This window comes from Anas acuta, chromosome 3 (assembly GCF_963932015.1).
Source record: "Anas acuta chromosome 3, bAnaAcu1.1, whole genome shotgun sequence".
Taxonomy (NCBI): Eukaryota; Metazoa; Chordata; class Aves; order Anseriformes; family Anatidae; genus Anas; species Anas acuta.
Genome location: NC_088981.1, coordinates 44,584,117 through 44,872,474, shown reverse-complemented (window position 1 = coordinate 44,872,474; position 288,358 = coordinate 44,584,117). Strand labels below are relative to the sequence as shown.

General features: G+C 40.5%; 3 protein-coding genes and 2 long non-coding RNA genes across 33 annotated transcripts in view; 3 read left to right on the top strand and 2 right to left on the bottom strand.

Moving 5' to 3' along the window:
- Positions 1–24,367: 24,367 nt before the first annotated feature.
- Positions 24,368–29,573, top strand: LOC137852998 (uncharacterized). Its single transcript, XR_011094142.1, has 2 exons — positions 24,368–24,967; positions 26,589–29,573. It is a non-coding gene; the product is annotated as an uncharacterized lncRNA (long non-coding RNA).
- A 71,725-nt stretch (positions 29,574–101,298) lies between these two features.
- Positions 101,299–230,126, top strand: AFDN (afadin, adherens junction formation factor). Of its 26 annotated transcripts, none has more exons than XM_068676890.1 (35): positions 101,299–101,908; positions 136,290–136,485; positions 138,100–138,212; positions 139,765–139,925; positions 141,238–141,398; positions 142,407–142,564; positions 147,518–147,629; positions 148,000–148,167; positions 149,910–149,954; positions 155,866–155,960; positions 156,747–157,009; positions 159,645–159,714; positions 161,811–161,926; positions 168,806–168,867; positions 169,731–169,936; positions 173,754–173,774; positions 174,516–174,661; positions 177,352–177,446; positions 180,113–180,378; positions 180,877–181,020; positions 184,048–184,246; positions 185,668–185,771; positions 187,813–187,917; positions 207,882–207,947; positions 208,107–208,180; positions 208,720–208,838; positions 209,813–210,007; positions 210,280–210,371; positions 210,816–211,004; positions 213,359–214,381; positions 216,218–216,253; positions 220,607–220,741; positions 222,634–223,147; positions 227,273–227,357; positions 227,967–230,126. In XM_068676890.1, exons 1-35 carry the CDS (start codon positions 101,798–101,800, stop codon positions 228,109–228,111), a joined length of 5,790 nt encoding a protein of 1,929 aa, XP_068532991.1. In that variant the 5' UTR covers positions 101,299–101,797; the 3' UTR covers positions 228,112–230,126. The 26 variants fall into 26 exon arrangements, with proteins under 26 accessions (XP_068532991.1, XP_068532988.1, XP_068532989.1 ...); XM_068676887.1 differs by having other exon boundaries at positions 139,762–139,925; XM_068676888.1 differs by having other exon boundaries at positions 138,097–138,212.
- A 3,914-nt stretch (positions 230,127–234,040) lies between these two features.
- KIF25 (kinesin family member 25) lies at positions 234,041–274,427 on the top strand. 4 transcript variants are annotated; one of them, XM_068676883.1, is made up of 16 exons: positions 234,042–234,148; positions 235,487–235,671; positions 235,762–235,827; positions 239,950–240,066; positions 241,877–242,015; positions 245,233–245,336; positions 246,648–246,736; positions 248,546–248,588; positions 252,313–252,380; positions 257,144–257,218; positions 261,644–261,793; positions 262,881–263,057; positions 267,112–267,263; positions 269,641–269,838; positions 272,408–272,563; positions 273,812–274,427. In XM_068676883.1, the coding sequence occupies exons 2-16, from the start codon at positions 235,531–235,533 to the stop codon at positions 273,967–273,969; spliced, it is 1,833 nt and encodes a 610-aa protein (XP_068532984.1). In that variant the 5' UTR covers positions 234,042–234,148; positions 235,487–235,530; the 3' UTR covers positions 273,970–274,427. The 4 variants fall into 4 exon arrangements, 3 of the variants coding, with proteins under 3 accessions (XP_068532985.1, XP_068532984.1, XP_068532983.1); XR_011094859.1 differs by lacking the exon at positions 234,042–234,148 and adding an exon at positions 273,024–273,178 and having other exon boundaries at positions 235,302–235,671; positions 273,812–274,010; XM_068676884.1 differs by lacking the exon at positions 235,487–235,671 and having other exon boundaries at positions 234,041–234,148.
- On the bottom strand, positions 250,440–269,641 carry LOC137853986 (uncharacterized). The gene is made up of 4 exons (XR_011094860.1): positions 268,075–269,641; positions 267,846–267,956; positions 255,779–255,887; positions 250,440–250,697 (listed from the first exon to the last, which is right to left on the bottom strand). It is a non-coding gene; the product is annotated as an uncharacterized lncRNA (long non-coding RNA).
- A 10,475-nt stretch (positions 274,428–284,902) lies between the features above and the next one.
- The window catches only part of FRMD1 (FERM domain containing 1), a 35,978-nt gene continuing 32,522 nt past the window's right edge, over positions 284,903–288,358 (bottom strand). The window contains exons 13-14 of the mRNA XM_068676881.1: positions 287,814–287,893; positions 284,903–285,795 (exon numbers count right to left, since the gene is read on the bottom strand). Coding sequence (XP_068532982.1) covers positions 285,508–285,795; positions 287,814–287,893 — 368 coding nt within the window. The 3' untranslated portion in view covers positions 284,903–285,507. The remainder of the gene's footprint in view (positions 285,796–287,813; positions 287,894–288,358) is intronic.

Below are 288,358 nucleotides of genomic sequence, written 5' to 3'. Positions count from 1 at the left end.
CCTGTGCCCCCCGGTCCCCCGACAGACTCGCAAGCATCTGTGTGCTCCTCTCCTCGTTGAAGTCCTCTCAGGCACGTCCTCTAACGAGCCGCGCTTTCTCTTGCCATGCCAACCTGTCAGGGGACGCGGTCACAGCCAGCAGCAGTGGCACTACAGGCTGTTATTAAGCCAGGATGAGCACAAATAGACCCAGAGCTGGTCTGACAATTTTATTTTTGTTTTAAGGGCCAGCGGGAAAATTAAGGGGGAAAAGATGGCGTAGAAAAAGAGGATAATTTTGTGTCAGGACATTGAAACCAACTGGGTATTTTTGGCATGTTCACATTATTTATCTCCTTGCTTTTTGCTCAATTGTGGGCTGATTTATAGGAGCAGAATATAAAATAAAAAAGGCAGGAAGTTCAATATAGCAAGAACCAGACAGGGACTATTCAGCTGATGAAGACTGCCCTCCTCTTGAGCTGTGGGGGCAAATCTGCATTTGCCAGGTGCAAACTGGGTTTCCTGCACAGGCCACCCCCACCCATGCACGCTCATGAAGGCCTCATTTTCCAGCAAATTTACTGCCTTCAGAAAGCATCACAGCCTTTCCCTTGCCAGCCTTTCCAGTGTCCCATCCCCACAGTGTGCAGACTGGAGGCACACGAGCCTCCATCCTGCACCCAGCGCCCAGCAGCGCTGTTATGTGGCACTGCAGGGTCCCCGGGTTGCTCCTGCCCCCAGCAAGGTTTGTCTGGTAGAAAGGCATAGCCTTGTTGTCCTCAAAGCACAGCGGCAGTGGACCTGTGATAACAGGAGCATGATAAATAGACACTAATGTGTCCTGCTAGACAGAATAATGAGATTACATACGAGCTGCCATATCATATCAATTAAACCCTCAGCCCTTTTAGTTCAGCAAATCCATCCTGCTGCAGTAGTCAGTGCTTTGGGGAGAAGGGGTGGAGGGGGCAGCACTGCCTAAACATACATCCTGCCCAAAATAGCCCCACTGCTGCTCACCCAGGCAGCAGGCAAGGCTCCCAGGAGCACCACGGCTCTGAGCACTGCCAGCTCTGGGGTCCTCATCCCAAAAGGAGCGGGGTGGGATGGTGCCAACCAGCTGCCTTGCAGGCTGCAGAGATGCTGGAGCCATCTGTGCCAGCAGACTAGGAAGCATGGTCACGTCCTTCTGCCCAGGTCCCCTGGCTCCAGCTGACAGCAGTGTTCATCCCACTTGGGTGACAGTCTGCAGCATCCTGAGTGATCTCTCTGTGACAACAAAAGTGCACACAGTACAGGCTTGCCAGGCCCAGTGTCCCCTGTGATGCAGCTCTTTCCCATTGCAGACACAGCGCCTGCCTTGGGCAAACCTGGCACGTGAAGAGCCAGGAGGTAGAGCAAAGCACTCAGCAGAAAGCATCCTGATCTTTCGCCCCATTGCCCCGCTCTATGGGACTGTCATATACTCAGGGGTGTGCATCTCTAATGGTGCATCTGTGGGCTTAATTAGATGTATTTTGGCTATTCACTCAAATTGTTATGTAATGTTGCTCAGACTCTGTTGTCATGAGATAGCCACACACATACTTTGAGGAATGGTTTAAATATAACCCACTGAAATGTATTTATTTACTTATTTATTTAATTTGGGCAATATAAAATGCCAGGAGATCAGGAATGATTTTTTTTTTCCATCTGACCTGTTTTGGATGAGCACAGTTGAACTGCACTTACTGTCCCCCAGATACTTACCCTAAGAATGGGGGGGGGATGTAAAACCTTCCAGCTCTTTCTTCAAATGCCTTCAGCACATCTCTTGCCTAGAAAGGTTTATCAGATTGTTCCAAAAGCATAAAAACAAAGCAAATCCTGGTTCCCTATCCATTTCAATCCTAAGGCTGGATTTACTAATATCTAAGAAGATGTGAGCTCTAGCTGATGTCTGCTCTTGGTGTCTCTTTCCCATATGAGTCCACCGGTGACATCAGTGTAATTTGCTGCAGCAAACCTCTGCAAACCAAGCCTTCTTGTCCCACCTGCTGTCAGCTTCCCACAACCTGGAAGGCCTGGGAAGAAAATAACAATGAAAAAAAAAAAAAAGTAGATAATAAATAATAGTCAAACAAACAAACAGTGGTTGCCAATAGAGCCACTCAAAACTTTCAGGAAACGTGATGGGGTGTCTGTGAAATAAGACCACCCCCTTTGTCACACCCAGGTGGTGTGCCATTCCCCCTGCTTTGGACATGGTGTGGGTGTCCAGGACTGGCTTCTCCATTGTCATCACTGGTGCACTGGCCACTATGGTCCCCTGTCAAGTGAGATGTGGGGCCTGGCTCACGCTTAAGGGCAGAAGTGGATGTCCAGCTGTGGGAGGTGGAGGAGCAGAAAGCAGAAGGAAGTGAGGATTGTGCAGAGGATTAAACAGCCAACAAAGAGTCGGAGTATAAACTGATTGGAAGCAACCTACAGCAAAGGGCAAGAGAAAAAAAAAAAAAAAAAAAAAAACATAAAGGGAAAAAGGGAATCAAGGATAACTCTGAGAGGAAACTGAAGATGAAAAGATCAGGGAGCTGCATTCTGGTCACGCACAGCACCATTCCTCAGGTGGGTTAGCTAGTGCCAGGGACAAAGCTTTTACTCCCCGCTGCAAGGTGTAAGGTGGCAAAGGTTACAGCTACACAGTAAAGATGCATGCATGACACTGGTTTCTAAAACGAGGGTTTTTGCTACCTGAAAGGGCTGTATTACTTTAAAAATTCAGTATATTCAGTCTTGTTTTTAAAACAGGATTTAAATGCAACCAGATTACAGTAAAAATAGTTACAATGAATTATCATTTTTCTAGAGAGGGATGGTGCAATGGAGGAAAGAAAAAATGCAGTGATTGCTGCCCCGAGGATGGCAATGCCTGACAGCTCTAAGTGTCCCAGTTGCTGGCAAGATACCCCGGTAACATCAGAAGGTAGAAAAGGCCATTTGGGTTAGATAAGAAGTTCATCTGCTTCTTCTGCTTCTACCAGCAGCTCACAGCAGCACTTGGGGAAGCAATACCAGACTGGGGCCTGCAAACAGCCACCTCCCCCTGATCTGTCTGCTTAGCAAGCAATAGTTGAATCAGAAGAGTAAATACATGTACTTCTGATGTAGTTCATGATTTCATTGATCTCTTAATGATGGAGCAGTGAGGTGGTAAGGACCTATGACTGTGCTTCAGGGGAGACTGGGAGTGGGAATTTGGGAATTTCTCAGCTGCTCCCTACCTGATCTGGGGGTTCTGCCCCTCCAAAGGGCTCCTTGAAGCATCATGTCTGTTGTGAGTGTTCTTCTGAGAAGTGGTTTTAATGTAGAGAAAATGTCTTTTTCAAGCGTATTTCATGTGGTGGGAAAAAAAAGGTGTTCTTACACTAGGGGTGTTCAGGTGTAGAAAGGTGAAATCTTAAAAGTGGCCCTTGTCTTGCAGAGAGGTAGAGCTGGTGGGTTGTGGTGGTCGACATCAGATGTGAGCTCCATCAAGGACAGGAGCTGCACCAAAGGAGCTAGTAATGTTCTTCCCCTTCGGCAACCAGAAAGAATCTGTAATATGCAAGCGCTCAGCAAGAGTGGAAATGAAGGTTTGAGTCACAATCTGGGCCCCAGGCACGAGCCCTTCATAGAAGATGTCTTTATGCACCTTGCAACGCCTCTGATGAACCTTATAAAGGATTTAGCTCCCCTCAAGCAGCGCGGTTTCAGAACAGACCACCTGCACGGTAACTAAGAAAACCAGTTCAAAAACACAGTAGGGATTGGTGAGAGATAACAAAATAATCTGAAAAGCCATGCTGAAAAAAAAATAAAAATGTTTAGGAGTGGGAAGAAAAGGTCTTCAGTTGATTCAGTGTTGTGCATCAAGTCGGAAATGCCTATGACATTTTGGAAATGCCGACAGCTTGGAGAAATGAAGAAACTTGCCATGATCTCAGAGTCCTGCTTGTCCCAGCAGGGACAGAAGCAAAGGCCCTGCAACATGGCAGGAATTGTCAATACCTGGGTCCTGCAGGGGGACTGGCCCGCGGAACAAATCGGAGTGGATTTACAGTTATTTGAAACACTTGAGGAGAGCCAAGTGTTTTTAGCTGGAGGCTTGGGTCTGCGGGAAGGACTCCTGGCTCTTCCCTGTGAATCAGCTTGCCTCGGAGCTAGCAGACTGTGCAGGTTTTCCTGGGGCCTGCCTGCAGCACAAGGAGCATGCTGTGAGCCCACACACAGGTGGCAGCAGGCCCAGCCAAACTGTGGTGTCACTGGTACAAGGCTTCCAGAAAGCTTTTTGATCTTGATACTCAGCAGGATGAATGATTCAAATCTCCACATTTTTTACAGGTCCACTGAGTTCCTCACCACCCAGGCCTATTCATTCCTACCTGGAGGGTAGACTTTCTTAATTGCGTTCCCAAAATACCCATGGTGGGGCTGGAGAGCTGGCTTTGAGGACTCTCTAAAGAAAGAGATTTCAGAGGACTTTCTGACATCCTTCCACAGCTGTGCCAGCCCAAGCTATCTCTGCAGCTCCTGCTATCATTAAAAATAAAAGTAAAAAAAATGTTTTTCCTTTGCTTCATCTTTCTGACAGATCTGTGCGTTAGACTGGGGGTGTTCCCATTGTTGCAAGGAGCCAGAGGCAGAGCCGCAGGCCCTGGTGGCACACAGCTGGCATCCAGAGCCAGTGTGCGCACAGGGAAGGGAGCCTGCAGAGCCCCTTGACAGCCTGCTGTGCTCTGGGGGAGGTTTTCTCCGTGTGGAGTCCGAGATGGGCAGTATTTTGAATGATGCATAATAATGACACTGCGGCCATCGGGGCGAATTCTTGCCTTGCTGCAAGTAAATGGTTGTGAAATCCTGCTACTAAATTTAGGGGGAAATTTCTATGTCGGCTGAGCTTCTTGGTAAGTGCGTTAGAAATGATTGCCCAAGTTGTGAGCAGAATGAGCAGTGACATTACAAAAGCCAAGTGACTGCTGTGTGCTATCTGTCCCTACCTGACCTCCTTCACATCTCTCTGAGAAACACAAAAATTTCAAGGGTGCATCTGTGCCTTCAGTGAAATGCCTCACAAATGATACTAAGCAGAGCCCTCACTTCTGCCCTGGGCCCCTGTAACACCCTGTAACCCCCCCTCTTTTGGGATACCTCCCAGCTAAAGATACAGCTGTGTCCTGGTTCACTGTGCAGGCAGGATGCTGCTTGACACCATGCATGGCTGGAGACGTGCCTCCTTCCTTGGAGATCTTCAAAAGCCCCCTGGACATGGTCCTGGGCAGGTGTCCTTGCTTGAACAGGAGGATTGGACCAGATGATCTCCAGAGGTCCCTTCCAACCTCTGCCCTTCTGTGATCCTGTAAAGTGTCCTGGGCTCCTGCTGCTGGATGCTGAAGAGACCATGGGATGTCTGAGACAGCACCAAGGCTGGGCCAGCAACAGCCTCTGCATTGCCTTATCACGGGGAGAAACCTGCAGGTACCAGTGTGATCCCTGTGAAGCTGCCTGGGGCTGGGAGATGTCCCTCACCAGGGAACAATATCCAGTGACAGACACTGCACAGAGGCCAAGAATCAGTTGGACAAAGTCACGCTTGTTATTTCCATTTGCAGGTGTGATTTGATGCAGCAGTCAAGATGTGCTGGGTCACACCTGTAGGCCACAGTGGCAGTTTACATTAGGATAGGATAACAGCATATTCAGACTTTTTTTTCAATGTGATAGTTCTGAAGCTGTTGATTTTTTTCCCTCATAATAACATTTATAACACTGCAGTGACAAACAATTTCTACCCTAATTTCTAACACCGTGATTTACCTTTATTTTCTATAATACATGGATTTATAGCAGTTTGCTATGCTTCCCTTTCGGAGCACTTAGTTTTTTAATATCATTAGCCTAATATTTAGTCAGAATATAAATTTTATGATCCCAATAAAAACTAATTATGATGTGGCACTCACCTCATAAGTCAGTACGTGTCAGTCCTCCGAGGCATTACAGATGCTATCACCAGGCTTGAAGACAGTTAGACACAGTCGGATGCAGCACAGCACCAACAGAAAGATGTACAAAGCTGAACCTCACCCTTAGGTGAGAGCTATTTAATGAATGGCCTCTCAGTGTTAAAGCTTTTGTATGTACTGGAAAGAGTATGCTATTCAGTCCACGTTTTTATTGTGCTTAGGAACCAATCTTAAATGGTACTGGGTAGAAAGGAGGTTTTCGGTTGTTTTGCCTCTGTTGCCCGCCTCTCCTTTTCCCCTCTGTGCCTCCGTTGCCCTGTTCCCATTCCCTTCCTAGCCCTAGATGCCAGCTTCCTCCTCTGCCCAGCCAGTGACAGCTCCATACCATGCATCACTGCTTCCCAGAGGCAAAGAGGCCGACACGCATGCCCATGCGGGGCTTTTCTCCAGGTTTTGTTGTGACTGTGTTATAAGACAAGGGAAGCAGTAATTGCCTTTTGGCCCAGAGGCAGAAGGCCTCAGAATTACCCCGAAAGGCCTTGAATCAGTAAACAGCAATTACAGTAGCTCTCTCCAAGGGAAAGAGTGATGTCATGGTGATTTTGAACAAATAAAAGCACTTGAAAATGATAAGAGCCCAGGCAATTTTACACTGCTGTCTTTTCAGATTTGACTATTTGTATTCTGGGTTTCAGCTCATTAAGGCTGCTTCACAGGCAGCTGACTACGGAGGTTTGTATCCTCTGCCTTGCCCCTGTCACTTTACTTGTGCCTGGCCGCCTGCTCACACCCCATGGCCACCCCATCCCAGGGCACGCTGCCCTGCTGCAGATGACTGGCCAACCAACACTTCTCCCTGCTTTCCTAAACACCTTTCCATCTCCACCAGCACTGCCAGTTGTGTGCCTCGCCTCCTTAATCTGTCTTCTGCTAAAAGGGACATGTCAATGTGGGCCTCCTTGGTCATTCATTTCTCCACAACCCTATCGCCAGCCTTTGACCACTGCTGCCAAATTTCTTGATTGCTTATAGATTATAAAGTTGGATATAATTGTTGTGACCATCTGGTCTGATCTCTAATATAATTTAAGCCATGGGTCTATTCTGAATTATTTCCTGATGTCTTTTCTAAAAAAAGACATTCAAAAATGCCAGATCTTAGCTTGTTTTTTTTCTGATGATGGAGCAGCAAGCAGAAAGAAGTGCTGGCTGTTTGTTGCTCCATTTGCTGCTTACTATTAAAAGTACATTCTTTACTTCTAGTCTGAATTTGTCAGCTTCAACTTCCAGCTGTTAGATCCAGTTGCATCTTTATCTGAAGAGTCCTCCTTCTCATTTCTGTTCCTCAAATAGATGCTATGATTAATTCATCTCTTAAACTTTGTTTTGTTAAAATTAACCATCTGGGCTCCCGAGTTTTTCTGCAGTGTTTTCCAGTCTCTAGCTTTCTCTGAAGTACGCTTAACTGATTCAGATAATTCCTGAACGGAGTGTACCATGGAAGGGTACCACAATGTCACCATCCAGCCCTAATTGTCATTCTCTATATTAAAAAACAATGTTTACTCTTCTGCACCACTTCAGTGGCTTGGAAAAGGTGCTCCCTCTCTGCAGGGAATATATTCTACAGTATTTAAGAGTGATCCAGCAACACAGTGAAAGAAAACTTTTTAAAGAAAACTTTTTATATTTGCCCTTGTAAGATGTAAATCACCTTGAGGACTTGAGATACATATCAATGATATATCCTGCTTCCCTTGTTGTTTCCATGCTATTACCTAAACTATAGATGAAAAGGTTTTTGATGCCTTTTTTTTTTTTTTTAGGATTACTCAACACTTCTTCATACTGAAATCATTTTTAACTAAACTGTCATTCTGTAAATACAACCTGGGCTTTTTCTCCCTAGATTCAAGATTTTACACTTGGTAATATTTTAGTGGGTATTTTCCCCTTGCATACAGCTTATAAATGATCCAAATCAGTCTCTCATTATCAGATTTCCAGTCTTTTTACTGCCTCATAAATTTAGCAAGGGATTATTCTACATTTTCTTTTAGATCAGTAGCAATTATTTGGCATAGCATATGTACAAAATCTAAGCTTCATGGAACATCTACAAAAACAGACCTATTTATAGATGATTCCCCATTTGCAATTTTATTTCCAGATCTCCAAGTCAGCTAGTTCCTAGACCCTCTAACATCTACTGTGATGATTTTGTATCTGTCGAGTTTCTTATTCAGCATACAAAGTGGTACCAACCCAAATGTCTGTCAGAAGACTTTTTTTTAAGCCTTATTTGTTATCAGTCAATCTTGGAATTTAACTGATTTTTAAAGGATAAAATCACATTATTTTAATATAATTGTATTTTGTCAAAATCTGTGTGAGTTTGTATTAATTGTATCTTTTTTTTTCTTTCTTTCTTTATGATAAAAAATTCTTTGTCACCTGTTTGACTATTCTGCAAGATTTCAGTTCAGTTACACAGGGCTAGTACCATGGGATCATCTCATTTAATCTCTTTTTTAATATTGCTACCTTATTGGCTTTCTGCCAGTCCCCTGGAACTTCCCTGGTGTTTCAAGATGCATTGAAAATTAACATTACTGATGCAGAGAGCCATTCATCAGCTCTTCTGAAGCTGTTGATTGCAAGGTTTCCAGGTTTTAGAAGCCTAGAGACAGTAGCTGCTCTTTAACATCATCCTTGGCTTTCTTTTCAATAGAATATCCATGTGGGCTCTGCCTATTCCCCAGATACAGAGCAGATGCATCTGTTGACCACTTCTGACTTTTTTGCATTCCTTCTAGTGGTGGGCAAGGGCACTGGGAAAGATTTCTTAAAATCTCTGCCTGATTATCACCACTACCCACTTTCTGAAGAGGCCAATCCACAGAAATGGGAGAATTTATGTGGCTAGAAACCTGGCGTGTACACCCTCACCCATGGTGGGGGTTATATACAGCATTCCAGTAACTCTCCCAGGCAGCTTTGCTCTGACATTCAGATCATTCCAGATTGGATCAAGAAACCTCCACGAATTTTAATGCACCAATTATTTTTTTAAAGGAATTCCAAGTGGTAAATCAAAAAGATGGAGCATGAATGACAAACACTTATTTTTCTAAAGGATTTTTTTTTTTGAAATTGTCTCTTTTTTGTTGAAAACTACATTGCTGACCTGTCACTGAACCTTCATTCATCTATATTGTATGTTCCGCATGTGCATACAGTACAATGGTGGCAAGTATTAAATATTCATCTCTTCTCCAAAGGAAGGATGTCTGAAAAGACTTTGCTTAAATCTTTGCTCTGTTTAAAGTTTGCACTGACTCAAAATGAAAAGTGAAGTTACTATGAATATAGTATTCATCACCACTGTTGCTCTCAAATACTAACGGTGCTAAACTCCTAGAAGGAAAAAAAAAATACAACTTTGTCTTTTGAGTTGTTTCTAAATCATTCTGAAGTATTGCAGCATATGTTCCCATTAGGAGCAGCATAAGTCACAGAGCAGTCTTTGCTTATGGAAGGTTCATGTCTGAATTGCTGGGCCATTTGGATTAAATTGCATTTAGCTGCTTGGCAGAGCCAATGGAGGTGCAAAGGGAGTTGCTAAAAATCTTTACTGCAGGAGGGCTTTGCTCCACAGTGTGTTTAAATTACTAGCATCCAAATTCTCACACCACTCATAGAAACAAGTCTGGTTAAAAGGAGCTGTGGATAATGGATTTAATGAACCACTACTTCAAGTGAGAATAGCTATTTGGTTGCCTAATAGCCATCATGCATTTGTTAAACTAGACCCGTGAGCTATAAGGAGTTTCTGCTGTGTGAAGGGTAGCAGGAATCAGCCATATATAGATATTACTTAGGAAAAAAAAAAAATCTTGATTTTTTTTTTATATATATATGGGTGAAGAACTTTTATTCAGCTTTTCAAAAATAATATATTCATGGTAAGACGTGCAACAGAACAGGAAATTTCCTCATCTGAGATGCAGTGGTAAAAGAGCAGATTGTAATGGAAAACCTGTACAGGCTGACATGTATCTCTAATGACACCCTGAAGACTTGAAAGCATGTCAGGAGCATGTGTCTACACAACTATACTCTATTAATATTTGATTTTTGATTATATTTTTATATTGGAGTTGTGCATAGAAACCCCAGCTGAAACTAGTCTCCCTGCTACATGTTCAGACAGAATTGGGAAAAAAATATAACATGAGGCCAGTTGACCCATGCAGATTCCAGAGGAGAGGAGAGGAGAGGAGAGGAGAGGAGAGGAGAGGAGAGGAGAGGAGAGGAGAGGAGAGGAGAGGAGAGGAGAGGAGAGGAGAGGAGAGGAGAGGAGAGGAGAGGAGAGGAGAGGAGAGGAGAGGAGAGGAGAGGAGAGGAGAGGAGAGGAGAGGAGAGGAGAGGAGAGGAGAGGAGAGGAGAGGAGAGGAGAGGAGAGGAGAGGAGAGGAGAGGAGAGGAGAGGAGAGGAGAGGAGAGGAGAGGAGAGGAGAGGAGAGGAGAGGAGAGGAGAGGAGAGGAGAGGAGAGGAGAGGAGAGGAGAGGAGAGGAGAGGAGAGGAGAGGAGAAGCAAAATCTGACCGAAAACATTTTTTTCCCTTTTATTTAAGGATGTGTTTTTTGTGTTGTGTGACAACCTAAATGTTTACCGCTGCTGCTAATCATCATAACTCTAGCCACTGTAGTTTACAGCAAGGGAAAGTGCACACCTGCCAGTCCATGAAATGGTGTGAGCTTTGCAGTGTCTGGAGTGTGCGTGGTGTTTACAGGAATGTGAAATGATGTGCTTCAGTGGCTTTACGAAAGGTCTAGACTGAAGGAAGTTGCTCACACTGCACTGACAGGCAGGGGTTTGGGATCAGAAAATAAATCCAAATTCATCAGAAAGGTGTTTTATAGAGAGCAAATGCTTGGGCTAGGAGTCCTCCTGTGTGCTGGGGCACTGTTTGGAGCTTGTGTCATGGAACTGGACTTGGTAGCAGCAGACCTGACTTCCAAAAAGCAGGCAGAATGTGGCAATGGAGAAAATGGAAGCACCAAGCTTGCAGACTTGGACATGGAGCAGGGCATGTGACTGGGCAGACCTCTGCCCCAGAAGTGAAATTAGTGTAGATGTCGCAGAGACAGAGTAGCACGCATTTTGGGAGCGAGGGCTAGAGGCATAAGATCCCTGAGCTATCTAATGATGTAGACATGTAAGATGAGAGATATAAAGATGCATGGTAAAGATGCAGACGCATCATAATGAGCAGTATCTTGGGGGCATGATGATTTCTGTGAATTAAGTTTTCATTCGCTTGCAGTGATGGTGGGGAAGTTTCACAAATAAATCATCTGCCTCAAGGCCAAGTGGTAATTTCTCAGTGTGGGAGAGCTAAAGGCCTTCACTCTGTCTTGTGCTTCAACCATCAGGACCATCCTCCTTGGGTTAAACTTGTTCATGGAATGAGAGCTGCTCTCCGAGCACCCTGGTCCTCCTCCTGCACTCAGGCAGTTCCTGTCTGGCTTTCCACTGAGTATTTATGAGGACAGCATTTTCTCATATAGATAACTAATTTCAAGCACTCAATCACCAACTTACGTACTAATCTCTAGACACTCGTGTCAAAAATGTTGGCCGTTGGGCCTCATATTCTCTCTAAGAATGAAATATTATTTAATCTGTCATGCAATTGTGAGTATAAATATCTGCAAACATCCTCAATATTTGAAAATATTCAGTTTGCGACATTGCAGAACTTGCAAGGTCTGCAAATCCCCCTTAGCCTGAAGAGCTGAGATGGTTATATTACCATTTTAAATGCTGGAACACATAGGGTGGCACAGGATCCCACAGACTGATTCAGAAGCCTCATAGCTCTGTATCTCAGGCTAGCTGCAAATTAAATGTGAAGGGCTATGAACGAGAGTGGGTTAAGCCATCACGTAGTGCTGCTGTGGAGATAGCTGTTATTTATCATTGCCTCCCACTGTGAGGTTGGAATAGGCAGCCTGAATGTCACATATACGGTATTTATAATGCTGTTTTAAGGTCATCTCCATGTGCAGATGCTCTAGACAGAGTGGCTGATAAGTACAGATGTGGCTGTTGCAAGGCACTAAATAGATTTGAGATGATTACTTTGTAAAAGGCATATTTCAGCCAGGAATACTGCTGTATTCACTGTCACTGGCAACCTTCCAGCCACCAACAGCTGGCAATTAACACTTACACAAAGATGCCCAAACTTTGTCCAGCCAAAGGCTTCAGTGGCCATTTGCCAGGAGCTTTGGGGCTGCACCTATTTTACATAAAATGGAGCAGATTGTGGCTGATTTAATCTTTCCTATGGAGCTGTAGCCCACAAAGACTTTTGCTTCTGGCATGCTTTGCTGTACCCTAATCAAACCATTGCCCCATTGTGGAGCTCAATGGGCCACATTTAGCCTCAAGGTTGTATTCTGTGTTTTTTTTCCATGAATTATGTTAACTACTGACAAAGCGCACAAAGCCTTTCAAAACGAGTGTGGAAACGCAGCAGTTAATCACATCTCTTTGTACGTGAAGAGAAGGAAGAGATGTTGCCAAGATATAATACATGTTCTGATGATATAATTTAACAGTAACTACCAACAGACTGCTAGTCATTTGTGCTGAGCATTATGAATGAGGGAAAGTTTCTGACCTGAACATTTGCAGAATCATTATAAGATAAGGAAAGAGATATTAGCCTCACATAAATCCTTCTGAAGAAGCAGCCTGGAGAGAAGATCCCAGACAACGTGAAAGGCAGATGGCAGCTTCAGGCCCCACCGCACAGAGGAAGAGCCTCTCTCGGACTGTCCCCACTGCCGCCCCCACAGCTGCTCCAGCTGTCTCCCTACAGCAAAAGAGCTCTGCAGCCGTCAAGCAAAGAAGAGGATGAATCTGTGCAACCTGGTGCAGAAGGGCAAAGAGAATATTGGGTGTACATTACCTCAGGTTTTACACTCCTGATTCTAGTGAAGTCAGCAGAGCTCAACTCACCTAGGGACTGTCCTCTCCCTCTTCTGGCATTGCTCTGTGCATGGCCTGGCAGGTGGGTGCCCAGAGTAGCAGGACTCTGTGCCACGTGTTACCATCTGAGAAACAAGGGCCAAAACCCAGGGCTTTGTTTCTCTAGGTTAGCCCTTTAACCTTTGTTTCAGGAAGTCATGTTCTGGGGTCTCTGGCTTGATGTGGCTCATGCCTTGTGATCTGCGAGCTAGCTCAGCGCCAGCAGGAGAAATGGAGACCGCTCACCTGCTTCCCCATGCCCTGGAGCACCCAGGAGCTTGGTGATCTGAAGGATGGATTTACCCTCTCACACCAGAGAGAGATTTGAAACCACAGCCCCTGTTAACTGCATGGGCAGTATACTACTCTTATCCTGCATGAAATGAGATGTGGGCACTCTGCTCCTGCCATATTTTTGCAGAAAAATGGCACTGCTCCTCCTTCCCCCAGCTGTCCTGTTGGAAGAGATGCTTAACTATCTAGCAAAAACGAGAATTACAGGCTGTGAATCTTGGTCTGGCAGATTGACATGCCTACAGCCTGAAAATAGATGACTAAGCTCCTCAGAGGGGTACAATTTAAGAAGCAATCTTTTCCTTGGCGTTCCCTGTTGGCTACCCTGGAATCCTCCTGGTCATGATGCAGGCTGCTGTGGGATGCCTCTGTCCCCTCTGGCTCTGCACAGGGACCTAATTCCTGAGGTATACAAACCACGCAGGGATAGGAGGTTGAACTTGGCAGCCCCAGCCTCTCTTTACAGAGTTACAAAACCTGGCACTCTGGTGCCAGAGGTATGCCCAGACTCGTAGGTATGACATCTAGGGCAAACTCAGTGTTCAGGCACTCTCACCTGGCTTCTGTTTGTTTTGCAGGAAGCACTGGTAGACAGTGCTGTCATCTAGCTGTGCTCCTGCATACAAGCACTGCACCAGCGTTTTCTTTCTTTTTTTTTTTTTTTTTTTCCCTGTGCTGAAATGTATATGGACACCACATTCAGCCCTAATAAATGTAAATTAATCCATAAGGGGCAGCACACAACCTTATTCCTGTGTGCCCAACAATTGACTCCAGCCTAGTTTTACCTTTCAAGAGTGAGATCTCAAGGATAAAAGAGAGTGCTACCGAAATGTCAGCTCAATATTTGGAGAGGTCAAGGAAGCAAATAGAGCATAAGGAACTAGGAGGAAAGGAAAGAGATAAGAAATCGTAATCTCTTTTCACTCCCATGAATACATCCAAGGTTCATTTACATTTTTTAAACTGTATGCAGATCTGGCAGCCCTATCAGCCTCTAAACCCTGGCAGAACAGACAAGAGTGCAGTAAGGGAAGCTGACAAGATCCAGCGTATGAAGATACATGTATGTCTGAAGAGATGTTAAATACAAGAGGACTCTAAGCTTAGAATAAGGAAAGCTGCAGGGGAATATTACGAAAATTTGTAAAATGGTCTGAAGCACAGAAACGGTAAATGGGCAATGTTGTTTGTTGCACCTTGCAATACAAGAGCTAGGGGAGTTCAGGTAGAATCACCCAGTGGTAGTTCAGGTCATGTGAATGCATTGCCTGTAGATCTCAATTCATCACTTTGTGATGTCCTTGACAAGCAGAATTTCATGTCGGATCAAAAAACTGGCACAAACTCATGAAAGGTGATTCTATTTTGGATTACCAAACACAAGGATAGCACTTGTCACTGATGAAGTCATAAGGGCATGGGTCACTGGAGATGAGGAAGAAAAATCAAGGCTCTAGTTCTGCATACCTGCCCTGTTCTTGCATTCTTTCTGTAAGCAGTCCTAGGATTTGTGGCACTAACAGAAACAGACACAGAGATGAACCCCATGTATAACTTGTCTCAAATTATCTTTAGCCTTTCTTGAAAAGGCTTCAAAGCAAAAAAAATAAATAAATAAATAAAAATAAATAAATAATAAAAAGCCCAGACAGCTGCTTGCATCTCTTCCTGTATAATGAAAGAGATTATTCTTCAGAAGCACTCACCTTGGCTCAAATGTGTTGGCCTTGTGCATTGTCTTCTAAGGGAAATAATTCATAAAATGCTTCTACATGCAAGCATTTCACTTTTTTTTTTTTTTTCTTACCAGTTTGCATCCTTGCAACACTGAAACATTTACATACATCTTCCAAAGGATCCCCCAGAAGCTTACCAAAGCCTCGTCCCCACTGACCCCTGAGAGGCAGGGCTTTAGGAGAGGGATATGAACTGTGATAGTCAAGTACTTGTCCTACCTCGTGTACAAAGCCTCTAGTAGACCACAGGCCTCTGGATATCCTAGTAGTGAGGGCTTTGCTCTGAAGGTCAGCCCTGCCTCTTCCCAACAACCTCATGCAATCCACTGATCTTCAGCCCCCCTGTTTAAGAGTAGGTAGCCATTTATTTTATTGGAGGATGTGAACACGTGTAAGCACACTTTACAACTATCAGTTCCTCAGACAAGTCCTTGCTTCAGACAAGGTGACACCTGCCTTGCTCTGAAACCAGCACAGCTCCCACAGACATTTTTGGGCCTGGGCCTTCATGCTGGCATGAGGAGCAGTATCTGGTAGGAGCAGACTTAGGGCCACCCTCCCTCCTTGCAAGGGATGAAGAGCTTATACCCCAGCAATAGCAGCTGCACACATTCGAACCCAACTTCCCTGCTCTCAGCAGGATGCCCCAAGTGCCTCTGCAGTAGGAAGAGTCATGGGCTGTCTGTGGCCAAGGCTGATTTGACTTTCTGAGATGAAGAAAGAGCTCACACATTCAAGTAGGAGATTTTTCTCTCTTGCATATCAGTGTGTTGGTGGAAGAAAAAGAAATATTTTAATGAATTATTCACCATCCCTCTTCCCTCTGGAATGGACTAAGGAGTGGAGATAGGCTTCCTGCCGAACAGGTTGAAAGGCATGCTGTTTTTCAGAAGGACTGAGCCACCTTTCTGCTGAACGCAAGTAATTCAACACCGGGACATGCATCAAAAGGGTGGTGGGAAAAGGTGGGGGTGAAAAGCTGTGCAGATGCCTTAAAGAAAAATAACAACCAGATGATGGGAAGGGGAGGGGGGAGGAAAGGTGGGTAGAAATCCCCACAGCTTCACATGCAGTAATTATTTCAAAGATAGCTTAATGAAAAAAAAACGCATCGCCGTATCCCGATGGAGTGCAAAACCCTCCTATTGTCCTCCTAGGAAAACTGCTTTGCCCAGTGCATGTCAGAGGTCCCAGGGGACAGCCATGACTGCAGGGGGACAAGCTGAGGGTGGCAGTGGGTGTGCTGTGGGTGGGACAGGAGCCACGGGGGGAGCAGCACGGGAAGGAGGAGCTGGCTCAGCCACCAAGCATCCCTGCAGCTGCACATAGGCAGGGTCCCAGCCGGCAGGCTGGGTGCTGCTTTCCACCGACCACGTAGCAGTACATCACCTTCATAATGAGAAGCAACATCTCCTGCAGGATTTTCCTGTGCGCTCCAAGGGGAAGGCATTAATTAACACGGGACACGTGCTGTCTCGTGGCAGGGCAGCTGCCACCTTCCACACAGCCAGGAGTGAGATGTTATTAGGATTTCGCAGAGTTACAGGCGATAATTTCCACAGCTGTCAGGAAAAGTATTGCAGTCACCATGAGTGTAACCCTTGTCTGGATCTCATGAGGATGGGTAAAGATGAATTAATCACTTGTCTGGGAGCACCGGTTGCCTAGGGATCAGTGGCCATGACCTGATTATTCTCGCTGTGGGCAGACAAAAGATGGTCGCAGTTAGGTTATTCAAAAGGGTCTCGTTTTCCAAAGTCAAAGAAAATTGCCAGTGAAATTAATTGGGAAGAAAGGTGTAAAGACAGAAACCGGAGTCCTTTAAGAGAACTAATTAGCTGGCCAGAAAGCCACAGTTTCATACACTAGAGATGGGGGAGAGCTGGTTACCAGACCACCTTGGCTCATCTGCAAAGTGAAAGCAATTAGAAATAACAAAGCAATGTATCACACATGGAAAATAGATAACAAGGGTTATAAACAAGTAGGTATTTAAAGCATGTGGCAAGGGACAAAGAACCAGAAATACATTAGAAATAGACACAAGTGTAGGTTAGATTTAGACCACTTGCTATATAGAATAGGCAAAATTGTTAGTAATAATGTAAAAAGGAAAAATGGGAAATAAACAGTCTTCAGGAAAAAAAAAAAATGGATACATATTACATGAAGCTGAGTCATATAACAGAGTTGTCAGGTGTTGTATCAACATTTTTTGACAGATACAGTATGAAAACTTTAGAAAGCATGAAAAAGGAGCCACAGAAAGTATTTCGAGGCTTAGCTACAAGGGCTATTGGATTATAAAATATTTTCTCCTTTCACAGGCATTAAAATGATCTTTATTCTGGCAGGGAACAGTAAAACACAAACCAATGGCTGGAAGCTGAGTCCAAAGTGTGTATTTTTAACAGCAAGGGTAATTAACCACTGAGAGAACCAGAGAAAGTCAGTGCCCTTCTGGAAGGCATGTTTTGGCCACAGCAAAATTTGCCAGATAAGGGCCTGGGCAATAGTCTCAGGTGACTTTGGTGCGGCTAAAAAATATTTTGAGGCTGGTGGGCTAAGGAAGCCAGACAGGTTCCTGGACACTGGACACTGAGAAAGAAAATATTCCTTTAAGTGAAAAAAAGGCCCAGCTGTGATTTAGTTAAATGTAAGATGGATCAGGAAGCTGGCTCGGGAAAGGTCAGTGCCACAGCTCACGTTGTGCACTCTGTACCTCAGTGTTCCCATCAAAGGCTTGAATGTACTGATACTTTTTTGGGTGTTCCCGGCTGGTTGTATCCAGATCTTAAAAATTTGGGCTTGGTTGATACCTGTCCTTGTTCAGTACAAAATGTATGCATCCTCCCACTGCTAAACCAACTAGTCATTAACAACATTTCCTTCTTCTTGATGAGGAAACAGGGCACAGATGAACTCCAGCCTTTAAATACTTCTCGTCATCTCCAGCAAAGATGTCACAGAATTACAGAATGGTTTGAGTTGGAAGGGGCCTTAAAGATCGAGTTTCAACCCTCTTGCCATAGGCAGAGGTGCCACCCAGTAGATCAGGTTGCCCAGGGCCCCATCCAACTTTGCCTTGAACATCTCCAGGGATGGGGCATCCACAGCCTCTCTGGGCAACTTGTTCCAGTGCCTCACCACCTGCTGAGTAAGGTGTTATTCCTCCCAACATCTAATCTAAATCTCCCCACTTCTAGTTTAAAACTGTTCCCTATTTGTGTCGAATAGTGCATTATATACTTAACATGATTCATTATCAAACGAGGTTTTTATACCATAGGCCTATGCCTGCTGATGGTGGTCCAGCTCATGAGCTGGGTGGTGATGTGACCCACCCGCACAGCAGCTTTACAGTCGGCAGCACTGTCAGTAACCTGTTCTACCTGAACAAGGCTTAGGCCATGGTTTTCCAACAGCCACATCAAAATTAGGAAACAATCACACCATTTATTTGCATTTTAGGTGAAGAAGAGGAGAACGAGGCAGATCTAAATGGCATTGATGTTACTGGGAGCTTTTCTAGTCAATTAAGTTGGAAGTGGATAAGGCCCTAGAACAAACAGAGAATGCAAAATAAGAAGTCCTCAGCTGAATGAAAAGGGAAACCTGATAAGGAAAGGCAGAGGGTGAAGCATATTAAGTACTCTGCATTGTGGAAAAATAGGTTGCTGGCTTGCCAATGGGAGCATGAGATTTTTGTTTTGTTTTGTTTTGTAATGGTATTTTGTCATTTTATATCAAAGTATATTTTCAAGTGAAAAACTAAAAAAAAAATATATATATATATATAGCAATGTACAAGTATATATAAAATATACAGCCTGGTGCTGATGTTTATGCTTCTAAAACAGGAACCCAGCCTAGCAAGGTTATCTCACAAATGGCCCAGGAGCAGGGCCGACAAATGCCAGTGTTTGGAGTGGGATCCTGTCTGGCCAGGGTCTTGGCCACAGAACTGTGAAAGCAAGCCATCAGAGAGCATGCAGAATGGTACTATAACCTCTCCTCTCCTACTTTCTGCAGTCTTTAGGAAAGGAAGATGAAAATCCATCATCAGTTTTGCATGCTTACAAAGACAGGTTTCTGCTCAGGGTGTTATTTGTTATAGCCACTAGCTCTGATTTCTAAAGTAGAAAAGGTTTTAGTGCCCTGACATTGAAAGTGCTGCACAGATGATGGCACAGCAGTGGATCAAAATACTGCATAGCTTCAAAACACAAAATATCATCACACTTTGTAGATTTTTTCTATGTTGACTTTAATTGACAGTGGTTCTGCAAACCTGTATAGTCCAATAATAACAGTTTATTAATGCCCCTGCTTTACAGATGGGATATTGACTCCCAGGAAAAGGAAGACCATATGTACAGGAAATAATAATCTGGTGATAATTTGCAGTCCTGTGTTCTAACTGCTGGATCACGGCTCCTACCTATGGGTGCAGTATGGTGGCTTGATGCAATCAATGGTCCAGTAATTAGGAAGACAAACAATACACTGGAAAATGGCCACACCTTCTCTGAAGAGCTTTCTCTCAAAGGAGTCACTGAATTTAACTCACATCATCTGAAATCACTGAGCCCAGCCTGATTTCAGGCCCCTGGGTGCCTTTGTCTGCAGAGCTTTGGCAGTTACCCTCATCAGCCCTTGCAGCAGGAGTTATGGCCACGCAAGGATGTCAGCACTTGGCTTGTGATAAGGCGCAGCAAGAAAGTAAAATGAGGTGCAGTTATTGGCTGATAATGGGGCTCTTGACAATACATAACTGTGGTGTGGCCAAATGAAATATGTTCTGTGAAAATGGGCTACTGTCCAGCACTTAATGTAAACGTTTTTGAAATGCTAGTAGATCTGCTCTATAAAATAACTAAGGCCTGTGCAAGGAATGCTAATCCCTACTGGCCTCCAGGAGGAAAAAAAAAAAAATAGAGATTTAACACTAGGAACATTTTATGAATGCGAGAGGGAAAAATGCTTATTTTTGCCAATATTTTTCCCTAGATTGAGAGTAGTCCATGCTGCCCCCAAAGTGTTCCTCAGACTTTCAGACTTGACTGCTTCTCAAGACAGAGTCTGTCATCCCAGGTGAATCCAACGTCTACCTTATCAAGCTGAGTCCCATTTGAAAGGGCTCAATTATTGAATAATTTTCTTGCACAGGGCTGTGAGGCCTGCAGTAACCTCAGGGCTGTTCTGTCGGAGTGACCACAGCTTTCATGCATCCTGACAGACATGAAGAACAGTTCGTGTTTAAACAACTCGCAGCAGATCCCTGAAAGAGTGGTAACTACATATTCTTCATTAAGCTAAGCCCATATGGAACCAGAGACCACAGAGACAATGAACTGCAGGAAAATGGGCATTTTTGTTCTGCAGGGAGAAGGTTTTTCCCTGAGGACCAACGGTCACATTCAAGAGTGCACACAATTGTATTTCTTCTAGCCCCTTCCAAATTAAATTAGTAAATTTGAAGTCAGGTTAGACAAGGCTGCTAATACACTCAGACAGCTGCTTTCTCAGGGGTGGAACCACGATCAGTAAAAAGAAGTCAAGGGAAGTTTCATGCTTTGAATGCAAGATTTTGTTTCAAGAAGAGGAATGGAGCAATGAAAATGATTTGAAACATTGCAATTATTCCACAAAACCGGTGTTTATAAAAATGCATGGGATCTGCAGTACTGTCAGTAATACGAGCCTTCTTTCCCCAGCTAGAACAAGCTGAGAGACATGGAGTGCTGGAATCTCTTCCGTATCTGTTACACTGGCATAACTTCATTGACTACAGCAATTATTCCTGATTGACAACTAAGCAAATTAGAAACACGCATGGCACATCTTAGCTGCACACGAATCATTGCATTGTGCTTCCAACATAGTTGGAAGGCCCTTTTTTTTTGCAGCCCATGGACATTTTTGTTGTGTTGTGAATGGCTTTAGGCCATGACCTGAATTTTTGAAATCCCATACTCGTTGTCACATCTGCTGTTGCAGCATGTAATTAGCTCTATTTCATATCTGAGACATCCCATCTTATTTTGCAAGGAAGTGTTGTCTAAGGGGATTGTGGCCATTTTTTAAGCTTGTTTGACTTTCTGGGTGTGTTCTACCCCAGTAAATATCTGCAAATGGGTGCCATGGAAAGGAAGTCACAACCCGACAGATGTGAACATCGTGTACTGCAGATCTGATGAGTTGAGACATACAGCTTTTTTTTTGCACTGGAGATGAGCACTTAATCATACGTGCCAGGAAAACTGCAGATCCATAAGCCATGTGTTCTTGTGTCCGTGCAGAGAAGGCAGTGCCCTGGACAGGGATATGGCAATCCTACAAGCAGCAGCCACGGTGCCTCTACAGTGTCTCCAACACCAGCCGGTCTCAGAGGAACCCCACTGTGGAGCTGTGACAAGTGAGGCTGAGCATGAGATGGCATCTGTCCTACCACAGGTGCAGCACCAGGTGGTGCCAAGTTCCTCTGCCATCCCCACTGCTGCCACTTCTGCCTCAACTGCTCGTGTCAGAAGGGCTGGCGAGGGTGGGGAAAATGCTGCGCAGATGTGGGTGTTATCCTGCTCCTCTGAGCACTTCTGGGTGGCCTTGCCAGCCTCTGCCGCCATGCATCTCTCAGGTTCAATCTGACGTTGCTTTATTTGTGGAAGACCTGCTCAGCCTCTAGGCTCCTTGGCCAAGGTCTGAGTTTTGCCTCTCTATGGGGTATCTTTTGTATTTCTCTTCCTGGTGAAGTCAAAGGTATTTGTTATCTTGCCATTTTCCATCCAACTCATAATTAATGGTAGGCCATAGATAGTTTGGCCAGGTCTTTGGATGTCTAAAACCTATGTTATAAAGAAAATAAATCAAACTTATTAGACTGTTCAGTGAGATCACATAAAATTACCCACACAAATTTGAAGAAATGTCTTTAAACAAAAGAAAAATAAGCCTACACATTTTTTTATTTTCTTTTCTTTCCTTTTTTCTTTTTTTTTTTTTTTTTTTTTTTTTTTTAACCAAAGACATTTTGTAAGTATTGTGAATTTGGGACAAAAAGTTATTTTATTTTTGAATAGAGAATTAGGAAAAAAAAAGTTGTTGCATTTCCTTCTGGCATTTTTAAATTAAACATTCTGATGTTCACATATAGTTTTAATTTCACAGCCAATCACATTTTTAAAGGATTAAGTCAAGCAATGATTAAATAGGCCAAGATGAAACTTTTGCTTCAGTTTTTCTGGTACATTTCTGGTATTGATAAAGTAATTTTTTTAATTTTACTTGACAAAAAAGCCTGAACATTTTCCATGTGATGTCAGCTGAATTAATTTTCCCCTCTTCCTTTTTGCATTTTCAATGATGAAACTGAAAAAGCAAATTTGCTGATCTGTGCTGAACAGGGCAGGGCATATGTTGTGCTTTTTTTTTTTTGCTTTTTTTTTTTTTTTACGTATGTAGTTAGCGAAAATGCAAGGATCCTTTTCTCGATTTGCATCATCCTCACCCATGCACAATTGCTGTTGGTTTCTATAAGATGCTTGTTTGGATTAGGAAAGCGGGAGCATACACAGCAATACCAGTGGTGCAAATGTTGGCAGTGCTCTAGACCAGTTTCAGACTTCCTTTACAGCATGTCTGTGGAGCTACCATCTCACAAAGAGGTTTTTGTATTCTGTACCTAAAGATGTCACTAGAATCAGTGATGCTGCCCAGAGAGAAGCTAAGGTGTTTTTAAAATGACAGAGATATGTATTTTAATATGACCTATTTTTAAAAGAGTGACTAAACAATGAAAGTGGCATGCTGAGAGGTCTGGTTGTAATGGATTTCTCTCTTTTGGGAGAACTGTTTAAGGTATTTACCTCTTTAAGATCTTATGATAGGAAGTTCAGTCCAGAGAAATGTGCCAACCAGCTCCGGTTTCTAAATCAAGTCTCAGTCCGTGTGACTTTAGCTCCACAGATCTTTGTCTGAATAACAGGCCCCAACACACTGCTCTACACAAATTGAAATATATTCAAAGTTGACAGTTCCTGCTAGCTTACAGCCACAGGCTTGTCAGATTGAACTTGACCTGACCATACTCAAAATTCATCCCCAGTTCTCCTAACACCGCCTGATGAATTTTTGCCTGGCAGCAGGTTTTATTACAAGGGGATTTCTTGCAGTATGAGAAGCAGTTCCAAGCCATCTTAATAATAGTAATTATTTCAATGTTTCCTGGTTGCTAGATAGAACCCAGACTCTTGGAACTGTGCAAAAAAAAAAAAAAAAAAAAAAATCAGTAATTTTCTGTCAACTCAGCATGAAAATGTTTTGGATCTCTCACAGAAAGGAGCTTTGTGTTAAATATGTGCAAGAATCAATGAAACACTTTGTTCAGCCCAAAACAAAATGTTTTGTTTCATGCGGGGGAGATTTCATTCTTGCTAAACAAATGTGGGTCAGTCCTACTTAGCAAATCTTGTTTCAAACGATGACAGAACAACTGCCCTTCTTTTCCCAAATCTTATCATGGGAGGGGAAGGTGGGAGGTGTGTGTGAAACTTCAGTAAATTTGAATTCATTCGTAAATAGTTTCCTTTCATCTGAAACCATTGTGTGAGTGTGTGTGGCTTTTCTTTTTTTTTTTTTTGTTTTGTTTTGTTTGTTAAATGAGAATTTTTACCAAACAGTTTCAGCCAGTTCTATGTGTAGTCAATACTAGTTACAATCATTTATCACTCTACCAGCTGCAAAGAAGGCCTGCAACTTGGTGGGCCTACGTGTTTAGCCTGGGTTATTGATGGCATGTATATGACGTGCTAGAGGGCTGCTAATTGCACCACTGATGATGCTTTCCTGCAATTTGGGTTGAAATCAATGTGTAGGTCTGCGAAGTTTGTGGTGTAAGAAGATCAAGTTCTCCTAGAGCTTCCTCATACCCATCTCACAGGCTGTATTCCTACAGAGGCTGATAGAGGAATGGGTATCTGAGGAATGAAGGACATCAGTCTTTGTTATTTTTGTTTTGCTTACAATGGACAAGACCTTATTTCAGGGGGGAAAAAAAAAAAAAAAAAAAAAAAAAACATGAGGAGCTCTCTATATCAAGGTCAGAAGTAAACCACCACATGATATTTTTCTGTCCAGTTTGAAAATTATTGATGGCAATTGTAGGATGTTATTTACACAGCTAGCTACCTTGTTAGCAGATTATTTTAGTAAGGTACCTCCTATGTGGCAGAACTGCAGAAGAAAATATGGTTCTGCCCTCTTTTTCAAGTTGAGAGGGCTTCTGAAGCTAATTTAACAGAAGCAGCTGCACCTTGGTGGGGACTCAGGACCACACCTCTTGGGGAGAGGACAAATGGAGGCAGCTGACCAGGAGAAGGCTCATAGCTGGTGAGCGAGTTCCCAGCAAAGCCACGCGCTGTAGGTATGTCCCTGCTCTCAGATACATCAGTGAGGACCTTTAGTCTCACCCCATTGCACTGAGATGGGATGAGCTATGCAGCTGATCTAAAGCAGTGCCTGTTCTTCTTCATTTTCTGATTTTGCCAACCGGTGTCTTAACAAGTTAATTTACATATAAAAATAATACTTATGCTAGGAAAAAAGAGATAAAACTCTCTCAAAGTTCTGTAGTAAACAACAATTCTACCATTTTTTCAAATGATTCATTAAGTACTGTTTTTGTATCTTTTTAAGTATCCTGAAGGTCCCTGGGGTTGACAAGAGAAAGGGCTGAAACCAACTCCACCAGAATCCATTCTTGTCTTTCTCTAATGGCTTATAGATCGTGCAATTTCCATAAACACTCTTTGAAGGGAAGCTATGTGGGATTTTAACAGCTTTTTGAGTTCATGTGGGTGTCACTTGCTTTGATGTACGCCAGAAACAAAACAAGAGCATGGCTGAAGGAAACAATCAATGGATTTTAAGGTGAGTGATAAGCACTGGGTTTAGGAATACACCTAGCTGGGGGTTATTGCACCCCGAAGACAGCAGTAGCACTGAGCTACCACTCTTTTGTGTCTAAGGAGAAGTCCCTTTATTGCGTTTTAGTGGGCATACTAAAAATGTGTTATGCTTTTATAAGTAAGATATTTTTGCCCATTGGTGACAAGTTACTTATTACCACAAGCTTGAAAGGAGTGCTTGAGGACAGTGATTGTACTCAGATCTAACTTACAGCTGGATTTTCACAAGCCTTTTGATACAAAAGAAGTCTTGTTTGGAGTTATCTGGCTAAGAGACAGGAAAGATGCAGCAAAGTGTTTTACTGTTGCAATATTAGTGATAAAGCTGAGTTGTAACACATGTGGGAGAAGCTCTAAGGCAAAATCATATTAGGAATAATTCTTGAAGAATATTCTGTGAGGAGATAATTGGATTAAGGTTTCTCCTTTGGTCTGCTGTCTCCTAGTGAAGGATTTCAGCTCTCATTTGCAGCCTGTCCCCTTGCAGTGTCACTAGTGTCCAAAGCCTTCCCCCAGCACCACCACTGCACCATGGTTTGTTTCCGTCTCAGTGCAAGAGATGGGTGCTGGGGACATGTTGGTCACAGCCTGGAGGTGAGCTTGTGTTTCCCACCAGCTCCAGCCTGCTTTCCTGCCCACGATGCTTTACCCACTTCTTTCAGCCCAGGTCTATCTATGTGTGTTCACATCCCTGCACACAGTGCATCTGTTACTTAAAACTAGGCTTCTTATTTCATTTTTAATATCACACTTGTGGGCCAGGACTTTGAGGACTGTGAAGAGGGGAAAAAAAAAAAAAGGCAGTGCAAAACCAGCCAGTGCCTATAGTCTGCAGAGAGCTGGATGCTTCAGCTCCCTGACACAGAAGGTGAAATGTTGGGGAAAACACTATCTTGCTGAAGTTACTATTTTTGTTGAAACATATCCTCCCCTATTAGGTTTCCACGTATCAGGAACATCCAGCCCCTGTGTTTGACAGCCTCAGTACTTTCACAGTGTCCTGCAGCATTTTTGACTTTTTCAGGGGTAGGAGCCGCTGGATCAGGGAAAGTGTGTCCCTAATAGGGCAAACAGAACAAATGGCAGTGAGAGGCAGGTTATGGTTTCTAGCTGAATGGGCAGACAGGCTAAGCTTTAAAGGTGCATGCAAGTAACCATCAAGAAAGCAATTGCTTTATTCGCAAACAGCACATTGTCAAGTCAATTGCTGTGATTACTTTCTAAATATAATTCCTTTACCAATGTAGTAAATGGAGAAACCTATGCAGACTGATAAACAGAAGTGAAAAATGGTAGCTCAGATGAAATCACTGAGCCAAAGGCAGGATTTGCTACTTGTGTTGAGAGGTAAATGTACCTTAATGCTTGAGGATAAGAATCAAGAAGTGTTTTCTACGTGAGCCTTCTGACTGTAATGGGTATATTGGGAAAAGCAATGTCTGTAATTGGTTTTGGGCTACCTACAGAGACAGTCCAGTTCATTTTGACTAGCAAAATATTTGAATATTTAATCTTTATGAAACGTTGCTTTTAAAAAAAATACTTTTGTACAGACGAGAAGTATTTTGTCCCAATTTATACAGTTGGCTCAGCTGTTACTATGTCCAATGGAGGAGGGGAAAATGCTGTTACTTGGGAGAATTAACTAACTGAATTTGGGCTGTGATTTATGACTTCTGACACACTTTCTGACAAAGCTGACATGGCATACGACTGAGCTGAACTGATTGATCCATTAGTAACCCAGCACTCTTGACCCAGGCAAGAGTTGATTACATGAGGAAGAAACCGAGGGGCGGCCAGTGGTTACAGCAGCCACTGACACCCCTTCCAGAGGATCCTGAGAAGAGGTGAACGTGGTCATTTACTGGATAGGTTTGTCATGCAGGTAGCACTCAGTATGTCCTGCTCCTGTTTAGCTGTTACTGCAGATGCTGCGAGGTCCCTGCTGTATCACACACTCTCACTTGGCTCCACACCGCCTGCTTGAATTTCAGTCACAGAAATGATTACTGATCTGTGCTCCCTGCTGCAGCTGAGAATTCGGTACTGCCAGGAAAAATCAGCTCTGTATTTCATTTCCATCCCCATATTTCCTTTAACATCCATTGCAAGCACCCCATTCACAGTTTAACCACACCACTGTGCTACTGGCTCCAGAGGAGGCGAGGAGCGCAGAGCAGCCTCGTCATGAACAGGTGGTGGGCAGGGACCCTTACAGGAGAGAAGTGCCCTGCTTTTGGTCTGTTTTGTGACAACAGTGCGGGCATTGAGGGAGCTGCCGGAGCAGTGCAGGAGAGCTGCAGGGTGAGGCCAGGCACGACGTGGCCTGTTCTCCTGAGGGATGGCACGAAGTCACTGCACAGGCCCAAACCTGCGTGCCCCTGACATCCAACTACTTCCTGAAGACAGCAGAAGCCCTGTGAAGAGGCATGAGAAGTATTCATGTAATATTTGTATAATACAAATATTGGTATAATATTTTGTGAATATTATTATTTACTTTAATATTTGCGAAGCCCCACCTGTATTTGGAAACCTGCCCGCTGTCCCTTGGGACAAATGGTGCAGACAACCAGCAGGACCCGTACCCAAGCTGGGAGGTTCTGGTGGAGCTGTCTGGAGGTATCTATCTCTGCCTCCAGCTGTCTCCATAGCAGAACACCCCTGCAGCAGCAAGACCTGCCCCTGGGCTGCCCTTCCTACCCATGCCCACCAGGAGCTGGCCCCTGCTTCCCCACACCTCCAGGCATAGCCTGGGCTGCCTGCAGGCAGCAGCAGCACTCCTCTGGCTGGAACCTTGCCCTTTTTCAGAGCAGTGGTCCCTGGGACACCTTTATTCCAGAAAAGGACCCCCAAAACCATATGTATTTTGTACCAGCAGCAAAACATCCACTGGAGCATAACAGCATGTTACTGCTGTTGGTCACTGCAGTGAAGTTTATCTGATGGACTGCATCTTGTGTCTGGCCATCCTGCACTCCCTGGTGGGCTTAGCCCAGGGCTCGCTGCTCCCCGAGGCTCTCCAACACAAAGCATTAGCAGGGGCTGGAGCCTCAGCAAAGCATGGACTGGGAGATGAATGGGTCTGCGTTAGCTGCTGCGATGGTACTTTACATTTTAACAGCTCTGGAGAAACTCTGACAAACATCCTGCAGATTAACTGCTCCACTGCAGGTGTTTCCTGCTGCCTCCCTACGTGCAGCATCGATCCTGGGTGCCAGCCATCATATGAAAGCACAGATTTGTGAGACAGCACGGTGGTGGATGGAGTCGGGATGAACTACTGCCATAGCCTGGAAATTGATGTGGAGGTGGGTGGCATCTGTTAGAGGCTGTAGAATAGAAACCAAAGCAATTCTCCTGCACAGAAGTCTCCCAGCCCTTCTTCCAGGCAGCCCTTGAGGATTGGGTTTTCACCTTCCTTTGCTCCCCGCTCCACATTCCCTTCCAGGTGGCAACCAGCAGCCCCCAAACCCTGCATCAAGGTCAGGGAGAGGGAGGAGATGGGCCATCACCTACATGGTGACACTGCACTACAACACTGTTTCTGCTTCCTAGCCAGGCAATACTCCAAGCCTGTGCTTGAGGAACAGGAATTCACGTGAGAAAGAACGAAGAACCCCATTTGTTGTGCTTCCCCCCTCAATAAGAGTGAGGTGTGGAGAAGAAAATACAGCAGTACTGGGGCCTGGGGTGAATAGATTCCCCAGCCACGTGCAGTGTGGGGACACCCATCACCCCTGTACTCTGTCCCTGCTCACATAAGGGAGGGGAGAATGATTTTGGGGTGTCTTGAGATGATACAATTTCAGAAAATGCAGGATGAAGGCGCCCTGACACAAAGGTCATCTAAAACTGAGGCAGAAGCAGCTTGTTTCAGGCATGGTCCCATGGCCTCTGTGGCAGTGCTTTCCTTCCTTCTCATCACTGGGCGGACACCAAGCCCCCCTTGGAAGCTATGAAGGAGCATAATTTGATACAGGTCCCCAAGTGAGCAGCAGCATATTTGGCTGAAAGCTACCCGTGTTAAGGCCAGAGGTAAGCGTCTGGAATTGGTGGGTGAATGATCCCATCTCGTGTGGAAATTGCATTGCATGTCAGCCACTGTGCTCTGCTCTGCTGTAATGAAAAGTAATTTGACCAAACATTTTTGCACGTTATTCTTCTGTTAGAACGATCATCCCGTGCGTGCCAGCTGCACCTCTCCCCCTGTAGCAGCCAGGACTGGCTGCCCACAGCGGGGCTCCTGCACTGCCAACCTCTGTGCTACTGCAGCAGGCAATAACACACGGACCCAGGGGAGAGAGCGCGTCCTCTTCTTCAAGGTGCACATGAGCTAGTTTGTTCTTAAGACAGAATGTATGCACACAGAAGAAACCTGAAAATGGTTCTTCCACCTGTTCCTGTTCACTCTGGGGTATGGAATTCCCTCTGTGTGTTTCTTATTTAAACTCTGGGATGAGTTAAACAAAAGCAAAGCAACTAGTAAGATGTAGCTACCTCACCATACTCTTCTCCAATGGATTAATGAGGAGAAGACAAAACTACGTCTCACTTAACAAAAACAAACAAACAAACAACAACAAAAAAAAACAACAACAACAACAACAACAACTGTAATCATGCAGATTCATCTTTTTTTTTTTTTTTAATTAATTACACACTATCTTGTGTCCATTTTGCAAAGATGCAGAGTTTGGACTCTCTACTGTACAACGTTTTTTGAATTAAGGTTTATTTTTTTGCCAGACCCCTTTTGTCCATCCACCCAGCAGGAGTGCTTTCCCAAAAAAAAAGGAAGCCTATGGTGCAGAGCGATCAATCCTCACTGCATGCTGATAAGCAAGAAGCACAAAATGTACAGCATCCCTGCTCATGCAGCTGGTCTCCGTGAAACCAAAAGTTCAGGCTGATTATTATTTTGGGGGGGAATTTGCTCTTTTGGCCCAGAGAGAAAATAATTTATGGTCTAACTGGTCTGAGCACTAAATCCAAGGAACGAGGATCCAGCCAAAGATTCCTATTAAAGGGTTAGTATCCATCATAATTGGCTGATGGGGTGTTTTGAAACTTCATTAATCACTGTGCTGGCAGCAAGCAAATTAGAAACTCTGTGTTCTGCCGCTGACTTCCCATTTCACTGAGCGAGTCGAGCACAAAGCATGCGTTACTGGCATCAGCAATTTCAAAAGTGGGTGTTCCTCTGGATGTAAATGGTGCTTAATAATGTTCCACCTTTGACTGAAACTAGGGCACGCCCTGCCATGAGGTTCTCATCATCTAATTAAGCTTACTCAATCCGAACCCGGCGGTATCATGCAACGCAGGCTGGGTCTCGCTGCCAGATTAACTCTTCAGCTTGTCTCTGCAGAAAGGCCGTACTCCAGGAAAGTGGCGACGCCTGGCAGGGCCACCCTCCTGCTGCCCAGTGGGCCACCACACACCACCCCACGGCCACCACCTCTCGCCCCTTCCCTCTGCTCCCCCACCCAAACGCTCATTTCAAGGAGGGAGAAGCCCAAAGGGGAGCAGTTAGTGCCTCATGATCATAGACCCCATTTTAACTGATAAGGCTCTCAGCTCATCTTTACAGATTGTGTTTCAGCTGTTATTTATGACGACAATGAAAACCACGGAGCTTGCAGCACACAGACAGCTTCTCCAGAGATTTCCTTCCCTCTTAGTGGCTTTCTGATAGCAAATGCCCTGCCACCCAAAAACTCCCATGTCCTGGCCTGCCAGGTGCAAGGTGCAAGGCCTGCCAGGTGCAAGGGTGCTCCTGGCCACATATGAAATGAGGCAGCATGCAGCAGGCTTCACCCCTACCCTTTGTTCCTATCCCCTAAGGAGAAAAATAATTTGGAAAACAGGTGTAAGGCTGGAGAGCTGTCCCTTTTGTATGCTTGCAGTTTTAGCCACACAATCACCATAATAATGCTTCATAATTGTATCTTGCATCTTTCAGCTGTACATTTCAGCCAAAGTTATGAATGTTTAATTAAACAAGCCTCACCACTAGCTTTGGGGGCAGGTCGGCACTCAGATGATATCTGTTCTCATGAGGCATTCAGAGAGCTGCAGGGACATACAATTGTGGGGAAAGCCTGCCCTGCAGAGCGGTGCAGGAGCAGCTTCTCCTTCTCCTGTACTTCTCTGCTCAAGGTGCTCCATTCCTTACAGGAGAGGCCACACTCTGCTTCCCTTGTGAAGTACCTCAGCTGCCAGACAGCACCCACCGAATGCTCTCTGGCTTGCTGGGACTCTGAGACTCCTTGGAGCACACTGGCCATGTGTAACATTGAAGGTGCCTCTCCCATTTTACATGCCAAACCATCCATTTGCCTTTCTTTTTTTTTCTGTCATGCGTTTGTTCATAGCATTTTTCAAGCCCCTTTGGGGACTCTAAAGGTCCCCATAAGGACTGTCTCTGCTGTCACTTTCATGTGTACTTTGTTTTTAACTTTTGAGTTAAAAGAGAGTTCTTGTTATCCTCATTTCTGCTGCCCAGGAAGGTACCACACCTTTACCCAAGGAAACTCTTTTGCTTGGCATGCTCTGCACCTCCACTGGTGCAGATGGGGCATCAGACAGCAGGCTGATATTAGGACAGCTAAGCAACATACACAGGCCTAATTTGTATCCTCTGGAGGGAGAAAAAACATGTTTGTTTTTTTTTTTTTGTTTTTTGTTTGTTTGTTTTGGTTTATTTTTCCTGCAAGTTCATGTGCATTATGAGAAAGGAGAGTTCATGTCAAATATTTGCTGGCATTTGTAATACGAAAGAGCTAATGAGCCCACTTTGCCATCTGCTCTGTAACACGAAGCAAATGAAGAGAGAGTCAGCTTGCTGATTACATGGATCACCAGGGTGTACAGGGCTCACAGGAGATGGCAGAGCTGCATTGCCTTCCCGGGCACCAGCAGAACTTCATTGCTGTGTGCTGCGCAAATGCCCGGGGCTTTATTTACATCAGGAGTGTGCTGCATCCATTTCAGCAGAGGCCCAGCTGTGGCAGGGAAGCACCAGAGCAAAGGTTTTATTGCCAGATGATGAAAGCTAAGCTCTGGTGCCTCTTGACCCCTAGCCATGAGCTGACAACTGTGACACCTAAAGAAACCTGCTGCAGAGAAACTAGGAACTTGCAGAGAAGAATTTTACTTACATGGGCAAATGTGCAATGCAACAGGTTCAGAGCAATGAAACAGCAGATGGCCTGCAAAAAGCACGGGTAAAAATGACAGTCATTAATTGCATGATTATGTGCATAATGAACAACAGAGAGAAAAAATCTTTATCTTCAAAACTGAAGTTTTATAATAGAGAATGTGGGCAACTTGTTAGGAAAGGAATCCTACCTAACAAAGCTAAGTGACTAAGCTTCAGGGGAAGTCTCAGGGAACCTGCAGGTGGAAATGTCAGTATGGATGAACGCTCATTGCAACAACCTCAACATGAGCCCTATAATCTTCATTCTTCCTATCTCACCATTGACAGAAAATTATTTTAATCTGTCTGGGAAGTTCCACAATTTTAATTCCAAATAATCTACAACTATAAAGGTTGCTAATAAAGTATTGCTTATATATATATATATTATATTATATAGCAATATATATATTGCTATATATATTAAATCATTTTGAACTATACAAAGTTATATTATCCTGTATGAGGCAACTAATTTATCTGCTGGACATTTATGATAAAGCAACCTTGCTAAAGACTGCCTACAGCAAGAACAGAGTTTACTTCATCTTCTCAACTCTGGTGTGTTTTGGTCACTTTATTTCTTATACTATAACTAAAGCTATAGTGGGAAACTACTGTCTATACATTTATTCCAGTTTTGCTAAACCACAGTTTATATTGGCATAAAGTGTTTAAAGCCATCTTCAATTATTTTCAGTAAACAAGTGTCTTAAAAGGTTTAATCTGCCGTGTGTATTTAATATTGTGTGTTTAATATACTGTACTCTACTGCAATGGTTAACATGAAATCGTGTTTGAACGCAGCAGCAGCAAACATTTCCTTGCCAGAGGAGAATTCCTGAGAGTCATGCTGTCTTATGGGGCACCCTAAAAGTACTGGCTGTGTTCTGTACTGGGACAAAGCAACCTCAAGCAGCCGTGTCCCACTGCCAACTACCTGATGAGCAACAGGAGGCCTTGTAGAGGGCTGGCTGACTGTCTGGAGCACATGCCCAAGGGTGCATTGCTCTGGTCAGCAGGTGCTTGTGTCCAGGGTCCTCCCAAGGGCCTCCTGCAATGCCCAAGCCAAAATTTTTACCACTGTACCAGCAGATTTGAGATCTGCTACCACACCCAATGCTTTGCTCTTTCCAAACCTACCTTTGTACGTGCATTTCTCACATAAAGACACAGGAACAATCAAGCCCAAGAAATATAGTGGGAAGCCTTTGTGCTGACATTCTGCTTTGTGTTGTAACAACACGTGAAAAGGGCATTTTCAAGTCTTGCCCTTGTAGTCTGAACAACGATCATGCTGGACAAGGGCCAGGATCTCTCCTTTTGAGGGGGATACATGTTCCTTTCTCTTTCAGTGTGAGCACACGCATTTTAAGAAGGAAGATAAACCCCATCAACACATTTTGCACTTGGTGTCTTTTCTGATATTCCTGTGCCAGAGCATCTGTCATGCCTATGTTAGGTTGTAGTGTGGGACAGGGAGTGGATCTGCAGGCCCCAACAGTGGATGCTGAGGATGCAGTGATCACATTAGACATGCTGATACCTTTACGTTAGATTTGCCCTAGCTGAGACCCGTAGATATCAGCATTGGGAGTGCATCTTACTGCTTAGCTTCACCTGAAAGAGATCTTTTGTGCCCTGAGACCCCTTTGCAGTGAAAACCAAAGAGCAGGCCATGGCCTCGACTGGATACGTTTCACAACCACATGCCCAACCTAAATTAAGAAGTTTAGGAGGAGAAATCTGTAGATTTATGCTAATGCTAACCTGGAAATCAGGTCTAAATCAAAACCTGGACTTGTGCTCATGTCTGATTTTAATGTTCAGAGGCCTGAAACAAGGAGGCTGCATCAGAAATGTTCTGAATAGTGTTTTTAGAGTATTTGTGAAATTTACTTATCTGCAAGAAAGGTTCTGAAAAGTTATTGTTAGGACTTTTTTGTTAGGACTTTTTCAACAATTTTAGCAAAAAATATCCAGCATTAGTCTCATCTGTGGACCTACTGGAAAGACTTGCCACCTGGTGTCCCACAAGTATGAATTACTGGGCTATGAGTTTCATTCAACCACTTCATGAAGCTAGCCTAGATCTGCGTTTAGTGGGCACAGGGCTTCAGTGCCCTAACAGGACTGTCATGTACACTCTTAAAAACACTTTGGTTTCCACCAGAACATGGGGTAACTTGGCAGATTTTATGGGCCCCCAGCATTTCTGTTATCACACTCTTAATGGATTAAGTATTAAGGAAGCATTTGAAATTGAATCTGCCTCATCTTAACTCTACTCCTATACATCTTAAGTATTCTTCAAAGTTTGCTAATGAGCTTCTGTAGCCTTAGTAAGGCCAGGATGTGCCATAATTACAAATGTCTAAATCACTCTGAGTAGTTTGTATCTTTGCATTCAAGTGGAGATACTCAAAGGCATACTGCTGCATGTAGATGAAACCACACACATTCATACTTATTTCTCAGGCTGCTCTCACTATAATGAGGGACAGAATGAACCCTGAGCCATAGAGCTGTTTTACCAGTGCAAACAGAGTGGAAACACAGATGAAATCATCTCTCACCTCCAGGTCGCTGGTGTGATTCCTTCAGAAAACAGCACTGCTGACTGAAAGTTTTCGGTCAGATACTGAGAGCTTAAGAAACCCCATGATCTCAGCACAGCTGCTAATGGAAAGCAAACCTAGCACTAACTCATGTCACTTTTGGCAGCCGCAGCAGAAAGGCCAAACTCTCAAATCAGCATGGGGGCTGCACGGCCCTCTTAGCCCAGAGGTGGCTCCACAGTGAGCAGTGCATTATCGTGGCAGGGTGGAGATTGGAAAAACTTGTAAGGCAACCTTTTCAATTGTCCCTATCCCTGGGTTAAGAGAAGGTCACTTTACATCTCAGTCTGTAGGTTCCCATTTATAGAAAAGAAAAAAATATATGTATAGAAAATTATTTATTTATAGAAAGGAGAAAAAGTTGCCAAAATAGACACTTGCAGCTTTTATCACACATTTTAGAACAAACTTTATTCTGAAATAAAGATTTGAACTTCCTGGGGATAGATCTGAAACTTGTTTACTTTATTCAGTCTGCATTCCAGCAGAATTTCCCAGTGACGTGACAAGGAGTTGAGCCTCTGCTAGGGCTAGGGACTCGGAAAAGTCTTCAGAGTTTTGACCCTTTCACAGTAAAGTTTGCCTTCAGAGAAGGTGCCTGAGGCACCTTCTCTTGTTCATTCTGCTGATGTGCAAAAAATACTCCTCTTCTTCAGACAAATCCATCCACATTCATTTGCTTGAAAATCAGGGCAAAAATCAAACAACCATCTCTCTGCATATCAGTGTTGTGTAGAAGGAGAGACTGGATGTTTCTGCTGCTCAAAGAAGTGTAAAGATATAAAACTACTAATTCATAATGACAAGGCAGGAATCAAGAGTATGAATTTGCAATTCCAGCCTTTCCAAAAATCTGCACAAGGTGTAGGTGGCCAGCAGCTTTCTTCAGCCGGCTGAACAGAAAGGTGAAAATGAATGTGACAACCTTTCCCTGCCAAGAGAGGGAAGGTAAGGGTTAGAGACATGCATTATTCAGCAGTGGGTTTATTTCCATGCCACACAGACACAGGCACTATCTTACTGCAAAGTTACAAAATGGAGGGCACTGGGACAGGGAAGAAAATAACTTGCAAAGACTAGAAGAGCTAAATCTGCAGAGTTAGGGAAGGAAGTAGGATGGAAGTCAATGACTAAGAAATCAAACGAGGTTTTTGAGGACCAGCATGAAGAAGGACTGATCTTTTACATGTGTACAGCTCAAGGCCTTTGACGGTGGCTAAAACACAAGCCACAGAATAGCTTTGGGTCTGAAAGATTTTTTTTAGAACTTACAAGGGTCCTTTCTAAAGTATAATCACCGATACCTAATAAGGCTGCAGCTTTGACTTGGTAAGGATTCTTGTCTTTTTCTTAGCAATCTGTTTCTATTAAGCCTGTGAAAATTTAATATTTTAATCCTCACCATTCTGTTAAATGTGTTTGAAACTGGCCAATCAGTTCAAGTCTGTAGTGACACACACATATACACACGAAACAAGGCTCAACCTAAGTCTTGTTTACAAAGAAAATGAAGCTAAAAAACCTTCAGGATGTGAAAAAAGAGAATTCTAAGTTATGAAGGTTTTTGGTTTTCCTGTTGGGACATCGGACTGGAGAAATCTTTGCCGTGCCCTGAGCCACACCAGCTTTGTGGTTGTTTCATTCTTTGGCCCAGCACAGCCTTCACTGCAGCAGCAGTTCCCATCATGTGGCTGAAAACGTGCAGCTGAGTTTATTTAGGTTTCATACCTTAGATGAAGGCCTTTTACATTTTAAGAGGGAGAGACCTCATCTGTATGTGAAGCCAGGAAAGTAAAGGGGTTGCTTAATGGCTAACCTGTTTGATCAATGTGAGCTGTACCATGAGCACATTGTTTGGGGAACTCTTGTGGAGGGAATGCTGCAAACAACTTCTAAAAGACTGTGCTTTAATGTGGGTTAAGTCCTCTGTACGAGGGAGGGGCTGGTATTCATGGGTGAGCCTGTAATGAAATGTGCTGTCTGATGCTGGCCTTGTTGAAGGCCAATTCAGAAGATGAATAACTTTTGTTAAAGTGAATGGCGATGTAATTGCTTCCTGAGGAAAAGTGTTTGTGTGGGTGGTGGGGAGGGAGGAGGTGATGATCTCAAATAGGGCAAGTAAATGGTAGCTACACTGTTGTCCAATCCGACAGGCTTGCACTGAAATTAAGAAACAACCTGATTGGGCTGATTCCTGAAGTTTCCCAGCAGTCAGAGGCAATGTGTTACAGTAAGCAAGCAGTCTCCTAACACAGTGGTTAGTGCCTAGTGCTTCAGCACCCAGAGCCCCTGCAGCTGCATTGGGGCAGGGTGAGGAGCAGGGCATGCCTTCTCGGGGAGCGGATTAGTAGGGCTTACGCGGCTTTGCCGTTCATCTACATGACAGGTACACGGTGCCCATTGACTCATCTGAGAGAAGCGTTAGCAATAGGTGGCAGGCGGTGCAGCAACACCAGGCCACGCCACGGGTGGGTGCCTTCTCGTCTGTGTAGTGCCCTGGTGACCCCGGGGAGGAGGAACCAGGCACTAGTGGGCTTTCCATGTTGGGTTTCGGTGTTGACTCAGACTGGAGAAGTTAGAGTCATAGTAGCTGCTTCACACTTCAACAGGCCTTTGTTTCTTGTTAGTACGTGGATAAACTGGGCACTTGGTAGAAAGAGGGTATTTACTGGGGTCTTTTCTCAGCTATAGTTGAAGAAATGGATCTGAACAAGTGATCTTTGTCTAGCAGTTCAGAAGAGGCTGAAAATGATGAATTCAAGGCGCCTGCATGCTCTGCTGGTGGCTCTCATATAAATCACCTGACCAGCCTCTATGAAAGCATTATGCTTGCCTCTGCCTTGTGTAGACATCATGCCTTAGGGCTTCACTGCTGGAAGAGTGTGCGCTTTCCTCATGCAAGCAAAGTTTTGGCCTTAAATCCCACACATATATATAGATATATATTGTGCTTTCTGACAGGGAAATACATTCCTGGCCTCCGGCACCCAGGGGTACCAAGGAGCTGACAGGGTGATTCAGCCCATGAGATACTCAACCAGAAAGCCCAGCTGGGCCTGGCACATTTGATAAAGTGTGCAGGATTCCTGCCTGTCACAGCGGTATTTCTTTTGGACTGCTTTCTTCTCTGCCCGTCTGGGAAAAGTGCTAAAGAAATAGGCCTCAAGCAGAGTCCGGCTCATGTGAACTTTGTCTGGCAGCTCTGATAACCGTGCTCACTCACACACAGAAAGCCTGTCTCTGCATGTTGCACACTCATTTCCACCACAGCCACGAGGGAATAAAGCCTCTGCTGCTTTAGACAGCTGATGTTTGATAGGCACCTTGCACTGAACAAAATGTCAGAGTGATGTGCAAGGGCAACAATGAGTGATGGGACAGAGAAAGCTGGAAGACGTTCTGAGGAAGCCCCATGTCAGTGCCGCTCCGTGGGTTTGGACTTGCAAGGCAATAGAGCATGGTGGTGTTGCTACAGCTCCTGGCAATGCACTGGAGAGGAAAAATCCTGTCTGGTGCAGGGAGGCGTGCACGGTGGACTGGGCAGGGCAGGGCAGGGCAGGTATGTCTGCACCATGAGCTGCTGCTCCAGAGCCACAAGAAGCAGAGCCACCACAGGTGACACTGCACCCACACTGCTGAGGTATGTGGAGAAAGAAGCCCTTACGTGGCTGCATTGCTCCCACCATCCAGGCTGCTGTCTTCTCCTGGCTCTTTGCAGTCACAAAGTGCTGTGGAAAAGGTAAAATAAGGAAGGCCAGTCAGCTCTGGTGTCCTAAGAAGCATCAGCTCATCACAAATGAAAACAAAACATGGTGCAGTGTTTACCTGTTCACCTGTTCATCCTCTTATCTCCAGTGATAAGAGCTCTTTCAAAATATGCATCGAGTTCTAGGCCGCTGGCTATATCCTCCACTTCTGTCCCTCACGCCTCCCTAGGTTTTAAATATGCCCATGTCTGAGATTACTCTAGGTGAATACCCTGCTTTCTAGCAGCTTGCTAACCAGTGAAAGGCTGCAGCAGCCCGCAGTATAGTGGTGTTTGGAGAGGGGTGGAAGCACGGCTGGCAAAATAAGTCCCTATGTTGTCTCCACCAGTAAGAAATTTTTGTAGTCTGTAGGATGCTCAGAAGAAGTGAGAAGAGGCTCTGCTTCATGTGGTGCCTGGGTAAGGTGCTTAACATTGCTACACATTGTAAACCTGTAGATATCAGTTTGTGAGCCCGAAAAATAAAAGGAAAAAAAAAAAAAAAAGTGGAAAGGATAATCGGGTAAAACTCAAATATAAATAAATAACTTAATAACTTTGGATTCTGGAAATCCCAGAGGCCCAAACTGTTTCTGAGAGAATATGAATAGAAAATATCTCCACTTGTCTTGTCTGTATCTAGGTATCTGCAGTTGCTGCGTAAGACACTGTCTGAATGGAGGTTTAACTATTATGTTAGCTTTTTATGTAAAAGAGCTGCCTTTGAATAGCAAAATCCACAAATAGAGGGTGTCAGCCTAAATACGCTGGTTTGTTTCTGTTTTCCCAAGGTGCTAAGAATCTGAGCCACAGGAGGGAGAAAAGCTGAGCTTTCCTTTGCCCTGCATATGTAATTGCTGGGTATAGTGACATAATGAAAAGGAACAGTTTAGGACTTTAAAAGGATTGGAAACTTCAAATGCCATGTACAGTGAACCACGAAATGTTGAAAACTCTGCACGATCTCACCAGAACAGCATGTCTTTGGCTCTCCTGGAGGAAACCTCCTGACCTGTCTGAGAGCAGATCCTGGAAATTCCTCTGTGCTTAATAAACAGGTCTGCTCACAACGTGCCATCCTGCTTGTTCAGAGGGTGTTGGAGATAGGGAGTGGTAGATACTGAAGTCATTAGGGTGAAATAATGCATCTGGCATTCACAGGGGAGTGATGGTGCAGCCACACTCCTTTGCCCAGGCTCCCAGGCAAGGGACAAGCAGCAGGACAGCCCTGTGCACCAGAAGCCTCCTCTGAGGGATTTGCAGATACACCATGCAATTGGTCTGGCAGCCCGTGCTGGTGGTATTTTCTGTTCCTGATGAGCACATGGCAAGTCTGTCAGGCTCACACCCAGAGCTGGGGAAAGCCACAGCCGCATGGCTGAAACAGTCACGGACCCTTATAAATACTCCCTTTATAAATACTACATCAGTAGCTATTTCTGGTCTCTACAGGATACCAGTGGCCCAGTGCTTTCAAAACCATCTCGTATCTGCTTCACATCTGGTGGGTATCAGCGCAGTGAGATTTGTGGGTGCTTGGGCCCCAAGACATAAGGCTGTATGTTTCACCTGCCTTCTGCTGCTCCACGGGCTTTTGGCTGAGCTTACTCATGGGGCAGGATCAGCTCTCTTTAGTACCACCCTCATGCAGCTCATGCTGTCTGAAACTCAAACAGAAAGGGAAGGTTCACCTTGTTTGCTGCCTTTGGTGCTGTGTACAGCCCAGCAACCTGTCTGCACTGATGGGCAGTGGGAGGAGAACAACCACTGCAGCAGGGCGTCAGCTGTATGCCCTGGCAGGCCGGGCAGCACAGGCACAAATTACATCCATGAATAAGAAAGATAGAGTAATATATTCATGTGTGTGTGTGTTTTAAATATGTGTTTTAAATTTCCCATATGTAGAGATGGGGATTTGCATGGCCTAATCTGCGTACCAGCAGAGCGAACAAGGAGAAGCTTCATATTGGCCTTGGTTTAATGGAAGTCTGAGACATGAAAGGATGGGTCAAATCTAACTGCACCAGAAATGTAACTGCACCAGTTTTATCAAAGTTATAACCAGATAATTTCAGAGGGGAGTTGTGCCTGAAGCCACCCAGCTCTCAGGATGGAGGTCTGGTGTTAGGCCGCACATGTTGTGTTAGGCTGACATATCCCTCCAGATATGTTGTGCTCTCTACTGTCTTAGAAGGGTGGATAAAGAGATTGGCACAAGTCCTCTAGGTTGAAGGAAAGAAGAGTTTAAAGTGTAGGCACAGAGCAAGAAATCACTTTGTACCACATTTGTAATCTCCAGGTAATCCCATCGTTGCCTGCACAAAAGCAGCAGGCTGACGTGCTCTCTTACTACCACAGAGATATGGGAGCTGCCACATCAGCTGTCACAGCAGAATTATTTTGTGGTTTCTCTGAGACCACAGGCTCTTCTGTGCTCCCTCTTTTTGTTTCTTGGGTCTGAATAACAAGTCCTAATACAACCTCAGGAGACGTGAGGAGATAGAGGACAGGGAGCAACATGATGAGAAAAGCAAAGATCAAAACTAGCTCTGAAACCTGCCCCCTGCCACTAAGAGAAGATCAATTATCCAAGTGAGCAGGGGCACATCCCTGGGAGGCTGGAGAAGAGGTCACAGCAGCTCACAGCTGGAGTCTGAGCCATCTTAGAAGCCAGTCCTTCATCTGTTAGTTGCATTATCTGTAAATGAGGTATCCCACATGAGGCTTGTATGACATGCCTTGATTTGCAGTAATCAGTTTGGGGCATATCTCACGCTGTATTTAAGGACTAATTGTAACAATAATGTGTCTCATTAAAGCAGTTGGCATTTTCGGGTTTCATGGGAGTTTTGTTGCCATATATTCATAGTATATTTATCAGAAGGAAACATACTGTTTTTGTATCTTCTCTTCTACACTAAAGCATTATTCCTGACATTTAGAGTTTAAACAAATCTTGAATACATCAAAATTTTCAGTGATTATTTTCTCTGCAGCCCATCATGGAGCCAGGACATGAAGCACCAGGTGTAGAGGCTGCTGAAACGGAGCTGTTTCAGAAGAGCACCCATAGTGAGGTTCCTTCAGGGCTTTTCCTTGGATATCAAACTGGAGGAAGAGGGGCTGAAAGCTCTTCTTGTGCTCTCCAGACAAGGTATTCTAAAGTCTAGTCCTATCTCATAGGTCTGCTTCAAAAGCAGGTTTTTAATCTTTAGAAAAAGCTTTATAAAAAATGTAAGGTCTTTTGACTAAAGGCCCTGGAGGTATAAGGTATTATTATGATGCTAGGTAGTCATAGAGATTTAATTGAAGGTATTTAGCTGCAGTGGCTGTAAAACAATTGAAATTATACTTGACCTCCTCTTTAGAGTAATGCTTTTAGACAGATTAATAAGGTAGGTAATACTTAAATTCTTTGAGCCTTTCTTCAGATTTTCTTCAGTATACTTAATGGCTTTTTCACAATGCAGCCAGATTGGCAGGTATAAGGAATTCCAGTAATTGTGCTCCCTGAATTCCTTGTATTTCTGTCCAAACGAGTATCTGTAGGATCAAAGTAAACATAATAAAAACTGTCTGTAAATGGCCATCTCTGGAATGATGTGCAAAAAATCTATCCTGGAAGAAAATAAAATATCAAAGAATAAGTGGTTTTCACAGTAAATCAGGGCCAAGATAGAAACCCTGTAGATTCTTACTGGCAAAACCCTGCGTATGTGTGTTTACAGGTTACTTACTCAGTCACAGTTGTAGAAATTCATGTGGTCTCCCAATTTAAGAATTAATAACAGGCCAACCAAAGAGGCTTGTTAATTCAGCCTAGATGCTAATCTGAACTTTAGTTGAACCTGCTTGTTCAAGTAATCTACCCAACAATCTCCAGGAGAAGAGATTTTTTCTCATGTAGAGCCAGCCTAACAGAAAGGGAAGCTAACCTCTAACTGTGATGGTTATGGAGAAGAAGTTTTCCCTGTGGGCAATTTGTGTGGGCATGTGAGGAGGAGCAAGCAGGCACTTAAACAGTCTGTCTTTATAACAGGAGCTCCTTGTCTGGTCCCCTGTGTCATGGGACAGGCAGATGGAAGTGTCTGGTCACAAGCATGTCCCACAGCAAGCAGGGGGTGCCAAGGTGCCTCCTTCCTCCTTGTCAGCTGCTCCTGCCTGCGCTCTTTAGCTTTTCTTGGGTTAGAGCAGGCATTTACACTTAGGCTCTCCGTGCCATGCTCAGCCTAACTGAGGTGCCTTTTAATGAATCAAAGTTCCCCAAAGTTACCTGGGGACAACCCCCTGTTGGAGGACAGCCCAGATTATCTCCCATGGGCACATTATTCCCTGCCTCTACAAGTAACATGCTGAATCTTTGCAGTGTAGTCCTGCAGGTTACAGGCGAAGCTCCCACTGATGGCAATAAGACTTGCAAGGCAGGATAAGAATCACCTGCCTGACTTTTGAGAGTTTGTTGCAGACTGTATGACAGGCATCACCCCTCCCTGGAGTTAAGGGTGGTGGAGCGATTTGCTGACACATTCTTGGAATAGTTGTGATGAATTTTGCAAAGACCTGTTTAAATAAAACATTAGACGCACTTTTCCTTAATGTTTGCAGAGGGATTGTGATTATTTTTACTCTGAGTTGTGATTCTAAGAATAATCCCTTATTCTGTCATCCTTTTCAGGAAGGGAAGCAATATACTGACTTCAGAGGCTAGTGAGTTACCTGTTTATTTTGAAATAAATGTTTATATGTGCTATTCCTGACGGAATATCAGCTTTCCTGTTCCACCCTTGCCATTTAATGTAGGAAGGTCATGCACTTTTGTCCTAGTTAACTCAAGTCCTGCAACCATGTAAGTATATGACATTTTACTTCGTAGTTTTTTAGGTCAGACCAGCCTCTGTGACTGACTCAGTAAATACGCGGTTGACTAAAAACCACTCATCTTCACTTACAGCAGGCAAGCAAGGCAACGGGAGTTGTTTGCTTGCTTGCCCAGTATTTCTTGCAAAGTCGTCATTGCATTTCTCCAGCCATCCATACCCTGGGCCAAACAATGCCTGGCTCCTGACTTGCAGAATGCAATGAAACAGAGGACAGTATGGGCAGAGAGTGAGTCCTTCCTCAGTCCTCTGGCACAGAGCCATGACACCAGCTTTCTGATGTACCAGACAGAAGACAGGAATCATCTCTGTCTCTCACCCTGTCACAAGCTTTGGGGACCTGGCTCTTGGCTGCCTGGAAACTTTGGGGTTCACTGTCACCTCTCTCTAGTGGAGGCAGAAATATTAATGTCCTCAGGAGCCATTTCACTGCATGCTCAGCGTTGAGTGATGTTCCCATGAAATAAAGGCACACAGACCTGTGTCTGGCACCTTGTGCTCCCAGTGAGCACTTTGTGGGCAGCACAACTCTTGTCACGGCCCCTTGTGCTCTGCAACTTCTGGATCCACTGGTATTTTCTTGTACCCTCTGCTGGAGAGGACTCTGCTCGTGTCATGAAACTATGGATGGATCCTGTACAACTACATGTACGTTAAAGGTACATGCTTGAGGAGATAGAAAATGGACAGGGAAGGAGAAACTACTCAGTTAGAGTCAATTCAACAGCTTGTAAATTTTGCTCCCCTTGTAGTGGTTAACAGGAACAACCTAAATGCTTCTTTCTTCCTTTATCTTTTCTGCCTGAGGCTTTTTCTCTGCTCTAGCAACTCATTGCTGAAACCCATACACTTACCAAGCAGCCAGTGAGCATTTCCCCATCATGGCACTGTTTCTGCTTCTGCCCTGCTTCCGTGCATACTTCTGGCACCTTAAATTGTAAGCTACACTTGATCTCTCCCATCTTCTGGGAGAGCACTTGAAAGCTTCTCTGTAGGGCTCTGCACAAACGAGGGGCTGTGCCCAGAGTCATTTCACACTTATGCAAGAACCAGGCAAGAAACACATTGCTGTTCTGGCAAAAGCACAAGAGTTCAGATTTGTTCCCTGTTTCTGATGGGGGTGAAATTAAAAGCCCTGCAGATATCATAGAATCACAGAATGGCTCAGGTTGGAAGGGACCTTGAAGACCATCTAGTTCCACCCCCCCTGCCATGGGCATGGATGCCACCCACTACATCAGTTTGCCCAGGGCCTCATCCAACTTGGTCTTGAACACCTCCAGGGATGGGGCATCCACAAACTCTCTCGGCAACCCAAATGTTCCCTTGCTGGGATGAGGCAGGAGCATGCTGTCAGCGCATTAGCTGAGGACACTGGAGATGCATGCACAAGTCATCAGCCTACGTGATTCAGTCTGGAGCTGGAGCTTGGCTTTGCCACATCTAAGGTGAATGGCCTAAACGCTGAATCTCTTCTGCCACAGCCAAATTTTGTTTTAACCTTTCGTCGTTGTTGAACAGGGCCCTGTTGGAGATCTCTTCTTTTGACCCCTTCTGTCAAACAGACCATACTGAATTTCCTGATTGGACTTTGGAGATTGCGTTCTCTCAGCTTTGCACAAAATACATTTGTCCAGGTGTGCAGTTTCACTCCATCACCAGAGTGCACATTGTTACCTAGGGCATCAGTATTTGCTAGGAACTTCACAGCATTTTACTCTGGTCTAGAGTGCCATATCGAGAAGTTTTCATCATCCAATCCTCCCCTCTGCTGGCAATGCCCAAGAACCCTGCTCTGCACATCCATCTTTGCTTTCAGCATGATATCACACTGCACAAAACCTATAATATTCAGGTCAAGTTCAAGCATTTGAGTTTTATGTCTCTAATCTTTGTGATAGGCTTCCATGCTTGGCCCTGCTGCTTAACACACCAGAGTCTGCTTTTGTCTGGCCTGCAAGCAATGGGAATCAGTGGTCCCACAACAGACCCTGTTCTGTCACCTTCCACATCTTCATTCTTCTTTGCTCTTCAGCTCAATTAAATAAAAGGCAGCAAGAAGTAGCCTCTTTCCCAAAAGTAGTGTATAAAGCAGTGAGAAGGTACAAACCTGCTGATGTTTGACTAGTTGCGGAGCACAGTCAAACTTGCACCTTCTTCCTTCCTTCCTTCCTTCCTTCCTTCCTTCCTTCCTTCCTTCCTTCCTTCCTTCCTTCCTTCCTTCCTTCCTTCCTTCCTTCCTTCCTTCCTTCCTTCCTTCCTTTCTTCCTTCCTTCCTTTTCTTCTCTTTCTCTCTCTCTTCCTTTCTTTCATTTTTTCTAAAAAGAACTTAAACAAATCCCTGCTCCATTTGTTACTGAATTTCCAAAACGTGCGGTAGGTCAATGGCTTTTCTAGAAACAATTACCCTTAACAGTTAGTGTCTAAGCTAGCTTTAACTGAATCGCCTAGAACAGCCCTTCCACCATCTAAATTTAGACTTCAAAATATAGCTAAAGAGTGCTTGGTGGCCTAATGAATAGCTAGCCAGTCCTTCTACAGGATCCACTCTTTGAAAAGTAAATTGCATATGAGCACTAATACTGCACCTCAAATAGTCATTCAACTGCAAACTTGGTCAGCTTTAATCTGGTTTAAATTGGCTTTGGCTGTTTTGTTGCCCTGGTCTCTTTGTCTCTGAGGCCTTTTTTTATGCAGTAAAATATAACAATATATTTTGTTGTGAAGTGATTTTTAGTTTAGGCTTAGGTAATGACAGCTATACTTCATGATATATGATAGTATTATGTAAGAATGAGCATATAAATTATTTGGCAAGGAAAAAAATATATTTAACCATCTTTCTGTGTCTTCCTTCCCAACTTAAATTCTAATACATGTCCTCCTTATAAATTTAATTACAGCAATAAAGAACCAGCTACAGAAAAGTGAGGCATATGTTAATATATACAGTAAGATTTATTTCTTTCCTGATGACTGTGGGAATACACTTAACCACAGAGTAGAAATCAGAGGTGTAGATTGGAAGCAATATGACACTTGCCTCTGCAGCAATTCAACAGCCAAAAGCAAAATGAAATGGAATAGACCCACCAGCTGCTTAGATTCAGTTTCTTCATTCCTTACATGCTCTTTAGTAAGTTTCCAAAGAAGTGTGGGCTTGAATTTCTGTGAAATTTATCTTGCTGAGATTATGCAGGAGGTTGGAAGGGAAGGAAGGATGAAAATCAGAGTTTGCCTGCAAAGTAACTCTCCTTTCCCCCACGCACACCACACAGCAACATGAGATATCACCGGCAGAAGGTCATGCAGATAATTGCAATAATGTTATCTGCTGTGCCTCAGGAACTTGGCTCCTCTCAGAGCGAGGCTGATAAATTAGACCTTGTCAAAATTCCATTCATGGAAAACTCTAACATTTCTAAATCTGGACGAAGGGCAGTAAACTCCAGAATTTCCCACAGAAAGTAAGTTCTGGAATTTCAGCTTTTCCAAAATTAAATAAATGCTTCTCCCTGGCCAAATTTTGCATGTTGTATTTTTTAATGCAATAATCAACCTGAACAACTACTTGTGCCCAGTTTCTGTGTGCCTGGGAACATGAAACTCTGACCCCCGTGGCCTGAGCTGACTCTACAAGTTTACAGGCTCCCTCAAGTGCCACTGTGAGTCTGAAAGTCCCGAGTCAGACATTTCTGTGGTGGGGTCACCAAGAAAACAGGGATCTTGGAAGTGTGGCTTCTCCGCCAACCTGCCCCATGAAGTAGTAGGAAGCCTAACTGAGCTGGGTTTTGTGAACTTCCTCAAAACTGAGCAACTACCACAAAATCATCCTAATTTTGGATTGGAAAATTCCTGGCCAGATGTAGTTTTAGTTCTATGGCTTTGTCTCAATCTGTCAGGTTCAGGTTCAATCCACATGAGCAGGACTTACATGTCACGTGGTTTCTTAATGTCATTCTCAGTCGATTTTGCCTCTTTAACAACTTAAGTGCTACTTCACATATTCTACTTCTATGCTTGAAATGTGTACATGTATTTACAGCATGGGCTGCTTCTTTTTGTCAGGTTTTGGTTGCCAATGTCTAGGTGACACTGGCGGAGCTCACAGCGGTGGTTCTTGGTACCTGTGTTCACAGCGCTCTGAGACAAATAGTCTTCTTCATTCTTCTGAATAGTTGCAGCCTGATGTAGTCCAGGTTACATTGTTCCTGCTGGATCACATTGGAGAGATGAATTTGCAATCTGTGGCACAAATGCTAAGCATCATGAACCCAGGGGTAAAAGTTTATGCCTTGCTTGAGAGTCTCCTTGAAGACAGTTCCCAGTTAGTAACAGCTAGTGGCTCTGACTGCCCCAGTTGGAGGCAGACAGACATAGTGCCAGCAGCCTAGTCCTCTGGGTGCCTCTGGCTATAGAAACTTGTCTGCTTCAGCCAAGGAAAAACATCAGGCAGGTCCCTCCAGCCTTGGTGGATTAGCAACTATGGCACAGCTTACAACAAAGTATGTTTGGTTTGAATTAAAGATCACTATTTAATTAAATATGAGTACTTCCTAGTCTAGGCATATCCAGTGGAACTAGTGATTTGGAGGTCTGCCTATTAGTTTGAGGACAAACTGTATACCTATTTCCCAGCCAAATGAATGCCAGTTTTCATTGGTAAAAAAATAGATAAACATATCTGTCATCAAAACATGAGGCTGGGAACACAAAGAAGTTCCTTTCTGGGAAATAAATTTTCTTGTTGGGCATTACCTGAGAAACTGAGGCTTGGGATATAGGGCAGAGGGATAACATGCCTGTTTCAGTGGGGTGCTGGAGGGGCTTAAAATCCATCACTGCAGTATAAATGTCAGCACCATTGAAAAGTCCTGCTTGTTCCAGAAAGTCAGCTGTTTCTTCTCCATTCACTCTCAGGATCTATCCTACACAGTGCCCAATATTGTGGCTGCTCCACAGCACCATGCTTTGGTTTGCCTTTCTCAAAATGCCAGTAAACTGAAGAATAGTATTTATGCTAATTAACTTTTGTTTTCTAAATCAACTAGCAAGGTACCAATATAGAAGAAAAATGATACAGTACTTCTTGGACTGGAGCCCAGATACTTTCTGTGATGGTAAATCAATCAAAATGCACCAACGTTGAAATTACAGTGGAAAACATCTCTAATTTCTTTGTGCGATGCCAAATTGTAATTCTGTAAATAAGTCCTATTAGCAATCATTTTTCCAATTCAGTTTTAAAGGTCAAAATCAAAAAGGTGCTCTAGATGGTGATATTTGTAAGACAGGATCCACAGAAGCAGGTATTTTAGATGTATTCAGCAAAAAGGTAAGGAAGAGTTTCTAGGTCCACAGGAACACAGAGGGGCCTTTTCTCACCAAAAAGCTTTACTGTTTAAATGGTGTCATAAAATGCAGTGTTGTAGTAGCTACCCAAGACTGCTTTCTGGTCGGCATTTAATTTCTGTCCATAAGAAATATGACTTTACACTTGTAGCACATCCATAGGCCAGTTAACAGTTTGATCCAAATACCAGGCAATTCAGAAAGAAGTAGGCTGGGTGCTGGAATGACAAAAGGAGAGAGGGAGAAGAAAAATGGTTCTTCAACTCTGCCAGCTGAGAGACAGCGGCATGAGTAACACAAATTGCATCCTTCCCCTCCGAGCCCATATGTGTATGCAAGCGCCAGGAGCAAGGACGTTGGCGTGCCCAGCCTCACGGCTGAGAGGGCTGGTGCTGGGCCTTGCGGCACCGTGGGTGGCTGGGACATAGCTGTTGCCACCCTTACCTTGACAGATGAGGGAGAGCTCATGTGTTGCCTCTATACATAAGGTACAAGTGGTTCAGCCCTGGGCCGGTCTCTCCTGGGATCTGTTTGCATCTGCCCTGCCAAGAAGAAATCCCCAGGAGCACTCACGCTCTCCTCCTGGTCACTGCAGCTTTGCAGCCCGGCCCTCACCCTCCCTCAGCAACAAAAGGCAGTATTTACCCCTACTGCTCCCATCTGGCCCTCAGCAATTAATCTCCGCGCCTTGAGCGGCAGCGCATTGTGTGATAACTCCTTATGCTAATCCCATGTGTCAGTGAGCCACTTAAAGGCTTCCTTGGATGCAATTCCCTGCTTCTCTTCTGGAGTAAAATCTAAGTTTTCCAGTGATACATATTAAGAAGCCACTAAATTCTCTAGCTTTCATATACACAAGATTAAAGCCTGGTTGTTCCTGTGCCTGTAGCACAGTGTTCTCACCTAATTTCATATTTGGAATAATAAAATCAGGGGGACCTGACTACGCGTTTGAATCCACAGGCTCCCCTTCCTCTTTTAAATGCAAATCCCTAGGGCAGAAGCACTAAGGAATTAAACATATTTACAATATTACAAGCCATTCTGTGGGCAGCAGAACTAATGAAGCTTAGTTTTGTCCTATCTCTTACCAGCTGCTGATCCCACTGAATCTTTTAGAAACACCTCTGAGACCATTCCTGCTTTCAGTGGTGTTTAAAATCGTCCAGTAGGCTAAAATGTTGTTGGGGGGTGGGACAGAGAGACAGACAAAAGGGGAGGCAGTGAAATTAATTATGCATCCTTCTCTCTGGAAACCAAGCTGGAAGCCCTCTCACTAGGTGCAAATGCGGTCCCTTTGCATTAACCAACCTGGGCTCAGCTTCCCTTCCACTTTCCTCTCCCACTTAATGGGATTGTAGCATGGCTAAAGGCAGTTGGTGAGGCAGCGCGTTCTGGTTTTGGGGCTCAGAGAGATTCAGGAAGCATCAACCGGCAGGGTCTGAAATGCGGCTGTGTTCTGGCACTGATGGAAAGAGCTTGAAGGGCTTGTTGCTGCTCTTGGCACGCTGCCCAAGCAGGCGAGGCCTCGGTCTCCTGCTGAGTCACAGCAGAGGAAGAGAGCATGGAAGGCACCAACCCACCTCATGAGCACACATGGATTTAAAGAAGGAGGGGAGGGAGGGGGTCCTGGATGTAGAAAATAGCCTGTACTCCAACTCAGGAGTCAGTCCCTCCAGGCTAGAGACACATGGCCTGAGAGGGAAGTAGCTTGAGGTGCTGCTGTCCTACAGCCACCGGGGCCTACCGCTGATCCTTCAGCAATTTCCCTAAGCACTCAGCCCCTTGGAAGTGCTCATAGGCATCAGCAGCTCTTATGTGACTGAGAATCACTAAGGATCTAAAGTAAAATACACACAGTGCCTCTCCTAGCATTAAAACGTGCTCTCCAGAGGCCTGCACAAATGCACGGATGTCATTTTGTCGTGTCACGGTGGCTGCAGGTCATAACTAACGGTGATTTCCTTTGGTTCTCAGGGTAGCTGCATCTCATACCCCTCAGGTCCCTGACTGAATGAAAACAACGGAGTAACATGATGAAGCTAATCCAGACAATTTAATATTTTTTTTTCTTTCAAAAAAGTTTACAATTCAGCTTAAAACAAACTGGGAACATTTGAACACTGAAATGATGGCTCAATTTTTCTCCTCTTCTTTCCACTAGATTAGTTGGGACACATTCTGCCTGAGCTGGCAAATGTTTTCAAGTGCCCCAAACTTGCTCTTTTTCTTCTCTTGAACTGAAGGTAATATTTCTCTGGCATAGTGTTATCTGACTGTAGCTAACGAATACAGCACTGCATGTCACTTGTTTCAGCTAGCCACTGGCATAAAGACACAGTTAGAGATCTCTGTGAAACTGCCTCTGTGTTTTTTGTTTTTAAATTAAGGCTTTCTCCTTAGGGCTATTGTAGCATTGATATTCCACAGACAGAGAATTACATGTAAGACGTAAAAAAAAAAAAAAAAAAAAGAAAAGAAAAAAAAAGAAAAAGAAATTGCAGGAAAAGCCGTGGGCTGAATAATATGCTCCAAATATGCTCTGTAATATCATGAGGCTAGCATATTTCCAACACAAAATGAGGAATGGTTTTTCCAAAAGCACTAAGCCCGGGTCCAAAAGCTGAACCCCAGACAAAATTAAAATAATGAGGCTCCGAGCAATATACTGCAATCAGCCAGCAGCTTCAACTCTTGCTGCTTTTAGCTTAATGTCAGGCTTCCCCACCACCTGTTTACATGTGACTGTGCTAATCAGAAAAGCACAGAGCCTGAAGATGAAAGAGCAGCATCCCTGCTATCATTGTCTAGCACAACAGATCTGGTCTGTCCACTTCCCATGGCTCTAGGTCTGCTTTTCCAGCCTTCTTCCTTGCCTCCCCTGCCCCGCTTCTCAACCTTAATGCAAAAGCAATAACGGCCTATTACTTAAGGCATGCTTCCTTAGCATATCATCCCTCCCAACCAAAACACTGCTTCCCCAGCCTTGTTTTTAAACCAGCAATAGCTGAGGGAACACAAGGGCTTGTTAACCCCAGGGAGAGGCTGTATGCCCAGCAGGGATACAGAGTGAGCTCAGTGAGCTCCCCAGCCAGCCTCGCCAGGAGGCATCAAAGATCAAGAGTCCACCGACACAAGCTGGGGGCCTTTTGCTCCCTAGGGTCAGAAGGAGACATTGCTTCAAGGCCTTGACAGCTCACAGGGCTCAGCTGCTTTCGACTGGCAGACCAGGGAAGGAGTTGAAAGGGAAGCTTGCTTGGGGCCACTGAAGCACAAGGTACAAGAAGGCTTCATGAACCACTACATTTCCTCTGAACTCTTTCATGTTAAATGAAGAAGATCTGATAAAACAGAGGTGGAAGACAAGGGGAACTCAGAGCACACGTCAGTGTTTCCCTGAGCATGTCGAACTGCTTGGGTAAGCACAGGTTTGAATACCATCCTGGCTGAGACGTTTCTTACCACTTTATGGGGTAGCACCAAGGCTAACACTAGTGCCAGCACCATGCCTTTCTGCAGGAACCAGCAGGGATGAGGCTCAGCCTACTGCTTCCTAGACCCTGAGCACACACGTCTGTCTTAAGCCAAGTTTTGTAACGCTACTCTGAACAGCTACAGAGGCATGCACCTTGTTGGGAGAGCAGTGCTCACTTCTGTGCAGGGGGCAGCAGTGCCTAAAGGGTGGATGGAGATCGCTGGTGCTCTGCTCCACTGCGTTCAGATCTGGGTTTGTCCATGTGACAGGGATGGGCAGGCAGATTGCTTAGTTAGGTCTGAAAATCATTAATGAAAGCCATGGACGCAATGATGGAAAAGAGAGTTTTCTTATGTTTCTTGCAAGAAACAAACATCACCAAAACATTTCAGCACATGCTTTTAGAAGACCTACACAAGCCCTTTGTGGGTTTCTTGGTGTCCAGCACTTGTAAATATTGCTGACCATCCATCATCTGATTTATGAAGAAAGCCAAGATAGATGTTTTGGCATTCTGAATGATATCTAGAGTTTTCTGGCTGTCATGCATGAGAAAATGAAGTCTTGGATCAAAATTCCAAGAGGTCAGCAAAAAGCCATAAACCTACATGTATCAATAGCTGGGAATGAAGTCGTAATTTGTAGTGATGTTGAGTATTGTGAGATCTTTCAGTCAACAGCTAAAAATGTGTGCTGGGAGGAAGGGATGTTATGGAGAAGAATCCTGTGATGGGAACACAGATGGAAACCTCACTTCCAGGAGAATTAAAATATTTTTCTGCTGGGAACTTAGTCCTGACCAACCTTTCTGGTTCGCCTTTTTCCCCATATCATGATTTCATTGCTTTTATGGAACAGATTTCTGAGTCTGTCACTCTCTCATTGAGAAAGCAGGAAGATTTATGCTGAGATTATTGCAGGCAGCCGTTATGATTTCATTACAGAACACTAAGATCGTAATTTAGTGTGCTTATACAGAATGTTTAATGCACACATTAAGCTAGATGTGCTTTATTTCAGTTTGTATAGCAGCCTAAATGGCATAACAGTATGATACGCTTGTTTATTTGGCATTAAACTTGGATTCAGTGCTTAAGCATCTTGCTCAACTGGGGGTCCATGCTGTGCTTTAATGATTCATATAAGAGTCTAGTTAGTGATCAAAACTCCTGGATCTGTGAGCTCAGAAGATTTTCAAACTAGTGAGAAATAATGTAGTGCCAACACAATAACCATGCTGGCCTTTCCTATCAAACAGAAGGTAATTTTAATAAGGCCTGTAGGAAATATCACACCCTTCACATGTCGGGTCACTCTGAGGACTGGCAATGTGAAGGTTGTAGGGTGAACTGTACAATTTTTACGGTGGAGTTTACTGTTGCAAATGTAAACTGATTCAGAAAACTTATATTTCTCCTACTAATCAACTGGTTTGTTAACTTTTTTTTCCCCTTCATATTACTTAAAGATGTATTCCTCCCCTTTTAAAACTGATTGAATACAAAAAGTAGATATTCAACCTGTGTTACTTCATTCCAAAGCTTACTAAGATATTCGAGCTGATGTGGGTTTGGAAATGGTACGACTGTATTGTTCTACTTATTAATGACACAACTACAATTTGAGCTCAGGAAATATAACTGTTTAAGCACACACACAAAAAAACATTGAGCTGTTGGTGGCTTCTAATTCCGTAACCTACTAAGGTAAGATGTGATGTGGTATCTTTCATAATGTTGAGTTTTTGTCTAAAAAAAGATCCTTGCGCTGGAAAGAGCTCAGTTTTAAGAAAACAAGTTCGTTTAGTGTTATGGGAAAAGCACATAATAGGCAGAGCAGATTCTTGCTGTGCATTGGCTGTGTGTTTAAACACCAAGGTTACTGAAATCCCCCAGCTGAAAGCTCAGCTCTCTTCCCTTCCCCCTAGCCATGCAGTGGTAAAGGACAGTACTGACTGTCATAAATTCAAATTAAAAAAGCTTGGACAAGGCACCCTTCTACCCTTTCTGCTTTAGACTGGACTGCTGCCCTGAAGGATTGGTAGAAAATTCAGCAACCAAGGATTACAGAACTTTAACTATGTAAGGGACAGCACTGTTTCAATCCAGTGACTCCAGCAGGGTCAAACTGATTTAGCTGAAAGAAAATATTAGGAGTTTTGGCAACAGCCAAGTTTCTTTTTTCCCTGTGTCAGTAGTATTACAAACAATTGTTGACATCTCCTTCTCCCTGAAGAATGCATTTCAGAACATAATGGAAGTCCCTCTTCTAGCTTTGAGACCTACGGTTTAAGTAAGGCTTCACTATTCTTCCAGCTGCTTCAGATAGGTGTGCTTCCTTTTATAAACAACAAGGTTGGTGTTACTTTAATATCTTGCACGAATATTTTCCCCTTGCTTACCTTTTAGGCTGATTTCGCCATCACTGAAAACCTTTCTGTGACTGATGCTCAACAGCCACCTGCAAGATGCAGAGAATTACCAGCTTAACAAAGATTTTCTGATTTGTTTTAAAACCTAGGCAGTGCTTATTTAGGCTGTGAGACACTTTCAGATCTGTACAACATTACGTGATAGCTCCCTGTAGACTGCTGACTCTTCTTGTCCAGGCTGTGCTTGCTTTGTACAACAGCTCTGAGTCTGCGAAGGGCCATTGTCAGGACAGCTGCTTCTGCCTTGTTGTGCTTCTGACCCTCGAAACTCCCATCCAGCCCTATTTTTTTGTGTCAGTGGGTCTGAAACTTGAAGGAGTGGTTGCCTATTGCCTTGAGCAGCAGTGAGGGTGCTGGGAAAATACTTGGGATGCCCAAAAAGTTCTCCACTCGACCCTGCTGTGTATGGGAAGGGAGAAGTGCAACTTGTTCTACAGGACCTTCCTACTCTGCTGTCATGAGATGCCTGCAGGCTTTTCCCCTCTGGATGAGATGAGGATAGAATGATTTAGGTGACACTACTGAATTGATGATGAGTTTTCTAACTTCCCCACCACCCCCTTTCCCTTTTGAGTGGAGAGTGGCATTCAGCAGCCTGGTTCCCAGGACAAACAGCTCAACTTATTAGGTCACAGGCTGGTTACTTCAGGACAGACTTCCAGCCTTGTGCCCCCACTGCTTCACCTGCCCCCTACCCCTCAGCTGTCCAGCTTAAGAAAAGGAGGTTACACAGGTACAGAGGGCAGATGGTACCCAAGGCATGCACTCCGAGCACTTTAAGGAGCTCAGCTCCCCCAAATGCTATGGAGTCTGGACCACCACAGCAGCACGGGTTCTCTCCTGTGATTCAGACTGTGACTTATGGCTTCTCAGTGGTTCCAGCTCCCTCAGCTGCCCTTATATCATACGGTGTGTTTGTCTCTTACCTTAATGCAGTGGAGTTACTAGGTAACTATTTATTTTTGTGATTAGCTTTTACACTCATTCACAAGCTTTTAATTAGTGAATTCCCCACATAGTTCTTTAATTCAATTTGTTTTGACCTGTTAATCTGTTTTTCAATTATTAGGGAAATAAAAGAAAGGTGAAATCTGTGTTACACCACTGTGTTCTGGCATTTACAGCCGGGAGAGAGGCCTTGGGGCAGTGAGGAGGGGCACACGGGTTGAGCTGGGAGAGCGGAGGAAATGAGGAAGAGTATTTTAGGAGCATTTTATCTGCCCTGTGCATGCAAAGGAGAAGGCTTTGTCACATCTGCTGCCTGTCCTATGAAAGGTTGGTACATTTGCCCGACTGACCTTTTGTTTGCACTTTTTCCCCAGAAAGCAGAGGATTGATGCTGAAGTTTTTCCCTCTCCCCCCCATTGTCAACCCAGGCAGCTCTGTCTGTGCTCTCTCTGCCAGCACATGCCCCATGAGCACGGCCCCGTGCAAACCTGCCCCACCAGCCCGAGCCATGGGACAAGGGGCCACAAGCAGAAGAGGCCCCTGAGGCATGGAGAGCCCGGCAAGGTCACCGATGTTATTCAGTAACCATCCCCAGCTGTTTGGGGAGCCAATATGTGGCTTTCCCCTGAGGACAGTCTATGTGCCAGTCCAGCAGTGCCTGCGCAGGTGGATGTTTGGGATTCCACAAGGGATATTTGATCCTTGTCCAGCCAACCCTGATGGCTACGCGTCGGCTTGGAGTATTTGCATTGCAAGGTGCCAGATGAATGAATGATCAGAGAGATTAAAATCTGCAGGTGCAGCCAGGGTTGTCCCAGAAAATTCTCCACCTGGCTCTGCCAGGGGATCTGGACATGAGCCCAAAAGACCCCACCTAAGGGTCCAGCGGCTGGCCTGGCCTGCAGGTTGTTAAGTGCCTGGTTTTTCTATGGAGATTACCAACAGGATAATTCTTGGCATTTGTCATATGGAAGGCCTTGGGCTCTGTCTTAGTTATGGTCTGGTTATGCCAACTTAACTTTCACAGACTCTTGATGCCAGAAAAACTTAGGATGGGGTGGGAGGAGAGTTTGGCTTTTTGTGCAAGTCCTTCGTGTGAAAACAAAAACCGCCAAACAGGCTTAATTTTATTACATGATTTTTCTTTCCCAGCTTTAGCAAAGAACTGACAAGAACAGGACAGGCCAAGGGCAATTGACCCCTGAGGGTGAGCTAGAAGACACGACTTGACCATTGTCCCAGCCTCTGGGGACAGCCACGGGGAATTGGACGTGTGGTCAGTCACAGCTGCTCAGTGAGGTGATGATCGCTTTCTGGCTGGTTCTGCTGGGATCTTGTTTGCTTTGCATTGGTGATTCACCAGAATGCAATTGCAATGAGCCTGATAATGAGTCCAACAGGCACTGATAGGAGCAGAGGAGCTATTATGTTGATTCCTAGGGAGATTTTCTGAAATTAGTTGTGTAAACAGAAATGGTCAACATTCACGTGGGTACATCTCATTTGAGGTCAATAGGGATTGACATGAATTCCTCCCTTGCCATACAAGGACCACCTATTATTAACAGGCTTTTGCATGTATTTCTTTCCTAAGAAATTCAAACCCAGCAAGTTACTTTAAGTGGCTTTGAGACAGGTGACGTCAGATCCATTTTAAATGAATGGGTGTAAACCGTAAAGTTTCAGTCTAAAGCTGGCTTTGAACACAAACCATTCTGTTTTCCAGATAGCACCATCGGAGTCCAAATTTGGTGCAGTTCTTTCTTGTTATTCTTATGAATTCTGAATATCTGAAATAATTTCAATATGTACTATAACTCAATTCTGGTTTTATACAGGCATACAATGTATGAATAATGAATTGAAACAATTGGAAAGAAAGATTCTTAAAATTGTTATTAACTCTGGTTTCTCAAATATTGTCCTAAGTCTTCCCCTAAGGAACAGAGAAAAGATTCCAACTCCGCATGATGGAAAAGCTTTAATGCAGAGAGCTCTCCACAGGACTGTTTTCATTTTGCAGTGTATTTTAAACATATGGACAGGGCAGACTCTTAATTATTTCTTCTCCTTTTGGCTCAGTTCCATATACAACTCAGCGAATGTGGAGCTCTACAGACTATTCAGTGGACAATAAATGGCTCTGCATTTGCTGAGTGCTAAATAAAAAAGATGAAAGGGTGTTGTGACTAGCTCGCAAGGCACTTGTTGGCCCACAAAAAAACATCCTTGCCCTTTCTTCCTCCAGCTGCTGTGTCTTGACGTGACTAGAAGGGCATCCATGGTTTCTGAGGGACACGTGCAGGAGGATCTAGTCTCAAGTGCCGCGATGCAGTGCGGTCAGCAGGCACAAACCCAGAGGCTGCAGAAGTAGCTAACATCCCTGCCTGCTGCCTCACTTAGGCTACGCAGCACCATGCCTGCAGTGAATGCTGGTGATGTCAAACAGCAATGATATCTGTAGTGGAAGGGGTGATAGGTGAGCTCCTCTGGCTATGAGGGTGCCCTTGCCCATGGGTCAGTGGCCTCCCACAAAGGAGCAGAGCTTGTGCTGGTCTTTCACAGCTTTCCTCCCCACAGCGCCTTTCTGGCTATTGCTGTTACCCCCTCTGCTCCCCAGCAGTGCATGCTGTGTGGTGCAGAAGGCTACTGCTTATCTTCATCTCTGGGGACCAGCTAATGCATCTACACTTACCAGTGGGTCCTAAAATTCAATGAATACTTAATTACCGCAACGTTTGTTCTGTAAGAACACTTTTATTCTGTTGCAAAAGAACATTTCTCAAATATAATGGGATGAGGTCCCTGCCTGATATCATTGGTAGTCTGAGCATGTAGCAATAACCTGGAGAAAAAAGAATGAACAGAAATAAACTGTTAGAGCAGTGGTTTTAGATGACATAAAGGAATGCTTGTGTTTTTTTGTGCTCGTTACTAGGATAACACATGGGGAAGGAGGGGAGACCCACGGATTAAGGAGGCATTATTCATTATTAATTGTCTATTTTACATCATTACAACTGCTCTGAGATCTAGTTGTAGCTTGTATCCAGTAACAAATTAAGCTGCACAACAGCCCTTTGAAGTTAATTATGGAAGACCGAGGGTTATACACCCCTGGCGAGGATAGTAGGCTTTGTTTTGCATTCAAAGAAATGTGGGGAAGGTTTACACCAAGTCTAAATTTATTGTCCAAATTAGATGCATTCTCAGGATGGTGATAAGCATGAGTCACAACACTTAGATCTGCATCTCTGATACCCTCCTTTCTCTCGACTGTTTCAGGACAGAGAGAAGTGGTGGCCATATCAGCTCCAAATCTTTAGGAGTAGCTAGGGCTCTGAAAAATGTTCATATTCGCTGTGGGTTTCCATGCCAAGAAACTGAATGCAACCTTAAACTAAGCAGATGGAGGCCCTTCCCTGTCCTCCTTTCAGCTGCTCTAGTCATTTTTTTCTAGAAAGAGCCCCTGCTGATGTGCCTATACCCGGTGCTGCTGCCTGCTGGACACCCTGGCACTGCCAGCAGGTTTCCAAGGACGTGCCCAGCAGGACAGGATCATGTCCAAGAGATGTTATCTCGCTAGGTCTCCTGTGCCACCCCACACTGCATTGCACATGGTCAGTGGGCACCGTGACCGGCTGGGGGCAAAGGGCTGAGCCCCAGGACAACCCCAAGCCTGCTGAGAGGGAAAGAGCTGCTTTGCTGGGGCCCTTTCCTGATGCAGCTTGCTGGCTGCTGACAAGATGGCATGAGAAAGACAGTGAAAAAAGTATCTGAAGTGCAAAGGCCTCAGTCCTGCAGCCATATCCAGGAGTCACCACACATCAAGGGCAGTCTGTCCACCTCAATGGGGCAATGGACATGTATCTCACACATGTGTGTAAATGCCCATTATTTGCATGTCTAACTAGCTTTTCCAAAGCTTTCCAGGCTTCAGGAAAGGTTCATGTGTTTGTTCTGCTTTGCGTCTGAGTCAGACATAACTCCTGAGCACTCAGAAGGGTGGCTCCATTCAGTCCCTTGGGATGTGCTCTCTGGGATGTGCTGGCTGGGATGTTCTCCTGCCACCGGGCAGAATGAGCAGGTTGTTTCCAGCCGTGGTGATTCACCAGCTTTTGCTTTAGAAATGTATACCCTACTTTGCCCAGGGATCTTGGAAAGCACACAGGGTGTTTCCCAACTGGGACTGTGTCAATGCCAATGGGATTTACCAAACCTGTCCATCTTGCCTTCCCTTCCTTTTGCTGCAGGATTTCAATGTGAAACATCAAGTGAGCCGGAATTAGGACTGAGTCTCCCTTCCCCTCCATGTCAGGGCATGGTTACAAGGCAGGCTGTGCCCTCCATGTACCAGGAGCAGGCCCAACCACCCCACGGTGTGGCTCAGCACAGCACAGCACAGCTGGGGAGCCTGCTGGAGGTGAATGCAGATGGGGAAGCACTTGCAGCATCATGCCCTCCATTATTACAGCCAGGCAGGCTGGTGATTTGCAGGCCTTTTTTTTTCTTTTTTTTTTTTCACTGTGCTTTAGCTTCTCACCCCTCATGAGATTTCAAAAGGAAATGAAAACGTAAAGCCGGAGCGCTGGCAAGTCAAGCTGGCAGCAGTGAGCAGCTGCCCGCAGTCTGCAGTGCCATCCCTGCCCCCAGCCTCCACCAGCCCACGTGCCAGGCTTATTTTGATATAGCCTGTGTTCTGATTGTGCTTTTATTTTCCCCCAATTTTCTACCCATAGGCAAAATCCAGCTCTCATGCCCATGTGGCACTTTGCTTTCCCCCAGCCCAGAGCTCCCACTGATGGGGTGCAGCATCCAGCCCCAGGATGGCTGCCACCATCCTTGCTGAGGGACAAGCAGAGTGGCTTCCAGAAATGCAGAACAAGATATTTGGAACAGATACAAAAATGTAGAAATGCAAGACGGCGTGCATATTAGTTTGGAATACTGATTAGATCCAGAAATAAAGGGGTAGAGGAGCCAAATGTGCTGGGAAGCCAGTGTTTTGTCATTTATTATTCTTCAGCTAGCTTGACTTGGAAGATGATCTGACTGAATGCTTAAGCATCGTGTTGTCACATACTGGTGCTGCTTGTGTCAGAGGTTTTGGCTGAGGACCTACACAGGAGGAGTCAGTGGGGAGCAGGCGTGCCTGACGCAGACCCGTGGGAGCAGGGCAGGGGACCAAGGACAGTAGTAATAGCCCACGTGCTGGAGGCACCCTGAGGCATCTGCCAGGAAGGACCCTCACCCCTGTAGGTCCTTAAACTCTGGCAGTATAGCACAGGGTCAGGAAAAGCAGCTACAATCTATGGAGAAAGCTCTCCATGGGAATATTTTTCTGCTAGGAAAGTGGAATATGGAAAGGTAACACCTGAAAAGTCCTGGTCTTGATAAAAGGTTGCTCAGGGGTGACCTTGCCCTGGGCTTTGCCTTCCTCTCCCTCCCTGCCCAGTTACCCGTGCACACTTGGCCGCTCACCAGGTGTTTCTCAGGGCTATCGTTTAATCCGCCTCTTCACCAGCTTCTGCAGTGTCCACCCAGAGCAAGGCTGGCATGTTAGCTGTTATCGCCCACTGGAAGCAAGGGGCCCAGGGGACTTTGCTATTTATATCCAGAGTTTCTCACTCTGCAGACAGATTTCTCACCTCTCTTGAAGTGTCACTGGATGAGCACCAGTGTCACTGTGACATGGGGCATTCTCAGTGTGTCAGCCCTAAACTCACAGGAAGTCCTGCCTAGAAAAATCGGTAACTGCATACAGCAGGGCTGGGTTTGCAATACTGCAGTGTATGTCACTGGAGAAAAAACTACCCCTAGTTTCCTTTTTAATTTGTTTCCTCTGAAAAAAAAAAAGAAAGATGCAGCAAATTGAAGGAGACACCTGAGTAGAAGGGAATAGTGGCAGAGAAAGCAAGCAGCAGAGCACCTTGCTATGTGTGAAGGCAAAAAAATATATTGTGCAACCTCTTCAACAGTGCTCTAAATACTCTTTTAAAAACATACGTATTTCATTTGCTGTGCTTAGAATAGTTTGACATTTTATTCTGGTCCAGTTTCTCCTAACAATACAGTACTGGTGCATAAGACAGGGCAAAATAGTGTAGTCAGAAGGAAAAGGAATACTTTACCTGGCATCCTTGGCAAATAGTGAGCTTGCAGAAAAGGCAGAATATTGTGGAGGGAATTCTAATGCAGTTATGTACCTAAAGTCTTTGAGCAGCACATGGGAGTCATTTCACTGATCCTTCAGTTATGCCAATGTAGTAGCAATGTTTGTCATCAGAGATTATGAAGTCTGCTCTATTTAGAAGAGTCACTTTTGACAATATACATTAGGTAAAAGGGTGTAAAATCAGTCTTAGGAGGAGATTTTTATCAATATGTAATTAACGATACAGACTCATGATCACCTGGGGACTGGGTGCTTAAAGCACCGTGTGCATGCAGCTCACATTACAAAACTCTGCAAGAGGGATTGAGGTGAGTGGGATGGACGGATATATATCCTCTTTGCCTGGCAGCAGGACTGGTCTAGGAATGAGTTTCAAACTCTGTAATCATATCTACATCTTTCATTCCTACAGAAGGCTGACAGATTAAGGGATGTGATAGAGACTCTTCTGTCATAATAGAAAAGGGCTTATATGAGTTTTGCAATGAAGATATGATAAAGCTCTAAGAGGGCTGTACAATTTTATGCTAATCCTTGGGAAACAGATCAATATCAAGGTAAAAGGCATAATGTTTTTGCAAAAGGAGGGATCAACGCAGATGTACTCAGATGAAAGGCAAGGCTACAATCAAGTTGCCAGGTGATGCTTGTAGTACAAATCAAATAAGAAACGATTTCCTTTTGCATGCATGGTAAGCTTGTTTCTGTTCTTCAAAAAACATAAATGTTAAAGCTGGAACAGTCGCATTTGATTGTCTGACCTATCTGAACTGTTTAGTACATCGGGTCTTTGAATTGCTTATTGCTCAGTGTTGGTGCATGGAAATATATATTGCCTGGAGACCACTCATATACACTTATGGACATCATTACAAAATTAAATAACTTTTAATTATGCATCTAATGCAGAATTCATCAGTGATAGTGGATATTTCAAACAAGAGTAGGTCTTCCCCTGCTGTAAATCCGTACACAGCAGTAGAATAAAAAATGATAAGATGAAAAAGTATGAGTATCTAATTTGGAGTGAGCACAGTAATTGAAAATGATGGTTCCTTGACTGAAAACAATTGGATTTTGCAGACATGCCCGGAATCTCATATACTTGTGTCCTTGAAAAACATATTTACTGAGTTACTGACTAGTAACAGCTTGTAAATTAAGAATATTTCTGATTCATTTTACAGGGAAAAAGAGGGAGCAGAAGGGGGGCCTACAGGGAGGACCTGGTTTGGTGGAGGCACTCCATGTGTTGTGTGATTGCGTATCCTCATTTGGCGAACACAATGACAAGAAGAATAGGGGTAGAGATTAATATTGGCCTTGACACAACAGATTAATTCCATAGACACAACAGATTATTTTCTTATAGCCCTGGGCTACTCCTCTCCTTCCCTCCGAGTCCTCCTGCCAGGGCCGGCTGCCCTCATCGGCCCACACGCATCCCGTTCTCCTCAGGCTTGGGGATGGCGACCAGAGGAGCACGGGGAGGAGAAATATCTGGCACCCCCGGCACCCCAACTGAGCAGAGCCGAGGGGAAATGCCGAGAAGCAGTGGGCAAGGAGGAGGAGGAGGCCGGAGAGCAGGTTGGGTGGGCAGGGTGAGGAGAGGACCTGGGAGCTGGGCCCTGAGCGGAGGGAAGGGAGCTGTGGCAATCTTTGCCCCGGGGGCACGGCAGGGCTGTGTGCTCACTGTCTGTCAGGGATTCCCACATCAGATATGCTCGCTTGACAAGTCAAAAGGCATCTCTGAAAATCTCCCCCAACAGCCACAGCCCTGCAAACACTACAAGGTCGCTGAATATGCAGCAGGTAATGCAGCTATCTCCATCACTATCAAGTCTGAGACAGGTCTGAAGTGCTGTTTTCCCAAGCTCGCCCTGCGGAGCCAAGTCAGCTGAAGGGGAGTGGGCTGGGTGCTGCTCCTTTTGTTCCCAAACAAATGCTTCTAAGATCCTGTCAGATACACATCTGCACACACAATTACACATCCATCACCAACAACTTAATTTGAGGAGAGCAGCACAGGTGTGAGTGGAGCACCTGTAGCCTGCACATTATTTTTTACAAGCTTCAGCAAATAAAGCACTCCATATTCTATGGGAGCAGCTAGGTCGAGTACTACAATGTCCCCTGCCTCACCATACAAGCACTTTCAAGAGGGTTAAATACTTTGAATTTAGGGACCCATAATTCTGTGTTTAGGTGAGCATATCCTCCTTTTCAGCCTACAAATTTTGTACAAGCAGGGAAAAAAACACACATGGGAATTTGGACTTTTTCCAGGATTTGCAGATGTCAAATAAATTTTCTCTCATCAGGCAGCTTCACACTGGGTAAAGTCATTATACACCCCCCCACACGCACACACACACAGTCCTACAGAAAAGATGCTCATGGCAGACCCTCTGTGTCAGTGCTGCCCAGTTGGCCTGCAGTTCCTCAGCAAGTCCCGCATGTTGCTGACACCCCTGATTTATGGCACTTAGCTGTACAGCACACATGTTATAAGCTCAGTTTGTCCCAAATTCCACAGAGTTATTACATATTGATGTGGGATAAGTGCTATAGGTCTGGAACATCTAATTGACCCTGCACGTGTATTTCCACCCAGGATTCCCTACCTGAAGAAATAGGAGCCATTGATGAATAGCCTGACAATATTAGAGGCACCACTGGCATTCCACACATCCTGTCCAATGCAACCCTAATTTAGCTGGGGGCAGGTGGAGCTGGCAATGCAGTCCTGAAGCCTCCACTGGCTCATGCAGGGATGCACTGCAGGGGATTGCTGGTAAATCAGCAATTGATGTTGCTGGTTATCGGAGAGCGCTCATTTCCTGAGATCTGTGAAGTGAAGACGGTAACTGCTAATAAACAGAATGTTTACTTAATTTCATCCACCCTTTTAGTTAAAAAGGAAAGGCAAGAGCAAAACAAACAGTGCTAAATGTATTATGATGGGGTTAGCTAATTGAACTCTTTGGCAATTTCAGAGGTACGTAACTGCACAGCCTTGCTGGTGGCATATAATTGCATGTTTACGCAACTGCGTGAGGCAGCAGAAAGCTGCATGGGCTGGAGTTTAGTCAAGGGTTTCATTCTGTGAGTGAGAAACATGTCTGGTAATCCCTCATAACTTCAGGATTTTAAATAACTTATTCCAAACTTATTCTTCATTTCTGGGAGGCCTTCTTCTTGTGCCACCAAGGTGTTTTTCAGTGAGGTTTTGCCCCCCCAAATCCTTGAACACTTGCTGCATTCACAAGCAAAAAATGGGGATGCATTGTGCCTACTGCTCAGTAATGACTGTACTAAATTAGACCCTGCTTTGGTAACTGCCCCAGCATAGCTGGGTCTCTAAGGCTCCAGAAGGACCAGAGCATATATTTTGCCCTGCTAAATCATTGGCATGACTGGGACTTCCAAATCCAACAACACACCAACCTACCTTATAAACAAACAAACAAACAAAAAAATCCCTCCCCAGATAAAAGTAAAATGTGCTTTGCATACTTTTTTTGTCCTAGTAAGTCAGAAAGCATGAAGTTCTTGCAATGTTAACCCCAAGACCTTCTCTGCTGGCTGCAAATTTCCATACTCATCTTTTAGGAGGAGGATATGTTTTGTGCCTGGAGTGTGACGGGTGAGCAAAAACAAGATACTTCTGAGGAAGTGTACGTTGCCATTTTAAATATAAGGGCTACTGTGGTGAAAGCTATAAATTAGATTTACAACAGAAACAAAACTTGTACTGGCAGGAGATGGCAAATTCCAGTACTTGACAATGAAAAATTCTCGCACTATGGGGAATCCAGCATTTCTCCCTAGTGAAGCTGTGTTCAAAATCTGAGCCATCCCTTGATTTAATCTCTGAAAGAAGCCACTATTTGCATCACCAGCTGTAAAAAGAATGTGGATCTGAACAGCACTGAAGCATCCAAATGTCAGGGTTAACCTCAAGATTTCTGTTAGTCTGAAGTCTCAACTGGACTTCATTTTCCTCAGAGAAAAGATATTTTGGCCCAATGTATTTCTGCTCTTGATAAACTCAGTCATATATCCTATGAACTAAACACGGTTCCCCTCTGGCCAGATGATAAAGTTGCAGACAACAAAACTCCTTCGGATGTCTTCAGGGAATTAATCTATATAAGGCTGAGCTCAAGGGTTTGGGTGGGCCTTCCAGATCTTGCCATTCCCTGAAACAAATGGGAAGCATGAAGCCAACCTTGTTCCCATCTACCTGGGGGCCACAGAGGTGGCTGGTGGGTAGACATTTGCCACTGCTTTGCTGCAGGTGCCCAGAGGCACTGAGGGGTTTCAGGCGTGGGACAGGGCTGCACTGTGCACCTTGAGCACCTGACACAAACCGAGGCCAGGCTTTGAGTCACTAAGGAGCAGTTTTGTTCAGATCTCAGCTTAGTGTGTCACCGTTCTCAAGCTCCTTGACCAGCCTAAGAATTACCATGGCCTTGTTGATCTTCCTCTGTAGACTCTGTTTTGGAAAAACAAGAGTAATAGCCAGGTTTCAGAACCACTGTTTCCCTAAGCATTCAATCTGCTTTTGCCCTTCAACAGGGTGTATAGGTCACAAGTTGTATTATTATTGTTATTTCTAAATTAGCTCTTCTAGGTGTGTCTCCTGCCTTTTATAAATGGGAGTGTTATGTCTCGCAACTGAGCAGCTATCTAGATTTTAGGATTTTTTTCTGGTTGCTCATGCCTATGGCATCTCCGCCTGCACACAAGGCTCAGGCAGAGAGAATGAGCCCACTGCTCACTGCTCACTCCCCCTGCAATGCCTCCTGTGGGCTTGAAGCTAGTCCGAAAATGGTAAATGAAGGATGAAAATGGAGGGAATGGATAAAACTGGAATCAAGGAGCAGAAGCTTAGCTTATAATACAGAATATAGATGAGAGGAGGCTCAGCTCTCTTTCGAGGCTGTAAGGCATTGGATTTTTTAGTCTGTCTCCAGCCTCTGAGAGATAAAGGGCTTCTCATTGGCGTGGGCAGGATCCCCCACCAGAAGAGCCCTTCCTGCTGCCTTCTGGGCAGGCTGTGGCTCTCCTGACGGGGAAGGCAGAGGCAGCTCCCAGCATACCCGGTGACTCTGCCTGTTGTCATCCGCCCCAGTGCCCAGGGACTGGCTGGGCGAGTTCATCAGCTCCTGCTGCTGGCCAGAAGATACTGGTTAATTGCTGCTGGATTGTTGTGTGATGAGCAAGCTAGATAAGAGAACTATTAAGCACTGTTTCATCACCACCCCCAAAACAGTACACCAGCTACATCCTCTAAAAGTACTGTTTCATCCCAAATCTCAAAAATGTATCTATTTTAAACCCCATCTGCTGTTATAGCCTTCCCTTTAATCAATGGGAATGAATGGTCAGTGCTAGATTTGATAGCTCACATATAAATTATAGTGTAGTAGTATCTGGTAATTACCCAGAAAAAAAGAAAGAGGTAAGCACTTTTTTATATATTCAGTGCAATCAGATACAATAATGATTATTCTAAGCCTTCAAGCCAATTTCCTTAATGTTTTCCCCATAATGCATTAAGACTTCCATTCAGCAAGAAATATAAACACATGCATAATCCCAGCGTAACAATCGGCAGCTGCCTGTGTTAACCATAAGATTAATGCCTTGCTGAAAAAAGGCCTCAGAGACCCAGGAGCAGTGATGCTCAGTAGACTCAGTAGCAGCACACAGTTTCAGACAGCAGGTGAAATCCCACCCACCAAAGACAGTGGGCAGCTTCAGTTTATGTCGTGTGGTAATTATAGGCTTAAATTTTAGTTGGCTAAAATGGATAATGTCCTCAATGGGTAAGAAAGCTGTTTCTGCCCTACAAACAATGTATGTGTCCTTCCCATTTCCAGACTTGCAGATTCATGGGGCTGACTCCTAGGAACACATGATGTTGCCCATGCTGTCCCTATAGCACTGCTGTCCCTATAGCACTGAGAATAACAGGCATTGATTTGCACCATTTCAAAGCCCATTTTCAGGTACAGCCCCCATCATAATTCTGTGTATTCTGGAAGATCAGACAGAGGAAACAAAAGGGAGATACGGGGAGATCACTTCAGCAGTAGCCAGAGACTATCAACATCCCCTGGTTTCTTGCCCAGTGCCAAGGCCATCAGATCCACATCTCCCTTTGCTCTGCCACCCTGCAGCACCCAGAGCAGGACTTTCCAGCAGTGATCAATGTGGCGTGGGAGGTGCCGCCTCCATGGGTGGGGGTCATGTTTTGCAGGGCAGAAGAGGCTGCCCTGCTGCACGGTACCCACCCTGCCACGGTGGTTGCACCCATGCCCAAATGCTGGGCAGGAGGAGCATTAGGGCAGCAGACTCTGTCACTACCTGTTATCTGCACAATTGCTGGCAAGGTGATGAAGGGATTATTATGGGATTGGATAAAATACATAGGCCACCAAGATCATCATGATTAGGCCATACTCTCTGCCAAGTTCATCCTCACAGCACAGCTAGCCAAAAGACTGGAAAGTCATTGTTTCACTTGGGAAAATAGTAGAAATATCTGGGACCTGCTCTATCTCTAAGTTTTGTTGGCATTGTGGGAAGTCCACAGTGATAGCTCCTACAACTCCGTTAGCTGGTGCCCCATGGCACTTTGCTGAGGCAGAAGTACTTCTGTTGTTGTGGTTCGTTTCACTGGGGCCTTGCAAGAGAATTTTGCTACATGTCCCTCTGTTAGGCTGTACAAAAAAAAACAGCGTCCACCTTTCAAGGGCAAAAATGACTCCACGAGACATTTTAATCTCAGTGTAGGTCTGCCAGATTATTATCGCTTATAATTAGTTCTCTAAATGCTGTGACATGCCCCACTTTTTCATCTGTAAAAATACTGGAGAGTTGTAAGAACAAGGAGGGTTTGCCAAGACATCTGTATCAAGATTTGCAGTGTAGACAAGGAATAGGTATCCCGCTTGGGAGGTTTGCTGTGTTTAAGCCAAGCCCATTCTATCTGCACTGTATCCTCTATAGCTATAGCAGAATTGTTTCAGCACTAGCTTTAACTCTTGATTTTTTTTAAGTATAATAACATACATTTTGAACTCTAATGTCTTTTCACTTTGAGTTGGTGACAAATTAACTGACAGAGAAAAAGGACTTACCTTTCAGCATTTTTCCTGTTTAATGGTTTGCCCCACTTCTCTTTATACTAATCTAAACACCTTGGAGTCTGGACGAGCTTGTTGCTTCCTGTGTCCCAACACCCAGAGCATTAGTTGTACTGAGCTTTTTGTACCAGCTGAGCCTAAGAGCCAGCATATGCCTCATGCTGAACCAGCTGAATGTAACTGTTATGATAAACAAGCTGACATATAAATGCCATTGCTTGCCAAATACCCCACTAGCCTAGAGAAAAGCTCTCTGGGCTGCAGAAGGGGAGAGCAGAGTCTGAGAGCTGCTTAAATTCCTGTGCAGTTCCTCACTCTCACCACGGGCTTACAGCACACACCCCACCCAGACAACAGCTTCAGAAGAGCTGTGCTCCTTGCTTTAACAGCTGCCTTGGTGGAATTGTTTGTTTTGCTGCCTAAAATAGAAATTAAACTAAAGTAATGTTGGCTACCTTTTTTGTGTTAGTTTAAACAGCAGCCTACCTCCTTATAATGCAGATATTTTTGTCCCTCTCTGCTGCTCCCTAAAGGTAGTGGTGATGTTCTACCTACACGGTTCTGCTGTTAGCAGGATGAGCCTGGACCTGCTGAGGTATCTTTGCAGGTTCCTAATGGCATATGCATGAAACTTGGCACTTTTTAATCAGACTTATGCAGAAAAGCAAAGTCTTCACTTTTTAAGGGCAGAGCAAATTCTCCAAGGCATTTTAATGTCAAGGCAGGTCATTCAGAATAGTATTAGCTCTAATTACCGCTCTTGCTGTTCTTATCTTCCTTACCTGCAGCCCCTTTCTTGACTGAGACGGTATGAATAATAAAGTGTTTCCTATCTCATCACGTCAGTTTGTTGAGTAGCATAATCAGGGACACAGTAATACACGGGCTTGGAGTGCGGAGTTTGACCCAGGTATTGTTCACTGTATCTGTGATTCAGCATTCGTTAATACCAGCTCTGTATCTACCACACCATCTGGCAGCAGAGGTTTAATCCAGATCAGAAGCAAGCCCTCAACTATGTTTCTCTCAGGTTAGTAATTGCATACTTTAGGGAGCCTGTGCCAGTTTGCACCATGATCATGACCCGGACACCCTGGTGTGGAGTTGTAGTTGCCCTCTCTTTCTGCTTTCTGGTTGCCTTTGTGTGTTTGAAGAACTTTGTCCCAGCTACATCGAAAGGATCTTTGGAGGTGGCACCTCCAGGGACCAGCCTCCCAGTTTTAAGGCCAGCTCATGTGTTTCTACTTGTTACCTGCAAAAGGTCTATAGGAGAAGCTGAGCACTATGTCCAGCAAGATATTTCCAAATCACTTCAAGTAACAGGATAAATCTACACCTCACTGCGTCCCTACACCTGTCAGAGATGATTCACACAGCTCCTGTTGATTAAGCTAAATTTCCTGATGCCTGTAGAGGAATAGAGCTGGTCTAAGTATTAAGGGAAAAGTTCTCCACCACACACTGCTACTCTGCTTTAGTGTGGAAACTGGACAGCCAGCAAGACAGCTTCATAGCTGCTTTATGCCATCCAGAAGTTTCTCCGCTCATTCTTCAGGGGATGAGCAAGTGGACAGTGTGGCAGGCCTTGCTCATACGGGTGTCTCTAGGGTTGGGACTGTTGAGAAGATGCAGATGCCTATCCTTTGCCTCTCTCTGTTCTCCTCGGTTCTGTGCCAGGACCTGGTGAATCACCATGGATGACAATTGCTAGTTTGTTCTGCTGGTCTGGCAGGCTACACAACAGTTGGGTTTTCACATCTCTTGCTTGGTCAAAGCATCACAGCAAGTGTGCTCCTGTGATGGGGAGCAGTGAGGTAAATGGAGACAGTGTGCCACTGGTGGTCTTTTATGTTCTTATCTGTCCTTCATTTTCAGAGGAGATCAACTGCCTCTGAACAAAGGGGGTAAAAGATGCTCCCACAAAGATTCAGTGATTCATTCAAGGGCTGTACCCACGTCCCAGCTTGTAATGCAGTCCCATTGCTTTGCCCCAAGAGCACCAAAATACTTCGTAGCATTCATTATTGTTGTGTGTTTTTTGTTTTGCTTTGTTTTGTTTTTGTAGTGCCACATGAGTAGGTTAGTCTGAAAGACTCTACAACAAGTGTTTAAGTTATCCCTGTGGGACAGTATGGCAAGTGGTATTTTTCCACAGGTTTTGCAGTGGCAGCCAGGTGTGTGGACATGTCTGTTGGCTCCATTGAGGCCAGTGTCTGTATTTGTGTCCACTGGGATGCAGGTAGGACATGTGGAAGGTGATTTCTGCCTGCAAACACAGAGAGAACAGTGGAGCCACGCTCCCCATACTATGCATCCATGAGCCCAGGCACAGACACAACTGGAAACTGAGGCCTGTTGGCAGCAGACAGGGTGTAGGTAGCAAGAAAAGGCCATGAGATATCCAGTCAACGGCCTACAGACAATAAGTCCTGCAGATCTGCTGGGAAAATGTTATCAGCCATTAGCACATCTGAATCAGCAGAGTCTATTCAGACTGATAAACGTCCTGTGGCTGTCAGGTTTTTGACACAGTGCCAGGTGCCAAATTCTATTTCTCTACTCATGGAGCCATGGCCCAGGGGAAATCCAAAGTAACTGATTTTGGCCCTTTCCATATAAGTAAACTTCTGTTTTATAGGAAGTGACCAGGAAAAAAAAAAAAAAGGAGAGAAAAAAAAAGAAAGAGAGAAAGAGAGAAAGAGAGAAAGAGAGAAAGAGAGAAAGAGAGAAAGAGAGAAAGAGAGAAAGAGAGAAAGAGAGAAAGAGAGAGAGAGAAGGAAGGAAGGAAGGAAGGAAGGAAGGAAGGAAGGAAGGAAGGAAGGAAGGAAGGAAGGAAGGAAGGAAGGAAGGAAGGAAGGAAGGAAGGAAGGAAGGAAGGAAGGAAGGAAAGCAATAATATAAATTTTAACAGTGAAACAGATGATTAATCTAAATGCTAAGAGTAGGAGATTCAATATTAATAGGGAATCTAGGAGATAAAAAGTTGCTACAGCTGATTAGTAGGAAGAAACAAGTGTCTTCTCACCATCCTTTTTATTTTGGGTATGGTTCAGAAATAACTCACAAGCTCATGTATTTAAATGTCAGGAGAAGGCTTCACATCATTCCTCCCACCTCATAACAAGGAAGATGGACAAGGAGGAGAGGTGCTGGTAGGATTTTCAGGTTCAGCCCTGTACTGCCCCTGTATAGTGTCACCATTGTGCTGATTGCTGAAGGCTGAATCACCAATAAATACATGGCTCTTGCCAAGAACTGTAAATGTTTAGCTGCTGCAGGAACAAAAGTATGCAACAAAAGTTCACTTCCAACATTTTGGGTAATGACATGTCTTGAAAGGAGAGAAGGGGGCTTAAGAAGTGATTTTTCTTCCATGGATTTTCCACTGAGGGCTATTAAATATTAATGCACCTCCTCTTTCTCATAGAAACCCTGAGCCAAGAATCACTGGAAGCTGGGAAAATATTCCAGGAAAATACCACTGCATGCAAGCCCTGCTTTTGCACTTCCCCGGGGCACCTGCCACAGTCCAAGGCAAAGTGCTGGGCTACAGGACCCTTGGTCTGATCCATTGTGGCTTCTCTAATCTTCCTGAAGTAAGGAAATCCAATTAATTTCAATTTGAGGCTTTTTTTCTTGACCTTTATCCTATTAGGGGGTGTGCGTCTCATTTATTGTCTCTGAAACAAGGGAGACACTTCACTTCAGCCTAGCAGGTAGCCCAAAACCTGACAGAAATCAAGAACATTTGGGCTAGCCAGCAACACGTGGTTTTCAAATGCAGCACAAAATAAATCAACATTTACTGGATTTCACATTGACATTCACCTACACATTTCTGGGTATTCTTTGCTGGCCTGATTATCCTCAAAACTTGTATCCTCATAAATGTGCACAAAAGATGAGGCCAGCTTGCTACCACAAGGTTGCCATCCTACCAGATGCAGAAAGTATCAGGAGCCGAAAAACAACGGGCACACCCATTAAACTTGCCGGGAACTTCTGTGGTTTTAAATAAAACAGAAGGACTAGATGTGCACCTTTAATAAACAAACAAACAACACAAATATTAAAAAAAAAAAAAAAAGGAAAATTGAAAAGCTGGTATTGAATAATAAACAAAATCATCCTCCAGAAAAACAAGTGTTCAGAAATCTACATGTATAAATCTACATTTGGGGAACAATGACATTTGAATTGAAGAAAGTGGTTAACTTTCAAGCTAGTAAAACAGAGGTAGAAAAGAATTTAAAAATAAAAAACAGAAAGGGAGGACAGGGACAGCTTGCCAGAATCCAGTTAGGCTAGTCTGTCTTGCTAGCTATTTGAAAAAATTCAGCAGGGCATCCAGAATCTGAGGTAAAAATCTGGTATTTGCCTTTTTGATGCAAAGGGTGTTGGCAGTCTTAGCCTACATACTTCAAACGAGATTTGTTGGACATATTTTTATATATACAGTTCTCCTCAAAGCTTTCTCTAAAGTAGCTTCATTGTACCTTCACTATCACTGCTCTAATCGACATGTAATTAATTCTTGTCCTGCCTACCTTAGTACATATAAACTAGAAAGGTGTTAGCACGCAAGGTCTTTGTAATCATCTCCATTTACCTTGGCCACTGTAAAAGATATATCTCAGCCAAGACAACAGAAAATGGCATCCTGTAGATCAAACAGTGAGCAAGATATAATATGCCAAGAACTTTAGGGTTTTAACAGCTAGAGAAGGGACATTTCAGAGCTGACTATCTCTCTGCCACATGAGGGTCGCTTCCTGGCATTCTTTCATGGTCATACCTTGGGATGGGATGTGCCAGCTGGGATTTTTACTGGGAACAACTTTATTTTTGGAGAAGAATTAACAGAGAAAATAAGCCTAAAAACTGACATAAATTATGGAGCAGCTTCTGCCACTCTATAAGATTTTGTCCATGTACCCTAGAGCAAGCAATAAAGCAGCTGCTGGAAGAAAACACAAAAGCAAGCCAATGAAACTAGTTATAGCCACTTTCTTTTGCAAATTGTTTCTTCCTCTTTTCTTCCATATCCAGCTGTCTGAGAATGAATTCTGATATCCCTGAATTTGTTTAGAGAAGATTCCTACAACTACCTAAGAAATCTTTGTTTCAGAAGATGTCTTAGTGACCACCTCAACCACACCATAATGTCCCCTGCGATGTCTTTCATGATTCCATTCAAAGCTTGGTTTTGAAGTCATTTTGTGTGTGTGTGTGTATACATATTCAAAAAATATTTTCTATTTTGGCATTTTCTGGATTGCCTAAATAATTTAATTACTGGCACATTTCAGAGAGTGATCCTGCCCGTCGGTCCTGCAAAGCTTGTGCCTATTCAGAGAGGGCAGGGGCTAAGAGTTAAAAAATGCAGAATGTCCTCAGGGGCTAGCTGCCAGCCATAATTCATCCAGTTTACTGCAAGCAGAAATATGAGTATCATTTCCCATCTTTTCTCCACCCCAGAGAGCAACGACTTTGTCTTCATTCTGGACACTGGGAAGGTTTCATTAAACAAGCTCCCTGTTCATGTAATGGTTTTGGAAAACAGTCCCTTCACCAAAAAATAAGTTTGTGTTTTTTTTTTTTTTTTCCAAGTTGGTTAGACCAAACTTGAGATACAACCCTGAGTTTGAATGATTTCACATCCTTTCTTACAGCATGTGTTTTCTGTATTTTCTTAGAGCATGTATTTTCAAAATCAATGACTATGCTGAGGAAGAGTAGGTTACCCTTTTACATCATGTGAATTTACATGGGTGTATGCATATATATATGCACATATATACGCACCATATATATATGTAAAAATCCAAGATGGGCAATAAGCATGGCATTATACATCAGACTGCATAAAACCCCAGCTATTACATCAGAAATATAAAACATTAAAAAGCCAAATTTGCATAGCAATTTATATCAAAGAGTGCAGTTAAAAATCATATTTGCTTCCCATCTCTTATAAGAGACTGTTAGTAAAAGCGATTAATAAAAGTAGCATCTTATCAGTTAGATCTGAATTGTTATGTATTTGTAAAGTAATATTGGGAAAAAAAATAAAAGGCATGTCTTCTGAAGAAGACTCAAAGGTGAACGTCATTTTGCAGTCAAGCAAAATTGTCAGTGCAGGCTTTTCCTTCATTCCCAAAACAAGCGAGGTATTTGTAAAATTCCAGTTCACGCGAGGTCATAATGATTTCTCCCTCCACAAATTACACACCAATTTCAAAAGGAAAAATAATCTGAGCCCTCCTCTTGACTGTGCTGGAAGTAATAACACAGCCTCATGGATGCTGGGTGTTTAGGAGGCAGATAATCACAAACGGTAAGCAGGTTTTCACTGGCTCAGTGAGACAGTCAGAGATCATGGCACAGAGAGTTGAACTGCGGATTATGAGAAGACCCAAGGAAAATAACCAGCTAGCTGCTCTAAACTTGATCCTGCAGTTTGGATAATTTAGTGCTAAAAAAAAAAAAAAAAAGGCTACTTTATTTTCTGATCCAGACTTTGTGTCCCTTGAAAGCTTTGTCATCATTGCAAATTTAAGATTCAAAAATCAGTGTCTTTATTTCACTTTGAGACCTAGTATCCCACTGGCCCCCGTTTGCTTTATGCCTTTGTCTGACTAGTCCCTGCAGAAAACTGCTGGTAAAATATTGATAAATTGACTGTGCAACATGCAAATAGGTGCTGGTGAGATTGCCTTGATAATTGCATATCATAGTAAAGATGCAATCCTATCCAATTTAATGTGATAAGAACATAAGTCCTAATTTTCCTAACAATTGCTTATCCAGCGTTTCTTTCTTTTTTTTTTTTTTTTTTTTTTATTCTTCTTCTTTTAATGAAGAAAATGAACTTTTTACCTGTAGGAATGTAGATAAAAAGTTATTTCTAGCAGATCCACAGTGGGTGGATGAGATCCATAAAATATACATACCATTCACAAAAGTGCTAGGATTTACTTTTATTGGAAAAAGTAGTAGTGATATGCAATGAAAGGAGTCCTCCCTTTGTGGAGGTGGAGAACAGCTCATAACATTCCAGAAAGCTTCTTTTTTTTTTCTTTCTTTTTTTTTTTTTCAGTACTCTTCCTGCATTTTTAAGAGGAGATCACATTCGTTCTTGCTTGCTTTTCAGTTTTAACTGAAGCCAAAAGACACAGGCAAGAATTCAAACCTGCATAAATCTCATTCTGCATTGCAAGGTTTGTGTATGTCCTCGGCTTCTCACTAAGACAGGGAAGCTGTGCCTGAATAAGAATTTGGTCTTGTAAGTAGTCAGGGTCACATATTTCAGTCAGCTTTGCACATATTTATTATGTTTTATTTACTGGATGCTCTTTATCAATTGTTATTTATTTATTTAATGCTATAAAATTTGTTAGTCATATAGCATTGTCACATAAACACTCCTGAAATTATCCTACCTTTTGGAAGTTCTTGATTCTATACTGCTGGCCCCAATACCCTAGCACTATTTTCTTCAACATTTTTTTTTCCATTTTAACTAAACCATCAGCTGCTCTCTCTCATTCTGGAGCCAGCATCTCTGTGGTTTCCCCACACCTGGCAAACAGGTTTTCACACTCAATAACCAGGCTGCAGCTAGACATGAATCTCCTTCACCTGCTCAGCATCTCAGGGTGGGTGATGCTCTGAGGTTTGTTTTGCAGCACATCCCTTCTGGTTTCACCTAGACTGCATCTTCCACAACCAACATGTCCATGGGTTTTGTGCAATTATTCCAAACCAAATGTCTCCTATTTGGCAGATTTCTTAAAGGCACATCCAGGAAACTATATTTAAGCCAAAAAGCACTGATGAGGCAAGGAGATTAAGAAGAAAATAGAGAAAAATTCATGGCCCATCAGTATAGCTACTGTTGGCTCTTAATCTTCCCTAGCTCAGCTAAGTCAAGACTATTCATTTTTATTTGCACGACAGTGAAAAGTGTGCCTGTGCCAGGGGTCAACACAAGGCCTGTAGATCATTTAAGACCTTGGGCTGGCCTTCTGGACAGAGGTGAATTTTGCTCAGCCAACATCTTTACTGTCTTGAAGTAATCTCCCACCTCTTGGGTTTGGTGCCAGGTACAGAAATACCTCTGCTAAAAAGTAAAAAAAACAAACAACAAAAAAAAAGAAAGAAACAGAAAAACAAAAACAAACAAACAAACAAAAAAAAAAAAAAGGTCGAGACTGGATTGAATTTTCTTAAAATTATCCAGATATACGTAATGTGATTTTGATCTGTGTCTGTTATGGATATATTCCTGCTTCCACCAGTGTCTGTGGCTAATGCTCCCTCAACTGTGGGGAACGAAAAGCCCTCAATCTGGAGGAAGTTAGATGTCCATGGAAAGAAATGCAGTTAGAAGAAAATTCTAGCTTCATATCTGTGGTAATAAAAGAGAACAGCTCAGATAAAAATGAATTAAGGAAACATGAAAGCTTCAGGTTTTCAGGCAGCTTTATGGAGAAGGAATACAATGTGTCTCTAACACACTCTTTCTTAAATGTTAGACTAAGAAATCAAAGTTTGATCCATCAATAAATCAGCTGGTTTGTATGAAATCTGATGCATTTAAAATCTGGCTTCATAAATATGTCATTTACTGATGCTGTACAGAGAGACTGCATAGGCTGTCAAACACCTTCAAGTAGGTCATCTTTTAGGGATTAGTCTAAGTTGCTATCTGTTGACATTTCACATGTGACATCATAAGCTTCTTAAAATGAATGAAATTCCGTTTCTTTCTTTTTTTTTTTTTTTTTTTTTTGTAGCCGGGGCTAAAAGAAAATGATAGGTAACATCTTGGAAGGTGGAAAGATTGGAAAGATTTGCAAAACTGGCTAGTGATTTGATCTGCCTCTTATTTTGGCTTCTTACTTCAACAGGATCTGAAAAGCCTGTTTGTCAGGAAGTGCCTTTTTTTTTCCCGAAAACTGGACACATTTTCTCAAACTGGAACTCAGATCATGAAATATGACAGGAATGAATAGCATGCTCTGAAAATCCTTAGATGTCATCTTCCAGTTAATGATGTATTGCTCTATTATTTGCCAGAAGTCCAGTTAAGAAGACTGATGTGAGCTTGATCCTGCCACTTTCAGTATCAATCCCACTACTGATTTCTTTGTGACCTTGAGTAAGTCACCTGTGCTAGGATGATCAGAGGTGAATTATAACACTTATCCTCTGGGCATTATAGCCCCCTCTGAAATGGTCCATGAAGCCTGCATGAACTGATGCTCCTGTGGCAGATCGTGTTGGCACAATGATCACAGGTATGGTACCATCCATGTGCAAAATAGACCAGTGAGACCTACAAAATAGATCTACAGGGCATTGTAATGAGCAGATGCTTATTTTCCAGATTTTGTATTTCATTACCAGACAACATGGCAGGAACATCTTTGAGTGGGACTTTGTAATGGGGCAGCTGAAGAGCATGGAGGGGCTGCAGCTTCTCCTCATTGTTCCTTTCCTCTTTACCCCACACAGTAGTATGTGGGCTCTGGTGTTCGGGACAGGAAGACACGCACCCCTACTCTTCGACCTGACATTGCTCCCTGCTACTAGTAAAGGGAAAACAGGATTAAACAAATTATTGGACTATTATGAATGAGTCCAATAACTCAACTGAATGCAGTAAATTAAAATGAGAGACATCATACAACAGTGTTTATTTTTATTGTGTTGAAGCAGCATCATTTTATTGTGTGTTCTGAATACTTAAAGCCATTGTGTTGGCCAGCTTGAATGCACTTAAGGAAAACATCCTTATGAAACAACTTTATTTTAAACCTTAACTGGAGAAAAAAGAACTAGTATGAATAATTGTATGCTGAGTATACTGTTTATAAATGTCATTTATTTATACATCCTTTGTATATTTGTGTATTCATTGAGACCTTTATTTCTCAAGAAACTTATCTCTGTATCTTATTTACTTGCCTGCAGTGGCTTCCCCTTTTGGACCAGTAAACCAAACATGTAATTGTTTAGAAACTCTGCAGAGTTGCCAAAATATGAACTCATGCACATGGAAGGGGGCAGGAGTTCAGATTTCAATCTGGCCATTTAGGGCGGCACGTGCTGTCCTAAGCTGCTCCAGTCAAGTTGTTCATCATAGTTGCTCTCCAGAGGCTGCTTTACTGGGAGAGAAAAAAGAGCTGGCTGCCAAGAAGGAGAATGATGCTGTCTGCTGAGATGCATCAAGGCTCTAATAGGGAAAACAGAGTATTTCTTTTTTTATTCTTATTCCCCCTGTTCTAAGGGACCATGGAAGAGAATAAAATCCAAGAAGTGGTAACTCCCTGCAGGGACATACCTTCCCCCTCTGGGCCATGCTCTGGCCTCTCAGCTCACTGTGCTGGATGACTGTCTGCCCCTTTTTATTTTATCTCTTTTTTGTTCTAAAAGACCGCTAATTCCTGGCCCACAGCCTTCTGCTTGTCTTCTGCCTGTCTTGTCAGAGCCACTGATTTTTTTCCATCTGTGGCAGGGCTGCAGCACATCCCACAAGACAGCCTCCAGGAATTCCCTGCCTCATCCCCTATCCCCAGTTCTTTACTGGGAACTGCCAGCACCAAGAATCTTGCAGCCACATCTTCACATTTCACAGGGGTTAAAATATTTCAATCTGTCCACGTCTGCATTCTTCATCCTGGGCTCTTGCTGTTTCATTGCTAAGGGGAGGGAAAAGAAAGTGCCCAACATGAAGCATGGTTTGATCTAAAGAAAAAAGACAGCATATTTAAATGATGGGACTTGTAGTAGCAGATACAATCAGATATTTACCATACTACTTATTACTTACTGTAATAAGATTGCCTATGTTTTTAAATTTGGTCCAGACAAAGTTAGAAAAGGTGCAGCTATAGTTGGGTCTTATTAACTGCTCTGCCAAAGAAAGTATTCAGTTTGGTGCCCAGTACCTGAATTTTCACTCTTCAAGGTGCCCAGCGAATGAAGGGAGCATTTTTCCAAGGAAGAGGAAGAGGAGAAGCAGAAGGAGGAACTTAAGTCCTTGTCCTGGACATGTACTGACCTTGCCAGTTTTGGGTTATGTGACATGGGAAGAGGCATCCATAAAGCAGCTGTAATCAGAACCTCAGTCTGTTTTTGTGATGCACAAGGGTCTCTCAGCATCTTCAGTGTAACTCAGGAGAAGTAAAACAATGGGCCAGCATGCAGCTCCAGAGTGGAAGAGGACAAAAAAAAAAAAAAAAAAAAAAACACTTCTCTTTCCTTGCACACACATTTGAAGGGCTGTTCACCTGCAGAATAAATTAGGTATTCAAGGAGAAATGAAGTTTTTCACCTTTCCCCAAATGCAAGCAGAATGTTAATTATCAGCTGTATAGAGCAGAGAAAAAGGATCTGCTCCTCTTGGTTGTAATTACTCACTAACTGTGTGAAATCCAGATGATGAGAGAGCACTGTATGTGGCTCCTGTGCTGTTCAGTGCTTGGGAGCACCAGGCTTGGGAGCTCCAGAGGTGGAGACCACTTTTTCTCCCAGGATTACACTTTTTGTATGAATCTGATGGGTTTTGGGTCTGCCATCTAACATGGGTCTGATGTCCCTCCAGATGCACTTAGCCCTATGGAATAGCAGCAAGTAAAAAGAGGCTGCATTTTCCTGCCAGGTACACCTCGCACTGTCCCAGCAGGAGCTCATGGCTACCAGCAGCTATGCAGATTCAGGTTGCTGTTTCGATCAAGTTGCTGGTATAAAATGCCAAAGTAAGCTGCTGACTAAGAGTCAGCCAGAGCAGGCAGTGAAGCAGAAACCCTACAACTCTCATGAGCTGCAGTCTAGAGAAGTTTTTCAGCAGCAGCTATGGTTTGTTTGTTTTGCAGTTTGAAGGACAGGTAACAATATAGAGCCTTGTAGCATCTTACAGCCTGGCATTGCAACTTCTTTGCCACAGACAATCCAATATTTCTCAGCACTTCCAAGGCCAGCAAACTAAACAAAAGCTCTCCTGTGAGCATGCACGAGATGCTAGGGAGCCATGCAATGTGAATAGCACACAAGAAAAGCTAAAGCTCGCTTTCACTCATCCCATCATCTGGGTGAGCTGGAGGGCACGTACCACTGGCATGGCTCAGTGCACAACATTGGAGGAGTTTGGTGGGTTGCTGGCAGACCCAGCCTAGCAGCCAAACTGCACGTCATAAAAGGGCTGGCTGGGAGGAGGGCAGGGTGGCACAGGAGGCAGGGGTGCCATTGGCATGTTCTTTAAAAAGTCTTTTTGACACATTTTGGAAGATAGCGCAGCAGACACGCATATGCCACCTAGCACACTTCTGGTGGCATGGCAGGGATCCAGTGGAGTTGCAGACTACAGCTAAAATGGGAGCGGATGTCATCGCTCATTTCTGAGGTGTGCATCAAGCACCCGGGTCAAGTCCTCTGGGTGCAATCTGTGACTAAAAAAAATCTCTGTAGGTGATTTTGTCATTTTTCTGGTATTAACAATGACCTGTATTTTATCTTGAACTGCAGATATTTCATCTCAGACTAATCATGTCCTCCCTGTGTGCTACGAGGGAGTCTTAGATCCGAACTCTGAAGGAGTCCTGGAGAACACGTGGCAGCACGTGTAGGGAAGAAGTCAGGGGACAATGTGGTCACAGGGAAACCCACGTAGCACTCTCTTGCCCAGTGTCAGTTTCCTTGATTTTATATGAAAGATCTGAACATTTCTGTGTGCCAGAGTGGTAAAAAAGGTAGTTGTTACTCCCTGCAGAGGTACTAGGGCTGGGAGAAGTCTCTAAATTGCAGCCACAAATGCAGCCATTTATCAGAGCTTCCTGTCTGCCACAAAGCACTCCAGCCTCTCCCCCGACAGTATCTTCTGAAGGAAGACAATTCTATGGGTACCTTCCTCCTCAAGCTGTGGCATGAATTCAAAACACATCTGAAATCTGATACAGGATTTCTGTTGGGGTTCTGACAACCAGCCCACTTCTACACCTCTCTGATATGCAGAAGTACCCCGTCAGCTTCCTCTCCTTGTGCAGCCCTGGCTTCCAAACACATGCAGGTCTATAATCTTTCTAGGAGCATCCCACCAAGAGGCCAGCATGTATCTTATCCCTCTGCTATTAGTATCATTCCCCATCTTCCAATTCTGCATTGCTATTGATTGATTATGTGCTGGCTGACTCTAATAGATAGCTTGTTCGCTGCCTTTAATTGATTGCAAGTTCATCATCCTTCACCCACTATCCTAAGCTACTAGCAAGTTGCTATTAATTGCCATTTACTGATTTCACATCACTATTTATTGCCATCTTCCTTCACATCAACTCTTCTCTCCCCCTGCCCTCCCACCCTCAGGGGCTCCAAGGAGGAGGAACAGGGAATTAGCTTGAGCAATACAGGGCCCTGAGCCCTTCCTCAGGGGATGCACAAGAGCTACACAAGTCACAGTGCTCCACATGATGGAGGTGAGAGAGAGAAAAGGCAAGAGGATAAAAACAGGCTTTTCTGTGGTACAAGGAATAAGGCAGCAAGACTGTTTTGGAGTGGGAGCATTTTCAACCCCTCAGCTGATCTGCACTGTGGATACCAGTGTAGGGAGAGAAGCCCCTGTGAAAGTTTCTTGGAGGGAAAGTTATGGATGAGCAGAAGTCTTGTCTCTTGGGTACTGACCCTCTTGATGCTATGTGTGAGTAGTCTTTGATGGTGGCGCAACCTCAGTAGGTGACCAGCAGCAGGACAGTGGGTGCAGCATGCTGGTGGGCATCCATTACACCTGCCGAGAGCAGTAAGGCTTCCTAGCCGTATCTTCTGCCACACTGAATGCAAGTCCAGACAGAGCACAGAACGAAAATCCAGCGCACTCATCCTGAGTACAGTTCACCAGCATGTGGAAAGAGGCACCTCCACACAGCAGGGTGCAGCTATCGAGAGCCGAAATCTGAGAGGGAGATGTTAGAAAGAGTGAGTTCAGATATAACTCAGGACTTGATGCCTTCCTCCCTGTGCTCCCCTCCCTGGGTCTGGTTGGCAAGAGTGCAGCCTTGTCCCAGACAGAGGCCAGCACAGCAGGCAGGAGGTTGGGCAATGGCCTGAGGTACCTGCAGTGCTCCCCTCTGCCTCCTGCCCAGGCCGGTCACTTCACAGACCACAAGGGAAGGTGACAGGAGACATTCAGAAGGCTCAACCAAAATGTGGAATAAAAAAAGCGCATTTTAATAACTCCAAGTCTTGAGTTCCCACATGTCTTCGAGGAGCTCTGTTGCTCTCCCATCCAAACCTTCGAAAACGGTCTGTGCTTTGAAATTATCACGGTGCAGATAATCCTTCACTGGAGGACTGATAGCAAGGTGTGAAAAAAAAGAGCAGACACAGATCTGGAATCAAAGGCAGGGAAGCTCTTTGAGATATGTCGATAAGATGTGCTGTGTAGATGCCACATTAAAAGGACTGGCAGACTTCAGTCTAAGCTGTTCTTCCTCCTGGATGCATTTTCCTTTGACGTGAGCATTTCTCCATCCACACTGTCCCTGCGACTGTGATGGTGTATTCCCAGAAGACCACATTTCAACCAGAGGTACGCAGATCTGGCTGACTTCCCTGTTCATACATCCTCCTCTGAAGCCAGCAAGGTCAGGGCTCTGGTCCCTGACTTGTGCAGTGTGGCAGCTGGCAGACTCCACGTGGAGTGTCAGTAGGACAAATCTACATGTATTTTGAGCCTGCTTTTGATCCAGGATGAAACAGAGCAGTTCCAAATCTACTTCCACCAATCCAAGTGGAGATGCTGATGTGGGTGGCTGCTGGCTGGGGTCCGTGGCTGCTCGCTGGCCCTGTGGGGAGAAGCCAGCAGACGTGCCAGCACATCGCTGATGGGTTGGGTGGTCAGCCCTTCGTGGGCAGCATGCAGAGTGACAAGGGAACCCAAACCCTGTCTTTTAGGATGAGCTCAGAAGATACAAAGACACAAATTACATTTTCAGACTCTTCACTCTGACAAAGCAGACTCGATCAAAACACAAATCATTGTTCTTATTATTTGACATTAGGGAGGAGATGCAAAATTCTCCAGAGAGAGCGAAGACATATGGCTGAGTTCCAGTGCAATATATAGGTGCTTTAAACTACTCTTCCTTAATCCTCATTTTTATCTTCCTTTAAATGAAAAAAAAAAAGAGTTTTTTTTCAATCAGACTGGCAGACATTAGGCTTTGAACAGGAGAGAAGACACGTCCACCATAAACAAATGACGGTTTGTGGACATTGGTATTTGACAGCTGTCTTCCAACAGGTAATCAGATGAAATAAATGTCGTGCCAGCTACCCACTCTAACAGAGCTAACAATTGCATACAGGAAGATGCGACTGTTGGTTTTGATGGTTTCCCCTGTGGTTTTCACTTCCCTTTTTGGTGAAAGTGATGCAACTGTGATTTTTCTCATTTCCACCCTTTTCAGAATTTGTGAAAGTGCCCTGCCTGTGCTTCTTTTTATATCGGCATCTTCATTTTGCTGTCGATTCAGAAGCAAATCCAGTTGCTTTAACAGATTAAGGCTAAAATGGAACATAGCCGGAAAACAGCATTCCTCTGAATTGGTATTTTACCCATAAAATCACAGCCACAGAATCAGAGAGCCGCTGAGGCTGGAAGGGACTTCTGGGAACCTTCTGGTTCACCCCTTCTGCCCAAAGCAGCTAACATATGGGGACCAAAAAGTAGGAGTGTGCTCTGCCTGTCACTTCAGTGAAATACATGCAACAATCTCTGTAAAATGCTAACACTTTTTTAATGTATCTAATGAGCAGTCCCTGCTTAGATATTTTGGAATGCAGATGGTACTCAGAATTCATAAAGCAGGCCAGAAGCACACCCCTTGTCTTCATCCCAGAAATTAGGAGTAAAGAAATAAAATCAAAATAATACTTGTATACTCTGTTCAAGCTCGTTCACTTTAGGGACAGCCAGTCTGCAGCAAGGCTCCCTCTATGTACCAGGTCTTTCCCATCTAATCTGGCAGCTGCAGAGTCACCTGCCAAGTCTTTCTTCAGGTTAAGATGTTCACAGCATTCTGCTGTGATGGTTCCTGCCAGCCACGACCATTCCCACAGCAGAGTCGGCACAAGGGGCTGAGTCTCTGGTTTATGGGGAACGATGCCTAACATGTCTTCTCCATGCCCACCACACCTGGCTCTGTGACACTTATGAATCAGGTCTGAGTTTCCGTGATTTCCAGCGGGGTGGTGGAAAGCAAACCCTTATTAATTTTTGTTTTCTCAAGGTCTCCCATTGTGAATGGCAGCAGCAGGACAGTTTCATGAGTGATTCAGGCATTTGTGTGGAAAACAAGACAGCAGAGGCAGTGAGGAAGAATCTTTGTGAGTCAAGCCATGCTAAGCAGCTAAACTAACCCCATGCATCCATGCTGGTCCCCAGTGATTGCAGTGCCACATCAAAGGACATATGAATGGGCAGCCGGGATTTCAACTTCAAACACTCATGGGTCTAGCACATCTTGTCTGTCAGGGGCTTTGGTTCAGTTTCAGTCTGTTCCTGGGTGCTTTGGGCTAAAGAAAATCAGTCTTTATCTTAATGCAGAACATTTTAAACTGAAGTATTTTTAATCAGTTTTTTGCTGTTCCCGATCAGCTTTAAACCAATGACTAAGTTCAACCAGCACAGTTCAGCAGGTGGGAAAGTCTCAAGAAATTGAATGGGGATCAGGAAAAAACATTAGGAAAAGGTGGTCAGGTGTTTAGGTTGACCAGCTAACAGCCTCATAGGTCCCTGTTGTGAGAAATTCAGTATCTACTCACTTCAAACACTTAAGCAAAAGATGAAATATTGTTAAAATCCAACTATTACCAATATATTAAATTTAGAATGAATTTCAACTGTCATACCAAAGTCAGATGAGTCTCAATATTATATGTGAATTTAATCAAATTACTTCAAAAATTATCAGTCCTTATGCATTTTAAACGAATCTAAGACAGATGTCCTTTGTTTAGAAAGTGCAACTGAAGAATTTTACCAAAGCCTGTCAAGTTGTGATTGAAAATGGTAACCTTCTTCATGCTGACATAAAACTGCCATCTGACAATCTGATTGTCTCAGGGATCATTATTAAAGCTTTCTTTTTAGGATTATTTCTTAAATGGGTGAGCACTTAAGTAGACAGCCTACTCATGTGCTGTTGAAAATCATATAGACAACCCAGAAATTCTAGTTGTTACCTTTCCCTGCCTCCACCCTTTGCAACATTTATTGATTTGGTAAGAAGTTTGAAAACTTTATCTACCTAGGATAATAGGTTGATTCATGTCAAACTTTTCAACATACAACAAAGCCTGAAAAACAATCTTATAGAACAATATTTGAACAGTAAAGCCATCTCCAGATTGCTTCTACATGTGCATGCATTTGATATGCCTGCTTTAGATTAAGGAACATATAAAGACCAGGGCATTTCTGAGTGTGGAAGAGTAGGAAAAAACAATCATAATAACAAATTTCTAATGATATCTGAAGCCTGAAAACATAGCATTTCTTTCAGGTTTTTGGATTGTTACAGTGTCAGACCTAGGATTGCAGCCAATAAGCCAGGTGGTGATCTGCTGGACATCATATCTCTTGAACGGACTTTGTGCAGTTCAGGATGACTAGTCAAGTGCTGGTGGGGTGTGCTTTTTAGTCTTTTCTCTGTCCAAGGTGAATGGTCACAGAGATTTTGGAACAAAAATCTTTCCTTATCTCTTTTTCAGGGCTGGTTCTTTTTGCCTTCCAGAGCATCTTTCCAGTGTTTGGACAAATCTGGTATGAGACCTATCTCAAAGTTAGGCAAGTTATCACAATCTTTCAGGGCTACTCCCTAACCAATGTTGACTTTTAAGAGTTCTGCTTTAAAGTAATTTAAATATAGTCTATGTTTTGCTTCCCACAGTGCCTCCCTGCCCCAAATATATACAAAATTCATAGACAGAAGACCATTTTTGAGGAAACTGGCATGGTCTTATCTGGCTAAAAGGTCTTGAGATAACATTGTGTCACCAATTTAGAGAAAGTTCAGCATAAAAATAGAAGTCACTACTTAAAAAGGAACAAGTAATGTTGATAAACTTTAGTTACTAAGCATTTGCCCATCTGAGTCATTTTGCACGGTTATTCTAAAATGTAAGTTTCATTATGGTGAGTTTTTTTCTAAGAAACAGCTGATACACAGTGTTTTCCTAACACACAAATGGGCTCCAAGTCAAGTTGTTTGTCAACCAGAAATTTCATTTTGTAAGGGAAAAGCTATTTTAAAATCAATCAGGAGTGAACTTCAGGTAAAGCAAAAAATGGTATATCGAGTTTGCATTCCTTAAATTGCTCTTCCTTTGCAGGAGGTCTAGGCTTCATGGGATCTTTGTTGCTGACCACCAGGAACCATTGCAGTATATAGCAAATACTGTAGAAGTTATTTATGTTGTGGTATTTGTACTGGGGACAACATTCATGGGAACATTTCCTTCTCCCAGTACCACAGGTAGTAGAAGGCAGTATTTATATGAATCCACATAGATGTTTACCTCATTCTCTCCTGGTGATACTGCCTTTGTATGCCATAGAGCAATCCACCTTTTGTCCCAAGTCAGAACAAACAGAAGAAAACAAATACATTTGCAAGACATTAAACATTACACCTGTGACAACTCTTAGATGTGAATAGAAGTAAAATACCAGGTAATTCTTTTTGTGTCCTGAAAAACAGAGCTAATCCATGCTGCTTGCAGTACTACTGTGATACATGTACTCTTGCAGAGGAACTGTTCCCATGACAAACTCTTTACAAGGCAGATTTTGCTATTTATCCCCAATATGAAGAGCAAATCTGCTTGCTCACTTTCAAGACCAACAAGGACCAAGGCTGCAGGCTGTAGGGGGACCCAGGGAGATTATCAGAGGGGCAGTGGTGAGAACCACAATTCAGAGATGTTTTCAGAGCTGTGATACCTCGATTTTGTTGGAAGCCTTCCCCTGCAACTGCTTAGAAACCATTCGTGTTTCTTTGGCCTCTGCCCTGACAGAGTTTGTTGCTGTCTCTCTCTCTGCCCATGTCCTCTTTGCTTCTTTGTCTTTCTACACGCTTTACCCTGCATCTCATGTCTGCACTAATTCTCATCCTTCTATCCCTCTCTTTTACTTCTCTATTCTTTACATTCATGTTTCTTCTTTCCTTCTTTCTCTCATCTTTTGTTCCCCCTCACACTTCCCAGCCACAACAGAGGAAAGCCTGGGCTGATGGACCACTGCTGGAGCTGGCATTCATATCTATGTGAGCTGCCCCTGCTGGCTGAGCTACAATTCCCATAACAATACAGAGGGAACATGAGTATTGTACAAACACCCAACTTTAGCTGCAGTGAGTGCCACTTGTGAAGAATGAGTGGACTTTAGGTTGTTTAGTTGCATTCCCTTGTATTAATCCCATGACAAACACCGTGGAGTGCAATGTATATTCATGCATTTTAGTTTCATAGTCACATGCATATGAGCTACAGCCAAACATCTAAATTCTTATGTATCCATGATTTCACACTGACTTTGCACTATATTTATGTCACTGCAAAAGAGCCTTTAAAACCTTACCAGATCTCCAGCTAGCATAAATCAGCCTAGCTCCACTGAAAATGTGTGGCCTTGACTTTGGTGTGAATATATTTCAGGCCTTGAACGACCTAAGCTGCACTTACATCTGAATGCAAAACCATCATAAAACAACAAATGTATTTCCATGTATCAAAACAAGCTTAGGTAAAAGCAAGACAATAAATCTATCTGAATATACTATTTTCTATGGGACTAACAATTTTTTTTTTTGTTTGTTTGGAAGATGTGAATGACATATGAACTTTGCCATGGGAATCAAACATACAGCTGTTAAAATTGCCACTCTGTTGCTAATGAATTCTTCCAGTTCTCATCCATATGACTACAGTTTTTGCTTATCTGATTGCTAGAATCAGGGTATTATTATGCTTTGGTAAAGTAATTATTTTTATTGAATTTAGTAACAAAATAACAGGCTGATTTCTTCCAGTCTAAAGGACAGGTCAATTTGTATTGAATTTGTTATTTTTTCTCTTTAAAGCTCTTCTAAGAAATGTTTTTTATTTATTTAATGCATGCTTTTTGTAGGGAGCCATAAAGTAGATTTAAGATGATACTCACTGCCACTATGTAGAAGGCAAATTGCCAGCACTGCTGACATACATGAGTACATAATCTGAGTAACCCTTAAAACTCCCTCTGAGACCTGCAATCTATTCCTTCTGGCATTGCTGTGTTGTGGATTTGGCTGCTAGCTCTTCTTCCAGACATCCCTCAGCACTCATTCATAAGGCGTAGCCTGAACTTTCAGGATCTCATCTCCAGTCGGTGCCTAAACAGGAGCTTTTTTCTTTGATTTTAACTCAACTTGTGTCAGTCTTTTACTGAGTAATTCACAAGAAGGTGGTGAAGTCCTGTGAGCAGTTGAACTGAGGATGGTGCAAGCGAGGATGCTGCTGCTGAGATCCAGACTCTCTTGTTGACTTCCCTTGCTAACAGATCCATCTATAACAAACTTCACCTTCGAGTACTATGCCTCAGAAACAGATTGTGAGTGGGGAGATCCTCATGCAGAGTGCTTTTGGGGAGAATCTGAGAGCAGGCAGGCAGGTGGCATGCTGAGGCTGGCACTGCTGCTGGGTATGGAAAATGTACTTGCACCTTCCCCCCTCTCTACTTGCTCTGTGGTTCCTCAGACATGGTGAGCCATTTGGACCAGCACTTATCTAAGTCCCTGGGTCTAAGTCCCTAAGGGTACATTACTTCAGCCCAGGGTGGCAACCACAGGTTCTGCACAGGAACAGCTAAGAATAGGTCATTTACTAACACTTCTCACAAATCAGAGCCAAAAGCAGCATGACAGGTACCTACCAGTGGTGCAGTGGGTGAGCAGGTAAGGAGGAGAGTGAGGAGCCAGGAGCCTGCCTTCCCTTCCTGTTTCATTGATTCACTCTGCTTCTGCTTCCTCCTCTGTGAAATGGGAGTTCCTAGCTCACTCCCAGTTCTGATAGCTGGATGAAAGGAAGTAATGCACATTATGATTAATTTTCATACCCCAATTTTCATAAGCAACAATTAGGCTTGCTCATGATTTTGAAGAGCTCTGCCAAAGAGAAGGTCAGAGGGAAATCGCGATCTGACTTCTTACTCATCTCTGGAGAAACTCTGCAGTCAGAGGATGCTGAACCTTCCCATGTGGCAGGCTTTTTTATGCCCCACTCTTTGAGGAATGGCAGTTTCAGAAAAGAAGGCAAACTCACCGGTTTGGCACGTTGGAGAAGAGGAGCATTCCCACAAGGGAACTTGTCTGCCCAACTTGGATATTCAAATTTCGTCAGACAGGATCTCCCTCTGAGGTAGACAAATTTCCTTCTGTCTTGTCTAAGGAGCAGTGCAGGCATTTGTTGTAGGAAAACTGCTTCATTAGGTACTTAAGCACAGGAACAAGGCAGAAGCCAAAGCAGGGTGGATTGGAGCACACCCATGAAAAGGCCAAGTGATCGAGTGATCGAGGATACACCACAGCATGATGCAAATCTCTAGCATAAATGGCTGTTTTCTCCCCTTTCTCATTTCTCGTATATGTGTTTTGTGGTTCGATTCAGAACAAGTGTGTCAGGACCCTGGGTCTCTCTTTCTTCCAACAGAGAAGCCACAGCTCTTCCTTATCTTCTGAAGAAATCCTTGAAGATCCAAATTACAGCCTGGCTTCACATAAACAGGAAAGATATTTAAGCATATGCGCAACTTAGCGTGAGCTGAGTTACTTTGCTACTAAAAGGAAGTTAAATATTTAAATGCCTTCTAGAATGAGAGGGAAGGGAAGGGAAGGGAAGGGAAGGGAAGGGAAGGGAAGGGAAGGGAAGGGAAGGGAAGGGAAGGGAAGGGAAGGGAAGGGAAGGGAAGGGAAGGGAAGGGAAGGGAAGGGAAGGGAAGGGAAGGGAAGGGAAGGGAAGGGAAGGGAAGGGAAGGGAAGGGAAGGGAAGGGAAGGGAAGGGAAGGGAAGGGAAGGGAAGGGAAGGGAAGGGAAGGGAAAGAGGAAAAATCGAAGGGGGACTTCCTTCTAAAATTGTCAACCTTTTTTATTCTACTCTTGTTCTTTTTCTGTCAACTCTTTTTATTCTACTCTTGTTCTTTTTCTGTGTACCTATTGCACATTCAATGCTGCTTTTGTTTCATCACTGTGTGGTAACTATGCCAAATCCCTTTGCAAAAAGTCTTGAACCACAGATGAACCTCAATTTTGTTCTTGCCACAGTCAATACCAAATCCATTTACATCAGAGACTTAGGACCATGGCTTTGCTTGGAAAACATTAAATCAGCAGCAAGAAGGTCATTTTAACGTGTTAGCCTGGACTCTTAACTGCTTAATTCAGATTGGGTCTGGTGTAATTTTATTTTTCTAGCACTGGTGCAAAACCTGGAATAACCTTTTTAAATCTCCTGTACAGTTAATCCAACAGGCTGTTGAACAGATACCACAGCCAGGCTGGGCAGCTGCAGTCTCTTTAAGATGTTACTGAAGGAAAACAATTATATTAAAAAGAACATTTTTTTTTCTTTCCCTCTGCTTTGTTATCACATCTATGTACAGTCATTGCAAGCGATCTCTGGTCCACTGAAAAACACCACCATTGCTTTCCTTAAGGATGCTTTAGCATTTTCTCTATAAGCAATCCATCAGATTATTAGGACTGAGCTTTAGACCATCCCTAATGTATTTTAGCACATCACTTTTGGTCTGAAAGCATGACACAAAATAATAATAATAATACTGAGTAGACATTTATTTCTATAGAGAGACTTGTGTTTAGAAGCTCTGTTGCACTTCCAGATGTCAGAAAGCCTTGTTTTAAGGAGCTAAATTAGCTGTAGCACTGCAGACAGAATTTAAATAGTTCCTCCTTAAACTATTTTACATTTGTTAATAAGATGCATGGCTAGAAGGACTGCTACTGCGCACACAAAGGAATGTTTCCTTAATACACACTTTTTTATTGATCTGGTAATGCTCTGTACTCTGAGTGCTATTCAGCCAAGCCATTCAGGAGGCACCTGGTGGGAGATGTGCAGAGCTCACCTCTGTGCCCCCAAGGGCTTGAGGAGTGCTCCTGGCCCCCCAGCCAGAAAGACAAATGGGTGTTTAGCTGGGTGCTTGTATCCCCTTTCAGGAGAATCAAGAGACATGCCTGCAAGTGCAGTGAAGAGCCTCAGTACTTGTTTCTGAGCTAGAAAGAGCATGTTACACTGCAAGAGAGGGTTATCTGTTTAGCCAGTTAAAAAGAAGAAGATAAATAAAGTGGTATCTTTATAAAACAGCAGGTAAGGTAGTGTGTTAAAAGGGAGAAAATATGAAATAACAAAGGGTTATCGAATGAAACAGAATGCACGACAAGAGCTAGTGGCTGGAAGGTGAATTTGGACACATTCGACAGGACTCACCTTCTAGTGGCAAGGAAGATGAACCATCAGGATAGCTCCCTTGAGGCCCTTTATCCCCGGTCTTTTGCCACCTCCAGTTGAAGTCTTTTTGAAAGATGGGATTTCACCAAATGCAAATCACTGAATTAATCCAAAGAACAGCTGAATTAAATCCTACCGTTTTTATTAAACAAGCCAGAAGAGATCTGCTGTTTGTTCTGCCTCACAACCCATGGGTGTTTCGATGAGTCTTTCCATTGCTCCCTTTGCTCTGGGGCTTTTGTGTCACTGCTCATGCTTGGTGCAGAGTGTTTTTTGTTCCATCTCTTCAGCAGGTGATGTTTCCTATACCTGATGTTGATCAAAAGCAGCAGTGGGAAGGAGCTGTAATATCGTAAGTCTGTATTGCCTTGTGATGGTAACTGGTGGTAAGATTAGGGTAAGTAACTGCAAGGAAACCCAGGGCAGGCTGGGCATTTCAAAGCACCCTCCTTGAGCAGAGGTGCCTGTGCCATAGGAAGACCATCCTGGCCTTATGGTGCTGTTGGCAGTGTAACTGGAGGTCCACTAGCCTGACTTCTTGACTCTGCTTCATAAGGCTTGCCCACCCATAGCAGTCATAAATACACAGCAACACGCACTGGGCAGGTAGGCCCAGCATGGCTGGACTCCACCACGCATTGGAGGCAGGGCTGAGGAGCCAGGGAGGCACAGAGAAGCTGTGGGTGCCCCATCCCTGGAGATGTTCAAGGCCAGGCTGGGTGGGGCTTTGGGCAACCTGACCCAGTGTAAGGTGTCCCTGCCCATGGCAGGGGGTAGGAACTGGATGATCTTTAAGGTCCCTTCCAAACAAAACCATTCTGTGATTCTGTGACCTGCAGCCTCACAGCACGTCCCAAATGCCACCGTCAGAGAAGCACCCACAGGCTCTAGGAGTGTGTCACAGGATGCAGTTTACATCCACCCGCGACAGCCATTTTGGACAGAGAGAAGTGTTTTCTCAGAGCCTTCCTGTTGAATTCCCGTATTTGGGGAGACGCTGCTGGGAGACGACACGTTTTTCGTGCCTCGCGGTCTGAATTTGTGAGTGAAGATTTAAAGGTGCCTTTGATGGCTGGGAATTTACAGCATCTTGGAAAACAGGTCATTAATCTAGGTGCCTATTTCTGTGCATATGTTTCTAACTTTAGGCAGAAAGAGGGAAAGTGATGATCCTCCTGTTTTGAAATGTAGAAGTACTGTGATTCAGGGGATCCTCTGCCTAGAGAGCTGTCCTTCTCCATAATCTTTGTCTTAATGATCTGTTAATACTTAACTTCTCATTTGATTGACCTGAAGTGCTGGATCTGGATAACCTTCCATGAATATATATATGCCTTGGAAACAGTACTTTGTTCATGTCAAACCTACTCACAAACTGCTTTTGTTTTGTTTTGTTTGTTTGTTTCGTTTTGTTTGTTTGTTTAGTAACTGCTAAGTGCTCTTTACACGGTGAACACAACAGTCTCTAAGCAGAGATTTTGCATTTAGAAGAACTGCATATGTGAAGGTTTGTATAAGAGGTGTTGACCCTGAAGGTGCTTACAAAGTACAGTAGACGTGTTTGAGATTTGCTTAAATAGATCCCATGATGCCTTGCTGGGTAGCAACAAGGATGGACACCCTTACACATTTCTTAAATTATCTGTGAGGTTCTGTGTTGTACATTGCAGGTTCATTAACAACACGCTGTAGCTGTCATTGTGTCAGCCTTCCTGTACTGCCAGGAGATGGTCCGATTTTTCCATTCAATGTTGTTGTACTAAATTGCACTCCTGGGACAAAATGGTCCAGCTAACCATACAAAATGCTGATGATTATTGTACCAGGGCCTGGTAGTCACACTTGCTTTCTAGCAAGCTTTAATATTTATCATGTGGTGATGGCCCTAGCGCTTTGTGTGGTGTTACAAGCTGTGCATGTGTGCAACGGGGAGATGATCCCTGCCTCAAAGCAACACACAAATCCCTGTGCATATTGAAACACACTAAGGAGGAAAGGACTATAAAGACCAGACAGAAAGGTGAAAGACATGGAGAACAAGGTAAAAATGTGAGGCTTGTGGTTAGAGTAACAAGCAGAGGTCAAAGAATACAAAGTGCCTTACCATAGGGTAGTAGTTCACAAGCTCCATGACTAGTGAGTTCAGAAGGATCTGAAGGAAGCACCTGTATGATATTGGCTGGGTCTCTTCCCACAGCCAAGGAGTGGCATGGGATGAAAGGTGAGGGTGTTTGAGGAACAAATGCGCAGCCTTATATTAAAGGCTGGCCTCACAGAGTCAGGGCTTGGTTATTTCAAAGCATAATTATCAAGTATTCTTTGTGCTGGCAGATGCAGTGTTGAGTGCAGATACCCAAGCGAGCTGTCTAGGACGTGAAGCAGCAGAGAATTTCACATGGATGAGTTCATCCAGCTAAAAAGGACGTGCTTTTAGATGTAACCCAAGTACCTCTATGTCATGTTCTGCAATGCAAATAAGCTTTCTAATGTGTCTCCCCCCACACTCCACTATTCTTTTCCTCACCCAGTTGGGCAGGACTGAGCTGTGATATCTGTAAAGTAAAAAATAGGTGCTTCATCGAGCTTGATGAAGTTTAATGTAGATGGAAGGACTCTCTGTCTTTGTATAAAGGAGATGGATATAGCATGCCTGATACAGAATGGCATCATTGGCTAAAGCAAAGGTGGATTTTAAAGTGAAGCACAAAGAAAAAATTGAAGATTTGAAGAAGCTGAGGGGCAGAAGCATTATTCTCAAGGATTCACCTCACTTCTCTGCAATCGTGTAAAAGTTCAGGTACGGGACTAAATTACGAGCTGACTAACCCTGTCACAGGGTAGACATCTGAATTCCTTCCCGGAAACACCTGCTTCTCTCCACTACCTATAGAGGGAGTCTACACTCACCTTCACTGAATAATTTTTAAACAATTCAGGTTAGATAAAAGAAATCTCAATGCAGGTTTCTACACACAACATTCATGATGCTTTCTATTACTTTTTACACTTACACACAAGACTGTTTCTATTCCGTGCTTATTCTAGCCAAATACCTCAGAGAAGGAGAAAGCATTACTAAGGAAAATTTGCTGAGGGAAAGACTGTTTTGTTTGTTTGTTTGTTTGTTTGTTTTTTTGCTGAGGAGGCATTTTCTTTGCATAGGCTTACCCTTGTTTTCACTTACAAGCTTCTTGAAGTGTTTTCTTTTGAGCTTTTTTTAAGCTCTCTGTATCCAGGACTTACACATGTTCCACAATCTAAAAAACAGCATTTTGTTGGGGCAAATAATTCAATATCAACTACAGTATTAGATTATTGGTAAGATAATTTAAAGTGAAAATCCCTTCAGTAATTTTGGATTATTTCTAAAAAAGCACAATAAATGCAAAAAGCCAATGGGTCTGTGCATACTGATCCAGGTTATTTCCAAATCAAATTTTTCTAAAAAAAAATGCTCAGATTCAGCCAAATGACTTCTGCTTGTGAAATGTATGAATGAGTTATAATCATTGTGTGAGTGTAAAAACAGATTAAAATGAATGCTCTTTTAATGTTCTATACAATATATGCTTTGAATGGTGGTGTTTTTTTAGTCAAGTAATTACAGGGTGGAGAGAATGCGTGGCCAATGGCGGTGGGTTAATTACAAGACCAAACACCCACTACATCTTGCTCAAAGAGCCTTGAAATGATTATACATTGTTGTAACTAATAGCCTAGTTTGGACCAGCGATTTGAGAGCTACCTCAGTTTAAAACAAATGCGTAACTTCTACCCAAGCATCCTTACCATTTATACAAATAATGCCGTATAGCACAGGGAGAGGAGCTCAGTTTCTGGACAGGAGATGGTTTGTTTACACTGTCCACTTGATGACTTTACATAGACTCTTTCTTTCTTTCTCTTCTTAGGGTCAGGCAATTTCTGGTCTTCTTTCAGGACACAGCAGTTTGGAGGAAAATAATGCAAAATAGAGATCTGTGATAAACAAAAATAAAATAACCTAGCACACAGCTTTTGTTGTATCTACAGCTTCTCCGAACTTTAACTGATTGCATTTTAAATTATTTGGGATAAGGGCAGGCGAGATCAGCTGCTAATCTAATGTGTATACCAGCCATTAAATTTCTCCTAAATGCATCTACGTACACTCCCTGGGTAAAAAGCATTTTCCAGAAAAGCATTCAGCATCAATCTGAAGATACCAAGAGGATTCCAGCATTAGGCTGACACCAACTGCAAATGTCTTGCCGGGACCTGATCTTCTTCCTGTGAGGCAGACTCACATGTGCTTCTGATTTCCAGGACTGGTTCATCTGAAGACAGACACACGTCTTGCTGAAGTTGATGTGAATACTCACATGCTGCAAGCCAGTCAAACTCGTGTCCATCTTGTTGCACATAGACCAAAGAGCACGCTTTTGTAGAGACAGCACTGGGGCCACGTGTGCTCTGACCCTCCGCGCACAGGTATGGCTGAGCACACCGTCTGGGTACAGGACCCTTTCTTGGAAATCAGCTGAGCTGAACAGCTTCCAGTCCCTCTCTCCACTGCTAAATCAAATGTTGTCAGCATCTGGACTCACTCCTTTGTGCCTGGCCGTGTCTAACTTATGTTGTCAGCACAGTCCGGCTCTGAACTCCTGGGCGCAGACTAGGAGACAGCACGTGGCAGGGACCACGCCAGCAGGCAATCTGCATGCAGCCACCAGGTTTTTAGAGCTAAAACCATTCAAAAACATTGAAGTATGCAGGCTAGGCCTGTTGGCTAGGACTAGTAAAAGGCCCATACGCCTTTTAGTTTATCAGTACAAATATAACTTGAAGGGGCTTAAGCTAAGAAATGTTTACATTATCTGGAAAGATCTTTTTTATTAAAAACCCACCTTACCGGAATTCTTTTGACAGTTTTTGTAATTCATCCACATATCAAGCAAAGGATAAATTTATAAAGATATTTGATTAGCTGCCATTTATACAGTTTCCTGCCCCCTAAAAATAGAGCAAGGCTAATTGAACTGAAAAACTAAAGATTTCAAAAAAATAATTATGTAACTTGCTACACTTGCCCTGCTTTCCCTCTACTCCCCTCCCCCTTACTTATTTTTTAAAGAGGTCAAGGTTATTAAACTCTTACATTCATACAGTAAGAAAAGTGGAATCTAAACATAAAGATTTTTCATGCGGCATGAATTTGCCCACGTAGCCTTTTTGTAGTATGTTTGTTTACCAATTAGGCTATGAAATTGATACTTTGATGTATACAGTGTGTGCAATTCACGCAGGTGAGATAATGGCGCAACAAAAGTTTTTTTCCTTCCCTGACTCATGTGTGTTTATACCGTCCCAGGCTGCAATCCTTATTCAGGCTAATTTATTTACCTCAGTGGGTGTGTTGTCTCTGTAAGGACTGCAGTTTGATGACCCAGGTTTGCAATGTTAATGCAGCTCTACTGTAAGCTTTTGCATTGCGTGATGCAAAATTACAGCTCCGATGCTTCTGCTCTAGAAACGTGTGCACACTCAGGAAGCCACGGGAAGGGTTACTTTAACAATTTCAGTCTTATCTATGAATTTATAACTTCTAACCCTGCGCTGATTTATACAGTGTGGCACTGTATTTCGGAGGCATGCTGCCTCAGAAAATTAATGCTGCATTCTGGCAACCATATGGGCAGCTGGCGGGCGGCCAGGAGACCAGCAGAGCACAGCCCTACCTTCACGCAAACCTTCCCTGCGCAAGACAACCTTGGCCATCCCTGGCATGGACTGCACTGGCCAAGGAGCCAAAATACAGGGACCCTGTACGTGCTTGTGACTTATAACCACCGGCTTCTCCTGGGACAGATGCACACCAATATGATTTATGAGCGAAGCTGCGTGGACACGCTCCCCTTGTGGCAGGTAACCACATGGGCACTGCACTTCCTGATGTCTCATGGAATGGAGAGGATTGCAGAGGCCTCCCCATATATCCATGTTTCTTCTTTATGGACCTTTTTTGCAGTTGTTGCTCTCAACTGTGACAATATTTATCTTGCAAGCTCTATGGCAAAGGGCATTTATGTTATTTGTTCTGTAAAACACATGTTATTTATTCTCTGAGGACTGAGAACAAATAATCACAAAAATGGCTGATGGTAGCTTAGGTGTCTTAAGCACTTTAGAAAAAGAGAAAAGAAAAGAAAAGAAAAGAAAAGAAAAGAAAAGAAAAGAAAAGAAAAGAAAAGAAAAGAAAAGAAAAGAAAAGAAAAGAAAAGAAAAGAAAAGAAAAGAAAAGAAAAGAAAAGAAAAGAAAAGAAAAGAAAAGAAAAGAAAAGAAAAGAAAAGAAAAGAAAAGAAAAGAAAAAAGAACATTTACATTGTTCAGTAAGGAAAGAAGTAAAAATCATTTTTCCATTATCACTTGCAAATAAAGTAGTTTTTGTTCTCTGTTCTTAGGCTTCTCTCACACTATTATTTCTTATCAAATATGTGATTATTCATGGACTTAAATCTAACTCTGCTGCCGGCTTCAGTGGGACTACCTACAGGAATGCTGGGCTGGACTGGGAAGTCCTCAAATAAGATTCTAATTTTGTCTTCTCGCTAGGTGAATGATACAAATCTCAGAAAGAATGGAGAAGACAAATTTCATTTAATGGTTTCAAGTAACTTTATGCAATACCTTAAATGGAAGATGCCTTGATGATAGCTCAAACACACAACCTGTTTATAATGTATTTTATTTGCATAATGCTTTCCATTCATAAATAGCTCTGAGATTTCTTCTACAACTGTTCACAGGAATCATGTCACTTGCTAGGCTTTCCAGCAGCTGTTCTACTTCCCATTGCAGCAACCCCATGAAAAGAATAGGGATTGAAAGTGAAGCAGCACACATTTTCCACTGTAAAATAGCTGGTACACTGTAATTTCATGCTTTAGCTCTCTGCACACTAGTTTTTCCAAGGAGACCAGAGCTCACGCTTTATCTCAAACAGTACAATCTCCATATACATACTGTCCTGCTGGTTCATTCAGACAGCTAATTTTGTGTCTATATTAAAATTTTTCTTAAACCTTGATGTTGTGCTAAAGCTGCTGCAGTTAGACCATTGATGGCAGTGACTTGTTCTGCAGGACAAGTGGGCCTCGTTTCTTTTAATACTGTTTCAGCACTGTCCAGCTCAGGGCACAGTTTATCAGCAGAGTGTTTGCTGCTGCTATTTGATCATAAGGAGCATTTCCAGTGCTCCTGCCACTACTGAAATACTTTGTAGTGACGTGGGATTTCTGGGAAATGACATCCAAATGTTATTAGCCTGCTCCGGCTCTGCTCGGTTTGAAGGACTTGCTTGTATCCAGACTGGAGTCTAGCTACAGTTTAGAAATGCTGACTAGCTGCAGTTAAAAAAGAAATAAATTAATTCACAGCTGATTATATACACCACGTGGGTACAGCACAGCGATAAGTTTATTCCTGGTGCTCCTCAGCATTTGAGAACCCAGGCATGCCAGCAATGCTAATTTAACTACTTTGGGTAGCCAGTTTTCCCAGTGCAACCACCTCTTTTCCCCAGGAAAAACAATTTTATCTGTGTAGCCAGCAACAGCAAAATGGTGATCTATGCACAACCGGTACCTGGAAGTGTCCTTCCTGATCTTGCAGTAATGCAGCCCCTGTTTCTCACCCTGTGTCTTGAACAATCCAGTTTTACCAATACCCAGGCACAGCCCAGCATCCAAATCAAGCGATCACTCTCCCAGTGTTGCCTGCCAGTGGAGCATGCAGCTCTCTGCCGGGGTTGTGGACTATCAAATTGCAGATCCACGCCGGTTCTTGGTCTTTGTAGGCACTGCCAGAACAACCTATGTTATCTGGTGGCACGATCTACCTGGACATGGAGAAAAACATCTAGGACAATTTTATATATAAAGAATCATGGTGGTTTTTTTTTTTTGGTTCTCCCTACACTTTCCTTTTAAAAGGAGTAAAAGATATTTTTAGGAGTCTGGTATTACTAGAAGTGCCCTCCCTCGTCCCCCCCAGTCCTCTCAGGGCTCTCAGGAGGCCTTTGAACATCTCCCAGAGTTCGGGACCTGAGAAATGGGATCTCCGGCGTCCTTGGGGCTGCACAGCTCCCACACGGCACAGTTACAGATGTAGGGCAGAAGTATAACTGACCTTCACCTGCAAAACCAGAACTGCTGGTGCTTACACGGGAGCTATGCTGCCGGATAAAAACAATAATTTAATTGCCTAACGCAGACGAGGCCTCTGAGGAATCTCCTTCACCAAATAACCCCGCCAATCAAACCTCCATCAGCAGCACCCACTAATCTGGGCTCCCTCGGCACAGCGCTCCGAGTCGCGCTTTGCCGGGCACCCTACAGCGAGGCAGGGCTCCCCCCTCACACCCAACCACATGAACCCCCCCCCCTCCAAAAAAAAAAAGAGGTGCGCGCCCAGGTCACCCAGCCCCGCGCTCAGAGGGCGCCCAGCGGCGGCAGCGGGGCTGGGTGTCGAGCCTGGCAGGTTAGGAACAAAGCCGGACCCAAAGCCGGACCCCATATACCGGACCCCGCACCCGGCGGCCAGCAGCCCCCCGCCGCCCCTCACCGCCCACCCGCCCGTGAAGGGGGCGCCGGCCCCGTGCGCGCCGCCGCGTGGTGGCGGCCGGCGGGAGCGGGAGCGCGCGCGCGCGCACGGCGGGCAGGCGGGCGGCCGGGCGGGGGCGCGCACGGGACGGTGTGCGCGGGGAGGGGACGGGCCGGGAGGGGAGGGGAGGGCAGGGGAGGGCGATACCGGGGCGGGGAGAGGCGGCGGCGGCGCGGCTCGGGGCAGGCGGCAGGGGACGGGCGCTGCCGAGCCGGGAGACACCGCGGCGGCCGCCGCCGAGTCGGGGCATCCTTCCTCCTCCTCCTCCTCCTCCTTCCTCCTCTTCCTCCTCCCTCCTCCTCCTCCTCCCCTCCCCGCCCCCCGCCCTTCCCCCTTTTTCTTTCTTTCCTTCCCCGCCGCGCGCCGGGGCCGATCGCTATCGGCAGCCGCGACCCGGGGCGTTTCCGCGGCGGCCGCCACCGAGGGCAGAGCCGGGCCCCTCCCTCCCTCCCTCCCTCCCCGGCCGGCACCGGGGGGACCCCCCCCTGCCCGCCCCCCGCCCGGGGCTCGGCGGAGAGGGCCCGGCCGCGGCCCCGGCTCCAGCTCTGCTCTGCTCGGCTCCCCGGCGGTGGCGGCGGCAGCACCGGGCTCGGCGAGGATGTCGGGCGGCGGCGGCAGCCGGGAGGAGGAGCGGCGCAAACTCGCCGACATCATCAACCACTGGAACGCGAACCGGCTGGACCTGTTCGAGATCAGCGCCCCCACCGAGGTGAGCGACCCCACCGCCCGCACCGGCACCGGCACCCCCGGCACAGCGGGGCACGGCGCGGCTCGGCCCGCACCCAGCGGCAGCACCGAGCCCGCAGCCGCCGCCCCCCGCTACGGGCAGGGCAGCCGCGGCCTTTGTGCTCGGTGCTGCCGCCGCTTTGTGCGGGCAGCCGGCCCCGGCGCTGCCCTGCCCGGCCCTGCCCTGCCCGGCCCCCGGGGGGGGGCTCCGCGCAGCCCCCGGCCCCGGCTGCAGGTCCCCGCTTCACGTGTGGCCGTACCGGAAAAACACAGCGGGACGCCGCTTCCCGGCCAGATGGGCGTTTCCAGGGGATCGGGCTGGCTGAGTTCACTTTTATTTAAAAAAAATAAAATAATACAAAAGACAACAGGCCGTGCCCCGCAGCGCAGCCCCCCTCCGGCGTGGGGGCTCGTCACGCGTGTGCCCACGGCAGGAGGAGGAGGAGGAGGAGGAAATTCACACTTGCTCCTGGCCTGGCCCTGATCCGGGTTGTTTATTAACACAAGGCTCCGGTGAACCGTGCAGGCTTGGCCTCGCTGCCTGCTCCCGCGCCCAGGCTGCTGGGCCAGCCCAGCCACGGAAAGGTCTTGGGTGCGACTCCACGTTGCTGTTTTTTTTTTTTTTATTGTTTTATTATTTTTTTCCTCCAGTCACAATAGCCTGAGAACGAGCGCCCTGGATGTGTGCGGTGCTTGTCGCACGACGCTTCCTGAGCGCTGGCTGAGGGCGGTGTGCTGGTGCCTGCACCTTGCGCTGGCCGTGCTGCTCAGGTTTTACCCGTACTGCTGCTGGCTGCCAGTCACTCGTTCCAAAAATTGGGCTGATAGGAGCACAAAGGAGGCTCCACGGTTGTGGTAGAGGAGGCAGCGTTGTTCTGGAGCTGCAGGTTGGCGGCTGGCTGTCCACGGCCAGCTCGCTCTCTGGGTCTGGGATATGCCCACTCCCCACGCCTTCCAACTCCAACCTCCTTTCTTCACCTTTGTGAGAAGTTGTACTTCTGTCCTTTCGTAATCGCTGGCTTAACAAACCTTACCGTGTTTCAGGGCAGCCTTGCGTGTTTGTCATACTGAACTGGATTTTGCACAAAAGCTCTCAGCCTCATTGTAGTGACTATGCCAAGAAACATCGATTTTGGTTGCGCTAGCTCCACGCTTCTGTGGTTTAAGCCTGTGAACCTGTGCAGGGGCACACTTACTGCTGTCAGTGATGACATTTATTTCAGTTGAACTACCGATAGTAAAAATTAAGTGCAGGGATATCTCTGCACATCTGAGCTTTTTAGAGCACTGCGTCTAACGACTTCTGATAAGACTGCAGGTGTCTACAGTAAAGTGACAGCGGGTAACAGTTTCGGAGTAAAGTATATTTTCCTTCCAGATAATTACGAGTACAAAAGCTCACGCTTGTCTCACCATTACGCTGAGCTGATGCAAGTTTGGCAATATTTTCAACCCAGATGACGGTGTGATTGACTTGCGTGCTGTTTATCAGCTGAAATAAAAGCCCTTTTACCAGACTGCTTGAGAGATGCCAGCCCTCTTGTTTTCCACGCTGTTTCTGGCTCAGTTTGGAAATCAGGCACATCGTACTTAGCGTGGAGGCTGCAGCAGGTGTAGCTTCTGTAAAGACGCAGTGGCTTGGATGTGGCTTTTGCTCGGGTGTGCCTGATCCGGCTCCGGTTGTGTTGTTTTAAACTGTTCAGGCATGGCTTTGGCAGGCTGCGTTGAGGCGGCAGGGAGCACGTGCCAGCGCTGTGAGCTGTCACCCAGGAGCTCCTGGTTGTATATATCATGTTCTGAATATCGAGACCTGCTGCCTCACAGTCATTCTCCAGGCATCCCTTCAGTGTAAACACTCTGCTCTAAGTGACTTCTCCTTTGAGTTTCCTGCGTACAGGCAGTAGGCATTTCCAGAGGAGCTAATCTCTTCCTTAACAGTAGGGTTTAAGATAGCTTTTATTCTAAAAGGAAAAGTGAAATCTAACACAAAATGCTCCCAGCCCATCGGGTCCTTACCACTTCAAAGAAAAGTGTGAAATGTGACTTGGTTTTGGATGCCCAGAGTAGGGTTCTGAACCTGGTTTAAATGCATGATTGTTTTTCAGGGAAATACTTCATGAAATGAATCAGTCTGAATTCCTGTTAATATTTCATTGTGTGGACCGGCCCTCAGGGATTAGGTATCCACTTCTCTGTTTGCCTCTCTTCAGAGTTAGGCGTGAGTCGTTTCTTAGAGCATACTGCCGGTGAGATAGTGGGAAACAAGAGCCTTGGGTAGGGTGCAGAGTTGAGTTGTATTACTAATTTTCTCCTAGCTTGTTATGTGATATGAATAGTTAAGTAAGTCATTCAGTGCTACTTTTCCTTAGCAAAACGGGGAGCGGGGGAACTTCTGTTCAGTGGTCAAAATTAGGTATTTTTCTCTCTGTGAGAAGAAACGTGAGGAAGAAATGTGAGTCTTCTTTGGTTTCCTATCTTTACCTACTGATGCTTTCACTGAAGTCACGTGTCAGCTCATGCCTGAGAGCAAGATAAAATAGGTAAAAACCTAATAGTGTTTAAATTAACACGTGTTGCTGCTCTGAGAAATCCGTGAATAGTTTTCATTCTGTTCATTCCAGAGACTTTTTAATTCAGAAATGAGTTGAGGGCAACTCTATGGCTTGAGGGGCTTGTAAATGAATAAAATAAAAGTTTTGTTTTTAAAGTTTTAGCAGCTAATAGTCGTTAAACTCTAGTCTTGTCTGGAGTGGTGCTAGGTACAGATCCTTGCTAAAGGGCTGTGTAGTGCTGAGTAATTTGAACTTCATTAAAGTAAGCTTTACTGTCCTTACTTTAAATGATGAGACAGCTACTCACTTAAAGTCTAAAAAAGATACAGCAGGTTTTTGGGAAATGTGGGATGAATCATGTTTTTGTAGATAACAATCCAATTGGAAATGAAACAGTATGTTAATTGTTTTGTTTAAATCTGCTTCCCTTTTCTGTTCCACTTTCCCCTTGCCTTTCTCTGCAGTATTACCAGATTTTTGGATGCTTTTAATATTTGGCCTGCTTTTTTCCCCCTTTTTTGGCCAAGAATGGAAACACAGTAAGAAATCTTCAGACCTTTTGCAATAGGAAGTAAATTGAGGTTTTGGTCTTAGATTTAAGTCTTAGGTGATTATAGTAACCAAAGTTTTCAAATGGGAAAAACTTTGAACTAATGACTTGATAATAAGCGTATAATGTTCAGGAGCTCGTAGATCAAAAAAAGTAGTGTATAAATTCATTGTTTTTTAAATGATGTTGCTTACTGGATTTGATTGATTATATGAAGTGTGTATGAAGGCTTTGGGTGAGAGTGAGGAAAGCAAAAGCATTGGAGGCCAGTGCATTTATCACTCTCAGATACAATAAATGTAAATCTTCTGAAAGCATTTCAGATTTGTTGGTTTAAGATGCCATACGTCAAATGGGCATTTTAACTGTTGTTGATCTTAATGACAACGTACAGTTTCATCTTTAATGTATGCTTTGGTAACTGTATAAGAGAAAAAGAGAAGCACTATTTTTTTCTGAACATGGTTTGTGGATTAGGAATGAGAGTAGTGTGTGGTGTTTTTTTGTTGTTTTTTTTTTTTTTTTTGAGAAGGACGCTTTTTAGAATGGCTGGGGTTTTTGTCATAATTGCCTGAGGGCTCAGGGGTTGTTGTCAGAAGCATTGATTTGTTGTTGTTTCATTTTCTGATGGAGAAAGCTTTTCTGAACTGATCTAATATACCTCTGTATTAACAAATGTAGCAAAGTCTAATAAAAAAAAAAACTCAGAGAAGTAACAGGCTTTGTATTGAGAATAACTCATAATAGAGTATTTAACTTTTAAATGGCCACAGTTTAAAGCAAGACAAGCCTAAATGAAGATTTCAGCGATTTTATTTTATTTTTGCTGGAAAACAACTTGTGTAGGCACAGCAGCAAGGTACTAGGAATAACTCTCCAGCTCCTCAGTGCGGGGGTGTTTCTTGGGTGTTATTTGGTGTTTGTTTCTCTGTTTTGTTTTTAATACTGACTTCCCCCATCTCCTGGTACTGTATATGTATTTGGTCTAGTCAGTACATTTCAAATTCTTTTCACAGGCTTTAAATACAAATAAGTAAGCTATTTAAGGAAGGTGTTTACACAGTGCAGCAGATAACAGGATATATTAAGGCTGATACAGTTTTCGTGTTTGTTCTTTGGATTCAGATCTGATTCTGGTTCAGAGTGTTGCAAATAATTATCACGGGGGTGCCTGGTATATGCCCTGAGTTTGTAGTCTTTTCAGAATAGTTAATGCAAGCTGGTTGTTCAAATCCCATTAAAGCAATAAGAATTCGGAATCTTTTAAGTTTTAAAACCCCTGCAGATTCCTATCTGCATGGTTGCTCACCCATTTGCTTTTAAAAATCTGCCTCTGTGACTTTGAAAGAACTCGTGTTTTAGGATTGGGATTACCAGTGACTGCCTATCACACTGGGGACGAGACTGGTAGTGGAAGTGCAACTCTGAAGCTAGGTAATCATCATATAAATGGGAAGGATGCTTGTGCTTTCTCCATGCTTCGGATCCCACAACTTCCAGTAGCTTTTAGTGGAACTCTGCAAACTGTGGATACCGAGAAGCTGATGAACAGATCTGACAATGAGATCTAAAATGCTATCTTTTTAAGTGTACCAAACCCATAATATGGAAATAAACTGTCTTTGCTACAAATGTTTAAGGTAATATTTAGACAGTCTGGAAAGTGTCCTGGAAATTTAAAGGGCTGATGCCCACACTGTTTAGTGAGTAGAATATGTTCTGATTACCACTAAACAGGCACAGTTAAAGAGGAGGTTAAAACACTGAAGCATTAGTTATAGGTTAGCAATTTCTAATTGCAGCTTACTGAGATTGTTGGCTTCTGCATTAAAATGTCTGAAGAAAAGAAATCATGGACAGAGGTCTTCTCATTTGCATTAAAAGGACTGCTTGGAGATCAGTTCTTCTTTAGCCGAGTAAAAGTGTATAGTCTGTCTTCACAAATGAGATATAATTGCTGCTATCTAGAGGGTGATAATAAGTTTGGACTAAGATCTTGACCACAATCTACAGACAACAAACATAATAGAATGGAAATGGTTTTCTTATAGGAAGAAGCTTTCTGCTATGCTTTTAGTATTCCTTATGTAAGTTATTTCTTGACTTAGTAGCTAATTAGGTCCATACGATTCAGACATACGGGCTTTAAGAATTCCCTCCCGATGTGTGAATCTGTTGCCTGAGTAAAATGCCATTGACGAGCATTACTTTTCAATTGAGAGCCTATCCCTCTGGAAATGCCAGGAATTTACTTTGTGTAAGTGTGCTTTTTCTGACAGAACTCTCTCTCTCCCTTTCAGAAGGGTTAAAAAAAAGATAAGCAGAACACACCTTAATGGTGTTTGTGGACAAACTTGCTTTATAGTTGACAAAACTTCACCGTTTTCCATAAGAAATATCCATCCAAATGGCATAAGGAGAACTAAAACTTAAATAGAAGGTGTTAAAATTTGACATGAGCTGATGTTTGTGATAAGGTTGTAGATCATGAGAAAGCACTCTGAATTTATCTTTGTGTCAATATTTGTTTGAAAAGCTGCTTTGTTATAAATGAAGCAAAATAGATTATGGCTATCCAAAATTCAGAGCATTCCATTAAAGAATAACTTCAGGTTTTGGCCGATGTTTCTGTTGAAGATGGAGTTGAAAATCACAGTATGAATTAATAAGCTCAATGTTATGATAAATGTAAGTGAAGTCAAACTTAGCAGACATTCCAGATAAGTCATGCAGTACTTGCTCTCTCTTTCAAAATGTAGAACTTCAAGCTAATGCAAGCCTCTTCTGAAGTACACTTGAGTAAAGCACTGCTTAGATAATTTGGGGGTTTGGGAGATTTGGGGTTAGAAAAAATATTTACATATAAAATACATTTCGAGCAATGCTTATTTCAGTCAGTAAAGATGTATGAGGTTTTAGTTTGTGAAAAAGACTTGAACCTGTTAATTTGTGCTGTTAAGACTGTTGCATTGATTTTGGCCATCTTTTCTTGGAGAATGATTTTTAACTTAAAATAGTTGCTACTAGCTAAATGCTGTTGCATTTTAGGAGGATAGTTTTATAACTGAATATAAAATATCAACCTAGTGAATGATTTCAATAACTGTTAAATAATATATTCCAATAATGTTAATTGCTGCAGTAATGAAGACGAAGACAAGTGGGCAACACATGTTGCATTATGCGTAGCTCATAGCAGAGTTAAGTATTGCTGTATAACCAACCAGCATGGAGTTTCTGCTGTATAGTTTTGTACAAGACTTGAAATGATTAAATAATGTTGAACACGCGTTTCACTGCAAATTTCTTGAGGTTTGTGTAAGAATAGAGCACGATGCATTTCTCTTGCTGAATGAAATGCAAGTTCATTAAAAGGGAAAATACTCAAAGGCCAATGCTTTTTTCCAAATTTTTGTTTTTCCTTTGCTCTATTTTCTTTCCATATGTTCATCTTCTCATCTCCTCCCATGTTCCTTTATTTCAAGGAGGGAAATGTAGCCTTTCCCAATTTGCATCAAGATGCTACTTTTATTATTTGCTAAACAGTTAAGAATATGGTAACTGAAGCTGAAATTTACAAGACCAACACAAATTTCTGGTGTTTTCATTAAGTTCAGTGGCCTCAGTAAATCAAGTGTTCAAATCTTTTCCAAGTTTTTGCTAGCGTGTTTTTTGTAGCCAAGCTGTATATCAGAGCTGGCTCTTTTATTGTCTTAGCCCCGTAGTTGTAAAGATAAAATTAAGATTGAAATACTCTTTCAATCAAGATAAACCAAACTAAGTGTTAGGTGGTTTTTCTGGTTATGTATGTGACTTAGCTCATAAATCATGTTGCCAGAGTTTAAACACTGCACATTTTTTCTCCCCCTAATCTTTAATTGTGGATAAAGCACTGCTTTTATGTGATTGTACCTATCCAGAAGTTTGGTTATCCAAGATGAAGACAGGAGGGAACTGAGATATGAAATTGATTAAATTATTGATGAAAAATAGTTCAGGTCTAGCAGTAAGGCTCTGTCTTCGTGAACCATATCATGCCTTGTGAACTTCTGCATAGTGAGCAAGTTTGTATGTTCATAGCAACTTTTTGCAGTGGGAAAGTAAGTTTTCCATGTGGTTGGTTGACCTCGATCATCTAATTGCACTGCCTTTCATGGCTGTCTGGTTTGGTTTTCTTGTAAGACTGAAGGATCAGATTTGACGTGAAGTCCACACGTCATCCTTGTCTTTTCTCTGTCAGGTTGCTGACGCATAGGTGACTACTCTTTCTCTGTTAGGGGTGTGTAACTTGGTAAAAACATTTTGTGTAGTACTTAGGGATTATGGCCATGTACCTCTGTTACAGGTTTTAGTTTTAAGGTGTTCAGCTGTGAAACGCTTGGTGGCTGTAGTTATGCTGCATTTCTTGATCTTGCTTAGAGCTGTTTTTTTTCTTGTGTGCTCACCTCGATGCTAGGCCCTTAGGTCAGCTCCTCTTCAGATCATGTAGCCTGGATATTTCTTACTGTTGCGTTTCTGAAGTGCATGTCTTACTGGTCTTTGAATCTCTTCATATAAATGGAGAAGTCTGGTAGTAGAACTTATGATTATCCTGATGAAGATTGCATATTACTAGTCTGATATAGGTTGGTTGCTCTCATTTTGTTCCCATCACACTTTTGAGAGCAGAAATCGCAATTCATCAACTTTGCTTTTTTTATGTTTTTAGTGGTAGATCTTAATATGTCTTAAGAATAATTATTGATGAACTTCTGATTTTACTCGCATATTCTAACAATAGAAGATGCACCGGTCTTTAAAAAATAGTTGATTTATTGTAGTAATTCTTTTCAATTACATTAGAAAACCTTATGATTTGTATTTTGAAGTTGAGTGCGTGTTTGAAGGCACAATTCCTAATGCAAGGTCAGCTCTTGGGTAAATATTCTAGAAAAGGTTTTGTGAAGTACAGCCCTGGTTGCTATATAGCACTGCTATGATGAAACAAAAATGATGTATGTTAGTGGCTTCAGGGTTTGGTTTGTTTGTTCATTGTTTAACACAACTCAACAGAGTTGAGTTGTTTTCATGTTCTGCAACTAGACCTGAGGAATGTGAAAACTCCTGCAATAACTTACTATCTGCTGCTGGATTTACAATTCCTTTATTGAGTCTCTCAAGGTTTGCCCTTGATGAATTGTACCAAGACATGGCGTAATTTCTGGTCTATTGCATAGTGAAAACACCTTTATAACAGGGGAAAAAGTGAAAGAGTTGTTTGTCTGTTGGTGAGATAAATACTGTTGCCAAAGTATGTTGCCCATAGCAGTATCTATGAACTCAAGTTTCAATGCCCAGTTTTTTCAAGCACTGGAGGAGTGGCTTAGCATAGCTTTCTCTTTGTCAGATGAGTCCCCTTGTCAGTTCACCTTTGGGTATTCTCTTACAGGCAGGGACACAACTTAATTGGAGTGTCATGCTTTTCCATATATGATCATTGTATTGCTGACAAAATGCAGTGGAAGACCAGAATCCCCCCTCTCAATGCAGATTAGCGGCTGGTGCATAGCCTATGGTTGGGCAAAAGAGTTCAAACAACAAAGAAAGCCTCTCCTCCCCCAGTGGCCACAGCAACAAAAGGTCCCCTTCCTCCCCCTGCCCTCCCAGAAGCTGCTCTGCTTTGAGCAGTGCAGCAGTTTGAAATTAAAACCTAATAATAATGAAAAAGCCTTTAACCATTTTGTTATTGTTCTCAGTTTTAGTAAAAGCAATTATTCTAGGTGCTTCATTTCAAAAGCATCAGCACAGTGCTGTCCGTGATGCATTTTCCTGTCCAGGAAGACATTACATATGTGGAAACAGACCAGGCTGTACAAGGCTTTGTTTTGGAAAGCATTGCTTTATAAAATTTTCTTTATAATACAATTTCTTTTGTGTTGAGAGATCTGGAGAAATCTGTCTTACATCCACCTTCTCTCTTTCTCTCTGTCTCTCTCACACACACACACTTATATCAGTAATATTTACCATGTTTGGATTATATCCAGACATTTCATACTATTTGTAGAATACTGGGGATTTTATTAGGAAACATGTAAGTTGTTTCCATGTGAAGTGTTAGTCTTACTGAACGAGTACTACTGATTTCCAATGTGGACAGATGGAAAGGTAAAAAGATTTCTTTAACACTTACTGTATGCATTCTGACAATTCAAAGACTGGGATATTTTTCACATCTAGATGAGGAAAAGAATTTGGTATTTGTGATGGAAAGACAATGCTAACGAAAACATTGCTCAATCCTGCTAATTGGTTTTGGTTGATTGCTTATATATCTAGTGTTTGCTGTATAGTGGAGAAACTAAAAAGTGGAATTACGTAAGATTGTTGCATTTTGTGTTCTAATCCTTTTGCTTTGTTGAAACCATTGTTTAAAATCAACTGTTTCCTTCCTAAATTTTTTTGAGATGTTCTAACAAAGTCCTTCTTTCTTTTGTAAAAGATAGATACTGGAATACTTTTGATAAAATCTCCAGAAATACCAAAATTGCATCTATTATTTAAAGTGCTTTTGTTGTTATTGTAGTGCATCAAGGATTATTCCAAGAAATTCAGCTGCAGTGCCCGTAACAAACTGTTTTCAGGCAGATGAGGATTGATACGTAGGCTATGGAAAAAAAGAGACCAATAAAGTAATTTTATGCAGACTATTGGCACGTTCACTGAAGCCATTTAGAAGCATCTAGAGACCTAATCATCCCAAAGTGATGAAATAGTTGTGTTCCCAGTAAGTGTTCAAGATGTGAGCTGGATTTGAGATTCCTCGGGTGTTTTAGCAGTTTAGTGGGAAAAATGTGGAAGAAGAGAGATATTGTCTTTATTCTTTAAACTTAGTCAGTGGGTAAAAATGTTTTATTTTTTTTCACTGCTGCCTTTTGATTTCTGTCTAGATGTATTCAGTTTTTGAATAAAGTTGGTCTGTAAGGTAGGATCTGTGATGGTTTTACAGTATTTAAATTTTATAACGTTCCAAACTTTAGAAGAATTTTCCAATGTAGTGATGAAGAAAATCCCTTAATATGATACTGTCTTGTATCCTCAGAATTAGTTTTGAAAGAGTTGCTAATTCTTCTTGCTTCCAAATAAATTATTTGAAGTCTACTGCAAACTCCATAATTCTTATGTTTGATCAATTCTTCCCGAGTCTTCAACTTAAAAAAAAAACAAACAGCGCATCAAGTTTGTAAGATAAACCATCTTTGAAAACTTTGGCTGCCTTCTCAAAGAAATTTTCATTTGTCTTGAGTGACAAGTGTCAGGGAGCAGCACAAAACTTGGTCATCATTGTACCAACATGAAACAGTCACATGCTAAGTATTGTACAGCACCCTGATCATGAAGACTGAGGTTTGTAGAAACCTCCTGAAACTCAGCATTTACCTGGAGCGTCTGTTTTTGGTGTTCCATGTTTGTCTCCAGCTCTTTGAGCATCCTTGTGTGCATGGATGCTTATAGGTACCCGTGCACATCGTTATGAATGCCCTGACCAGCTCTCTCAGTACCAGTCCGCTTAGGACCCTTCTCTTCCACGCTTCCCTCCATGCTGCTGGGAAGAGAATTCTGCACCACTGGGAAAAAATTTGTCCTAACCACCTCAAAGGTGTTCGGGGTCCTACTCACAGCAGTCAGGGTAGAGCTGGCTTTTGCCAACTCGTGAGGATAAGCAGGGTGGTTCTTTCTGGTGCAAAATGGCAAGGGCATTCACTCTGATCTCAGACTGGCATGACTTTTTTTCCAAGTTCTAGGTCCCTTCCGAGGTAATACCGTTACAGTATCAGATAGAATAGTCTATTCCTCAGCTAAACATTGTTCTGGATTGCATTGTGGGAAGTCTGCACGTAGAAAGAAATACCAGAATATTTCTGATAGCTTTATACTCTTAATTTCTGAAGTAAATACTGAAGAACACTGCTTTTTTGGCATGGCTGATGGATGCTTAAGCTATCTGAAGCCTTTTCTAACTTAAGTGGCTGTAAGAGGATAAATAGTACTTATGTATGTACATATTCTGTCTACAGCCTCTTCTTCACCCAACTCTCATAACTTCTGAGGTACAGAAAGAAAGATGGTAGTGTTTGTTGCCTTCTTTCCATCACTGCCACCCGATCACCATCAAATGGGTTGCTTTCTGCATCTCAGAGCTGTCCTTTTTCTGTTCCAAGTATATATATATATGGCAGTGGTAGTGATGGTGAGAGGCAGGGATGCTTTTTTTTTTTTTTTTTTCTGCTGCTGTTCAGCAGATGCTGTACCTCATTCTTACCACTTTTGCAGAATTCAGAGGTACTGAGTAGTAGCAGTTACATTTGTATGCTGATATTTGCTATGGCTTTCAAAAACTTTGGCGAGCCTTCTCTCTTCATTATCTTCCACTCCCAATGTCTGGCTGGTGTTAAATGATGACATTTTAATTGGTGCTTAGTTTATTTCAAAAGTTCCTTTCCTTGCATACGTGAAATCTAACTGAAATGAAAAAGACATTTGACAAGTTGAGATCCTGCCAAAGCTTACCCCATTTGTTGGGAAAAGATAATCACTTGCCATATACTAGTGGACTTTTTTTTTGGATTACTGAGCTTTCCTGTTCATATATGTCAGGACAAAACAACACGCTGTAGTCTACTTCTTTCTACACATTTGAGTGATGATTTAAGTGTTTCATAGGTAGAATAGCTATGATGGTTATTTTTGTGGGGTGCTTTTTTTTTTTTTTGGGGTAGGGGGGTGTTTTTGGTAATGAGGAATTTTGAGTCTGTAGTTCAGGAGAAGAGGCAAATGATCAAAAATGTTTGGAAACCATTGATATTGCTGATTGTTTCGCTTAGAATGCTTCCAAAAGATGCTATTAAACAAGATGAGATTTAAATCATCCGTGACTTCTATTTGTGTGTAGAGGTAGCCTTCTCTTAATCTGTCTTGTGCTTGTTTAAAAGACATCTAGCATTCTTACTTTGTTGTAATGGCTACAGGACAATAGGATGGGAAAATAGCAGTGCATCTACATGAAGTAACATGCTGAAAATGATGTAGCAAATTTGGTTACTACAGAGCCAGAAATAGATGCCAGATTTTATTCGTGTATGCAGTTGGTTATTCACTAGGTCATGCTAATTTGAGATTTCATCTTATAAAACGTGGCCAAAAAGAGTTATTCACATCTAGCATCTCATTTGTCCCATCCCAGTTAAGTCTTAAGCTTACTTGTCTGGCATGGCTGAGAATGCTCCTCTTCTCCGTTTGATACCTGCATACAGTGTGGAAAAGATTATGCATCTTCACAGAAAACTTGAATCATATTAATCTTTTTTTAAATTTTATTTCTTTGTTACAAAAATACTTAAATATCAGACTTACATGAGATGGTCTCATCTTGGTAAATTGGTAATTGTTAATTTTTGAACTTGCTGAATAATTTCTCTTCTCCAAATGTGTAACTTTCTGGTATTCAAGCTGTAAGGAAAACTATCAACTGTTAATTAAGACATGTTTTATTAATATTCTTAAAGTGATCCCAAATGATTTGTAATTATAAAACAAAAGAAAAAAAAAACAAAACTCCTTGAACTACTTACTCAAAGTACCTAATGTTAAAGAAGGTGCGCTTCTCATTGCAGTTAATAGTATTTTTTCAAAAAAAAAAGCATGTACATTCTTAGTTAACACCATATTAAATAAAACATCAAACACAGATTTTTTTTTTTTTTTTTTTTTTTTTGGGGGGGGGGAGGGCGGGATGTTGTATTGTACAAATAAGCCTGGAAAAAAATGCAGAAATAGGAAAAGGAAGCAGTAGTTAGCACACACTGCACTGGGAGAGATTATTGATTGCTGTTTAAATAAGCGAAAAAGGGGCTAGAGGTGCCTCCTACTTTAAACACCCTTCCACTTCTGTCTACTGCAGTCATTCATTGTTTCTTTACAGACTTTTTTTTTTCAGGTCATCTTTTCATATTCTTGTGACACACAGTCACTAACAAGAGGTTAGACCTGTCTTTCAGCACAACTTCACTCTTGCGTTAATTCCGATTTGCTGCTAGGATTCTTTGGATAATATCATCAGTTAAAGCCTAAATTGTTTCGCGGTGAGTCAGAAGATACTTGAAATCTTACAGGGTAGTATCGCCTACATTAACTATGTTTTAATATCTGAGTAAGCCAAACCAAGTTACTAAATGCTTTTGTAATCTGAGCCTGTTTAAACTCGAAATACTCCTGTTCACGGTTAATCATCTGCATTAATGTTTGTATTGTAACTTGTCCTTGGTTCATGTGCTGCAGGAATGACAGCCCTTTGATAAGAATAAAATAAAGGTTATTTAATAGAACTGTACTTTAGAGCAAGGAAATGCTTGAAAGTAACTAAGCAATTCATTTTCAGTCTTTTTTTAGTCTTTGTAGTTTTTGCAATGAAAGGTGGGAGTTTTCTTAGCTGAAATTAGCTGAACGTCTAAGTCATGTAACTGACTGCAAAAATAGCTACTGGGCAGAGGTGCACCACTTACCGAGAAGAGGAATTCATGTACAATAGCATTGGGAAACACTTCTGGTGACTCCTGATTAACGTGGCTGCAGAGACCGGTTTTGCTAATCCAGTGCTACGTGGTAAAAAACTGTAATTTGTCATCTTCTGGAATAAATTCTTAAAATAGAGCCAGTAAAGCTTTTTTTAAACAAAGCTCCTTTGGTAATCAGATGTGCCATATGAAGGGTGAAATGTAAAGGGTGGATTCCCCAGGACAAAGTCACTTACCTGACTGGGGAAGTGTTCTTCACTTCATGTAATTTTAACCAGCCTTTCAATCAAAATCACCTTTCAAATCCTCATTGAAAGGTATACATTGTATGTTCAGATTGAGAAGTATTTCAAACTGTTTCTTCCCAAAGCTGAAGGGTATTTCAGAGCTTTTGAATTTTTGAAGTAGTGAAAAATAGTTGTCAAAAGAACTTACTTTGCCTTGTTTTAAAAATAAATAAACGGGTTCTGGACTTGGTTGTTATTGAAACCTGCTTTTTGAGATCAATTTCTCCCAGAAACAGTCATGAAAACGTTCATTGCTTTGCAATGTAAACTTCCCTGATGATAAAGAATGGGTCCTTCATGACGCAGGAAGAAGCTGTGTGTCTAAGCTCAGTATTTGTTGATCACGGCTTTAAAAAAGTGGATGCTGAAATTCCTGTTTCTGACTCTGAGGTTGCAAAGTAATCCGTCTGACTTCTCAGTATGGTTCCACCCAAATGGAAGAGGTTGCAAAATGGAGACCTGTATCCTTACAGGGGAAATTGGACTTGCTCTTCTGTTGTTCTGTAGAACATCTGAAAAAAAAAAAAGGGGTTGGCAAAAAAAAGTTCTATTTCTGTTAGCTTTTCTGCTTCCCTTTAGCAATTTGACACATCAGATAGTCTAGAATTTCAGGCTGAAGGCCTTGTGGAGGTGCCATCATTGGAAATTAACATCTTGAGGGGGAAAAAAATTTATAATTGGTCGAGACTACTGTATCATTTGGTTGTGTGTTTGTTTGTGCTCTAAAGGCACAAACGTATTTTGTAATGTATGGCAGCTTGACTTCAGGACAGAAGACTGGAAATGCGATTCCTGTCTTCTAGAATCAGTTAAACTAATTAGTCACCTTCATTATTCCTCCTAGCTTCTGCTGTATACAGTTTTGATTGGAAAAAATAAATCTGGACCATAACGTTTGTGAGCTAAAACGTATGCTGTCTCTTGGATATGCATTTGAAAGGTATGAATCAAAAAGACAAACAAAAGAACTGTTCTCTTTTCGTGACATTAAAAAAAAAAAAAATCCAACCTAGTCTTCCTAGTTCTTCAGTGCTTGGTTCGCTTAATCAGTTAGGATCAAGAAAACCCTTCCTTTTTACATCACATTATTTATAAAGAAACTGATACCAAAAACCGATCACCCACTTGCCTTCTCCATTGAGAATTTCCACACTTCTGACAGTGAAGACGGTGTTTTTGTTTTGCTTGTGATTTTTGTGGATATTACCTGTCTGTCAGACACATAGTGATATAACCCAGTGACAACTACTAAGTATCAAAGTTGCTCTTAAAAGACAACAAGGTGATCCAGATGTGAAAAGTAGCGTCAGTGGCATGATCTAATGTTTTTTTTTCTGTGGATGAGCTGTCATCTTGAATGCTTTGGGTATCCAGTTTACAGTTTGGAAACAACTCGTTACTGACAGATTGAGAAATACCCGATTGTTTTTACAAGGAATTGCTGTTGGTCTAGTATCAAATGCAGGGGTGAGCATTTACCTGGGAGTTTTTTATCATGAAATTATTTAGAATGACTAGGAACATCTTAGTTGTTAGTGTAGTTGTTCTCTAGAACCAGTGCTGTGAACAATTTTTGTGGTGCAGGACATAAACCTGCATCTTTTGAACAGTATCTCCTTGTCACACAGCTGTAATTATACAGTGGCAAGTAGAAAATAAAAGACCATAACACATCTTGATTGCATAAAACTTATTAACTACATACTGGTGTGCCAGCTAAATTCAGTTTGCAGAAAATAAGTCTTACTTTCTGAATGTAATTTAAGGAGAGGTTGAAAGTTGAATTGGTTGCCTAGTATTTTGAGATTGTTAAGGTCAACCACAAGTATACTATGTATTTTTCTCCTTAGAATAAGACTATTATCTTCTTTCCAAATTATTTTTGCCTTTTTTCATTGTTTTTAAAAAATGAAAGAGGCAGATTGCTCGTGTGGATTTGGGAACTTTTGTTTCATTGTGTTCTTTCGTTTGTGAAAACCTGGAAAACAAAGACCTTCTTTTTAACGCCTGAAGTTCAGATACATTTTGGGTCTGTTTCTGTCCATGATGTATCCTTGTTTGAAGTGAACGAGTTGAGACGTTTGAAACTGGACTGCTAATATAATTAGACTAGTGCTTCTTCATTCTTCTCGTGGTCCCTTCTGTCCTGCTTTTCTCTACTTTCCTTCTGTTCCTATTTTCTTTGTTTTCTTCTGATACTTTATTGCTCTGTGTGGTTCATCTTCAGAAGATGTTCTGCTGTGATTAGCATGTGATTTTTATTTTTTAAATAAACATCTGTCTGAAATCCTCTGGTAAACAAGCATGTTCAGAAGTGCCATGTACAACATAAGGAAATCTCACCAGTTTGAGGATATGGGGCAAAATACTTCATATTTTGGTTTCTTTGAGCACCTCTGCTTCTGAATCTTTGCCTTACATTTCTGGGTGTGTCTCGCTTTTTCTAATCTTTCATTGCTTTATGGTTGTATAATCTTTCTTGAAGAATGAACAGGACTTACCTGTTAAAAAAAAAATCATCCTGACAGCTACTGACAAGCTATTTATGTGATAAAGTATGACTTTGTATCCTTAAAGCAAAAATGGGTTAGGGGGTAGTCTTAGTGCTGGTGAATAGAGTAAGTAAGCTTCTTTTAGAGCTGCTATGCGGTGTTTCGCCTGGTGATCTCTGAGATGATTTAATTTCCATCTGGTGTGGACGGCATTGTATTAGATGGAGAAATGACGTGAGATACGTAGCAGAACCACACATCTCGGTTTCAGTGTCTTTAATGTCTGTCAGTTGGACTCACACCTGAAGAGAAATTGGAAAACATCATGCTGCTACTGAAACTACCATATTTATTTTGTTTCATCCCTTGTGTCATGGCCCTTCCTTCCGTATGTGTTGGGATATCTCAGTATCAGTGCTCTCCTACTGGTCTAGTCCTCTATTATTCTGTGCTTGGAGCTCAGCTTGTATTAACTAAGGATATCTACCTATCTGGCTGGTGTAATAATTAATGTTTTCTGTAGAGGATTAATTTTGGAAAATCAGTCTAAAACGTGTTCTCCATGGATGTTTAAATAAGATCATAGGATATTTTGGGTTGGAAGAGACCTCAAGGAGGTCTGTAGTCCAATCTCCTGCTCAAAGCTGGGTCAGCCCTGAGGGCTTTATCCAGTGAGGTCTTGAACCTTCCCTCCCTCCCGTCCTCCCCCCCCAAAAAAAAACCTGGGTACTGTACAACCACTCTGGGCAACCTCCTCCACTGCTTGACTGTCATCATGGTGAAAACTTTTCCTTATATCCTCTTCTGCTTCAATTTATATGCATTGTCTCTTGTTTTTCCACCATGCACTACTTGGAGAAGATCCTTGCTGCATCTTCTTGATGGCCTAGATATTGGGGGCTGCTTTGTAGGTCTCCCTAAAGCCACCTCTTTCAGGTGGAACAAACCCAGTTTCTTCCAACTCTGCTTGTAAGACAGTTTTCCATCCTTCTGACCATCTTGTGGCCCTCTGCTGAACTTACTGCATTTTCTCTCTTTTTCCCTTGTCAATGCCACAAAACTAGACTGATGAGTAGAGGGGGATAAATATTTTACTTGATCTACAGACAATAATCATGTTAATGCAGCTTAAGATGCTGTTGGCCACTCTTGCCAGGGCATGCTTCTGACTCACCTTCTGCTTGATGTCCATCTACCAAGATCACCTATTCCTTTGTAGCAGAGCTGCTCCCTGGCCAGTCAGTCATTCCTGAGTCTGTATTCTTGCAAGACATTACACCTTTCAGGGGCAGGGCTTTTGTCTTCATCGAACTCCATGGAATTCAGAAATGGAGGGGTTAAAAAAAAAAAAAGGCAAACAAACCTTAAAAGCTCCCCTCCAGAAAATCCAAAGCACCAAGTCTACCTTGCCAGAATGTCCCTTTTTGCAAAACACTTACCTACATGCTTGAGTGCTTTGGATATTAAAATGTTTAGGTGCTTTGTTGAAGTTGAGTATTTAAAGTACAGCTTTCTGCTACCTCTATGCTCCCCACCTTCTATGACCGAAAGTATTTTAATGTTTCGGGATATACTGTACAGATCTTTGATATAGGTATACATTGAGGGAACATACTTAGCTTACATGACAGCTTTTTGGGGGAAGAGATTGAACAAGATCCTAATATTGCAGGACATGGTTGCAACCTGTCCAAATTCCACTCTGATCTGTTACTGTTTTCTGCTCCTGTATTTCCTTTTCCTGAAGATTGGAAGCCTGTAGCAGTTACTGAAGTAGGTGCTTGCAGTGAATGAGTTATACTTGATTTTTATTTTTTTAATTGCTGTTGATATGTCCTTATTGTAATATTTGCTTTTACTCCTCATTACTGCTAGTTTTATAACTCTGTATTTTGTGCAGTACAGAGTGTTAACAAGCTATTTTTTCATATTGAATCTCTTATTCTTTGTTTTGAATTCTGCTGTTGTGATACAGATCTCTGCATGATGTCTAAGAAAATCTATAAATACCAGTGTGTATTGCTTGGGGCAGGCAGTAGCTGCTTAACGTTTCTTGCATTTGTGATCTTTAAAAACAGAAAGTTCTATCTATTAAAGTTTAATTTTAACCACAGAAAGATCTTTTTTCATGGTATCAGAACTTCAAAATGTCTGGTATAGTTGGTTAGATATGGAGATTAGGTCAATTGCATGGAAATACAGCTATGCTGATAGTGTAACATTTTTCATTGAAACGAGTTCTTTAGAATTTCTTCTAAGTAGACTATAGTCCTATCTGGCTGCAAATGTTGAAAATTGCTATTTTTTGCTTCAATGAAATATTTTTACCATTAAAATTTAAATTTTGAAACTTGGGTTCTATGAATCTGTTAATTCTGTAAATGTTCCAAGGACAGTATTAATGTAGCAGGAACGTAAAACTGAAATAAGCCAAGCATGCAAAATCCCCCAAATTCAATATTAAATGTTACATGTTGGTATTACATTTAAACCTTTAAATCACCTTTCCTTCTTGTTATATTAGAACTTACATTGATAGAAACTTGTTATCCGTTCTGTAAGTAGCTAAGTTTCTACTTCAGCTGGTATCCCCCTGCTCTGGATGCTGCTTCTTAGATTTCTACCTATAAACATGGTTAAAAAGGTTTACTGCACACTCTGGAAAGTCAGTAGGTCAGGACTGGTCTGCCTCAGAAGTTCAGTGATGACAATCTGGAGTTCATCAAGAAGAATACTCTTCCAGAAGTCTCCTTTCATTGACGGAGGCTGTTCATCTGAACACAGCTATGCATGGTAGAGAGAGGCTGTCTGTATTATGACAATATGGAACCTTAACGTTGAATAAGCAAATTTGTGAAGGAAACATTGAGTTGTACGCTATAGGATCTGTAGCCATCTGTTCTCTCAGTTCGAGGAATGAAGCTGCAGCTTTGTCTAAGAAAAGTTAAAATACAGAAATGTATTGCTTGTTATTAACTGTGTTATTCCAGGCCACGTGTGCATAGGAAGGGTGAAGAAGAAAGCAGTAATGGGAAGGATGCTTACATGATGATTAAACATCTGGATTTTCAGTAGTCATTGTTCCCATCTCCTCCTGGCTCCATACAGCAACTTGCGTAATTGATCTGCCTGAACTGCACTCTGAAACATCCTTGGTCTTCTGTAAGCAGCCAGTAGCAGCTCTTGGTGGAAGAAGGAGCAAAGAGACACAAAATGATGGGGCAGTATGAATTCAGTTGCTGACCTGTTGGAGTGGATTTGTTCTGATATTTAAACAAAAAGTGAGCAAGTAAGCAACTGGCTATTTAAAACTTTGAGCACGTAATCAAGTGAGTCGATCACATACTCATCCTTCAAATCCTCATTGAGACTAGAAGTAAAGCCTGATTTTTATCTTACCTTTTATCACAACAAAGTGACGATTCAAAATGTTCTTTGTATTTTTAAAGAAGTATTAATAAGTGAAAAAGGAAGATCTTGCTGCGGGTCAGAAACAGAAGTTTTTCATAAAATGAGAACAGTCTTGACCAGAACACTAAATCTAGTTAGAGACGTAACCCCAACATATTTGGGAGCATAAGATTAACAATTCTAAAATACCGCCAAAAAATGTTTTTGAACTTGGGCGTATATGTCAGCTCTATTGTTGAAAAAATTAAGGGTGATTTCTGACCAAATTCATTGTGACAAAAAATCCACATCAGTCTTTCTGTACCACATGGTATTTTTTTCTAGATTATTTATGCTGTTATGAAGAGAATTGCACAGGAAATGAGGAGCTTCCTATGTAATCAAGTGGTCAACTGTTGTTTCCCCTATCGGGAATAGAGTTGGCCATTACTCACGCTCACCAAACTTGCATTGTTGTCCTGAATGTGGAATAGAGACTCCGAAGCAGTAGGAGGGAGAGAAAATGCAGTGGCCGTGGTTCTAGAAAGAGTAGTTTTTGACTCATACAGTTAAGAAGTGCTTTGAAGTGCTTCTTCGTTATAATGACTTACTTTGTGGTACAACTAAAGGTTACTTTTAGCAGCTTTAATTGAACTTTTACAAACGCGTTTTACCCACCCTATCTCAGGACTGACTTTCTGAATTATGATGGCTTCCTCAAATGTTATTTTCTTCTAATAATTTTGATTGCTTTCCTCTTCTGGCCTGTTTTGTGATCTCTGCAGGAAGTCAGAGACTCTCAGAGGACCATAAAACTCAGTGCTTTTGTGTGGACAACAGCTGATGTTATATTTCGCAGAAAGTATCTTGGCATCACTGAGTAACACCTCCATTATTTGTGGCATTCCTGTGTCAACTGAATCCCTGTCAGTATTGTATTTATACGTCCAGGACATGAAAACTATTTCTGAAGCTACTATTAGCAGGTGGTGATTGTAGCTCTAATGTACTCTGTGCTCAGTGGTTCCAAAGGGTTTTGGGGAAAAGTTATTTCCAGTAGAAAATAACACCACCTTGGTATTTGATAACTTTAGATGAACTGTGAGATAAAAGGAAGCTGTATTTATGTTATGCAGCATTAGTGTTAGATGTTAGATGCTACATCCTTCAGTATTATAAACAAAAATGCTTCTATTCTCTTAAGTGATTTACTAATTGAAATATAGCCAGATTATATTTTAATAGTCTTTCTGAGGCCCATTATATTGAGTTTCAAATACCATATCACTTTCAAAATGTTCTGTTTATGGAGGCTTAGGCTGGTGAAATAGATGTTTAGATAGGCGTGATGAAGTATCTCAATTCCCATGCATAACCGGGTTATTACCTCTGTACTGCTCGAGCTGGCCTCTGACACACGTCCCAGTTGGCTGGTGTGCTGGGTCCGCAGAGGTGTTCCTTGCTTCTGTGAAATATTGTTCTTGGCTCTATTTTGAATACCAGTAGCTACAGAGGGGAAAAGTATGAGCAAGTGAGTCCATGTTCAGTTCTTCAGGTAGGGAAATGGCTTCCTGGCTGCCAGAGCTCCTCCTGTAACCCCTCTGTCATGCTGGCGTTGGGTCGGGCTTTACGTGAGTCCACGGTGAGGCTCTTCTGAAAGCTGAGGGGACAGGGGTTGGTTGTCTTTGAGCTAGTTCAGAGCAAAAAGCCCATCAGAGTTCACAGAAATGCTTGGGTTGATATAGGAGGCAGGGCAGGTAGGGAGAGAGAAAGCCCCTGCAAGTGTCCCCGCTGTTTGCCCTTGCTTGGTGTTGTGCTCTCCCTTGCTGCCTTATGCCAACAGCACATACAGAGTAATTTTTATCTCCAGTAATCGGCACTTGAGGACTTTCAGGAAATTCATTTCCAGGTCTACGAGTACATTACATTCTGTATTCTGCTCTAACAGTAAAAATGTAGAGGATACATAAAAGAAGAAACAGCTGAGGTACAGAGATTTTCTTGGTAAATGAATCTGTTTACTGGGCAAGACCTTTCTGCTGGTAAACTTACTTCTAGTCTGGCAAAATAGATGTTATTGGAGGTGGAAATGAATGTGGAACCTCCTAGGAGAAAAGCAAACTAGTAAATAGTTGGAAGATTAAATGGCTTTGGATGAGAGGAGGGGCACCAGCTCAAATCACTCACAATATTAAAGTAAAGTGCATTATTACATTGATAGCTACCGCTATATCATCTTTTTCAGACCTAAAAGTAGATAGAATGGCGAATGAGTTTCACAGTGAAATTGGAACGAAAAGAAATATTTTGGTTGAATAAGTATGTAAGTATGAAATCTGTGTAAATGTTTAGGGCTACTATGAACTAGCTTTTGTGTTAGAGGAATTTATTTATAGCATGAAAAGTCAAAGGGAAGCTTCACAAAAGAGTGAGTGCGGAATTGCTATCAGTCTGAAGATAACGGAGATGGCATTACTGCAGAGAAAGCCCCTTTTTAACTTGTCAGCAAGTTGCATTGTTTTTGAATGCAGCTAACTGAAGCTGAATGTCACTCAGCCAGCACAGTGCCTGGTAAAAATGTTGCCAAAGATTATACAACAGGATTAAGTAGGATTTGCAGGGAGAAGGCCATCAACAGATAAACTTCACCAAGCTATTACAACTATTGTAAAGATTTTTCCATACTATCTGTGTCCTTGGGTAGTCTTGTCAGACTCCATTAGATAACTAATGGCATTAATAAGCTGCTTCTTAGCTTTTAAGAGATGACCTGATTCCTTTAATTGAAACAAAACAAAGCAAACCCCAAGCCATTCAGACTGATGACTCCTGTAGGGTGTTGTGAGTGACAGAATTAAAAAGAAAACCCAATCTTTTTGGACACCCTCTCTTCTGTTTGGAAGCTGCAATATGGACCCAATTTTTCTTTTAAATGTTCAGAAAGGTTATAGTTAATGCTTTAATTGTGAGTAAAACTGGGCATTGTTTTCATTTGGCTACTTGTTTTGTATCTGTAATGAATGAATATCTATTTTTCGGATGTGTGGCATAAGTAAATGGAAGGCTGTCTTAGCATTTGTGTGTTTTTGTGCTCCAGCTGAAGCTGTGTGTAAGCACTGTGGTTGTACGTCTCTGAGTGAGATCAGCTAACTGTGTCAGAGCCACCGTCATTCAGCTGTGCAGGCCTTGGATTTTTTGGCGGGTTGTTGGTTTTGTTGTTCCGTTTGTTTGTTTGTTTTTGGCAGAAATAACATTATAGATGTTGACGATTTTATAAACTAAAGTTGTTTCTCTTTTCTGAGAGAGACAAGTGGGGAAGGTAAGTACTTCAAGTAAAAAGGAAAAACAGCAGTAGTTCAAAAAGAGGTTCTTTCTTCGTTTCTATCGAGAGCATTTGCTAGAGCAAAGGTTGCATTCTAGGCTACATTTTGAAAGGGTATTATTCCCTTAGACCTGCTTGACTGACTTAATATACGTGGAAAATAACTTTTTGAAATCCAGTCAAGTGCTGGATTTGAACCAACGTTATCTGGAATGCATGAACTTAATGATCGTGGACCAAATTCCAAGACAGTGCAACAATGGTTGTACAACTGGAACGAATTTAAATGTTGCACATTAGTGTCTCTTGAGGTAGTTGAACTGGTAATAAGGTTAATGAAGCTGGCAACTGTTCGGTGCAGTTCCTGTGCTATCACATTGCTTTTTGGCAAGATCTTGACCTGCTATAAAACCTTTAGCAATGTCAATTTGGCAGTGAGCTCTTAACAGTGCTGTAAACAAGAGAATACAGATTGAGAGTTTTTTTCTGTTTAGGACCCTTTTCTCCCCCAAATTTATGTACACAGTACTCCTTTATAGGTCTGTATATTTTGTTTTGTCAGGTAGCATCCTCTTATGTTTTCTTTGGCTGTATAATTCCTCATAGCTGCACTGAGGTCCCTCAGAAAAGAAGTAAATATTTTCTCCTTTTAAACTGTTTTTAAAATGGGTCTGCCCAGTCTTGGTGGATAGATGGGGAAATGCGGGGACTGGGTCTAGTCAAGAGATTTTGTATTAAGGTAAGGATCTAAGTGCCTTTTTGTGTTGTATGGTATGCTTTGTTTTTAAATTTGTTTGCCTTCTGTTTTTTTAAGTTGATTCCCTGCTGCAGTTTTGTCTGTTCTGGGAGAATCAGGTACTTGTTTCCCATTAGGTTTGTTAGCATTCCTACTTCAAACTCCTGACTAATTAGCCTGGTTGCCAGAGCACTTGCATGCAGAGTATCAGATAGCAGCCACGTTTTTCTAGTTCAGTCAGTGTAGCTGGATGTCTTAACTCTCTGTAGCACGGGCTCCAGCTTATCCAACAAGAGTGAGAAATGAATTAAATGCAACCGAGTTTATCAGTGCAGGGTAGAAGTTGGAGAAGTTGGTCTTTCCTGGCTCTGTCAGCAGAAGGATAAATACAATACGCCCCCTGGTTGTATTATGCAAATTGAGCCTATTTCGGGTGCTCTCTCGATGCCCTGTTGCATCACACTGAAGCTGGATACTAAAATAGTAAAAATACAGTGCTAATTGCAAGAAATTAATCCGAATGTCTGTGGGTTTAAAGGATTGTTTATACACATTTTTTTGTAATGCAGTGAGGTTTGTTTGTTTTTTGTTTTTTTTTTTTCCCCACAGACTATATGGAGCAGAAGTAAATGAATACTGCGTCAGGTGGTTGAAGTGGGGGTGCAGGCCTGTTGGTGGGTACCAGCTGGTCAAATGGGGTTCTTCATTGATCCATTAGTTGTGAAATCGTACCTTCAGCCTACCTCAGGAATGTGAAGTTACTGCTGTGAGTGGCCAGAGACAAGACATGACATTTAGTTTCCACAATGGAGAGAGCAGCTATAGTGTGTGTACTAAAGGTTGGACTAGATGATCTTAGAGGGCTTTTCCAACCTGAACGGTTGTAGGATCCTAGATTCTTGGACACTGGAGAATCTACATAGGAAGGGAATGTGAATAACTTGACTTGTGCTACCTCTAATAAAACTACGCAATTGACTTTGGGAAGGACAGCCGCAAGAAGCTAAATTTCATAGGTTTGATTGCTGGTAAGAACGCTTGTTTTAATAATGCAGCTTTCTGTGTTAGCTAACAGAAATGCTGATTTACCTGCATCTATTGCTGCTTGTGATGTTTTCACCTCAACATCTCAAAGCTTCACCTCAAAATTCTGTTTTCAGTTTTTAGCATTTTCACTGATTAACTTAAAAACTAGTTTCACTGATGTTTTTAATGAATTTAAGATGTTTCATAATGATAAGTTTCTCTACCAAAATGTATTTATGCAGGAAACAATTTAATAATATATAAATTATGAAATACACCTTGCAATATGCCTGCTTTGGAAATGTCGTTAAGATTAGAGTATTCTAAACTTTAGTTTGTGACTTTCTGGAAGTTATTTTCTTCAATTTCATGTGTTTGTGGAACGAGCCTTCAAAATATTTGAGAGATGTGGTGTTTCAGTATCAGGTCAAGTTTCTACTTAGCTCATCAGCATTGTCAGTCTCAGACACTGCATTAGATCAGCATTGTCAGTCTCAGACACGGTATCAGTGTCAGCATGCTCAGGAGATCTTTTTTTGGTGCTGATGCCACTGTAGATGAGCTAGACTTACTCTTCCCTTGGAAAACCTCCATTCAGATCTTTGCTTATTACGTGCAAGTTCAAAAAGTTCCTTTGAAAACCTGTTTGCCTCTAGCTTTAGAAACTGCGCTTTGAACATCGGATTGTCAGTGTACACAGGAACACCTTATTGCTGTGCTGTTAGCCTCTCAACTACCTTCAGAAATGTACAAACACCGCGTGAGAAACCAGAAGTACAATTAGGGGTTGCCTGGCTGCTGTCAAGTCAACCGGACGTCCTGATGATGGAGGTGCCATGTGGTTGAGCAGGTGTGGAATGGAGAGCGGTCGGGTTGGGCTGGATAGATTGTCTGCTACCACCCGGCTCCCTCCTTTGGTCTGAGCTGCAGCATGCCAAGCCAGCACGGCCTGAAACAAAACCAAACAAAAGAAGTCCCTGCTGGCTTGCAGTGCAGCTGACAGTGCTGTGAAGCCTCTGTGCAGGGTCAGGTGTGTGCTGATGCTACTGCGGGAGTGGGAATGAAGTGTCTAGCTTGGCCAAGGCTGCTGTTTCACGGTTCCTTCGGGTTCATACGATGTGCCAGCAGAAGGATGGTTTCACCCAAGTGATCGCAATAACAGCTTTCCTGACAGGGAGCAGAGGAAGAAGAAAAAAAAATCCTTTCTGGATGCCTAACGCTGACTCATGTTGCTGCTCAGCTGCAGGATGTGCTGGGGTCAGTGTCTCAGCATGGGGAAGGACGCTGTGCAGCAGCAAGGGGGTCTTGCTTTACAGTGGCTGGCTGTGTGCACACACTTCAGTGTTAACATGAGATGAAGGCAGTCTTTGTCGTGGCCTGCCTGGTGCCTGAAGGTGCTTAAGTACCGTGGCTGCAGCTCTGCAGGTCATTGGCAAGTGAGACTTGTAGTGCTTGAACTTTCATTCTCACCCTTACCATTTTCCTTTTTGTGATTTGGTTTGAGGTGGAGGTACTGAGGAGTTCCTCTTCCTCTAGATCAAACCATTCAAAAGGAACAGTCTTTAACACAATGATTAATAAGAATCCTGATTTAATTCATCTATTTTAAGACCTATCTGAGAGATGCTGTAGTGGATAGTCTGTGCTTCTAATTTTTCTTCTCTTAAATGTTTTGGAGAAGCTTGTAAGCACTCTGTTTTTAGCTCTGCAATGGTGACATGATGCAGGCAGATAGGAGAAAGGTAAGCAATGTATCCTTGAGACCTCTCAATATTGATTTTTCTGCTCTTGCTATTGAATATGTCATGACTAATTCAGCGTAGGCTTGGTTCTGGTTTTGACTTTTTACCTATTTTCAAATATCAATGAACTCTGCCTGGATCAATGTTTATTTGTTGGAGATTGTTTCAGAGTACTTTGGTAGACCAAACATGTACATCAATTACTTTCATTTTGTCATGTCACCTTCTTTAATCAATTTTCCAAATAATAAGTTTTGTGATTTATTTTTTTTTTTCCCCCAAAGTCTCTGTTTATGATTGCTGCCCGATCCTCAGTATTATGGTGTTGGGAAAGTCAAAGAATGACTGTTGCACCAGCATCAAAACAGTTTATTAATTGGGGGGGGTATGATTAATCTGGTGTTGTGACCTAATCTATTTTATTTGTTGCATTTTGCATTTAAGCAGTCTAGCTTAATGAGTGATTGAAGTTTAAATAATTACAGAACTGTTGTCACTGCTCTCTTTTGAAAATATTTTTAGTGTTTTCCAGTAAGCTATGTCAGATTTCATTCTGCAGGAAGAGCAATCTGCATTTTCTTCTGGTTAATTGTGAGAAGATAAATGATGCTGTACACCGCAGCATAACAAGAAGTATCCTGCAGGTGGCAGACAGTTGCTGTGTGTTGCAAGTGCTTTTAAGATTTTCCTGATCATTTAGCATAGACTGGGAAATTAGAGTTAGAGGGTTAAGCCTATAGTGCTTTTGGGGAGCACCCTTGGCACTTTTTTTGTTTTATTTTTCATGGTAGCTGCTTCTGGAGCTGTTGTAAGTCGTGCTTGAAGACATTTTGTGATGCTTTCACAACAATGTCCTTTGTAGAGGGTTGTGAAAACCCAAGTGTTTTCAGAATAAAGCAGGGTTAGTTGCTGCATGCTGAGTCTGGCCTTGGCAAAATACAATTTTGAACTGAACTGGATTTTGATGTTGGTTTGAAGTAGGTATGAAATATTCTGGTAACTTTGTGTGGATGGGTCAGTTACGGAGTTTATTTTTTTTGAACTGTGCGGTGTATCTTGCCTGGAAAATATTCAAGATTACAATAATGTTTTTTGTTTAATCCCAATAATTATTATATTAATCATTCTTATTATGTGGGTAGTTTACTGATGGAAAGTAGGGAGAACGCTTACAAGATACACATTAGACTATTTGCATCAGCAATGATTTAAGGTTTACATGGCCATTCAAGCTTTCCAGCTGCATTTAAGAAAGTAAATCCTTTTTTAGAGTATGCTTTAGTTATATTTGTAGAAATGTCTTTTAATCTTAGTTTAATGTTTTACTTATGTAGTATTTGTCGTAGACTGTAGTGTTTTTTTTTTTTTTTTTTTGCATCAACTTGATTTCTCTACATGTATATTATAAAAAATATTTGTAGTTCTCATGCTTTTTGATCTTGAGTTTTCATTTCATTTTGTAGTGAGGCTGGCTCCTGGGGTTCAGGAAAACAAAAGGTGATTCCTCTTGGTTATCCACCTCATGCTGTGGGCTATTGATAATTCTCTCTGATAGACAACTCTGTTGTTGGTCCTGCTTCTGTGACCATCGCAGTGTGCGTAAATACAGCTGTGGCAGAATGAGTCAGTCTGTAGTGGAGTATCTCTGTTGATCCAGGTGTCAAAGGTTTGAAAGAGGAAATAAAATTGATGTTTTTTATAGCACCTGTTTTTTCATCTGTGGTGTTCTTCCTCTCTTCTCTTGGAACCATTTATGGTGTTTTACCATTAATCTTGAAATGAAACTGCACATCTTGAAGGTGTTTGATAAGCTGTAGTTTAGCAAAAACATTGCTTTCTCCACTAGATGAAAAACAGTTCATAACATTTAAGGTTTTTTGTTTGTTTTTTTTTTTTTTTTGTGTGTGTGTTAAGATTATGTGGAATTCTTTTTAATAGTTGATTGTAGAGCCTGTGTATGAGAATATCATCTATCCTTTAGTTTCAAGTAGGTGTAACTGCTTGGAACGCATGCTATAGCTTCATCTACTCTCAGTGCTTACTACGTTATCGATGTATTTTTTTTTAAATATTGTAGGAATTCTTTTTGCTTTTAAATGTTTGTTGGAATTGCATAGATTTGTTGCTTCTCCAAAAGACCAAAGTGTGCAAAGGAAGCGATTCCTTTTTTTCTCCGTAGACTTACTCTGTGTTAGTTACTAAGGCGTTACGTGAATGTTTCAGGATATCCTGTAGTGATAACGTTGTTATGTTGAACTGTTATATCAATATTGTGACCTGAATTCATTTAAAATCAGCTTGTATTTGCTTTTAGTTCTAATTGTTGCACTGCAGATTGGTTTTATTTTGATTTATATTCTGTTAGCAAAACTCCTGAGCAACAAGTACGTGTATCTGAATAATAATTGCAGCTTAGTTAGGAGTTACTCTTCTGTAGATTTTTGCCTGTGGAATTTGAATGGGGCAGGAAGAAAGATGTGATGTTCTTAATGCCAGTTTTTGGTATTTTCTAGACCCAGTCATGCAGAATGCACTTTACAAGGCAAACAGTGGTATTAATGCAGCTAAAAAAACAACCTCAAAGTTACCCTGTTGGAGGGGTTACAGGGGTTATGAGGACTTCTGAAGGGAAGCTTGCATATTCTCTACTGCTCAAGGGATCAAACAGTTTTCCAAATGGGTAGCATGTAATATATTTACACTTCAGTATTGAAGTGTGTATTGATTTTGTGATTGGTACTGGTGGGACAGTAGTTTAAAAGCCCACTGGTATTGCTTGCTTAGCTTGTGGGAGCAGTGATCCTGACCCATGTTCATTGTTGCGTCCTACATATTGGAATAACACTTTGTCAGTACCTTCCAAGACACTTGAAAGGAGGGGTTTCCTTTCTCATGCATGAGCACTGCTATGGATTACTGTGTCTGGCTATTATTGCTTTGTTTGCAGAAGCCTCTCTTTCATGCTTCGGGAAGTCCAGGTTTCCCTGCTGCAAGTCCCGTTGTATCACATGGGAGGCTTTTTCCAAACCTCACTTACAGTGCATTATTTTCATCTCTTTCCACTTGTTTTTCTTCCAGTCTTTCTTGACTGTACTCTCGGTAAAAAGACTGGGACAGTTGGAAGAGAATAGAGCTGATTTTGTATAGAGATTTCCAAATAACAGAGAATGTTAACAGTTACAGAAAATCACAGTATTAAATACTTCAGTGAGTTATTTACCTGGTCTCAGAAATCACAGACCAAACCTTGAGATACTCTTCTCCGCTCCTCTGGTTTATTTGTGCATCTGTATGTAACTGAATGAATGATTGTCTTGATTATTCCTAATTACTGCTAAAAGCAGAAATACCTACTTGATAGGAAGTAAGTGGGAGCTGGATCTAAACAGGGGGGAAAAAATAGAAAAAAACTTTGAAGCTTCATGGAAAACTTTAAACAATGGTTTTTGATTTGAAAACTTACATGCCACACTTTCAGTTTTAGATGTTACTTAAGTGGTTGTGTGACTGTTATGTATTCAAGTTTGTTTCCTGCTTTTGTAGTGCTGTTTTTCAGCTGGTGATGGTCTGAGGTCAATGAGGATGTCAGAGGAGGGCCGTAGCATTGGCAGTGCAGATGTTCTCAAGGAATGTTTTGTCAAAGCTTTTCACAAGACTCTGGAGAATTTTGAAGACTTTATATTGTGAAATTGTTGTTTCGAGTGTGCCACTCTGGTGCTTTTGTATATTTATTTTCTTCTGCTGAAGACAGGCTTCTGGAACACATAACCTGTTGGTTTTGAACCAGTTCTTGCAAAATGTCAATAACAGACAGTAAGTTGTAACTAAGTAGTTAAAGCAAGAATGTGATGGCAGGCATTCTGATCAGCCCCCATCACACTGATCACACTGATCCATCAATCGCTTTATGCAGCAAATAGCAAGAAATAGTGTAGCTGCATAGCATCTTTTTAAGTGTGTGTGTGCCTGATAAAGACACAATACTAACTCACTTCCATCTCTTTGTTTAAAAAAAAAAAAAAAAGTCAGCTAACTGGTATTTTTTAATTATGCAAGTTTGGAACTTCTTTTGTATATATACTGTGCACGTTTATATATATATATATATATATGTATAGTATATACTTTTGGAAATCACTCCATGTTCTGATAGTGATAAAAGGCACAATTAGGCTCATTATTTAAGGAAAATGTTCTTTGTGATTTGAAAAGCCTAAAAGGAGCTGACTTTTTCCAAGTGATTTAAAATGTACTTTTTGCATTCTGGATGATGAGAATTTAAATGTGGAAATTGATTATATTTGTGCTGCCAAGGACTGTTCTGTATCCTCATGTTCCTATCTATGTAAGGAACCATAGACCTGCACAAGAGATGCATAAAATATTTAAAATAGGAGTAGATGAGAAACCAAAACTGCTTATGATGCTTGTGAATTCCTGAGAGAAACTTAAGAGAATGTTCATACAGTTACGTAATTAGTCTCTTTTGAAATCCAGAAAACACTTTGACTACTTTTTTAGCAATTAATAAATGGCAGTTCCTTATCTTTAGAGAAAGATTTGTAAACATTTTGGGGAGATCTATTCACTTACAAGTATATATTAGGTAACACTTGGATATTTGGTATATCAATTTATGATTTTTTTTTTTTTCCAAAGAAATTCAGAAGTGAGCAGATTTGGAGGTGAAATGTACCTCTCAAACTCTTTAATGCAGATTTAGAGTGGAGAGTGGAAACTGAAGTCTGGTGCCTACCTTGTTTTCTTGTGGGTGGTGGCATCAGTCTTTGTACGGGTTTGTTATTGATACACTAAGCACTTGGCCAGGATGCTAAATGTACCTTAAACTAGACATAAATACATACAGGATATATAAATGTAATAAGTCTCTTGCTGTTTTTTTTTGTTTGTTTTTTTTGTACTCACCCACCTTCCTTTTTGAAATGTGAAACCAATTGCTTCAGTGTTACTGAAGACTTGTATTTAAACACTGTAATACTCCATTAATGCCGAAAGGCAGGTTGGGATTTACTTCAAATGGAACATAAAACGAGCGAGAGCTTTATATTGGGAAGAAGTATCTGTACTGTGTAGCATTGTGATGCAGTTGTGCAGCCTATCTTTCTTTTAACAGAAAACTTGGGAAATTGGGTTGAGGGGCAGGGTTTGTGGGGATACAGATCAAGAAGCTGACAGGATGGGGGGAAATGGGCAGCCAGTGGTCAGCGCATTGAATTATTTTCACACCCAGATTATCAAAGCAAGGAAACAAAACTCAAGTGAGAGTTACTCAGAGGAACACATTACTGCTTTTCTGAAAGGAGAACAAAACTCCCTTTATGCTTGCATTGTATCTTGAGTACTCACAATACGGTTTTGTTGTCGCATCTCTGTTTTGTTAGTGCCTGGAAGTAGAAGCAAGTTTTAGCAGCAAAACTTCAAAACATAGTAATAAAGAAACCCATTGTAGATTGGAGAGCTTTTTTCTAGATCTTCTCTGAATGGATCTATGTTGCGTTCCTTTGCTCTTGAATCTCTGCCAGTCACTGCTACGCTGTAGTAGAGAATTAATAAAATCTGTGGGATTAAACACCTGGCTAATGGACAGTGGATGTTCTCAGTAATCTTCTCTCTTCTAAAAAAGAATAAAGAAAAATCAACTGTCTCTATCTGTGTGTAGGTACTCGCACAATAGTTCACTCCTGGAAAAAGAGGCCTGCAGTGTGCTTGTTTTCTCACTTAATTCTTGCTTCAGCAGTACCTTGGGGAAAACCTTGTGTAAAGGGAAATAAATGTCATAAATTGGATACAGTTATGATACTTGTGCAGAAAGCTCATGTGTCTTCTCCTTTTTTAATGACCAAGCAAGTGCAGCAAAACCTTAAGTTGGTGATAAGAAATGGTCGTGGCTGTTTTGTGAAGCATCACAGTTAAGGAGTGCTTACAGAAGAGGAGACCATTGAAATTGGTGCAAACAGGTGTGAAAGAGGTGGCTCAAACCATTACTGTCAGGAGGAGCTGCAAAATTTTCCATCCCAACGGAAAATCCAGCATAGCTGCTCTGGAAAAGCTTTTTAGTGCTAAAGGAGGCAATGGGTAGCTAAGTACTTGCCACCTGCAGAGAACTAAAGATGGTATGCAGGAGGTGCAGACTGAATTCGGGCCAGCTGTCAGAGGAAGTGTGAAAGGAACCTGGCATGGCAGAACATCAGGCAAAGATAGCTGTTAGAAAGCTGAAGTAGTATCCCAATGAGAAAAATTGTAAGGATAGAAAATGTAGCAACTAAAATACAAAAGCATAAGGAAAAAAAAAAAGAATTTGCTGAATAACTTGTGAAGAGTCTTTAATAATAACTTTCCTTCAGCAGATTAATAGTAACGAATTTACCATAACCCATAGGGCAATGGGATGACCACTTCATAGAAGAAACCTTCAGAAGGTGATAGAGAAAAAATTTGCTTCTGTGTTCACTGTTGAAAATCTTGGAAAAGTTGCCATGTCGAGAACCTTCTTATGGTGACTCATCAGAGCAGCTCTTTCAAATCAGTGCTGTTAAGAATTCAGAGAACAAATGGACAATATAAAAGCAAGTTGCCAGAACCAGGCAATATTCATCGAATAACTATACAAAGTGAGGGATGAAGTAACTTTAACTGCTATGCACTGATTCTTTCAGATAGCCACCCCTAGGCCCTTGGATATAAATGCAGTGTGAAGCTGTAATTAAAAGGATAGTTACCAAGGATGTTGTCTATGCTAATTAGAATCTATAGTAACTTACAGATCTTTTGGACGCGTAATAGATTTAATAAATTGTGGAAGGGTCACAGAATCACAGAATTATCGGGGTTGGAAGGGGCTTCAAGAGATCATCGGGTCCAAACCCCCTGCCAAAGCAGGTTCCCTAGAGGAGGTTGCCCACGTAGGTGTCCAGATGGGCCTTGAATATCTCCAGAGAAGAAGCCTCTGGGTCAGCTGAGCTTTATGAAAAGATGGTGTTTCTCAAGCCTCGTAGAGATTGTGGAAGTAATTAGCGAGGATCTCAGACAATTTGGAACAATTCATGGAGAGAGTGTCAGTGGTACAGACTCAAACACACTGGGAGGAGCAGCGTCTATGGTTGTGGAATTTGTCTTCTATGTATATCTAGGTGAGTGAGAGTTTCATCCTGCAGTGTAGGTTATAATACTTTTTTTTCTTGGGTCCTCCGATAGAGTAGCGTCAGTAAATGCCTCCCCTTTTTCCTTTTTCAAAGATAGTATTGTGATTTTTTTTTTTTTTATGCAATCAGTTGCAGTACTGGAAAAGACTGTGCTTATGCAAAACCTGGCATTGCACCCAGCACCAGAGGATATATCTACTAGAAAGAAAGTCTCTGTCAAGTGAAGACAGGAGTAGTAATTATCAAACTGTAGAATAAACCTGGCAGCACTGGAGTGTGTAGGGAGCTGTACTATCCCTTGTGAAAATATAAAAACACAATTCAGATGATTTAGGATATTTGATTTCTTCTTAGTGAAAATCCTTGTCGTTTTTTTTTTTACTCAAGTTTATAGTGTCCTGGTCAGTAAACTGTAGTGTCCTCAAACATTAGAAAACCACTGCAATGTTTGAATGTCTTGTCACCTCATAAAATATTTCTAACTAGCAAATTGAACTATGAAACTTAGAACTGCTAGCCATCAATCAGATCTTTATTTTTATTTTTTCCAGGATTTGGAGTTTCATGGAGTAATGCGATTTTACTTTCAAGACAAAGCAGCTGGCAACTTCGCAACAAAATGTATCCGTGTCTCTAGTACGGCCACCACTCAAGATGTGATAGAAACTCTTGCAGAGAAGTTTCGACCAGACATGCGAATGTTGTCATCCCCGAAGTACTCACTTTATGAGGTGCATGTCAGTGGAGGTTAGTGTTTTTTCACTATTTCCTGCAGCCACATCATTTTCCTATACACCCCTTGCCAAAGTCTCTTAAATTCTACTCCCAGCTTCTGAGGCACCAGATTTGTGGGTTTTTTTGTTACTGTTGATGTTAAATACATTGCTACTAATTGTAATGTGAGGGGAGTGGTATTTCAAAATGTCAGGCCTGCAGTTAACGTAAATTTTGATTATAATTTGTTAAGTGCTGTGCTTGATATCCTATTACTTGTTGACATTTGTGAGAGGGTTGCTATTTTTAGGGCTAGTCGGTAACTGGAGGTGTTATGGTTGGTAAATGGAGGTGTTAAATTGGAACACTGAGTATGTCCTTAATTCTGTGATGTGTGGGCCTTCCATAGGTAACCTTATGACAGATATGCTCTTACTGCTAAATCAGAGGAAGTTCAACATAGTATTATCTGAAGCTGCTGTTTTTCTTGAGCAGAACCTTTATGGTTACCTAGACTTCTGTATAGTCTTCTGATGTTGTTAGCATTTGATGTCATCCCAGTCCTGTCCCCTTAAATCCTCATCTCACCCAGCTGGAAGAAGGTGGGATGGAACATAACAGAAATATGAGAAATTAACCTTCTTCTTCTCTTTCTTTCTTTTGTGTAATCTTCCAAAAAAAAAAAAAAAAAAAGTGGCTTGACTACCTTAAATTCTATTTTTGAATGACTGAAACTAGTAATTTGAGATACAGAATGGAAATTTATTGGGGTGTATGTCACTTCTCATGGTCTATGAGTGATGGCATGAGTTACAAGGGATTAGAAAAAAGTACACGTGTCATCAGTAATTAAAGCAATGAATACTATGTGAGTTTTCTGCTTTAAGTTGTTTGTTTGACTGTTTTAAATCCCTTTGCACCATACCCGTACTCAAAGTGAAATCGTTTCCTTTGCAGGGCAAGTTCCTAATTAAAACGCAGCTCATAAGAGAGGCACTTCATTCCATATGAGTGTTTCACATTACATAAAATATAACTGCGAAGACATCATTGTCTTGCTATGTGTATATATTGTCTCCTACTTCCAGACAGAGATCAAATGGCAAAAATTGTTTAATTTTTTAACCACTCTCTCAATTTTTTTCATGTACTTAAAATAGATACAACACACCGAATGCAGTTTGTCTAGTATATTTGCGTAATTATTTTTTTTATTTTATAGTCCAATTTGTGTTTTTGCAGTCTTTCAAGAATAGTAGTTCTTGGGTCAAAGTCAGACTGGTTAAAATTAAAATGAGAAAGACGAATATTTTGGGAGTCTCATTAAGTTATGAAGTTTCAAGTATTTTGGCTGCAGAAATATCTTCCCCTAATTTATAATCTTATATTCTCAGGCTTCAGTTCTGATAGTGCACAAGGCTCCTTTCTGTGGACCTTTATCTTATGTAGATAAAGGGAATTCACTTAGGCTGGTGGCTGCAAAGGAGACATACATTCTGTCTCCAGACCCCCCTAGGCTTTCTGTCTCTGTACCTACAGAAAAGCATCAACGGATGGTTTACAGCTCAGCAAAACTATAACTTTTTTTTAAATGTCTTTGCTCTCGAGATGCCAAGTAACTTACCACTTTTCACTTTTTTGAAGAAGAAAGAAGATTAGATGTAGATGAGAAGCCTCTTGTTGTACAATTAAACTGGAACAAAGATGATCGAGAAGGAAGATTTGTTCTCAAGAACGAAAATGATACGCTTCCTCCTAAGGTGAGGCTTCAAGGAGTATGGTAGAGGTAACAGCAGTCTGGCAATTTGCGGGACGTGCTCATATAGTAAAACTTGATTTCTACTTTTCCAATTCCTGAAAACAATTATGATGATATTGTATATGTAGAGCGAGTCTATTCAAACCCTTAAAATGGATCTTCCCAACTTTGCATTTTTCTGATCATTCAGAGGACTTGTGATGCTTTGATTTATGTAGCTGTATGGTACTGCAACACGTAGTGCCCAGAAAACTTAGCTTGCTTTGCTCTAATAAGATGAAGTTAAAGTACCCTACAATAGTATGAGATGCCAAACACCTAAGAGGTAATCTCACCTCTTGCAGAGCCCTTAGAGGGGGATGCCAGAGAGAACTGAATAACTAAGAAATGCTACCTGCCTTGGTAATGTTCAGTTTCTTAATGAAACTGGTGAGAGACTTCCCTTTGGGGTATTTTTTTTTTGCCTTGCAACATACAAAAAGAAGGTTTTGTATGATCGATGTTCCTTCTTTTTTTTGGTATTAATCATGAAGCATTTCATTGGTAACATGAAGTTAGATCAGATTTTGGCTTCTGAAGTCATATAACTTTATATATAATTTCTAACTTGAGTGTTTATAGTTACAGAAAATATGCCGTTTAGTGTGGGGATATTTATCTTCAGATGAGTTTTTTCATCCCAGGCTGAGCACTGAATTTCGTTTACTCTTGGAATTATAGCTTTTTAATTTTAAAGGTACTATGGGTATAAATACACAAGCTATTTTTATGCTTACACTATGCTTTTAACTACAGGATACATCTGTCAGACATGGGGAAAGAAAATTAATGATGTCTTGCACTACATTTACTGGTATTGCTTTACCTTTTCATTGAATTAAGTAATCCGCAGTCTTCCTTCTGTGTTCTTTGCTTTCTGACAGGAGGAAAAAAAAAATCCTTCTGCATCTTTTTTCCTTCATCTTTATTATTTTCTCCACAGAAGGCAAATGAGCATAAGATTACAGGTATCTTGTGTATAGAAGGAGCAGAATTTGGAGAAGAGAACACTGGAAGGACAACTCAGAAAAACAGAAAAATACATCATAGGGGAAATGTACTCTCTAATGTTTTTCCTTCTGCAGTTTATTCTTATCTGATGTTCCAACACAGTTGTCTTGAAAACAGATTAAATGTAGTGTTGTTTCGTGAAGTAGTTTTTACTGGGAGGCGGAAATTGGTTTTGCAGCCTTCGGTTAATCTTTAAGGCTGAGTAGATAGTAGGCATTATTCAAGTAAAATTCTGGTTTTCATTTGCTTGAGTACATTTCATAAGTACAGGGTACTTAAGCAGTTCATACCTTCTTTGGAATATGAGATTATTTTGGTCTTTTGTCTTACTCCTGAGAGTTTCAGTCCCATCCCTGAGTAATGGAGTATTGTTGCCAGGACTACTGTTTTCATGGTAGTGATGCCATGTCTTAATCGGACTTGCATGGAAAGTTAAAAGCAATACTGAATTATCATTAAACTAAAAATGATGGAAATTGTTCTAAACTGGTTCGTTTCAGAAGGCGCAGAGTAATGGCCCTGAAAAACAAGAAAAAGAGGGAGTAATTCAGAATTTCAAACGAACTCTCTCAAAAAAAGAAAAAAAAGAAAAGAAGAGGCGTGAAAAAGAGGCATTGCGACAAGCATCAGATAAAGATGATCGGTTTCTTCATGGGGATGATATGTAAGTGTTCTAAACTTTGATCAGTTCATACAACTTACATCTTACTTTAAAGGATTCCTTCTCTCTTCAAAATAAGCCCTTTTTTCCTTTAGAAGTAGTTAACATAAGTAGGATACCATCATAAACCAAAACATGTGATATTAAATTCTGTGGTTTGTATGTACGTTTTGCTGCAAAGTTTATTTTCAAACCATGAAACTTTTTTTCACCTCTTTATCCTTGTACAAAAATCAGCATATGCTTGGCGACATGAACTTCACTAACCCTCACTATGTTTTTTCTTGAGCACTTACTGTAGTGTGGATCTATTCACTTCTCTGTTTTGTCAATTGACAGAAAAAGTAGTCTGTGTAGGTGGCTGCAGTTGACTTACCACCTGATTATGAGCTTGTTTTTCTGGGAGGCATGTTTTGATAGCCAGTCTCCTCGGTTCTCTAAATCTTACTCCCAAATATGCCGTTCCTAATTCATTGGGGCAAAGCATACATTAATTTTGCAACACTGAGTCAGGCATGAATAAATATTTGTAGAACTAGATAGCTGCAAAAGGGTCTGTATTAAATTCAACTTTGTACTGTGGGCTTCATATATAGTAGACCAGAAAAAAAGTAATTAATGGTATTTTTTTTAACATAGAAAATGAACAATGAAAATTTACTAGCTGTTAACAGATTCTCAGGAGTGAAAGAAATCAGTTGACTGATTGACATGTGACAGAGGATTTAGCTACACAGCATGTTTTTGTTTTTTAATTTTTTTGAGATCGATTTTCATTTGTGTAGTACTGCTATGCATGAATATGCTTGCGCTGTTCTTCAGTTGTAAGCATGGGCTTTCCAGTGTTCTGTACAATTACTTAGCTTGATCTTAATTTAAAAAAAAAAAAGTAAAAAAAAAAAGTTGTATCTTAATTGTATGAACTAAAAGAAAAGCATGACCACATGCTAATTCTGCTTCCATGTGAATTGCAGTATTTGTAACTCACAAAAAGTTACTGTAATGTAAGGTTCTATAATGCCTCATCTGTTGTTTGTTTGTTTGTTTGTTTTCCCAAAGAGGTGGAAGGCCTCTTTATTTCTTGAAAGGTAGCAATCATGAATACTGAAATTGATTGCTGACTATTTCAGGTGCATATGAACAGTGCTAGACCTTGCAAAAGTGCATTTCATATAGAAACCTTCTACCAATAACTTATCTATCTCCTATATGTATGGTTTCTACTTGTCTTTTATACTTTATGAAGTGATGAGGATCTATGTATTTTAAGCTATTAATGGCATTTTTTTCCTCCTTGTTTAAATTAACATGGCAGCGAGAATTCTCGCCTTGCAGCTGAGGTTTACAAAGATATGCCTGAAACCAGCTTCACTCGCACAATATCTAATCCTGAGGTGGTTATGAAACGGCGGCGACAGCAAAAACTAGAGAAGAGAATGCAGGAATTTCGCAGTTCTGATGGCAGACCAGATTCAGGTACATAGATTTGTTTTGGTTAAGCTGATGTTGATTTGTTTACTGAGAGAGTATTTTTAAGGCCAGCAGCTCCTGTAAATTTTGACTTAAATTAATCTTGAAGGACAAAAAAATATTGGAGAAAGCAAAAGTTATATATGTTGTAATTGAATGAAAGATTTGTGGAGGTAAGATTCCGTGGGAGTGTATTGTGTGATTAGTGAGAGTTATGGGCAAATTGATGGGAGAGAATACTCTTATCGATCTTGCTGACAGTGCTAAGCTGGGGAAGAAGGAAGGACAGAATTAGATTTATGAAAGTGACAAATGGGAGAAGTCTTCTGAAATGAATGTGATTCATTTTACTGAGAACAAACTGAGTGATCAGCACGTAAAAATGCAATCAGTAGCATAAATACAAGGTGGCACAGAATAATTGTTCAGCTCTGCCCATATGGTTCTAGTTGGTATGGTGGATTGCAGTGATCGAGTATTTCATGTTGGTGGGGTAGGTGTAAAGATCACTGTGCTTGTGTAAACGTTAGCATCAAGTGTAAGAGAAATGGAACAGCTTCAGTACTGGTAAAACATCAAATAACATGTTTTACCAGTGAAAGAGTAGTGAAGAATGAGTACAAGCATAGAAAACATTGCCCAGGAGGAAAGTCTTAAATGGGCTTTTTAAAGAGAGGAGAGAATCCTAAGGGTCAGAATGAGCTGGCTGTTGAGATGAGAAGAATCAGTTCTTCAGCCAGTTGTTTTCACAGTTTCATTTTAACTTCACGTAATACTAAGAATGGTAAAGAGGGTGAAGCACTGGGGGAAAAAGCTTGCTTATAGAGTAAAGCATCAGCAATGGCAGAGACACATTTTGAAGATTTTTGTGCAACTTATCTTGTATTGGTGGATTGACTAAATGATTTCTAAAGGCGTTCTTTCTTACATTCTGTTTAAAAAATAAATATAGTAAATGGCTTTTTATGTATGTATATTCTGTGGTAGCAATGTTTATTAAATTTTGTTTCCAAGGTGGGACACTGAGAATTTATGCAGACAGTCTGAAACCAAATATACCGTACAAGACAATCCTGCTGTCCACTACAGATACTGCAGACTTTGCAGTTATTGAAGCACTGGAGAAATATGGCCTGGAGAAGGAAAATCCCAAGGATTATTGTATTGCTCGTGTAAGTAAAATTAAAGTTTTATAAGAACATAAATCTTCCCGTCTTAAATTATTTCTTGCTATGTATATAAACACTGATAATGAACGGAACACATTTCTGGTTTTGTAGCTTTATGCCACAAGTGTGTTTATGCTTCACAGACATATATAAACTAATGGTTAATCCTGCGGATTCTGAAATTTGTGCTGTTTGTGCACAAGCCATTCCCCTGAACTAAATGAGTCTGCTCAGAGGCAAAAGTGCTCAATCCGTACTCCATTATAAAAGGTGCCACATGCCTTTCAGTGTTAGTTTACCCTCACTGCAAATCAGGAAAGATTAAACATTTAACTGAAACTGGCACTTGCTTTCAGAATTTCGTTATTTTAGGAGTTCTAAGTTCATTTTATAGAACCACTATTTCTGAGAGGTAAAGCTCTATCAAATAGGCCTATGGACAGTACAGATCAAAAATTATAAACTTTTGTCCATATCATCTTCTGAAGGAGAACAGTGAGACTTGAAAATGTTTGATCCTTGTTTGGTTCCAATCTTTGTTTACATTTCTGTCTGTTAATTGTCTAATAAACTTGGATTTATGGCTCCTTAAAAGGATGAAAGAAAGGGAAAAATGTTTGTAAGTCATTATATTGCTGTCTCTTCCCCACCTTTTCTCCAGTACCGAAAGTGCTACTGGAGCGCAGTAAGAAAACTTGCTATTCCCCACACCTTCCATCTGTTCTAAAGGATGTGGATATTTGTCTTTGGTCTTCAAATTGCTTTCATATTTGTTTTTTGATAGTCTGAGAAATCTGTGTCTGGTTCTGTTGTGCTTACAGCCTATAGTGGTAGAATTAGTGTGGAACTGATATGCTGTTCTAATGTCTAGTAATAAGGAAACTGTAAGGTGGTGCTTTTGTAGTTTCATAGAAGTGAACTAATTCTAGTTTTTGTTGTGTTAAGAGTTTTTGTTATTAGTTCTAGGCACATCTTTAATGAAGTTCTGGACATTTTATGCGTGTCTTCATTAACCTGTAATTGTGGTTCCAACTGTTAAAGTTAACTTCAGTAAAATTTTAAATAGTTCTTTATTCTAAGAGGGAATCACTTCTAAAGTAATAGTTACTGCAGTTTTTTAATGACACAGTACATTTTAAAAGTTATTTTCAGATCTGGCTATGAAGTATTTTCTATGTATAGTCTTAGTCATGCTAATTATTTTTCACATTGTGTGTTCTATAAATGCAATTTACAATTTGCAGTCATCAATGTTATTAAATAAGCTGCTCATTTGACCTGCTAGTTTTTCTGCTGTTTTGACAGTTGTGGTTTGCAGCAGAAACACTGTGACCATCTTCAGAATTTGGAAGATAGTTTTCTGTTGGTCAGTTTTATTTGAGTTAGAGAGTTTTATGTTGTAATTCAGAATATTTATATTTTAGAAAATTTACGGAACTATTGCACACTTGTATACAAGGAAAACATTTTTGCTGGTTACTATTGTGATGGTGTTCCTCCTTTTACACCTCCCCTTGTTGTCCAGTCATGTGTGGGGCTGTTTAATGTAGAAAATAGACCAACAGTGTTAATCTTGAAAGATTAACAAAGTTTTTGCTTTGAAGTAAATTGCTTTAACTTAGTTTTTAGGAAAGCACTACTGGAAAATAGTTTGCCTTTTCTGAGCAACACATCTTGGTACAGTAAATTTCTATAATGAAATAAGTTCTGTGCTCACATTTTAAATACTTGAGTGGTATTTGTTAGCTAATTGCAAATCTTTCTTAAACACCTCTCAAGTGCAGAAGACCTGACTTTTACTCATCAAAAGCCATTGTCAAAAATCTATTCAACCTTTCTCAGTGACTCTGTTCCTACAATATTTGGGTTTAAAATACAATAATCCTTCCTCTTTTACTGAAGATGAGTATTTTAAGGTAAACTAACTTTAAAATCTAATTTTTGCCAGATATGTTATGAAGCTGCTTTCATTGCTTGAAATATTTAAAATACCCAAGGTTTAGCCTGACATGTCTTTCAATGTTGTTTCCTTGTTTAGAAACCAACAACTATGTTGGTAAATAGGTTTCAGGACAGCTTCACATAACTTCAGTGAAGAACCATAGTTGTTCTTTACCTCTCTCAGCGTTTCCCCCATACATGCTCCTTGTTTTTCTGACAGTTTACAGTGTGGAAGACAGATCTGTCTTGTCTGTGTTGCTATTTTTTACTTCTTGTTGAGTTCAAAGCAGTGTACAGTATAACCATAATTTCCTATTGGTTTGGATTTGTAAATGTTTTGTTCTCTTTGGGTGGCAGGTGAAGTTCTTCAAAGAAGTCTTAAGCAGCTGACATTTACTTAACTTTTAAAGTAGATCTTAAATTATATGACAAGACCTTTATACGGCTGCATGAGTACCTGTAATAAAGTTCACTCGATTCTGAAGTTTCAATTGAAATGTGAACATGTTCTTTTTTTTCATTTTTTTTTCTCTCAATTCTTAACATTGCCATTTACATTAAGAGTTGTCAGTTTCCTGTTAGTTACTTTCTTTCATACCCCACTTTGCAGTGTATCATGCTGCAACTTTATTTCCGGTTCCAAAGTGCTTTTCCATGTAATCAAGTAAATACAGGTTTGTTCCAATATACATTGTGTTTGTTTCAGTTCACTTGGCTTGAGTCCCCTGCATAGTACAAGGTTCACTGCACATCTCTCAAGATGTCAAATTAATTAGACAGTCTTCCAAGCTACCTGTGTGTGTTCGCTTCATTAGGGCATAAGACTTGAGGCATGCAGCAAACCAGTAAAACTTTTAAAGTGGAATGGTTTTTATCCATCTCCAGTTTCTACTGCATTGCAGAAATCAGGAAAATGTGCATGCCCCATTTGTTTTAAACTGCATCTTCTGTTTTTCAGTATGAAAGCAAATCCCTAGCTGTAAGCCAAGAAATGATCATAATATAAACCTATTCCATGTCTTCCCCTTATTCTGAAACATGGGGAATTTGGCCTTGTGAGAGAGAGAGGCAACATTCACCGAAAACTTAAATATGTTTCCTAAAATTGCTTCATCATGACTGCAAGCCTCTGGCCTGCATAAGCTGAGTTGTCGTGTTTTGTGCCTTTGCTTTGCTTGAGGTTAGGTCACATGCTTTTTTTTTTTTCCCCCTTTTCTTTTTTAAGCAGTGTATGTCTGGGCTCATCAGCTCATGCTTCTTGTGAAACAGAAGTAATAGTAAGTGACTGGAAGAACAGACGGATTAGTGCCTTTGTGGCTCTTCTGTAACTTCACCAGTTGACCGTGGCTGCTAGTTAAGCCAGTAGAGGTGGAATACCAGTAGAAGTATTCATCCATGTTCCAAGGCAGAAGCAAAAGCAGGGTCACGTTGTAGCCCTTGTGCTTTTCTTAGTCATCTGTCCTCTAATTTCAGTGCTTCTGCGTTTTCTTTGGTTTGCTCTCTAATCCGGCGTTGGTCAGCCCTTCAGAAAGCATGCTTGTAGTGTGTAGCTCTTGGTTTTTAACTATTTAAATTCAGTCTTGAGGGCTTTGCAATTTTAAAGTAATTACTTATTGTACAAGGCTTGAAACACAATGTTCTTTAATAGCAAATAAAAATTCTCCTGTGAGTATAATGGATTTTAAAATCTGAAATGTGAAGTAGGAAAGAGTGGTTTGTCAAGATAAGATTTTGAGTTCAGATGTGTTTCTGTTTCCCTTTGGTTTTATAAATTTTAATATTTTCCTGAATTTTGTAATATGTTGTCTATTTGAAAATCTAATTAAAGATAATGTAATTAGGCCTATGTTTAGCCAGGTTTTGCATAGAAAAGTTTTAGGGAAAGGCCAATGACTCAATTAAATACTTTTGATCTTAAATGTACTTGTTTCCTGCTTGGAAGAAGATGAAAGGAAATTTGAGGTGGATCTGTGGGAACTTAGTTAACACTGCAGTGGGTGTGGAGAGGAGGTGACAAATAAGAGTTAGAAGCCTCTTGAGGGCTGCAGCACTGTAGCATGCAGCAGCAAATACTTGCCTTACTTCAGAAGGTGTTACTTAGGTCATAGTTCAGAGATTGGAATAATTTTGGAGTAGTTCATTTGGAATAGAGCTGTCTATGAATTTAAATAACATTGTTAGGATCACAAACGAGGTAGTAAAGTCTCTTTTAATTCAGCTTTGAGAAATCTATTTTTAATTTAGAAGCTAGGCATGCACTGTAATACTGGCTGTCACTGGTTTTATGCTTTATCACTGTGGGGAGCAGTAATGCAAATGTGTATGAAATAACAGGTTGTGTCTCCTTTAGAGTCAAAACTAATGAATCAGGGTTTCCCTCTTCCTCTGCTTTGTAAGGATATGGCTATAAAATGTACTAACACAAGGTTTGTTTCCAAAGTATGCTTATTTTTGGTTCTTCCTTGAAGCTAGACAGCATGATGCATTTGTCAACTGCTCTAGTCTTGCACTTGTTCTCTGTGTAGACCGGGTGAGGGTTAGGTACAACAGGAAACAGGTAGTATCATAATTGCTATTTCTAAGGGTTCTTGCATGTTGCTTTAGTGGAATGGCTTTATAAAAAAAAAAAAAAAAAGGCTGATTCCCGTGTGTAAGACAATGAAAGAAACTTTAGTTCTGTTTTTTAACTATCCTCTCCACTAATGTTTCTTTTTTTTCTCTCTCTCTTGACCATTTAGAAATTATTCTAATTTTGTTACTGGAAGATGCCTTTGTGTAGGTTACGTGTAACTAGCTTTCCTTTGTTTTTTAAATATGTTTGGTGTTCTGGGAAACGTGGTTAACCGCAACAAAAGGCAAGAAAGAGTTAGAAGCAGCCTTGGAAAGCAAAATGCATTCAAAGTTACTTAATTTGCTTTATCTCCTGATATAAACAAGAATAAATTGGAAGATGTACCCCTGAATAATCTGAGTGTCTAGTAACACCTTTGAAAACTGATAATTATTCTTTTCTAGGTCATGCTGCCTCCTGGTGCTCAGCACTCTGATGATAAAGGTGCTAAAGAAAGTATTCTAGATGATGATGAGTGTCCACTTCAGATATTCAGGGAGTGGCCTAGTGATAAAGGTATGTCTGAAGAGCTTTGAGAGATTTTTGTATGTTGGGTATTGTAAGCCATGTCTGTGGATCCGGGTAAAGCAGGAAATGGGAAAATATTTTTGAAATGATTTGTTCTAGGATTTTAGTTATTGACAGTTTTATTCAGTACTGGTTATAGTAGTAAATCTTTAGACAGTTTTACATTTCATCCTTAAGCTTTTAAATTATCCGCTGTAGAGAAGCATTAATCTTTTAAACACGTTTAACTTCCAAATAACTACATAAAGGAACCTTGTAAACTGAAAGTAATCCTATTGGACACTAAAAATAAAAAAAAAAAAAATGCTTAGATGTGTTCATTGATAGTAAGACTCAAACAATGTTTAATATCTTTTAGGAATACTAGTATTTCAGTTGAAAAGGCGGCCTCCTGATTATGTCCCAAAGAAATCCAAGAAAACAGCTGATGGAAAGCCATTAAAGGGGAAGGACAGAGTTGACGGGTCTGGCTATGGCTCTTGCCTTCCTCCTGAGAAACTACCATACTTGGTAGAATTAAGCCCAGGTAAGAATTCTGTTTATCTAGTAATCTAAGTTACAGTATTTTGTAGACATTTAGACTTTCTGAAAACAAGACTTCTATTGAAAGCAAAAGTCTGATTTGCAATATTCACAGTGCAAGTGAATATCACTTCAGTTCTTCTTGTGTCAGGTTGTGAATTTGAAAATCTAGAGGCAGAGCTGCATATTACTGTAATATTGAAGTACTAGTTAAAAAAAAAAAAGTCTAGAATAAAAAAAAATGAAAGGGGATAAACGTTTAAGACTTTGCTAGCATTGTTTCAAATGCGTATGAAGTTTTAAGTGTTTCAAAAAACAAACAAAAAAAAACAGTCCTTCAGTCTTCACCTTCCTTTGGATTTTGGGGGTTTAAAACTTGATAATGAGTAGAACAGTTTAATACATTGTCCTGGGATTTTCAATGAGTAATGTTCTACCTTACTTCTTTCTCATATCCACCACTTCTTATGGAAGACAAAATGCACAGAGACAAAGTGCATTTTTAAATTTTTACTTTAAAAATATGCATATATGTATGATTTTTAAACGCTTAGAATCTGTCAGTCCCACTTTTAGTTGTAAATGTCTGTTTGAAAGGGGAGGAACAGAAAAGCATTGCTTAACTGTGGTTTATCTTATGTTCAGAAGCATACTGCAGCATACCTAATAAGTTATATCTGACAGTGCCATGCATTAAAAATACATGTTTAGAAGCACATAAATGTTTAAATCGAACACGTGCTAAAAAAAAATAAATATGTCAGCCTATGTGAAATCTTCCAAATGCTAGCAAGTCTTTGCTTTATTTTAGACTTCGTTACAAGTCTTTGGGCTGCTTTGTAATTACAATTTTATGATCTAGGAACATCTAGAGGAGCTTGTTTGTTTATAGCACGATATTTAAAAACACATACAACTTCTCTTAATTTCTGCTGTCTTCATGTTTAAAGATTTGGGTATGGACTTTTCTTTTGTTGTGATTTAGTTAGTTGCAACTCTTTTTGTCTCAGCTCTCACTTGGATACAGTCAGGTAACCAAACAAGTGATTTACAGCTTTAAGTCTCATTGCCTACCTTTCAGGAAGCAAGGTAGAAATGGTTTCTGTAAATAAGGCTACTCTAACCTTTTGTTTGTAGTTCTGATTATAGTCAAGTAGTAGGAGGGCTTTTTGTTTGTTTGTTTTATTAACAGACAAAACTAGCAGTGGACAGTATTAAATGCATTTTGTATTGTATTCTAGAGGCTGAAGCTAGATTCACATGTGAATACCGTGTTTTTTTAATAGCACTTTCTATTGATGTTCTCTGTTCTCTTCATGGGTCCTAGTTGCTTCAGTATTAAAACTCTGGACCTTGGCAGTGGAGCAAGACATCCATTCACTGAGAAAGGAAAAACAATCTGCAATGACACAGGTGGCAAGGCTGCACACCGAGCCTTTGCCCGTTGCCTGTGGGACTGACCTATTGTTCATGCTTTTCTTCTAACAGCTTGTTGTCACTCTTCTAAACAATAGTAGAAATTGTTTCATCCAGTAGCTTTGTAGTACTGATGTCTTTATATGCTATGCAGTTTCTAAAGTTGAATGAGTTAAATGCACTTCATCCTTTTAAATTGAGTAAGTGTCTGGCTACAGTTTCACCCTTTCCTGTCTTTTCTTTTCCTGCCTTCTTCCGCATGTTCTGCATGGTATCTGTCCTGCTGGTGCTGCCTTCACCTGGGTCCTCTGCATGTATTTCTAACCCCAGGGAGAAGGAATCACTTTGCCTACTACAACTATCACGCTTATGAAGGTAACTCTATATTTAATACTTTTCTCTCATCAGTCGCTAAAAACATCACTGGCTTTAAATCTTTTGTTTCTTTTTGACAAATTAAAGTCTATCTTATCTTTTTTCTTTCTTTTTCCAAGGGACTGCTTCTGTGAGATAGTTATGTCTTGTCAGGTGCAATTTAATTATTCTGTTTGTGAACAAATACCAAATAGATTATTAATGTGCTGCTATCCAAAGAGCTCAACCTTCCAGCTGAGATTAACAAATCTCATAGAATGTTTTATAAACAGTATCATGGTAGAAGGATACATGGTTCTTTGATCCGTCTGCTTGTAGAATTCATAGTTAAAAAGTGATTTGGGTAAATGGCATGGAGCTATGCTCTTTAATGTTTGACATGATGATGATGTAAACAGTGATGATTTTTGTTATAGGAAACAGTGTTTGAACCACTGGAAAATGCCCTCAATTTTCAATTTATTCTGTGGAGTTCCATAACATCCTTCTGGTATCTCATGTCTGTTTTGTAAGGTTGTCTAATAGTAACAGCATATATCAAAGAGATTTAGCCACACCAGACAGCTGTCTTGCTGATTTTTATCTGTAACATTTGAAATTTATAACCTAACCTACAAATCATTGCAGATCTCTCATTCTCCTTATTAGGTAAGTGTAATGTGCAGATATATCCTGTTTTGGCCATAGATGAGAATTGCAAAGCCCCATTCTTCTTGCATTAGGAAGCAAGATGGTGAAATTTCTACCAAAAAGCTATTTCCTTTAATTAGGTTTTTAGCATCAGTTTCCTCTTTTTTTATTGTAAACTGCTATAAAATATTATGTATCTGTTGGTGTTTCTCGTCTTTTCATGGCTGTGCGGTACAATAATGGGCTTAAAGAACTCTTCTGTCCTTCCTGCTCAGTGCTCAACAATTTTAATTCAGATTTCTGTTGCATTAAAATCATTACTGCAGAGGGAGCAGAAAGGTTTTGGCAGTTTGCTGAACTAATGAACATAAATTTCTTTGCAGGAACACCTGACAATTAAGTAGAAAGCCTGGCATTTAGTTGTATCTCAGTGGAGGGGGAGAAAAAACAAAGCAATTTATCTTGTCTTATTTTGAAAAAGAGTTGTTGGTACTTTAGAGTCTCTTTCGTCAGAGCAGTGCATTTCAAGATACTTGTATTTATCATAGAAATAACTGCTGTAGAAGTGAACTCCCATCAAAACACATCAGAACACAAAACAAGACATCTCTGTTCTTACAGAAAAACCTGGCAAACTTCAGTTTCACACCCTGTGCTATTGTATTAATTCAGTGTTTTGGTTCCGGGAGTATATCCCGTTTTTCTGCTTCCTCACAGCTGCTTATATTGATGGTTGGTTTTATGACTTCTATAGGCTGAAGATCAAATTCTGCATAGCACAGTAAAGAATGCACTTCAGTAGTTGTGTAAATGCGACAGTTGGCAATTGTCTCTTTGTCTTTCAAGTCTTGTAAATTAACCAAGAAACACATCTGATAGTAACAGAAATAGGCTGAAGTGAGATATGGCAACACTTTGAATAGCTGATACTCTCTAAATTATCTGAATCTGTCCAATGATGATTTCAAGGATCTTATTAACTGCAGTTGTTCAATTACAATATTTAAAGGGTGAGAAAAATGACAAAAGCCTTGGACATTTATCCTGCCAGCCAAAGGTAATAATTGAAAAGGATTTAAAAAAAATCCCAAATCTCTAAAACATTTTTCCCCCCTGCATCACAAAAGAAACAACTCTGAACTGTAGAACTGACAGCAATGGGAGATGCTGAGAACATGCAGGTATAACAACTAAGAAAGAAGATGTACAAGAAGTTGGCAGAGCTTGAAAGCCTTGGCCAGAGCAGTTTCCCCAGCCAAACCTTCTTTATGAGAACAGAACTGCAATAACACTTTTCCACATTACTTTTAGTTGTCTGTCGCATTCCTCTCTGAATCTTCCTTTACCACAGATGTTGACTGTTGGCTCTTTCTGGTAGCAACGCACATCTTGTCTGAAATTCAATAGCAGTCTTTATGTACTGAATTTGGCAAGATACTTCAAATCTGCCAAACCAATCTTTTAAACTTCTTAGAAAGTGATAAGAGTTTAGATGGTAATTTATGCAGTAAATCTCATACTTTTAAAATGCAATTCTAAACAAAGTTTTAAGTACAATCCCTGTGATGGAGGTATTTCAGTTCAACTTCAGGCTCATTTATTTTCTGAGATCTGTTTCATCATTTCGTTTAGTCTGGTTTTAAGCAGTGATTTTTTTTTTTTTTCCCTCAGCATTGTCTCAAGCACTGGATTAGAAAAATCAGTTTAAAATCATCTCCAAAGAAGTGTAGGGTTCACCTTTTAGTGGTGAATTACTGCACCAAAAAAGCTATATCCATGAAGGGAGACCTGTATTGTACATTTCTGATCAACAGAAAAAGACATCTACGTTAAAAATCACTGAGCTGACGTACTTAGCAGTGATTGTTCACTCCCATTCATTACATGTTTTTATAGCATTGTTTGAGGTGCAGTGTTCAATCTTAACTACTTTGTCTTAGGTAATAAGTTCTCCTTTCCAATTGTGGATTACCTCTTGAAATAAAAGATTTCAATGTTATACACAGATGAATATGCAGATGCGTATGTTTGTGTATCCACACTTCTGTCACGGCTGGGGGGGACACAACTTGTGAGACTTATTTCAACGGCGAATTGTACCGAGTTAATTTGAAGCTTCGTGTCATGTTACTAGGAAAGCTTTGTCAAGTAGGTAGCTAAGTTTTATGTATGGCTTACTAAGTTTCTTGAATAATTGTCCTTAGCTTTTATTTGTGAGGCAGATGCTCCAATTCAACTTTGAGTTTCAAAACAAAACAACCAACCAAGTGAAAACACTGGAATCTGGGAATCTGTCTTCACCTGTTTAGCTCTGCTTATGATGTTAAGTCATGGATGTCAGAGAATACAGGTCATCCATGCCACATGTTTACTTATGCATGCATATAAAGTGAACAAGTTTGTATGGAATTCATACATTACCTTTATACCTTTTGCTGCTTCTTCTGTATTGAGTATTGATGCCCATCCTTTCCCGAAGACTTTGACCTTTCAAACTTCTGAATTAAAAGAAAATAATTAATTTGTCAGATACAAACTCTAGATGTATGTTTCCATTATCTTTTTACCTCAAAAAAAAATTACCTTCAAATTCTGGACATTAAGACATATGACTGTGATAATATATCATCTCCTTTCTGAAGCAGCAGAGGTCTTGTAGTTTATTAGCTAAGAAAAGCTTATTTGGACTTTGATGGCTGGGGAGCATGGACTTTCCTGCAGATATGGTAGAAGCTGTAGCCTGCTGTAATGCCTGTCAAACATTTAGATGAGCTTCTAGCTGTTTAAAAAACAGGAAATACAAGGCTTTACGCTGTTGTGTAATACAGTCTTCCTACCTGCATCCTTCCCCTCTCCCAGAGCAAAATGGCACTTTTTTAAAGACCTTTTATTATATTTCATGTAACTAGTGGTAATTCTCATCAAGATAACCTTCTACTGTGGAAACTGAGTTTTACTGACGGATGGTTACCTGTGTGCTCCAGAAAGCTTTCAGTAACTCCTAGATCATTTTTTTTTTTCTCCTCATCCTGGGAAAAAAAGAAAATGTTTGTATCTAGTGCTGTAGCTCCTAAAGTAAGGTGGTTTGCTTCATTTTTTCTTTGAGTGGACACTTCAGAGAAACAAGTCTTAATTTGCCTCAGAAGAAACATTGGGGTACTACAATGTATTTCATATGCAAAAACAAACATACAACATGCATCTGTATTGAGACTATATGGCGGCACGAAATAAACATTTGTTAGGATGAATTTGGTATTGATTGATCATTCACAAGCACTAAACTCTGGGATGAGATCCAGAAGTTATCTCAAGTGAATGCTTACCATACATAGTACTTGTCATGCTTTTAACAATATTTCAGAAGTCTGAGGAATACTTCAGAACGTACTGGTTTTTAAGATGCCAAAAATGAAATAATAAGAGGTTGGGGGAGAAGTACGTTTTAGTTTAGGTGTCAAACCACTACTGGAAAGTCTGGCCTCTAATCAGTATATAATAATTGGTATATAAAGGGCTTATAAGAAAGTGCCATAAGAAATTAAGAACAAAATCCCTAGGTAACTAGCCCTGAATTTCATGGCACCGACTTTGAAATTCTGTTATTTTTGCCAGTAGAATAAATGTCTTCTGCTTCCAAACTGAATTTTGTATCTTCTGGGTGTCATTTCAGTCAAACTAGAATGCAGGAAGAAGGAGGAAATATTCATTTATTTATTAATCCAAAATGATAGAGCCATTCTAGGCTTTGACATGTGAGTTTTGAAGAGAGAAACTAACAAGAGAATTGGGATTAAGTGGCCAAATACATTCAGTAGCATATTGCACGTCTGCATTTGGTGATGTTGAAGGTGCAGGTGTATAATTTCTGAGTAGGATTGTGAAGTATTTAAAAACTGCACACAGTTGCTGCAGATACTGTTAGCATTACCATGTTTAGTGTGCAGTGTTACTAGCTGTATGTCTCTAGAATCAAATACTGGGATTACTAATCTGTGGACTATCTCTGCCTGATGTCTTGATGGCCCATTAAAATCACAGCACCCACAAAAGAAGGCTATTTCTAGGAACACCCGTTACACTTCTTCCTGTATTATAATTTAAAATCCTGCTGGTGATTCTGTTCCCCTCCAGTCACTTCGTTCTGTTTTTTTTTTTGTTTTTTTTTTTTTATCCTGTTGCCTTCCTTTGTTCTACTGTGTTCAATGTAAAGTTTGTAACTGTTAATTCTTCTCTGTGTTGTTGACTCTTAATTCATTTAAACAATTTTCATTGAAGGATGGATCAAGTGCTTCGTAAATGAAGTGAAATCTTTTGATTAAATGGCATACATTCTGACTTCAGTAAAGAGGTTCTGGCTCTAATGCTGGGAATTTAAAAAAACAGATTTATGAAGATTCTCTTTATGTTGACTTTCATTTAAAATTTGAAGTTGACTACAATTCTACTGAAGACAGTATCATTATGTGGGCCATGGCTTTAGTAATACTTTCTAATACCTTTATTGGAAAGACTTTAAACCATTGCTCATGTCCATAGGTAAAACAGTCTTTGCCTTGCAGCCTCCTTTTTCTTTTTTTTTTTTTTTTTTTTTTTTTTGCATCTTCCCTTTGGAGGAAAAATTGGGTGGAAGTGAGAAGTGAAAGTCTTAGTTTACTGTCTGAAGTATTTTCTGGGAAGTGGGGAGGATGTTTCATACATGCCAAAACCCATCTATTTTAGTCTATGGAGATAACAGCTAATTCCTATGCTGCATCCTGTGTATATTGCTATATTTTATTTTATTTGGAGAATGTGTATTTCAGGGGAGAGGAGGAAGATGAACTTTGACCGCATTTTTGTGAGATGAAAATGTGGGTCAGTGGGATTATAAAGATAAGGCCAAGAGTGCTACCATCTTGTATATCAAGACTAAAGCTCTGTCATAAGTAACTTTTTTTATTTTTTTATGATTCTAATTTTATATCATCCTACTTCAGTATCTGGTGAATAGGAAAAAGTTTGGTATGGATATATATTCAGGATAGTAGTTCCTGATTACTTTGTTCTTTGCACTTGCAGATAACAGCACTTGGTTGCCTGGGCTCTGTTTACTTTCCATGTTTTTAAACTATGATAAACTACTTTGAACAACCCAATAAATCTTGAATGAATGTCACTCATTTTTCTGGATTTTTTTTGGTGAACACTTCTGCTCTTGAACTAAGCTTCAGTAAGATGAGATTATTATTCATTTGAACTTTAATAACTTGCAAAATAATATTTGTTATTTGCTCTACAGATGGTTCTGACTCCAGAGATAAACCAAAGCTTTATCGTCTACAATTAAGTGTCACTGCAGTTGGAACTGAAAAGTTTGATGAGAATTCCATACAGGTATGGAGTAAAAGCAGACTCAAATGACAACTGAGCTGACCTTCAGTCAGTTCTGTATAACTGTGGAAATACATTAAATATGCTGTGAACTTTGAATTACGTGGGTTTTTTTTAAACATTGATCAGGCTTTACTATAAGGTTCATATTAATGAAGAGCAGATCGTTACCCTTCAAGGCTAGGAGGGCAGATTATAGTTCCAGGTTTATGTTAATGGTCATAACTCTGTTGTATTTTATATCCTCTGGCTTGCTTGAAGAAGAAAATAAGGGTTTCATCATTTAAAATGGGATGTTATTTTTTAATCACTGGATCAAATAGTACTAGCACTATTAGTATTATCCTAACTGGTTAATGGCTTTCAAGTCCTAGTCTGTCAATCCCTTTGAGTAAGGTAGGATTTCCTAAATGTATAAAGCAAGCATAGCTATATGAAGTTGATGGCAGTGGGTCTGTTATAGCACTCCGCATCCACATCAGTGTGGCTAGTTGACTTTTAAGTACTTCCATCGTGAGATTTTATGCTGAAATAACAAATGAAGGAAAATGTAGTTCTAAACTACATATGGATAAAAAGGTGAAAAACTTCTTCCATTAAATGATTCTTGCTGCACGTTTTAGTTGAACGAAAGTTGACTGGTTTTAGTACCAAATGTTCATGTTGAATGCATATGCAAGTGGAATTCTGTTACTAGTCTACAAATAGATTAAGCTGCATCTTAATCTTGTTTCAATTTCTGCTGCTGTTTAATTTAATTTATTCCGTGTTAATTGTTTCTGTTTCCAGTTATTTGGGCCAGGAATTCAACCTCATCATTGTGACCTCACTAATATGGATGGAGTTGTTACTGTAACCCCAAGGAATATTGATGCTGAAACATATGTGGAGGGTCAGCGTATTTCAGAAACCACTATGCTGCAAAGTGGAATGAAGGTTCAGTTTGGATCATCTCATGTGTTTAAGTTTGTGGATCCCACTCAGGATCATATTATTCCTAAAAGACCTATTGATGCAAGTCTTATGGTCAAAGGTCCAAGACACAAAACTGGGTGAGTACAACTTATTTTCTTCCATCTGAGGTGAAAGGGAGAGCTTTGGAAAAACAGAGAATGACAGCATTATAAATGGCCTATGATTACAGCATGATTTTAGATGAGTTCCTAGTAGCTGCTTTTAAGTATTAAATATATAACTATTTTAATACTTGAGCTCCACCTTGTGAATTTTTTTAGGATTAGCAAGTGTCATTTTCATTATGAAGTATTCAGATAAGTTTTCCTGAAGCTTACTTTTTTGTTAAAAACAATTGAACTCATTGTGTTAATGTATTTCAAAGCGATTCATCCAACCTCCAGGAAAAGTAAAGAGCTTGCTGATTTTAGAAAACTGTTTTTCATTCTTCCTTAGAAGTTAATTTTTAGAACTCCAACTATTTCTATAGCATGATTACTTGTCTTCTAGTTTCTGTGTTGCAAGGACTAACAGTCCAGGAGGCCGTCCTATTGCTTCTCTGTATATACATCTTTTTAATAGGTGCATAATGAAAATATTAATTATGGTTTCAGAGACTTGTAGCAGCTCAGGCATTATGTTCAGTGCCTATGGAAATGCTTAGTAGAAACAATCTTAAAATCAGACTGTATGGCATGAAATAAAATACATCATATCCTCTGCCCTATCAGGGTCCAAATGAAGCTATCATAGTATGTAGTAGTTTAGAAAAGGAAAAAAAATGGTTTGTAGAAGAATGAAAGTCTCTTCTGGTTAATCTTCTGAATTAACATAGACGTGTATTTCAAATATTTTTCTTCATTTTATTTTAATGTGGAATTTTATGGTATTCTTCTTGTAAAAAAAGAACAACAAAAAACAAACACCTGTGGAATGAATTTTAGAGAAGGTGTTATTCCTGTTCTTCATTATGGATAAAAAACAGTTCATATATTCAAGTCATCCATAGGCTACAGTTTTTCTTGTGTCAAATAAGATTACTGTGAGTTTTTGGAAGTAAATACCTCTAGCTGGTACTTAAATGCCATAGAATGCACCAAGCATGCAAAGAGGCACTTGCCATTTGGAAATAACTTGCCAGCCTGCTGCTTTTAAAAAAAAATGCACGTCCAATGATTGTTTTCTCCTTGCAACAGGAAGGCAGCCCTTTGCCTCAGCCATACTAACACTTGACTAATGACAAGTGAAAAAGTCCATCTAGATCTTCAGACTTCTGTGTAAAAGTTTTAAACCCTTTTTAGCTACAAAATGAAGGAAGCTTGATGCAAACAATCATAAAGTGACAGAACTTGGAGAGGGTGATTTTTGGCTGATACGCTTTAAAATTGCACGGCAATATTTTGGACTATTGCAGTCTTCAAAAACTCACAAGTGATGGTTTTCCAGTGAGAGCTTCTACTACTTTCTCTTTTCCCTGAACCTCCAGACTACTTTCTCAGTCCTGGTAATGAGTAATGTGCTTATTGTAATTACTGGATTTTTTGTCCAATTTGAATGAAGTACATGTAAATTCACAGCTGCATTCCCTGTCTCAGCAGCGCTAGACTTTGTTACAGGTTCTGAAAATCTAGAGCGGTAGGTTGAATTTCACTGTGCAGGAACTCCTTTATTTCTCTTCAGGGTGTTTGTAGACTTGCTTTATGGTATCTAAAGTCAGAGGGTTAATGAAAAAGGGGACTTCTGTGTTACCAAAAATTTGGTTATCGCTGATTTCGTGGCTCTGCTTCCATCCAAGAAATTCTGTGAGTTGTATTTACTTGTCCATACGAGTTTGAGTACTTCTGGACATAAACTGCTTACCTGTAATAGGACGTCTAATATATGGGCAGGGTTGTATTACACTGCATGTTCCATCCCAGACCCTCACCTCTTACATCTATTTGGCTTTATCCCTTCATTTTCTGGTCAGCTTATTAATGACAGGAGTCCACTAATATTGGTGGTTTTTATGTTAATTTATTGTCTAAGACAGATAAAATATAGGATGACATATGAAAAAACAAAAAAACAAAAGTGAAAATCCACGTGCATGTTTTGGTTGTGTTTGTGAACTAAACGTCAGTTCGGGGCCAGGTGTAAGAGCTGTCTGCAGGCAGACTTCTAGCACCGTCATATGATGCTTCTAAAATCTTCAGTTCCCTCTACATCTAGCCTGCAGATCAATAAATAGTTCCTTTTACAGGTTCATATAATCAATTGTAAAGAACTGTACTACTGCAGAGCATTGCCTGGACAGTAAAATCTCTGGTGGAAGGGTATTGCAGCTTGAATGATCAAGTTTTAAAATATTAATTCTTCAGAATAAGCAGATAATAAAATGCACTACTGTGATTTATAAATGATTTACAGTAACACAGTTGTACATTTTAACGTTGAAAACTTTACAAAAATATTGTCTGCTACAGTGAATATAATACACTGAAAATACTTCAGTGACTTGTATTTTCTCCCTTGATTGGGGGAAGGGGTGTAACTAAGAATCTGTTGACAAAGAAAATATTTTTTTTTGTTCTCATATAAAGAATTGACACAGTGTGTTGAAAGGTGATATTAATAGGTATCATGTTATACCCTGTGGGGTTTTTATTTAATAATTTTAGCTGCTCTGTCCCTTGTTTGTTGAACGTTTACCTGTATAATTTTAAAAAAAATACTTCAAATTTTTTCTTCTAGAGCTGTTCAGGAAACCACATTTGATCTAGAGGGAGATGTTCACAGTGGAACAGCATTACCAGTAAGCAAGGTATTATATTATAAATCATATGATACATAACCAACTCTGCCAATAACGTACCTTTGAGCTAGCATGTTCTTTATTATTTATTGCTAAAGTGCTTCCATTGTTCATCCTACCCCATTTACTGTTTATTTGGGATTAGGTATGATGTGTATTTATTATTTTTATGTATTTTTCTTCAGGACAAGTGCATTTTGTTTAAATTCAAATTGGCATTCAGCAAACTTTCTGTGGCAGGAGTAATAACTTTCCTTTTTTTAAGAAAGGAAAACTGTTCAAGTCCGGAATAAAGTGCTAAGAGAAATGGATTAATCAGAGTCTAATTACATGTGAATAGAGATTCGTATTAGAAATGTTATATGAATATATCATATGTAACCTATGACTAGCATCTGTTATAGGGCATATAAAATATGAAAGGGTGTTCAATTTTAATCTTAACTGGGCTTTTAAAATTTAATGGATGTGACTGTTGACTTCAATAGAGCTCCTGTATCCATATTGGAAAAACAAACTGGCTCTGCAATCATAGTTATGAACATTTTATGAGGTGATGATCTCTTCTTGCCTTTTCTGCTCTGTCTGTCAATGGATTCTGTGCCAATGTTGCATTTTCCAAGAGTAAACAAACTGAGTAAAATGACACAACTGTTAATGCCTTGCTTTGATCACATGCCTCAGATGAAATGAATGAATGAATGATTACAGCAGTTTGTAATGTAGCAGTCCTCCCAGAAATGCTTTTTTTTATTTCATTACTACTATTAACAAATTGAAATACTTGTAAAGAAACTTAACGATATAGCAATATATGTATTAATAATGCTCTGATAGCTTTTAAATATACTTGTTTATCTTATTTTTTTTTCTTGCCACAGACTTCTGATTAAGGTTTTCTCCTATCTGTATATCTTTTTGTGACAATGCTTTCTTGCATCTTGGATGCATATTTTTTAACTCTGATAAGAACTTGAGTGACATTTTGAAGAAAGGAAGGAAAAAAACCTCTGAACTACTTAAATGTCTCAAAATTGCTTAGAATTGGAGTTCGACGTTATAATATTAAATAGTGCACCTCATTCTTTTCAAATTCACTAAAAATACTTTAGTGAACCTAGAGAAGATTGAACAGCTCTTTTGTTTTTCTTTTTTTGTTAAATTACTGGTGCATCACTAGTTTTCTAACAGTTGCTCTTACGAGTTTTCTGTTTGGAAAAGGGATAACAGTCACTTTCTTTAAAGTTTGCTGATATCTAATGATGAAAAGTGATTGATAGTTTGGCATGTCAGTACTGGAAAAAAATATTTGTTTGAATTCTCACAGTTTTTGATAAGCTTACTTGTGTTGAAGCAAGTTACTTAGTCCTAGAAATTTCTTAGAAAATGCAGAAGCACTTCATATTTTACTGCTGTTTTGTTTTCAACTGTTTTATACTGGGAGAAAAAATAGAAATTTTGCTGCTTAGAGCAGCATGTTTCTTCCTCTTCCTGGTAGAATTTGACATGTAATTAGAAAGCAGAAATCAAAAGCTTGCTGAACACTGAAGAACACAATCCTGTGCATAAAAATTTGCTTGGTTTGAGTTGTCCTTACTCTGAAAGATTATGTACTGTGTAGGTAAGCAGGCTTTTTTCATAAGGACAGGAGAAATTACAGTCTAGACCAGTAGTGTACGCATTTGGATAAGATTTAAATCTAATTTAAATAGTTTAAAAAGGTTTTATAAGCATAATTTTTAAATCTGTGAAACATATTTAACTTTGTTAATGAAAACTTCAGATAAGAGGCAATTCATTCTTTGTTTGTGTTGGTATCTATGCAATTTCTAAATAAAGATGCTCAAAATTTTCTTATGTTCTGGCAACACATAAACAAATACCTGCTTTTAACTGACCATTGGGATCTTTTGATTGCGAGAGTACCCTTCAATGTTTTTGTGATGAAAACACCTGCTGCAGTTGCGGTATTGTGTGCTGCACTCCTCTGTTTTGCCATCACTTTTCAAGCCTCAAATCGTCACTTCATTTTAATAGTGCCAAGCGCAAATACTTGTTAATCCAATGTTTGAATATTAAATGCCTGTCCTGCTGTTTTGAATTAGAGCACCAGCAGGCTTGATGGTGACAGAACATCATCAGCATCCAGCACAGCTGAACGAGGAATGGTGAAGCCGATGATTAGAATAGAACAGCAAGATTATCGCAGACAGGATAGCAGGTAGGAACCGTGTAATCTGTTACTTCTCATAATGGGGGAAAAAATCGATGTGTTTTTGTGATAGATCAAGCAGTGTTAAAATATTTTGGGCTACCTGACTTTCCCTATGGAAAATGATACTTCCTCTAAGATCTCACTCCAAATAAAACCTAGAAGAACATTTAAAAAATTGTATTCTTTTGTTTCAGTATTCTGTTTATAGTTCTCTTTTTGTAAAACTTAAGCTGATAGTCTTGTCACATTATTGTTGACTTGTGGTCAAGGATGTCATTTGGAATGCCATTAATAACAAACATACAATGGTTTGATTTTTTTTTTCATTTATCAGCTGCATGGTGATGTGACTGATTCTAGATAGAGAAATAGCCAAGTCATTCCTATTTTGATAACAATGTAGTTGGCAAATTATGTAAGCAAGAATTTTAGCTACCTCTGAGTGCTTGTTGTGCAAAGTTATAATTCAGAAGAATGGATAGCATCTTGATTTTTTTTTTCTTTTATAGTAGTAGTTAAGCAGATGAATGCCATCCCATTTTGCTCACAGTTGTTTTTTTCAGGGGCAAAATGCCACTTTTCATGCACTGCATATTCAGTTTGTTTCCAAAGCCCTGGTGGAAAGCACTGACTTAAAATTGTACTCCATTTTCCTGCTATGTAGTCTCCATGTGTCATAATATCTTGTTAAAATGCAGTTTGTGTCCGTCCATACGGATTCAACTCCTTTTTAGACAGAATCTTTTATTATCAGAAAAAAAATTTTGAAGCGATGCTATTTCCTGTCATAAATAGAAAGGACATGATGAGATGCATCCAAAGATGCTAAGAGTTGGCTGGTGTCATTGCAAAAGCTATCCATTCATCTTCGAAAGGTTGTAGAAGTACCAGATGACTGGAAAAGGACAAATACGATACCCATCTACAGAAAAGTCAAAATCGAAGATCCAGAAAATACAGTGCCGTCAGCCTTACTTCAAGTCCCAGGAAAACTGTAGAACAAGTCCTTGTAGAAGCTATTCCAAGGCATACAAAGGGCATGAAATTCATTAGCAGAAGCCAGTATGGATTTACTGAGAATAAAACACACTTGACCAACCTGACTGGCCTCTGTGATGAAACAACTCTCATAGTGAATGAGAAGAGAGCTTTGGGCATCATATCGTTTACTTGGTTTTAGCAAGGCCTTGATACAGTTTCCCAGAATGACCTTGTTAAGACAAAAACTGACCAAACTGTCAAGCTGAAAACGTGATGCTTAATGGCTTAAGTCTGAACTTGCCAAATGGTTGTAATTTGTGTTTCTTAAGGTTGATATTGGATCTGATACTATGTGGTATCTGTATAAACAATCTGGATGATAGGATTGAATGTATCTTCACCAAGTTTTTGGAAAATACCTGATTTGGAGAAGAGCAAATAAGCCAGAGAAAGCACCACTGTTCAGAGAAGACCTATGCAACAAACATGTCATGATGCTTAAGAAAAACAAGTGTGAATTCTGGGCAGGAGACAGAAAAATGCCAAGCAACAGCAATACAGACTGGTGTCTGGCCATTTGGATTGTATCTCTGCTAAGAAGAACCTGATAGAGTCCTGATGTACAAGAAGCTAAACTTGGATCAGAAAGCATGTCCGTGCAGAAATGAAGGCAAGCTGTGTCCTGGGCTACCTCAGCACCAATACAGCCAGCAGATCAAGGGATGCATTTATTACAATTTACATGACTTGTTAGTTCACACCTGGAAGTGTCCGGTTTGGGTCCCCCAGTTCAAGAGAGAGAGTGAAAAATTGGTAAGAGCCTTGTGTAAGGACATTATCATCAAGATGATTAGAGGATTAAAGAACTTTGTGTATGAAGAAAGCAGGGATTGTCTTTTTCAGCCTAAAGAGAAGATGGCCTGGGATCAATCCAATCACAGTCTTCCAATATCAAAAAGGTAGTTACAGAGAAGATGGGGTAGCTGTCATCACAAGGATGCTGGGTGACAGGCAATGAGCAGAAGTTGCTTCAGGAAAAAAAAATTGTCTGACTGTAAGTCAGAAGACAAATTTTCACAGTGACACAGAGAATTTTGGAGTATATTGCCCAGAAAAGTGGTAGAATCGCCCTCATTAGAAGTTCTCAAGATTCACTTTGACAGGATCTTGGATAACCAAATACAAAGCCCTGCTTACAACAGAAGATTGGAACTGCTGATCCCTAGAGATCCCTTTAAACTTAGGCTTCTGTGTTACTGTTTTTCTGTGGAGTCTCATTCTTTTTATCAGAACTGACCTAAACATGAAAAGAATGACTGGGGATTCGGAGTTGGAATTTCATAGCCTACAGAGAAGAGATCTGTTCAGGGCAGATCTTACTGATATATGCATGAATACCTAATGGGAGGAAGTAAAGAACGTGGAGACAGATTCTTCTCAGTGGTGACTGTTGACAGGACAAGAGGCAATGGGCAGCAACTGATCTACAGGAAATCCCATTTAAACCTACAACTTTTTTTTTTTTTTTTTTTTTTTTTTTTGTACTGTGAGGGTGATTAAACACTGTAACAGGTTTGCTGGAGAGGTTGTGGAGTCTCCATCCCTGAAGATACTTAAAACCTAACTGGACGAGGTCCTGAGCCACCTGCTCAAGTTGCCACTACCTTGAGCAGACTGGATGATCTTCAGTGGTTCCATCATTCTGTCAAAATAATTTCTTTAAAATCTTAATAAAAAAATACGGGACTGTATATGGATTTGCCTTATACTAATCTGCTTATAAATTGAGTTGCAACTGCTATGATAAATGGATGAAAGGTAAGGTATATGTGGTGCAAGTACAGTGGTTCAAGTTGTAAAGCTTCTAGTACCTCTAGATGGGTTATTATTATTCCCTAGACAGAAAAGAGTTTAGAGATGTGAGTGGTAAAACAAAACAGAAAATTGCGCTTTGTTCTGAATGGCATTTCTGATGATCAAGTACTCTGTAGCAGGGGCATCTTTGAAATGCTTTCACTGAAGTGATGGTGGAATACAGCTTGGTTCTGCTCTGTACTCTTGTCAGAGAGCCTGGGCATCTTGAGTGTATTTTTTCAAAATGGTTTCTATTAAGGTTGTAGAAGACTTAACACCTCTCTAGTGCAGTAAGTTGAATTATTAATGTTTCAACTAACTTTTCTCTCTCATGAAAGATCGACACAACTTCCCTGTGAACTTTTTATAACCTGACAGAAGTTCTTGAGGCTTCTACTGTTACCATTTCTTGAATTTTAGCTGTTCATTTGTATGATGTATACAGAAATTGAATATCTACCTTTCAGCAAGAGTACTTAAAATAAGAGGATTTTCTTGCAGTATAACTGTGTATTGCAAATATACAAAGCCATCTCAGAGCTGTGTTGGCTTTGTTATTGTTTTAAAATTCTAAAATTCCTTCCAAAGAGAATGCACATACTAGTCTTACTGCTACTATATCTGGTTTTTCTTCTGGTACCTGTGTGTAGAAAATGTTTTTATGCAGACTTCCAAATTACTTTTAGATTTGTGTTAGCTACACAACTGCAGATATCTTTCTTGTCAGCACCAACACTGATATTGTATTTCTGTGTGCATAATATGCTCATATAGTATCACTTCTGTATGCCTTTTGATAGGGATACAGAATTGTTTTATCTAAACAAAGCATTTCTGTTACATGTTCTCTCTAAAATGTGCTCACTGTGTTGAGATCATCAAATTATGTCAAATTAGGAAATGCCAGGCAATGAGTTACTGAGGTAAACTGAATTCTTCCCCTTTGTGGGTATATTGTGTGAATCTTTAGTTAGGTTTCTCTCTAGGAAATTCTGGTCTCATTTTGTAAACCATGAGGACAGGAATCATCGAGTATGGTAACTGCTGTGTTGCTTCAGTGTGAGGAGGGGGGATGTCTTTCCACTGTGCAGTTCATCCAGGTTCTTGTTACTCAACAAGTAGTCCACCCTGGTAGTGAGTGTCCTTTCCCTTCTTTTTGTGTATGTTCATCACTGCTGTTTGAAAGTAAATAAGGGAAGGAAGACTTCCAGTCACTCACTGAATTCATTGCAGAGCAAATATTAGAACTTGATTGCCTTATTTATTCATCTCTAGTCTTCATGAGGAAAAAAATATAGATAGATAATGAGTATTGAGTTATGGTTTATAGTATGGCATTCATGTTAGAAAACTGACTTTAATTAGCATGAGTAAGCATGTCATCCAAAAAAAAAAAAAAAAGGATATTTTTTTTGCCTCAGATACCCTTCAGGAGTTCTTAAAAATGTGTTTGATTGAAATGAGAATAGTGGTGTGAAAGTGGTGTTAATAGAATGCAGACACTTCTCTGTTTCCTGATTTTTAACATGCCTTACAAAATTTTACAGCGTATGCTGGCTAAAACAACCACCCGAGGACAGAAAATTTTATTCCACTACACAGCTTGTTTTATACAGTTAATTTAGGAGAATACAGAAATATCAGGGAAATGTGTTGCTGTTTTTTTTAATGCAATTTTAAAGTGTAGTATTACTTGACACCATACTTAGTAGAGGAGGCAACCCCTAATACTGCGTGGCCTTGCTAGATATAACCTAACTAGACTTGGAAATTGTTTTAGCTCTGTGAAATTCATTACCTTAGAGATAGTGTTTCTATAAAAGCAGTAGCACAAAGACAAAATATACCTGAAAAGTGTCTGGTAACAAAGTAGGTTGGCTAGCTACTCCTGTATCAGAAGCACAGAGTTATTTTAACTTAAGTTTCCTCTTTGCAAAATTTCCAGTGTTTTGTCTGTGCTTAAGGAATGCAGAAAATGGTACATTAGTTGAAGGAAACTCTCTTACTAATGTAGCTAAAAGTAAATGACAGTGCAGAAGTCAACTTCCAAAATTGTCTGTAAGCAATCCTACATTAATACATACCAGTTCTCTTAACTTGTGCTGCTCCCTCTCCCGTTGGAGGGAAAACTGATAATCCCCTTTCTTTTTGCTGAAAGGCATTTCTATCTCTTCATTCTAAAGAAAATAAAATCAGCGTGTGAAATACGTGCTTTAGCAGCCATTTTGTTGAAACATTTGTGTCTTATTCCTATAATGACGAATGAAAGATATCTCTAGATTTATCACTATAGTGCTATTTTAACAGTAATTACTCCTTTATGGAAGTGATTAAATTCTCAGTGAAGACAATGCACTTTCAGTGCTTTGGAGATAGTGAGAAATTAGTTCAGTTTAAATTTATAGAAAAAAAAAAAAAGGAGGAAATGCTACAACCAGCGAAGTGCTCTTAATAAGGAGTCTGCTGTCACTGTGGAAATCATAGAATCATAGAATATCCCGAGTTGGAAGGGACACAAGGATCATTGAGTCCAACTCCTGAGTCCCCAAAGGACCACACAAAAATCAGACCATGTGTTTGAGAGCATTGTCCAAATGCTTCTTGAACTCCAGCAGGCTCAGTGCTGTGATCACTGCCCCAGGGAACCTGTCCCAGTGCCCAACCACCCTCTGGGTGCAGAACCTTTCCTTATCGCCCAACCTGACCCTCCCCTATCTCTAATTCGCCCTGTTCACTTTTGGAAGAAAAGATGAAAATAAGTGCGTGCCTAAAACCCCAAATTAGATTTGAATGGCATTGCATTTACATTGCAAATGAGAGGAGATTGAAAAAGCAAGTAAGAGGAGTTGGAAAACCAAAATTAAGGACTCATTTTTAAGTTTAAAAACGTCATATCTCCTTATCAAAAAGAGCTGTATATGATGACATCCAGTGTTATCACAGTATACTGAACGATGACAAGCAGAATGCTGCTTTTTCGAAGTTGTGATGAAAAAATTAAATACTAATAAAGACTTAAACAAAAAATGAGATTTCAGATAAGACTTAACCATTTGAGTATACATTGCCCTGCTGTGCCTAGACACCTGTTCCTTAACTTTCAGCTCCCCAGAGCTTAGTTTCATTGAGCTTTTCTTCTTTATAATAAGTTATGACTTGAATGACTTAACTAAATACTCTGATTTAATTTTGGAGTGTCCTGTCATTGCTTTGTAGAATAACTAAAATTTTTGCTTGTTTAGACTGATTTGTTAGGACTGTGAGGCTTGCATAATCACTCTACATCCTTTTATTTCTCAAAGTTGTTGGGGTAAGAAGAAAGCTGCCTATTGAATTAAATGTGGTTAAAAATGGCTACCACATGGAAAAGTTGTTAAGCTTCTACGTTTCCTGAAAATCGGTGCCTAATTACAGAGAAGAACCCAATTAATTATTTTGCTTACGGGAAAAATGAAGCATGTGCTTAACCTTTTGAAGATACCAGAAAAATAAATTTTGTGTTCATTTTTTTTCTCCTATGTGAGTTCTCTGATAGGTGTTGGTAGAACAGAACTCTGTGGTCAGTTAAGAAATAGTTCTGGGGCTCTTGGAATGACTTGTTTCTTAATGTTATATTTCAACAACCATGTTAGGATAGGGGTTAGATTTTTCTTCCTTTTTTTTTTTTTTTTTTTTTTTGCACATTTGGTAGCAGAGCTGGTGCTTCAGGTGGAGTTTGATTAACTCTTTCATGTGTCCATGAATAATTTGCTATTTGAATTCTGTTGATGGCAGATGGCAAGCCAATCCTATCAGTCTGCCATGCAGCACAAAGGAGGGTGTTCATTAATAATGCAGGCTTCCCCGTTCAAGTCTGTATTGTGATCTATTGTGTTGTGGGCAAAAGTAGCTTGAGTGATTCTAGAGAACAGGTAAAGGAAAGGATTGTTTTGGGGAAAGCTGTTGTGACAGCAATTGGAACCAATGTATTTGGTGAAATCTGTTGTTTTACAGTGGATTTAATATCACCCATGTGGATTGTTTGTTTCAATTTTTGTCGTCTTTCTGTAGATCTCAGGATACCCATGGACCAGAACTGATCCTACCTGCCAGTATTGAATTCAGGGAAAGCTGTGAGTAAATTATCAAGTTATAAACACTTACCTGTTGACATGTTTTTCTGTAGTGTAATATTTCAGACAGTTTGAGAATTTACAGGTAATTTAAGTGAACACTGGAGAAAAAAAATGATTGAACAGATGATAGCTTATCCATTAATATAATTGATTTTGGTGGGGAGGATGAAGTGGTACTGAAGTAGTCCCGTATCTTACTCTAGTTGCATTTCAACTCTTCATCTTCAGATATTCAAACCTCACTGTGGAAAAAAAAATTAATCCCACCTCCCAAAGAATAGATTGAATTCATTTCCTTATATAGAGTTCCCCATGTCATAAATAATACTACATTAACATGGCTCTTGACCAAAATATATATAAAACCTAGTGAAGATTAAATTTTTGTTTAGTACTTCGATTTTCATTATCCTAGCCACCCTGTTTAAGGTCTCAGATCTGGTAGAAAAACACCATATCAGAGATTGTCCAGATTTCAGATATTTGAAACTAAGTAGATCTGTAAGCAAGCGAGGACAGATTTTTTTTTTTCTACTACTTTACAATATTGTATAATAAGGGAATTTTGTTGAAGTAGATGAGAGAAAATTTGCATTTTCTTGTTTTTTTGAAGATGCAACTTTTCAACAGAGACAGAAAATACTATAGAAATGTTTCCCAGTGATCACTCTTTCTAGCTTTATGTTACTGTGCCTAAGTAACTGTAGCACATAAGACACTTAACTTAGAATTCCTGTATGTTGCTTCCCTCTCCCCACTCTCCTCCTCAACCTTCCACCCCCAGTTGTGAAATTGTTTTATTTAATATTGTTCCAGTCTTTGGCTTTATGGCATGTTTTTATTTTCTTCTTTCTTCATAGCTGAAGATGCCTTTTTATCTGCTATTATAAATTACACAAATAGCTCAACAGTTCATTTTAAGCTATCACCTACGTATGTTTTGTACATGACATGTCGGTATGTATTGTCAAGCCAGTACAGACCTGACATCACTCCTACTGAGCGTACTCACAAAGTCATTGCAATAGTCAACAAGATGGTGAACATGATGGAAGGAGTTATACAGGTGAGTTTCTTTGCAAAAACAAATTTTGGAATTAAACATTTTATAGATAATTTGGTAACCACCTTAGTCTTTTTCTTAGGGTTTAACCTGCTATTGGTAAGAGTCAGACTGCACTGATTTCCCGTGTGAAGATCTGTTGTGTGTCAATGACTAATGTGAGCTGGAAGAAATGCTCTCCTGTGCAATGTGGGAGGTTAGGGAGGGACTGTTGCTCTGAAGATACGTTCTATGATAAGAAGTTACTCTTCTGTTTTCTAGAAGATAAAAACTTTGCAAGCATTTCTTGTTGTAAACTCTTATGAAACAAGTTGGATGTACTTACTACTAATAGTGGATGTTTGCATTGTTTGATGCTTGAAATTAATACATTCAGAAGAATTAATATTTCTGAATTTTTATGCTTGTTACTTTTACAATTTCTGTAATCACAAAAACATCAACAAAATGGGACTTCTTGAACCGAAGTAACACAACTGCCCTAGAAAGAGAAATGTATGATCTCAAATGTTCCAGTATCTTATATTTAGTGTGGTGTCACTGCTATTAGATATGCAGGAGTTCCACAGAACCTCAGAGGGAATTCTGTTTCCTGTACAGGATTAAATCCACTGGTTTGTCTACAAAACTAGACAATGCCTTGCATTGTTGAAATGTTGACAAAGTGTAGGAGCAATTTCTTAAGAATGCAAAGTTATTTCAGATATCCTTTCTAATCTTCTTTGTCTGAAGGAGGAAAAATTGAAATACATTTTTATTTAATAAAACACATTCATTTGTGGCAAAAAATGCTGTCATAGCAGCCCGTATAGGGCATGGACCCTACTGTGCTAGTCACTGTACAAGTGTAACAAATACATCAATCCTACTGTAGAGAATTCACTGTGCAAGTGTTGGAAAACAGGTTGACTAAGGGAAAAGAGGAAAGTAACACCAAAAGAGTGGCATGAATGTCACAGCAATCACAAATTGTTCAGGTTTTGGAAAGGTTTAGTGGAGTTTTCAGGAGGGAAGATGTTGTAATTAGGTAGTTCTGTAAACAGTTGCAACAGGCTCTCACCTTTCACAAGAAAGAACGGGAGAAAATGCCAATGTTGAAGACACTTCACAGTAAGAAAAAAGATGACTTTGATGTATGTGCTGGCGTTGATGAGAGGTTAAACATGGTTAGAATATGAAGTTAAGAACTAGCACACTACTTTGAGTGTTGATGCCATTGTAAATGGATATTTCATTAAAGTTGAGATGGTGTCAAAAGTTAAACATCCACGTCTGTACAAATTATCTGCTTGTGGAAGAGTGAATTTGTTCAAGTTGGAGGGGAGATTGTGGGCAGTAGTTGGGAGCAGAAAATGCAAAGAAGTTGAACATAAGCAATTTAGTTGGGAGAATAGAAGGGAAACAATGAAGGCTTCAGATATAATGTGTAAGTTACAGGGCTGCATCAAATAAAGTTACTCAGTTTATGTAACTGGTGTAAACTAGTAGCAATGACACAGAGTTTTGGGGTGAGAGGAGTTGGGACAGTGGGAAAGCAAAGATACAAAGCTCTACATTCTCTTTGTATTGAATTAAAATGGATAACTGTATAGCCACTAGAAGATACTAGAGAGACAAGCTCAAGCATAAATTCTCACAAAAGAAAACGAATCAAAGCTCAGAAGTAGAATAACTGTGAAAACATTAATTTACAGCACTGAGAGACTTCCTAAATCAAGTCCAGCCTTGCAGTTGTTGCAAGTGAATGTATTTTATATAATCCTGCTGATAGTATCATGAAACTGTTAGGTGTCTGTCTGGAGTTGGGACATGGTGAAAGGCCACTTCTCCAGCCTTGCATCTCTGTGGATACAATCTGATCTCCAATCTGAAGTTTGGGGAAAACATCAACAGGGAAGTGGTAGTTGAATTTATGATTAATGAAAGACGTTATCCAGTGGCAAGAAATAAACTGCAGGGAGCTCTAGTTTGAAAACTGAATAAAAATTGGAATGAGCTTCTTCCAAATCCCAAGCTTAAGAAGCTGGAGGAACAGGGGAAAAAGAGAAATCACAAATGTGATGGAATAGTAAAACATCAGTGAATATGCAGGCTAATAGACTAGAGACAACAAAATAAACCCTGAAGTTGGCTACATTGATTCAGATGCTTGAGCTTGGTAGTCTAAGTTTTTTTTTCCAACCTAGATGATTTTTTTTCTATGATTCTAAAGCTTAACTAGGAAGAAGTCATTAATTTGGACCTGTCTTGGTGGGATATAAACAGTGCTAGCTGAGCTCTGTCAAATTACTTCATCTAGGCTGTAGAATAAGTGTTTGTGTTGATGGCTGTCACAGTTGCATTACTGTGTAATAACTTTGTGTCAGAGATAGCTTTTTTTGTATGTCTTGGCTGTAAAGCCTCCCTGGGCTGAAAGGGATCTGAGGGTGTGAAAGATGGAGAAGACAGACATGAGGCAAGGAGAGAGAGATTCCCAAAACAGCGCAAAAGTAAAAGGAAGATGCACAAAACTTTTGACTCCACTGGAAATAAGAAAAATTAAGATAAAAAATGTCTTAGACAATAAGGAGATTTGCTAGCTTTCTGAAGTTAGTCAGGAAGACTTTTGGTAACAAGCTAAATTTTGTGGCTTTGTGTATGTAAATAGTATAGAAGACTTCATGGGATAGGGATAAAATTGGAGAGAGCTCTGAAAAGGCTCAGTATTTTCAATAGAAATATTGCAATAGGAAGTTCATACAAGGAAGTAAATTATGTGTATTCTGATTTCCAAATAGTTCTATGACATTTCTGATCCTCTCCAAATTTTAACATCTCAGAAAGAGCAACATTCAGAGCAGTTCCTCTCGACCTGTACCAGCCCATCTTCACTCATATTAGAGTCTCTTGCTTGGTTGGAAAGGGAGAAGAAACAGAAAAGCAGCAGCTTTTTTTTTTAGCTTTTTATTTATTTATTTATTTATTTTTAACTCCAACTAACCTTATGATAGTGACAGAAAATGACATCTCAGATTTTTACATCTAAGCTTATTGTGATGCAGGAGTGAGGAGAGTGATGTTAGAAGTACAAAAGAATGAAGAGCTTAGTTTTAAATAATCAGACAGGCATACCCAGTTGGGGGTATGTGTGTTTTTGTTTCTTTCTTTCTTTCTTTGTTTTGTTCACTCAAGTGAACATAGCTTATATATACAAGTATTTAAGCTCTTAGTGTGATTATTTCATTTGACTGTTTTGTTGTTATAAAATGGTCTTTTTGTTCTTTAATTGAAAAGCCATATATTAAATCTGTGTATAGGTGTTTTATGTTAAATGTGTTAAGTGCTTTTGTTTTTTGTGTGTTTTTTGGTTTGCATTTTCTTTGTGTTTTTGTTTTGTTTTGTTTTTCTAGTGGGGGGGTTCTGTCCCCCTTTGTGTGTACATTGTCTTCATTGCAGCAGTGTGGGCAAGTAGCTCCCTGGATGTGTTACTCACAGGGCTAGTTACCTTGCTGCCTGTGCAATGTGCTGCTAGGTCTCTGTGGTGCACTGAGTGTAGAATAACCAACTGCTCCGGGATGTCAACTAGCATAGGGCATTCCCTAAATTAATCACGGTGTGTGGGCACTTCAGCTCTTAGCTGTTGTGCTACTAGTCCTATCAAAATAATTCCTTTTTTTAAAAGGAGCTCAGTTGCATCACAGCTACTGGTTAATGCATTTGTGTATAACTGTGAACATAAGTGTTGTACCTTCATATTTAGTGTTTGATTTCTGAAGCTATCATGATTGTTCACAAGTTTTTCTTCTATTCTGTTTGATTTCCTTCGTCCGTTTTTCTCCAGGAGGTAGACCAGGTTGATCAGGTAGGAAATATTGCTGGGAACTGATCCTAGCTATGTTGGCTTAGCTCAGTTTCTCATGCTGCTTCCATATCAAAATACAATACTCAAACAGCTGGACTTGAACAGTTCATAACACTCATTCAGCAACTGGAACATGCAGTACTAAAATCCTTTTTTGACTTTGCAACTTTTATGGCATTCCATAATTTCTGCTTAACGCACTTCAATGTGGATATGAAATGACCAAAGTTCTTTTTCTTCCCTTTATTTTCCTTTTTTGTTGTTTGTGGTTCCTATTCTTTGGATTTCATCTGAGGTTGCCTGGCCTGGCATTTGTGGTCGGGAGATGGTGAGATAGATCAGTACTTGATACTGTACCACCTGGTATCAAAGCCAGCGAGTGCAGTATCAGGGTGGCAGGGGGCAACAGGGCATATGCGCTTAAAAGCGTACAGATTACCAGATACTGCATTTAGTTAAGCTCTCAGCACTTTGTAACTAGATACTTAATGCTATGGCTTTATTGATGCTGCCATTGGCAATTTAATAGAATTTTGTATGTTCAGAGAACGTTAAAATTGAACTTAGCAGTTACAACAATTTGCAATGTTGTATATAAACATTTTGCAAATATCTGGTATCTGGGGTATGTTTGGTGAAATGGGAAAACGTACTGGTCTATCTTTTGAAGCCTTTTTAAGCTGCAGTGTTTCATCAGAGGGCTATTTCTCTGTATTATTTCTTGCTTCTTTCTACTTACAGAAACAGAAGAATATTGCCGGGGCACTTGCCTTTTGGATGGCAAATGCATCTGAATTACTGAATTTCATAAAGCAAGACCGAGACCTTAGCCGAATTACTGTGGATGCACAAGATGTTTTGGCACACTTGGTTCAAATGGCATTCAAGTAAGGCTAATGAACTTCTTTCACTTAACTTTCTATATGTTAATGTGACAGTTTATTTCTGTGTTTTTTGTAATATCTTATCTTTTTCCCAAATTTTAGTTATAGCAATAATGTCTTTTATGTCTTGTTAAATATCTGAGAGGAGGGCTTATAAGAGAGACGAGACTACATTTTACAGTTTTTTGTTTTCTGAATAGAGATGATTGGGCTATGCCAGGAGTTTCATCTGCATCACTTTCATGTGTTTCGTCATTAAAGGAATAACAATCTGTCTGGATTTCCCATTTTGGTATGGAAAGTTTGGTAGGCTTTGAACCATAGATAGTACTAGAAACAGTGACTGGCCTCTCAACATTATTCGACTAGTTTCTGTAGTTTGAAGTTTGAGGATTTCTTCTGTAGTTTGATACTTGATTTTTTTTTGTAACATTTGTAAAAATTAACATTTTAACATTTGTAAAAACAAATAGCTTTAATCTCAGGGCATTTAGAGAACTGCTAAATACTTTGTAGTTATTCTTGTGTTAGTTAACAAAATGTTGTTTAAATTAGTTCACTATCTCATAATTTAAGTTTTTTTTAGAGGTATGTGGAAAGGTTTTCTGCTAGTGTTTAAGTATAGTGTTTATGTACATGGACCTAAATATTTATGGACTTGTAATGTAATGAACCTTGTGCTCTTCGGGGCTTCTAATTAAATTAGTAATCTACTCCTTTCATAAATAACAATTTGCACAGTGTTTTTCTTAGAAACATAGTGTAAAGACAAGTTTAGGCTTGGGGTAAAATCAACCCATGGTAGTCAGCTCAAATAATTACAGTACTGATTAAAAGAAAAAATTAAATGAGGTACCCAGTGGGAAGGGAAATCCTCTGATGAAAGGTTGCTCAAATAAAGATATCCTCAAACAAAGATAACAGCACTGAGTGAGCACAGTGATAATCAGCAAGAAAGGCTTGATTTTTGTCCACTTTTAGTTTTATTTTTTAATCTAGTATTGAACAAGTGTTTTTCAGCAAATTTGTCTTTGAAACTAATGTTTAGAGAAGGCTTAGTGTACCTTGGATGGCTTTACACACCCTTCCCCCATTTGTAGGGTGTTTATTTTAGATACAAGCACAATAGATACTTTTTTAGATAAAAGCACAAGTACAGGCTGGGCGGAGAACAGGTTGAGAGCAGCCCTGATGAGAAGATCCAGGGGGTGGTGGTCAATGTGTGCACGTAATCCAAGGTACATGTTTTCTTGAAAAAGCATGATTCTTATAAGTTAGTAGCTTGTGTAATTTCTATAGTTTTTTGTTATTAGAAACATCTAGATTAAGAACACTTCTCAGCACTTCAGACATTTAGTCTAGCATTTACTCGAATGGACTTAATGGCTTGGGATTGATTATTAAAGAGCTTTGTACTTTGTGATACTTTACCATACCTTTCAGAACATTCAAAGAATATCAGAGAAATGCTAAACTACTTTGCATGTACTAGCACAGATTTGTTTTTAAAGGAGAATTATGGGAAAATAAGATATAGTAAGTAACTATTTTGACGGTCTTTCCATTTTTATATTATCTTTAAGTGACTAATAACTTAATGAACCTATGCCTCTTCACCACAGATCACTCTTAATTGGTATCTTGCTACTTCAGTTAGCTAGACAGTCATTGGAAATAGAATAATGCTTCCATAGCTGGAAAGGAATGGCATTGTATTTTACCCTGTACATGAGCAGGCAGTATGAGAAATGGTATTTATGAATTTCGGCTGTGAGTGAATTCTCCCCTAAGTGCACTGTAAAATGGATGTATTAAACTTTTGGATAAAAGAGCTGTGAAATGTATTTTTAGAAGACAAATAAGGAAGCATAATAGAAGCATTAAAAGAAGGAAGTCTGCTGTGAAGATGTTATTTGATGGCAATAACTGGCATATACCAGAATTGGTTGAAATTGCCATCCTTTTTGTTCTCTAGATTAAAATGTTACCAGAAACAGAAAGGGGAATAGTAGAAAGCCATGAACTATTTTCCTTTGACTGTTTAATTAAAATTTGATTCCCTTTTAGTTTCAATTCCCAACAAAAAAATATAATGCATAAATGATTTGCAATAAAGCACTATTAAAGAAAATGTTTAATTATTAGAAGCGAACGAATACTAAAAATTTTCATTTCACTGGTTAAAAGAGAAATGCAAGAGTGAAAAATTTCTTGTCACAGAAGATTGGGACCATTTCAGGATCTTGTGCATTGGCTCAGAACAGGAAAATTGTGTTTAGTACTCTTCTTGGTAGATTTTATAAATGGAAAAAGTGCATTTCTGTTCAGGGGAAAATTACTTTTTTAATCTTAAGACCTAAAGATTGGCCTGACAGCATTCTTTGTGTAGCATATGACCTTCTCTTATATTTGTGGTAGCAATATTGTGTTTTAGTGGCTGTGTTTGTTCCCTGATGATCTAAATTTTCTTCCAGTATTTCTGGGAAAGTCATAGGAGAACTGGTTTCTCTGTATCCTTGTAAAAAAGTATTACCCGGATCACTACAGTCACATACTTAAGACTGATTTCACCAATTTTGTAATTTTCCAGATCTCTTATTTAGAAGCATTAGTAATACAAATATAAAAAATCTAAATGTTTAATGTTCTTTTTTTCCCCTTCTTCCCTCCCTACCCCCATTCCTCCCTTCTAGGTACCTTGTTCATTGTCTGCAGTCAGAGCTTAATAACTACATGCCAGCATTCCTTGATGATCCAGAGGAAAATAATCCTCAGAGGCCTAAAATAGGTTAGACTGCTTGAACTTTTTTTTTGTGTATTCTAAACCATGCAATTAATAACAAATAAATAAAATTCTTCTTAACAATGATATGACAAATACAAGTTGCCTTAACCTGTGGGAGAGTTATCATTCATAACAAACTGATTCAAACAAGAAAGGACAGTAACAGCATATGAATGATCTGTATTGGCTTTTAAAATCATGTGGAGAACTTCTGGATGTCATCTAAACTATCCTAATGCTCAAGGCAGGTTCAGCTGGATCAGGTTGTTCAGAGTATTGCCCAACTGAGTTGTTCAATGTCCATTCAATGATGGAGATTCCATAACATCTGAGTAACCTGTTCCAATATGTCACCATCCTCATAGTGGAAACATTTTTAATATATCCAGTTGGAAACTCCAGTGCTCCAATTTTTGTTTGTTGCTTGTTACTCTGTTATCACCGTGCACCTTTCACAGGTGTCTGGTTCTGAACCCTCCTTTTAGACAGGTGAAGACAGCAGTAAGCTCTGCCCTTAGCCTGCTCTTTCCTCAGATTGAACCAAATCCACTTCTCCTTTCCTCTTTTATGTCCTTTTTTTCCAGCCCCCTAATCTTCTTGGTGGCTCACTTCTGAGTTTGCTCCATTAAATTAGTATCTTCCTGGTGCTGGGGAGTCTAAAACTGGATGCTTTGCTCCATGTACAGTCTCACAAATACTGAATGGATAGGAAGGATCACTTCCCTCCCTTTCTGCTGGCTGCCCTGCTGCTAACTTAACATTTTAGTACGCAACTGGCTGCCTTTCAGGCCAGGGTATTCAACTTGATGTTTACCAGGTTCTCTTCATCATTTTCTGGAAGACTGCTTTCCACACAGATGGCACCCAGGTTATGCTGTTGCAGTTAATACTTTCCAAGAAGCCTTTAAACTTGATGAAGTTCCTGTCAGCCCATTATTCCAGCCTCTTGAAGTCCTCCTGAATAATACCCCAACCCTTCAGTATGTCATCTTGGTATCTTATGTGAACTTGCTGAGAATGCACTCCATCCAGTCACCCAGGTCACTAATTAAGTTATTAAACAGTATCAATCCCAGCCTCAATCTATGAAGTAATTCACTTAATAGCTGGCTCCTAATAACTATTAATACTAGACTACATAACCACAAATCCACCAAGTCCAGTGGTCTGGCCACTTCTCTACCTGTGTTATCATTTATTTATCCAGTCTTATTTCAATGATTTCAGTATTAGGATGCTGTGGAAAAATCTGACAAAAGCCTTGCTAAAGGGCAAGGCAAGGAACAACATCCACTGCTGTCCCCTTGTCTACTAAGGCAGTCATCTTACCACTGAAGGCAGTCAGGTTGGTCGTGCATAATTTGCCCTTGGTAAATCCATGCTAGCTCTTCCAAAACACCTCATATGTATGCTTTGGAAGTGGCTTGTAGTAGGATTTACCCCATAACCTGCCCAGGGACTAAAGTTAAGCTGGCTGGCCTTGCAGATCCCTGGTCCTTATTTTTGCCCTTCATGAAAATGGATGCAATCCCTCTTTCCAGTCATCAGGATCCTCCTCCATTGCCATAGTACTTAGTAACAATAGTACTTAGTACATAGTAACGATAAGTTTGCAATGATGTCAGCCAGTTCCCTCTGCGACTTCATATGCATCCTGTCTGACCCTGTAGACTATGTCCAGTCAGATGAAGTAGTTCCTTATTTTATCTTCCTCTATTGCTGTGCCCACTGCCTCTGCTACTATGCACGAGGACCTTCGTAGTGAAAACTAAACTTTTTTTTTTTTTTTTAAGAAAGAAATTAAGCACTTCAGCCTTTTTTTTTTGTCTTTATTACTAGGTACTTAGCTCCACTGAGCAATGGGTCCACATTTTCCTTAGCTTTCAGTAAGCTGCTGTGAATTTAAGAGAAGCCATTCTTGTTACACTTTGCATCTTTGCTGCTAGTTTCAATTCTCACAGGTATTTGTCTTTCTAAATGCCATGCTTGCATTGTCTTTGTATTCCTATCAGGTAACCCATCCCCACTTCCACCTTTGTATTTCCTTGTTGTGTTTGAGCTCCGTTGGGAGTTCCTTGTTTTCTGCCATGCTTGCTAGATTTTCTGCCCATTAGAATTGACTGTTCCTGTGCTGTGGTTCTAAATGATCAGCCAGCTATCTTGGGCCCTTTTACCCTCCAGGACAGTCTCCCATACTTGAATATGCCAATCTGAATAGATTAATCAAATTATGCCCTCTTGAAGTCTGGGACTGTAATTCTACTATTTGTCTTTTTTCCGTTAGGATTTTGAATTCCTACATCTTCTAGGCACTGCAGCTGTAGCTGCCTTCAACTTTCATTTCTCCAGCCTCTTCCTAGTTGGAGCCATAGGTCCAGCAGAGTATGTCCTTGTACCTAGCCTGTCAGTCACTTGCCTTTACTTACTTTCATTTCAGGAGTTAAATATATATTTCAGCTGTCAGTTTAATGTTGCATAATCTTGAAAACCATTAAAGAGATATGAAGCAATACATTTATTTCTGAAGGTGTGTGTAACTTACTCATGTAGGTTCTTCTTAACATTCACTAACTAGGGTTGATTGTCCATGTGTCTAAGTATGTATGGCCTAAACCAGTTGTATGTATATCGTGGTATGTGAATTGACTTGCTTTGTTTTATCTCTACAGATGATGTGCTGCATACATTGACTGGAGCAATGTCCCTGTTGCGGCGATGTAGAGTGAATGCTGCACTGACTATACAACTCTTCTCCCAGTTGTTTCATTTTATCAACATGTGGCTTTTTAACAGACTAGTTACAGCCCCAGATTCAGGGCTGTGTTCACATTATTGGGGAGCTATTGTTCGTCAGCAGTTGGGCCACATTGAAGCCTGGGCAGAAAAACAAGGTTTAGAACTGGCTGCTGATTGCCACTTAAGCAGAATAGTGCAGGTGAGTGTATTTCTGATTAACACTTATCACATAATTCTGTATTTGAAAAGAACGTTTCTGCATTGTATGTTCCTAGAGAACAGCATGTAGATGAGTATAGTTTGTATGAATTTATTCTGGACTGTTGGGGTAGCACGTAAAGATACAAAATGTATGTTCAACCTCATTAACATTAAAATATAACTAAAATTGATACTTAGTGATTTTAGCTAACATGCTGTTCTATTTCCATTTATAACACTAAGATAAATAAACACTGAAAAAGACAAGAAGAGTACCTGGAAAAATCAATATGCCTCTTTTGCAATAGGTTTAGTGTTCATTTGTCTTACAGGTGCAGGAGATGTATTTAGTGGTTGTTTGGGGGATGTTTAAGTTACTTTTGTAGTAAATCTGGCTGCTTGCTTTGCTTTCACTCTCTTTACTAATGAAAACTGAAGCAAGACTTAAGGTTTCATTCTCATTTGGATTTGTCTCTTATGACTTTTTTCCCCTCAGGCAACCACGTTGCTTACGATGGACAAGTACTCACATGCAGATGTTCCAAACATTAACAGTACTTGCTTTAAGCTGAATTCTCTGCAGCTACAAGCTTTGTTGCAGAATTATCACTGTGCTCCAGATGAACCACTTATCCCAACAGTAAGTCACTTGCTGCATTATTTAACATACCTGAAGAACAGAGACTAGGTGAAAACACCGTGGCTGAAAAATAGCTATCTTCTTGTTGTTGATTGATTTGGAATTGTTAGAAAAAGTCAGAGCAGACAGTCTGCTCCCATTACTGTAAGCAGCATTGGTGCTACTGGCATGCTCCTGGCCACCAACTTTGTGTGTACTTCACTGCAACTCAAGCAGGACATTACCAAATCTTTCAGGCACCCAAATTGGAAAGTAAGGTAACACCTGTACATCTTGAGCAAACTCAGGGAGGTATAGCTGCACTTCACAGAATTTGTGGATGAAATCCAGTAAGGTAGTAGTAAAGAGGCACAAAGAGCACTCCACTTCAAAAAGCAAGCTCTGTGTATAACCACAAGGAACAAAGACTGAAATTTTGACTATAGAGATCAAATGAAAGAAGCTGGAACGTTAAACTTTTTTTCCCCTCTTTTTTAACATGTGAAACATGAAAATCTGTGAATCCTTTCATACAAGCAGTGGACAACACCTTTGGATACGTTGATACATGAAACTTTTTTTTGTGTAGACATGTATGTATGTGTGTATATGTATATACATGCACACATACATATGTTGCTTTCTGAATTGATTATCTTGCTATTGAAGATGAGTGACTATTCCAAGTCTTATCCATGGGAAGAATCTTCTTGGCAAAAGTCAAAAGAGGTTTTTTGTTCCTTGCAGAAGTGTAATCATATGTGAAGGAGAATTCTTGAGGTAAAACATGATTACAGGACAGTTGACTGAACTCAAAAGTCTAAAAAGGTGAAGATAATCCAACTTTTATGCAACTGAATCCATTGTGCACAAAGAGTATTTTTTTTAATAACTGTGGATATGTCGCTTTATTAAATCAAAGGTACTAATACAGTCATTCTAAAGGTCTTTACTTGACTTGTGGCTTGGGTACAGTTGATTTTTGTATATTGATTACCAAACCCAAAAGTCTTTTGCTGAAGAACATTGCTTATATTTCCTGTTTACACAGAGGTAGAATTCCACTTTTTAAATTATTGTTCTCTAGGGACCTCAAAGAACTACAGTACTAACTATGGTAGATTTTCCTTGTGTCAGAGGAGGATTATTAGTATGGCTAGTTTTCCCTGTTGCAATGAAGTGCTATTCGGTAGTTCTTTGTTCCTTGCTATTAAAAAGACATGTACACTCAAACCCTGACTTACTGCTGCCAAATCTGAAAATTTTCACATCTTGGAATCTACTCAAAGGAATTTAAGTGTATTTATGCTTACATATTTTTGTTTGATGTAATCCTTTTAGAAATTAGCACCTTTTACAGTAAAAAGGCTTTTCTCAGAGAGCATCTCCTAAAGACAGTCTGGATTTATCTGGCTTCCCCCTTGACATTTGCCAAAACTGAACGTTCGGATGGGAAGACGTGTATGTTTTTGTCATGACTGTATGCTGCTTTGTGCCCAAGTAATAAAGTTGTTACACTAGGCTTACAGTTTGGAGTGGCGCAATAGCATAACAGGAATGAGATTAAGACCCAATTGCCAAGCTGGTTTTGGGAGCCAAGTAGAAGCTGTAGAATGAAACTGGAAATCACACACAAATCTTGAGTAAAGCAAATACTTACAGTTATGTAATCTGCATGGAATATCTGTAGCAGCTTCAAATAAATGAATTGTAGTAATTACAGCTCAATGCCAGGAAAACCATACATCTCAGGGGTAAGTTCTGTTCCAAAAACAATGCTAGAAGTAAAGAAGTTACTTTTAAGTATTGATTCTGCCTGTTCAGTTAGATACAGTAATGAGTCAAATGAGAGGTGATTCCTTGGTTCCTAAGGTAAACTGCAGAATTTGAAGACACCAAGTGTTTGAGAATGATGGGTTGCATCATTTTAATAGTTGCCTGTTTTATTTTTCCTGTACAATGCAAATGTAACAACTGAAAACTTTCATGTTAAAACTTGTCTTTACCTGCCAAAGGCATTTAAAGTAACAAAAAAACAAAGGAACTGCTGGGGTGAGGGGTGGGTGGGAGAGAGCAGCCTTTTCACTGAGCACTCTTGAGTAATTCGGGATGAATAGAAGAGAAGCATACAGAAACAGCACTCTGGTTGGACATTTTCGTGAAGTTGTCAGGAATTTGATTTTTTATTTTTTATTTTTTTTTAACTTTTGTATTAATCTTATCAATCCATCCAACCTAGTGATAGGTACCCTGTTGAAATCTTACAGTTCTCTCAGAAATGCAGTAGGAAGACTGCTGTGCACTACATGCCACCATGGTAGCTACAACGTGTAGACCATACCAGTTTCACAGAACTTTCTGCAAAACTAAGCAGAACAGTTGAGCGCCAAATGTAAAATCTGCAGCTCCTTGCTGCAACTTGAGTGATTCTGCTCTATGTCCATGTGCTTCTATTTTGTTATTTTTAAAATTGGTATCTGTCTTAACAGTGTTCTCTGTATTGCACTGAGCTCGCAGGGAGTGTAGAATTAAAGACTTTTTTCTATAAACCTTCCAAACTAGGCAACTATATGTGCCATTAGCCCTTTGTTGGCTATGTGTGTCCTGATGGAGCTGAAAGTACTGGTATACACAAATCATATGCTTCTTTCCTATATATTTAGTCTTACAGAGTATACTCAACAAATTGTCAAAATTTTAAGTTGCCTGTGATTCCAACTTGCCTCTTGAACATGCACGTTCTGTATTAGATGTTTTTTAAATGCACTTGTCCTATCAAGTACAAATGTGACACAATTTTAGAAAACACTGAAAGAAAAACAAATGCTGTTGAATTTTATTTGTTAACTATGCTATCTATGGGATTTGACAAATAAAGCAGAGCAGCATCCTTTGTGCACAAAGTGGAGCCAAAGAAGTTTTATCTCTGATACTCAGTTTCCCAGATTCTGTTAATGAAGTCTTAATGTTTTCTTATTTTATTTTTTCCTTAAAAGGGTTATTTTACATTTTCATTATAATAACAGTGTTTTTCTACTTTCTGTCCAGGAACTGATAGAGAATGTAGTAACTGTTGCAGAAAACACTGCTGATGAACTTGCTCGCAGTGATGGCAGAGAAGTCCAGTTGGAAGAGGACCCCGACTTACAGCTGCCTTTCCTTTTACCAGAAGATGGCTATTCTTGTGATGTTGTCAGAAATGTTCCGGGTGGTTTACAAGAATTCTTGGATCCTCTCTGTCAGAGAGGTCAGTTCTTCTGTTTTACGATGAATTTCTTTTTTGGTGTAGTGAGCACAGAATGCAAAATACGTTTTAGTTAATTGTAAATGACTTTCTCTTTATGTGTATTTCGATTTTTTAATAGTGTATGGTCTAATTTTGCAACCCATAAAAGCTATGCAGTGTTCTTGAATTCTTATCCTTTTTCCCCATCCCTTTCATTTGCTTTCAAGGTTCTGAGAAAGCACTGCTTACTTACTAGTGTCTACTGACATTTGGCTTTGCCTTTTGCTCCAAAAGGTTTTTGTTTTGTTTTGATTTGCAGTTCTAGCACCAAAATAAAAACAAAAATACATAAATGTAAATTCTGTAATACTTAAGTAATGACAACAGTCTTAACCGTAACAAGTTCTGCAATTGTCAGTTCCAGCTTAGTTTATAGAAATGCCATATTCTTGCATTTAAAAACAAACCAAACAAAAAAATACAACACAACTGCTAAGAAACTTGAGTGTTTGTGGAAAGTGAGTTACAGAGGATATAGTCTTGAGACTAAAGAGTACTAGCAAAATAAAGTATTTAATGAGGAAGTATAATTCATTTGCTTTAAGAATTTCTGTATAGTTATTGCATACAAGGACTTCTTTGATGTGTATATGCAAATTTTTACTTCTAAGGTATTTCTTAAACTATGCTAAGTGACTGGTTTGCAGTAAATCAATGTAAACTGAATTGCTGAAAGATGATCTTTGTGAAGAGGAGAAGCTCATCTTTTTGGATGATGCGATTTGTAATCAGACTAATGTGGATTTTCACCCTTCTTGATTTAGGAGAGAACAATGAATAACTTTCAAAATTAAAATAACTAAATCACCTGACTGAAGCACCTCATTTAAATTTCCGTCTCTGACACAGTCATTGTCAATGGACAAAGCACCAGCCTCTTAGTTGCTGTAATTATTTATTTTTATTCTAGAAATTGCTTAGTAAACAAAACCCTGTTTTTAGTGGCAGAACCGCACTGAATATTAGTCTAGGCAAAGCTTCACTTCTGCCAAATTTAAGCTTAGACTGGCTAGCTAGGCTCTGTGCAAAGCAGAAGCTTTCCATAATGCTGTCTTATTCTGAGTGGTAACTGCTCAAGTTCTGATATTTCACATCTCCTGTTGGTAGAAGCTGTATTTTACAGCCCAAGAGCTTTTTATGAGCTCTTAATGTTTTCAAACAAATGTTTCTCAGAAGCAGCAGCTGTAGAAGTATAAAATTTTGTAGGTTTCATAAAATTGTAGTGAAGCATCTAATTGCATATAAGATACAAGATTCAACATACTTCGAAATATAAAAAGATGAATACTTCTGTTTGATTATTTCCTGGTGGCAGGCTATTTTATTTTAATTAATCTGTTGACAAAATACCAAGCCTATGTTAACATTACTTTCTCCTTCAGGTTTTTGTAGACTAATACCTCATCCCCGGTCACCAGGCACATGGACAATATACTTTGAAGGTGCAGACTATGAAAGTCACCTGTCACATGAGAATGCTGAGCTAGTAAGTATTAATTCAGGGACTAATGGTGAAAATTGAATAGTGATTTCTTGGTAAGCCATTGTGTTGCGCGTGGTAAGTTTTAATTCTCATTAGGAGGAACAGGCTTAATTAAAGATGTAGTTCATGAGTGATTTGGTATTTAAGGAACTATTTGCAGATTTTTGTGAGTCAGGTGGGTTTTTTAGGTTGTTGCATGATGGAATTCTCACATAAAATTGTTTGTTGTGTTCCCCCACCACTTCAGTGTAAACAGTAAAGTAACTCCTTTTAAACACTGGTGGAAGTGTATGCGGACTGTGTGTATCTGTAAATAACTATTAATGTGAATGTAAACTGGAATTTACCTGTCTTCCTAAGGCCCTCTAAGAGAAATGTTTACTCTTCGGTATTCAGAGGGACTTGAAAGCTTCATTTACTCTGTTCAGAACCCAACATTTGTTAGATGACATTATGTAGTATCCTGAAGAATGTGTTTGGGCCTCAGTCCCAAAACAGAAGAGGGCATCTCCTAAATCTACAGATGGTGCATCAGTCCTGAACTGATTTGCTCTTCCTCTTCCCTTTGTTGCTCTAAAGAAATTATTTTTTTAGAACTAGTGCAAACAAAAGTCATCGGAAGTTACATACTAGGTACTTACTTACTGTTCCTCAAACTAAGAAAAAGTAGAATTCTGGCCAGTGTGCCTTAAAAAGGCTACATAAAGAAATGCAAGATGCTACTATTTAATTCCTGTACAGAAATCAATACTGTTTAAGATGGTCTAGATAACCAAATTTAGTTATTCTTCTCTCGTGCATGTGTTAATTGAATGTGCCATGTTTGAGAGCATAGTAAGTCTGTTTATGGTGGTAGCCTACACACCACCTCTTGGTGCACCATGCCCACGTAATCTAAACATTGGGTAAATGTCCTCGTTTATAGTTGTGAGGTACTCAGGGGTACTGCCTGTCCTCAGAATTTCTTCTATTGTTAGACAAAAAGTGAAATTAAGTACAGACTAGTGATGAAATTATGTTCCCAGTGGTTAACTTTTCCCAGTGTGTATGGTTGTTTTTTTTGACTTAGTTTAATAATTTTTCTAGTTAAACTAATGGAAAAAATTCTGATTAAAGTAGAAACAGGTTCTGTACTTCTGCAGACTTTGCACAGGAGTGCTAGAACGTTAATAGTTAGAAATCTACTTGCTTTTCTAGTATTTGTATTTAATCAAAGCGTTAATATTTTTTTTATTTCTTTGGCTTTATTTCTATTTATTTCTACTTTGTCGTGGGTCTTGTGGAGCTTGCACTTGTTGGGTTTTAATATGAATACAAACTAGGTTTGTATTCATATTTGAATATGTGTATTGCACGTGAATAAATTTATATGTTTCACCTAAATAAGAATGATGTCAACTTTTTGAGAAGACGGAACTGGCAATATTGCAGCGATGCAAATAAATTACTGAAAATGTTTGGGGGTTGAGTTTTATTTGACTTACGGCGTTTTCAGAAGTGAAAATTTTCCTAACATTCCTTCAGGTTTTAACTCTCTGCCTTTGAAATTAATTAGTCCTTTAATATCTTTGCAGAATTGTCTTCTAGATACAGTATTAAATACTGAGTTCCATGTAGATCACTGTCATCTTTTTAGCAGTGGCCTACTGAGTCTGTACTTCAGTATTCATTAAAAGTAAATGTTTTATGTTTTATAGACATTACATTTGTAGGCATAAACATTTCAAATTATGAATCACTAATAATCTCTATTGAACTATTGAATTGGAGGAGAAACAGTGGGTAGATTTCACAACTTTGTTAGTGCTTAGAACACAGATGCAATGCTTGATAGCATGAGTTCATATTAATCAAGCGTTAAGAGATTCCAACTTGAAAATGGAGTTTCAGGCATGGTATCTGAGATGAGATTTAGAGATCTGCTGCTGCTTCAACAGCTTAGTTTTGATTGTAGATTAGCTGTTTTGCACAACAATTGTCATAGTCTGGTAGTGCATATGAACTCCTGTCATCTTTAATATTCTTTCTTTGCCTTCTTTGATAGGCTCAGCCTTTGAGGAAAGAACCTGAAATTATAACTGTAACATTGAAAAAACAAAACGGAATGGGCCTCAGCATTGTTGCTGCCAAGGTATGGAAGTCAGTTTGTGTAAGTGTTATGGAGAATTTTTTTGTTCGTTTCATTTGTGCTTTTGTTGGGGAGGAGGAGGGGGCTGATTCGCCTTTTGTGGAAAATGTTAATGGAAAAACTTGTTTCCCTTGAGTTTGTCGTGCATGTCATATTGATCATACTTTATACTAGCTGTGAAATGTTTATATAAAATACACAGACGTAATGCAAGAAAAAATATGGATGTAGTAGTTATGACATCTAAGTCTAAAGCTATCCTGCAGGCTTATTCAGCATTTTTCTAAGCCAAACATTGGCAATGTTATTAAATGGAATTAATAAACTAGTTTATTTAGTAGTTTTGCTGAAAGCAGTAAAAGTATCTGGCAAAGAAAAGCGGTAAATAGAATAAAGTATTTGCAGTAGTTTTTGTAGTAGATGAATGGATAAGAAATAATGCATTAACGTTTGTCTCTACTTTCTGCTATGAAGACAAGGTCTTATATTTTGCATAGTATACAGCTGCATGCATGACATCAGTTTTGCTTCTTTATAGTAGACAGCTACAGCATATTATGTAGTTTGGTGAGGCAGGGATAATAAATCTTGTCCTGACTTACTAGAATCTTGGGTGTAAGCTATTCCTGTTGGTAGTAATACATAGAATGCACATACAACTCCAGCCACCAGGTGGAGGACTCCACTAATTGACTGACTTCTTTATCAGGTTGGTCACACAGGAGGCATAATCTTTATATTTTAGATTTGTTATGAATGATGTAACTGTGGTATCCAAAAGTACTTCTTGTTACTGTGTAGTGTACATAGAGGTATAGGTAGAACAAGTTTTTCTTAGTATGCTTTCACAAGTACATGAAACTTTTCAGAACAATCTATTCTTCCTTGCCACATAGTACATGGGCTGAAGACTTAGTTGTTTTACGTCTTTTAAGTTATTTCATGTAGTTAGTAACTTCTGAACAGCATTACATTTTTTTCCCTGCAACTTTGCTCAGTTCATAGTGTGTTCTTGAAATGATAATCTTGTGTGATACTGGCTTTTAAAGGCTTATTTCTGACATATGTAAAGGAATATGAGGTGTCAGGTATATGCTGCTGACAATCAGCTGTTACTGAGAAAACTACTCAGGACCTGGCAAATGTAACTCAATATTCTGCTCCTGTTTTTATTGAGCAGGTTAATAATTTGAGAAGCAAATTGTAGATCCTAAAATATGCCAGATTAAATATGTTAAGACTGCCTTCTGACAGCATTTCTGTTGAATGCTTCAAAATGTACAGCAGATTTTTTTTCCACTTTCAACTGTGATATCTAATTTATAATGTAGAGAAAAGCAGGTTATCAGGAGTGTGGGGAGAGTTTCCATTTTCACTGGAGCTGTCTGGCTTCTCCCATGCTCCCATTGCTTTAACAACTGACACTTAGCACTTTCATTAGCAGTACATAATAATGCTATTGGTCAATGTGTAAACTTGATTTGAAATTTAGGTGTTTTCGTTGTTGTTGTTTTTAATAAATTATTTAACACATTTCATGATACCTCCATGTCATAATCAGTGATGGAAGCAGCGTGCTTCATCTCATCATGTGCAGTTGCAGAAACATTCAGTGCTCCAGGCAGTGACTGCAGGTCATTTTGGTGCTGCATGCCTGCCATGTATTGGAATTCTGTTTTTGAAAAGGTCACGTCTTGAATCTTGATCTTAAATAAGCAAGAGACAGATCTTTACTTTTAGCTTATGTAGAATAGAAACTTTCGCTTAATTTAAGTCAGCAAGATGTTGGATAGAAATAATTGTCTTTCATTGTGCTGAAATAAGTTGCACTGGTAATTAAATAGGATTATTTTTAAGCAATTAATTCAAGGGGTGTACACTACTTACTGTAAGCAAGTAATAGCACATTTTTTCTGTAATAGGCTTCCTGAAAACAGTAGGCTAAGGAAGAATACAAAGGCATTAATTTTTTTTAAGCTGAGCAGGGCAGAATATATTAGAGAATTGAGTGAGCATGGCTGAGAAGCTAGTAATAATGGGTGGATTTTTTCCTTTCTATCATTATCCTGTTGACGTTTGCTAATAGTTATTCTGACGCATCTCAAGTCATGTGTCTCTTACAGCATAAAAATTAAAATTCTCACTTTCTCCTTTGCTGAGGAAAGAAATTTAATAGACTGTTTAAATTTTTCTAAATTTTTAAAATACGACAGTATCTGAAATGAGAGAGAGAGGCAAGCATGAGAATAGATTCAGGTTTTGCTAGTATTAGAAAGTTGTCTGTCATGTGTTCATATGAAGGTACTTTTATAGCTGAAGAAATGAAAGCTCATACTTGATTTCAGAAATTGCAGTTGCTGATGCCACGCATAGGATCATAGTTTGATTGTGAACCCAATTGTCTTTGTTTAACCACTGCTTTCAAGAGTGCTTCAAGTGCTGTAATAAAAGAAAATGCAGGGGCTGGTCAATAGGTGGCACTGTCCCAAATGGTGAAATACAACTCTGAAACTTGGCTAGGAAAACAGTTGTTTTTTTCCTGGGACGTGACAAAATAGTTGCTGTCAGTAGCATGCTGTGAGAACACTTTGCATGTTCACTGCAGACCTGCCTGTCATGTTAAGTCTTTGTGGGTTCTTGATACTTGTCTCTGACTTTGTATAAAGATGGTTAAAACGGTGGTATTCACAGAATCTGCGTTTCTTACCTATCTCTAGATGTCTGTAAAAAAAAAATAAAATAAAATAAGATAAAATATTTCTTTTGACTGTTGCCCTTTGGTAGTAAACTGCTCATCTTTGAGGAAACATCCAACTAATTCATGCTTTGATAATTCTTTGGATTTTTATTTGTTTGCAGAGTTTAGTAGGTAAATAAAGTTGTACCAATTAAGAGCTTTTAATTGGTAAGGTGCACACTATACCTTACATATCCCTTCCATGATAAATGTTCTTAGTTACCAAGTGATGGTCACTCCTGTCCTGCAGCAATCTAAAAAGATTGAACATGTTGAAGCTAAGGTCATACAAGCAGAGAAGTGACACAACTTGCATTGAAATGCTGTATACCTGCTTATTCTTAGGACAGATGGTTTCATTTTATGATACTGGTGGCATTAATATAAAAGCAAAACAAGAACAAGGGAGGTGAGTCAAGGAAGAGATGACAGCATTATGTCACTGCCAGACCCCCTGCTTAATTCTTTTTCCACCTAATGGCAGGCAGAATGTTCAAGTATGTTACTTCTACTTCCCAGCTGCTCGTATTTTATTTAATTAGAAGTTTTATAGGCCTGCCAGGAATGTCAGGGAGAGCACAATTGCTACACATCAGCTTGTTCACCTGAGCTTGCTCTAAGGGTGTTTTCTGAGGCAGGACAGCCCCAGAGCATAGTTGAGCAACCATGTAGCAAGCATATATGCTGTATGCATGCATACCAGATAAAACCCGTCTCATTATGCAATAACTGTTAAGTGCCAGAGCACTGTAAACAGTTCTGTGTGTGGTTGTTTTGCTTTATGTCGGGAAAATACCTAGCAGCATTTCTTAAACCGAATACTTTATACATATATATATATATATATATATATATATATATATATATATATATATATATATATTGTTCTGTTTTAAAGTTATAGCTTCACGTGTTAAATGACCTGAAACAGTGACTTCTTGTTCTACCTTTTCAAAGGTGTTGCGTGTTTTCTTATAGTAATACTCAGGTAGCTTTATTAGCAGTAGCTTTTGTAATGGGTGTATGGAAATAGAGGTGGTAGGAGTGGTCGGGCATCGGGAACAGTATTGCTTTTTGAGGTTGTGTGCAGAATTTGGTTGCTCTAACCCCGAAAGATGTTTTGATGTTAAAAGCTGCCTGACTTCCAACCACACTGCGGTTAAGTTTTTATGAAATCCAGATGATTTGGAAGCAGAGTGTGCATGCAGTTTACTTTAAAAATATATCGCTTTTTGGGGGCTTTTGCATGTGACTTCGTAGCCATCTGTGGGCCAGCACACTACTTCCTGTTTAATTTGGAGATTTTTTTGTCTTTTCTACAAAAGGGCTCCCTTTTTGTTTTTCTATCGGTTTTCAAAGTTTAATAAAGCCTCTAGAGCAACTGAAAGCCAGAACAGCATAACTGATTACGTAAGAGTCTGAATATTGTATTGGTTATAGCTGGTGTTGATAAATGCTATACCGTGTCATAGCATCCAGCTCAGTTATCTTGATGGGTATCTTGGAAAATCCAGCAGACTAGAGTGGTGGTTGCTGTAGAGGGCTGAAAGAGAAGTGGAGAATTGTTTTTTTTCTTTCAAGGATCTGTAGTCCCGGAGATCAAAATGTGGTTTTCTGTTGTTGGAAGAACAGAATCCATGGTAAGTCTGTTCAGGTTTCTGTCGGGACTGTTTTTCTCTTAAGTTTTAAATGCTATCCCTGTACTTTTTCCTGCTCTCTTGCTTGTTTAAACCTGCCAGTAGTGATTTGTTCGTGTAGCAACAGTGTAATATAGCATGCAGTTAAATATAGTCAGATGTTAATAGCTAACTTTCCAAAATCTAGAAAGAAAAAGCTTAACAAATTTTTTAGCTTGTTCTTGATATGCACTTCTCAAACTTGTGGAAGTGACTATTAATGTTTAAAGTTTCAGGTGTGATAACTACTGTTTTACTGTGGAAGAGCATGAATAGCATGACCTGTGATATGTTTACTTGTCGTATTAGTTGGCTTTAATCCAGATTCCTCTAAACGCCTGTTTTTCACTTAAAAGTCTTAGTAGAATAATAAATTTGACATCCCAAACAGTGTATGTAAGGTTTTTAATTTTTAGATTCTCCTAAAAAGACCAGATCTTGTGAATACATTGCAGTTAGGATATCCTATATTAACACATTCACAGACTAGAAGCATTTCAATTCTGTTCAGACTGCTACTGCAAGAGGGAGGGAATTCCAGCGTTCTTCCAAGTGTTAGAGCTGATTTTGAGGATTTACCTTCTCATGCTGGTTACATTCATTAATATTCTGTGATTGACTTGTTAAAAATATACAGTGCATTTCTGCTTCTTACTCTGTCATCCTTTTATACTATAATGGAAAAAGTTACCTTAAAATATATGCATGCACCTTAAAGTATGTATGTATGTATGTCTCTGCCCTACAGTAAATATATCGGAGTATATTTTCAAGGCTTTTTAAGAGAGAGTCAGATCAAATATTTTCTTAGCATTTACTGAAATAGGGATAAGATGGTGATGTTTCTTTTTTAATAGAAGCATTTCAAATACTGAGTGGAACAGTTCATCAATAATTATAGTGGGGAAGGGGTTACTTTCCTAAAAACAAGTGTGTGGGCTCTAACTTGTAAATAATTTGTGTTATTTGGCAACTTTGATCTTAAGGTTTAATTAAATCACCCTGAGATGACTTACTGTCCAAAGAGTTCCTCATCATTTTATATTTAAGTCAATCTAAAGTGTTAATTTTAAGGAGGGTTTGAGACTAACACGAATATCAATTTCCATGTGAAATTTTCCTTAACAAATACCTGTTAGGTGATGTATATAGGAAGAACAGATGTTAACATTAGTTTTAAATCTTTTTTTTTTTAATTGAATATTAGGGTTTTAGTTGCAAATAATATGGATAACATAATACATAACATAATTCTCTTTACTGTAAGCTTGCAAATACAGACAGTTAATGACACTTTTTTTTTAACTGTTTATTAGCTTTTTACTTATGTTCCAGGTCTTTAAGACAGAATTTCAGACGCTTCACTCTTCCCTCTTAACAGCCTTCTTGTCTCTGTATATTCTAGATACTTAAGGAAAATCTTTGCCTTTTCCTTCCAGCATGACTTAATGCTACTGTTCTCATACGCTGTGTAAAAACTAAAGCTTATGACAGTACACAATGATTTTCCTTACTAGTTGAGACAGCAACTTTGCTCATGTAGAGTGTTGTTTCTTGATTATATTTAGATTGATATTGCAAATGGGTCACCTAGACATTGTATGTTATGTCTTCTGGAACAAAGGGTTTGTGTGGCTTTTATTTTTTTATTATAGTGCCAATTCTTCCTTGTACTAGCACCTTATATGCAAGCACTTGCTAGCCCACAAGTTACAGTGCACATAGTATTTACCTAGAATTACTCTACCAGGTTACGTTCAGTTCTGGCATTCATACAATTTAAATGTATTTTAAATGCATGTTAACGCAGCATATAATTTTTACATTTTTTACTCCCTTTGATGAAGAAGACTTTAAGAAGTTAAATTCTGTGACTTTTTCCTGTGTGAATAATATTCTCATTTGGGGTAGAAATTGAGATTATTAATAGGGTCTGATAGATACATCTTAATCCAGTATCAGTGGATACACTATCTACCTAAAAGTGAAGAAGCACAAATATGTGTGGAGTAATATACTGTATATTTTCTGCTGTAATTTCTCCTTAGTTACAAAGACATGAGGCATCACTTTGAAAAAGTGTGCGTGCACACACGTGTGCAATATACATATTTTTTAAATTATTGTTATTTTCCCCTAAAAATAGATCAACTGTGATGTTCTTATTCTGTCCATGGACCTAATTAAGCTGAGGCATTAGTTTTGGGTTGCCTTGACAGGGAAATGTCACGGAGTGTTCAATACAACTTCTCCTGGTACTGAACTCTAACTAGCCCTTAACATGCTGCTGTTCAGAGACAATTTAGAGCAAACATACAGTAAAAAGTTAACTCTTGTTTAGGGCAGTAGAGCTCAAGCAGTATGTATTCCTTGAACTCAGCAAAAGATTTTTTTCCTTTGAAACAAAAGCTACGTAGATTCAAACTGACTTGTGTGTTTAATTTCTTTTGTTAAAAAATAAACGTGCCTTTTATGAGTTTGTGCAATATCATATGACTCTGAAGTTGCAGCATTTATAATGGTGAAAGGTTACAGAAGACCACTGACCAAAACTTACATAGTCTTTTACGAAGGCATAGTATGAATCTTTTTGCCTTTACCTACTGCTGTTTGGGTTTCATTGGAGCAAAAGTAAAGTATAGTTCTGTAGAAACTGTTGCACGCTTGATTTCAGTCTCAGAGTATGACTTTAGGCTAATTACTTTCACTAGTTGACTTAGTTGCTTTGGTTTTCATCCAGATATCTTTTGGAAGCCCTCAATTTTCAGAGTACAAGAGAAAGCATGTTAGAAGTCATATACTTCTGTCTAGCACAGACGATGTTACAGTTATTTGTGTCTGCATACCTGCTGCCCATGTTCATCTATTTGTTTTATGGGGGATTCTGAATGCTGTAATTTGGTTGAAAGAAAGTTTGCATACATGCGAGACTACATACAAAACTATGTGATCTATTTTGACTGTCTCAGGAAGTCCATTACACAACATCTGAGGTTCTTTGGTCTCCTGGAAGGAATAAACTTTAGGAAGATAAAAGATGCATTTACTTACTTGCTTTGTACCCAAGTCAGTCTTGATTGCAAATGTTCTTTTACTTAGAAACAAAAACAAAACAAAACATGACAGGCACTTAACTGGAAACCCTTATTCCAGTAAAGAGAACAACAAATCTCTTCAGTCCTTTATATTTACCTCTTTTGAATCTATTTGTACATAGAGCTTATAGGTATGTGGATGTAAAGTTTCTAGGTTATGTTGGATGCTTCAGAATCCAGTTATATTGTACAGCTTGCAGCCTAGATTTTCTCTGAATTGTAAGCCATATATTTTTTATTTGTGCAATATTTCTTTGCTTGCTAATAACATTGATTTTCACCACAGGCTGAATCCCCATTTCCCATTTAGTTTAATTGGAAATGTTTTCCCTGCTTGTGACTGTATTTTGTCCAACTATGAAACTGTTTGGTATTTTACCACCCAAAATTCTAGTGGAGAATTTGAGGGAGGAAAGCAGACATTTACATATATGGAGCACGGGTCAATTTTAAAACTCTTTTTAATCCAGGCTACTGCATGACTCACAGCAGCTGTGGCCACAACTAACAGACAGTAAGCTGCTTCACCTCGTTTCTGTACAGCGTGCTATAAAATATTTTGTCTAACGATGACAGATTTTCAAAGCCTCTAAGTAGGTCCTGAAGTAGCAGAGGCCTTTCCTTCCTCTGCCAAACTTTTTTTCTCTGATCTGCACGGGAAAGAAGCTTGCCCTTACTGCAGGCGGGCCGGCTAGCTGCAGAGCTGGGCTCTGGACTGACAGCAAGTAGCTCAGTGAATCGTAGGCATGCTATGTTCTGTACATAAAGCAGATAAATATGCTTGTTCTCAGCCAGATGCAGATGAGAAAATGTATTCAGCTTTAGGGAATGAGTGTTTGAGGGAGAGGGAGTGTTTAGAAACTTTTACTTTTTGCAAAGAGTACATTTGTAAACTGGCTGCATAGTTTACTAAACTGGTATTCTTTAAAGTGCTTATAAGCTTGGATTATTTCAATGCTTCTGGACCTGCTACTTGCCAGGGAGGTCAGACTGAGACTTGACTCTGCTGCATAAACTTGCCTTTAAGGATGTTTATAAAAATTTACGAAGATCTTCTGCGTAAACTTAAGAGTCTGGAATCAGAGAATTAGCCCTGATAAAAATCAGTACAATCTGCTCTGGGTGTAGGCAGATAAAAGATTTCAGGCCTGATAGCTAGATTTCAGTCATGGGGCAGAGCTTTATGGTTTTCTTTAAACACACTTTAGTTGCAGGGATTCATTCTGTTTTAAACAGTAGTTTTTATGAAGTTAAACATAAAATTAATGAAAAAGACCAACTTCGGAAGCAGAGTCATCCTTGAACTATTACGAGAGATGCCAGGGACTAATGGTTCAGCAGTGTGAGTGTGTGCACATGAATGTGTGCGATATACGTTATTTAAATGAAGTTGTCTTTATTTTTTTTGCAAGATCATGCAAAATACAAGCAAGTCTTGGAACTTAAAAATAAATAAATAAATAATCTGACTGTGTCTGCAAACTGGCAGTCCAGAGTGTTTTGACAGCTAGTCTTGATAGTTGAGGCTATGTACATTGAAAACTGCTTTGAAAAAAGTTGGTAACTTTATGGGGTTTTAATAGATTTAGCCAAACTATAACTGGAGGGTAAAGATGCCTACATTTCAAGACTGCTTCTCCATGTTACAAATTATGTGACGCTTGCAAATATTTAAATATTCAAGTACTGAAGACAAATCTTCAAATTGGTACTGCAAGGTCATTAGGAAGACTTGAATTTCTTGTAAACGTTTAATGTAAAAAAAAAAAAAATCTTTTTATTGAGATGCATTTTTTTTTCTTTAACCAAACACGATTCTGGCGGTTTTTATTGAAAAGTGTTCAGCACTCCAATAAAACTGCTCCAACAAAGCATGTGAATCTAAACCGGTATGGGAAAATGATAGGTCAGAACAAGTAATGACAAGACCTTACTGTCAGTTGTCTGGAGAATTACCGGTTTGGTTAGGCACAGTACACGCAGATAGATATGCTTTACAGATGCATTAATTTTACCTTCGTTATTTAATACTACAATTTTGAAAACAACTGGAAAAGTGTTTGTTGTTTTTTTTTAATGTTCTAATTCAAGTCATGAAAATAACTGGGTCACCCCACAGATCTACTGAAACGGCAAGAATATTACCAACCTAGCAGAAAGTACAGCTCATTGCTGTTCCACCAGATCTTCTAGTGCAGCATCATGTTGGAAGAGGATAGTAGCTTAATTGCTAGGGGTTATCACCCCATTTAGTACCGGTGGGACAGCTTGCTGTCTACAGGCTGTAGGTCCCTGCGTGGTGTGGGTGCTTGGCTTTTAGCCTCAGCTGCGTGTTGTTTCCACCATCCCATCGTGGCTGCTTATCCTGGCAAGTGCAACACAGGGAGGAGGCAGGGGTGGAAATTTGTCTGCTTTTAATGGTTCCGTGGTGACTGAATAACCAGTCTGGGGGCTGGGTATGGTGTTGCCACTGGGGAGGCTATATCTGATATTACTGTTCACGCTGTTGCGCTATTTATGTTCCAGTTGTATGGAGGTTGTGATGTATGAGCCAAATTTTCCTGTGATCACTACTTACGAGGAAGTTTAATAAAACTCATCTGTCTTGTGGCATAGCAACTCTAGCAGTAAAATGTATTCTTTTTAAGTATTTGCTTTAATTCTGTAATTTTTATTAATTCATTAATTCTGTATTCTTGTCCATCCACATTTCTGCACTGTTCTGGTATGTCAGAGTAGCCTTTTTTTAGATCACTGTAGTGTTTCAGATCACTGTAGTTTCTTACAGTTTTCATTACCACTCAGTCTAATTACTCAATAAAAATGCCCCTTTTTAATTCCCCCTCCTCTGTTTCTACAGCTCTTGTAAGTTTTGAAGCAAATGCTGAGTTCTGAGCACAATCCTGTGAGACCAAGGAGGTGCTTGCAAAGCAATGCTAAATGTGAAAACAAGTATGGACTGTAGTGTTGTTTGATAGATGACACATATAAGCCGATGTAAGAAATAATAATAATTAAAAAAAAGGTTAGTTTGTCTCAAAAGCTGTGGTTACAGTGGCTGCATTATGCAGCTTGGTCCTTTGGCTTCTTTGATACGATTTTTCACAATCATATGATTAATATGATTTTTTGTAGTCCAGCAGAGAATCATAGCAGGAATAGATGACAGAAATGTCCATTTAGACAATACGTATAAAATCTTTGCATAAGTTTTTCTGCCATGAATCTGAGTCAATTAGCAGATTTTTCTGTTTGCAGCCTGTCTGACTTAAGAGTTGGAATCCCTTAAATAAAGCTATTTTCGGGGTTGGTACTTTTTCTTCACAAATCTAGGATTTGAACACCTTTTTTTCACCCCCCTGCCAGCTCCCTCCTTCCCCCTTATATCCATGGAATGACTTAAGTGTATTGTACCTGCATTCGAGAGACTGAAAGTGTACTGACCACAGATGCCAAAATTGTTCTTGAAATCTTGAAAAGTTGCCGTCGTTGCAAGTCTTTTCTACTTTTGCAGACCTTTCAGAATAGTCTTCTGGTCAACTAATTTATTTCTTCATTTATTCAGTAAATTCTTGACTAAATTACTTTGTCTGGTGATGTGTCTTGGGATGTTAGCTTACATTTTCCAGTTGTTCTGCTTATTTAGAAGACATTTATAAACAGCAGTTTACAGAATTTGTGTTACTTCTTAATTTTCAAAAGAGAAGTATTTACCCAGGGCTTACTTCCATGCTTTTTGTGGTATCTTAATTAGTGGACTTCCTTTCTGTCTAGTAATTAAAAGAAGAAAAAACGCAAAGGCATACAAACAAAAGGCTTGAAGATACAGTATGCTATACCCATTACAATAGAGTTTGTCATCTTCTGAAAGTGAAACTAGCTTGAATAATACAGAAAATAATTTGGATATGCTTTCTTGAAATTCAGTGATCAAGGAATAATATTTTCTGAGAAATGTTTCTAACAAGGAGCTTCATAATTGCATTGGTTTAATAGTAGAAAAACAGTCTGTGTTATTTTGATGCTTCCTTGAAAAATAATTTTTATGTGCAGCTTATGTTGATTTACTAAGTGTAAGTCTGCCCTAGCGAAGTCAGCTTAAATTTTGAGATTTTAGGTTAGTAAAATTCCTATTCGTTACAGTTTAATGAACTTTAAATGTTATAGGAAATGTTTAGGGATTACTCTTCTTTGAATTAATAACAAAAAAAGTCAACCATGTAAACATATGTCTGTCAGTCATATGTCAACATATATATTATGTATATATGTAATTAATAGTTGTTTCTCAGGTCAGATTTTGATACTGACCATTTTCTGCTGGCCCCTGGCTCTCCAAATTCGTTGTTCATTGAGATAGCTTTTTGGAAGAGCTGAAAGCTCTTGCTGAAGTTGAAGTTGGTTAAGTGTGCTCTGCAGTCTTTTGTTGTGTTTTCAGATGTTGTTCTCTTTGTATTGTAAATGCATTATGGTCTGTTTTTTTTGTTGTTTTGTTGATTCATCATGATAGAGAAAAGATAAAACATCTTGTCCTGAAACAAATAAAGTGATAGCTATTGCTAATTTTTCTCTCATAAGCTGCAATTTTCTTGTTCATTAAGTTGTCTGCTATTTTAGTATTTATATGTGTTACTTTGTGGTTTGGGTATATAGTGTGCATTTTTAGTTTCTTCCTTTAACAGGTCAGGATTTCTTGCCTGAAAATAATTGGTTTAAGAAGTTTCAAAAGTATTTTTGCAAAATATAATCTGTAGGTACCAGTGTGGACTTATCACTTTTCTTCTAATCAAATTTATAGCGTGTTTTGAGGTTGAATTTACACGATTTCTGTATTTTATAGGGTCTGAGAGTTGACTTACGATATTCATGTGGCTTCATATGCAGAAGATAGTGTCAATTTGTATGTAGGGTCTACCCAGTTACTTAAGAATGTCCTTTGTCAATTCAACTAAAAATCAGCAGGAAGAAAAGTCTCTCTTGTTATAATTAGCTTTTCTGTATGTGCATTTGACAGATTTGAATGTAGTTGAATGTTGTTGAACACTAAACTAAGGCCTAATCAGTACCACTTCAATAATTTGAAGTTTGCGTTTAATTTCAAATGAAGAGTTAGACTTTCATGAGCTATGCAATCTATTAACAGTACTGACGTGATGCTCCCAACAATCATAGTCATCCAAATGAGTGATAAACTCAAGAAGCGTTTTCTGTGTTTTACTTCCTTGCTTTTATTATCTCCATCCTCAGGTTGTAATTTCAGACACCATCTTGTAAGATGTTTCTGTTCTGTGGTAAGAACCCTTTGAAATAGGGCTACTATGGCAAAAATCAAGTTAGTCCTCTCTTCTAAAACCTTACGTGTCTTCTGTCCTCCTTTAATATTGTTATACAGTATACATAAACCACATGGATGTAACAGAAACAGATGTAAGGGAAATAGAATTTCTGGTGACTTTTAATTGCTGGATTAATTGGTGGCATTTCATATGTCCATTTCTTGCTTATTCTTTTGACTTGTAGCTCCTTTTGGTCTGTTTCTTGGAGGACAACTCATTATTTATTTACTTTTTACAATGCAGTCTTGTCACTTAAACAAATATTTTTCCCATACATTCTTTTCTTCATTTAGATTTAGGATAAAGACCTCAGTTACCATTCTAAGCAGACTTCTGTATGCAGAAGTATCCTGTGTTTGCCTTTACCTCCCAAGCAGGATTAGAAGATCTATTAAAATTCCTTCTAAATGCAAGAGAATGTTCCCCATTGTCATAGAATTCCTGCAGCAACCTGTAAGTCACAGCAAATTAAGGATTAATTATTCTAATACTCTTACTAAATTTAAGTGCATGCCAGACTTGCAAGTGCAACATGTTAACATCTTTCAACTTGTGCTGTCTTAAAGTATTAAATTACTTCTTAAGATGTGTAAGATGATTATAAAAAAAACAAACTTGAAGGTATTAAGTTGCTTGGATATGCATGGCTTTGGTCTGGTTACTGGACCTAATTGTTTTCCTCAGTTTCCCACCTGAGTTGACTGTGTACATCCATCTTAAAGATGAGTGAGCTCAAGCATGGAGAAGATTACTTTCAAGAGTCTTTTGATGTTTTTGTTCAGAGAGAATTAAGGTTCCTGAAGGGGGAAAAAAAAAAAAAAAAAAAAGCCGTTTATCCCATTGTGTAATTACATCAGTAAAGGTGTTTTGATTTTTTTTTTCTTAACAGGATGTATTTTCTTCTGTTCTAAATACACTATTCATGTGTATTCCTTGCTAAAATTAGGGTAATTAAAATGTTTTATGTTTAGGAGGGGAATTGATGAGCTGTGGCAAACTTGGGAAGTGTCTTTTGGGTGTGCTTGCCATGAAGACTTCAAAAAAAAAAAAAAAAAAAAAAAAAGAAAAGACGAATTTCAATCATTTGTAATATATTTTTTTTCTCCTTGTTTAGTTTCTTTCTCTTTCAGGGTGTATATATATATATGGCTTAGAGTGTGTTTTTCGTGGTTTTTGTTTTGTTTTGTTTTGTGATGTCCTCCCTCCCCAAACATTTTGGAAATTGGCTTCCACTAGAATACTGTTGCTTTGCAGACACTGATCAGAGTTCTTTCACGAGTGAGTGGGTGACAAATAGCAGGATTTAGGAATCTGATGCGGTTTAAGTTGCTGGGTTAAAACATCATGTCGTTCACGGAACAGTGGAGTCTGAGGTGGCTGCAAAGCAAACCTGATTATTTTATGTCACGCTATTTTAACCCATTTGGAAATTATTTGGGCAGTGTTTAAACTGAAATACCCTGTGTTAGGTCAAATTCCATTGGATGTGTTTTGTATTGCTCATTAAAAAGAATACTTCCCTAGTGCAAATTCACAGTGTGCTTTTTACATGGTTGAACTGTTCTGACATTTTAAAAATGAACGGTTCCTGGTGATTATTTTCCTTAAAGGAGGGCTTTTGGGTTTCTGACAGTAGAAATCCCTGTTCGGGGTCTGGTGTGGAAGGGCTACCTGATGCCAGCCCTGTATACAGGGGGGATGTCACCTGCCCTCCTTGATGCACCCAGGCCTCCTGGCAGCCCCCTTTTTTGATGTCTATGCTGGGCTGTAAACAATTTTAGGAAAGTGATTTGGTTGAAGACTTAAGTGCTTATTTAGGAGCAAGGGTTGGGGAAGCAGCTCAGCTTAACCTTCAGGCAGGCCAGGCCAGGCCTGGGAGCTGCCATGAAGCACCCATGCAGCTCCAAGCACCAGAGAGCACAAGCAGGCCGGTGGGTTTTGGTCTCATGCTATGTGTCAGTGCCGAGATGATGTCATTTTAGTGAATTTAACACGTTCAATACTGAAACACGTAAATATTGCTACACTGCAATATTTTTTCTTTTTTGTACTGGTTGTAAAACTGTACTGTAGAGGTGTTCCTCATGTTGAAGTTTAGGTCTGGTGTACTTGAGGTATCAGAATTCATAAATATCACATAATTCCCTTTCTTCAGTCCACAACTTACTGTTGTTCTCATTCTCATTGGTTAATAGCTACGGAAAACCTCAGAAAACCTATAGAAAACATTTTCCATGTGGTTGTCTGCTTTGGTTATGCATTGTAGCAGTAGCAACCATTTAGAAGTAAACAGAAAAGATCTTTTGGAGTCGAGTACTGGGCTCATGCAGTTCAGTTTAGGAATACTGTAACCTGTGGTGAGGCTTGTGTTGACTACTTTATGACATAATGATTGTGCTCACTTTCTGTTAATCCCCTCGTATTTTACCAACCCTTCATACATGGCTCTTTCAGCTGAAAACTGTGACTAAATAGTGGATGATAATTTGGAAGTAGCAAAGAAGAAGCAGTAGTTTTTATTATGTCAGTTGTACACCTTAAAAAATGCCATAAATTATTACTTATGGGAAGCATTTCCCATTTTTTCTCAAAATAGGTGGTGTTTATTCACTTTCTGCAAGGATTGTAAAAACAGATTTGGTACCACTAGAGTGTTTACTATTGTAGATTAAATTATTTTGTTGCTTCTACAATATACTGAAGTAGTTTTTGAAAATGTTTTGGGGAATTGTAATTGTTTATATATATCTCTATATATAATACAGATTTTCTCATCTATACATAGATATGAGAAAAATCTGCTGTAGGTTACAATATATTAATCTGGAGAGGGAAAAAAGCATCTCTTTACACTTATATTCCACAATTTCTTGCATTCCACAGTCATTTAACTTCTCTACAGCTGTGTTCTGTTCCATCTCACAGCTTTACAGATAAACATGCATTTGGTATTCAGGATTGGAGAAACTAAAGTGGACTGGAAAGAATGTTTTCAGTATTACTGCTACTGGTACACGTAATTGCTTTGTTTATGGAAGAATAATTTTAATTGTGCTGACCTTCACATTTCTTTAAAAGAAAAACTTTAATAAGCAGTCTACAAAGAAACCTGTTCTACTGTAATGTCACTAAGTGATAGGAGAAAAATTCATGTGGTACATATGAGAATTAACTGTGTAGTCTCCTGGAAGATGGAACTGAAGCAAAAACCAGTCTGTTTCAATAGAAATTAAGAATTTGGATTCCAATGACTATAAAGCTTTGGGTAAAAGTCTCAGGAAGCTAAGTTAAACTCAGTGGTGCTTAGTAAGAGGTCTGCCTAAGCATAAGTGGAAAAAATTGTAGGCATCTTGTTAGAAACATACAAAATGGTGTATAAAGTACACAGGAAAGAAAAGATGCATTTGTCTTACTCTGGGAGTAGATGCGGTAGACACTAAAGATGTTCTACATAATCTGAATAAATAGAGATTTATTTTAAAATCATTTTTATACTTTTAAAATTCATTAGCCTTGTGTTAAGTAGGTGACTTGGAACTAATGCATCTGCTCATAACTTGTCTTAAAAAAAAAAAAGCACACAGGAAAAGGATTGACAAACTGTATAGGCTTCAAAAGAACACTTAGAAAAGGAACAGTGAGCAAAATGTCAGCTCCCTTGAAACATCATGAAGAATCACTGTAAGGTTTAGAGTGCAAAAAGAGTTGGAGAAAAAATCCATCTGATCTGGTATCTTTCAGCTGTGTCTAATAACAGGTATTTAGCCAGAAAGTGTAACAGAACACATGTAAGATGTTTCTTCCTAGTATCTAGCTTTTTGTAATTTCAGATTTTTTCCAGCATGTATTTCATCTGTATCACTTTTTCTGAAAGCTCTTGGAAGATCTTACCATGAATCTTTGGCCTCTGCAGCAGTCTGTTGGCAGTATCCCAACTGAATTATGAAATCCTTTGGAAAAAAGGTTGTTGGTTTGGTGGTGTTTTTTTCCCCTTGGGGAGGGTAGCGGGGAGGAATAGTTGACTTCATAAAATATGCTACCTGATGGCATGAGTGAGAAAACTTCGTCTTGGCTGACTAGAGAGATGATAAATAATCCTGTCTGCCATTTGTAATTCCATAGACCTTCACTTTCTCTCTTGATCGTTTCTAAGCTGAGGACTCCATAGAGTCCATATCTGTTATATGGCTCTCTCAAGGAAGTAACTACGTGTTTCTGATCATTCTTGTTATCCTCTGAGCCTCATGGTCCAGCTGGTGCCTTTTCGTAAGGGAATAATCAGAATTACGCAGTTTTCTAAATGTGAACCCTGTAGTTGCGTAGTGACCACGGTGTTTTCTGTTTTCTTTGCTCTTGTCTCATAGTTCTGTTGGCTCCCAGATGTTTGAGCTGATATATAAAGATTGCTCAGCAACTAAACAGATGTTTACACAGTATCTAAAAAGAAGTTTCTTGAACAGTTAAAGCCAGTTTAGAAACTACTGTATGGGTATTTGTGAAATCGAAAATGTTTCTTAATCACTATTTGCAAAAACAGTGCAGATAACACAGGCTTTAACAGAAGGTTCCAACTTCATTTAAAGTATACAATCATAGTCAAGGATAAGAAAAGTGACACATACAGATACAGTATGATGTAATTCATGATTAGCAAACTCGTGATCCCCACATTTCTTGATTAGTGTGTGCACTTTTTTAAAGTGGCAGTGCTCTTCCAACAGCTTGCTGTTTTCACTTTATCTGTGACTGTGTTAGGCAGATCTTTGGACTCAGTGGATCCAAGGGGGTGAGATTCTTGCTAGCGGCCTATGGAAGCTAGGACTGAATAAAGCAGCTTCAGTCCCAGGTAGCTTTAGAGACATCTGATTAGTCTTGGTCAGTCTGGCTCCAAGAAAAGCTGTTGCTTCATCCCCCACAATTAAATGTGACTGTGATTGATCCATGGGGCTGTAACTTTATAGGGTAGATGGGTGACTCTTGCTGTCGAGTCTTTAGCCCTTTGGAACTGACTGAGCTTGCTTCTAGGTTTTATACAGTGGTTCGAGGCAAAGGGAGGAGGCTGATCATCTAATCTTCAGTTCCCAACAAGAAGAGAGAATTCTTCTGGGCTGTTTATGCCAAACTTGCACTAATGGGGACCGGTCCCCTACAGGGTGGAAGCATTACTTCACATTCGGACCAGTAAAATGCATTTTCCCCTGTTATTGCTCCAGTATCATGTGGTCCTTCTCCAACCCTTGATTTTGACTGGTGCATTTTCTATCCAGCAAATTTAGTTATAGTATTATTTGTCCTTTTTCTGAAAAACTGGTGAGCCTGATGAACAGCACATTCATTTAGGTCTTCTCTGATAGCTTCCATTCCTTGTGAAAAGTAAAAGCTTCCCATCCAGTGTTAAACTAGTTACTAATGTGCATGGACAACTTCCATCTTATCCCATGACAACTTAAATTCTTTAAGAATTCCTAGTAAGAGATATCGCCACATTTTTTTTGGAGGGCTAGATGTTCTGTCAGCCAGATCAGCATTTTCCATGTGCTTCTTGGTTGCTTGAGGAAAAAGATTTATGAAGCGTGCCTTTCGTTTTTGTGTTTATCTAGCTGTCTTCTGACTTGTATTTCTCATAACTTTAACTGATTCTCCTGGTAGAAAGTTAAAAAATAATATGCAATTGTCTGAATGTTTCCTTAGAGTCCTTAAAAAAAAAAAAAAGAAGTGTGTATTTATCTATATATATTTTTTTAATTACCTTTATGTTCTTCCTAGACACAGAAAATGTCTTTTAGTTATTTTATTGATTTTTTCTTTTTTTCATTTATGTACAACTTATGCAATTGTTATGAAAAATTTGGACGTATAGAATATTAATCTTGAATCGTGGGATTCAAAGTAAATCCTGTTCTGTGGATTTTGAATAAACATTTGAAATTAACTCAAGTTTTAATTAATAAAAATGTAAGCCTTCACCTGCTTAGAAAAATCTTGTGTAATGCTTGCTTTTGAAGAAAACCTGGTCTTTTCTACTTTATTTCATTATAATGATGGAAGCTGTGAATGCTTTTGCTGACAAAAGAAGGAGAGTTGGAAAAGTGGGGGGGAAGAGGATGAAGAATTTGCATTTTCAGTACAAAATCAACCTGGGTGTTATTGTAGAAAACAAAATCTGTGCTCTGAAAATTTAACAGTAGTTCTGTAGTGTTCTTCACAGTGACATGCGGATTAGTTTAAATGATACGGCTTGCTATGCTACATAGTGTAGTCACAAGTGATTGTCTTACATTATAAGTGACAATTTAAAGGTTTGTGATACTAACGTAGACTTGTGTGGTGTCTTGCAAATTAGAGCACGTGGATGATGCAACAGCATGGCTTGAATAGATGCTCGCATCCTCATGCCTTAAATTTGTTGGCTGTCTAGCAATATGTTCAGTGTTAACAGTCCTTTTAAAATTGTGGGATACTTTGAGGCAGATTTTTATGAACAAAATTGTATGGTTCTGCAGTAGGCTTAAACAGTGGTTTTGTTAACTCTGAAATACTTCCTAGTTGTAACATCTACTTGTTCATTATAAAAAGCAGAAGCACTGTTTGCTCCTCTTTGCTAGCTCCTTTACAGTCCTAATAGCTTTTACTGTAAAAAGCATTTCTATTCCTTTTGGTCATTAAATCTCAAAGCAGAATAGGCAATCTGCAATTTACCTTGTTAGATTTGGGTGTTAGCAAGGGTAACACTGCAGTCTTTTGGAACATAATACACAGAATACACGGATATCTAAAACAAATAAATAAACAGCATGCATACAAAAGTGCAAATAAGTATTTCTCATTAGAAGGGGATTAAAACAAACTTCTAAAATGTAAATTTTAGTTGACATATTTTCTTGATTATTGAAGCTTGCATTAAGACCACATATTGTTTGCTTCTAACAGCTTGCAGGTTCTAGAGGCCTAATATTAAAGCCTTCTTTTGATTTTAAGTGAATTTAACTCTCTTCTATATAACTTTTTGTTTTGTTTTCCTGGTTTGGGGAGGAAAAAAAAACTTAGAGGTTTATCTAGACATGTAAATTTTTATTAAAATTTATGGAATGATCAAGAGATTAAATATAAATGTAATAAAATAATATCCTTTTCTCTGTAGGGTGCTGGTCAAGATAAACTTGGAATATACGTCAAGTCTGTTGTGAAAGGAGGTGCTGCAGATGTGGTTAGTAATAGTTTTAAACATCAGAATTTCAAAGGTGGAAAGATCCTTTGGAAATACTTTTAAAGCCTTTATTTGCTAGTGTGCATGAATTGTTTTCATTTACACCAAGTTAGCGTTGGTGCATGATTTTTTTTTTTTCTTGCTTGAATATGTAATTAGGATGGTCGTCTGGCTGCAGGGGATCAGTTGCTCAGTGTGGACGGTCGAAGTTTGGTGGGCCTGTCCCAGGAAAGGTACAGAATGCTTTCACTCAGTGTCTTTACATGGAAAAAAAAAAAATACTAGAGTAATTAGGCTTTGTATCTCTTCTTTATTGTTTGTTTTTTTTTGTTGTTGTTGTTGTTTTTTTTTCTTTTTAAATGACTCTCTCTGTGTTATCTTAGTAACAAAAGTTTTCAGCTGTTTGCACAGTATTTTCTGTATATAATATTGGTATCTATATAGAAGAGATGATGTTACACATTTGGGCTGTATCTTTCTGCAAGCTGTTCTTAGCTCTAATTTTTAAATATTTTGGCTTCTGACAATTACCTGCAGAAGCTGGAAATACTTATATGTAAGCATATCATCTGTTTAGTAAATAGACTGGCTTCTAGCTGTTGTTTTGTAATTTTTTTTCCAACTGATTTTAAGTATTAGAAAAAATAGCATTTTGTCAAACAAAAAGTAACTAGAACAAATATGAGGGAATTGTGACATAAAAAATGATGTCAAGGAGAATTAAGTATTGCAGTGCCTGATCTTGTTTTATTTGCTCTGACTTCTGTTGCAGGGCAGCAGAACTTATGACAAGGACAGGTTCTGTAGTAACACTGGAAGTAGCAAAACAAGGAGCAATTTACCATGGTCTGGCAACCTTGCTTAATCAGCCATCCCCAATGATGCAAAGAGGTAAACAAACAAAAATAATATTATACATAGCAATAACAGTTCTTTTTATGACTTAGAATGGAGAAAATACAGTAATTCATAGTAACTTGCCAAATACTACTAGAGCATTAAATCAGATGAAATTGAATTGCATAGAATGGAAGCATTTATTTTGTTATCAAGAGTTCATATGATTTTTAAATACTGCTTAAAATTGTGCTAGTCTAATCATTAATACATGTTTTGCAATTGTGTCTTAAAAAAAAAAATAATTTAAATACAGGCCTGGTTTTGAAATAATTTTTATTTTAATTAATGAAATATGATAAATACAGACATCTTACAACTTCAATAGCTTTTCTATCCCTTACATAAAAGCTTCTCTCCTCCTCATGGAGTATGACTTCCTTGTAACCAGAGAGTGTAATGTAATTACAAAGAGACAAAAACAGAAACCCCTGGAACGTGTTTTATTTAGTTTTTAAACTAGAAATGCTGAAACCTATCTTCTTAAGTTTGTGTGTCTGCTCATAAATTCTTCAGTGTTTCTCCAATATTTTTATCATTGTACTTCACAGACCTAATATGCAGGTCTTACATAAAATATTTTTGTAAAGGAAGTCCTTTTCTGTATACACTATAGAATAGAACAGAACGGGTTAAAAGAATAAATCCTTATTACCACAATTTACAACACCATCCCAGTTGCCATATGCCTCTATGAGTCAGCAAGAGACTTTTTAGTAAGGCACATTTGGCTTTACCAAATACTGTTTTATCTTTTCAAAAGCCCTTTTGAAGCCATATAAATCAAAGGAATCCTGTACTGTTGATACAGAAGTGGAATTGCATATCTGAAGAAGCAAAGGTTTTAATAATTGCTTTACCAGAAACTCATTTTTTCTTCTAAATGCAAGGGAGGAATCCTTGGAAGGAATATGCTAGACCATAGTTAATATAAGTGAAAGGGGGAAAATGTATATCAATTATTACAGTTTCTGACCGCCGTGGCTCAGGTAAACCCCGACCAAAGAGTGAAGGTTTCGAGCTGTATAACAACTCCACGCAAAATGGGTCACCGGAGAGCCCTCAGCTGCCATGGACAGAGTACAGTGAACCAAAGAAGCTGCCAGGGGATGATAGATTAATGAAGAACAGAGCTGATCATCGCTCCAGCCCCAATGTAGCAAGTAAGTAAGATTATCCTTCTTTTAGAGGCAGATGCCTCTTCCACTAACTTTAAAAACTGTTGAATTCCGAAGGGGGAGGGGGAATTCTTTTTCTGTTTTGTTTAAAAATAAAAATGTTTGTTTAAAATAATTATGTAGTAGCAATGTTTTTGGAGCAAGCCTCTTGTTAGAACTATTCAGAGGAAAAATCATGTTGTGAATACTGTTATTTTATGAAGTTATGTAAATTAATATTAACAGGCACATAAATGCTTCCTCTAACTTTCCAACAGATCAGCCTCCAAGCCCTGGGGGAAAGAATGCTTATGCATCTGGAACTACCACCAAAATAACCTCAGTCTCGACTGGAAATCTTTGTACAGAGGTCAGAAGTGGCAAGCAAAATGCTGGCTATTAAACTTTCCTTAGCTATCAATAGGATCAGTGTGCTTGAGTCAAACCAGTGTCTCGCTTAAGTATTTCAGCCTAATGCTGGTGCTAGTGACTGGGTAGGGGGTTTGCTTGTTAAAGCTTAATGAAAGATTGGGAAAAGTTTGGGTGATTTTTATGAAATTTTGTTCACAAAGCTGTCACTGCAATTTCTTTGGCTTATGCCAATATTACGTACTTGTTTTCAGACCATAAAAAAAATTAGTCATAACCACAGTTTATATTTGATACTGGAAAACCTCCATATCTGTTATTCCAGACAAATAATGGTCTCAGAAGGCAAAACAAAACTTATAGGAAATGCGTGTTTAGAATAACATTCTGTACTGATCTGCGTGATAAGAAAAATTCTATCTTACGTTCTTTCTACCTTTTTCAGGAGGAGACTCTGCCTCCACGACCTGAAGCTTATCCCATCCCAACACAGACCTATACTAGGGAATATTTCACATTCCCAGCTTCAAAGTCCCAGGATCGAATGGGTCCAGCGCAGAGTCAGTGGCCAAGTTATGAAGAGAAACCACAGGTCCAGGCAGAAAGTAATCATTCGATCAATAGTACAATGCAGGTCAGAAGCTATTTCTTTCACTATAAGGAAGGGGGAGGGTGGAGGGAGGAGGAGTGGAGGGACAGAAACAGCTTGATTTCCACTTCCCATTTGTTGAAAACATTATTTCAGCGACTCAGTATGATCTCAGAGCTGTTGAGGATAAACCATACCACAGAAGAGGGGCTAGCTGTGCTTCTGCCAAGGTTGACCTGGGTTCAGAAACCCTACTTTTTAACCTTTTTTTTTTTTTTTTTTCCTTTTTTCCTCCACAGAATTTGTTATCAAGTTATGCAGACCTGTTATCTGGGATATTTTAAGTCCCTATTACTCAGGATAGTGGAGAGTAGACAGTAGTATGGTTTATCTTATAAAATGTTTTGTGGTTTTCTGAAAAGTAAACTAAACCTTCTAAGAAGTTTTATGTGGAAAAATCTCTGTTTGCAGGGCACGTTGGTTAAGTGACAGTGAAGTATTAAAAATGAAACAGAACAGTATTTTGAAACTTATCCAAGGTCTTCACTGAAACACATTCCCTTTTCAGTTAAAAAATAAATAAATAAGGAAGAAAAGACTTAAGCTGCATGATTTTTTTTTGCTTGCATTGATCCTGCCCTGTTACCAAAATGCAGGTGCTTCTTGACCTGAAATGAATTTACCCCCATTGTACCTTTATAAAAGTCAAAAGAAAGATAATGTTGCTCTATTCTTTGTAAATGAGGACTTTCATTTCCTGTACGGATTTGAGTAATCTTGGTTGTCTGAATCCAGTCACTGGATCATTATTTTTTTTTCTCTTAACACACCGGAGACAGCATCATCAATCAAGAATACAAATTTAGAGAGAGAAATTGTTGTTGCTGTTCCTAATTTGTGATAAAAGCTGAGCCTTACACCAGGCTTGGTATGTTGTTACTTTTTGAAAAGCAGTGTCATCTAAGTTACCTTGATACTGCATCATAGAAGCAAAGGAGAGTAGTATCTCTGCCCTAATGGGATGAGCTGCCATCTGGACGTGCACCTCTCCCCTGTTTAAGGTGCAAGCTTAAGCGAGTAGCTTAAATGAGGCAGTTAAAATGGATGAGATGAACCCCATCTGTTAAAGTTGTTAGCAGATGCTGAATTTGAGCTATGGTCTTAATGCTTGACAACATTCAAGAAATGTTTTCATAAAGCAAACAACTAGAAGCTTTAGCTCCCTACAAGCATCGGAAGCAATTTATCCCCACCATGCAATACTTCTCTTAAGGTAAAATTAGAGGAAGATAGATTTAATAAATAAATAAAATCCGTTAAGTCTTTACAGTGAAAGCTGGGCTTGTAAAAGCTGCCGTAAGCTACTGACTGATGTGAAACGCCTGTTTTCTGTTCTGAACGCATTAGCAAACTGTTTGCTTAGGTGCATCTTTACAGCAAATCTAACACAAATAGCTGTGTGTTCAGATCTGCTGGACTAATAGAGCATAAAAAATACACTTGTTCATCTCAAAGAAGGCATTCTTTTGAGGTCACAGTTAGGGTCATTGATGGAGGAAAAAGAAAAGGAGTTTGCTTTGTTAGTCTTCTCTCAGTTGTTGATAATTGGTACATTATGTGTTCAGTGCTTAGTACTTCCTAACATTCAGAGCATGAATATTTGCTTCAAGAAAATCATTAACAGATTTGATAAGCCTAATTTATGGCCCAGTGTTCCCTTTCAGGAGGTAGTACAGTGAAGCAAGACCTCAAGCTCAAATACCAAAAAGACTTGGTGTTTGACACACTAAGAAAGTGATAAAAGCACAGCCCAAAGTCCATGCCCCAAGTGCAGGTAGAACTAGATGTGACTGCCCATATTCCACATCCGTGAATGACTGTCATAGTGAGAGCTTCCAGCTGGGTCATCTCCCTTATTAACACAGGAGGGTGGGCAGAGGCTCCCTTGTCTTTCTGTCTGTCCTCCCAATAGGAAAAGTGTTCATCAAGCCAGCTGAAGCCTGAATGGCAGAGCTGGTGTGCTGGAGCTGCTGGACAAGCTGCCAGGACTCTTCTGTGGGGTACGAGGGGGTGTCAGGGAGAGGCCTGAGAAATTGTGAGAGCTGGGGAAGTTTTTGGCTTAAGCTCCATTTTGCATTCGTCCTTCCTCCCAGTCCAGGTTTCCAGTCATTTGAGAGGTTGCAAAATCTTCTATCACTTGTATGAGCTAAAAGGATTGAGAAGAGTGTTTTATTGTTGGTTTTGGGAAACTCACTGGGCATGGAAATGCTGAACTTCACTAAAAGCAATTACCTTCAGCAATAAGAATGCAGCTCGTGAGCCATTTAGGCTTTTAGGATTTGAAATATGTTTTAATATAGAAAGACCATGAAACTGATGCTTTGTTTAATTTTTTCCAGCGCGTGGCTCGTTCCCAGGAAGAACTCCGAGATAAAGTTTTCCAGCCAGACAGGAATCGCTTGGAAGTTGTTATACGGAAGGACGTGGAGTACATTGATCGGAAGTCAGACAGCGATCAGTGGATGAATTCATCTGTGGATTCCAGCACCTCTAGCCAAGAACACCTGAACCATTCATCCAAACCCGTTTCGCCTGGTTCTTGTTTAACTAAAAGTGGACCTGGCCGTTGGAAAACTCCGGCTACGAGCCAGCCCACTCCAGTGGCCATTTCCCAGCCCATCAGAACAGATCTTCCTCCGCCACCACCACCTCCTCCAGTGCATTATGCAGCTGAATTTGATGAACCACAAATGGATTTGCCTCTGCCTCCCCCTCCTCTGCCAAATCAGATAGGAACACAAGCGTCTTCCCAGGTGGCTGCTGCTGAGCGTAAAAAAAGAGAAGAGCATCAGAGGTGGTATGAAAAGGAAAAGGCACGCTTGGAAGAAGAACGAGAAAGGAAGCGTCGTGAGCAGGAGAGAAAGCTGGGCCAAATGCGTTCTCAGCCCCTAATTCCTGCTCAGCCTGTGGTTCCTCCTGTTTCCCTCCAACAAGTGAAATCAGAAAAGCCTTCAACTTTGCAGAGGCCTCAAGAAACAGTCATTCGAGAGCTGCAGCCACAGCAGCAGCCTCGGACTATTGAGCGGAGAGATCTTCAGTACATTACGATCAGCAAGGAAGAGCTGTCCTCCAGCGACAGCCTCTCTCCAGATCCCTGGAAACGGGATGCTAAGGAGAAACTGGAGAAGCAGCAACAGATGCACATTGTGGACATGCTGAGCAAAGAGATTCAGGACCTTCAGAACAAGCCTGATCGTACAGCCGAAGAGAACGACCGCCTGCGCAAACTCATGCTGGAGTGGCAGTTCCAAAAGCGGCTCCAGGAGTCAAAGCAAAAGGATGAAGATGATGATGAAGAGGAGGATGATGATGTGGATACTATGCTCATCATGCAGCGACTGGAGGCAGAAAGAAGAGCAAGGGTAAAAGGGGATAATCCTTTCTAGATAAAAGCATAGTACATGTTTATCTCAGCGGGTTCTCTGGATTTGTCTGAGTGTTTTGATGTCCTTATAGGGTAAAGGAGGCTGGAGCTGTCTTGAATGTCCTTGATTTTTAAAATCGCTATAGGAGCCTTCACTAGCTTACAGTAGCTTTACCATTTATACGATTAACATAGCTACCTATTATAGAATCTAAGTCGGCAGTCAAGTTTACTTTTCTGGTTGTGGGTGTAGAAATTTTCCTTGGATAAAGGGATTTTGCTGTGTATCTGAAGCAAGATTAGAAAGTTAAATATGGGATGGAATTTGTTTACAGGAACACAAGTAAAAACAATTGAAATTACAAAAATCTGTACAGAATTGGGAACAAGAAAGTGTTTTTTTCTTTTTGTTCCTCAAATAGAGTTACCTATAAGAGTTCTTATTTATAGTCTTGTACTTATAAGACATGGAATACCTCCTGTTTCCAGGGAACTGAGGTTCCACTATGTTGGTCCTCTCCAAGTAGAGGCTGGGGCGAGAGGCAAACATTACTTCCATGTTTACCACCACCTCAGTGGTGACACCAACAGTGCTGGGTGGAAGCGTTAGGCTGAGCCATGTGGTTTTGGGGTGTTGTAACAACTCCTGTACCCTGCCTAGGGCTCCAGCTCAAGTGTACCCAGATTCTGCATAGTGTACAGTTTAATCACTATTTGAAAAGGTTTGCTTACCCTACCTACCTTCAGTACTGTGAAAGCTCATAATATAAGTAATGAGATAATGCAACTGCATAGCATGATAAAGCTTTTATCACTCCACTGGTGGTGGTTGTCTCTCAGAATCTCTTAAATCTATTGTTACTGGGAAGTAATTCCTATAGGAGAATGTTTCTCTTTTCTGAATAATAGCACTGATACCAAGTTGCATACCAACAGCTATGCTCTGAAAGGCTTAAAAACTAGCTCTGTAATACACTGTGTTCTGTTTATCTTGAACAGCTGACTTAATTCTGTGATAAGCAGTTCTTACTTGTTGAGAAATGTCTGCATGTGTATTTTGACATTCAGAAATTGCTATCAGCTTGAGTAGGATTTGAGTTCAGGACTGTTTTGGCAGCTTGATTTCCTAAACTTGCTCTTCTCATGTTTGCTGCAGTCTGCATTGCTTTCCTTTTTTCTTGTGGCTAACTATTTCTGGTTAAAACAATAGATACCTCAAGCTTGGAAACTGAAGAAAGGAAAGTTTAAATGTATAATTGGCAAACAGATTGTGTTAATAATATGTTATTTGTAGCACATAGGCAGTTATCTGTACACATAAAAGTTATCCATAAAGAACTGCCATTTTTACACACAGTCTTTAACGTTTTACTGTAGCAAAGCTTAAAAAAAGAAAAGTCTTGTGTCGTTGATAGAAAGCCAGTTGTGTTGCATTAAATAACTGTCTTCTCTGCAAATGCTGGATTTAAAATACTATTTGTGCATAAAGGTCTTCCTTCATTTTGGAACATTTTGAAACTAAAAACTACCAATTTTCTTGAACTGAAATAAAGTTTGCATTTGAGTTGCATTTCACTGTCTGTATTACATGAGATGCAATAAATAGCATCTCTAGAGAAAACCTGAATTTCGAATGAGTCAAGCAAGTACTGACGTAAGAAATGGATTATTTGATTGTTTGCATTTCTTTATTTCAGGAATTTGCCAAATTCAGTTCCTTTTTCTAAAGCAACCAACTTAACAAATAAAAGAAAATGCTTTTAAAATAGAACAAGTCTAACCTATCTTTGTTTTCACTGTGCATCTTTCTTTTTTCCCTTCTTACTACCTGCAGCAGACTGCTGTGCCAGCAATCTCTGTTCTAGATTTGGTATGTTTGTTTCTTTCCCTTTAATATCTCTTTCACGTTTCAATTTCTGATTATTAATAACCATCCTATGTGCTTTGGATGATGATTTGCCATCTTTGGGTGTTCAAAAAATCATTTTGATACAATTAACATTAAGTTAATTGTAAGCATGCATTTGAATGTTTCCAGATGTGGTGACTCATTTCCCTGTGTTTCTCTCCTTTTAGATGTTATGTTCTGCTTGCAGGCTTGGTTTGTTTGTTGTAGCAGTGCTCTGATTATAAAGCTGTGTATTTGATGTTTTGTAATTGTGTTTATAAAATCTACTAAGCAGTTCATACGAACAAATTGTGAGGTAAGATTTCTTCCTTTCTCTCTACTCCTGTTTAGGCTTTAGAAAAGTTCTAGCAACACCATTCCCTTCTGATTTGAAGTGAAACTGTCCTGAGAGCCTACTAACAGATCATTTAAAGTCTGTTGATAACATAAACTTACATAGCCTGTTATATCAGCTGTCAGGTTCCCATCCTGCCCTGTGATGGCTTAACACGCTTTCTCAGCACATGCTGAAACCTGCTATTTACAGGTGTTAAAATCTTCTCATTAAAGTGAATCGTAAACTCAGAAATTACTTCTGAACTAATATTTCCAAGTAGGTCATGTAGAAACACAATTACTAAGTTAGCATATTTTATTTTCTTAAATTTCAGTTTCAATTCATGAATACCATTCTCTGTCATCTGAAATATGATAGGCTTTTAAATTGGGCAAGTAACTGCTATGAATTCAGTTAATTCTGTATTTCATTACTCTTGTTGGAAATGGATATGTGGGGGGAAAAAAAAAAGCTTTCTGTCTCTGGAAATATATCACCTTCACGGTGTATTCTCTGTAATTAGTGCCATAGCTTGAAAGAAGGGTAATGCTTGCAAGTCCTGTTAGTATAATTAATCTGTTGTGCTGGAAAAAGCTGTAAATATCACTGCTCAAAATACGGATTCGGATATTAAGCACTTTCAATGTGCATACTTCAGTACCTGTGTCTGAGGTGTTCAGCTTTGTCTCTGTGTGGTATATCAGTGTTAAAGAGGCAAAGCGATGTAAGCTTTGGACAAGCCAGGAGCCATGGATTTTTCAGACTCAGTATCTGTCAGTATTTGTTTCTTGTTACTGCTCCTGTATTTATTTACTTTTTCGGTTAAGCCTTGGTCTGTGGAGCTGTGACCAGGTAGATAAAGTTCTTTGCCAAGCAGGCTGTAAACTTCTGGACCTTTCTGCTATAGAAGGTTGTGAAGGCAGACAGTATCAGCAGCTTTAAAGGGATTAGACAAATGCATAGGCATCACGCCTGTAAGTAGCTAATCAAAGGATCACTCAAGGGTGTACCAGCTGACATCTCTGCTAAAATGCTGGGGGATGGACCTACTAGAGGAATGGACCACAGAAATGGCCAGGCTCACATGCAGCTCTCCTTGTCCTTGTCAGACGCAGAATACTGCACCAAATGATCAGTGGCCTGAATCAGCAGAGCATTTAAAGTGATTGTTAATGTAGCCTTAAAAATAAAAAAGCTATTTCTGGTCTAGATTATGTTGAAAGCTGTAACCAGCAAATACCTCTCTTTTTTTTTTTTTTTTTTTTTTGAATTTCAAACTTTTCTGATTTTCATACTGTTCATATGATTTTCTGGGTGTAGTTGCATCTCTCCTTTGCCATTTCATATACCCGAGAACTTCCTTATTTATAGAAAAACAAGTACACTTCAAAATGCTCAATGCTTTTTTATCTGATGTCTGGCATGAGCATTGGCGATATCTATTCTGCTAATTAAATGGCACATAAAAGCAGATGAATTGATAATGCATGAATTGTCAGCTTGCCTAGTGATTGTGTTTTTAAAATCCTTGGGCCACTAACACATCTAACTCAGCTTTAGTTGTCATAAATAAGCAGGTATAGATGTAAAGTTCATCTGGAGCTCTATTTAAAGCATTCTAAGCAGTGCTTGGAGAAATTCATTTTATTTGGAATCTGAGACTTGCTGAACGTGTGCCAGTCCCATGCATATCTTCACATTTCTGATGCTCCAGAATCCTCTCTACTTCCCTCTCCCTGTTATTCTCTGCTGACCCGCAGTTGAGGGCCGTGTAGGGATCTTGAAAATGTGTGAGTTCAGTTTGGGTTGCATGCTGTTGTATGCGACCACCAATGCACATCTTCAAGCTCTCTGGCACGCCTTGCCAACCCAGTGCTTCCTGCTTTGGTTTGTGAAAGCTCTGATGCAAAAACTAGTTTACTAATCGTTGAAGAAATGAAATGTCCCTCTGTGATAGTTGCTGTATTCCCGCTTGTGCCTTGTATATCATTTCTGGCCCTTTTCCTAGGTATTATGTTTAGAATATGTTCCCACTTGGATGGGCTGTCTTCCACAATTATTATGGTCACGTGTTGACATCAGTTCCCACGTGGCACCCTGCCCAGTTTTCCTTTCTTTCTTTAGATAAGTTCACAAGAAAATAAAACAAATCAGACCTACTTCCTCTTTAATTTACTTAGAAATATTTCCTTGTTCAAGTACATTTGAATAGGGGTATTTGCTACTAAGCAAAAAGCTATCCACGCAGTAACTGCTGGGGATCAGTAATTACCGTGTTTAGTTTTTCTGTAAATGGGATTGGGACAGAGTCAAGGAGTTCTCTGGTATTTTTCTACTGTGCAGTTTTTTGCCTTTTTTTAAGAGGAAATTACTTCTCTTCTATGAACTCTTCCAATTTAGTAGCTGTCTTTCCTTTTGACAACACCATTATCTCCTCTTCTAAAATAATGTCTTTTTAATAAACAAGACTGACAGGGTCTTAATACAAGTAGGCAGTAGGTTAATTACTATATTCCCTCCTCTACATTATATACTGAGCTTCATCTCTGTGATTTTCAGTTAGGGATTAGAAAAGTTTCAGCTCCGAATAAGAGGAGTTTACTCAGAAGTAGCATTCTTGAGTATATGTTTCCCAAACTCCAGCCCAAATTAAATTATTATTTTGTTCTTTAGCTTTCATGCTCAAACATAGTGGTTCTTAAGACTTCAAATTGGAGGGGGTTTTGCTGCAGTTAGCCTGAATAGCTAGTCTAAGATATATACACAGATGTTTTCAAAATGCTGTTGTATAAGGTCATAAGATTACTGTTCATGTAGCAGTTTTCTTACAGCTGAGGTAAATAATTACTAGAAAACTAGTAAAATAAAAAAAGTTCTTTTTAGAATTGATTATAAAATTGATTTGAAAACCTTGGGACAGTACCTAATACGAAGTTCATATGCTTTAAAGCACACTTCTTAATTAAAAGGGGGAGGGGGGAGAGACAACTGCATGGAAGTTGTCCTCAAAAAGTGTTACTCAAACTAAATTTCTCTTACTATCATGATTGCTTTGTGTCTTAAGGCCCTTTCTATGTAAATGTGATTGGACTGTAGAAACAGATCTAGAAGTAGAGAAATAGCAGTGTTAAATAAAGCATGTAGTAAAGTATACCAATCAGTGGAAAAGACCTAATAAAAAAGAAAAAATTTCTTTAAAACATATGTCACAGTAAGAAGCAAAGCAGCATGCAGTCCAGTTAGTTTCTATTTCTGAATATTATTGTGCCAGTGAGTACTCTCCATCATGAGCAGATGCTGCTAGCTTAAGAGAACCATGCAAAGTTTAGATTTTTGCTCACTTTTCTCATCTGTGCAGTGTTTATCAGAAGCATGCATGAAATTGCATTGTCTGCTGGACGTTTGTTGTTCTTCTGAGCTGTTTAATCTGAATAGTCCAAGATTTCTTCGCCTCGCTCTCTGCTTTTTCCAAAACACATCTGTTGCAGATACAGTGGGAGATTTTATTTATCTCCTGAGACTATTTGCAGACTTGCTGAATGAGCCTGTTACTTTAAATGGATTGACCCTTTGACTAATGAGTCGTGATTTTCCGGTGCTTAAATACTAATCCAAAATGAAAAACCAATTGGCTGCTGGAGTTGGGGGCTGTTGCTTCCAAGTATTTAATTTCATTTTGTGCCTATGAGACTGCTGAAGCAGTCTGGAGCGTGAGCCTTTTGCTAGGGGTTCATATATGAATGCTAAAAATGTCTCTGTTTTTGCTTTTACGTAGTTCTCTGCATCTCTTTCCCCCCCACCCCCTTTTGTTTTTTATAGGGACTTTTAAGGAAAACACTGTAATAAAGCGTGTTTTTAACAGCTGAAAACTGAACGGTATCGGTAGTACAGCATTTCCTATTGAATGAGTTATTTTTAGATGCAAATACTTGTGTTATGGCTTTCTGAGCCACCTTCTCTCCGTGAGGGATGGAAAGTTAAAGGTGTGTCTCTGTTAGTTACAGGACGAAGAACGCAGACGGCAGCAGCAGCTGGAAGAGATGCGCAAGCGGGAAGCAGAAGACAGGGCCCGGCAGGAAGAAGAGCGCCGGCAGCAAGAGGAGGAGCGAACCAGGAGAGAGGCTGAAGAAAAGGTTATGGTCTCCTGAGTGCTGCAGGAGTTCTTATGGGCCTCTCCCCTTTTACCTGGCCAGTAACAGCTCTGGGTTTGGGCATCAGGGGGTTCAATTCACTCGCCTAGCAGTAAGGGTCATGGCCCAAGGCGGCATTTTACCAATACAAAACAAGGTGATTCAATGAACGTGCCATCTGTGGTAGCTACAGGTCAATGGTATTGCAGTAATGATACAGTAGGCATACCAGCTGGGGTTTTCAGGAGTAACAAGGACTTGCTTTCAGCGCCTTTTCTAAAAGCTACAGCACAAATCAGTTGTATCTCCTGAATTTCTGTAGCCCCAATCTGACTTCTGGAGTATAATGGTTGAGTTAGTGGTGTTGGGCTTTGCTGTGGCTCAGAGATGGCACTCAAAGTATCTGCAGTAACTGCGTTAGAGAGAAAAAAATATTAAATACAGGGGAGTGGAGATGAGTACTCCATATTATCGTTCCCATTTCAACTATGGGGGGATAGAGAACTTCCTTAATTGGCTTCTAGAAAGGAAGAAAACTTTAGCAGAGAAATCACTGTGTAAACAAATAAATTCTAAAAAATCCAGGCTTCTAGATGGCTTGAGAACATCATACATGTAGCTGAGAAGCTTTACTCCTCACAAATAGGAGGTAAAGTACTTCATTTGACGCTTGGGTGATAGGTGAGAAGGAAGGAAGGTGCATCTGGACTCAAGTATGTAAACATACACTGTAGGAAGAAAAAACTGAGCATGCTGGCAGAAAAAATGTATCAAAACCAGCCTGTCTTGTTTTCTGACAGTGATGCAATGCTACCAAATGACACGTGGGTAACATGCTTGAAAGGATTTTCACTGAGAGATCTCAACTAAGATGCTTCTACCAACTCAGAACTCAGTGCAGTCTGGCCACATTGATGGCTTTAAAGAGTAGTACAAGGAGATGAGTTTCTTGTTTTTGCTGTAGATAAACAAGAGCAGATTTTTTTTAAATAACTGACTCAGATTGTTGAGCAGATAGAGGGAATATTTTTAAGCACATGGATTAAAAACAAAAAGGAATGTTCAGATATTCCCAGCAGAGGTTATTCTGTGCTTAGACATTTTTTTTGTAACTCATGGTGTCCAAATACACATTTTCATTTATAGTCAAACAAGCTACAGAATAAACCGTGGTATAAATTTACAGTGTGACTTAGGCAAGAGCTGAGCAAAATTAAATGCTATAAAGTTTAAAACCAGTAGAAGTCTTAAAATGGAAAATACATAGGAGATATTTCACGGCCATTTAAATAGTCAGCAGCCTTGTGTAAGTATCATTAGCATGTTTTTTTTTAGAAATGTGTTTTTTAAAAATGTTTGTTTTAAAAAAGTTCTTTGTAATTGGATTTTTATGTGAAAGTTGATTTCCAGCTGATCATACTCAAAGCTTCATTAGGAGCCATCTATTCCAAGACTGATTAATTGACATTGCATAAGGCTGCAGCAGAATTATAGAGCTCCTTTTTTTAGAGCTTTATTTTTGGTAGTTAATTTTAGTTATTTTCTCTCCCACAGATTCTTTACAGCATTAGTAAATATACTCATTATTAACTGTAGTTACATTTTCAGTAATAAATGCTGGAGTTGCCCATGGTTCACTCAGGCAATTGCCTTAGTTACCACAGGCAGTGGTAAATGTAGAAATAACAGCAATGCTGTGTTACAGGACGAATGTGTGTTTTTTTTTCCTAGCAATAAATATTCTTTGAGTTCATATGGATGCATTGCTCATTGCCAAAAAAGGAGACAAAAAAAGATGTTTGTAGCGATGATGGAAAACTTAAATTCCTTAGACTGAAATGTCTGTCTTACTGTGCTTTTTTTTTTTTTTTTTTTTTTTTTTTCTGGACTTGCAGAGGCGACAGGAAGAAGAGTATTACAATCGCTTAGAGGCCGAAAGGCGCAGGCAGCATGATGAAGCAGAGCGGAGATTGCTGGAACCTGACGAGCCTGGTCTGTACAGACCTCCACTTCCACGGGAATATGAACTCCCATCCCCAACCCCTTCATCTAACGCTCCTCCTCCCCCACCTCAGCGAAACACCTCTTACCTCAAAACACAGGTCCTCTCCCCTGACACGATTTATACTGCCAAGTTTGTTGCATACAATGATGATGAGGAGGAGGAGGATTCCAATCTAGCAGGTCAGGATAAGTACTCCGGCACAAGAAAATCTTATGGTGACTTTCCTCCTGCCACCCCTAAGCCACAGCAGCCCTCCCGCCAGCCTCGCCCAGTTTCAGATGGCCTCTTTCTTTCCAACTCATTCCAGTCATCTTCAGTCAATGCCAACAGTACTGCTGCCAAAAAAAGCCAGCCCCCGCCCCCACCAAACAAACCGAGTTTCATCCATGCCAGCAGCTCTAAAGGTAGACTCTATGAAATCAGTCTTCTCTACAGAACTATCCTCGTGTCTTCAACTCTGGTGCTGTAGATCGAATCACTTTCTTTGTGATTTTTTTTTCACTTAATCACTATTTTCACTATGGTGATCTAACTTAAATCCAGTTGTTAATGCCAATCTTCCAATTTTTAATTGTGTTGATCTCTCAAATTTCCTTGTTCCTTACCGCAACTCTTCAAAAGTAAAAATTCATCTTTCGCACACAATGAATTAAAAATTGTTTTAACTGTTACTCAACCAATCCAAAGTACTGTTGGTTTTGGCTTTCACTCTGTATCTTTCAGTGATGTGTTTTGTATGACTGACCATTGGTTACTCAGGGCTTCTTGGAAGTACGTCTTTCTTGAACACAGGAATCTTTTTTTCTAATGGGTTCATGAACAGAGCTATCCTCTGCTTTTGGTTGTGGTACCAGGTTTCTATCTCTTATTAGCGTGTGCAAATGGCTTTAAAATGACCTTTCTAGATAAGGTTCTTAAATGTACAAGCACCAAGAGACATACAGACCATGCAGCAAGTTTAATTCATTCAGCACCATTTCTGTACTTCAGTTTTGTACAGTGCAATTTTCTTGCAGAGAGGGACAAAAATATAAATTTAAGCTTAGTGCCTTTTGTCTCACTCCTTCCCTTCCGTTCCACACCCTTATATTTCTTTGCCTCCTCATCTTGTTTCTCTTACAACTCCAAGTGGGCAACCATAACGGAGTTAAATTTCGAGTGGAGTTCTAGTTGCCAGTAACTTCAGCACCACATTTTATCTGTAGATTATCAGTTTAGCAACACTCATTATTTCAACACTGATCCAGTATAAAGTTCCATGCTAATTTTTTTTGAACCTGCTGTTGCAGGAGAAATCTTACATACTCTACTCTTTGAATATGTGTATGGATGGATCCCACGCTATCTGCAGGTTATGAATATAAGATTTTGTCTTTAGTGTCATCTGCTAGCATTTTCCCTATGTTTTTCTTCTGTGTTCTTCTGAAGGGAACGATACCCCTGACGTTCTCCTTGTTTGATCTTCTTACTTGTGTTAGAATTCAATAGCTGTCTTCACAACCCATTCCTGCATGTCAAATCATGCTTCTAAAAAAAGGGTAGAAAGGGTAGTTAAGTCACCTGAGAAAGCAAAGGGAGGTGCTTATGCTGGCTTCTAGCTCAATGACCGTCTTGCTGACTAGATTGAAGTCTCAATGACAAATGTGGAAGCCTATGTATGGCACATCCCTGTTTACCTTTATGGCCACCAAATGCATTACGAAAAGTACATAATTTCTTTGGTCAGAGAGATGGTATTCTCTGGTCATAGGGAGCATGCTAGCTACAAAACAGGTTCCATTTATCAGAAGCACTTCTAATCCAGTAGGGTATGAATATGATTTAGGATATGTATGAGACTATACAGGTATACAGTGCTCTCAGCTTCCTGCTTACATCCTTTTCAACTGAGGCTCAAGTTATTTTCCAGCAAGGTATCCTGTCCTTCACAGGACAAATTAGCTTCTGATGCAAACTGCTTCCAGTATCAAAAAAGGCTCTGCACAGCAATTTGTAGCTTTAATATTCATGAAACATCTGTAGTTTAGCGCAGCTGTACTTACTGCCCAACTGATACAGTTGATGCTTACTAGTTTCACTGTTTGGGGTCAATACAGCACCAAAGTTGCATAAAAAACATCCATGCTGTTACTCATTTAAAGAGGGGTGTAAAACAAAAAGTACCCTGGTATTGCATGTGAAACCTCTTGATGTAGTAGTCCCTATAGATTCCACAAGCCCATCAGTCTCCCCTCTCTTGATGTATCAAGAGTTCCAAGCCTTAAAATAAGGTGAGGAAAAGTTTTTGCTTTTCAGTGTGCTGTCATTAGACAGGACCATAAGTAGACACACTGTGTGGTATCTGCCGTGTGTACATTACAAATGCAGATAAATTCAGTTCCACATGCTTATAATGCATGCATGCCTATTGATAAACACACAGCCAGTGCTCTCGTATCTTCGTTTTATATTAGAAGTACTTCAGCGTTTAAACTCCTTACATGGCACAGAATTATTGAGTTATAATTTAAGAACAACAAGAAATATACAGAAAAGGTTCTCTTTAAAAAGCTGTGGCCATCTACATTGCCAGCTTGCCTTTGGGACTATGCTGAAACAGGCTTCTGAAGAGGAACTTCTGTACTGGATGTCTATACTGAATTTTTCTTCTTTCAAATTACTTTCTTTTTCTAGAAATTCTTACTTGAAACAGACTTGATTGTAAAATGTGCCTTCTGTCACAACACAGGCTTCCAAAGGCCCTTTCTTCCCTTCCTAGTTTGGCACTTCGAAGGCTGTACATGTAATAAATTAAGTAACTATAGAGCCATCCATCACTAGCTGTCACCACCACTCTTGCTGCCTTCCATCATCCACAACACAGAATGCCATTTCATATTTTATTGCATTCCCCAATCCTGCTTTCTGTGAAGTTTTATGGAAAAATGAATCTCAGGAAAGTGAAATGTTCGGTGATGTTTTTGTGTGTTCGTTTTTTCCTGGAAAACAATCAGAAGGACAATCTGCAAAGACTTGGTTAGGTTTTTGGTAACAATTAAGGAGAATTGCAGTATGATGCTTCGCCTTTAATAACCTAATTCATAAACCATACAACTAATTCTGAATACTCTTATTTCATAATTTTTAAAATAGCCATGAGAACAGGTTAACTTCACCTGATTGCTCAAGCTTCTCTGAAGACTGCCTGCGTAACGTACAAAGCCGTTTGCACAAAATGCAGAATTCACTGTGCAGTTTACCATCTCCCATCTCACTGACTCTCGTTGCATTCCTGTCCTTTACGGCTTTTCTCTGTTCTGAATGCTAACTCTAGTAAACCACGCTTCTGCAAATTTTGCTCTCGTAACCTTCTTCCACTGGGTTGCTTAAAACCATTGGCTCTGTCAACTAACCAAAAAAAAAAAAAAAAGCCAACACCAAAACCAGAAGTGCTGTCAGAAAGTAGGTGGATGTGGGAACCACAACCTGTGGATCCGCTTTTCAAAGTATGGAAGGGTGGTATTGAATGAATGCATATAAGACCCATGTCTGAAAGGGGAAAAAAACACCTTCATACACCTGGCATACCTATTATGACTTGATCTGCTACAAATTTGTAGTGAATAATGTTTAGCCAATAACATGCTAGCTAAATTTACCTGTCTTCCAGCTTCAAATCTTTTCTTTTCTTTTATTACTTCTTTGTAAGAAGTTACGTACACCAGTGGAAGAAGCAAACATTTCTTTCTGTATGAAAGAAGGTTCACAAGACATAACACGTACAATATTTGAGACCAGAACTGTCTGAAGACAAATCTGGCACTTAATTTTCACTCTTTTCCTGACAGACATTGAGAATAGGGTCTTGAATGCAGATTAAATTAGTAAATGTTTTGATTGGAAAGAAAAGGTTCTGTCTTGTGGCCTTTGAAAAGAATTAATGTAATGTGCAATACCTGTGTGTTAGTTATATCAACTTAAAGTAAAGGTGCAGTGCTGAAAGATATTTACTTGAAATTAAAAAAAAAAGGGGGGGGGGGAGCATCTTCTGAGTGATACAGCTAATGCAATCAGACTAAGTCTTTAGTCAAAAGTTCTGATTGCTGAATTGTAAAGGTGCTATATACTAATCATGGCTGACTTTTAGCTTCTTAAAAAGAGCAGCTGCAGCTAACTTATGTCCTGTAGAGCTTGTTACAGGACAGTAAAGTGTGTTGCTCTTTCCATCAGTCTCTTTGAACTTTTAATGTCTGTTTTGCTGTAAACCATAATAGGATAAAGACCATGATTAGGTATGTGCTGGATAATCTAAACAAAATGTGTTCTGACTTAAATAAAATCAGGAATAAAAAGTTACAGCTGCTTTGAGGGGGTGATGGAATTCAGTAGTATTGTTTTTAAAACATTCTGCAAGTCAGATGACCCTGTAAATTTAATTTCTGAGTCCAGATTGAGATTATTTCTTAAAAGAAGCACTGCACCTTTTTGAAGAAATACAGTGTAGAACTTCTATGTTGTAACTGCTGTCCTTCAACTTCCTTTTTCACAAGGAATAAATTCATACACTGGATCTACAGGAGCAACTGTTGGGGCCCATGAAGTATATCGGGATCCAAGAGACAAAAGATCTAAAAGGTGATATGCAGAAGTCTGTTAAGTGTTAACTTTTATTCCCGTGACGTGGCTAACTTCTGCAGTACTTTCTGTTGTTGTCATTTCTCTGGGGGCTATTGAAGAGTTCTGCAGCTGTCTTGGGTTATAATGAAATGCAAGTAAGGTCTGCATGAGTTCTTAGATGATCTAAAGTACTACTTTACAAGACCAGATTTCAGTGTTACAACGAAGTAAACATCCATAAGAACTTTGTGTTCCAATGCTTTTTCCTAGGCACATGCTGCTGTAGGAAGGCTTGCTAGTTTAGCCATAACAGCAATGCCATGCTAATATAGACAAGAGCCTTTGTGGCACCTGTGCTTCACTTTGGAAATTAAAAATAAAAAAAAAAGTAATACTATTCCTGTTTACATGCCAGAATTGGCCATGAGCTGCTTCTGCTAATTTGTCTAAATGACAGCACAATGTCAGAATTAAAGGTTATGTGTTGGTAACAAAAACTTGCAGCATGCTAAACTACACCTCTTGCTGTAACCCAAAAAATCACCAGTTAATACGTGTCACTAAGAATTACTATATTTTAAGATATTGTAAATGAGAATTATAACAGATTTTTTTTTCCCTTTCTAGTCAAGATACAGATTTACCTGGAGCACCAGAAAACTTGACGTTCAGGGAACGCCAGCGACTTTTTTCACAGGGTCAAGATGTATCCAATAAAGTAAAAGCTTCTAGGAAACTAATGGAACTGGAAAATGAGTTGAACACAAAATAAGATGAAAGCACCTTATCAGATGTAACTGAAGATCTCTGAATTGAGGGATTGAGATGAGGGGCACTACTAATGAACAGAAAATGAATATTTTCTGAAAGGAGTGACTTTGATTCCTCTATATCTAAGACTGTTAATTTAGAGATGTTGCAATAGCAAGAAAACTGATTACTTTGCCAGGAGCTTGTGGTTTATACAATGAAAGCACTGTAAAATTTTAAAGATATGAATCACGTGAAGGTAACTTTTTTTCTTTTCTGTTTTGGGGGGTTAAGTTCTTGTGCACCAGACCAAGTAGCACTTGTCAAAGATAAGTTCTGTTTCCTGGTGTTTTACAGACACACTTTTTTGTTTTAGCTGCTGAGCAGAGAGAGTGAGAATAGCTTGAACTGCCTAAACTAAACTGTGCACTAGAAATTAGTATTTTAGGTTGTTAGTTAAGGCAACAATATCCGGGCCACCTTAAGACTTTATATGCAAGTTTGACATACTGTATGGTGTTCATACAATGATCAGCGTATCAACACAGGTCTTAACGTTATTTAGTACTGGAATAACACACATTCTGTAGGTAAAGCCTTGGAATCAAACATTTTTACTCTTACATCTTTGTTGGGTCTAAACTGGTTGTGTAGGAATTTGTGTGTAGTTATGGAAAAGTCTATGTTGATGCATTCCCATTACATGTGCTTCAAATGTTTGAAAATGTGAAGAGGAGAAAAACCTGGGGTATTTTTTTCATTAAAAAATACATAAGCAATAGATAGTAGGCTACACTAGTGACCCTAGGACCAAAATGTTAGTAACATGTTAAGAACAAGGAATTCCAGTTCCAAGGTTAGCAGAACAGATAAGTATGTTTTCTGAGAAAGGTAGACTAGAAGTTATTAGACAACTAGAAGTGGAATGGTATTGATCAGTCTGCTATTAGCAGTTCAGCAATATTTTTTTTTTCCTATGGAGAAGTGAACTGGCATATTAAAAAACTGTTGTTTGAAGCATTGAATATGCGATGCTGCTGGCTGGGAGCGGGAGTGTTAGAACCTGTTCTGCTGGCAGCGAACCATCTCTACTCATGCTGAAGAAGCAGTGCTAGTATGCTCTTCTTTAGTCTAGCTGGCTTTACTAACATCCTGTTACTGTTGTACTGAAAATATTTTTGGCAGTTCAAGCTATTTTTTCACACTGTAATAGCCTTATTTAATTTTAAATTGTTAATCTTTTTCCTCCCATGGTGTCTTCAGCTATGCGTATGTGGCTGATGATGTTGGGAATAAGGACCTCATCAGAGTTTTTCTCATTGTGTGATGTTAAGACAATATATATTGTGATTCCAAACAAATTTTCTATTTGACAAAGCCCTTTACTGGCTTTAGATGATTTTTTTTCCTGTATCATATTGTTCTCTTATAAATATATATTTAGGGAATTGTGCACACTTCCAAATACAAAGGGGTAGACTTTCACTGCCTTAGGAAAGAAATCACTTTTAATAAGAGTTGTATGATAAATAAATGCAAGTTAATGAAAATTGGAGTGTAAATATTTTTTACGTATTTCAGGTTTCTTATTTGAAAGTGTGCTTTTACCGTTTCACCTGTTAAATATGAAGTAGAAGATTAAACTGGTTCAAAGTGTTAATGAAGGATCTGCATGCTTGCTATGTCTGTTAATCAGGAAAAGCAAGCCTCTCCCAATTTATCTTGAGAACACTAGCAGCCTTACAGTGACAAATTTTTCTTTAGGAAAAAAAAAAAACACTTATGCTGTGGCTGGATTACTGTTGCTGCTAGAATCTGAAAAAGGCTTAGCGAAATAATAAAAAAAAATAATTCTATAACCTTCAGTTGAGTGGATTTGGCCGCTATTGGGCATTCGGGTCAAGTGTGAATATGTGTAAAAGTGCTTTTCATATTTGTCTGTGCATTATTATGAAAAACATCAAAACTGCTGTAGTTTCCCATTTCTACTGTATTTCACTTGCAACCTATTTTTAATAAAGTTTGTATTGTATTTAACTTTGCATTAAATGTTTTTTGTATTGTTCATTATTTGACTCTACATATACAGCTGTATTATCATAAACCAAAGTGGCTTTTTAGTGTTTAATGTTCAATGCTCGATCACCTGAAGAAGTGATTTTTTCCAGCTTATCCAACAATTTATGAAATAGTAAGTATTGGTGGGATCAATTATGCAGTCTGGATTATGGTGAACTTTGATCTCTTTATTTAGAGTATGGGATAACTTTGTGTCAAAGTCTTTGAAAAAAATACTTAGTTTTGTCTGACGCTGACCTCTAGAGTGGACTCAAATTTGCTGTGTGGTTTTGCATGAGAGTTGAATTGCAGGACTTCAGAATGGTGGTACTCCTGTTGTTGGATTAATAATATTAAATGGCTTGCTTCCTGATGGGAGACAAGTTTAAATTCTGCTTGGGGAATGGGGACAGCAGGAAAAGGCCCCAGTGAATGCTGTAGATTCTTGCTGCTGTAGCTGAATGGCCGCTGTGGCCAGGATCAAGAGCTATGCACGCCTCTTTCCTGGTGAGTACCTTCATCCTTTGAGTTGTGGTGTCTGCTCTCTGGAATTTTCAAAATTGCTAATGAGGACATTGTGGGGTTTTAGTATGAATGCATATAAAGGCAGGGAACAATCTATAGGAATGACAGAAACCCAAAAGCGCTATTTGGGATGTTGCAAAGAAAGCAAAGCAAAAAGGTCTGTTTGTTTTTAGTATGAGACTCTAGTCATTGCCAATCGTGTGTCATGCAAACAAACAGTAAATGGGGGGAGTGGTAAGAGTATGGTATGCAACAGTGCTAGCACATTTTCAGTGGGAAAACTCAGTGTTGGAAGTTTTGAGCCTTCCACAGTTGAGGTCAGATTTGCAAAGTGAGCACTAATATGCTGTTGAATAGTGCAGCACCTACTTTGCCTTAGGGATATGGAGAATCATCCTCAGTAGCATAGCTCTTGGTATAACCCCTATCACTTATCACACTATGTGTAAATGACACATGCAGCCAAGTCTGCAGCTCCCGATAAAGACTTAAAGATCTTAAATCTGTTGTATTCTCCCTTCTGCACCTCTCGTTCACATACATTGCGTTTCAAATGCTTTTATGTGCTGCTTGTACTGTAGTCATGCTGCTATTTGAGGAAAAAGGAGAGGAATTAAGAAGTTGACAAAGTCCGTAAGATGTATCCTATTTACTGAAATAAATTTACTGAAATAAACTATTTTCTTGATCATACAGATTGCTGTTTGTAGATTGAGCAAGGAGTACACAAGCAGTAGAATAAGCAAATAAGACTTTTCTCCTTTACATCCCAATTCAATTAGTTAATTAAGTTATGAGAAACTACAACAAAAATGGTGATAACAATAAGCTTCACTAAGAATAGTCTTAAAATTCATACAGTAATTCACATGACTTTGCTAACAAACCAGGAAAACACTCGGTTCTTCCTCGTGTTTTGTCAAATGATAGTACTTTCTCAAACAGTTGCTTAGAGACTACGTGGTAGAGAAGGCAAAGCCAGGCAGATTAAGCAGTCTGACTTCTTTCCTGGCTGTAGTGTCAGATAAACTGCTTAAGGAGACTAACGTGCAATCCACCTGCTTGGAGAAAAAATCCACCTGCTTGGAGAAAAACAGTTTATTCTTAGTAACAGATGTTGAGGACTGTCCTACAGCTACTGAAGTAGACATCTTGCTTAAGGAATGAAGTATTCACTGCTTCACTGAATATTGTGTGCACAGATGGGTTAATTTCACTGTTGCATTTTGAGTAAATATATTAAAGTGTGAAGAACATGAAATTCTCTAAAGGTACATTCTTATGACCAGATTAAAAGTAGACATATTTTTTACTACTAGAGCTTTTTCTTTTGGAGCAAAGTGAGATAATTCTCTAGCAACAATCTCTTCTTCGGCCAGAAAATCTCAGTAGCTTTTCCCCTCATCAGGTCAAGCATCTTGATGCTTACTCCTCCCTCCCTCCTCCCTCTGTACAGTTCTCATGGGAGCTGTAAGCTGCACATTGCTTGTAATTATCTCCTACAATGCAAGGTAGCAGGACTTCATATGGAAGAGCAAAGGAGGGGGGAATGATACAAACCGTAATAAAACAGATTTAAGTGCAGCTCACTTGTTCTTCAGCTTGGGGTGGGGGGAAAGGGGAATGATGACAAACTGCTCTTCTACAGAAGATTGAACCAACCAACAGGTCTGTGAGCATTGGGATCATTTAAATGCTAGTAGTACTGTCAACACTCAGGGAGAACCTGTTCAGGCAATTAGTGCCAGCTCTGTTCACCCCTTGGCTGCAAGTATGTCTGTCTAGAACAATGAGAGGCACTTCAATCAAATTGGGTTGAGAAATGAAGTGGATGGTGTCTCTGGAAGCTTTGAAGGATAGGCTGTGCTGAACGTGGGGCATGTGCTGTCATTTAGGCAGTTGAAAATCTCTCTGTATTTGGCACAAAAGCAAACTTATCTCAGTATTTTTCTGGGTGTTTTTCTACCTATTTTGTTTGTAGTTGCTGCTTTGGGAATGGCATAATGGACAATTCAGAACGCTGAAGCTGGGATCTCATAAGGGTTTTGTTTCCACTAGGGTTAACATGAAATGCATCAGCAGTATTCAACACAGTGCTAATTTAGTAGCTTTTATAATCCACTGTAGTGTTTCACTGATGTTAAAATTAATAGAGTAAAATGTGCAGTTGATTCACTCAATGCCATGACATTTCTGGCCCCAGAAGCATCTCTAATAAGGTAGGATTGACTCTTCTTTTGCAGGGAGAGGACAGAATCCAATTGATAGAAGTTTGGGGAAAAAATGAGACCTGTCAAAGATCAAAGGATCGGTGTAGAAAAGCATGCTGGCGTACCGCCTTGCAGTGTTTCCAGAAGACGGATTTTTGTTTGTTTCTTGCCCAGATCTCGCTGACAGTCTGTTCTGTGCCCTGTCAAGCAGCTTATCCTGGGCTTTGGACATAGAAGGCACATCCCCAAAGAGAACTGCTGCCGCGAGGGTGAGTCACAGATCACAGTGTGGGGTTTTTGATAGGGATGGGACTGAGCTTTGAGTACTATCCAACATTCACGTCTGCACAAAGGAATGACTGAAGAGCAGTATCTGCGTGCCTGGTTTGGGGCCAGTAGTTCAAAGCCAGCGATAATGAATGTTCTCTCTTTATGGCCTATAGGAACTACGTTTCTAATCTTACTTATAGTGGTGAAAAAAAAAAAAAAAAACAAACAGATGAGGGGAGAAAAGCATTAAGCTTCAAGGATGATCCTCTTGCGGTGAAGCTGAGGTACGCTGGAAAACGTTATTGTGATGTGACTGCTGCGGCATCTACCAACCGGAACGGAGTTACACCCCTCAGCTATTAACGTATCTCCCCCAGGACTTGATGTTAATAAAATCCTGTCTGACTCAGCATCTCAGGTCCTTGATATCGCCCAAATTTGGAACTTTCTCTTTTTAAACGGGCTTGGAGTAGGGGAGAAGGCTGCAGTAGGGGGGAGAGGAGGGCTGTTGGGGTGGGCACTATGCGAGATGGGTACAATGAGAGAAGGGCACTATGAGAAGGGGATTCCTTAGTGATTACGATGCTGGTTTGGGTTTTTCAAACAAACTAAAAATAAAAACACCACACCAGCCCTGCCACACGCCGGCAGGGGGGAGCTGGCCCAGGCAGCCTCCTCAGCCGCCCCCGCCCTCCCTGCGCCGCGATTGGTGGTTCCCGCTGCCACTCAAGCTGCCAGTAGCCCCGGCTCCACAGTTCCCGCTCGGCCAATCGCAGCGCCCGCCGGACGAGGGAGACGGTGCTTGTCGCCATGGCAGCGCCGCGGACGCCCCGGCCGCCTTTCTGATTGGCCGCTTTAAATCCCCGGGGGACGGGGGGAGGAGCGAGGCGCAGCGCAGCGCGGGGCAGTGGCGGGAGCGCGATGCGGCCGCGCGGCGGGAGCGGCCCCGGGCCCGTGTGGGCACAGCGCGTCCGGCAGCTGCAGCGCGGGCTGAGGGTGAGGGGCGGGGCCTCGGGGCGGGTGGGCGGGGCTACAGCGAGGTGGGCGGGGCCTCCCGTATGGTGGGCGGGGCTTCGGGTGGGGTGGGCGGGGCTTCGGGTGGGGTGGGCGGGGCCGGGGTGGCTCGGGTTGACCTGATGGCTCTGGCTCCTGCAGTGAGCCCGCTGCTCCTCTTTCTGCCCCTCTCTGTTAAAAATATGTTTCTAAGGGTTGAAATTCGCAGTCTGTTCGGATTTCAGCAAAGCTTTTGTTACTGTTTCGTATAGCGTTCCTTTGGGTAGAATGCCCAGTACGCAGCTAGACAAAAACATAATTCAATGGGTGAACAATAAACAGGGTCAGGGTACAGTTGGGTTGCAGTAAATGGGGTTGTATCAGGCTGGTGGGCAGCCACCGGTGGGGTGCTGCTGGGCTCTGCTCTGCGGCCAGTTGTCTTCAAGGCTTTCATAAACGTAGGGCTTGAAGGCGTACAGAGTAAGTGTGTGGATGGCACTGAACTGGGAGGAGCTGTTGGCTCTCCCAAGGGCAGTGAAGCCTTGCAGGAAACCATAAAACGTTAGAGGTCTGGCTCATCACCGCTTCTGTGAAGCTTGTGCATGAGCGTGATTCTGCACCTGGGATGGGGCAGCTCTGGGTGTCTGTACTCACTGGGGGGGATGAGAGGCTGGAGAGCAGCCCCGCAGGAAGGGAGCTGGGGGCTCTGGTCAGCAGCAAGTTGAACGCAAAGCCATGGTGAGCCCGGGCAGCCAAAATGGCCAGCTGTACCCTGGGGTGCATCAGGCACGGCACTGCTACGCCAGCTGAGGGAAGGGATTGTCCTGCTCTGCTCTGCACTGGTGTGGCCTCACCTCAAGCACAGTGTGCGGTTTTGGGCAGCACACTATAAAAAGGACATATTATGAAGTGTCCAAAGTAGGGCTACAAATGTGGTGAAGGGTCTGGAGGGGACGATGCCTGAGGAGCCCCTGAGGCCCCTTGGTTTGTTCAGCCCCGAGCAGAGCAGGCTGAGGGGAGGCCTCATGGCGGCCTGCAGCTTCCTCACGAGGGGAGCGGAGGGGCAGGCGCTGAGCTCTGCTCTCTGGGGACAGCGACAGGACCCGAGGGGACAGCATGGAGCTGGGACAGGGGAGGGTCAGGCTGGGGGTTAGGGAAAGGGTCTGCACCCAGAGGTGGTTGGGCACTGGGACAGGCTCCCCAGGGCAGTGGTCATGGCACCGAGCCTGGAAGAGTTCAAGAAACATTTGAACAATGCTCTCAGAAACGTGGTTTGGTTTTTGGGTGGTCCTGTGTGGGAGCCAGGAGTTGGACTTGATGATCCTTATGGGTCACTTCCAGCCCGGGATATTCCAGGACTCAGTGGGAATTTGCCAGGCTGTCTGATGTGGAGGTCAGACTGCGCTGCCTGGGGCTGGGCTAGAAATCGGGCCTCAGAGCTGTGCCCGTCCTGCCCAGCCCGGCTGCTGGGCAGGACGGGTGCCAGCTATTTCTGCGGACACCAACAACAAAAAGTATATAATGAGGTAACTTTTATCAGACTCGTATTTATTTTATTTTTCCTTTGGTGGGTTTGGGTGTGTTGTTTGTTGTTGTGTTTGTTTTTGTTTTCTTAGACCAAAGAAGAAAGAATAGTCGTCCTGGAAACTGAAAATGCTGCTCTTCATCTAAAACTTGCAGAGGTATTTATTTATTTATTTATTTATTTATTTATTTATTTCCAGAAAGAATTATTGTGGAAACAGAAAAAAGACACTGAAGTCAACCTTCATATTTTCATGTTTTGCAATCTTCCTGTTGGGGGAAATCTATGAAGAGATTAAGGCTCAGTGTTTCTTTATTATTTTAATTATGAATGGTAGCAATAACAACAGACTGATTAAGTAACTAGAAGTTGGGACACATTTAAATAGTTGCCATTGTTTTAAATCTGCAAAAGTGAACTGAGGGGCAGACTCTAGAAGAATTAAATACAGAATTTTGCTTTCTGCTTACAGTGAAAATGTGTGCCTAAAAGATGGAGGCAGATTTTGAAGAAATACTTTGTAGATACAATTTGAATAATGCTTTAAAAAGCACTGTTTGTATACTGCAGGAGCTGTATTTCATTGTGTGTAGACAAAGATGCCCTTTTTGCATGTCTTAATAGCACTAATGCTAGAGTTGTCTGGAAAAGGCAGTGTTGTTGCAGAAGTCAATTACAGAGCAAGCTGCAGTAATGACACTCAGTTTTTATATCCTTCTTCAGAAGGAAATTTTATTTCTAGACCATTATTGCAACAAGCAGTAGCCTGTGATAATGTTTGGTGTCTTCAAAGGTAAGACTTCAAAGATGTAGAGAACTTTGAATATTTATTTATACCTCTAGACTAGAGCCAGCTGTGAGATTTAGTTGCAACAGAGACTGCTGGCCAAGAGTTTCTAATCTGCTCTGAAGCATTAAATGGTTGTGTGACCTCAGGAAAGCCACTTGGCCTCCCTGTGGGTCTGTTAACACCTGTGGATAAAAGTGGGTTTAACAGTTTTCAAAGCCTGATTAGAATCCAGACGGTACATCTGAAATGAGTTTTGCTAGGTATGCAGAAGAATACTGTAATTTATTCTGAGAAAATGTTTCTGTTGATTTTTTCAGCTTCATCATATTTAATAAAAATCTTAATTATTTCATCTTTTTTCTTATTCTGACAGATACAAGAAATTATTCTTGCCAGGAAGGTGCTTCAGATGTAATAAACAGTTATCTGAGTATTAGATAATAAAGCCTTGTTTTCCGTGGATTCATGCATCACGGTTAACTGATTTTTTAACTGCTTTATCAGGAGTCCCTATTATACACAAGGGAATGTGCACAAAGTACTTACTGCCAGTACAGGGAAAGGTTTTGCATACATGTAAAAAAATCATCTGAGATTTATCATCTAGCCTGCAATCAAGCTTTGAAAAACATTTAATCTACGTTACCCCAAAGAATTTTATACTGTTTGACAGGCTATTGTCACAGCCTTTGCAGAGCTTGCACCTCTAGTTTACATTTCTGGGAGAACCCTTCAAGAGCTCAGTGTGTCTACAGGGGGCAGCTCTCCCTCTGCTTCCTGCACATCCCCAGCTACCCTCCAAGCCCATTGAGTTGGTCCTGTTTCTCTCAGCTTTGTATGTTCCCCACTTCAGTGCCACCTCTGTCTCGTGCTTTTGTTTGGCCCTTCTGCTGGGCCAGAAGCAGGAGGTGGTACCTCTCAGCCAGGTCTGGCCGTGTGCTAGCTGGAGCTACGTGTTGCCATTGCCTGGTGAATGAGGTCCATGTGCCTGCCAGCTGGCAAAACATATGGCTTCCAGAGCTGTATCCTTTGTGGGGATGTGCTGCAGAAATGCAGCCTTTTGAGACATCTCTCGTCTGTTAGAGGTGACTGAAACTGACAAAAGGGTGCTGGAAGGGCAGACACCAGGACAGTGCAACCACAAAAGCCTTTTTCCTTCAGAAACCATCAGTAGATATCCATAACATGATTCCCTCCAGAGCTAGATAATTTAGATCTCTGTATGGCCCAGCTTTTCCATTACAGATGAGATGTGTAGCTGCTGGAAAACAAACAAGCAAACAAAAAACAATAACAACAACAACACCAAAAAACAAAACAAAAACACAGAATTGTTTCAGTTTGTTGCAAAAGGTGCTTGAAGATATAAGCACCTACAGAAATGAGGAGCATGCCAGTGATACCACCCTCAGTCAGAAGCAACGTCAAATGATTAGTGGAAATACCTTATAACTAGCCTTGCACTGATGTTTCTACTGAGGTTGTTAGTTAAGTACACTTAACATTCTCATTTTCCTTGGCTAATTTGGCCCAGGAATCTGAAAGTGTGAAGAAAGTATGCACTGGCTGAAGCGAGATACGGATCTTTGAAGATAAACTTACAAGGATGGCCCTAAATTAGGATTTGCAGTGTAAAAGTTTGTCTGTTAGTTGCATCAGTCTAATACAAGTGTTATCTCCTCCTATAGACCTTCCCTTGCCTGTATCTTTAGGACAATCATGAATAAACAGCCCTGCCACTGTTTTCTACAGCCTTGTATATTATTATCTTAGCAGCGTATTATAAGAGTTGTTAAAGGTCAGATTCTTTGTCTGCAGGCTTACCTTTGTGTATTTGGAAACGCTTGCCTACCTGCATACCCCTTGCTTTGGTTTGCAGCTCCTGAGGTCCTCCTGATCCTGCAGACACATAAAGCCAAGTCTGCCAGAATGGGTCTGGTGGCAGAACTGAGACTGCAGTTTGGGTAACACTATTAAGTAGCTTGGTTTCAATTCTGTTTGTAATAAAGCTATAATAAGAAGATTTATAGCCATTTTTTTGTCTTCTCATGCCCAAGCCCAGATTTGCAAATTTTGACCTGCAGAGAATTCTGATGAATGCAAAAGCTATTTTAATGGAGAAAACCTCAAAACCACGGCAGCATTTGCAAAAATGCCAAACCTGACAGTGGGAGGGATGAGAAGTTGACTGCAGTAAAGGTAGAATTGACCATTGCATCTGTGTCCTCTGTGCTGAGAAAAAAAGGATAGTCAGGGGGAACCTACGCAGGTGGTAGAAAACATACTAGATGTTAAAAATACATTTGTTTTTTGCTAACTTAAGCTCATTTAATGACAACGCTTCAGTGCTATAACTGCTTGTACATGCTTTTAATTTTTCATATGTGGTTAGAATATTAATTCTGGTGCACTGCTTGTATGCATTTTTGTCAAGCACATTTATAAATATTGTGTCTGAGTAACACAAGTCTTGAAAATCCCCAGAGTAAGAGAACACAGGAATAGCAGTATAGGAGCTGTCTCAATTTCTGGGAGCTTAAAGCCTGTAATAAAAGAGAAGAATACTTTTTAAATAATCTCTTTCTGCTATTTCTTTTCCATGTAAGAACTTTTAAAATTAGCATTAAAATATTATGTAGCTGTGGAGGGCCTCCAGTTGCGTTTGCAAATAAAAAGTGTATGAAAAAGTTGGTTTAGACAAGTTAAATATTTTTATTGGAAAATATCATTTTTCTTTATTCTAACGTCTCCCAAATATTATATTGTTGTTTTTGCAGATATCATCTGTAGTTAAACTTCGAGTATAATTAAATCTGTTTATTTTTTTTCCTGTCATGGTCAGGTGATTGGAATTAAATCAATCTCCTGTTTTATGCCATTGTGCTTTTTCTGTCCTCTGTTAATTTAACAAGCAGAGAACTGCAGTCACAGAATTTATGGTCTGAATAAGCTAGGAAATAAGTATGTGCTGGAGACAAGAGCATCCCAAACATAAGGAAGGAGACTGTCAGTGCTGGTTAAGGAATGATAGATGTTGATAGGTTGCTGGGAAATGTAGGTGAAGAAGTTGCAGCTGATTTTCAGTACCAGGGTTGTCAATAAATTACAAAAATGCAGTTTTTAATATAATACAGATTCTGTCATATTGCAGAATTTCACAAGTACTCTACATAGATTTCATCCCTCTGTTCTTGCTGGGACATATTTAAAGTTGTATTGTTTCTGTTATTCTTTTGATTTCAAATTTTGATCTCAAAAATTTAGCCATAAAAATTGCTTTTGCATAATAGGATATTTTAGATTACTAGAAAGCCTTCTCGTCCCTTAAAAAAAACCTGCTTTGATTACTTTGAAGACCCACTTACGTGCAGTTTTGCACCGTTGCAACTCTGCTGAATGCAATGTTTACAGGGACAAAGGGGACAAAACACAACAAAAACAGGAGCACTTTGAAGTGATTTTTAGGTGATTTTTCCTTTTTTTAAACAGTATCAAGGGTTGGCTGGAAGAAGCACTAATGAAGTATTGCAGCTCTACTCTGCTCATGGGCAGCAGCAGAAATTGCAGAGAAGTTCTGTTGTAACCCACCTACATGAGGCAATAAAGGTAAAGACATTTAATAATAATGTAGGTACAATCTATGCCATAAACATATACATGCTTATGAAATAAAATAAAACACAGAAAATGGTCAGATTTGACCCTGATCTATGGTTTTATTTTATTCACTGCAGTTCTTACAGCAAAGTGTAGCAGTGTCTGAGTTGGCTTAAAACTTGTAGTGATTTTGCTTCAATAGGCTGCAAAGTTACCTGAGCAGTCAGTAAGTGGCTGCTTCTGAGTTACAGGATCTCATGTATAGACTGGTATCAATACCTGAACTATTTTAGTAGTCAAAATCTTGAATCCCTGATACGACTATCATATAGACATCCCCTAAGAAACAATACTTGTGATGTCATTTAACCAGATAGCCAGATCCTAACAAGGGCACTGGAGAGCTCCATTGATTTCACTGAGAGTTGTTCTGTTCTGGAGGACCTCGGAATCAGGATTAGTTCCCTGTTCTCTCAGTCAGGTTGTCTTCTACTGGAACTGTTCTTCCAATACTAGTACAATAATATTTGTCTTTGTTGAGGTACATGTTCCTTAAGTTACTCTACAGAACACTGTTCCTTTTAAGGATACTTAAAATGTCAGCTTTTCTCAGGGTAGCACTGAATAGCTGAGGGTAGCAAAAAATGGATCAGGGAATAAATCTGTTTCCTTCAGGCAAAAGGATTTAGCTTAATTGTAGCAGTACTTTTCTTGGTAGGTCTTGCAGTGGAGCTTTATATTTTAGGATAGCTAGAATGGCAGAAGTGCTTGTGATGCAATATCAGTGGGCTGTGATGGTTTACAACCAGAGATCAATGAATGCTAAAAGAGCGTAAAGCTCTCCAAATAAAAGTCTAAATTAATAGCATTCCTCTACCTGTAATTAAAAAATTTAAAAAATTGTTTGCAGTTATGTTCTGGGAGGGAGAACTACAGTGATTTTCTCCCTTTAGTTTATTTTTTTGTTTTATCATTGAACCTACTTAATTAATTCAAGGTCAGTACCAAAACTGGAAAAATAAAATGTCACAGAATAATACGTGACTCTTTGTACAAGGCTGACTAATGAAACATCACAGTGTTTCTATGAGAGAAGGTATCATGAAGTACATCTTGCAGATGGCTTTACATGTCCTTTCCAAGACTAAGATGGCAAGAAGTCTTCTAATCCTAAAATCAAGTTAATTTATTTTTTACTTTTTTTGGACTTCTAAGTGAATGTAAGCTGTTCTTATAAACATTTAGAAGTTGCATCATGCATAATATGCTGAGTTACATTAATAATGGAAATATTTCACGAACAATAAAAGTTTCTGATCTTTTCAAAACACATCAGTTCTTGAAGAAAGGCATAGAACTGGCTCATGTACAAAATGACTTAGGGAGAACCTTAACATATACCTCCTGATTAAAGGATTGAAAATGAATGCTGTAAGGGGTACATGGATCACAGTTTTACATTGCCGATTCTGGATGTGCCTTTTAAGTGGACAGAACACACAACCTGATTTTTGTTTGATGAAATAAGAACAATATTGTGTTATACCCAAAGCTGTGTGATGGTCCTTGTATATCAAATAAGATAGTAAGGATCCTTAAAGTCTTGCTGAAATCTTTAGGACGTGACATTGGCGAATATCTTGCAAGATCCTTCTCTAATGTGCTGAAAGACAGACTCCTGAAGAATTCCTCTCATCAAGTAGAGGGTTCCTCCTGATTGTGATATCTCACCTCTGTTATTTGTATAGTGGTTATATTGATTCTTCCTTAATGGTTATTTTTGTGTCTTTATAACATATTTTTTCTTCTTGCTGTTAAGAGGCTTAAGCAAGACATGAAGAGCCTCCGTTCATTTGCTCTCGAGCTTTCAAAAGACTTTCAGCGTCAATGCAAGGCTTATCTTTACCAAGCTTTGACAGCAGTCCAAGAGATACAGCTGCAAAACGAAGCAATGCAAAGTAAGGCTCATTGCACTTACATTTCAAATGTGTAACATCAACAATGTCATTGGCAAATGTTAGTAGCATTGAAAGATTGAGTTTGATTCTGAGACACCAGCACTTGGTTTTGTTTGATGTTAGATCATCAAGGAATCCTGAAATGTTAGAAAGAGTACAAATAACTCTGCATTTTCTCAGGGCAATATGGCTGATAATTTGGATTCAGCTTTTGTGTTGATTGCAGCTGCTACTAGGCTGCTGAGTTAGCTCAGCTGTAACATTTTTAAACCAAAGTTCTCAGGCTTGTTATCATGATGATTTTAAAATAGCTCAATAAAGAATGTGTTGCTTTAGCTGCAATTTGCCTGTTTTTGGCTGTACCAAATAAGGAATTAGGTGATTTCATAGATTTCTGAAAATAATGTCTGAATTTAGGACAGACCAGATTTTTAATATTTCTGTATATTTAGGAGAAAATTTTACTCTGAAATCAAAAGCAGTTCCACTTACTGGTCTGTGGAAAACAACACCGTAGGCAATGCTCTTTACCTAGAATTACCTGGGTAATTAACAGAATTTACCTGAATTCTGTTTCAGAATTCTGTTTCTGAATTCTGTTTCAGAATTCTGGTCCGCATTCATGTGTAGATGTAAAGCAGACCCTGCAAAGCACTGGTGCTCTCCACCCTCATCATTGAGGACTAAGTGCATTGGTCCTATACCTGGATCTCTTGGCATGGATCTATGCACCTGCTTCCAATCTGATTGATTCTGGTGATGCTCCTACCAGGTCTGAGAACACAACACAAAACAGATTGTGACATGGGGCTTTAATTGTTTGAAATTGATGAAGCTGATGAAATAACATATATAGAACTTTATAATGAGAGTCCCTGTGTGATTCTCTGATATCTTTGTGTTGCCATATAAAATGTACATTTTCCTTCTGCTGTACTTATTCGAAATAATTTTGGGACTGCTTTGATTCTGATAGGGCTACTCATGTCAACAGCAACAAACAACATGCTTAGTGACGTGTTTGCATAACTTGTCCCGGTATGTTATGTATTACATTATGATTAAAATGGATTAGGTTACTGTATTATCTCTGTAGAGAAAATGCTTTAAGAAGTTGATTTTAAAATTGGAAAAAGAAAAACAAAATATAAAATTAAACCTAGCTAAATGTGAATGTTCCCCTTATTGAAGCAGGGAGCTATAGGAACAGATCAGAGGTTCAGTTTGGCACTTCAACTAATGTGATGTACATAAATGGTGGATAGTCCTTATGAGGCCCTGCGAATTCCTGTTGACTGAACTGACCTTCCATTTTTTCTATTAAATCATAACCAGAAGAGGCTTTGTTGCCTGTAACAAAATTGTGTGTCAGTACATAGGTGGGTGACATGTTTTTAAAGTCGTAATTTTTCAGATCTCTGTCAGATGTTTTAAATGAAGATTTCATCGTTAAGGTTAGATACTACAGTCAGAATTGCTGTCCTGAAATTAAATATAATCTTTCCTAAACAAAAAGCCCAAAATGTGTATTCTAGAGAGAGCATATGTTATCAGTTTAATCCTAAAGTAGAGATTTAAAATAAGAGAACTGTAGAAAAAACATATAAGTAGGTTAATTTTCAGGCTGTAATAGACATGCAGCAAACTATAAATTTTTTCTGTAATAAGTAGGTAGTCCCTTCATTAGAAATATTTAGTCATTGTCTGAAAATCAGGCTACTGTCATCTTTCCCAGTGAAATATAAATAGCAATAATTCAGATAAGAGAGAAGTGTCCAATACTCTTTTGTTCTAGGCCTGTTTTCCTAACAATTTTTTTTCTCTTTGAAGACTGAAAGGAGTAAGTACTCTTAGCACCTATTGCTTATCTTTAACTTTGCCCATACAAGAGCCTTCAAGAATTGAAAGCTTGTGTGTATACAAGTTTATAAGTTAGCATACTTCTTATGGAACTTATTTAAATAATGGATTCCCACCTCCTATTTTGAAAAATACTGTATGAGTCAGTGAATATAAGAGTTGCCTTTGACAATTTGTTTTTATAGACTTGCATGTGGTTCTCCAAATGAAGACAAACTAATGTTAGTCCACATACAGTATGCAGGAAAAGCATTTTTCGTACTGATGTTTTTTTACTTCAACTCCCCAGCTATTAACATCATGTTTCCCCTGTGTGCATGCACTGTGAAGAAACATCATGAGCTGGAGGTGAATAGCATGAATACTATAAAGACAACATCTGTGAAATCTCTAGTGCAGACAAATGTCCTTTGAAGTTACCTGATTTTTAATCTACTTCAGAGAACATAAATCATGTATGTGACATGCTGAAATTTCAAATCTTTTTTTTTCTTTTTTTTTTTTTTTGTAAGGTAACACATTCAGGCTGGTGGCTATCCTGCTAACAGCTCTCAGACCATGGTTTTGACTGCTTGCTACTCCTCATCTTTGAACTGCTTGCTAATAGCTGGGGCAATTGATTTCCCTCTGGGGTTCCTAAAAGCTTGCTTTTTACAGAAGTTTACAGTTGCATTATGAGCATTCTGGACTGTATGTTTGTTTTAGGCCTGCTCAGTGTTAATGTAATTGGTCTGAAATAAAACCATTTGTGAAGGTAGAAGGCTTTTATAATGCCCCTTACTGCTCTCCTCAGTTTTCTGAAGGAGACTTCCTAGGGTTCAAAAGATCAATCATTTTTATGAAAAAGTGAATGTACCAGTCTTAAAGGGGAGCCTTAGAGCTGTTTACAGGATTAGTAGCGCTGTAAATGAGACTGATGATAAATGATAGGTTAACTTCTCATGAATTTAGCTGGCATGACTCTAATAATCTGCAAATATAGCATAAGCCACACAAGTGACAGCCTCATCCAGAAGCAGATTGCTTCAGGCTTAGGTTTCAGGCTTCACTGACAGGTAACATTATTCTAAGTAAGCTTACACATTTGAATTACCTTTAAATGTCTTCTCTTTTTGATCATTTTTCAAAAATGCACATGTACCCGTGGTAATTATCTTTAACTGTGCATAGACATTTCATAGTGAGAAGAAATGGATTTTTTTCTGACGCGACTGGTAAATCAAGAACTAATCTTCCTAATTTAAGTTTGGAAGAAGTTAAAAAGTTTTATGCTTATATTTCATGAAGTACTATTGGAAACTATTTTAGTTTGTAAAGTCACAGAGTTCAGTTCTTTGAAACAGCTTTCTTCTTGCAGTGTTTCAGATAAAAGCTTTTGATCTTGAGCAGTCCCTACAGGAGGTGACAGAGAGATACGAAAAAGAAAAGCAAAAGAGGAGAGTTCTACATAACAGCTTAGTTGTAAGTATCTTCAATGACAGAATGTTTTCTTATTTTGTTGTAATTATACCAATAATTTAGTTACCAATGAAAGTAATTCATATAATTGTCCTTTACAAGTGTACTTATCACTTCCCACCCTCAACTTTCTATATAAGGTGCATTTCTTTGCTGAGGCACTTTCATCTCATGATAAACCACAGTCCATTCTTTTTACAGAAGCATCTTCCAAATGCAGTCCTGGATAATATGGCCCTAAGGAATATCATAAATTTTGAACAGTGAGCAAAATTTGAGTTTCTTCATCCCCTAAGTTTGTAGCTTCTGGAAAATGCCATTTCTCTTCTAGCAATTCCTCCACAATGTGAAATTCAAGGTTTATCAATTCAGGTTCAATAAAGTGGAAATATACCTCTGAAATTGCTTTAGAATTCTTAAAGTGATCAACTTGAAATTGAAAAATTGTCTTCCTTTTTTTTTATAACATATATATATCTATGTAGCTGTATCCTGTTCAGATTTTAGTGATGGTTTGTTTGGGATTCATTTTTTTTTCTTTTTTGTTCTTTAAATTTACTCTTTCTGCCCATCCCCCAGATGACGAGTTTTGAGTTGCCTAATTCAGAACCTGATTTTTAGAAAGACAAGCCACTTTCAAACAGGATTCTTCTAAGTTTTTCTATCTCAGAAAAAGAAGCTCCTCGTTAAAAAGTGCTTACCTTCCAAACTCTGCTTTGTGTTGCAGTTTACTGAGATAGTCCCCAAGGCAGTGTGGGGAGTTAATGCCAGTGCTCACTAGTCATCACAAGCAAGCTATTCTCCCTGATCCACAATGAAAAGAAATGATCGCCAGGTTAGATAAGGAAAAGTCTGAAGCAGCCTAAAAAGAAAAATCAATACTGGCGTTTTAGTCACGTATGACCACACAGTGGAGAGAAAAAGAAACAAAATGTTTTATATCTTGTATCTTCCTGGGGGCTGGTTGAGAAGAAATGCATTGTTTAATGTTGGCTGTTGAGTTAATATAAGTGAAGAAGCTCAAATGAAGAGGAAGGAGACTGAAGAGTGAGACTGAAATGGCTCACATTGAAAGCATCTTTTCTTTTTCGTACAGACTGAAGAGGACTGTACCATTTCAGAGCTCTGAAGAGGTTATGCTTTCTCAATTAAAATTAGGAAAAAGCAAATGATACTGATACAGTCTTTTTTCTCCACAGAGTTTAAGTCTAAGGCTGTGATTTTGCCTGCTTTCTTAAACACATTCATGTCTGCATGAGTGTATTTGTCCTCCACAGTACTTTGTGTTAAATTGTGTTAATAATCTAATCCTAGGAGCTGAGAGGAAATATCAGAGTCCATTGCAGGATTCGGCCATCTCTCCCTTTTGATAATGCTGATGAACATTCGGTATCACAAGATAGGTAATTTATTATGGCTGTGTTATATCTTGTCTGACTCATAATTAATATAAAGTGAAAATAATAGTCACATGTCACAGAATCACAGAATTTTCTAGGTTGGAAGAGACCTCAAGATCATCAAGTCCAACCTCTGACCTAACACTAACAAGTCCTCCACTAAACCATATCGCTAAATTCAACATCTAAACGTCTTTTAAATACCTCCAGGGATGGTGACTCCACCACTTCCCTGGGAAGCCCATTCCAATGCCTCACAACCCTCTCAGTAAATAAGTTCTTCCTAATATCCAACCTAAAACACCCCTGGCGCAAGTTGTTCTTGTATACAACTGTTCTTGTATACAAGAACAACTGTGTTCTATATTTTTTTCTGTTTTTATATCTGTGGTGAGTGGTAAAAAACTAATTACTCTTTCTTCTTTCTCCTTGGCATTAATTGACTAATTGGCATTAGTCAATCTTAACCCTTTGTCTAAAATTGTGTCGACCTGAATAGAACCCCATAGCTGTTTAACAATCCAGGATTATCTGTGGTTTGGCAGAAGTAACACACCTGCAGACAGTGTAGAGTATATTCACCATCCGGCACAAAGCCTGGGACACAGTAATGTAATAGCAGCTGTCAGATGTTACAGGTAGAGAAACACACTCAGCATTTCAGTTGTTTTGTCATGCTGCAGAATGGATTTGCTGTCAGTACAAATGCTGGTAATTCTATTTCTGTATAATTTGGCTCAACATCGCTAATTTATAATGCACTTACTGTAACTGAAGTGTCAACACATCTGTAGAACCAAAAGGAAAAGGGGGATTAAGTGCAAGAATGTGCCACAACTAGCTGAATTCTCCATAGCTTACTACTATGAAAAAAGGTAGGAACTGAAACATACACAACTGGAGAAAGAAGGGGAAGACTAGGTGGGTGGCTAGAAAACAGTAATATCATCATCTGACCCATCAGAAAATTACTATTTGGGGCGTTTATTTTACTTTTACTGGCTGGTACTTCTAAAAGAGTGTTTTAAAATTTGTTCACTTTTGCCAAATCTTTAGGGAAAAAAAATGTTTTAATTAAAATAATATGAAATGTTAGACAAGACAGAAATTTCAAAGAGCCTGAAGGGGAAACTTGCATTAACCTGTGCTTGATATACCTGGGAAAGAACCAAATCACTGTTTCTGTTAGAACAGTGTTCCTGTATTCAATTAGGTGCCAAATCATGGCATGAAACAGGATGGACTGGGCTAAATACACAATTATTATGACAAACTTTTCTTAATAGATCAAAACTAAATTTAAATAAAACTTAGTTGTGAAACCAAGGGCTGATTTTGAAAACATGTGAATGAAAATTTGAATGCATTTATGCCCCTCAGCAATCCAAGTCATTTTTTGGACAAGTAATGGTTGCAAAATTACTTGACTGTATTTTCAGGATCAGGGCCAAATACCTAAAAAGATGTTTTTCAGTTTAACGTGCTAAAGGGAAAACCTCATGTTACAAGCTCATATTACAATCTCAAAACAATAGAATGGTTTGCATGTGAATTAGTCTTAATTGGGTTTATTCTATTTTTTTAAAGCAGATTATTTTGCTCGATTGCATATTGATGTATTTTTTCATTATTACTATTCACAAATAACCGTGGTGTTAGCACGTGGTACCATAATAATGGAAATTCTGGAAGGTATTATTTAGACAATGTGTAGTTCACAGATATTTTAAGCATTTACTTTCCAGAGCTAAATGGAACATTTAGGTTTGAAAGCTACCTTTTTATCAAATTGGCATTTTTTTTTCCTTACAGGCAAAGAAACTTCTCAGAAAAAGTGGCATATGCTGTTGATGATGTGAGTATATTTGATGGTGAAATTCAAGAGCACATTTACTGATAGTCGTAAAGACAAGCAAAGGGACCTGGGAACTATAGGTTTGAAACAGAATTAGGTAATTTCTTGTCAACTGGTGCCCAGCTTTGATCTCCCATGGGTGCAATAGCAGGTGATTTGTGCTGTTTCCATCCTGAGTCTTTGTAGTAATAGTAGCTTGGAGCTGCTGCTGGTGCAATCATCCATGAACTGGAGCTTGTATGTTTGCAGTAGTCAAACCATTGCAGACTTCCTGCAATCAGTCCCTTTGAGCCACTTGTATTTACTGTAACCATTTCTGTAATTATGTTAGGTCTTTTTCATTTTATTATTAGAACCCAACTAATGCATTAGCTGAGAAATATGATATCTCCTGGACCACAACAGCCTACGTGGTACAGCAGTCAAGCATGTTAAAGTGTCCTGGCTTAGATCCATCAGGGAAAGGAGAATGAGCACTGAGGTTGCAAATCCAGATGACATTCCAGCATTAATTGAGGCCATTACTGAGATATAAAATTTAAAAAGGCTTAGTAGTGTGAGCTAAGGTCAGAGTATTAACTTGACTTTTATTTTTCTTAGCCATCATGGTTCTTAGTCAGCTGCTCGCTGTTACTTATGTATTAGCCAAATTCTCTTCTATAGTATAACGCATAAAATATTGCTGAAGTGACCTAAAGTATAGTATGCATTTAAATCTCCAAAATTATAGCTGAATTAGACTGATCTCTGTTGCATAAAATGGACACATTTATATAGATATATATGCAATTAGGAAATTAATGGAGCTCATGAAGAGTCTATTAAGAACAAGTAAATATGTCAGGAGATAAAAAACAGGGATCAGTAATAGTATATGTAGTATTCTGGATTCCATGATTTGATGATTTATTGTACTATAAAACGCCTTGACCATTTCTGACCTGCTAAATTTTATTATATGAAGATGAAATTAGGTAATATTTAGGTTTTGGATTATTTCATATAGATATGTGATATATTACTGTACTCGTATTTTTATAGGCAAAGCAGTCTCTGCTTGCTTGCATCAATATATGAGTTTCAGGAGTTTTAGTTTGTATGTAACAGCAAACTGGTAACCTTCAGGATGCTAACCCATTCTCATGTTTAAAAGTCTGTATGAGATATTCCAGGAAAATAAGTGTATGCATGGACTTAACTATAAAATGAAACATGCCAGATCATAGTATCACTTAGGTTGGAAAAGACCCTCAAGATTGTCAAGTGCAAAGATACTATCTTCCTGATTTTGGAAAAGATAATAGTGCCTTTAAATGCTTTATTGGTTTGCCTTGACATTTATTTGGTTAAAATGCTTTCTAGTTCTGATCAAACACTTCGCATGTTTGTATTAGTTTCTTGATAATTTTTTTTTAATCGTGTTTTCTGTTTGAAGCTCATGAGGGAAGATAAAGTACAACTGACTTTTTACAAAAAGCAGTCACTTTAAACTAAGCTAACAGAAGTAAAGGAAAACAATATTTATTGCCTGTTTCTTTTGCTTTTAACTACTGTAGGTGTTACACTTGTGGATAGACTAAATATGCAATTTTAGATAAAATTATGGGGTTTGATTTCATACGAAGCTAGGGCAGGTGCCTGCCCTAGCCTAATACCTGAAGTGATGTTGTTTGACTCCAACTTTCTTTGGCACAGGAGAAAAGAAGGTGGCTGCTTCCAAGTGATTGATTTCTTTCAAATTATTTTGAAAAGGTTTTCAGTTGTGAGTAGTGGAGAAAAAAAGGAATGGCAAAGAGACTGCTCTGAATATCAGGGGAGGTGCAAGATTCTGCTGGTTTTTCAAGGTAGGAGTGGGAAAATATGAATTAACACAGGAAGACTCCTTTTCTTGAGAGATAATTTTGTACTAGATCAGGTGGATGTAGCTATAGTAGTAGGATACATTATCGCTTCCCAGGTGCTTATCACCATCCCCATCTGGAGGTTTCTTCTCCCAGTGCAGGGAATCTTTCAGGCTGTCCGCGTCTGCCTCAGCGTTGTGTCAGCCAGTGGCACTGAAGTTGACAGGGAAACAGATGAGGAGCAGTCACAGTTGTCCTTTCATTGGCTCTGTTGTAGAGAAATTCCTTGTGAATTGGGGTGATAAGCCTTTACCAGATATGCAATAACAAAAGATAGGAAATTATAATCACAGCTGGATTTTGTGATCACACGTCTATAGCCACAATTCCTTATGCCTCACTTAATTTTTTTTATTTTGCCTTATGGAATTTCACTTCCTGAAGAGCTCCTCAGGCTTGGGTATCAGACCAGGAGCATTCTGTGACTCTAGGGTGAAGAAAAATGTTCCTCAGTATTCATGTAATACATCTGTAAGGATTTCACAGGCACTGTTGACAGGATCACCTTACGGGATTTTGTATGCCAGCAGCGGTAGTGGGTATCCTGGCCCATACAGATCTCCTGAGAAGGGAGGGTCATTACAAATGCTTGTGTGAAACTTCTGCCTATTAACAATGCTTATGTTTCTACATTATGCAAATAGATTTTTTCTCTATCTCATTTCTCACCTTAAGGAAAGCTGGTCTGAAAGTAAATTTGACATCTGAATGAGAAGGGTGTTCCATAACCCTGCATCATTTTCCTGTTTGTTGTTATTTTTTCTCCAGAGGCTGTTAATTACTGATCCTATTGCAATGTCTGCGTCGGGGCGTTCTGTAGCAAAGCATTGTGCTCACATCCCTACTGCTGCTAAATTTGCCTGTACTGGAATGGGTGACGTAGCTCATTATACAGCAAGTGTTGCATCGTTAGATTGATAATGATACACTGGCTTTCTCCAAAGAAGAAAAGATATTTGTAAACTTAAGAAATTTGGGGTTTGTTAGCTGTCTGCATGCTAGACATACTGTTACGCTGTCATTACTTGCTCACCTCTTTACTACCTCAATCAGTGGCAATACGAGGTTGAAGGACAGCAGTTTAGCACTCTAAGCTACTTGTTGGAAGAGCAGTACAAACTGCAGCATTCCTATCAAATGCAGTAATATAAGCAAAGGTTACTAAGCCAGAAAACCTTTTTGAACTGAGTGAAGCATTTTGTGTGCTGAGGAGCTTCCATCTGAAATGTGGAAATGATAATTTTTTCTCACATTATTTCTTTATTTTTTTTTAAGCAAGATACACCATGAAGAGCAAAGAGCATAGAATTTAGTACAGGTAATAGCTTTTAAAGAGCTGCTGACACATTTGTCCAACTTACAAAACTACTATATAATCCATATGGAAAGTGATTTCTACTAAAAACTCATGGAAATCTAGCAACTGTGTGACTGCAGTTCTTCCTGACAGTGTGGACTTGCATGATATGCTCTGAAATGTGCATCTTCTGCTCCGCTCTTGGCATAAACATTTATGAAAGCAATCTGAAAATGCACTGACCTCATAATACAAAAAGGCTCTTTTTCCATTTTTCTACCTATGTTAGCAATTAGGGAGGTTAGATTTACTTTCCTGGGGTTTTCTAGGCACATAAAGTTTAGGTAATGGTTTGGATCTTTCTTTTGAGCATAAGTGCACACATTTTGTGTTGGTTGTTCTTTAATAATCTGAATCTGTTCTGAGATCCCTTCTTGCGGTCTTGCTAGTTCACTGCAGTGAAATAAATATTTCAGTTTTACACGTGCCTATGATATTAACTGTAAGTGTTTTGTTTTTCTCCTAGGAAACTGTTCTGGTAAAGTGTAGCCGTCCTGGTCATACATCAGTAAACAAGACTTTTCAGTTTGAAAGGTGGGTCGTCCTGTATATCAGTCTGGGTTGCTGGAAGATTTGTATAGTGAAGGCTAATTTTTTAGTAGGCATTGTTTAGAAAGTAATGTTCTTTTTTATTTATTATTTTTATATTTTTTTTATTCTTATCTGGTTTTCACATTCTTTCCAGTATAGAATAATGCACTTCAGGATATAGATGCCACCCTCAGTCCTCCTTCTCAGTGAAGAATACTGATATGCCTGTGTCTGAAACCTGTCTAGAGACATATTTGAACCTTCTCACAGTCTAAGTACTTCTCACCATCCTTGCAGCATGTTGTGGGATAGCAAAACGTTATCCATGTTTTCAAGGTGCAGAATTGAGGTGGATTGCATGACTTCAGCTTTAGACATAAAGCATGACTGAGCCAGAAACCAAACTGAGGATTGTTATGCTTCAATGTACAGTTGTGCTACTTAAAGTAGGCTGGAAATAGACAACCGGATAGAGTGGTGGCATGTAAATCAGTGCTCCTCTGAGAGAAAGGCTATAGTGTGGTTACTTTCCCTGTTAGATGCCAAAGAACCCATATAGGTGTGAGAGATTTTGAATACACCAGCTGCGGTAAGAGTTTTCATTGGAGTTTGTGCCGTACTAGACACTGAGGATTCAGCTCACAAAACAGAAGCTGCAAAGAGTCAGGCTGGAAGGTGCCTCAGGTTCTTTCAGAATGGATCTAACCTGAACCTCTGAAAACAGGAATGAAGACTTAAATTAATACGAGATCTTCGTAAAGCAAAAAATACAAAATTTTACTCCATGCCTTTTTTTCAAATATAAATTTTGCTTTTCTGCACTATGTCTGTACGTTGCAATAACTCAAACAGTAAGTCTTCTCCTCTGGAGCATGCTTCAAAACCCTGTGGAAACAGGACACATGAGCACAATCTCATGCTTCTTTGCTGAAGGCAAAGTTGATTTAAAGTCGACTGTCTCCAACTTGAATTATTTGTCCTGGTCTAATCTTAAATTCTGAGCCTGTTTCAGCCCAAACTGCTTTCGGTTGGCTAAACGTTGTCATTTTTTCACCCTTCCTTTGCGGTGTCTTTCTAAGATGCTGCTTTTTTCTGCTCATGAAGACTGGGGACTGCTATTATGTAGGCCACCAAATGACCGAAAATTCCTGAGATAATGCAAATCTTGGGGAACCTTTACTCACTCCATAGGTTACAGGACTCCCTTGATACAGGGCATATGTGATCTCTCAAGGTATATGGCACCTCTTGCATGTTTGCTAAGCTATTTGAAGTAATTCCTTTCACCCTCTAGCTATACCTAACACAGCCATACTAGCTGAAATAAATGCAGAATAATGCTGGAATTCAGCTCTATAGAGCAACAATGTTATCGAGACAGGATGCCAGACCTGCTGTGGCTCTGGACATGTGGTGTAGATCCTGATAACCAGGAAAAGGGTTAAAAAAATGTAAATCCCCCAAAGAATGCAGTTCTTGGGGAATGTTTTTTCAGTGTCCCAGCACAGCTCTTTTTTTATAAACAGAAGAGCATATGGTTCTTATGAACTCAAAAATGTTTGTTTTTTTAGCAATGTTTTATGGAACTAATAAATGTCAAAATATTTGATTTCAGCTCAGGAAGAAAATTCCAGCTTTCAGCATGTTATGCTTTTATAATTTTATTGGTGAATCAGTTAGCAAAATAAAAAGAAGCTCAAAATTTTCAAGGTAAAATTAACATTAATCACTACACAGGGACAAATCTGTCATCATTCTGGTAAAAATAACTGAGCTTATAGAAACAGATTCTCTGGATTTGCTATATCTTTCATGGTCTGGGATAGCTAATTGTGTGTCCATGCTTTAGCCAGTGCTGTGATTACAGTGTAGCATAAACTAGTTCAAGCCAAATTTAAACTGCTTCATGTGGGTACTGGTAGCATTTAAAGCACAGCAGCTAAAGTAGTGGCACTAAAATGCCTTTAGGAAGTTGAGTAAATATTTGGAGGAGTTATCGTAACATGGAGCCCCATGCCTTTCCTCTGAGCCGCTACCAGTACCTGAACCTGGCATAGTTAGCTACGTCTGCACTGCTCTGCAGTGCAAACAAGACCACAGAAAATGGTTGGTTCTAGCTCTGGTTGTGGTTGGTTGCAATGTGTGCTCTAATAGACAGCAAAACCTGCCAAGAGCAACTGAAGAATTTTTGAATATTCTTATCTCCTAAATATGTTTTAAATTTGGTGGTTGTTTTTATTGTTGTTTGTTGTTTGTTTTTGTTTTTTAACCTAGTAGCTCTGAGGGAGATGTTTTGATGTGTTAAGAAAAAAAAAATACAATTTCAACATAAATTGAGTTTGAGCCCTAGTTGGTTAAAATTCAGGAGTTAAGTGCTAATGAATGTTTTGCTGAATGCAGATGATAAATGAAGCAGAGAAAAGAGTTTGGGAAAGTTTTTGCTCTTATATTGACCTGGAAGATTTGATGTGTAAAGCTTATTGAGGCATGTGCATGCATGCATGCAAAGCAAGGATGGAGTATTTATTCAGCGCTTGTGTTGTCCCAGTAAGAACTGTGCCACATCTCTGCATATTTGTTGGTTTCTCAGTTTAGTATGACAGCATGTCAGCGGAATGGCAAGACAAGCAGTATTTGTCCGTCAGGCCAGAAAAGTGCTCATTTCCTGATTAAAGAGAGTACATTTTCATACAACTTACAATTAGACCGTGGAACGCGTTGCCACAGGATGTTACACCAGGCCAAGAATTCAGCAAGATGCAAAAAAAAAAATGACTTGAATGCTAATGCTAATAGTATTTTTTTTTCAGCAGACATTCAACTCATATTTCAGCTTTGAGAGCAGTTTACAGCTATTAAGGATTAGGATGAGACAGAGATTAATTATTCTGTCTCCAGCCACCATGGTGTTTCTTGTTTCTTCCCCTGGCCATTGTCAGAGACAAAATGCTGAACTAAGTGGTTTGGGTCTAATTCTGTATCTGTTTATCAGTGATCCCTCTGTACAGTCTTATTTGTGGAGAACATGAAAATGTATGTTTGTGTAGGCTCCAGACTGTAGTGGCCAGATCCTGGTCAAACATACAAAGAGACTTGAGTAAATGCTAAAAAAACAAACTGTGTTCTTCATTAAGTTAAGCTCTTAATATCATGTATTAGTGAGGTGTACTAGGATACTATGCACACAGGGAAGTAACTACATTTTATAATATTTGCTGCTACCAAAATTCCTGTTTCTAGTTAGTCATTTTACTATAATCTATAGAAAACACACACCACTTATTGGAAAAGAGAGCTAATCAAACTAAACCAAACCAACCAACCAAACAAACAAACAAAAAAGATCCACACCAGAAAGATACCAGAAAAGGAAGCCTTTTTCCAAATGTAAAGATTCATACCTCAAATTCTGAAGTGGTGGTTATGGTATTCATGTTTCAGATTTTGTCCATCTTCCATAAACAGCACTTGTTGCAGGCTTTAGTCTTGGGGAAGTTACTTTTTGATGTGCTAGAGAAACAATGAAAGAGTTAGGATACCCATGTTTTGTGATCACAAGTTCCTGCCTTTGATGATTTCTTATTTTCAGGTCTTGGCTTTATGTTGTATGAAGTTATATTTGAAAGGGTTAGCGGAAAAAAATTTTGTACAGCCTTCTCTTACCTTATTTTTTCTTGAATTTTAAAACACATACGTAGTTGTTTTAGACATTGTTTTGGCCCAAGGGTTACACTGTCATTGCTCTTTTCTAACAAGTGGAATAAGTCAGTTAAATTGTCTTTCATTCACTTTAAAAGTTAGTCTGAAAAAAAAAGTTAGTCTGAAATCCACATCATGACATAAAAGAAAGTCATCCCTCTGGTTATCATGGTGAGAAATGTTTATCTCAGAAAAGGTCGTTCAGCAGGAGCACGGATGGAAATACTTGAAGATGGTGCTGCCCACAAAGGTGGTTTCAATGTTAAACTTGACCTCAGGAGCCTCCAATTTCTGCTCTGCTACTGGCTTTTGTGAGACAAGTCCCAGGGCAGATTTTCAGCCTCTGTGCATCATTTTTTTCACATCTAAAGGAGGAGCACAATCTGACCACTTGCTTCCTTAGTGTGACACAAAGGAGATGCAGGCAGCAGGGATATCTCATAGTCTGGTATGTGGGAGAAAGAAAGATGGATCTGTACTGCCTGGAAAAGACTCTGTCTGCCAGAGAGGCTGACAAAAGGATTAAGACTAGCTCAGAGCACCACAAGTGTACGCCTGTAAATCATTCCCTCCAGTGCAGGCAGCAGACACTCCAAAACAAAGCAGGAGAGAAGCTTGAAGGTCTCCTTTCCAGTCCCCTGGACTGCATCACAAAAAAGTTCTTTGGTGAATCCTGGCCCCTCTCCTGCTCAAAGGTTGTGTTCTGTAATGGACCATAGGCATGTCAGACGTTCCTACACAACCCTTGGGACTTGTCAATGCACCGCTTTTTTCCCTCTACTGAACAAAGTGGTGACTCCCATGGCAGCTCAGCTCTTCCTCGTTACCTTTTAATTTCCTGGCATAGGAAGCCAGGTTTAGAGCAGCAGTAAGCAGGTTTGGTATGCCAGCTTCATACAGCCAAGCTAAATAAGTCTTCTAAAACCCAATCTGTAAGTGCTGTTGTCATAGAAATGTCAGCAGGTCACAAGCTTTATATCACAGGCCTACATTTTCCCTAATCTGTTATCCTGTATTATGACATGTATTTCTTATTCTTCAGTTACTCATTGTACTTTGCTCCTCAGAGTTTACAGTGCTTTTGAATCTCAAGACACAGTATTTGCAGACGTGGCCCCTTTGCTAACATCTCTCCTGGATGGGTAAGTTTAAAGGTGGGAGTAAGAAAGCTAAAGGGTCATTGTCTACTGAAATCCATCAATTAAAAAGAATTACTTAGTAGTGGCTGTCCAGTCAAGTTCTGTGACTTTGCGGTTCCATTTTCCTGTCTTTTTCCTACTGAACAGAGTGAATGTTGTTTCTCTATATAAACATTGAAATCACTGTTCACAAAGTTTAGCACAGAAGACAAATTTGGAAAAAAAGTACTTCTGATGGAAGATGCTATCTTTTTTTCTTTGCTGTGTTTTGGTAGATTATGTTCTATAAATGTTTTTTGGTTACATACACAGTATAATATATACATCTTTTATATACATCTTTTCCAGAAGTGCATTTATACATAAAATGCCTGCTGGGACACTCTGTGATCATCTGTTCTGTTGTTTTACATAGCACAAGCCATGGGAGGCTGTACAATCACTTCTTGGTTGAACCAAAATTGAGCGTCCTCAGCTGTAGTTCTAACACCCTTCAGGCACTGGGGTTAAAGCAGAATTCTGGTTTGAATACAGAATCAGTTACAAAAAAAAAAAAAAAAAAAAAAGTGAAATTACTTTTAGGCATTGAAGTTAAGTATGACTTTTTTTTTTTTCTTCCATTTATACCAGAACAAAGTCAAGCTATTGTCGCAAAGAAGCATCGAAGTGCCTGTTATTATAAGCCTTGAGGTTTGAGCTAAGATTTAAGCAAAACTTCCTTTCTAACCTTTCTTTCTTTCTCTTCTCACCCCTGCTCTGATACCACTGGTATTTGTTGTAGACCTGTCATGGACCTGCTGCCCCGTGAAGAGGGCAAGGCAGCCAGCCCCTTTCCATCCACAGTGGCACAGCTGAACAGTGGCAATCCTTGCTCCTGGCAGCCTGCACACTGGAGTTTCCAAGTCTCTCCTTTTCTTACTGATATTTAAAAGCCACCTAGCAGATGCCTATCAGGATACTGTGGATATCGGGAAACCCCTGGTAACCCTTTACACATGCCACAGCAGGGCCCATAAGGGCTGTCTGGGGCAAGGGGAGTCTTGTATGGCCCATAAGGCACTCTTCTATTTTACCAAGGATAAGTAACCACAGTTGCCACAGTTGAGCAATCTAGGGACCACGAGGCTGAAGGATTTTGCAGAAGTCCTTATAACCGCTATTTTCTTTCTCTAACCTTTCCTTTTGCAATGAAAGTAAGTTTGCTTTGGCTCAATATGTTGCCTGTGTATATTCGGACATTCCCGATCTGTACCTTGATCTGCTGGACTTCCGACTTTCTAACTGGCACGCTGAAAGAATCCTGCCCTAAAAGTTAGGATTTTTATATTCATTTAGGAAATGTTCTGTTATTGAAAACAAAAGAGCTGTCTTGTTCTTCCAGAAGTGTCATTTAAACAGAAGCAGATTTTCAGGGAAGGAGAGGCTGTGCGCATGAGCCACGTTTCTGAGCAGCCTTCCCATCGTAAATGTGAAACAGACGTACTTGGTCTGAACCTTGAACTTCTTTGCTGCTCCTGATTGTTTTAGTCTGGTCTCCAAAGTGATCTGTAACAACTTAAAGGAGCGTTCCACTGTTTTTCTTTATTTTTCTTTTTTAATTAATTGATTCATTTTTCAGTATAAATACACAGGGAGAAAAGATTGTTCCATACGCAAAACAAATGAAGGTCAGCAGGCTTCAAAGTTTACAGTTAGCAATACAGGTCCAGCAAGGGACTAAGAAAATATTTCCTTTCTTTACAACATTGAAAAATCAACCTTATTTATTTATTTTAAGGAATAATAGATTTATACTCTTTTGATTTCCTTTGTTAGTGATAACTTTCCTCCTAGTGCTAAATTCCCTATAGTGAACAGCCCCACTCTTCTCAGGAGAGGAATATTACGAAGATATCGATATTCTAATTTGACAATAAAATCTTTTTTTAAACAATAACATAACTAATGAAGTAGAGTGGAAAAAGAGAAACGTTGGGGCACACAGGTGAATCGTAACCTGAAATTTTCTAATTAGAAGCCTGACGATACAAGTGGCTTCATGCTCTATTTGAAGCTGCTGTGCTGAAAGCAGAACATCAGGAAAGTAAACTAGATAAATGTCAATCAGTCTTCTGTTGCTGCTTCTCCTTTTGTTGAATCACCCAAGTGAAAGTTCATTTGGGCTTGCTGAAATACTCTTTTGGCTTTGGTGGAGAGGTTATCAATGGCTTTATTTCTGATTTGCATCTTTTTCTTCAAGGTTACAAGTACCTGTCTACCTAGCTTTTGACCATACCATCTACATATTGTCAGAACTACTTTGACCAACACGCGTACTTTCTAACAAAAAGCAATTAAGGGAAATTTAAATAGTGGACTGTATGAAAGCTCAGAGACTTCTGAAAAAAAAATCTATTCTGTTTTTCCTAAGGAATACATCTACTTGCAAGCTTCTGGCTCCCTTTTTAGTTTCAAAGATCTCTTTTTGAATTTGAAGAGAGACTGGAAGTCTCAAGAAACTATGACTTGGCCAGCCAGTGTGCTATAAGGGGAGGGAACTCTGAAAATCGCTTGTTGTTAGCCTAGCCAGAGATTGTTAGCCTACCAAAATTACTGGAAACTTTTCCAGTGATATAAATGCAATCAGAGTTACGTCAACAGTCAATACTTCGGGAAATCCCTTGTTTCAGATTTACAACTCTAATTTCTAGCACATTTTATTTTGCTAAACCGCTCTTGATTTTCAATTATAGTTCTCTCCTTTACCTCACCATACCTGTGATTAGACTTCTACTTTATACTCTACATCCTGAAGATGTGGGGAGATGTTATCGTAGGTTCACTGCCTGCAACTTTGACTTTGCTCCCTAGAAGGGGTATGCAGGTATTTGCTGTGTTGCCCACATTTCTTTCTAACGAAAGAAAGCTTTCTTAGTAATCCTCAAAAAAGAATTGCTTCTAGGCATTTCTAATGGATATATATTTATATATATAAAAAAAAAAAAAACAAACAACTGCAAACATATTTCTCTGCAGTGGCAATATAAGTATTTGATGACCTAAAACCATAAATTTAACACAATTAGATGAGATGCTCATTGAAATTTGTTGGCATGTGCTTGAAACAACATTTTTGATAAGAGGAGAAGCGTCAGATAACCAAAAGCGGCTGCTCAGGTCTGCCCACAGTGAAGCTAGAGCTTAAGCAATAAAATTTTACCTCCTGCCAAACAAGGACCAAGCCCATTTCTGCAACTCTAGTCAAGCAGAAATTTCAGCATACTGCAGAGCACTCCGAGTGCGTGGAGAGCCTGCTAATGTTATGTCTCGGAACAAACAAGATAGATAGCCCAGTGAAGGAGCAGTCCTGTCAGCATAGCTGCACGTCTTCCAATAGTTTTTGCTGGCACAAACAGGTCTGTGTTCAACACCAAGGTGCTGGCAGCTGCTGCAGAGTAGGCACAGCCAAGCAGGGACCAATCCTCAGCTGCACAGGGCAGCCTTGCTCCTCGCTATGGAGCAGTACTGTGGCTGGACACAGCATATCTGCCCACTTGCTTCTGATGTTTGATCCAATTACCTCAGAAACACACTTTGGGGATAGGATTCCTATATCTAAATTCAGATGCCACTCTCGCAGCCCTCCACACCCAACCTCAAGGCTCTGAAATATACATAAGTATATATGTAGATTTATTTTTTCCAGTATAGAAAAACAACCATTTTCAGAGTTCACGTCTACTCCAGAAGATGATGAATTGTGTTTCACAGGTGCCTGTACCTCTGCAGTGACATTGCACATTTTCACCTTCTACAAGTCCATGTCAGAGCAGTTCCTCCCACCGTTATTGCAGAGTAGTCTTCCTGTTCATTCTTTTTTGATCTAATGCCTTTGGATTAAAATGTGTGCCTCTTACTGCTAGGGCTGTCTGGCCTTTCCCAGTGGCTGAGGGCTCTGACCGAAGAGCCTTCCTGAAACGACTGTGAGAGCTGAAGAGTTTACTGTTCCCAGCTGTTAAGACATTAGTGCTGCGGTTTGCAGCACAGCACCGTAAGACAAATCAAACCCAGTGATGGTTTACTTTAAAACACTGCACTGTAAACCGCAGCGGTTCAGGAGCTGATAAACAAGAAGCTGAGCAGTGCATGAACTGGAAGTTGGGCAGACAGGAGGTCTAACATCATCAATCATCCCAAGATAAGCATCCCTGTTTTTGTCAGTTCCCTGCCCTTCAGATGTGCTTAAAAAATAAAAACACGTATAGGAGATGTTATGAGCAGTACTTTAATTTCTGTCATATTTTTAGATAGCCAGAAAGAAAGCTGCAGGGGCAGTATGTTTATTAGATTTATTTCAGTTACTGTTCCCAATTTGTTTGGGTTTTAACTTGGTAGCTTACACACACATTTGGTAATGGTAAAATAAATGAAGGCCCTTTTGATTTTCAGGTACAATGTGTGTATTATGGCTTATGGGCAGACTGGGAGTGGAAAGACATACACGATGTTGGGACCACAGTTAGAAGAGAACTTTGCATTTGCCTTGGAAGATGAATCAGAACTTGGAATTATTCCTCGAGCTACCCAAGAAGTGTTCAGGTAACACTAACCTGGTAATAGCAACCTAAGTAAAGGCTTGCTTATGGACCTTTCACCTTAAACATTATAGAAAGGATGAAAAAATGTTTGTAATGTATTTATTTTTACAGATACCAGTTTCACAACTGTTAATATTTATACCATCTCTGACTGCCAATCCATATTTGAGATACGATTCTTTCCTAGTCTCTAGCTTAGTCTGTTTTTCTAAGACAATAAGGCTATGCAATTTCACTGTGTACATCTGCCCATCTGTCTTTCAGACTCCTTTAACTTTTGAATAGGATTCAACCATAGTTGTGCAAGTCCAAACGATAATTAAGTTCTTAGAAGTTTTGTGAAAATTGACAGTTGGAATAGATGAAAAGGATCCAGGATAGAACCCAGTCCCCAAGAATGGTAGTGGAGTTTTTAACCACTATCTGTTTTCTCTAGAAAACTAGATTTTTTAGTTGAACCTAGTGTGTGATTTGAACTGTTGTGCTGCTACATTATAATAGAAGAGTCATTAGAGGTTTTTTCAGCTAAGCCTGTTTCTTTTGGAAAAGAGTGTAAGCTAAATCAAAAGAGCCAACTTTGCACCAGAACATTTGTATCTAACTGTAAGTACTCTCCTGAATAAAAAAATCCCTTAATTAATTTATGAATTTTCTGAGCTTGTGGACAGATAGCCCATTACAGATCTAGCTGGGCAGTTTAGCATCTCTCTCTGCTCATTGCCTGCACTCTGGCAGAGTTTATCATACCTTGAGCTCTGAATGCAGTAACCTCCAGCAGAGCAATGGTATGAAAAATTTAGAGGAGAGTGTGGGGTTAGTAGAGAAAAACAATTTAAGCTGGCACAGCTGTTTGGAAAATGAATGTTTACTTAGTGTTTCATGTATAATTTAACTGTATAGTCTGATTTTTCAGCTGAACATTAGCATGTGGGTGAGGCAAAGTCATGACTGTGGATATTTAATAAGCACTTTTATCAGATTGTTAATTAGATTACAATTAAAGAACAGTTCTTTATAAACAGATTGTCCACTTGAGGTTTGACTTCAGCTTTCTTCATTTGTTGTTTTTTTCTATTTTTATTCTCCAGGCTTATTTCAGAAAAGCCACCAGGAAGTTACTGGGTTGAGGTTTCTGTTGTAGAAGTGTATAATAACGAAATTTTTGATCTTCTGGCCAAAGACAGTTGTGGAAAAGTATTTGGCGTCAAACGTGATGTTGTCACAACCAGAGAAGGAAAGAGCAACGTTCCATTGCTTACATATGAGTGAGTGCACAATTTGATCTTTATCATCTGATCATGATGCAGTGTCTGTGTGATGCACAGCTGTCATAAAATTCCATTTTAAATGTCAGGCATTGCTTCTAAACAATGAGTTCTTACCATATGGAAAAGAAAAAACCGGATGGTTCTCACTGTCTACGAGACTGCAAATGTCAAAATTCTTTGAGCATTAACAGTACAATGAGTTTGGGGTCCTTAACGCTCAGAATATCGGAAGAGAGCCGTATATTTCATTGCTGCTGGAATTTCATAGGGTATCTTGTCAGCTGTAGGAAAAGAAGGAATGACCCAATCACAAAGCACTTTCCCTTTGGTCTTACTAAATGATAAATTTTACAGAATATAATGGAAATGGGTGTACTTTTTTTTTTTAGGTTTTAAAGCAGCTGTAAAGTTAGCTTTCTCTACACAAATTGGGTTTAAAAATACTTCAGAAATATCATTTAAAGTCATCTTTTAATATAAATACCCATCTTGCACTGTCTAGTATTCTGCTTTCGTTATTGGAGGCATTAAAGTGGGAATTGAGATGCTGGCATTTGAACCTTCCCAGCATTCAGGCATATGGTAAGATTGATTCTTACTTATGTCTTGTGGCATTGGAGGGAGACCTGAAGTAATTAAGGCTACAGCTCTACTTGTTGTACTGTTTTCTTGTATGTCCTGAGCATTACAAAAGCTCGTCCTAGTGTATGTAGGAATGGCTCTTGATGTTACATGTGTGTAGTATGCAAAGCAAATATATAATTCTTGTTATATATAACACACCTTAACTAAGTAAATGATGAAAATACCATGTTGATAACAATTCATATATTAACAAGAGTAAGTCTGTTTCAGATGCTTTATTTTAGTAACAGGGGCACTGTTTATGCTATTATTAAATCAACTTTAATAAAAACAAGTGTTGACAAGCAGCACTTGTGGCACCAGAGTGGTACCAGATGCTACCCAGTGTAGTTAAGCTACTGAACATCTCACTGTGAGCGCCCAGAACATGAACAGATTCCACAAGGAACATTTCTGGTTGTGCATGACATGGACGTCTAGCAACTTTAAAAAAATGTTGTTTTTTGGGCAGATAAATTTGTATAAAGCATCTTGCCTTATTGAAATATTAAGAACAGTTTTGCAGCATTCTATATTTCTGAGGGAAACAAGATTTTTTTCTTTACTTCTCTATCATAATACTTGTCACAGTCTACTCCCTACTTTTCCAGGAGGAACTGGAAGTCAGATAAGAGAAGCATTTTCCCTGCCTGAGTTAAAACAAAATGCATGTTCAGTAGAAATAACCAAGGGCAGTATTTTTATCTTGTGGGACTTAAGCCACATAAGCAGACTAGTTGTTGTTTGTCCACTGGGTTCATGGTACTGTCATAAAGCCTTGATAAAAATACACTCTCACTGGCTTCTCCATATGTCCAGTAAAGTACAGAGTAGTCTCTTTTCTGTTAACGTGAAAAGAAAATGAAAAACTCCTTCAGAAGTGATTGGTGTGGAGCCCAACCTGTGTGTGCCGAATCCTTCTTGAAGTAGCTAACCTTGCACATTTGACTAGAGAAGGAAGGAACTGTACGACTTGGGAAATGCAAATGGGTGCACATAGATTGGGTATGATGGAAGTGGAATACTTTTTCCTGCTTTGTATAGTTAGCAGGTGCATAGAAAAGAGAAAGGTTCTCTTTTCCTAAGCTTTGGAGAAGGGAGAGGCATCACTGGATTTGTGCCACAGAGATGGGAACTAGAATCAGCAGAGAGGTTTCATTTCACTTTCTATTTCATGAAATGGCTGCAGTGTTTGTTTCTCTAAATTTTAATTTATAGTTCAAGAGCCTGGAGCCTTGAGATAAGCATCTCTTAAGAACACATCTCAATCACTTGGTAAATACTCAGTTCTAATGCATATATAAATAAGAATATGGACTTGTATCTCAATTACAATGCAAGCAGCAAAAAGTCCAATTGATAAACAAGCTATATCAATAATTACACAGAAAGGTTAATAAGAAAGGGCAAAGCCAAACAAAGTTAGGGAACCATTGAATGAAGCCACCCAGCTGCCTGAAATCTCAAGTAAACAGATGGTGCTTTGAATAAAAACACACCCTCATTTGTGATAATATTTCATCTAGAATATATTGGCCTGCTGGGTCTCACTGGCTTCTCCGTGTGTCCATTAAAGTACAGTAGTCTCCTTCCTGTTAACACGGACATCCTACCGAATGACAAAAACCTCGGTCTCTTTCTTCTTTTATGACTTGGTTGACTTTGGAGAACATTCAGCATCAAATTTTTAACCTAACCGCAACAGGGCTGTAGGATCTGGTTCAGGAACAGGGGGTGCACAGAGTGTGATAAAGTAGCAGAGGCTTTTTTTTTTTTTTTTTTTTTTTTTTACCATTGCTCCTGCTGAGAAGCTGCTGTGACAGGCACGCAGCACTGGGCTGGGGATGCTGCTCAGCCCCAAAGTCAATCGTGTTTTCCTAGTAGGTGAGCAGCACTGACTGCATGCCCCAGGCTTATCTTCTGCAAACTGTTTGGAGCACAGCAGCACTGACCACTTGCCACAGCACAGCGACAGCAGCTTGCAGAAGCCGACTGCCTGTTGGTACATCCTCGTGAAGGCTGCTCACCTCCCCAGGCATCCAGTCCCGGCTGATCAGCCACTGGAAGATGCAGCTCAGAACTCAGGAAGGCAGGACCTGTCCCCTTGGACTTGAGGCACCAGTCAGATACCGCAGTGTGAGGCTCTGCCCTCTCTGACGGTAGGAACTAGAGCCACAGCTTCCCTGCTGCTGCCAGCTCAGCTGAACCAGGGAGACATCACGGGCACAGGGGCAGAGCTAGTGCACGGGATGCCAGCACACATGGCACGGGACTGGTAGACTGAAGGCTGCTGTGGTCATTTAGCTCCTGCAGCCATATTTTAGAGTGTCACTGGTTTACAGAGGGCACTGGTTTTAAGTAGCTGCTTAAGTGTGTGTAGGTATGGTGTAGCTAAGAGTTCTTCTCTTCTTCAGATGCCTTTGCTTTATTTTTAGAGCAAATTGTTTTATCTGAATATAGTTCTTTTTTTACTTTGAACTCTTCAAGCAGTGCTCTTCATATCACAAAGTATATTTGTGCCCCGCGTGACTTTCACAGCCAAATAAAGGCAAGAAGGCCTTGCCTTTTATCACATGCTTGCTTTTGCTGATTGCAGCGATGTGGAACCAGGTCTGCAGCGAGCAGCCTCTTAGGAGAGTTATTAAGGTGTGTTATATCTGGTGTGTTTCAAAGTATTCAGTAACCAGGCTGTGCTGTGCAGTCATAATAATTTATATCCCCATCTAGAATTTCTAATGTTTATGTGATGCAACTTGAGTGATTATTGAAGGAAGCAGTGCAGCAAAAGGAGAAGGTAGGCAATCTTGACTCATTTGTTTTTAACACTGAAAATCTGGGGAAAATCATAGTGTCTTTTTTACTTTGCCTAATCATTTGATTTTACTCTCTGTGTCAGGTTTTCTTCCCTACAATTGGTCATATTTGCAGTATTTCAACTGGAAAATAAAATGGATAGTATAAGATAAAACGGTCTACAAAAACTTCTGACACTCTGCTGGTCTATACCACAGCTGCTTGTGCGGCTCAAAACTGAGATTAGTTCTGGGGCAGAATTAAGAAGAGTACAAGGAGTTAGAAGAGCGAGAAGTGGAAATGCTCAAATTCCAGTCTGAGTTACCAGAATCACAGAATCACAGAATTTCTAGGTTGGAAGAGACCTCAAGATCATCGAGTCCAACCTCTAACCTAACACTAACAGTCCCCACTAAACCATATCCCTAAGCTCTACATCTAAACGTCTTTTGAAGACTTCCAGGGATGGTGACTCCACCACCTCCCTGGGCAGCCTGTTCCAATGCCTCACAACCCTTTCAGTAAAGAAGCTCTTCCTAACATCTAACCTAAAACTCCCCTGGCGCAACCAGCTTTCTCATGTCATTTTTACTGTGAATCAGTTCAACCTTCTGCTTGTTTCTTTACTTCCTAGGACTGTTGAAAATGCATCTGAATTTTTGCATCTGGTTATCAAAGGCCTACAGCTACGAGTCAGGCACCCTACGCTAGTGCATGCTCATTCCTCTCGTTCTCATCTGGTTGTTACGCTGACCATAACCACAGTTGTCTCTGGAGATAGCTTTGGTAAGGAGGATGTTCCTAAAACACTTTGTGAGACAGTTCTTTTTGAAAAACAGCCTGTGGACTTTGACATTTTCATAGTGGTTTTTCTTCCTTTTTCCAGTGCTTAATATATTCCCTCAGTCCTTTAATTTATAAATACCTTCTTAAATAACTGACCAGTTTGATTTCTCAATGCTAATGGTTTTCTTAGAAGCTTTCTTAGAAACTTTTAACTTCACATCTCTTGACTTACAGAATTCTTGAAGCTTTATAGCGTGAAACAACTAATTAAATAAATAGTATCAATAAGATAGATGCTCAAATAGAGTGGTTAAGTCCCTTTGTACGATGTATCGTATTATCCATGCAAACCTAGCATTTTTCATGCAAAGTTTGAGGTGAAGCCAACCACATGTTTTAGGGCTCAGCATAAGCTGTTGGTGAGAAAATTATTTTTTACCTGCTGCCTTGCAAAAATGTCCATTAAATTCAGAATCTCTTGAACTGTTAGTAACAGGCCACGGTAGGAACAGACAACATAGCTGTCCTATTTAGCGCGGCAAAACCTGTATTGCTACTTTTCATTACCACACCAAGACTTACTAGTTTATTGCTTTAGGAATAACTTCGGCTTTGGGGGATTAACTTTGTTTTCTTTTGCTTATGTTGTAATTAGACTCTGTTTCCAGTGCTGTGGTCCGTCTCCTTCATACTCTGCAAAAACAATATGGTTTTAGAAAGTGGAAAATATTTAACATTTTTTCCCCTAGATTGCTATCGGAAATTAAACCGACAATATTAGCAAAACAGAACAAACAGTACCCTGGCTTACCTATGGCCCTTGCCAAAAGACACAGCTCCTTCACATGCTGCAGCTCTATGGTTCCAGATGTTAGCTCTGCCCAGTTCCAGATTCTTGTCAATCAGAGAGATGTTCAAAACACAGCGTGTTCACACCACTGGCACACCAGCCATCTCGTCTAGTCCAGGCTTCCCTTTGCCCTTTCTAATTGCTGTCATCCTACTGCATCTGATAACAAAACTCCACAGACACCTCTAGTCGGTGGTGAATGCAGACTCAGGCTTTCAGCTTACAGTGCATGGGTGAAGGTGAGCAAGGTGAGCAAAACAGGGGAGGAAAGCAGCATTGCAAATGGATCTCTGTAGCAGTTTGACACTGCATTCTGTCTATTTAAAAGGAGCAATTCCTGGTTTACAATCCAAGTGCAATTGTCAAATATCTCAAAACTGGAGACCTCAGTCACTAAATAAAAAGTCTCTGATGAGTTCTGCACTGAAAGCCAGGTTGACAAGCAAGCACTTTCTCATGTTTGATGAAGGTCTTCCAGCATTTTGTTTCAGTAATATCTATTGTTTGAGGAGAGCAGTCAGTTTTTTTCTTCATCTCAAACTGGAGAGGACTGAGAACACTTATTTTTACACTGGTTGTCCTGAAGCCATTTATTTTGTGTAAGCCCATTCTACAGAGTGAACAGCTACACTGGCTATTAGCAACAGGCGAGCTGGAGAGGTACAGAGCTCTACAGCCCAGTTCAGTGTCCTCTTTATTCAAGTTTTGCAGCTGTGAACTTTCTACTTTTACAAGTAGACTCTTAAGTCCTCAAGAGAGTTGCTTATCTCTATTACCTATAGCAGAGTGTGTGCCTTTTTTCTTATACGTCTTTCTTCACAAAAGAGAAGGGTGTGGATGATTAAAAAAAAAAATGAAGAAAAAACTTTTTTTAGGGAAAGCCATTTTGTACATGTTCTTGCTAAGCTGATGTCACAGCAGCTTTTCCAGAGAACCCGTCTTCCTCCTCCTTCCCAGCAGACAGAGTAAGCTAGATGCTGCTACTAAGGAAGAGGAAGAATATGAAGATGCAGCAGTGGGCTATGATGGCTGAAGGAGGTCCAGCAAAAACAGCAAAAGACAGAACAGAAGAGGCAGGATGAACTTTTTTCTTTTTTCTTTTCTTCCCCCCAGAGCACCAGCAGAGAATGTTTCAAAGGCTGAGAAACAGATTTCAGAACTTACTGCTCCCAAGCATCCAAAATCACACTTTGTTTGCAGTCAGTCTAAAACATGAAAAAAGTGCCTCTTTAAGTGCCTCTCCTTACTGGACTCCTGTTCCTTGTTTTCCACATTGAAGTGCAAACAGTGAGGATATTACATACAATACAACCTACACCGAGTCTTGTTATCAATCTGTTCGATACGGAAAACCTTAATTAAGATAGAAAAAGCTCTACAGCTTGCCCACGCCATTGACTCTGACTCATGTAATGCTTTAGTTAGAACAGCCTGATATTGTACTTCTCCCGTTGATGCCCCACTTTTTTCTCCATCTCAATTTCCAGTGCCAATATGAAGCTCTCATTTGTTTTTTCCATTAACCAGGTACTTCATGGGAAGATGAACAAATCAGTCAGAGACTAAATAAAGAGTTTTCCTGCACCTATCCACAAAAACCAAGAGAGAATAGATCCACCTCTTCTTCCAGAGCCTCTTCCCCAGCACAGCTTGAAGCAACTGAGAAACCAAAGCAAGTCAGAACCAGACTGCAGCTGGTGGATCTGGCGGGCAGTGAGTGTGTCGGTAAGCAAACGTGGCCGCTTCTGACAAAGCTGTTAGGAATGATGGGCATGGATCCTCCCACACGGGGATTGAAACGTTTACATTGAGCTCCTCGTGTAGAAATATGTGCTACCCTGCCTTCACGCAGGGGTGGTTTAAACACAGATCCTGAAATAACAAAGTTTTGAGGCCCGATTGTTCCAGTTTTACGCTGATACAGTTTAACCAAAAAGCTGGCTGCATAAGCCTGAAATAAGCCCAAGGCGGTTTCCCCTATCATAAGTATATTACTGGTGCAGATTGGTTTTATTTAGGCCTGTTTTTCTACTCTGAAAATTACCATGTCTTTGTACAGGAATGTTTAAAGTGCAGAAATTATTTAAATATTACAAATGTCTGTAATAATTGATATCACTATTTTTCTGCCTTAGTGCAGAGAAAGTCTTGAAGGAAGTTAGTGTTGAAAAGATAATATTGCTTTTGTTGTTTCTTCAAAGCATTTTCTTCCTCCCCCTTCCTCTAGGCACACAATAATTTCAGAAACTTGATTATTTCCTAAAGGACAAGCTTTCTTACCAAGAAAAGCCATGCAGCCAAACGCACCATTCCAGAAATAATGTTTTGAAAACTGAACTAGCATTATGAAAGAGTCCTTTACATTACTGCCAAGAATTCTTGCTGCTCCTCACTGTTAAACTTTTGTTCTACAGAAAAGCCTAATATAATACATTATTTTTTCATTTGCTCTGAGTGCTGGAAATTGTTTGGTAAACATGTAATTGAGCAATGTTGTGTGGGTTTTTCTTCTCTCAGTTCAACCAGGACAAACATTTACTTGGTTTGGGGCTCGGCAGGCTCACTCTCATCAGTATTAGATGTGGACCAGCACATGTGGTAGACGAACCTCTGCCACCGGCTGCACTGGTGGAGATTTGAAGATGCCAGACTTACTCTGATAAAAGCGAGGGCAGCTATTAACTTGTAGTTGTTTTTAAATGTAGACAAGTCTAAGTGAGCAGAAGTACAGCAGCCGTCACGCATGTTTAAGATGTACATCAGCACTTTGGCTTGCTGGTGCCACAGCCATCCTGAGCCCTTACACCAGTTCCAAGCTAAGTCATCCCTTCCTAGCAAACAGCCTCAGTTTGAAAGCAGCTAAATGCTTTGGGGAAGTTCATCTGACCAAACACAGATACGAGTGGTTTAAATGTGTACCCCCCTGACCTATTTGCAGTTTTTGCTTTACAGTGATAGCTGCTCTCTTAGGATCCCCTCTTCAGCCTAGAGATAGCTGTAGACAGAGACCCAAGTCTACAGTTAGTCTGAGACGCATTGTACATGTATCTCAGATTATTGTCCACCCTGTGGCAGGGTTTTCTGAGTGGTTTTGCTCTGTGCCTCTCTGCCAAGAGGCTCCACCATTCCAGCCCCATCCTGCCCCATTTCTACAGCCCTCTGCCCTGGCTTCTGTGGTTATTTTTGCCCTAACCATACCTTTCCACATTTGTCTCTTGAACACCTCTCTTGTTCTCCCAGTTTGGAAAATGCTGCTCTAAAGGGGCAACAAGATCCCTGGCCCCTCTCTATGTTTTTCTGTCTGGAGGTGGGACAGAAGACAGGTAAGGGAACTGCAAGCCCCTTCTGACCCCACCCTCAGCTCTGCCTAGCATGGATCCTGTGCTCTGGGTAGTGATAAATGATTGCAGATCCACGTGTAGCTCTTCCACTATCCTGAAGAAAGGCTGAATTTGAATAATAGGCTGCTAAATGCTAATAGCAAGTTTCTCTACCCCAAATGATAGAGTTAAGGACAGGAGAAGTTACTCTTAAATGGATGCTCATCCAGACTGATCAATGAGTTGAGATCACAGTGCCTTTGTAAATTGGTGCAACTCGGTGAGCAGACAACACCCTTCCTGGTGCTGTTTGAGGTCAGTACAGATAGTTACAGACCACCGTGCTGGGTGGATGGTAAAAGGGCATCATTTTCCTGTGTGACCAACCATAACAAATCATACCATAAAGAACAGCATCTCACAGACTTTGGTGAGCATAAACCTCTCACACGTACGGCTGCTGTACAGTTCTGTTTCTGCAGGTAATGCTGTCAGTGCCACTCTTGTTCCTCCTAAGAGTTACAGCGTGGGCAGTTAGCTGTTATGAAAGTGGTGGAACACACCAGCCTTCTCTCCCAAGGTGCCGTGGCCTGCTGTTTTCAAAAGCAGTGCTGTCTTGTCCGACCTTACGGTGTTCCTACTTTCTCAGTTCCCTGTTGTGATACATACGGAGCCAAGATGCATTGTACAGCTGAAGGCATCAGCTTCAACACGAGGTACTCTACACCATCTGCAGGCACTGAACCTTCTTTAACCTACCTTCAGACGAGCAGAAATGCTGCACAATGGGTTTGCACTCTGCAGTGAGCAACCGCTGCATCTTGCCTTTGGCATGGCTGGACTGGAGGTCATGGCTCAGAATCTGTGTTTAAAAACGTTGTCTCAGCAGTGTGTGATACAGCACCAGCATTTCTCACAGATGACAGTCGAAGCAGCTTTACTTGCTCTTACCATTGCCTTTTTCTCCACGTTAGGCATGTCTGGAGTGACAGGGGCAGCACTGAGAGAGACGTCCTTCATTAACCGCAGCCTGTCCGCCCTGGCCGATGTCCTCGGAGCGATAGCGGAGCAAAGATCTCATGTCCCCTACCGAAACAGCAAACTCACGCATCTGCTCCAGGATTCTGTAGGTAAGGAAGTATTCTGGCCTTTGTTTAACAACGCAGACTTACTTTCCCAGTCTTTTCCCCTCCTTTGTTGCGCAAAGCCAGAGGAGGATTGTGCAGTGACACTCCTCCTACGTGTGCCTCTGTTCGCAGGAGCGGTGTGACTACACAGCTCCAGGAGTACAGGGAGAGCTCTGAATTTGGCAAAGCCCTCCTGTTTGCCAAGGTTCAGTTTATGAATGCATTTAGAATAATCACATCTCTATCAGGATAGCGAAGGGTAATGATTGTACCTCACTGGTGTTTCAGGTCACGTACACTCTCAAGTTAAGCTTCAGTCTTTACTACTACAGCATGCAGCCATGCATTTGCACGTTCCTTAATATTGGGCCCTGAAGCAGTAGGACAAAGGAGAGAGACTCCAGAACATATGCATGGTACTATACTATGACTCTTTGTATCTGGGTCACCTCTTCCTCTCTAGCTCCTCCTCTGTGCAGAAATAATTTTAAAGCAAGTGGAATTCCCTCAGTACTGTTGGATCGGTGTCAGTCCATGGGGTAGTCCATTCTTCTTCTGCCGAAAAGCATCAGCCCTCGTGCTTTTAGTCTCCAGTTCAAAGCTTTGGCAGTGACTCAGGTAATAGCTCTGCAGAGTTTCTGAAAGACTATGCACTGTGCTTGAACTTCTAATTTCATCTACTGCTAGAGTCCATCCTGTGAAAGGGGAAAGCGAAAGAAACAAGTCCAGGAGCTAAGCTGTGTGGGCACCGAGCCTGGCTTTAACCACGTCTGTCTGGTGCATGACCTGGGTGACACTGTTTACATGAAGTGTTGAAAGTGGTGATTTCCTTGTTTGCTTGATCATTCTCTGAACTTTTAGTAAATCTGTTTTGCTTTTTTGTCACAAACATGATAAAAAAATGTCACACAAAGAAGATCCTGAATTTGCAATCATTTGACAAAGCTTAATGAGGTGTCCAGACCTTAAGATACATGCAGACTAACTGGTAATGCTGTAAGGGAAAAAAAAAAAAAATCTCTATTACAAATTACGAAGTGTTTATCCTACTGAAAAAAGCATCATATTGGTAGACATAGGCTTCATTTTAAGGAGTTGCCTGTTTTCCGTAGCCTTCCTCATGTTGTCTTCTGCTTCATAGAAGCACTGGCAGCCTATACTGGTCACTATGTACATCTGTACATTACTGGTGCATAACTTACTGAAAATAACAAGATAAATGAGCATGTTTGGGCTTTTTCCTGCTTCCAGGAGGTGATGCCAAACTGCTGGTGATGCTGTGCATCTCTCCCGACCAGAAGTACTTGACAGAATCTCTGCAGTCTCTGGGATTTGGAACTCGTGCTCGGCAAGTTCAGAGAGGACAGATCAAGAAAAAAAATCTCCCAGTACAGAGTAAAGCAAAATAAAACCTAAGACTCCCATGGATTAAAGTATTATTAATGAGTTCCTCAGGCTGAAATGTATATCGTTGTCCTAAAGCCATTCTTTTAGATATCAACTGCCAGATAAAATAAGCAATCCTCAACATGGCATTAGTAAGCCATAAACCTGCTGATAATGTTCTAGCTCCAAAGATAATAACAAGAATTGACAACAGCTACCAGCCATGGTGGACTCTCATAGAAATAAATCAGGCTTTCTTAGGAAAGCTACTTCAAGACATAGTTTTGGCGATGTGTTTCCTCTAGGCAAGTAAGTAGAACTAAGTCAACAGACCCCTGATTTAGGATGGCTCGCTTCTGAAAGGCCAAGGCTGCCTTCTGTTTTTTCAGTAGAAGGCAGGAGTCTGAACAGCATTCCAGTGCTTCAGAGCAGCAAATGAAATACTTCCTCGCAGCTTACATTAAAATGAGACACATCATCATGGCTCGCTCTTCTGTCTGGCGTGGATGGGGTCATTCCCAGTGCACTGTAGACAGGTAGGAGGGTAAAGGAGCCCATCAGCTGTACTGAATGGAGTTCTCTCTGGTTTTAGGTATGGAATAACAGCACTAGTGAGATGGAGAAAAAGGAGTAAGGCTACAGCTGTTACACCTCTAGAATGGAGCTTAGGAAGCAAGTGAGGGGTCACACAGCTTTTTGAAAACACGTTCAGGTTAAATGGGTGGAGCGAATCCCAGCTCTGCTGGGTTCACTGTGACTACAGCTTTGCCTCTTGTTTGTTTGTTTGCTCACTCCATGAGGGCTGAAGGACCCAGAACTACAGCTCCTAATGGCTAACAGGACCTAATTCCTACAACCATTTCAGTAGCAGTCCTGCTTGTTGTTTCAGTTGCATTTCCAAAGTTAACCACACCACAACATTGAAGTTGTCCGCACACTCTAACAGCATAAATACACACCTCCCATCTATCAAATGAATAAAACACCAAGAACCCAGCTCATGATATGATGCTAGTCATCCTCAAGAGGCTTTTACACTCCTTCACCAATAGTGAAACGACATCGCACGGGGTTAGTGAATGAAGTTATATGGACAGATGTTTCAAGGAAACTTAGGCAAGGTGAGAAGTGATTCTGAGATGAGTAGATGCATTCAAATAACATCTGATGCATTTTATGCACTGCTTTATAGCTCAGCAGAGGCCTCAGGATTCACTTTGAATTTTTACCTCCAGCAATCACTCTGCCTCTAGCCTGGGAGAAAGGTCAGCACTAGGTCACTGCAAGAAGGCTGAAGTTGCAGTGGCCTGCCCCAAAGGCTGGAGTTTATAGTACTCCAAGTCACTTAGCCTTCACAAGCGTAAATATTTATCCAGAAATTATATAGCATACTATTATTGGAATTTCACCCTTGAATATGTAACAGCTGCTGTGTTGCATGCGGTGCTCTGGTGCTCAGAACATTGGCATTGCAACTTGCAGAGCTGTAATAAGACTTGTTTTCCTAAATAATGTCATGAGGTTAAAAATGCCTCAACTTTACCCGATTCCAGCAGTAACAGACGGGTAGAAAAAGAATCTGGACATGGGACCTTATAAAGCTGAACGGTCACTGAAGGAATCTCAGATAAGAAAGTGTCAGAGTGAGGAATGTCAGCCTGTTAAGCGAAATGCAGGAGCAGACAGCTTCAAGCTTGCCCTAGTCCGATGACAAGGCTACTAAATCAGCCACGATTAGAGCTCTGAAAGTGGTTAAGTGACATGAGGGGGATGAGAGGGCTAGCTGAATCCACCAGCATCTTTAAGGCCCTCAAATATTTTTGAGGATTTTGCACTTTCTAAGTGTTGCGTGTAACTTGTTATGATCTGTGCTTGCTTTTCTGGAGCTGCTCTCTAAAACTTGGCCTTTATCTATCATCTGTGTGACAGGGAAAAAGCAGCAATGCCTATTGTTAAAGCTGAGAAATAAAACCTTTAAATATCAGCAAATACCAAAAGTTTAAGTTTCTACATTAACATAAACTCTGCCAAATGGTGCATATGCAGCATTCCCTATTCCTGTTTTCCTTTCCAGTGTAGCATATTACTCCCTGGCCTACGCAGCGAAGCGTACAGGCTATGCAGGGCAGCAGTGTTAACATTTTGCCCTAAGAACTTTCAGTTTGGGAATTTCCTGGGTTACAGACACTTGATTTCTCAATCCCAGCACCAGCTTCGATGCACTGAAGGAAAGAACGGCAAAAGTTGCAAGGGCGAAATGGCTTTTCTCTGGTACCTGCGTTCTGCATCGCACCTTGCCCTGTCCCCTTGCCAGCTGCAATACAGGCTGCAAAATAAGCACCACGCAGCTGCTACCCACTGAACTGGGTTTCAGATGCTCCTCTAGAATTTATTCTGCCTTTTGCCTCGCCCTGCCCATGAGCTGAGCAAACTACACGTGCAGTGGCAGCTAGCCGCCTCCACCTCCTTCTCAAACCATTCCACAAACCACAGGGCACACCAGGCAATTTGGCCCTGGGAATATTTCAGCAACTCGGTTTAGCATCAGGTTGGCCAAGGGGCAAATGGTGTGTAGCCTGACAAGCGCAGCAGCTGCTGGGAGGCCACTGCTCATGCCCACGTGTCCCCGAGCACCTGGTGTGAAGGGAAGCAGCTTCCAGCCCTCACCTCCTCGACCCCTGCTTGCACAGCCTCTGACTCACCACCGAGTACCCTCCGTAAAAGCAGAACATCGGGATCTGGTCTGGAGACAAAGAACTGGAGCTCACGTCCTGCCCCACGCAGGAAATTGTCCAGATCATAGGACATTCACGCTGGGGATCCCTATGCCCTTTGTGCAGAAGCCGCTGAGCTTCCCCCTGACCTGGGAGCACTCTGAGCAGCAGAGAGCAGGGAAGAGACTTGATTTTCAAATGAGCACAATTGCTTAACAGTGCTGCAGCTCAGCACAGGGTTAAAAAAAATCAATCAATAAATAAAAGCGGTAATTAAACCCGCCCGCACCTTTGGCCAAGTCTGAAACAAAACCCCGACCTATGCTGAAGTTTGAATGTTATACATTCAATTTCCACGTGTGGCTTCATGCCTTGGCAGCAGCCACACCGCAAAGAGAGGCTGCTCAGGCTAGGAAAACCATAATTAGCATTGGAAGGGTCACAAAAATGCTTAATTTGTTATTAAATAGTCATCATCGCCGACTCCATTTGACGAAGAGCTTTTCCAAACCTCCGCAGAAGGCGCAGGCAAGAAGGGGGAGGTTTTTGGGAAAGGCTTTCAGCTCCTGCTGTGGGCAAGCAGTCACAAGCCGCCGGGCCTGCGACCCCTCCGCCACCAGAGCAAGCAGGGGCAGCGGCTGCAGAGGGAGGAGAGGCAGGCCCCGGGTGCAGGCAGGCTGAACGTACCCGGCCTCTCACAAACTCCGTGTGGCTTTTGAGCAATGCTTTAAAAATAGCCCCGCCAGACAGCACCGCGAGCCATGCGCCGTCCAGAGGAGGGCAGAGGGTGATCTAATTGAAGGGCGTGAGCGAGGGGAATTGTTGCCTAGGATGTTTTTCTGTCCCCACGTCCCTTTTAACAAAGCAAGATTTTAATCTTGCAGCGTATTCGGTTTCTAAATGAGAGAGACACAGTCTGAGAGAGAAGTTGAGCGTTTCTGAGCTCACGTAGGGCTCTGCCTGGGGGGAGCCGACAGCCGCGCTCAGTGCTGTTTGTTCGGATTCATCTTTAATAAAAGGCACAGTCCCAGCGGTCCTGACTGGGGTTGGCAACGTGTCCAAACAATCAGCGTCCTAAAACTGCGCTCGGTTGGTCTCTGGTGACATTTAGGGGCAAGCATGGTGCAGCGAGGGAAGGCCACAGGCCTTGGGGCACCGCAGCGCCTGCCCGGAGCTTCGCACGTCACAGGAACCACGCGGGCAGCGTGGGGAGTGCTAAAGCCAGCTGATAACACACCTCCGTGCTCTACTGCAAATCCCTCCCTGAGCTCATGGACGGGGTTTTATACAGGCTGTTTAACAGCCTCGTTGCCTCACAACAGGAATCCTTTCCACCTGTGCTTTTACCCGAGCTCTCCCACAAACAGAAGGGTGATCCCCTTCCCCACACCCAGCAGCCTGAGATGGATCAGATGAAGCATTTAGAAGAGGAGTCTCAAACACAAGACTCGAATAACTTTCTGTAGTGCCCCAAACCCACGTTGTGTGTTCAGTGTGACATCCCTAAAGACTGGGAGATCAGCCTCAGAGGTCCTGCTGCAGTGCAGAAATGGTGACGTGCCCAAAGACATCCACACGTCAGTCCTAACAGCGCGAACACCAGGGCCTAAACACGGCAACAGGAGGAGAACTGCAGAGCTCCAGCTGTAACAGCAAGTATTTAGCAACAGCCTTGATAAGAAACGACGAGGGAAAAATCCAGGCCATGGTTAGTCACCAGACTCCAGGAACAAGAGATCTGCACAGCCTGTCCACAGACTGCAGGCCAAAAATGAGCCCTTTTCTCATCTCCATGGGGAATCCAAAAAGAAGCCAAGTTATCAGCCCCTTGATCCCGCAGCCCCTCTGGCCTCATGCTTGCCAGCACCTCCTCCAACACGTGTCCCCTCTCGCCCTTTTTCTGCCACATGAAATTAGTGCCCTGGCAGGGCTGAGCCAGTGCCCAGCAGTTCACTTGGAGGCAAGCACCAGAGGCGTGTTATTCCCTCTCATTTTCCTCTGGACTGCACTAAAGAGTTTCTGCCCTCTTCTAAACAAAGAAGAAAAAAAAGAAAAAACAACAACAAAAAAAAAACAAACCACTACTATAAAAAGTTCTGGAAGCTATGGCAGAGGCTGTGAAAGTCCAAAAGGCAGAAGATGATATTTCCTCCCTCACGTCAAGGGGCAGGAAGAGACGGCGATGCCTGACCACAGCAAGCTGCACCCGCACCTTCAGCAGCAGCACATCTTGCATTCCCCCCAGACAAGGAGAGAGGACTTGCGACAGATGAAATACTCCACGGAGCAACACACAACAGCCACTTTCTGGAGACAACCAGGCACAACAGCACACGGGAAGGGACAGGATGAGATGGGATGGGATGGGATGCCCTTAGCAAGCCATGGCCCCCAGGCAGCTCACCCACAGGGCCGCACCACCAGAAGCTGCTGGTGACTCACCTCCTGGTGCAAGGACCTCCACCTTTCCCCAGCTCTTCTCTGCAGAGGAGAGATGGTTTCCTCCACATTGATTGCACTTGTCTGTGGCACCCTCCTTGTGGACCTACTCCCAGCTGTGCTAGGGCATCAGCTGAGCCATCCAGAGCCCTTCCTGCCCCTGCCCCTGGGCAGCAGGATGCAATTCAGGGCCACCAGCAAACCTCGTGCTTCTCCAGGCCCAGGGCATTACCTCTGAAGCATCTGTCCCCACTGTCACCATGCTCTGTGTTTTTTCTGTATGTTCTCTGGATGAGAAATTGCACTTGGAGCCGTGTGGGCACCTGCCTGGAATTACTGAGGCAGCCCAGAGGCTGCAGGACTGCAGCGATGAAGCTGGGCTGGAACAGTGGTAGCAGCACCTGGGGCAGCAGCTTTGGGGCTTTCTTAAAGCTCGTTACCCTTAAAGGCGTGGGGTTGTCTGAAAGCTCACCCAGAGCTCTCGCAACATCCATGGAAGGCCACCCGCATGAGCTCCTACTCTCTTTTGGGCTGCAGATCCAGAAAAAAAGGATAAAGCCAGCAGCATGGCTGCAGGGCTGTCCCTTCACATGCTCGCCCCCACCCTGTGTTTTTCAGCAGTAATTCTGCTTCAGCTCTCAAAGTGGTTTGTGTTGAAGCAAATTGAAAAGTTTTGTGCCCTCCCTATTATTGGTAGTGCAAATGTTAAGGAAAATTGCATCCAGCTGCTCCCACAGCAAGTCCTGCTGCTCAGCTACAGCTGCAGGACAGGGCCAGCTGAACGCCTGGGTGTGGAGCCAGGTGGGGACTGCAGCTCTACAGAGGTGAGAAACAAAGCCCTGGTGCTCACACACCTGACCTCAAGGTATTCCCTAAGTGTGAGTTTGGTTCTTGATGTCCAAAAATACACACAAAAAATACATTGGGCTTCTGGATGTTCCCTAAACGCACCTCAGTGCATCAGTACTTTAAAAACAGGATTACGGGAGCCCTCTCTTCACATCTGTCTAGAAAGACCATGAGCAGAGCATTTGCATTAGCCATAGACGGATCATCTGGGCAGAAAACCCCTTGTGGCCCCAGAAATACTGGGAGGAGGGGATGGGGCACTGCCAGTGCCGCTGGCCCCGCAATGCAGAGCAGAGCGCTCAGGAGCTGCTTCAGCAGAGGCTGCGTGGAGCCTGGCCGCAGCTCCTGCTTCCTGCCATCAGACCTGGGGTAAAGCTCCCGCACACCTACACCAAGCGATTTAACGCTAAATATAGGAGCGCAACCCACAGGCCAGACAAGAAAGATTTCAATACCTCAGCCAGGAGCAACAGCAAACTGCACTGCCTCTTATTACCAGTGGTCGGTAAGCGTGGGTGCCACAGTGGTAGGTACAGAGCCGTGTCACTGTCATCCCTGGGTGCCGAATTATGCACCGAGGGCAGAAAAACACCCGTCCTCCTACAGCGTGTGGTGTTGCTCACAGATCCCCATTGCCTGAGCACAGAGCAGCGCATCCTCACCACACCGGTGCCTGCAGCAGTTGCGGCAAAGGGAACCGGGAGGTGTCCCAATGGCACTACCCTGGGCTGAGGTTTGGGGACACGGAGGATACCTCTGTGTGTGCTCCTAGAGTCTCTGGAGGGGATGCTTTTGGACACTCGGGCCTGAGGTGGCCCAGCAGGGAGGGCAGTGCAGCCTGCACCCGGTGAGGAGCAGGGAGCGACCGCTGTCCTCCCAGTACTCTGTGGCGTTTTCCTCTGGGGGGGCTGAGACTTAAGACCTGTAGCACATGCCGCACCCAGTTATCTCACTGGGAAAATAAGGGCTGGTATAAACCTGTTTGTGAGATTTAAAATAAAAACGCGGGACAAGGATTTCCAGGAATAAAGATCAAGCGGAGTTTTAAAATCCCACAGCTATGCCCTTCACCAGCGCTCTACCAGGAAGGCTAAACGCCACCTCCAGAGCCGGGCTCGGGCACCGGCCGAGGGGGCAGCGGAGCACGGGGCGGCGCCGCCAGCCTCCCCCCAGGCCCTGGGCCCCGGCCCCGGCCCCGGCCCCGGCCCCGGCCCCGGCCCCGGCCCCGGCCCCGGCCCCGGCCCCGGCCCCGGCCCCGCTGCGCTCCTCGGGCGCCGCCCCGCGCCCCGGCCCCGCGCTGCCGCCTCACGGCGCCGCCTCGGCCGGGAGGGGGCGGCCCGCGCCCGGCCATGGGCCCGGCCCCGAGATGGCCGCCGGCATCGGGCCCGGGCACCGCGGGCAGCGCTTCTCGCTCCAGGGCTGCTCTGCCCCTCGGAACGCCTCCAGCTTCCCGGGGCTCACTGCTCTCACTCGGCCCAACGCCCCCGTCAGCTTCAGCACAGCACGCTTTGCTTAAACGTCCTCAGGCCGGACCTCCGAGGACTTGCTGCACTTGGCGTGCCTCAGCACCCATCGGGTGCCGCACCAAAACGTCCCCATCCCTCGCTGTGTCACTGCATTTCTCCTGCATGTGGGGTTCACTGGTGCCACGAGAAGTCCCGTCTTCACAGACCGGCTCATCCATCCTACATATTCCAGGCAGCAGCATCCACGTTAGCACCTTCTTGCCTGCTATCACTCCATTACTTGTCCAGCAAAGCAACAGAGAAATGACAAAGCCCTTGTGAATCAGATTGCTTAATATATTGCTGTAATATTTAATATTAAAGTTTACCTCTATAAAAAACTGTTACCAACCCCCTTAGCCAAAGTTGTGTGAGCTTCTCGTCCTCAAGAACATATGAAGCAGATACCCAGCAGGTCCTCGGCAGGGGTGGGAAGTACAAAGGGGAAAAATTTCAAGACTAGGGGCAACACTATACTATTGAAGCACATTTTTAAAAATACCTTTTTTAACCAAAACAAAAACCAAAACACTATCTTTAGCAGTCTATAATATAGCCAGGGAAAAGGAGAAAAAGAATTTACAAACTCCTGCCAGCGAGCTCCTTTGAGAAAAGATGTGAATAGCAATACTGGGGCACTCCTTCCGAGATTTTATGTCCCAAGAAAAGCAAAACTTTCCTTTACCCACGCCAGACACTAGGCCAGCAGGTTAGGTGACTTACAGCAGAGCTCCTCGGCAGCGCTTTGCATGACATGCGCTGGTGTGCTCGTCCCTGATGCAGCCCCCAGGGGGATGCTGACAGGAGCTCTCTACACACCCCTGGGAGTTGTCCGCACGCTGTTCTCTCTACCAACCACCGTGAGCAGCTTGTCCCATGTCTCATTACTTAGATTCAGCCCCCATCAGCGCTCCAGCTGACTCCAACCGGCTGGACTGGGTCCTCAAGGTATGACAGAGGCCCCTCTGGCAACTTGCTGCCGAGGCTGGCAGGGAAGAAAAGGAGTTGTTCCAGTGACGGCAGTGTTCATGGTTTTCCACTGGAAGCTGAGCTCACGCATGGGTTACAGCCCAGCAGCACATTCATTTCCAAAACCTATCTATCTCAAATGGAAGACATCACTGACATCCACCTCTTGGAAGGAAAAAAAATATATATACAATTACTTTTTTCTGTCAATACTTTATTGCAGGTGTACATATACTTTTTTTTTTTTTTTTAACAAAAAATTCCTTTCATAGAAAGGAGAAACTTTTACCATTAAAATAGAGTGATTATACCACAAGTATATTACAAATATATACAAATATTGGCAGCTAGTTTCTAACATCAGCTGATAAATGCTTACAAGTTACCCTCTACCAAACTAATGAAACCAAAATAATAAGACATTCTAAATCCAAAGACAAAAAACATCTATTACTAGCAGGAACATTTTTTTTTTTTCATATGAATACAAAAACTTGCATAATAGATATTCACAGTGCTTGTAAGGTATTCACTGATTCACTCTCAGTCTGTACACATAAAAAAAAGTGTCCAGTCTCCCCTTCATATGCATTTGTAACTTACAGTACTGGGGGGAACTGCGTAGACCACTGAATGAAGATTTGGAGCACTTGCCTTCCCCACCAGCCATGAACAAATACAGGGAACCCCCATGTACATACAAGGCAACGGAGACTTGTGCAAGAGCCAATTACACTGCTGTCAGGCAGTGGTATATTTTGTGAACCAGCAACACCAGGACTGCAGCATTTCACCAGTTCTAGTTAATGTTTGGTAGCTGTGAAAAGAAAATACCAAGCTGCTCATTCTTAATGGTTAATAAACACTTCAGAAAACTGGTCAGGCTGAGGCAGGTATGACTGTGATTGTCTTTGAGACAAGTGTGCATGTATGCGAGCACGTGGAACACATGCCTGTTTTGTGACACCCTTCCAAATAACGATACCTGCCGTATTTTAGAGCTGTCCCTCCAGCTCTGCAACAGGTGCAAGAGCAAAGCTGCTCCCTGCAGCACTACCACCTTCCTCCTGGTTCTTGGAGGCGTACAATCTCCAACAGCTTACGGCCAAATAGGTCCCAAGTATCAGGGAAGGCTTAACTGGACTGTCCACAAGCAGCCAGATGCCCTTTCACCATTTAGGTCCATTTAGGAGAGCTTTTTTTTAGATACTGTAAATATGCTTCAGGTACTCTAAAGGTATTTTGGCTTTGCTTGGAAGGATGGAAAAAAGGCTACAGTGAACACACATATAATTGTTCATTAAGAGAAGAAAGAACAGCGTGATCAAAGAGAGCACAGTCAATTAAGTTGTGGTTACAGTGAGTTGTGTCCATCATTCATTCAAACATACGGCTAACAGTTTGGGCTAGATTTGTCTACGAGGATGTACAGCCACTGATGTCACTTCAGCAAATGCAGGTGCATCCGGCGGCCTGAAGTGGTCTCTCTACACCACATTCACTTGCATAGAAACAGTGAGCTTGCAGACTTCACGGATTTGCTATTTTGACAGCGTACAGGAATGCAATTCACTGGACAACTGCTAAGCCTGTCAAGGCAGCAGCATGAACCCTCCCTCGTTGTGGTTTGACTTCCTTCCTTTCCCAAAGCAGCCATCTTCATCTTCCGATTGATCAACACTGTACAACACATACTTCCCAAATCAGCACAACAGCATCATTCAGCTTCTAAAGTTTGCCATGAAAAGCAGTTAGTGTCCACCTGCTGTCCAAAGCAGGTTATGCATGATCTAAGTACAAGCTTTCCAGATGTTGGGAATTGATGGGGAGGGGGTACTAACAGCGGGGGAAGGCAGGGAAGGAAATCAAAAAAACTATACATTTATTTGGATGTAACAGGGCAGCAGTGTGTTTTCCACACCAGACAAATCCCTTAATCAAACAGCATAATTACAGCTATTTTCCTGCCAGGAGCCAGCATGGCCAGCTCCACGGGACTCAAGACCACCCAAAGTACCCCTGGTTCCCCCCCGTGCCTCCATCATCACATCACAGGCCCTACAGCATCGTTCACGCACACTTCCGTGACCTATGCAGGATGAAGTTGAACACAGCCATTGGGAGCTTTGTCTATCCAAAGCGACTTTCTCCAGTCCACATCTGCCCCCAGCAGAGTAAAAAATTCTAAGGAACAGTTCTATGAAAAATAAAGAAAAGAACAACATTAAAAGTATGATGCAACTTAAGGGGTGATCATGCCCGGACAAATTCTCCAGTCACACTCCTGTCTTCAAGAGCCAGTCATTTACTGCTCTTAATTTGTCCTCTGTATGCTCAGAAATGGCTATTTGTATCATCCCTTCCCCCATCTCTCTCCCAAGGATATAGGGATTTATTTACCCATCTATACCATGGCAGTAGTAGAGACAGCTGACAGACAGTTCCATTTGTTGCATTAAAAAAAAAAAAAATACAAACACACAGAGCCTACATTGTATTTGGCTGGATGCTTACATCAAAACAAAACAAAACAAACAAAAAACTCATGGCAGAGCAAGTTTTGCTCCCAGTAAAGCAAACAGGCAACTTCTGTGCATTACAATCAGAAAAGGCTAGACTTTTCCATGCACAGACATCCAAATATGCTCAGAGTATATCCTGACCTGACAGCTGCTAGCAGTGCTGCAGCAGCACAAGCTCAAGACAACCAAACTACTCGTATAGTAGCATTAACATAAATGGACCACAAGAGAAAAGCAGGAAGCTAAACGGCCATGGACTTTGTAAATATCTTTCTGATAAATCAATTTTGGTCCAGTTTTGGGTTGTGTTTTTTTGGTCACTACTAATGGTGCAGCCCACTTCCATGTTCTGCTCAGCAGACCCTCCCAATGCCAACGTTAAGTGCTACACTCCAGCTGATTTGCCCTGTAGTCAGGTCTGCAGAAGCGATGCCACTTGCTGATTACGGAGTTGAGTAACAAAGCTGCTCAATCTCCTACAAGACCCAGTGACATCACACGTGTGAATGAGGTATATATTTCCATGCTGTGCTGTTTCCTGGTATGGAAGAGCTCCAATCTCATTACACCACGAACTCCTCTGGCAGCTGGTCCTCTCCCAGCAGATCCAAGGAGAGGCAGTTCATGGATCGCTTCCCGTAAAGAGCAGACTTGGTTTTGCAGTCCGCTGTGGAATAAACGCAGCCGTAGACAGACAGCTTATCCTCCAGGCTGCAGCCGAACGTGTAGCTGTGGGACGTGTCCGAGGACAGCGTGGCACTCAGTGGCGGGTGCCGGTGCTTGTACAGGCGGATGTCATCCAAACTCTGGCTGTGCTGGTCTGTGCAGCTCCTGCCTCTCGGCGATTTGACCTGCCAGATCAGTAAAATGCACGTGATAACAATGATGAGCTCAGGCACTGCCTAAGGATGCTGGCTACGCATGCTTCAAATTTTCCAAATTGTTCTTCCACTCCTTCAAACAGCCCCACCAGCCTTCTGAAGGATATTGGCTTAATGAAGAAGCTATGAAGTATTAAGAAATTACAAGTGTGTGCAGCTACCTGGCCTCACTGCACCAGAGCCTAATCTCTACGCACCATGTCCTCTGCATCCAGTACAAAGGACAAAACACTGGGCAGGTATTAATGACATCTGAACAACCTGACACTTGCACTGACTGCATGGTTCCGCTAACACATGCATTAAAGAATCACCCCAACTGCTTGAACACACCAAGATGAAGCTACTTAAAGTCTTTTAAAGTCTTGGGATCTGAAAGGAAAGTTGGTAACAACCACGCAAATTAATAGGTTAGTGTCCAAAATTCACTAAGTGCAATATATACTTTTGTCTACATAACACTGCTCAGAAACGAAGACAAGAGCAACAAAGCAGCAGTAATTCCCAGAGGAAGATGTCATGCTACACAAGCTGTAGTGATGTGTCCTCTTTGGAGGCATTACTGACCATCCAAGACATTTCCAACTTCCCCACCTGTTTTTTCTTGCTCTCTGTCTTAACAATCAGCTTCTACATGCTGATTTTAATATTAAGCCGAGACACTTCTGTTAGTAACACAGAGAAGCACCTCCCAGTACTAAGTCTCTCACCTACACTGGATGGGAACTAGAAAACTACCCTGAAGAAATCCGTGTTGGCTCAGCTGTGCTCCCAGAAATAGGCATACATGTATACTGCATGGTCCATCCAGCACTAAGCAAGCACAGTATTTGATGTGTACAAGTGCCATCAGGGTGAAGAGATGTCTCTTAATTGTTTAAGCAGTCCTGTGCTGATCAGAAATGCTTGTATTAAACAGATGCCTCCCAATCAATTAACAGACTAAGTGTGTGTTGGTGAAAGTATTAACATAAAACCAGTACTTCAAACAAGATACCTGCTCCTTGCCTTGCTGTCTTCAGTCATTCAACTCAAATTCAGAAATAAGTACATTATGATTTGTACTGCACAGCGTTCAGCTTTTGATATAAAAGCTTGGTTATTTTTTCCATCTCTCACAGCACTTAACAGAGTACTTTGCTGATAAGTGAAATCCTTATCACTTTTGACTGGGTCCAGTAAGAAGCATGAGAAGTGAAAAGAAGTCTTAAAGTGATTTAAGTCCTTGTCCAGAAAAAAATCTAGGAGTATAGGGCAAAAGGGTGAATAGATTTTTTAAATTCTTTTAGCAGATAAGGATAATGTGGATCAAGAAAGAAAACTAGAGGCAGAGGCTTTTTTTTTTTTTTTACATAAAGAAACTAAACATTTCCATCCCTGTGGGTACAAGCTGAAAAAGATATTGTTTGGCCTTAAAAAGACAACTTCATAAACTTTTCCCAAAGTCCAACTTACGATATGACATATTTTACCATATATAGTTGTCTTTTCTCAAGGGTTGGATGAAAATAAAATGTTGACAACAAAGACTTCAGCATACACATAGTATAATCACACAAATGATAGCAATTAGAGCTTGAACATCTGGTTTTGCTCTGATGTGAGCTCCTTCTGGCTTCAGGAGCAGGAAGATGATCAAGCTTGCAACCCACATCCAAACTGTATGGATGGTCTTGGCTCTACATTGTGCTGAAAATTTGCAAGTGGTTTATTTTCCATTTCCTGTCTGGAAGCTTAGGGCAGATGATGGCTGGCTTGCAAGATTTCCACACTGGTTGCTCCAAACCTCTCTGTACTTTTCTGGACCCGAATGTTGCTCTCATCCTATTCCCAACAGCAGCCATTGGCCAACAGCTGTTTTCAGTTAGACCATTTCAATCAGTCAAATACAGACCTATCAAGTTCACCTGATTTACAGCTGTCTCCATTACACTAGACTTTGGTTCAACGCCCACACACAGACCTTCCTGCCAAGCACCACTCCTTACCTGATGAAGGGACTCCACACTTTGACCTCTCATTTTTATTAGCGTGACTTGCACCACAGACAGCGACTCCTGATTTACAGCTGCAAAGGAGGAGGAAATAAGAAGCGTTACATGTTTGAGTTTTTATTGGCAGAAAGGGGAAGTTGTCCTCACAGGCTACACACAGACAGTGCTATCCTATAAATACAAGTATACATCACTAAGCACCCTCAATATTCTGAGAGTTTTGCTCACAAATACTCCTGTTTGTCCCTAAGAAGCAACATATAAAAGCTCACAAGAAAACAGATTTTCACCAACTTCTCCTGTATTTGCCCATCTTGATTTGCTACGAAGCCTGTTATGTCTTAAGGCCAGACAGCTCCTGCATGAACCCATTGTCTAGCATTTCCCATAGCATAAGCCACAGAACTTAAGCTATTAATTCCTGCAACTTGCCCATTAATCTGTGGTTGAACCCCTTGGCTGTCTTGTGGTATACAAGATTTTAAATTAAATCCTTCACTACAGAAGGTTTGCCTCAGTTATCTTTTTGTCGTTAACTG

What these genes read in the sequence shown, in the direction of transcription:
- AFDN (XM_068676886.1), top strand. Translation starts at nt 101,798, where the DNA reads ATGTCGGGCGGCGGCGGCAGCCGGGAGGAGGAGCGGCGCAAACTCGCC. An exon ending in AGGATTATTGTATTGCTCGT is followed by an intron (nt 142,565 to 147,517) that starts GTAAGTAAAATT and finishes ATTCTTTTCTAG; the next exon opens with GTCATGCTGCCTCCTGGTGC. An exon ending in GGAGAGAGGCTGAAGAAAAG is followed by an intron (nt 220,742 to 222,633) that starts GTTATGGTCTCC and finishes CTGGACTTGCAG; the next exon opens with AGGCGACAGGAAGAAGAGTA.
- KIF25 (XM_068676882.1), top strand. Translation starts at nt 235,360, where the DNA reads ATGGCACCGAGCCTGGAAGAGTTCAAGAAACATTTGAACAATGCTCTC. An exon ending in AAGACTTTTCAGTTTGAAAG is followed by an intron (nt 252,381 to 257,143) that starts GTGGGTCGTCCT and finishes TTTGCTCCTCAG; the next exon opens with AGTTTACAGTGCTTTTGAAT. An exon ending in TGTCTCTGGAGATAGCTTTG is followed by an intron (nt 267,264 to 269,640) that starts GTAAGGAGGATG and finishes TCCATTAACCAG; the next exon opens with GTACTTCATGGGAAGATGAA.